The sequence below is a fragment of the Eretmochelys imbricata genome, chromosome 12 (genome assembly GCF_965152235.1).
Source record: "Eretmochelys imbricata isolate rEreImb1 chromosome 12, rEreImb1.hap1, whole genome shotgun sequence".
In the NCBI taxonomy this organism is placed as follows: Eukaryota; Metazoa; Chordata; order Testudines; family Cheloniidae; genus Eretmochelys; species Eretmochelys imbricata.
Window position 1 is genome coordinate 41145850 of NC_135583.1, and position 234337 is coordinate 41380186.

General features: G+C 43.6%; 3 protein-coding genes across 4 annotated transcripts; 2 read left to right on the forward strand and 1 right to left on the reverse strand.

Moving 5' to 3' along the window:
• The first annotated feature begins 14740 nt into the window (after nucleotides 1-14740).
• Nucleotides 14741-51400, forward strand: CYB5B (cytochrome b5 type B). Of its 2 annotated transcripts, XR_013347688.1 has the most exons (6): nucleotides 14741-14928; nucleotides 31706-31834; nucleotides 33356-33382; nucleotides 47198-48581; nucleotides 49450-49481; nucleotides 50740-50836. XR_013347688.1 is itself a non-coding variant. In XM_077831217.1 (5 exons), the coding sequence occupies exons 1-5, from the start codon at nucleotides 14773-14775 to the stop codon at nucleotides 50828-50830; spliced, it is 435 nt and encodes a 144-aa protein (XP_077687343.1). In that variant the 5' UTR covers nucleotides 14743-14772; the 3' UTR covers nucleotides 50831-51400. The 2 variants fall into 2 exon arrangements, 1 of the variants encoding a protein (XP_077687343.1); XM_077831217.1 differs by lacking the exon at nucleotides 47198-48581 and having other exon boundaries at nucleotides 14743-14928; nucleotides 50740-51400.
• A 26191-nt stretch (nucleotides 51401-77591) lies between these two features.
• Nucleotides 77592-225391, forward strand: NFAT5 (nuclear factor of activated T cells 5). Its single transcript, XM_077831518.1, has 17 exons — nucleotides 77592-77875; nucleotides 123102-123227; nucleotides 144367-144925; nucleotides 151211-151403; nucleotides 160028-160218; nucleotides 169683-169855; nucleotides 173245-173379; nucleotides 173598-173650; nucleotides 177030-177162; nucleotides 186146-186223; nucleotides 199457-199605; nucleotides 201725-204146; nucleotides 208459-208705; nucleotides 210472-210583; nucleotides 213092-213306; nucleotides 220793-220858; nucleotides 223674-225391. The coding sequence occupies exons 1-13, from the start codon at nucleotides 77803-77805 to the stop codon at nucleotides 208695-208697; spliced, it is 4524 nt and encodes a 1507-aa protein (XP_077687644.1). The 5' UTR covers nucleotides 77592-77802; the 3' UTR covers nucleotides 208698-208705; nucleotides 210472-210583; nucleotides 213092-213306; nucleotides 220793-220858; nucleotides 223674-225391.
• A 5888-nt stretch (nucleotides 225392-231279) lies between these two features.
• Nucleotides 231280-233843, reverse strand: NQO1 (NAD(P)H quinone dehydrogenase 1). Its single transcript, XM_077831440.1, is given in 3 exon segments — nucleotides 231280-231966; nucleotides 233468-233623; nucleotides 233691-233843. Coding segments are annotated over 3 exon segments (618 nt in total). The 3' UTR covers nucleotides 231280-231657.
• Nucleotides 233844-234337: the final 494 nt, after the last annotated feature.

Consider the following 234337-nt stretch of genomic DNA (forward strand, 5'->3'; position numbering starts at 1 on the left):
GAAAAACTTTTTCACTAGGAGGGTGGTGAAACACTGGAATGCGTTGCCTAGGGAGGTGGTGGAATCTCCTTCCTTAGAAGTTTTTAAGGTCAGGCTTGACAAAGCCCTGGCTTGGATGATTTAATTGGGGATGGGTCCTGCTTTTGAGCAGGAGGTTGGACTAGATGACCTCCTGAGGTCCCTTCCAACCCTGATATTCTATGATTCTATGACTCAGGTCTCAACCCATAAGACCATGGCACAACAGCTGATCAGTTTGGTATTAGTGAGCTGTATTTGCTACTCATGATCCAAGGGAGACATTATTAGCAAGGGAAAACACCTGTAAGATTGTTACTCTAACTTTTTTAAATACATTCTTAATTTTCAGGCTGGGACATCCTAAAGCATCCAGGATCTGTTAAACACAGCAGCTTTCTCACCCTCCTGAGAGACATTGCTCCTATTAGATGCAGCAGCTTCAGCCAAGGTTGATGCAACTGCATTCAGCAGACTATAGAGGTTTCAGGAGCTTGAGCTTCTTTGTTCATTTTAGCTTGAACATCAGGAAAGTGAGATCTATTAGACTACCCAAGGGCAATAGTGGAAGCCTCACCATTTGCGTCACTTAAACTGAACTGGACAAAGCTCTGGAGACTACAGGGTAATGAATAATCCTGCAATGGCTTCTGCAAGGATGGGGGTGAACAGGAGGGAAAGAACTCATGTGACCTTATAGGTCTTTTCAATTTCTATCTTCTACTATTCTGTGTTCAGTTGGTTAAAATCAGTAACATCAATAAACAATGCTTTTTTACATTATGGAGCCCAGTTCAAGTTGTTGGCACCCTTTCGTCTGTGAGAGACAGTGGGAACTGCAGCCTATGATGTAGATGGTTTGCAATGTCCCGTGACTGAATAGTCCAATCTGAGATTTCCATGATCTTTGGCTGTTATTGCAAATGTCTGTATCTTGGGAGCTGCTTGCTTCCGACTGGCTCTTTACTCTTCAAGCTTTGGGGGGCCAGCTTCTGTCATGGACTTTGATACCCTGATGGAGATGATGGCGCCACTTATTACGATTACTTGCCAAAATTTCCTGTTGGTCAGGATCAATTCCAAATTCCTTCACATCTCGCTTGCATGTGTCTTTATAGCAAATCTTGGGCCATCCTGTTGTTCTTGTCCCCTCTGATAGCGCCCCGTATAGCATATCCTTGGGTCTGCATCCATCTCCAAAACTACTCAGAGGTCCCAGCCAGTGCAGTTGTCTTTGCTTGGGCAGGGCTGTCCCACTTGGTAAATTTGCCCTTTGAAGAACCTCTGCATTGGTGACTTTATCCTGTCATTTGGTGTTGAGTGTGCAGCATAAACAACGTCGGTGGAAACTGTTCAATCTTTTCCTATGATGAGCATAAGTTGTCCATGTTTCCCCACCATACATGAGTGCTGAGGATGCAAGCCTGGTATGCTAGCATTTTGGTCTTGATAGTAAGCTTTGAGTTGTTCCAGGCTCTTTTAGTTAGTCTGGTAAAGGTGGTGGCAGCCTTTCCAATGCGAACATTTAGTTCTTCACCCAATAAGAGGTTGATGGTCACTGTAGAACCTAAATAGCTGAACTTTTGGACAACTTCTAGCTGGTTTGTCAACAGAGAAGGTCTATTTGCAATACTAGAAAAGACAGGATGCCCACCAATTCCGTTAAGCCTTATACGTTCATTCCACAACAACATGAGAGCAACTGTCCAGTTTGACGGGTCCACTTCGGACAGCTTTGGGATGAAAAGCGGAGTGAAAGCAAGGATGTGTTCTTGCCCCTACGCTCTTTGGAATCTTCTTCTCAGTACTCTTGAACTGTGCATTTAAGGACACGAAAGATGGAATATATCTTCACTCAAGTTCAGATGGGAAACTCTTCAAACTGTCCCGACTTAAGTCAAAGACCAAAGTCAAAAAGGTGCTAATCAGGGAACTTCTATTCGCTGATGATGCTGCCCTCATAGCATAGGCACCGAGTTTCTAATCTGCCACAGGGAGGGGAGGGGAGGGGACGGGAGGCTTCCCTCTGGCCCCGCCAAGGCCCCACCCCCACTCCACCCCTTCCCCAAGACCCCACCCCCACCCTGCTTCTGCCCTGATTCTTCCCACCCCCACCCCTTCCCCACCCATTTCCACCCCCTCCCCGAAACACACTGTGCCCTCGCTCCTCCTCCGTTCCCCCATAGGCCTCCTGATGCCGCGAAACAGCTGATCTGCTGCAGGCACTAGGCACTGGGAAGAAGGGGGAGCTGCTGATCGGCGGGTCCTGCTGGCGGGCAGGAGGTGCTGGGGGGAGAGGAAGGTTTTGGAAGGCGAGCTGCTGGTGGGTGCTGAGCACCCACCATTTTTTTTTCCTGTGGGTGCTCCAGCCCTGGTGCCTATGCCTCACAGCCCACAATGAAGATCTACTACAAGAACTCATGGACTGCCTTTCAGTGCCTGTCAGGCATTAACTCTCACTATCAGCATCAAGAAAACGGTTGAATTAGGGGGTTCCACAAGGAGCCCAATTCAGCTCCGGGTTAAACCGGTCTAATTTGGACCATACAGTGTTCAAAACGTGGACTAGAAAACTGGAATAACAGACTCCAAGATATCACTCCCAGGTTATGAAGGCACCTTTGTTTAATCTAATTTAACCTTTGTTTAATCTATTTAGGCACCATTAATAATCCCAGTCATTGAGAATGGGTTCATTTAATTAGCACACTCATAAAGGACATTGTAAGACATGGATTTGGGCACCTACGGAAGACATGCAGCTTGACTCCATGAAGTGGGTCCTCTTAGCAGCCTGTAGATATCCGACCTTGAATGAGGATCTTGTCAGGAGGGATGTCATTTCTGAAAAATTCAGGTGGGGGAGGACAAAATTGTGTCAGCACACATAATATGATATGTGATTATATTATTGTCACGCTGTCTGGAGTGGCTCACGAACACGGGTGCCAACCTCAGGGCAGACTGTCAGGAAACAGGGCACAAATCCCAAATCAGTTATGTGTTCTATAATTGGATTTCACCAACCAAGTAACAAGTGTGAACTATAACAGCCTTATCAGGGAGTCACAGATGGACCCCTTGGACACTCCAGTCTATCTTGCCACCCAGGCAAACCTGACTCATTGACAGATGGTCCCTTATATGAAAAATCACAAGAGTATTCAGGTTACTCCCAGTCCTAAAGGACCAGCCACTTATCCCAGGTCAATTGTACCTCAGTTCTCTCACGAAGACAATGCTTGTAGCCAATCCTGTAATAAACTAACTAAAGATGTATAACTAGGAAAAGGAAATGAGAGTTATTTACAAGGTTAAAGCAAGTAACATAGACACACAAATGAGTTAGTCTTAGATTCCAAAATATAACAAACTCCATATGTCCATTAGGGCTAACCCAGGCAAAGCAACTAGCGGCTTTTGCTTATGCTTAGTGAGTCTTACCCCTTTAGAGTGCAAGCAGCAAAAAGAGCCAAGTTTCTCTGTGTCAGGGATTTTTCTCTCTTTCTCCCCAGAGCCCAACTGATGGGATGAGTTCATATGCAGGTCTCCTCTTCCTGGAAGGAGTGAGGAGTGCAATTAACAAAGTCTTTGTTCTTTTGATGTTTCACAATAGCTCACTTAGGGTATGTCTACACTACGGAATAAGGTCAAATTTATAGAAGTCGTTTTTTTAGAAATTGGTTTTATATATTCGAGTGTGAGTGTCCTCACAGAAAATGCTCTAAGTGCATTAAGTGCATTAACTCGGCGGAGCGCTTCCACAGTACCGAGGCTAGAGTCGACTTCCGGAGCGTTGCACTGTGGGTAGCTATCCCACAGTTCCCGCAGTCTCCGCTGCCCATTGGAATTCTGGGTTGAGATCCCAATGCCTGATGGGACTAAAACATTGTTGCGGGTGGTTCTGGGTACATATCGTCAGGCCCCCGTTCCCTCCCTCCCTCCGTGAAAGCAAGGGCAGACAATCATTTCGCGCCTTTTTTCCTGAGTTACCTGTACAGACGCCATACCATGGCAAGCATGGAGCCCGCTCAGGTAACCATCACCCTATGACTCCTGGGTGCTGAGAGACGCGGTACGGCATTGCTACACAGTAGCAGCAACCCCTTGCCTTGTGGCAGCAGACGGTACAGTACGACTGGTAGCCGTCATCGTCATGTCCGAGGTGCTCCTGGCCACGTCGGCTGGGAGCGCCTGGACAGACATGGGCGCAGGGACTAAATTTGGAGTGACTTGACCAGGTCATTCTCTTTAGCCCTGCAGTCAGTCCTATTGAACCGTCTTATGGTGAGCAGGCAGGCAATACGGATTGCTAGCAGTCGTACTGTACCATCTTCTGCCAGGCAGGCAAGAGATGAGGATTGCTAGCAGTCATATTGTACCATCTTCTGCCTGGCAGGCAAGAGATGAGGATGGCTAGCAGTTGTACTGTACCATCTTCTGCCGAGCAGCCATGAGATGTGGATGGCATGCAGTCCTTCTGCACCGTCTGCTGACAGCCAAAGATGTAAAAGATAGATGGAGTGGACCAAAAAAAGAAATAGACCAGATTTGTTTTGTACTCATTTGCTTCCCCCCCTCCCCTGTCTAGGGGACTCATTCCTCTAGGTCACACTGCAGTCACTCACAGAGAAGGTGCAGCGAGGTAAATCTAGCCATGTATCAATCAGAGGCCAGGCTAACCTCCTTGTTCCAATAAGAACAATAACTTAGGTGCACCATTTCTTATTGGAACCCTCCGTGAAGTCCTGCCTGAAATACTCCTTGATGTAAAGACACCCCCTTTGTTGATTTTAGCTCCCTGAAGCCAACCCTGTAAGCCGTGTCGTCAGTCGCCCCTCCCTCCGTCAGAGCAATGGCAGACAATCGTTCCACGCCTTTTTTCTGTGCGGACGCCATACCAAGGCAAGCATGGAGGCCGCTCAGCTCACTTTGGCAATTAGGAGCACATTAAACACCACACGCATTATCCAGCAGTATATGCAGCACCGGAGCCTGGCAAAGCGATACCAGGCGAGGAGGCGACGTCAGCGCGGTCACGTGAGTGATCAGGACATGGACACAGATTTCTCTGAAAGCATGGGCCCTGCCAATGCATGCATCATGGTGCTAATGGGGCAGGTTCATGCTGTGGAATGCCGATTCTGGGCTCGGGAAACAAGCACAGACTGGTGGGACCGCATAGTGTTGCAGGTCTGGGACGATTCCCAGTGGCTGCGAAACTTTCGCATGTGTAAGGGCACTTTCATGGAACTTTGTGACTTGCTTTCCCCTGCCCTGAAGCGCATGAATACCAAGATGAGAGCAGCCCCCACAGTTGAGAAGCGAGTGGCGATAGCCCTGTGGAAGCTTGCAACGTCAGACAGCTACCGGTCAGTTGGGAATCAATTTGGAGTGGGCAAATCTACTGTGGGGGCTGCTGTGATGCAAGTAGCCCACGCAATCAAAGATCTGCTGATATCAAGGGTAGTGACCCTGGGAAATGTGCAGGTCATAGTGGATGGCTTTGCTGCAATGGGATTCCCTAACTGTGGTGGGGCCATAGATGGAACCCATATCCCTATCTTGGCACCGGAGCACCAAGCCGCCGAGTACATAAACCGCAAGGGGTACTTTTCAATAGTGCTCTGGTGGATCACAAGGGACGTTTCACCAACATCAACGTGGGATGGCCGGGAAACGTACATGACGCTCGCATCTTCAGGAACTCTGGTCTGTTTCAAAAGCTGCAGGAAGGGACTTTATTCCCAGACCAGAAAATAACTGTTGGGGATGTTGAAATGCCTATATGTATCCTTGGGGACCCAGCCTACCCCTTAATGCCATGGCTCATGAAGCCGTACACAGGCAGCCTGGACAGTAATCAGGAGCTGTTCAACTACAGGCTGAGCAAGTGCAGAATGGTGGTAGAATGTGCATTTGGACGTTTAAAGGCACGCTGGCGCAGTTTACTGACTCGCTTAGACCTCAGCGAAACCAATATTCCCACTGTTATTACTGCTTGCTGTGTGCTCCACAATATCTGTGAGAGTAAGGGGGAGACGTTTATGGCGGGGTGGGAGGCTGAGGCAAATCGCCTGGCTGCTTGTTACGCGCAGCCAGACACCAGGGCGGTTAGAAGAGCACAGGAGGGCGTGGTACGCATCAGAGAAGCTTTGAAAACCAGTTTCATGACTGGCCAGGCTACGGTGTGAACGTTCTGTTTGTTTCTCCTTGATGAAACCCCCCGCCCCTTGGTTCACTCTGTTTCCCTGTAAGCTAACCACCCGCCCCTCCTCCCGTCAATCACTGCTTGCAGAGGCAATAAAGTCATTGTTGCTTCACATTCATGCATTCTTTATTCATTCATCACACAAATAGGGGGATGACTACCAAGGTAGCCCAGGAGGGGTGGTGTAGGGGGGAAGGAAAATGCCACACAGCACTTTAAGCACAGCACTTTAAAAGTTTACAACTTTAAAATTTATTGAATGACAGCCTTCTTTTTTTTGGGCAATCCTCTGTGGTGGGGTGGCTGGTTGGCCGGAGGGCCCCCCACCGCGTTCTTGGGCGTCTGGGTGTGGAGGCTATGGAACTTGGGGAGGAGGGCGGTTGGTTACTCAGGGGCTGCAGTGGCAGTCTGTGCTCCAGCTGCCTTTGCTGCAGCACAACCATACACTGGAGCATACTGGTTTGGTCCGCCAGCAGCCTCAGCATTGAATCCTGCCTCCTCTCATCACGCTGCCGCCACATTTGAGCTTCAGCCCTCTCTTCAGCCCGCCACTTACTCTCTTCAGCCTGCCACTTACTCTCTTCAGCCCGCCACCTCTCCTCCCGGTCATTTTGTGCTTTCCTGCACTCTGACATTATTTGCCTCCACGCAGTCGTCTGTGCTCTGTCAGTGTGGGAGGATAGCATGAGCTCGGAGAACATTTCATCGCGAGTGCGTTTTTTTTTCTTTCTAAGCTTCACTAGCCTCTGGGAAGGAGAAGATCCTGTGATCATTGAAACACATGCAGCTGGTGGAGAAAAAAAAAGGGACAGCGGTATTTAAAAAGACACATTTTATAAAACAGTGGCTACACTCTTTCAGGGTAATCCTTGCTGTTAACATTACATACATAGCACATGTGCTTTCGTTACAAGGTCACATTTTGCCTCCCCCCACCGCGTGGCTACCCCCTCAACCCTCCCCCCTCCCTGTGGCTAACAGCGGGGAACATTTCTGTTTAGCCACAGGCAAACAGCCCAGCAGGAATGGGCTCCTCTGAGTGTCCCCTGAAGAAAAGCACTCTATTTCAACCAGGTGACCATGAATTATATCTCACTCTCCTGAGGATAACACAGAGAGATAAAGAACGGATGTTGTTTGAATGCCAGCAAACATACACTGCAATGCTTTGTTCTACAATGATTCCCGAGTACGTTATTGGCCTGGAGTGGTAAAGTGTCCTACCATTAAGGACACAATAAGGCTGCCCTCCCCAGAAACCTTTTGCAAAGGCTTTAGGAGTACATCTAGGAGAACCGCGAATGCCAGGGCAAAGTAATCCTTTCACATGCTTGCTTTTAAACCATGTATAGTATTTTAAAAGGTACACTCACCAGAGGTCCCTTCTCCACCTGCTGGGTCCAGGAGGCAGCCTTGGGTGGGTTCGGGGGCTACTGGCTCCAGGTCCAGGGTGAGAAACAGTTCCTGGCTGTCGGGAAATCCGGTTTCTCCGCTTGCTTGCTGTGAGCTATCTACAACCGCCTCATCATCATCATCATCTTCTTCGTCCCCAAAACCTGCTTCCGTATTGCCTCCATCTCCATTGAAGGAGTCAAACAACACGGCTGGGGTAGTGGTGGCTGAACCCCCTAAAATGGCATGCAGCTCATCATAGAAGCGGCATGTTTGGGGCTCTGACCCGGAGCGGCCGTTCGCCTCTCTGGTTTTCTGGTAGGCTTGCCTCAGCTCCTTCAGTTTCACGCGGCACTGCTTCGGGTCCCTGTTATGGCCTCTGCCCTTCATGCCCTGGGAGATTTTGACAAAGGTTTTGGCATTTTGAAAACTGGAACGGAGTTCTGATAGCACGGATTCCTCTCCCCAAACAGTGATCAGATCCCGTACCTCCCGTTCGGTCCATGCTGGAGCTCTTTTGCGATTCTGGGACTCCATCATGGTCACCTGTGCTGATGAGCTCTGCATGGTCACCTGCAGCTTGCCACGCTGGCCAAACAGGAAATGAGATTTAAACGTTCGTGGTTCTTTTCCTGTCTACCTGGCCAGTGCATCTGAGTTGAGAGTGCTGTCCAGAGCAGTCACAATGGAGCACTCTGGGATAGCTCCCGGAGGCCAATACCATTGAATTGTGTCCACAGTACCCCAAATTCGAGCTGGCAACGTCGATTTAAGCACTAATCCACTTGTCAGGGGTGGAGTAAGGAAATTGATTTTAAGAGCCCTTTAAGTCGAAATAAAGGGCTTCATTGTGTGGACGGGTGCAGGTTTACATCGATTTAACGCTGCTAAATTCGACCTAAAGTCCTAGTGTAGACCAGGGCTGAGTTTCAAAGACATTCTTGTTGGGCAGGACTTTACTTCTTCTGTAGGAAGCCACCATTTGCATTAGAGATGGTTCCTTTCCTGTTTGATGAGGTTTACCTTGCAAACATTTGCTATTGCTTTATAACATGGTGTACTGATGAGTGAGACTATGCAGCATCCTACAAGTTATTCAGAAGTACGGCTCAGGGTCTGTCACGGAGGTCACAGAATTAATGGATTCCGTCACTTTCTGAGACCTCTGTGACTTCTGCAACGGCCACTATGGCTGCCCCCAGTGCCACCCAAGCAGCCAGCTCAGGGACAGCCACTCCGGCTGCTGCTGGAGTGGCTCTGTAGCCAGCCACTTGGGCAGCCCCACAGCTAGCTGCACCGGCCACTGCTTGGGTGTCCCAGGGCAGCGGGCCCTGGGGACCACCCAAGCAGTGGTCCCTGGGGCAGCCAGAGCAGCGGCTGCTCTGACGGCCCCTGGCAGCTGGTGCTGCTGGCCCTGCCCCCCCCCAGCAGCGGTGTGCCCCTCGCAGCAGTGACCCCTTGGGGTGCACACCACAGTAGCAGCCACCCCAAGATTTAGTCTGGGGTATTTATAGAATAAGTCATGGACAGGTCATGGGCCATGAATTTTTGTTTACTGCCCATGACCTGTCCATGACTTTTACTAAAAGTACCTGAGACTAAATCGTAGCTTTATTCATAAGGCCTAAACACCAAACACATTCTTACAACTCTAATATCTATCTTAACAATATAACAGACAGGAGAGTCAGACTGGTTTCCAGCTATGCATTTGTCAGTGTTCAGTGAGGCCTGGGGCCATGCCATGAGCTAGCACTTGGTCTGCCAGCATCACAATTATATCCTGCAAAGTTGCAGGGGGCAGGAGTGGAAGAGATAATGGAGCATATAGACCTATGAAAAGTCTATACCAACTCCTCCAACACATAGCAAATGACTCCCCTGCTAGTCAGATCCCTAAACTAAGCAGTGTTAGGCCTGATTGGCACGTGGATGGGAAATATCCACAGAAATCCCCAGTGTGCTTCAAGAAGTGTTGTTGGTTACAGAATACGTGACATTCTTCCCTCTGTATGACAGCTGAACCTCATGGCTCAGCCTGGTGTTGAAGAAAGACCCCAGTACTGTTGGAGTACTTATTTCTGGAGGAAGGTCTGAGCTACTTTATGGTAACAAAAAAATCCCCTGACAGTTTTTGCCAAGGTAGAAATGTTAGTCTTGGTGTGCCAGTCAAATTCCAGCTCAGGTAAATTACTCTCTGGCTGACCTAATTTACTCTAATAGTTTCAGCTAGCCAAAGTACCCATGAACAATTAGGGTGTGCGCTGCACTGCATTTCATCCTAGAGGGCAGTGAAGTCTCACACAAAGTCTGCAAAGCACCTTAATGTCTCATTTTTAAAGGACCTATAGAAATGTAAGAAATTATTTGCTCCAGAACATCTCTTAACAGCCCAGAATCATTATCAATCCCCCACCAAGGAAAGGTTTGGTTTTCTCTATGAAAAAAAAAAACAAACAGGCCCCAAAACCCAACCTCAGCAGGGAAGAACAAATCACAGCCATGTTTGTGCTTTTTGTCCCAACTGCTTGATTTACGAGCCCCAGTGCAATGATTAGAGATGAAAGAAAACATTCCAGAGGCCAAGACCTGCACATTGCTGGTGTCTCATGCCTGCCTTTCTGCCTGAGTTACTGTAAAGGGCACGGGAAACAAAACAGGAAAATTACAAGGAACATACTGGTCACCACAGGCTTCTTTCTCTCTTATCATTTATTGAGCACCAGCTGTGTGTACAAAACAGAGGAAAATAATCCCTGCACTAATGTGTTTGTTATCTAGACAGACGAACGATAATGTTCAGGCTCCCATTGGTGTCTAAGAGCCGTAAGGAGTAATCGTGGCCAAAGGATGAGTTTATTGCTTTATTTTGCTATTTTATTTTAGGCAAATAAATATGGAAGAACTCAATGTGTCTGATTAGGGTGGGCTGTCTAAGAGTACGTCTGAAGTGTTTGAAAGGGGAAAAGGTGGATGTTTGTTGCACGGGACAGGAAAGGATGATGAGAGAGGGGACTAGAGAGGCTGCAAGTGATAACACAGTTTTCGTTCTGTATATAAATGAAGACAAGATAGAGTTGTAACTTGCTTGCTCCCCAGGACTCTGCACTACAACACAGGAGCTCACATACATGTCTCCATAAAGCAGCTCTGGACAAAATGTGCCCCTGTAGTGCAGGCACTTACCACAGTGATGGAAAGGGTTCTTCCATTGACCTCTCCACGGGGCGGTGACTAGGAATTATTCCATACACCTAGTGGCATCTACACCAGGGGCTAGGTCAGTTTAAATACATTGCACAGAGTGTGAAATTTTTCACGGCCCTGAGTGATATAGTTAAGCTGACCTAATTTTGTCGTGTAGAACAGCCCTTAGTAGTTTGTGCCAGCAGAGCATAGAATAAGAATTATGATAAAGGTCTATATAGTAATTGTCAGGCACAAGGAAATCTGATGCATTAATACAGGAGAGCAGCTTCCTTTGGACAGATACAGTGTAGAACCTGAGCACTTGTCTAGGCCTAAACATTAGATCAACCTAGCTGAATAGCTCAGGGCTGTGAAAAATATCACGTCCTGTGCAATGCAGCTTGCATGAGGAAAACATTTATCCATCCCAGCGGATATCAAAGGACAGTAAGAATGTGCCATTCTGATGAGTGGTATAAATGAGTTTAATATATAACTCCCTGTTTCTGGAGAAGTAGAGGGATAGACGATACACTGTAAGAGCACAAAATTGGTCTGAAGTCAATATGAATGAGATGTTTCTTTGGCTGAATGTTTCTTCCTACTCCTATCGCAACTGGTGCATCTCACACAATGGCTCTCTTTCCTTAAACAGGAGGACTTGTGGCACCTTAGAGACTAACCAATTTATTTGAGCATAAGCTTTCGTGAGCTACAGCTCACTTCATTGGATGCATTCAGTGGAAAATACAGTGGGGAGATTTATATACACACAGAACATGAAAAAATGGGTGTTTATCATTAACAGAGTTAGCAACGGGCTTTGTTGCAAGGATAGGTTCCTGGGTCAGTGTTTCTGTTGTGTGGTTGCTGGTGAGTATTTGCTTCAGGTTGGGGGGTTGTCTGTAGGCAAGAACTGGCCTGTCTCCTAAGATTTGTGAGAGCAATGGGTCGTCCTTCAGGATAGGTTGTAGATCCTTGATGATGCATTGGAGAGGTTTTAGTTGGGGGCTGAAGGTGACGGCTAGTGGCATTCTGTTATTTTCTTTGTTGGGCCTGTCCTGTAGTAGGAGACTTCTGGGTACTCTTCTGGCTCTGTCAATCTGTTTCTTCACTTCAGCAGGTGGGTATTGTAGTTGTAAGAATGCTTGACAGAGATCTTATCGGTGTTTGTCTCTGTCTGAGGGGTTCGAGCAAATGCGGTTGTATCGAAGAGCTTTGCTGTAGACAATAGATCGTGTGGTGTGGTCTGGGTGAAAGCTGGAGGTATGTAGGTACGAATAGCGGTCAGTAGGTTTCCGGTATAGGGTGATGTTTATGTGACTGTCGCTTATTAGCACCGTAGTGTCCAGGAAGTGAACACTGAAGCAACCTGAAGCAAATACTCACCAGCAACCACACAGCACACAACAGAAACACTAACCCAGGAACCTATCCTTGCAACAAAGCCCGTTGCCAACTGTGTCCACATATCTATTCAGGGGACATCATCATAGGGCCTAATCACATCAGCCACACTATCAGAGGCTCGTTCACCTACACATCTACCAATGTGATATATGCCATCATGTGTCAGCAATGCCCCTTTGCCATGTACATTGGTCAAACTTGACAGTCTCTACATAAAAGAATAAATGGGCACAAATCAGATGTCAAGAATTATAACATTCATAAAGACAGGTTTCAGAGTAACAGCCGTGTTAGTCTGTATTTGCAAAAAGAAAAGGAGTACTTGTGGCACCTTAGACACTAACAAATTTATTTGAGCATAAGTTCTCGTGAGCTACAGCTCACTTCATCGGATGCATTCAGTGGAAAATACAGTGAGGAGATTTATATACACATAGAACATGAAAAAATGGGTGTTTACCATGCACACTGTAAGGAGAGGTTTCAGAGTAACAGCCGTGTTAGTCTATCTTCGCAAAAAGAAAAGGAGTACTTGTGGCACCTTAGAGACTAACCAATTTATTTGAGCATGAGCTTTCGTCCATGCTCAAATAAATTGGTTCGTCTCTAAGGTGCCACAAGTACTCCTTTTCTTTTTACTGTAAGGAGAGTGATCACTTAAGATAAGCTATTACCAGCAGGAGAGTGGGGGAAGGGGGGGAGAAAACCCTTTGTAGTGATAATCAAGGTGGGCCATTTCCAACAGTTAACAAGAATATCTGAGGAACAGTGTGTGTGGGGAATAAACAAGAGGACATAGTTTTACTTTGTGTAATGACTCAACCACTCCCAGTCTCTATTCAAGCCTAAGTTAATTGTATCCAATTTGCAAATTAATTCCAATTCAGCAGTCTCTCGGAGTCTGTTTCTGAAGTCTTTTTGTTGAAGAATAGCCACTTTTAGGTCAGAAATCGAGTGACCAGAGAGATTGAAGTGTTCTCTGACTGGTTTATGAATGTTGCAAAAAGAAAAGGAGTACTTGTGGCACCTTAGAGACTAACCAATTTATTTGCGCATAAGCTCAAATGAAGTGAGCTGTAGCTCACGAAAGCTTATGCTCAAATAAATTGGTTAGTCTCTAAGGTGCCACAAGTCCTCCTATTCTTTTTGCGAATACAGACTAAGACAGCTGCTATTCTAAAACATCTCTTTCCTTACTAATTCTTTGATTGCTTCTTGGTCCTGATTAATTTCCGTAGACAGCACCAGTAAAAGGAGGCAAAGATAAACCAGTGTAACTGAATACCAACCTATACTTCAGCTCTTAGCTCACAGCTACAGCTAGCTGGGCTATGGAAAACAGCAGTACAATTAGATTTAAGTTACGGTTGGCAGGCACCAATGGGGCAATTTCCTTATCTTCAATAACAAAAATACTCCTTTCTGACCGGAAAGAAACCTGGAAAATTTGTTAGACACACTTTCTTCAGAATCCCAGCCTACGTAAGGGAGGAAGACGCCCAGCTCCCACTGCATTTAAATAGGGTTTGGGTGTTTAATTCCACTGGTCTCCTCGGAAAACCCCAGCTGTAGTAAATAGTCTGGAGTTAGTAGGGTCATTCTTTCGCTCTCTGTTTGTAACAATGGACAGTTTTCGTAACACCTCTTTTGAGTTATGCAACATTCTTCCCTCAGCAATGAGAGTGAAGTTTGTAGCCCACTGTTGACCAGTAAATACAGCGGATTATATTTAAATATATGACGTACACGTACAAGAAAAACTCCATTAGAAAGGCGGGGCAAAAACTTCAGGCCCAGAGATGTCCCTTACTTCCAAGCTAACCGCTGTGGCTTCAGCATGCTGGAGCGGAGCAGCGCTGGAAAGGCCGTTGCTCGATCACAGGGCTGGGCTACCTGCCCGGGGGAAGGGCCCGGGGAGCTCCGCATGCCGGTCTGCAGCTGGGCGCGGGGCCATTTTATTTTTGTTACTCGCCAGCTGGCAGCGGGCCCGGCTCCCCAGGCCGGCTCCGGACGGGGGACTCCGACCCAGCGCGGCTCGTGACCAGGCTCAGGCCCACGGCGGAGCAAGGCAAAGGCGGCCGGGCCGGGCCCTGGCTCCGGCGGTCAGCGGGGCCGCGCGGGTAACCCGGGTAACCCAGGCACGCGCCCCCCCCCCCGGAGCAAGCAGAGACCCCGGGCCGCGCGCACGTGGCATAAGGCCCGCCTCACGCCACGTGACCAGACCCGAACGGTCTCGGCGCTCCTCCTCAGCAGCTCGGAGGAGGCGGGACGCGGCTCTTTGTCTTCCGCCTCCTGCTTGGGCGGGTCGGTGGAATCTCGCCCTTTCATTGGCTGCGGTGGGGCGTGAGGGCACCTCTGATTGGCTGTTAGGAGTCGAACCACAACGGGCTACGAGCGGCCGGCCGCTCCCTTCTTCGCCATTGGTCGATAGCGGGGGGAACCGGCTTGGGACGCGGAAAAGCCCATTGGTCTCTAGGGCCCGGAGGGGGTGTGGCCTAGGTACGGCGGCCGCGCGGGGCCTAGCTGGTTTGCCGTTCGGTAAAGGAGCCGGGATGGGGAGCGAGCAGCTCAGCGCAGCTGGGGCCGGCGCGGCGCCCGAGGGCGGCCCCGTCTTCACCCTGGCGGAGGTGGCGAAGCGCAACTCGAGCCGCGAGGCCTGGCTGGTGATCCACGGGCGCGTGTACGACGTCGGCCGCTTCCTGGGCGAGGTGAGGCCCGCGGGGCCGGCCCGGGGACACCCTCTGCCGGCCTCGAGAGGCGGGGCGGGCGGGCTTGGGGAGGGACCGGGGGAGGCGCTGGTATTTATGTCCCGGGGCTGAGCACCGCCCTGCTGGGCACCCCTGTGGCGGGAGCGACACTCCCTTGCCCGGCGGAGATGGGGAGACGCTGACGGTGGTTGTCCCGCAGCGGGGTTTTGTTGTTCATCGTTCTGTGTTCGTAGCGCGGCGGCGGCGTCCTGAGGAAGCCGTCGGGCTCGGGACTCCGTTGTTTGTGAGGCACGCAGCCTGTGCAGACGGACGCATTCCTGCCCCATGCGGCCGCCAGTCTGATTTAAAGCAGATGCAGCAAGTGGATTGAGGTGGGAGGGGGGACAGCGGTAGCACATGACGTGGTAGTTTCAAATTGTTTCAGTTTTTCTTTTCCAAACAAATAATTGAACCAAGGAGTTCTCGCTGGCATCTCTGCTCCCCTCATGAGATGAAAAAAGTAAATGAAAGGCTTGGATTTGCATTTCTATCTTGGTTCCCGTTGGCTAAATGAATTAGTAAAAGATTTTATACTAAGTTGTGAGACAAGGTGTGTGAGGTAATATCTTTTACTGGACCAACTTTTGTTGGTGAAAGAGACAAGCTTCCAAGCTACACAGAGCTCTTCCTCAGGTCTGTGGAAAGCTTGTTCCTCTCAGCAACAGAAGTTGGTTCAGTAAAAGATATCACCTCACCCACCTTGTCTCTCTAATACCTTGGGACCAACATGGCTACAACAACACTGCAAATAATATACTAAGTAGTGTCAGTAATATAATAATAATATACAGGGTAGGTCAATATTTTGAAGACCAATCTCCAAGCAGAATCCAGGTTTTAAAGGAAACGATGCTGGTGATTCAACAGATGAGTATCTGTCACATTATTCACTTCCAAGAAGTGGGTGTATCTCTCTGCCTGGGAAGGGAGTTATCCCTGTGTATAGTCTGCAGTTCTCCTGCATTCTCTGGGGTGAGCAGTGCTATGTGGTCACTCATGTTGCTATTGACTTGGATTCTTGAAAAGTTTTAAGTTATAGGTTGCTCCTAACAGTGTTTGGAGTCAGTAACTGAGCAGAACAAAAAATGGCAATAAATTGTCAGCTGTGTTTTCGTCCCACCTCAAAATAAAACCTCAGCTGCCATGCCAGCACCACCCTCCCGAGCTTCTGGCTTCTACATAGCAATGCACCTATCACCTCGTTCTGAACCAATGCTAAAACAGAAGCACTTCACTGAAAAAAGCACCATCTTCCTTTTCAGGACTGTTTGTACTCTGTGTAAACTCGGCTTGGGTTTACCACTAGCTGAAAATGTCCATTTACATACATCTGCTATGTGGTCATAACATTATTAGGAATATGAGCAGGATTTTTGATCTCCAGGACATGATGACTAAAAAACAAATCTAGTGGAATCTACAGGCTATGTGATAGAGGACAGAATGATAACTCATCAGACTTTTTGGGTCCTTCCATCTTGCAGCATCTGAGATATTGGAGGCCACGGCTTTGTGTGTGTGTGAGAAGCTTTCCAGGATTTACAAAGTAAGACAAGATTCATTTTTATTGTACACTGGACAAGATAGTGCTACCTTCCCCCCCAGATACTACAAAGCTGAGTAAAGACTGTGGAGATTGTGCCTGCTGGGCAGCTCAGGCAGCCAGTTTAGAATAGGATTCCTTATCTTACACAATGACTTGACGATGTCCCGAAGTCAAACTCCTTCATTCAGCCTTTGCTTTTCTTTCAACAAATGTATCTTAGAAGATTCAAATTGTAGCCTCACTTCTTTCTTAGCTCCAGTTGCTGTGAGTGTCTCCTCGCTGATTCATGGTTGATGTTTGAAGGGCTTAGGCCCCTGAGCCAACCTTGCAGCAGTCAGCACTGATGACTTGAAACAATGCCATTCCTCATCAGATGACTGAGAAAGTGGAACTTTGGTCTCTTAACACTTAGCTTCCTGTTCCAAACTGCTCAAGGCTGTTTGTCTGTTAGTTGGGTTCTAATAAGAGCTTTTGGTTGATGGGACTATTTTCAGCCTATTATCTGGCTGATGTCAAAGTCAGAGGTATATTTTTCTAAGCAGAAGCAGATTGTCAGTGCCCAGTTCAGCATCTCTGCCAATTCGTACATCAATGACTGTTGACTGCAGAGGTGCTGGAACAGTTTTCCTAGTGTGGGTGCTGAGAGGCATTGAACCAAACTGCAAACCCTGTATATAGTGGAAACTACTTCAAGCCTGGGGGTGCTGCAGCACGCCCAGCACCTATGGTTGACCACCTTCGACTGTTAATGAGTCCTAGTGAAACCATGTGGAGTGTACTGGGGTCTGCTTGTGAATCCTCAGGTGATGAAAAAGCAAGTCAGCAATCACCATGTCATTGCCATGTTCCAAGCCCTTTAGCCTCCATGGTGACATTGGAACATCAAGCTCACTATGAAGCTGTGGATCTACAGGACTATGGTTATACCAATTCAGTTGTATGGAAGTGGAAATGAGAGCTCTGAGGAAGGTTGAAGAGCACCAGATTGATGTCTTTGATTCTTGTTGTCTTTGTCAGCAGATCCATATTAAACGCCCGACTAAGATCTGCAATGAAGATATTTGTAGCCGAACCCACCAACCACCTCCATCAGCACAGATTTTGGTTTGGCATCTTCCTTGGTATGGACATATTATTAGGCCGGAAGACCAGTGAATTTTGAGCACACTTATGAAGGAATGTTGCTACATGGTCAATGATAGCCTACATGCCAAAAGCTATGGTGATGCAGTGAGGTTGGCAGTGATGATCATAGACTGAACATCCAGCAAGACTGTCTTAAAGACCTAGCTAGAGATTGATCTGGGTAGTGTTTGCTCTGCAAGGAGGCTGCATTCCTTTGGAATTTGTGATGATAATGATAACAGTCATGGTCATCTTGTTGGAAGACTCTTGTAAAAGGCAGGCAGCCTCCGTGCCCCTTGGGGTCTTTCACACTGCATTGGCTTAGGCTGTCCCTTCTTTGCTTGAGTCAGTTTTGCATTATTTGCAGCTTTCATAGTGAAATGGAACTGAAATCTTTTCTTGTCTTTGGTGAGGTCTACAGTACAGACTTCTGACGAAGTAGCTATGTCAGTCAGGAGTGTGAAGAGGTCTGATCCCTGACCAATAGAGCTGTGCTAGTAGAAGCTGCTAGGGTAGAGAAAGTTATACTAGCAAAACTGGGCTTTTACTGGTATAGTTTGTTGCTCACAGGGAGTGATCTTGTTATACTGGTACAAAGCACAACTTTGACAGTTTAGCTGCATCCATGCTAGGAGTGCTTCACCAGTATGGCATAGCAGTAATCCTGTGTCGGTAAAGCACTTCTAATGTGGACACAGCCTTTCTCTGCAGGACTATAAAGGGGTCTTGGCTCCCAGATCCTCTGCCTATCTAGATGTGCCATTGATATTCTAGTATTGCATTCAGCTCTGCATCTGCATGCTGCAGTGTCTGAAATGTAACCTGCCGAGCCACTGTCTGTTGGGTATTTATAGGTACTGATCACAAGAGTACCCTAAGTTGTACTGGCAAAAGCACTTTTTCTCCTGTTTGTACTGGGGGATTTGCTGATATAGCTATACCTGTATAGCCATACCAGCAAATCTGTTCTAATGTAGACTAGGCTTGCATCTACACTACAGCTTTTAGTGCGATAACTATGTAGGCAAAAAAATCATACACCTTACCAACATAGTTATACCAGTTACATTTTTAAGTGTAAATCAAACCTTATTTTACAGACGAAAGCAAGATTAATCCTCATTAGCCCTATGTAGTCAATACAGTTCCTGGAGAGTGTCAGACCCAGGCACTTTAATGGATTTTAAACAAGCCCAGGTTTCAGAGTAGCAGCCGTGTTAGTCTGTATCCGCAAAAACAACAGGAGTACTTGTGGCACCTTAGCGACTCACAAATTTATTTGATAGCCCACGAAAGCTTATGCTCAAATAAATTTGTTAGTCTCTAAGGTGCCACAAGTCCTCCTGTTCTTTTTAAACAAGCCCAGTGTCTGATAAACTGTTCTGCATGAGATCTCTGAGGGTATGTCTACACTAGCAGAGTTACAGCGCTGCTCAGAGAATGCTGAAGGGAAACCACTGTTGTGTGTTCACACCGTCAGCTGCCTGTACAATAGAATGTTCACACTTGTGACACTTGCAGTGGTATTTGGAGCGGTGCACTCTTAGCAGCTATCCCACAGAGCATCTCTTCCTCTTCTGTTGCTAAGAGTTGTGGGAAGGCGGAGGGAGTTGCGGGGCATCCTGGGTCCTTTCCCAATGCCCCATGATGCATTGCTTCACATCCCAACAATCTCTGTGCTTTCGTCCGGATTTGGCGCCATCTTTCAATGATTTGTGTACTGCGCGCTCTGCCTCTTCAGTCTGCAGGAATGAATCCCACACTGTTCTGGCACGCCGTGTTCTCCTTTTGATCCCTCTTCTCGCTGTCCCGCCACTCCTTCAATTCTTGTTTTTCAGAGTGCATCATGACATCATGCAGAAAGTCCTCTTTAGTTCTTCATGGCCACTTTCTAATTCTGCGCAGCCATTCAGCCGGTGATAACAAAGACGAAGGCTGGGCTCCCAAGGTCATATCTGTGAAGCCAAAATGCAACATTTTACAGAAGCCGTATTGTTTGCAACACGCAGACCACTGATTTAAAACACAGCCACTATTCACATACCTGTCACTAATTGGCTGACACCAGGCAAGTACACATGAGCCACAAGACCCTGAAAATGATGAGGAACCGCAGGGGAAATCGGTGTTCCAGGACCATACTTTACACTGGGCACATGGCTCTTGAGGAGAGCCAGCACTGTAGGTGGGGGCCTTATAACCATTTACTGTCCCCACATTTTCCACAGGATGTGATCATTATGGAAGCTATCTCGCTGCTGAGGGTGAGCAGGGAATCAAGGGAGGGTCTTCTCCAAGACTGCAGCTTCTGGCCTGTCCCTTATGTGGCTTGCCTGTGTGCAGCAATGATCCTCTTCCCTGCCCCCCCCGTGACGGCAAAGTGGCACGGGAAAGTTACCCTTAATGGGGCAAGAAACAAAGCAGCTCTGCCAAAGAACCTACGGCAACAGATTTCCCAATATCTCCATAAGAGTTTCCTGGAGATCTCTGAGGCAGATTCCTGTGAAGTGACGGAGTCAGTCGATACCCTGTTGCACCGCTCAGACTAGGCATGTGGTGGTACATGCATCATACAGACACAAGCCTGCTTTCTGCAACCCTCCTGCCCCCAACATCTCGCTTCAGTGATTCCCAAAATCAAAGCCACTTACCAGGGCCCTCCTGTTTGCGCTTCACCAGGTTCCAACAGCTGTGATTGGCTAACCTCCTCTGGGGTAGAGAAGAGCTCCTGACTGCATGCATCTCTGACCTCCAAGTCGTCCACTGCCTCTGGGTCCCCTTCCCCATCCAAGATTTCCTCCTCCTGGCTCAGTCCACTGTTGACTGGCATGTGAGCTACCGAAGTATCCACAGTGGCCTTTGCAGTGGAGGTAGGGTCACCACCGAGTATTGCGTCCAGCTCTTCGTAGAACTGGCCGCTCGTGGGCACAGCACCGTAGCGGCAGTTTGCCTCCCGCGCCTTGTGGTAGGTATTCCGCAGCTCCTTCACTTTGATCCTGCACTGCAGTGTGTCCCAGTCATGGCCCCTTTCTGTCATGCATTGTGAAATCTGTCCGTAGTTGTCATAATTCCTACGGCTGGCATGCAGCTGGGACTGGACCTCCTCCTCTCCAAATGCTGATGAGGTCCAGCGGCTCGGCATTGCTCCAAGCCGGAGATTGTCTGGTGCGTGGAGCAGCCATGGTTACCTGGAAAGATGCGCTGAGACCACTGCACGCATCACTGAGCAAACTTTCAAAATTCCCAAGGAATTTAAGGGATGGGGCTGATGGATGGTCACCTGAGGGCAGGGCAGTAGAGTTCAAACTGATGACCAGAGAGGCTAGAACAGGCATTGTGGGACACCTCCCAGAGGCCAGTCGCAGTGCTGCAATTGACCAGGGTATCTACACTGGCACCACGGCACTGTAGCCCCGGCACAGAAGGCTGTATCCTCTTGTCGGGGTGGTTTTTTTATAGCGCTGGAACTACGCAGTGGCTTGGCAGTGTGTATACCTCAAGAGTTACAACGCAGAAAGCTGCTTTGCTGGCAGAAATTTGCCAGTGTAAACAAGGCCTGAATTGCTGTAACTGCAGATGTCAGGGATTCAGCATGAAATGTTCCCCCTCAATCCTCTGTAATGGTTGGGGAATTGCTAATTGCTGCCTGGTCTAGCCCTTGGCCACATGTTATTTGTACAGAATTGCTGAGCTCATTGAAGTGCTATTGCAGGGCTATTGCATAATCTCTGAGAGGCCACTCTGGTTCCTGCAAACCAGACACAGTGGGTCAGGTGCTGGTCAGTCTGTCTAAAGTGTGTCCGTTGCAATATGGATTATTTTAAACTTTATCATGTTATGTTGCTGGTTACATAATAGAAGTTCTAAGACATTGGACTTACCACATGGCAAAAGTCCATCAGGTCATAAGAACGTGGACAGAATGAGGGAGATGTACAAAGGCAGCTCCTCAAGTTGCATGTAAAACCTATAGTGAGTTTGTATCTGTTTCTCTTCCAGAGCTGGCTGGGCTGCAGTGGGGGGTATGCCTGATGTGTTTCAGCTGAAGTAGAACCATTTCCGTAAATATCTCCCAAATATCAAAAGGGTAATTCACTTACCATTTGAAACAAAATAAGCCCCAGAATGCAGGTTACAGTGGTGTCTCTGTGCTGCAACTGTATGAGCTATGAAAACTATGTCTGTGTTTAAATATGGATTACAGGTAAACTGCAGAGGGTTAACATTCCAATTATGTGCTGAAATGGCCTGTCAGGAGCAGGGGTAAATATACCTTTTGATTAGTGCTGTGAAGTGTAAGTCGCCCTGTGCTGCATGCCCCTTTCTCCACCACGTGCACAATACCGTTTGGGGCACTTAACTCATCCCCTCCCAAAACTCCTTGTATTTCTATTTAAGGTATTCATAAACATCGTAGTGGGGGGGCTTGAAATCTTTACTGGATTTCTCCTCACAGCCCCCTTCTGAGGTAGGCAGTGGTGTTGTTTGTATTTTACAGATCAGGAACTGAAGAGTGGTGAGTTGGGGCTCTCTACATGAATTCTGGTTGATATTGTGAAGTTGTATCATGAAGAACTGCTTTATTATGAGTACCTATGGATGTCTACACCACAACTTATGTTAGCATAATTTGTTGCTGTGGGGTGTGCATAAACCACCCCACTGAGTGACCAATTACACTGATATAAGCACCAGTGTGGAAAGTGCTATGTCAGCAGGAGAGCTTCTCCGGCCAACGTAATTACCGCTGTTTGCGAGGGCTCGCTTAGAGCAGCTATGTTAAAGAGCTTACAGTGCACTGCTATAAGTTATCTAGTGTAGCCAGAACCTGTGTGTATATGGGTCCACCATGGATGACAGTGCCTGTAACATGTATGACCCAGACAGAAAGAGTAAGGCCTTGTCCACACTACAGAGTTAGGCTGACTTAAGTTACGGTTCGTGACATACAGCCACCACTGTAATTAAACCACTGTTGCATCTCCACACTATGCTTCTTGTGTCGGTGGAGTGCGTCATGGGTAGCTATCCCACTGTGCAACTCACCACCATCTACCGCAGGATTTATTGGGAAGGTTTTGCAGTGCCTCATGGATAGGGCCCTACCAAATTCATCGCCCATTTTGGTCAATTTCATGCTCATAGCATTTTAAACATCGTAAATTTCACGATTTCAGCTATTTACATCTGAAATTTCACAGCATTGTAATTGTTTGGGTCCTGACCCAAAAAGGAGTTAAGGGGAGGGGGGTGGCATTGCGGTTCTGCTACCCTTACTTCTGCCCTGCTGCTGGTTGCGGTGCTGCCTTCAGAGCTGGGCAGCTGGAGCGCGGTGGCTGTTGGCCGGGCGCCCAGCTCTGAAGGCAGAGCCACCGCCAGCAGCAGGCTGGCCTGGGATGGTATTGCCACCCCTACTTCTGTGCTGCTGCCTGCAGAGCTGGGCGCCCAGCCACCAGCTCCAACTCTCCGGCCACCCAGCTCTTAAGGCAGCGCAGAAGTAAGGGTAGCAAAACCGCGGACCCCCTAAAATAACCTTGCGACCCCTCTGCAACTTCCATTTGGGTCAGAACCCCCAATTTGAGAAACGCTGGTCTCCCCAATGAAATCTGTATAGTATAGGGTAAAAGCACACAAAAGACCAGATTCTATAGTAGGATACCAGATTTCATGGTCTGTGACGCATTTTTCATGACCACTAATTTGGTAGGGCCCTACTCATGGGGGCAGGTTCAGGATCCCATGATGCACTTTTCCCTATCCCATAATTCAATGTGCATCCTAGTACGTTTCATGCTGCTTTTCAACAGTCCCTGTAACCTGCGCGCCCGCCATCTCTGTCAGGGAGTATGGATGCTGGACTGCTCTTCACTATTTTGATGAGCGTTATGAACACAAGGTACCTAATCCCGCAGTTTTTCATGAGCTGTGACTCTGACGATGCCTTGGTGTCTGCCTTATGGTGAAAGAAACAATTCAAGATTGCTGTTTGTGTTCACGGAGCAGCTGCACATGGTGGACTGTTGTTTCTGGGCTCGGGAAACAAGCACTGAGTGGTGGGATCACATTGTCATGCAGGTTTGGGATGACAAGCAGTGGCTGCAGAACTTTTGGATGTGCAAAGCCACCTTCCTGGAACTGTGTGCAGAGCTTGCTCCAGCTCTCCTGTGCAGAGACACTAAAATGAGAGCTACGCTCACAGTGGAGAAACGATTGGCAATTACTGTGCTGAAGCTGGCAACGTCAGACTGCTACCGATCAATCGCAAATCAGTTTGGAGTCGGGAAATCCACCGTGGGGGTTGTTGTGATGCAAATGTGCAGTACTATTAATTGCCTCCTGCTAAGAAAGGACTGTGACTCTGGGCAGTGTGCGTGAACAGGGGATTGTTTTGCAGCAGTGGGGTTCCCTAACTGTGGTGGGGCAATAGGTGGCATGCATATCCTTATCTTGGCCCCACACCACAGGGTGCCTCAACAGAAAGGGCTACTTTTCCATGGTATTGCAAGCATTGGTGCATCTCCAGGGTCATTTCACCGACATCAACGTGGGCTGGGCAGGGAAGGTGCATGACAGAAAGCTGCAAGCAGGGGTTTTCTTTCCACGCCAGTGGATTACTATTGGAGGTGTGGAAATACCAATAGTGATCTTGGGAGACCCAGCCTACCCCTTGCTCCCGTGGCTCATGAAGCTGTACGCTGGCCACCTTGACAGCAGCAAGGAGCATTTCAACAATAGAATCAGCAGGTGCAGAATGACTGGTCAGATGACTGGTCAGTGTGCCTTTGGCTGTTTGAAGCGTCGCTCGTGCTGTCTCCTCAGGAGGTTCGACCTCCATGAGGACAATATCCCTGTGGTCATAGCTGCCAGCTGTGCGCATCATAATATCTGTGAAGCAAAGTGAGGGAGAAGTTTTCCCAGGGGTGGAACGTGAAGGTGGTTTGGCTGCCTGCTTACTTTGAGCAGCCAGATACCAGGGCTATAACGGGCTCAGCGCAGAACTATTTGCAAACATACCTGTGTAATGCTGAGGTAAATGTCATACATACAGAGAAAAGTATCTTCAAAGGGGAAGGAACAGGGAATTTACAAGCACACACAATAGCAAGGCTCTCTCAGCTGGGTGTATGTGGGGTTGTCAATTTGTTTAATCCCCTGTTGGGTGGAGTGACTTGGGTACTGTTGCAGCCCTGGAAGATGCATGCACTGTGCGGGGGGAGGCGTGTAGGTAGGTCCTGGAATGCCATTTTCTGTGGGCTGCAGGGGGAGGTGAGCACAAATGTGTTCAGCCTGAAGTTGAATCTGAGACCGCAGCATGTCTGTTTGCCACCCTCCAAGCTCTCTGCTCACAATCAATGACAAAATGCAGAGGGACAGTCGGGACGGGAAATATGGGCAGCAGATGACGATGCTGCTTAGGGAGTAATCTGAAGCTCCAGAGGCTTGCAGCACCTCCTGGAACATGTCTTCCTTATTCCTCTTCGTTCTCCGCATCTGTATGATCTGCTCCGTCAGTGTGCCTGATGAGACCCTCAAGGCCACATCTGTAGCTGGTAAAGAGACAATGGACGGAGGTACCATTGTCAGTGCACTTACACCCCTTAATCCAAACAAGTTACAAGCACAACTTTCTCACTTTCCCTGGGGAGTCACAGAGCAGGGTTGCAGCCCCAGCCATGGTGAGTATGGCCCAAAAAGGGGGGGTGGGGGAAATGGGGTAGCAATGGGGTATCAGTACAAGCAGATAGGGCTATTGTACTGAATGCTGGCACTGATTTCCACAGGCAGTGTTGATTGTAGCTGATATCTCACTTCTGTGGGTAACCGAGGCTGCAAGGGAGCAGCTCCTGCATGTGTCTGGCTGCAGACCAGGTCTGTATGCTGCTAGCCTGTGCGCTGCAATAGTTACTCCTGGGGGGAATACTGCACGTGCATAATTAATGAGCTGTGCATATTTATTTTTTTGAGTAGAAAAAAGCTTCTGCTGAAAAGTTGCTGCAGTTCCATCTTTTGCCCACCAGAATGTGCTGTGGTGATACAACACAGCACCCTCTCCCAGCCAGCTAGGGAAGAGAGAGAGCCTACAGAGCCTTCTTCACAGTGCTGTTGAGCCAGGTCAGGAGATGGGGCTATGGGGCGACAGACAGCGTGGGGTGCTGGGGGATCAGATAGGGGCTCATAAGGACTAATGGGCAAGGACAGACTGGGGCAGGGGCTGAATGGCAGCGGAAGTGCAGGGCCACAAAGGGATGGAGGAGTGGCTGAGTGGGGGCATAGACACACATTGGGGTTTGAGTGGGGATGGAGGGACACATGTGCCTGACTGAACAGGAGAGGGTAGGGGTCAGCCAGGGTCTGCATGGGGAAAGCTCCCTAACAATCTCTCCCCACCCCCCAAAAAACCTGTTCCATACTTTTCCCACCCATACTCAATAACCCTCCAAGTTCACACCCACGCTCCTTCTCAGCAATTTACTTCCCTCTCTCTCAGCTCCTCCATTACCCGACTCTCCCCAACCTTGCACTGCTTCTGGGGGATGCGGGAAATATGGTTCTGTATTGTAGTTTAAATGAATTATCACACAGAGTTCTGTATTAATATGCCTAGTAAGGAATCTATTTGTCAAAAAACATTTTCTGAATCTATTTTGTTGTCTGTGTTGTTACAGGCATACTTGCTGACATGTATTTTGAAATAAATGACCAAAAATAATTGAAACTGGTGTGATTATATTATGTTATTTTGACAAATAAAATATGCAGAATTTGAAAATATTGTGTGCAGAATTTAATTTTTTTGTTGCAGAATTCCCCCAGGACTGTAGTTAGAGCCCTGAAAATCCACTGGTATCCGCTTTGTATATCCACGGACCATTTTTGCGGATCGCAGCGTGGATGCAGATATAAATTTTGTATCTGCACAGGGCTCTGCAGCACACAATCACCCGAACGGAGCGGCTGTTACCCAGCTTGCAGGCTCCAGCTTGGCTCTCTGAATCATGCAGCAGTGTGCTGGACATTCTGGGAGTTATAGTTGCCAGTTTGCGCAGCAGGAGGAGGTAAACTACAACTCCCAGAAGGAAGTGAGCCAAGCACCATTTTGAAGGAGGGATTGCTCTTTAAAGGAGCCAGGCAGCAATGGTTGTGTGCATTAGAGATGCCGCAACTGTGTAGGCATGTTCGAGCCCCCCATGGAGAGGGTGGCACTGCATAGAAGGGCCCAGAATTTTAGTCTCCCTGCCTGAAGTGGGGAAGGAGGTATGGCAGGGGCGGAGTGGGGGGCAGGGCAGGAGGTCTCTGGGGAGAAATGGGGTGGTTGGGGGCTTGACACAGCCCTGCGTCACTGCGGCATAGTGACCTGTGGAGCCAGTTCGAGCCCTGCAAATCCACAGACAATTTTGGTGGATTGTGGATTGGATGCGGATACACCTTTTTGTATCCACGCAGGGCTCTAGCAGTAGTGCCTGCTGAAGTAATTCACTGAATAGCATGGCAGTGTCCTACCATGGGGGGAAGAAACAAGGCAGCCCTCCCAAGAAACCTTTAGCAGAGGATTTCAGATTACCTCCAGGAAAGTTTCCTAGAGATCTCTATGGAGGATTTATGGGACATCCTGGTGCACATAAACTGTTCTGCAGGGCCCCCTCTGCCTAGCTGAACAGGGGAATGAGAAGCAGATAGCAACTGTACCTGTATTAGTTATTTCACTACTTCTTCTATCCTGATTTAAAAAAGCAGTACATGAGCAGATGTCCCTGCAGTATTGAAGCAAACTGACTTCTTAGCAGAGGTTCCTTCCCTGCATCAGGTTAGCACAGCTGGAGTGCTAGGAGAAATAAGTCTCACCAGGACCAGATGGTATTCCCCAAGAGTTCTGAAGGAACTCGAATATGAAATTGCAGAAGTATCACTTAAATTGTCCTCTGTACCACAGGACTGGAAGATAATGAATGTTATTTCATTTGCTTAAAAAAGGCGCCAGAGGTAATCCTGGCAATTACAGGCTGCTAAGTGTAACTTCAGTACCAGGCAAACTGGTTGAAACTGTGGTAAAGAACAGAATGATCAGACAGATGAACGTGATATGGTGGGGAAGAGTCAATATGGCTTTTGTAAAGGAAAATCATGCCCTACCAATCTCTTGCAATTCTTTTGAGAAGGGTCAACAAACATGTGGACAAAGTGATCCAGTGGATATAGTATACTTGGACTTTCAGAAAGCCTTTGACAAGGTCCCTCGCCCAAGGGTCTTAAGCAAAGTAAACAGTCATGGGGTAGAGGGAAGGTCCTCTCATGGGTAACTGGTTAAAAGATAGGAACCAAAGGGTAAGAATAAACGGTCAGTTTTCATAGTGGAGAACGGCGAATAGGGGGATCACCCAAGAATCTGTACTGGGACAAATGCCAATCAACCTGCTCATACATGATCTGGAAAAAGGTGAAACAGCGAGGTGGCAAAGTTTGCAGATGATACAAAATTACTCAAGACAGTTAAGTCCAAAGCAGACTGTGAAGAGTTACAAAGGGATCTCACAAAACTGGGTTATGGGGCAAGAAAATGGCAGATCAAATTCAGTGTTGATAAATGCAAAGTAATGCACATTGGAAAACATCATCCCCAGTATACATACAAAACGATGGGGTCTAAATGAGCTGTTACCCCTCAGGAAAGAACTCTTGGCGTCACCGTAGCTAGATCTCTGACAACATCTGCTCCCTGTGCTGCGCCAGTTTAAAAAAAAAAAAAAAAAGGAACCATTAGGAAAGGGAAAAATACGAGAGAAACGATAACGCCACGACATAAATCCATGGTGTGCCCACACATTGGAAACTATATGCAGTTCTGGTCACCGCATCTAAAAAAAAAAAAAAAAAAAAAATGTACAGAGAAGGGAACCAAAAATGATGAGGGGGATGGAACAGCTTCTATATGAGGAAAGATTAAAAAGACTGGGACTGTTCAGTTTGGGAAAGAGCTGAGGGGGGATAAGACAGAGGTCTGTAAAATTATGAACAGTGTGGAGAAAGTGAATAAGGAAGTGTTGTTTATCCCTTCACATAACACGAGAATAAGGGGTTGGGACAAGTCGTCTTCTCTCTGGGAAGTGTGGACTTTACACTGGGAAGAGCAGTATTAATCAGAATCCTGAGTCTAGCATAGGGGTTCACAACATGGGGTCATGGCAAGTGTTTCAACCACCTTTTCCAAAATGCCAACTAAGAGCAGGGGTCCTGGCGTAGGCAAAGTTGAGAACCGTTGTGCTGCCTGGATTGGTCTGAGTGCCTGTGTATGCGAACTTCTTTCTTCATGGGCTCTCATCACTAGGCAGCGGAATGTTCTAGCCTTTCAGACTCTTAAGGACACAGGAGGACTAAATGTTGAGGCAAAAATTGAAAGGGCCCTAGGCTGCTACCCTTACGTTGAATAGCAACTTACAGTGCACAGTGTTTAAGTTATTAGTTCCTGGCTAATGGACTTCTGCTTAATAGGTGTTGGGTAAATTTTTCAAGCCCTGAAAACTACCCTTGAAGATCTACAGCTTTAGATGAATCACTTTGGCTAGTTTTCGGGCACAACTCCCTTAAATGCAGAGTGGAAAGATGAGGTGCACTTCATGCTTTGGCTGTCATGGCAGAATGCATCTAATTTCTTAGTGATGCATGTTCTCTGCCTTGGGCAAGGCTGTTCGGTTTCAGTAAGCATCTTTCCATCTTCTTTCCCGCATTCTTGCTCTCTGTAACAAAACCAGAGGCAGGAAAAATCCAGTTCCTAAGGGATTTAATCATGCTTTTCCTATCTGTCATTTCTTCCTGTACTGTCCACCTGCATCCACTATCTCTGCACGCTCTTGTGTCTCACTTTGGAGGTAGTAGGCTGGCGGTGTGAAACCTGCCAATGGGAAAGGCCTGTGGTATTCATCATGAAAGTGACGCTTAACCTCTGCCCTCACCCTCGGAAGGCTTAGCTTGGGTGGAGAACACTCCCCATGGTTCTTCCCAGCTCCTTACAGAAGCATGTTCATGTGCAACACCCGCTCTGAACTCTGACTCAGGGTAGGTGTCATAACCATAGGGGTAGCCTAAATTCCTCCTTACCTGTAAGAGGTTAAGAAGCTCAAGTAACCTGGTTGGCATCTGACCAAAGGAACTAATGGGGACAAAAGCTACTTTCAAATCTGGAGGGGGGGAGAGGCTTTGTTTTGGGTTCTTTCTTTCTGTGTTCCTTTGCTCTTGGGACTAAGAGGGACCGGACATCAGTCCATGTTCTCCAAATCTTTCTGAACAAGTCTCTCATATTTCAAACTTGTAAGTAACAGCCAGGCAAGGTGTATTAGTTTCTTTTTCTCAACTTGTGAGTTTTCCCTTTGCTAGAGGGAGGTTTATCCCTGTTTTGTTGTAACTTTGAAACTAGGGTTAGAGGGGGTTCCTCTGTGCTCTTTGAATTTTCTGCTACTCTGTAAGGTTAACTACCAGCCTAACTTTACAGAGGTGATTCTTTTACCTTTTTCTCTTTAAATAAAATCCTTCTTTTTAAGAACCTGACTGATTTTTCCATTGTTCCAAGACCCAGGGGTTTGGGTCTTTGATCATTTTGTAACCAATTGGTTAGGATATTCTTCTCAAGCCCCCGCAGGAAAGGGGGTATATAGGCTTGGGGGAATATTTTGGGGGAATTAGGACTCCAAGTGGTCCTTTCCCTGATTGTTTGTTAAATTACTTAGTGGTGGCAGCGATCCCAAGGCAAGAAAGAAATCTGTGCCTTGGGGAAGTTTTAACCTAAGCTGGTAAGAATAAGCTTAGGGGGTCTTTCATGCGGGTCCCCACATCTGTACCCCAGAGTTCAGAGTGTGGAAGGAACCCTGACAGTAGGTCTGTGCACAGCTATCATTCTGTTGTTGATTACAGCTTTTCAAGGGTGAACAGGTATCTTCTATAGCCTGTGGTGTTTTATACACAAGTTAGATACAGGTTCTATGGAGGAATGCAGCCTTGAGGGGGAAGGAGACTAATTTCAGTGATTTAGACACTTCAGAGATGAATTTTTAAAGCAGTCAAAGTGCAAACAGTAAAACTTCTCTTTAGGACCTTCACTACCCCTGGCTGGATCTCAGAGGGGGCCAAACGCAATGCTGGTGAATCAGAGGCTGCTTCAAGGAGGGTCACTAGAGTTGTCAGCTTATACCATTGGCAAGCTTGGCCCTCTCTCGATTGTTACTGTAAGTGGAAAGATTAACTAAAGCAGACAGAGATCCTCTTATTGCAGCACCTTGGGGAAATGGAATAGCAATGTTGCCTCCACTGACATCCAGGAGAGGAGCATCCTAGAATGAGCATCTATGAGCCCTTCCCTAGCAGCCTTTATTCCAGCAGGTGAAGAAGAAATAAGAATGGTTCATACATAGAAGGAAAGGGGAAAGCACACAGCAGGAAAGAGCTCTCTGCAAGCGAGAGTGCCTGGCCTACCCAGCATGCTCTGTTCAAGAGCCACGAGGAGGCACGCTCTCGGTTGTGCCTAAATAGTCACTGTCACTGATGGAGTATACTCAGCGCCTTATGGTCTGCAGTTCAGGGCTCCTGTGTTGCTTGCACTTACGGCTTCTCTAGAGGTGAACTCCTGCTCATATCCTATGTTGTGCTTCTGCACGAGAATATGTATAGGTGCATCAGGAGTCAGACCAGCCTGTCTTGGCTATGAACCTTAGGGACTGCAGAGCAGATGTGACCGAGAGGGCTGAGTCAGTGGTTCCTTGTGGATTTTGAGGAATTGCTTCTTGTTGGTGGAGGGATTTTTGCTGTCTGTAAAGCAGGTAAGGCTGGATTCCAGGTGCTTGCCAAACCCTGCAGTGCTCTCTCATTACTCATGACTGCCTGAAGGGGAGGCTGCAGACTTGGACCTTCAGTGGGGTTCTCTTGAGCTGTTCTGCAGGGGCTGTGATGAACTGAAAAAGTTGGAGTACGTTTGCATTGTTGGGCCCAGGACATTACCAGAGCATTTGGGAAGGGGACTGGAATTCTTCTCATTGCTTTTTATCCCTCAGCCCTGGGCTCACTGAATTCCTTCTTTTCCAGCATCCAGGTGGAGAGGAGGTTTTGCTGGAACAGGCTGGTAGGGATGCCACAGAGAGCTTTGAAGATGTTGGACACTCCACGGATGCCAGGGAAATGCTCAAACAGTACTTCATAGGAGAGGTTCACCCGGTAAGGAACAGCTGGGTGTGACAAACCCAGAGGGAACAGTGTGCATGCCCCCTCTGGGTAATCCAGCAGACAACTACATCAAGATCTGTCCTCCTAAATGTGGAGTTGCTGTGTACCTCCACCCAAAAAAACCAAACAACCCCCCAAACACATGCTGAAATGGAGGCTGTAGATTAAAATCTAAACAAATCTCCCCTATCAAGAGGCGGCTTCTGATTGCAATTTAGTCAATGTCCCTGTCACAGGGCGCACTTCTCACTGCTGGGCTGACACCTCCCCCTGGTCACTGTGGGGTTAGCTCGAGATTGACATTCCTGGTCATGGTTGCACACCATCACTCTGACTCTGGTCAGCAGCTCCTCTTGCTCCAGGACCCACAGCAGCTCCTTTGTGATTTAGTCCTCCAGCTAGGTCACTCAGCATTCCCCCTTCCAAGGTTCAGTCCATCAACAGTGCTAGGCAATCTGCTGTTCACTACCTCAGTTCTGGGCCATGCCCTCAGAGGCTGGTAGGGGAACTCAGGACTTGCCATCTTCTCCGAGTTCCAGTCCAGGGACTCTTGGCTCAACAGTTCTGGGCTCCTTTCTCTCCCCTCACTGCTCCTTCCCTGGACTGCTTCCTACCTGTCTGGCTCCCCTTCTCTCTCTGGGTGTTCCAGCTCCAAGAATCCCCTCCCCAGGAATGACTGCTGCCTACCTTCCTGCAGCCTTTCCTAGCCACCCAGTTTGGAGCCCACTACCTGGCTTTACAGGCCCCACCTGTTTCTTTACATATGAGCCTCTAATTAACTGCCTGTAGCCTAAAGCTCCCCTGTTTGCAGCTGAATTAGCTGATTAACCCCCTGCACCTTACCCAGTTCAGCTCCTGCAGGGCCAATGTGGGAGCTCACCCAATTGCAGTCCCTTAAAGAAATTCCTTTGGGAAGCTGACTCTGCGGGGGGGTCTAAACTCCTCCTTGCCTTGTGGCTCAGGGATTGATGATGTGAGACAGCTGATGCTGTGGACCCTTGTGTTCTACATGCTTTGTGAGTAAACTTGCTGTAAAGCCAGTGCCTTTCAGATGTCAAGGTCTTGGTCACAGGCAGGGCTACCAGAATGGGGGATGGACCCATCACTTTTAAAAGTAGGAGGGCTATGTCCTCCCACTTTTTACTGGCCATAAGGGTGAGCAATGAGGGGGGAAGGGAGTGAAGAGGCAGGAGTGGGAGGCGGGGTCTCGGGGGGGGAAGAGTCAGTGTGGGGGTGGAGCCTCTGGGGAAGGGTGGCGCAGGGGCGGGGACCCTGTTCAGGCGGCAGTGGCCTCAGTTTGGGCACTGATGGTCCCACTGCTCTGAAGGATCTGCTGCTGGTCACAGCTAGGAGCTGGAGTTGAAATGTTCCAGGCAGCTGCGCAGGTGGTGCTGGTTGGGTGCCTGCTGATTCTTCTGCCATGGTTGAAAACTTCCTTCCAAAAAGCAAAGTTACAATGTTTGTAATCTTTTCTCTTCTCTTTTCTCCCCCAACCCCTCCAAAAACCTGCAGTGTGATCGTAACATTGAAGGCTCTAAGGTAAGAAGCAATTGTTTATTCCCCCTCTATAATTTAAGGAGTACTAGTGGCACCTTAGAGACTAACCAATTTATTTGAGCATAAGCTTTCGTGAGCTACAGCCCACTTCATCGGATACTAGTGGCACCAAGCTTATGCTCAAATAAATTGGTTAGTCTCTAAGGTGCCACAAGTCCTCCTTTTCTTTTTGCAAATACAGACTAACACGGCTGTTACTCTGAAACCTCTATAATTTAGTGTCTAGGAGTCTGCTGGGTTCAATTAGCAGATATTTCATTTGTTTCTACGCAGTATGTTAGGCATTAGCCTAGATGGAAGAGGTTACACAAACCATAGGGATTGGACACTCTGGTGAAGAGACCCAAGAAAGTGTCTGTGCAGGGGAGGGGTTGAATAGAGAAACTACTAGTGGATTGCTGCTTTGGGGAAGAGGGGACTCACGGCCGTGCCAGGAACAGCAGGACTGTCACATGGGATATGAAGTGGAAGAGAAAGATGGTATCATGCTTTGCAAATGAGATATGGCTCATTCTTTAGAGAGTAGCGATTTGTCGTATTTTTACCCTAGTTGGGGAAGGGCATCGTTTTCTTCCAGAGTCTTTCATGGCATTTAAACCGAGAGTTGGGGTGTTAGCATTGGTGTCCTGCCAAATTTCAATTTGAGTAATTACATCTTTTTACCTAAATTCCCCCAAAATTTTACTTACAGTATCTTCCTTCCATTCCTAATCTCTTCTGTAGTGTTGCTGTGAGCTGCTACACAGCTACCATCTTACACTCAAGGTTAGCTGCATTTATTTGGTAGGAAAAGTTATTTTTGTATACATATTTGTAAAGCACTTCAGCATGAGCCATTAGACAGAAAGCCCATTGTTTAAAACAGATGATTGAGTTGCTAGAGTGGTCTTTCCCTCTTTTTTTGCCACAGTAATACCAACTTCTCTGAGTTCTCATTGCAAATCCAGTGTCTAGATTACGCAGATTGAGTTTGAGGAGCTGGGAAATATGCAGGGTGAAGACCACACAAGAATTATTGAGCAGACACCCATGGTAGATGTAACTTTTAGTATGATGGCCTAAATTGCACACCATGTGAAGTACAGCCAACAGTTCTGGGTCAGACACAGGAGTGTGTTTAGCACCCGTCTGTCCCCAGAAGGTCTAATGGAATATGAGCAGGAAAGGAGCCATCTGTTGTCTTGTAATTCTGACTGTGTAAATGAGGCCTATGGAGTCTATCCATGCTCAGTTCTGGTACACCACACATTTACTGAAAGAGGAATAAAATGGTTCTTTGAACTAGTTCTAAGCATTATCTGTGCCTTTCATTTCTTTTTAAATCTTCTTCCCCAGTTCCTGTTGATAAAGATTTGAAACAACCATGATGTCCTAGTTCACAGTTTATTGAACTTGTTCTGAGAACATCAACTTTTGATTGTAAACACCATGTCCAGGGAAGTGTCCTACTAATCTGAAAGTGTTCCCCAGCAGCCAAAAAATTTAAGCCAATATCACCATGCATTTGTGGCCTTTGTTGAAAACGGCCTTGCTTAGGCAGGATCTGCTATTCCCATGTGCAGTATCAATGTCTTGAGAGGTCGTAAAATCCATACCAGGGTTTAGTTTGTGACGTGTTGGAGGGCAAAAGATCCTTGAAAATATGAGTAACCTCTTCAAATGCAGAAACAAACTGCACCAGCACACAGCCAACTACAGAACCACCGAAACGGTGTGTCCATTCTAGCGAACGAAAATGTGTAAGGATATTCTAGCAAGGTCACTCCTATTTGTATGCCAGTGAGTGGAGGAACGTGTCTTATTTATGTTAATGTTACTTGTTTGCAAATTTATGCATGCAGTGGTGGCCAGAAAAGGAGATATTTTACCTTGCTTCCTGTCCTATAAACACCACACTGTCATATTTCCTTCTAAGTATAGGAAAAAACCACAGTTCTGCAGTAAAATCAACACTGCAATAAAGTAATCTTTGATCTTGTGGGTGTTTTTAAGGCACCTGTCCCCTGGGTATCTAACTTTTAAGATCACCTCCTGTATCTTAACTTTAGTTAACATTTGTGGAGCTAAAGAGGTCTTAGTGTGACATGGTTCTCCGCTTGGATGCGACAGGAATCGCTAAAACCTCCCTACAGAAGGAGGAAAAAACCCTCCATCCAAATTTCCCCGCTGCCAGGTACAACTGATGGGTTGCTTTTGAACAGTTGCACTCTTGTTAACTACTTATTTAGTGTTTATTTCCTCACTTTCACTATGTGCTCAGCAAAAGGCTACTCCTGTGCGTCTAAAGAAATAACAAAATCTTCCAGTTGCAACTCCAGCAGTGGAGTGGAAGATGCTTTAAGGTACCAGTGGTTGCTCATATCCAGGCCCTTCCTAGTCTAAAGGCTGAAGAAACCTCTGAAAGGCAACCTGCTCACCTAACTCAAGATTAGCCACTAGACTTTCAGAGCAGGCTTGCAGGGCTTGACCAGCTTTTTCAAATACTAGTATCAAAATGCACTGTTCTCATTTAGCACTTTTGTAGTGATTGTTACCCTGAGAGTCTGGATATAGTGACATATACCACACCATCTCATACTGATATGAGAAAGGAGTCATGGTGATGGTAGCTCAGGCCTCTTTTGGGTACTACTAAAAGAACTGGAAACTGAAAGCTTTGGTGCCAGAATATGAAAGTGTATCATACTGTCTGGTGTTCAAGTATCAAAAGCAAAAAACTTGGACTTGACAGGGCCAACTTGTTAAATGCTTGGGGGGGGCGGGGGGAGACGTGTGTGTAGGACTTGTTTCCTGTCTTTAGTTACTGACTAGTGTCTTTTTGACGAGACTCTGCTACTGTAGTTGGCCTTAAAGCCTGTGGGTATCCCTCTTGCTGTCTTACGCTTCACATTGTGTTCTCTTGGTCTACCTTCCATAGAGGGAAAAAAATATTTGAAGGATGGATGTGTGACAGGATCCCCCCAGAGTGCCACCCAGAACTGGGGTACTGCTGAGCTCCATGAGCCACCAGCCTGGGTTCCCTCTCACACTGTACTACTGTGACAAGCTACAAAGCCCTCCAGCCTGCACTTTCACCAGCATACGTACAAGTAGGGGCACACCCAGCTGCAGTTACAAGCAGGCTCTCTGACCAGCCTCTGCATGGGCAGTCTACTCCCTGCTCCTCAGGCATGCACCCTCTCTGGAGTATAAACCCAAAATTATACCATCTTGTGCTGGACAGGGAACTGTACGGCATAAGCTCATAAAATTTGCCCCTTCCTTCAATGTGGAGAGGAATATGCAACAGCCTTTTGCCCAGAGATATGATTCTCACACTGCTTCAGATGAAGCAAAAACCCAAAAGATAGATTAAGTGCTTATAAGTGATAGCAAACAGATCAAAGCAGATTACCTAGCAAATAAACAAAAAACGCAAACTAAGCTTACTATACTAAATAGATAGGGTGAGAATCTGCTATTCATATCCAAAGAGATGATACAAGCAGGCTGCAGATTCTTAAGGGGCAAGCTGCACTTGCTTTACAGCTTGGAATCCCCAAGTGTTTCGTTTCACAGGCTAAAAATCCCTTTAGCCTGGGTCCAGCACTTTCCCCAGTTCAGTGTTTGTTCCTCAGGAGATTTTCAGGAGTCTTCTTGTTTGGTGAGCAAAGAACACCACCAGAGAATATCACTCCCTGCCTTATATAGCTTTTTGCATATGGCATGAACCCTTTGTTCCCAGACCAGTCTGCAGACGTGGTCTCCTCACACGTCGCTGTAGAGTTGTAGCAGCCATCGCCCACAGGCTGTTTGGAGCCTTCACAGGAAGGCTTACCAGATGGGAGATTTGTTTTCTTTCCCTAATGGCCCATTGCCCTAAATAGGCCCTTCCCCATTCATTGTCTACACTGAAAGCATATTGGCTAGTGGGCGTTCCCCAGGTCTATCTACATTTGAAATACAGATACATAGTCAATATTCATAACTTCAGATACAAAAATGATACTTGCATACACATAGGATAATCATATTCAGCAAATTATAACCCTTTCAATGACACCACATAACTTACCTTGCATGAAATACATTTATAATTGCCATAATCATATAATATCACTGAAGTGCAGTGTGACAGGATCAGGTTTATGCTGGGTGCAGTGGGTTAACAGTTGTCCCTCCCCCTCTGGCTCAGTGGGAGGCCACGCTCCAGTGCCAGGGTAGGGTCAAGCAATAATACTGCCTAGGCCCCTCAGGCCAGGCAGAGCAAACAAACAGTCTTAAGGGAAACAAACAGATGAGGCTTTCTTCCGGCAGCTCGCAGAAGCTACTAGATCGCATGCCCTGGTTCTCATGGGTGACTTTAATTTTCCTGATATCTGCTGGGAGAGCAATACAGCAGTGCATAGACAATCCAGGAAGTTTTTGGAAAGCGTAGGGGACAATTTCCTGGTGCAAGTGCTAGAGGAGCCAACTACGGGGGGAGCTTTTCTTGACCTGCTGCTCACAAACTGGGAAGAATTAGTAGGGGAAGCAAAAGTGGATGGGAATCTGGGAGGCAGTGACCATGAGATGGTTGAGTTCAGGATTCTGACACAGGGAAGAAAGGTAAGCAGCAGGATACGGACCCTGGACTTCAGGAAAGCAGACTTCGACTCCCACAGGGAACGGATGGGTAGGATCCCCTGGGGGACTAACATGAAGGGGAAAGGAGTCCAGGAGAGCTGGCTGTATTTCAAGGAATCCCTGTTGAGGTTACAGGGACAAACCATCCCGATGTGTCGAAAGAATAGTAAATATGGCAGGCGACCAGCTTGGCTTAACGGTGAAATCCTAGCGGATCTTAAACATAAAAAAGAAGCTTACAAGAAGTGGAAGGTTGGACATATGACCAGGGAAGAGTATAAAAATATTGCTCGGGCATGTAGGAATGAAATCAGGAGGGCCAAATCGCACCTGGAGCTGCAGCAAGCGAGAGATGTCAAGAGTAACAAGAAGGGTTTCTTCAGGTATGTTGGCAACAAGAAGAAAGCCAAGGAAAGTGTGGGCCCCTTAATGAATGAGGGAGGCAACCTAGTGACAGAGGATGTGGAAAAAGCTAATGTACTCAATGCTTTTTTTGCCTCTGTCTTCACTAACATGGTCAGCTCCCAGACTGCTGCGCTGAGCATTACAACATGGGGAATAGATGGCCAGCCCTCTGTGGAGATAGAGGTGGTTAGGGACTATTTAGAAAAGCTGGACGTGCACAAGTCCATGGGGCCGGACGAGTTGCATCCGAGAGTGCTAAAGGAATTGGCGGCTGTGATTGCAGAGCCATTGGCCATTATCTTTGAAAACTCTTGGCGAACGGGGGAAGTCCCAGATGACTGGAAAAAGGCTAATGTAGTGCCAATCTTTAAAAAAGGGAAGAAGGAGGATCCTGGGAACTACAGGCCAGTCAGCCTCACCTCAGTCCCCGGAAAAATCATGGAGTAGGTCCTCAAAGAATCAATCCTGAAGCACTTACATGAGAGGAAAGTGATCAGGAACAGTCAGCATGGATTCACCAAGGGAAGATCATGCCTGACTAATCTAATCGCCTTCTATGATGAGATAACTGGCTCTGTGGATGAAGGAAAGCAGTGGATGTATTGTTTCTTGACTTTAGCAAAGCTTTTGACACGGTCTCCCACAGTATTCTTGTCAGCAAGTTAAAGAAGTATGGGCTGGATGAATGCACTATAAGGTGGGTAGAAAGTTGGCTAGATTGTCGGGCTCAACGGGTAGTGATCAATGGCTCCATGTCTAGTTGGCAGCCGGTGTCAAGTGGAGTGCCCCAGGGGTCGGTCCTGGGGCTGGTTTTGTTCAATATCTTCATAAATGATCTGGAGGATGGTGTGGATTGCACTCTCAGCAAATTTGCAGATGATACTAAACTGGGAGGAGTGGTAGATACGCTGGAGGGCAGGGATAGGATATAGAGGGACCTAGACAAATTGGAGGATTGGGCCAAAAGAAATCTGATGAGGTTCAATAAGGATAAGTGCAGGGTCCTGCACTCAGGACGGAAGAACCCAATGCACGGCTACAGACTAGGGACCGAATGGCTAGGCAGCAGTTCTGCGGAAAAGGACCTAGGGGTGACAGTGGACAAGAAGCTGGATATGAGTCAGCAGTGTGCCCTTGTTGCCAAGAAGGCCAATGGCATTTTGGGATGTATAAGTAGGGGCATAGCCAGCAGATCGAGGGACGTGATCGTCCCCCTCTATGCGACATTGGTGAGGCCTCATCTGGAGTACTGTGTCTAGTTTTGGGCCCCACACTACAAGAAGGATGTGGATAAATTGGAGAGAGTCCAGAGAAGGGCAACAAAAATGATTAGGGGTCTGGAACACATGACTTATGAGGAGAGGCTGAGGGAACTGGGATTGTTTAGTCTGCAGAAGAGAAGAATGAGGGGGGATTTGATAGCTGCTTTCAACTACCTGAGAGGTGGTTCCAGAGAGGATGGTTCTAGACTATTCTCAGTGGTAGAAGAGGACAGGTCAAGGAGTAATGGTCTCAAGTTGCAGTGGGGGAAGTTTAGGTTGGATATTAGGAAAAACTTTTTCACTAGGAGGGTGGTGAAGCACTGGAATGCATTACCTAGGGAGGTGGTAGAATCTCCTTCCTTAGAGGTTTTTAAGGTCAGGCTTGACAAAGCCCTGGCTGGGGTGATTTAATTGGGGATTGGTCCTGCTTTGGTCCTGCAGGGGGTTGGACTAGATGACCTCTTGAGGTCCCTTCCAACCTTGATATTCTATGATTCTAAGGGAGCTCAGGTCCTTAGGCAGGGCAGAGCACACAAACAAATGGTCTGTTGCCTGAAGTCCTGGCTCAGACAGATGGCAGACAAATGCAGGCTTCTTGCTCAAAGATGGGGAGGCTGCCACCCCAGGGTGGGGTTGGCAGCAGCAGCTAGGGGGATCCAGGCCCACCGTGCTCCACCAGCCCAAGACCCTAGCAGTGCCAGAGGGTTCCACCACTGGGTCAGCAGGGCTCCTACTGCAACATGCTGACTCGGGTTCTAACACCAAAACCGACCAGCGTCTGGTTTCCCTGGGCTACTTCCTACCATGGTCTTGATGAGGGGTTTTGTGTCCTGGGGTCTTCTGTCGCCTTGGGATATATGGCAAGCAGCAGTCCTGGCAGCTCTTTTCCTGGGTCAGTCTCCTCTAGGGGCAGGGCACAGCGCAGCTTAGGTTCAGCGCCAGGGTTGTGCACCAGGTTGGAGACATTTGCTTCCTTCCCTGGCTCAGGCTCAACGAGGCTAAAGGTCCTGTGATTAGCTTCCAGTGGGAGGAGTGGGCCTGGGATCAAAGTGGCTCCTCCCTTTCTGGCTCAGTGGGAGGCCACTCCACCTCACTACACTGGGCCTTTCTGATCTGCCCGGTGAGTCCCCCAGTCAGGTCCTCTAGCTTATACAGTCTTTGTTTGTTGTTAAACTAGCGCTTTCACCTAACCTGTGGTGATGTCCTTCAGTGCATGCTTAGATGCTGCTTGAAGGGGTTGAGGCTACGGTTTGGTCACAGAGGTCACGGAAGTCAGCAGACCTCTGTGACTTCAGCCCGCAGTGGCTGGGAGCTGCAGGCTACCCACCCTCCCGTGGTGGCTAAGAGCTTCGGGGTACCCTTGCCGCCTGGAGTGGTGGGGGTCCCCCACAGATTCCCCAACTGCCGCAGGTGTGGGGGGAATCCCCTGGAACTCCTCAGGCCCTGCGGGTGCTGGGGACCCCTCGCAGCGCCCCAGCAGCTCCCCCCGGTGGGGAATCCTCCAGACTTCCCCAGGCGGTGGGGGATCCCTCGCAGCTCACCAGCCACCACAGCGGGGTCCCTCCCAGCTCCCAGTCATGGGGCAGGGACCGCAGCTCCCAGCCACAGCAGGGCACTGGACCCTCCTCCCTCCAGCTTTTTGTCATGGACATTTTTAATAAAAGTCAGGAACAGGTCACGGCTTCCATGAATTTTTGTTAATTGCCCGTAACCTGTCCGTGACTTTTACTGAAAATGTCCATGACAGAGTCGTAGCCTTAATTGTGGTTGATTGCACTGTAACATGATCTCTTCAGCTGATGGTTAGCATGTGATTTGGTGAAGACTCTCTTCTGTTTTAAAGTACAAGTTTTGTTCATAGGTGTGGAAGAGCCATGTTTTAGCTTCTTTTATCTACTGGAAGGAAGCTGGTAATCTTTCTTATGTCTAAGAGCATGTTGACATGTGCAGCTTTCCCAATCAGTACAGTTCCTTCCGCTTGGTAGTAGACAATACTATGTTTGAGGCAGGCATGTTTACACAGCTCTTTAGTTTAGAACTGGTGTCAGACAAGATTGCAGGGAAGAATGGTAATAGAAGGAAGATGATGCAGCTTTGTTTTGCCAGATTCTATCTTGAGCTAGATGTTCTGTGGACAGTAAACTGCTCCCCACCACAGTCCAACAAAAGGCTACATACGCTTTGTGTAAGGTCAAAAATTACCCCAATCCGGGTTTGGCTGTATTGCTGAAAGTAACACAAACTCAACCTAAGAAACTCCTCAGGCCTTCTCCACAGGCTTGGCTACCCTAGAGTTCCTGTCTGTCTCTTGCAGACCCTACTTTGCTCTTTCTAGAGCTGTTCCGCCTCCCTTCACATTTGGGTTGGAGTTAAATGAGTCATCCCTGTCCCAGTGAATTCAGTAGGAATTAACCTGATACTTCCCATATGGGTCTAACAGGGTGAGAGTAGAAGAGAATCTTGCCTTCCCATTACATGGACCCTTCTGCTGTAGGACTACATCATGTTTTGGTACCAAGATTTTTTTTCACAGGAAGGCCTTACAATTATAGGATGATTCATCAAGAGCAGTGGTTCTCAAACTTTTGTACTGGTGACCCCTTTCATACAGCAAGCCTGTGAGTGCAACCCCCCCCCCTTATATAACACATATAAATATAAAATATTAAAAACACATATTTTTATATTTAACACCATTATAAATGCTGGAGGCAAAACAGGGTTTGGGGAGGAGGCTGACAGCTCGTGACACTCTCCCCCCCCCCATAATAACCCCATGACCTCCTGAGGGGTCACGACCCCTAGTTTGAGAACCCCTGATCAAGAAGATCACTAATATGTCTAATGCTTTCCCTTATCTGCTGATGTCCATCTTGTTCACCTCTTCAGTGATGAGCTGTAACCTAAAAATATGGCTATTGCATCATTGTGCTCTTTGGAACCTGCTTTGGTGTTTTTGGGTAAGGGTTCTGAGATGCTGCTGCAAGTTTCTGTTTCTGGAGCATTTTGGCACTGAGTGATTTCTTCTTAGATATGAAAGGTGGTGTGTGCCCCAGCAGTTTCTAGTATGCATTGGTTTGGTACCCAACAAGTCCATAGCAGCTTTTTTCACACTACAAGTAGATGGCTGCTCTGTGTTCTTTAAGTGGGATTTCTTAAGTCCTTGCTGCTTTTTGATCGTATGGTCTCCTTACTCTTTTCAGCACTTGATTCTGGAACACACCTTTTGTCTGCTTGTTTCTGAAATGTACATTTCATAAGAACATAACATAAGAACGTCCATACTGGGTCAGACCAAAGGTCCATCTAGTCCAGTATCCTGTCTGCCGACAGTGGCCAATGCCAGGTGCCCCAGAGGGAATGAACTGAACAGATCATCATCAAGTGATCCATTCCTTGTTGCCCTTCCCAGGGACACCATCGCTTCCCCTCCTTGCTAATAGCCATAGATGGACCTATCCTCCATGAACTTAACTACTTCTGTTTTGAACCCTGTTATAGTCTTGGCCTTCACAACATCCTCTTACAAGGAGTTCCACAGATTGTCTGTGCGTTGTGTGAAAAAATACTTCCTTTTGTTTGTTTTAAACCTGCTGCCTATTAATTTCATTGGGTGACCCCTAGTTCTTGTGTTATGAGAAGGAGTAAATTACACTTCCTTATTTACTTTCTCCACACCAGTCATGATTTTATAGACCTCTATCATATCCCCACTTAATTTTTTTTTCCAAGCTGAAAAATCCCAGTCTTATTAATCTCTCCTCATATGGCAGATGTTCCATACCCCTAATAATTTTTGTTGCCCCTTTCTGAACTTCTTCCAATTCCAATATATCTTTTTTTGAGATGGGGCAACCACATCTGCACCCAGTATTCAAGATGTGGGCGTACCATGGATTTATACAGAGGCAATACGATATTTTCTGTCTTATTATCTATCCCTTTCTTAATGATACCCAACATTCTGTTCGCTTTTTTGACTGCCGCTGCACATTGAGTGAATGTTTTCAGAGAACTATCCACAGTGACTCTAAGATCTCTTTCTTGAGTGGTAACAGCTAGTTTAGACCCCATCATTCTATATGTGTAGTTGGGATTATGTTTTCCAATGGGCATTACTTTGCATTTATCAACATTGAATTTCATCTGCCATTTTGTTGCCCAGTCACCCAGTTTTGTAAGATCCTTTTGTAGCTCTTCGCAGTCTGCCTGGGACTTAACTATTTTGAGTAGTTTTGTATCATCTGCAAATTTTGCCACCTCACTGTTTACCCCTTTTTACAGATCATTTATGAATATATTGAAAAGGACTGGGCCCACTACAGACCCCTGGAGGACACCACTATTTACCTCTCTCCATTCTGAAAACTGACCATTTATTCCTACCCTATTGTTTCCTATCTTTTAACCAGTTACCAATCCATGAGAGGACCTTCCCTCTTATCCCATGACTGCTTATTTTGCTTAAGAATCTTTTAATCAGATTAATATTTGAATCAGATATTAATCTCACTCTTTGACTGGAATTGTGCTTATTTTGCCTGTTGAAAATATTATTGTTTTGTTCGACACCACCTGTCCCCAACCCATTCTCCTACTCCAAAAAAAATTTGCTCAATCTGCAGCTTTTAATGTATAGATATCGGGGAAACTCAGACTTTGTGTTGGAAGTCTTCTCCTACAGCATTTGACTCTACTTCCTTTTTTTAATTGCAATTCCATTTCAAAACAGAACATGAAAAGACAGTATGCTGGCCTTACTATGCAGGTCTCTTGTATAATTGTTCAAGAACACGGACTGGGTTGTGAACTGTCCTTTCCTCAACTAACCTCAATGAGCAACCCCATCCAAGAGACTGATGGGGAAAAGTGTACTCTCTGAATGTTGGTGGTTCCTGTGTAGATACTCCAAATTTCACGGGGGTGGATTAAGAATTGAATGGCAGCCTTCGCTGCTCTAGCCCAGGAGAGCTAGGCATGGTTCCCTCTGGAGATTGCCAAAACAGCTGACCAGTTTACTAGTTGCTCTAGTAAAATGAAGCCCCAAACCCCATCTTTCCAGGCCTATGTGTACTGTGTACATTGCTGCCTGTGGCTCAGGACTGGAGGGAAAAAACTGAGTCATTCAGTGTTTCTTCCACAGAGCTGGTGGTTTTGTGTTTACACAAATTGGGATCCTGAATAAACCTTGCAAGCAAATTATTACTTTGTTTTTGTTCTAAAGATCAGCAGCACCACCTCAGTGTGGGATTTGAACCTCACTCCCCTGACATCAGCAGAGTGTTATTTCCACACCTTGAACCGCAGACCTCTGTTTGCATCATTCAGTGTGTCCTGATCACTGAACTGTTAGTGTTGTCAGATTCAACCCAGGAGACAGACCCAACCACCTGGGTTTGGCCTGAAATCATTAATTCTGTGTTAGCATCAGCAAGTGATCTCTAGGGCTTCTGCTGAAAACTTGGGGACTCCTGGATCAGAACCTGGGTGGGGAGGCATATTGGAAAACTACTCTTGAAAGGATGGGGGTGGCGAATCTTTAGTAGATGGAATCTAATTAAGGAGTTAAATGAGTGTCTTGCAGTTGGCTTCTCCTTGTACTTGACTAGGAGAGTTGGCCTGGTAACAGCTCTGCTTTAGACAGCCCTTTCATTAGACATCAAGAGGCAACCTCTTCTTTTTCTGCAGTCTGTTGGGAGGGTCTGTTTGTTCTGGTCAGCCATGGAGAGTATCGTTCAAACCAGCTCAAACCCCAGGTTCGTTATACAGAACAGCAGGCCTTTCAAATTATTCTTTTTTCATTTCAATCCTATTTCATAAACCGATGCAGAGCCACATGCTTCAATAAAGGGTGTATAGCAATGGGTGCCAGCCTGAGCAGCTGTGCTGAGTATGAGGAGAACTTAGGGCATTTCACAGCTTACTGCTATATTTAGGTTTCAGAGTAACAGCCGTGTTAGTCTGTCTTTGCAAAAAGAAAAGGAGGACTTGTGGCACCTTAGAGACTAACCAATTTATTTGAGTATGAGCTTTCGTGAGCTACAGCTCACTTCATCGGATGCATACCGTGGAAACTGCAGCAGACATTATATACACACAGAGATCATGAAACAACACCTCCTCCCACCCCACTGTCCTGCTGGTAATAGCTTATCTAAAGTGATCATCAAGTTGAGCCATTTCCAGCACAAATCCAGGTTTTCTCACCCTCCGCCCCCCCCCCCCGCCCCAAACTCACTCTCCTGCTGGTAATAGCCCATCCAAAGTGACCACTCTCTTCACAATGTGTATGATAATCAAGGTGGGTCATTTCCAGCACAAATCCAGGTTCTCTCACTCCCTCACCCCCCTCCAAAAAACCACACACACAAACTCACTCTCCTGCTGGTAATAGCTTATCAAAAGTGACCACTCTCCCTACAATGTGCATGTCAATCAAGGTGGGCCATTTCCAGCACAAATCCAGGTTTTCTCACCCCCCCACCCCCATACAAACTCACTCTCCTGCTGGTAATAGCTTATCTAAAGTGATCATTAAGTTGGGCCATTTCCAGCACAAATCCAGGTTTTCTCACCCTCCGCGCCTCCCCCCCCGTCCCCCCCCTGCTGGTAATAGCCCATCCAAAGCGAACACTCTCTTCACAATGTGCATGATAATCAAGGTGGGCCAATGGCCCAACTTGATGATCACTTTAGATAAGCTTCAGAGTAACAGCCGTGTTAGTCTGTCTTTGCAAAAAGAAAAGGAGTACTTGTGGCACCTTAGAGACTAACCAATTGGTTACTCCTTTTCTTTTTTTAGATAAGCTATTACCAGCAGGACAGTGGGGTGGGAGGGGGTATTGTTTCATGGTCTCTGTGTGTATATAATGTCTACTGCAGTTTCCACGGTATGCATCCGATGAAGTGAGCTGTAGCTCACGAAAGCTCATGCTCAAATAAATTAGTTAGTCTCTAAGGTGCCAGAAGTACTCCTTTTCTTTTTGCTATATTTAGATATGTCAAAATGGTGGATGGTGAGCCTCCAAGGGGATCTAAAGAAACTGGAAGATTGGGCAGCACTATGGAAAGTGCATTTTAACTTGGATAAATCCAACATAATGCTCACTGGAGGGGAAGAAAGATCTATCCTCTTCTGATAGGTTCTGAACTTGCAAGATGCTCTAAGTAGAAAGATCACTGCTGCTGTCCTTAGTTCAGTGGAGAAGATCAGTCCAGTGTGCTGCAGCAATCTAGGGGAACAAGTAGGTGCTCAGGTGTATTTAAAAATAATAAAAGATGTTGCCCCTTTGATATCATTTTCCTTTTGAAGATCTCAAAGTTCTTCTCAAGCACAAATGATGGTATCCCTGCATCTAAAACAGCATCTTAATTTCAAAGACAGCATAAATTGCAAAGGGCAGCACATTGGTTAGAGGTGTATTGGGACTTACGGAGGATGAGACACTGTAGAAGACCTTGGAAAGGGGAAGTGTTGTAGGGGTATTCAGTTCTTAGGAGGTCCTTCCTTTCTTCTGCCCCATAGCATGAAAACAAGGGGATCACTTTCATACTTCATCCATTTCACAGTAAGTCAAAGGAAAGAAAGTATTTTTACACATTGTATAGTCACTTTGTGAAACTTACTTTCACTGAAGGTCAGTACTCTTGCTTGTATATACAATTATATATTTTAAAAACCCCAAACCATCCCCGGGCTGGCTTTGTGTCTCCTTGTTATCTGACACCTTTTCACAAACACTAAAACTAACTCACTTAAAAAAAAAAAAAGGTGGGAGGAGTGGATGATGATGTGGACACACCATATGGAACTCTTCAAGCTCAACAAAGAAGGGGAATAATCTTTTAGACATCATGGCATCAGTTGATTGCCTGGGGGGAAAATCTTTCCCAATCTCTATGTTAAATACAAAATTATGCTTTTGTCCAGATGTTTTGTAGATGTTTATACTTTCCTCTGAAACATCAGGTACTTGTCCTGGATGCAAGGTATCTGGCTAGCTGAGCCAATGATTTAATGTTTTGGCAAATCCCATGTTTCTTTTGTGATGTGGGCTAGTTACAGGCTTTGTCTGTCTTAGGGGATGGGGTAGTGTGTCTCTTAAAGGCTGTAGTATCTATCCACATAGTATCCCTTTGTAATAAAGTATAGTTGTGACTAGAGGCTCCGATCAAGATTGGACCCTGTTGTGCATAGAGATAGATGTGGTCTCTGACCCAAAATGCTTATAATAAAAGAAGAGAAGGGGGAGGCTGAGACCAATGTGTATAAAAATTGAGGATTTTTAATACATAAATATCAACTTGCCCTACCTGCCCCTTTGTAGGCATAAATTGTTGACTGACTTCTTGTAGGTGTTATGGAAGAAATAGATCTTTAAAAGTGATTTGAAGGAGGACAGGGTTGTTAGCCTTACAAATCACTTCCGGGAGGGAGTCTATAAATAAGGAATGACGTGGCAGAAAGCGCAAAGCTATTTATGGAAGGAACAGACAAGTGAGTGGTCAGTAACTTAATCACCAGGAGATTGGAAGAAAGTCGGGGATAAATATGGAAGGACAGAGTAGTAAAGGGCTTTGGTGGTAAAGGGAAGAAACTTGAATTTGACGTGGTGGACGAGGGTTAGGCAGCAGAGGGAATTACAGGAGGAGGATGTGATGTGGTTAGACATGTGAGCAAGGAAGATGACTTTAGAAGCTGTGTTTTGACCAGATTGGAGGGCAGCAATGGTGGCTATGAGGTTCAAGCAGCCGAGACCGGAGATGAAGGCCTGACTGAGAGTTTCAGCTGCCTGGACAGAAGAGGATCAATTCTGGAAATTTGATGGAGGAAGTGTTAGGATTTGGAGACATCCTGGATATGTGGAGTTGAAGAAAATTCCTAGATCCTATGCCTGAGTGACAAGAAGGTTGGTGGTGTCAGTCACTGGGGGAAGTAGATACAGGTTTGGAGTCCATTTTTGGGCACATTAGGTTGTTGGTGAGACATCTGTGTCAGACGTGGAATTTGGTGGAAGGACAAGAAGTCTGGAGTGGAAAGGTAGATTTACAAGTAATCATCCATAGCACATGAAGTAGTGTGAACAGATCACCCAGAGAAAGAGAGAAGAGGAGAGGGCCGAGGATGGAGCCCTGTAGGACTCCAATGGAGACTGGGAGATGGGGAAGAGATGAACCTGCCAGAAAAGGTGCTGAAGGAATGATCAGACAGAACCAGGCAAAAGCCAAGGGAGGCAAGAGTTTGAGGAGGATGAGACTGACCATGTGAAGCAGCAGGGGTCAAGAGGATGAGAATGGAATACAGGCTCAGCGATTTAGCCAGGAAGAGATCATTCAGACTTGGTGAGAGCAATTTTGGTCAAATGCTGGGCACAGAAGCCACACTGGAGCGGGAATCTGTGATGCAGTTGCAGGAGAGCAACTTGAGGTAATGGTTGTAGATAGCACATTCAATGAGTTCAGAGGTGAAGGGAGGAAGTTGGATGGTTGCTGCAGACAGGTGGGGTAAAGAGTTCATTTTGCTTTTAAGGATGGGTAAATCCAGCATATGCTTGTATTTAGAGAATAGGTCTGAGTGTGAGGTGGAGTCAGGGAGGCAAGTGAAGAGATGTGGCAGAGAGCAAGTGAGAACCCTGTGTTGGTTATGGAAGGGAAAGAGAGGTATGGGAAAGGGAGGAAGATGTGAGGGTTTTTCTGTCCCCTCTCTATGGCAGCTACATGTTCAGGGTTGTAGTTCTGTCAGTACAACTTGTATAATGTATCTCTCTTTCTCCTCAGGATCCAAACACGACACCCTCAAGCCAGTCAAGGTATAGTACCATTTATATAGGAATAAAGAGGTCTGAGGGCTGAGGCACTCTGTAGCATTACATATTAATTCTGTGCCTTGTCAATGTACAGAGCAGAAATCCCAGAACCTTAATGCAAAGCTCTTGAGTGCAGCCAGTCCAAGATAAGTAGCCAAATTGCAGCCCAATGAGTTTTATGTGAGTCCACAGTTTCCCTCTTTAATATGCAGGAGCCATCCATGGAGACAAGTCCCAGCATGCAAAGCTCCATCCTGTTCAGAACAGCTAGGCCTCCTAGCGACCTGGGACTTTCAGCCTCTGGTTCACACTTTCATTTTAAATATTACTATGGCTGCAAACTGCTCCACTGTCATGCTAATTTAGGTGAATGTCACAGATTCCTGGCACACTGTTAATGCGTTATATGGATTGGCAAATTTGTGGGAGCTGCTGTTTTACTGTAGAGTGGCCAGTCTAGTTTTGCTGTAGTCCCAGATAGGGTTGCCAGGTGTCCGGTTTTTGACTGGAACGCCCAGTCAAAAAGGGACCCTGGCAGCTCTGGTCAGCGCTGCTGACTAGGCTGCTAAAAGTCTGGTCGGCGTCACAACAGGGCTTAGGCAGGCTCCCTGCGACTCCCGGAAGTGACCAGCATATCCGGTTCCTAGGCACAAGGGCAGCCTCGGGGGCTCCGCACACTGCCCCCGCCCCAAGCACCAGTCCAGAGCTCCCACTGGAGCCAGACATGCTGGCCTAGGAGCTGGACATTCCAGCTGCTTCCAGGAGCCATGGGGAACCCTCACCCCCTCTCGCACCCGCACCCTGAACCCCTAGTTTGTGGCCCCACCCCAGAGCCCACACCTCCAGCTGAAGCCCTCACCTCTTTCTGCACCCCAATACCCTGCCCCAGCCCCATGAAAGTGAGTGAGGGTGGGGGAGAGCAAGCAATGGACGGGGGGGGGGGCCTTCGGGCAGGGCAAGGGTGTTAGGTTTTGTGCAGTTACAAAGTTGGCAGCCCTAGTCCAAGAAGTATATAGAATCAGAACAGGTTTCTGGATTTCTATGACTGATGTAGAAGGCCCTCTTCTGTAAGGAGGCCAGTCAGCTTGGCTGGAGGTGAGCTCCTCTCAGTGTCTAAATATGTGGTTTCTCAGAGAATTTCCCAGATCAAACCAGTCCAGATTTGAGCATGTTGGACATTAGGAATAAATTATTAATTTGCTGCTCTTTTCTGTTTTTTTGTGTTGTGTGTTGATTTTTTTTTTCCCCCTCTCTTCTGTAGTTTCTGGTCAACATGGCTAATCCCCATCTTCGGCGCACTGGTCATAGGCTTAATGTACCGATATTACATGTTGGATGGGAAATCCTCTTGATCTGGCCTCGCTGGAACCTTGAGAAGCATGAGAGCACACGCATGCAAGCAAGAGCTCTGGGGTTTTGGTTTTCTTAAACCTTGCATATTTTGTTCTTAGCTTTGAGTCTGTCTAGCAACGGTGGTGTCTGCAGAGCCAAGCTAGTGTTAGAGAGTCTGTCCTGACTCTGGGATCCGCTGCCCTGTCTCACATTATCCTCAGTGTCTTTGTATGTGTTTTGAGGTAGGGGGTGAGGTGCAGTGTCCTAATATTCCATTATATATCTAGTCTGTTTCCCTGTAATAATTAATCATGGGTAACTTTTAACACCTTTTTGTTAATCCCAGCAATGTGGAACAGCTGCTAGCGTGTGAGCCTGTGAAATGCCTCTGTCTTTCATGTGAGCATTGTCAAAGAAACTGCAAGCTGTCTACGATCCCCTCCAGCAAGCGTTCTGTGACTGAGCAGAACAGCTTTCCCGGTGCACCCAGGCAACAGTAACAGGAGCAGCAGGAAATTGCTAGCTCTTGTTGTCTCTTCATATATGTGGCTGTGTTTAAATGGTTAAGCAAATATATATTTTAAAAATGATCCATTTCACTTTCTAATATTTATGTCTGTCCTGTAAAATGAGAGCTCACAGTTGTTGTACTTGGGACCCTACCTCCATAGTGACTGATAGCTGGCTTCTTGGAACAGGTCTCTTCTCTCTCTACCCGAGCTCTGTAGACGGGGTAAAACACATTCCTATTTAAAACATGAGGGTGGACTGGACACCTCCCTCGTACAGCCTGGGTTCCTGGGGAGGGCTAGCAGGAAGAGTAGCAGTTAGAACTCCCTGCTTGGGATTGGTGTATGATGTTCTGGTTTTCTGTTGGGACTGGAGTGTGGGTGTTCCCTGTTTTCCTGAGACTATTCCAGAAGCTACCCTTCTGCTGCCAGCCCCAAACAGGGAAGAGAGGCAGCACAAACCATGCTTTATGCATCATAAAGCATGATCTTTCTTATCTCTTCCAGTAGTGTAGTCCTGTGACTCTACAATCTGTGCTAACTGCAGTGCGGAATACAACACAACACCAGATAGAAAAGAGGAATTCTGGTTCTTACCATCCCTCTGTGATTCTATTGTTTCTAACTTGCTCTGAGACTTTCCCAATTGGGTTTCAGAGTAACAGCCGTGTTAGTCTGTATTCGCAAAAAGAAAAGGAGTACTTGTGGCACCTTAGAGACTAACCAATTTATTTGAGCATAAGCTTTCGTGAGCTACAGGTCACATCCGATGAAGTGAGCTGTAGCTCACGAAAGCTTATGCTCAAATAAATTGGTTAGTCTCTGAGGTGCCACAAGTACTTCTTTTCTTTTTCCCAATTGGGGGCATCTTAGCAATGAGGAGAGCACCGTAGCAGAGCTTGTCATTGGATAGTAGATAAGGAATGCCCTCCTTTCTTTATTGCTTCTCTTTTTACTACATCCCTCTGTCCTGTATATGAGAACACTCTCTGGAAGGGGGTGTGTTGTTTTAGCTGCTTGTTATTCCCGACTCCAGGCAGCCAGTGTGCTCCCCGAAGTTACTGTTTAGTTGTCTTTGAACTCTGGGAATTGCAAGCTAGGTTTTTTCAATATAAAAGGCCGTGAAGTCTCCCTTGATGGGAAAGAATGACTGTTGAAATGGCCTTAACTCCCCTCCAACATGCGGCATCCTGTCGCTCCCACCACATCACCCACGTGGCTTAGCACTAATTAGCAGGCTTTTGGGGCTGCTGCCTCGGAGTCCTCTTCCATATCGGGATTCCTTAGAACAGAATTATCAAAAGGCCCCTCTCTTTGGTGCAGGACTCCCTTCCCCTGCTCTGGATTATGTTCTGTCTTCTACTGTGAACTGCGGGAGGTAGAAAGCTGCCATCCGTAGTGTGGGGAACCCTGGGGTTACTGTGTGGTGCTGAGAATTCCTAACACTGCTTTTAGTCATTCCATCCATTACAAGCTGTCCTTGGTCTGCTGCTACAAGGGAAGGGACTGAACCCAAGGTTAACTTTAACAGTTTATCAGCCTGATTACTGTGTGTGTGTGTTTTGGGTCCAATTGTAAGAGGGGCATAAATTTGAGCCAAGCAAAATCCATTGGGAAAGATCCTGCAAATATCTGTGCTTTTTAAAAGGATATATGGGATGACCTGGCTAATTATAGACCTGTAAGCCTGACATCAATCCTAGGCAAAAAAATGGAACGTCTGATACAGGACTTCATTAATAAAGAATTTAATCCATTGTGAGTTAAGCATATGTACAATCTATTTCATCCTTATGAGAGAACTAAATATCCATCATATAGAAATCCCTGCCCTCCCCCTCCCCCTCCCCCAGCACTACATTTATTGTCTTAGGCAGTGAGAGCCATGTTTTAATATCTGTGGAAACTGTCACATTTCAGCCAGTAGTGTCCACTGTGGGCTCTTGCTTGTCTATTTCCACTGATGATAGACTGTAGTGCAGTCCACAGTTTGAAATCAGTCAGCAAATATCTGGGGTGCAGACGGTTGGGGAAGCATAGTGCTCTGTAAGAGAGCTGTGAATCTGGCCTCGAGTTCTTCCAGACAAAGGGGATACTTTTGTGAGTGACTTGTTTACTTCTTAACAGCAGTAGGGGCTTGTTTTCAAGTCTGTATTGCTATTTTACTGAGTTTAGTTTTCACAAGGAGGAAGACCTAGTTGGCACCTAATAATATCTGCCTCTGGGTTTCCTCTAGTAGGATCATATTGTATATGTATTTGAAAGGAGAGCTAAAACAGTTGTTTGGTCTAATTGAGTGCAGTGAATGTGTTTGACAGACACTTGCACTGATTCCTGGAGCAGTAATTTGCCTCTAATACTGTAAAATGGCAGCACATAGTTGCATCTGATTCCTGGGGTAAGGATGGCATGTTCAATTACCTCCTGCTGCTGGAGAGCTGGCCACGAACACAATTGGAAGTTTGTTGACTGTGCTGTAGGACCAAAAATTCATCAGATGAGCAGCCATGATAGGCAGGTTGGATTGTCTAGGACTGAAATAGGATGGTGCTACTTGTCCAGATGGAAGCACACCTGCAGAACTGAGCTAGGCGCATACCTAGCTGGTGCCAGCATTGACGTGACTGACCATGCAATCAGTCCATAAGTTTCCCAAGCTTGTACACTTCCTTTAATTATTTTTTTTAAAAAGTAATGGGTTCATCCAGTTTTTTTCATTCCTTTTTCCTTAAAAGTCATGTGGATTATAGCTTTAACCCTGAGTTTTACCAACTAAAACCAGCTTTAAAACTTGAATGAACAAAGAAACATTAACAATAGCTTGTTTACCTCTTTCATTTCAGGATTTTTTAAAAACAAAAATATTTGTCTTTATACCCAGTTTCTCTCAGAGCAAGTTTACCAGACCTGCTACATGATAAAGGTTTGGTCTCCGCTTTCATCCATGGAATAAAGATATTTCAGTGAAAATAAAGCTGGGTGTGTAGGGTCTGTTCCTTTCAGGTGTTTTGGAAAAGGATTCTACTAAACTACTGTATACATGACCAGAGGCAGCTTTAAAATTATTAATGTAACTAAATTTAAACTGGCCTCCAGAGTGCCAGAATATTTGGACTGCTATTGGTTTTTGACTCTTCAGGAACCTAAATTCCTTGACATATGAATGCAAGTGTAACACTGGCTTTGTGGATGCTAGGAAGACCAGGGAGCCAGATTTGAGTCTGTTTTCATTTCTGTTGAAATTACCTGATAAAGGAAACAAATTGCAAGGGAACAAGGTACAGGTCTGTCTGTAAAGCCAAGGTTCAGATCTGGTTGTCTTGGAAACTGATCTAAGTAAATTGCTGATTGTGATGGGAAGAATTTAGGAAGCTGCCTGGTTCTGAAACTATAACGATTTGTACAATGCAAATTTGTATCTGGATACTGTCTGTCCAGTGAAACACTGGATTATATAGTTTTTAAAAATAAGCATCTGTACAGCTAATGAGTGCATAGTTCTGTATTGAACTGATTTCCTTCAATTGTTATACTAAAACTGGAAAATTTTGTGGCGGATTGAGTCTCTGCTTATTTTTCTGTGTCCTGACAGAAGGCAGATCATTCTCACATTTTTCAAACTCAAGGTCTCACATTGTCTGCATCTGTTCAGACGAAGGACTAGACTACAGCAGCAGCATTTGTGATTTCCCATCCACACAGATTGCACCAGTTCACCTGAAAGCCTAAGCCAAAGATTTTGTTTCTTGTAAAACACTCAGGAAAGCTGTAGCCTCTGGACAAAACATGGTGCAGGCAGAGTTCAGTGTTTTCTTGCATAATATAATTAATGCCACAATGACCTACATTAAAAAAGTTATTAAACATTGTAATAAAATAATGTATCCATGCACTAAAAGACTTCGTGAGGTGCACAGGTACCACAATAGTGGGTTAACTCAGTCTCCTAGAGAGAGAATTCTTGCTGAAAATGGTGCCCGGTTTCTTTGGAACCATGATCTCTTCCTCTGTTGCAACTACTAATTTGTAATTAGGATCTAAATGGTTGTCTGAGATAGTTATGCTGTTAACCACGATCTCACCTTCCCACTTCTCAGAGTTGCTCCTTTCTGGGATGTATGTTGATTCCACATAGTAATAGCAGCTCTTAGGGTTTCCTTTATACATTCTCATTCTAAGCTACACTGGAAGAATCTGAACCATTTTTTGATTGTAATAGCAGAACTGTAAAGAGGTTGGATACCTATTCATTTATTTTGTCTAATTCTACTAAACTTCAGTTGGTTTGTTCAGGAAGTGAAATGTTCAAGGATCAAATCAGTTATTCAGACAAACCTGAGAGATGTCCTATAGGGGACGTTCTTAACTCCTACTAATATAAACTAAGTACAGCCTCTTGTCTTCTATAATTGGACCTTTGTGTACTCCAGTAGCAAATGGAGCTCCCAGCAGGGCTCCTGCTGTGCTAGTGGTATACAAACAAAGCTGGGACAGGGATTGTCCCAAAGACCTCATCATCAGAGGCTTTGTCCGCATTGCAAAAGTATGGTGATTTTTTTTACAGTGAGATAACACATGCTAAATATCTCGCTGTTAAATCCTAGCGGAGAGAAGTCACCATCGTTTTTACTGTGAGGTAGCTAGGTGAGGCCTACCATAGGCACGGGTATAGTGTTGACTTTTCCTAGCTACCTCACAGTAAAACTGTAGTACCTGTCTCTACTAGGATTTTACAGTGGCATAGTTAGCATGTGTTAATTATCCCCTAATTAAACACGTGTTTTTTGGCAGTGAAGAAAAGCTTCAGATAGATGGGGGAGAGGGAGCCATGAAATGTATGCAATTATACACTTGTACTATTTTTGGTAATTACATATATGAATAACACCTGCTTTCTCCAACTGCTAATTAGTCTAGCTCTTACAATTGGGCTGATTTCTTGTAGTTTGTTGTGATTGTTGCAGTAAATGTGCATTAGGGTTGCTCCCAAAGGCCCCATTGTGTTAGGTACAAACACACAAAAGAGAATCCCTATTGTGAAGGGTTTAGGTTTAAGGAGGAGAAGGAAGTAGCCGCGCAGCAGGGAGAGGGTACCCAAGAATAAGTGCAGCTGGGAAGAAAGTGAAAAGACTGAGGAAAGAGCTGACAAGCATGGGGCTGTACTGATGCTAGCTGAGTAAAGGGGGCAGGGGAAACCCAGTAAGACAAAAGTGAGCAACCCCTAGAAGTGGGCCTTTCTAGTCTGCCCCTAAATGCTGGACAAAACCTATTTAGTGAAATAAGTGTTCCTAGGCAAGCTTTAAATTCACGATACAGAGGCAGCATTGTTGATTAACTCAATCTAATATAAAATATAAAGACGAGGCAGATTTTCTGTAACAGACAAACATGAACTGAACTTTCTCTGCCCAAATACAAGGAATAGGGGAAGCAAGCAGATCAAACTAGAAGTGTGACTGAGATGGGGATTGTGACCTAGTGAACGTAACCGAATCATTCCACCATGTTTTTCATGCCTATGCTGCAGAAGGCTACAGTCTCACAACTCGAATAAACAAGCTATATAGGAAAATGATTAGTTTGTGCAGTGATTTGAAAAAATGGAAAGTGCTACTAAATTAAAATGCAAAGAGGATACAGTAGGGGAACTATTCAGTGATTCAACAAAATTACCAAGCTACTATTTAAAGAGTGAGTATGTTTGTGAGACTCTTAACTTAAGAAGAGAAGATATGGAAAATAGGTGGAAGACATTAAAGGGGACATCTGCATGAGAGAAAATGGGGTCGGGGTGGGGAATCACCTGGCCTTAACTTGGGCTGAAGTCAGAAGTTCCTGTACTTGCAGGATGATTTAAGACAGCTGTTGGGGATAACATGCAGCCAAACACGTATTGTGAAAGAGGTTCCTGAATTATGAAGACAGCTGTGTGATCCAGAAAGCAGAGAATCCAGTCAGAGCAGAAGACATCCTAGGTCTGCTTTTTACTGGAAGAAAAAGTTATTAAGAGTAAGAGGGATGCTTATAAGTTATTTCCTTGGTAGACAGTATGTTGCTCTGCATTTCATTAGTGTTTTTTGGATCACGGTCCTAGTGAACAGTGTAGTGAAGACTAAAGTAAATGGGAGTCTTTGAATGGACTGAAATAGGTTATAAATCAGGACCCCAAAGCCTGAAAATAAGTGTTGACATTTGCTGTAAGAGCCTCTTACCCCTACAGCAACTGAAGTACACTGAAGTTATGACTTGCCCAAGAGCAGCAAGTCAGTCCAGCACTGATAAAAACAGAACCCAGAAGAATCTGATCTAACCACTCCAACTACGTTCTGCAGACCAGGCAGTAAGCTACACCAGTAGCTCTCAACCTTTCCAGACGATTGTACCCCTTTCAGCAGTCTGATTTATATTGTGTAGCCCCAACTTTCACCTCACTTAAAAATTACTTGCTTACAAAATCAGACATAAAAATACAAAAGTGTTACAGCACACTAGTATTGAAAAATTGCTGACTTTCTCATTCTTACCATATAATTATAAAATAGATCAACTGGAATATTAATACTTACATTTCAGTGTATAGTATATAGAGCAGTATAAACAAGTCATTGTCATTTAGTTTGTACTGACTTTGCTAATGCTTTTTATGTAGTCTGTTGTATAACTTGGCAAATATCTAGATGAGTTAATGTACCCCCTGGAAGATCTCTGCGTACCCCAAGGAATTTGCTTACTCTTGGTTGTGATCCACTGAGCTACACTGTATTGGTCAACTAGAAGAATGCTGGGATACATTTCAAATAGAAGGAGGGGACTCTGTCTTAAAGACAGTTTTTCACCATAAGAGGTACACAATACACAACAGCCAAGGCTATCTGTAGTCCTAAGTGCATTATGGCTGCTCCATCTATCTAAATCACCCCTGCATTGTCCTTTTAAGAATGATCTAATCTAAATCCCAATTGTATTCTCTGCTGCTCAGTAAATACATTAATTTTATATTCATTCTCCTCTGCTGTTTTTATGTTAAATGCTAAATAGTGCCCTGCAGCAAGTGCCAACTGGAAGAGCAAATAATTTTAAAACTAAGTTTTAAGTTGCTATGCAATCTCTCTTTCCAGTTCAACATACTGCAGCATCAAGCTATTCTGGCCAGAATCCCTAATGCCATTATTTTGACTCAATTCTGACTACATTGCATTTTTCACATATGCAGCCTGTGCCTGTCCTGCTTTCCATATCTCTTGGAGGCAGCATCGTCCCTTCTATTGATTCAAAATATATCTAGCATTAATATCTGCTTGCAGCAATTTCCAAACTGCATTCCAGGCAGCTCTTGGTGCTGGTCTGGGGATATCCTGTTGGTCACATGGTATCGACTCTCCTGGTTTCCAACTGAAATAGAATAGGTGCAAGGGGAAGAGAAAGCAAAAGCAAAATGTGGTTAATTTTATCCAAAGAGGACAAAACCCTCATGGCATTAAAGTCAGCTTAAAATACTGCTGAAGCTTCCACAAGGATGTTACTCATTTGTGAATGGGAGCTGTTTTCCATGAGACACTTTATTGAGATGTGGTTCACACTATGGTGATAGTGCCTTATTAAATAACCTCCACCTAGAGCACCGCAGATGGTTTTTGTTAGATCTCTGGCTAAGCAGTATTAAACTGGTCAGTGCTTGTCTGGAAGATCATCAGGAAAACTCCTGTTGGTGCAGTAAGTAGCCTTAGCGATTCCAATAGCGGGAGGAAAGTTCTTCCTTCAGTTATGATACAGGAAAATTCTTCTAGATGAGACTTGAAACTGAGATCCAGCCCCTGCCCTCCCGCCCCCGCGACCTTCAGAGATCCCACAGCAATTTCTTGCAAGAGTGGGATTGTTGGTCTTAAAGCCAAATCCACTCCCTCCAGCTACATAGGTGCTTCTCCCAACAAATTCAATGGGAGCTACATCCATGTAATTTGGGTTGGAGAACGGGAACTGAGGCCCTCGATGTCCAGGCCAAATTTCAACTTTGTTAATGAAATTCCCTCTCTGCTGTGGCTGGACGTGATATTCTTCATTTCCCACAACTAAATGGCTGATATATTCCAGACTGGAAGTGGCTGCATTTCAAGTGGTGAGGGAAGTTGTGGCGATGCATACACTGTATTCTAAGCCTGTAATTTTGTAAAGCATTTGGAGGGATACAAAAGATCCTATATAAATCAATAAATTCAATCCAACCTTCTTTACATGGTGTGCTAATGATGTCTTTACCTTTCACAGGGGAATATTTCACTCTAATTCTCCCAGCAGGGGGTACTGTAGGGAATGGTGCAAGAGTGCTGGGAGTATACGACCACCAGCTGTGAAGTAAGCTTATAATTCCCAGTCTGCCTATATTAGCAGGCACTGGTGCAGTGAGTGGAATAGGAAGCACTGGCACACAGCTAGTCCAGTAGCTGGGGAGAAGATCAGTGCTTATCAGCTCCCACTAACAGCTGCAATAAGCAGAGCAGCAATAAATACCTCTACCCTGGCAGAACAGACAGCCTCTCTCCCAGTGCAGCTCTGCTGCTGAAGATAGTGGGCTTTTTTCTCTAGCTGACAGATGGTGATACTGAGGCTTTTCTGGCACCAACAGTGTTTTGTAAGGAGTTAATTTTTAGAGAGGATAAGAGGCAGAAGGGCCAACATGTTTAACTTGGAACAGCTACAGCTCTGACTTGCCAGTCAGGTTCATACAGCTGAACACAGGAAATCTCTTGAATCAGCCACTGATGCTAGCAGTTATCCCTAGTGTGAAGAGAGGAGCTTCACAAGGATTGTTCAGCTGTGACCGTTTGGACTACATACTGGGCTGACTCATGGAAAAGAAGATTGTGGCAAACAGTTAAAGATTCTACCCAGGAACAATCTCAGTAGCATTTAGGCTGTGACAGCCCCAAAGGAATTTCCCTGCTGAGCTTGTTCTGCGGTGAATTGACAGCTCTGGCTGAATTGTGAACTCTGGCATGCTGGAGCCAAACTGCCACCAAGCAGAGTGGAAGCCTGGAGAGTCTCACAGCTCCCTATGGCAGAACCTGGCTGACTCATTGGAAGTGATGCGTTCACTCTTGGGGGACGAGAGGGTCCTTTGTGCAGCTTCACGGCCTGTTTATCCATGGAATTTTCTCTCCAGAGGAACCCACACACCTGCCATTCCTGTTGGAGGTAAGTGACCAGGACCGCTAACGTCTACATACCTGATCAGAGAGCTAGTAGGACCCAAACACTAGAATAAAAGAATTCAATAGGTGAAAAATCGTTCAAAAGCTTATTTCAGGACGTTATTATTTAACGACTAGGTGGCTGTATAGGTGTAATGGCTTTATCCCATCCCTGAGAGCTATGTGTGCCTGTGCATGAAGGGCTGGCGAGGCACCAGAGGCTGCGCTACGCTTTTGTGTAGCTATTTTAGAGATCCATAAGAAGGAGTATGCTAAACATTTGTATTGCTTCTAAAGCTGCAAAAAGGAAGCTAAAAACCCCTCAAGATGTTCTAAGATGAACATTGAGTCTCTTTTCAAGTTGGCAAATATTGTTAAGAGCTGGATCCAATTTATAAAGAGTGTGAGAACATGATTGAGAAGAAAACAGTTTTTTTTTATTTTGGAACGATTAAAAAAAAAATCACTTGACCTTTTCATTACAAGACAGTTATACAGACAAGGGAAGCATCTTGCAAATAATTAAATTCACTAACTCTGGATTTTCTTTGATTAATGAGGGGGCCCTGAAATACTCTTCTAAGATTTGTCACAACCGCTCTTTTCTAGGAGATTTTTTAAAAATAATTATTTCCTCCTTTATAAAAGGAACCCAGCAATTAACAATAGTCAACAATTTTCCCTGAAAGTCTGAATTTACAGAAGAACATGTTTGATCAGAAACTTTTAAATTAATTTAATAAAATGTGCTAAGATTATTTTCTCCAAGTACTTCATAGCCTCAGAAGGTAACATTTCTTGTTTCCTCATTTTATGTACAGTGAAATATGTCTTGAGTGACTTCAGGTATTTGGCAAAAAGTTGCTTACTTCATGGAGGCGGCTTAATAAAAGGGGGGGCAGAGGTGTACTCAGTATATTTGTGGATATTTTGGCATAGTCTTTTAAGACAGGGGGATGCCTAATAAGGGTAGTCTCCTGTGCAGGTTCTACGGTACTATGTCAAAAGTTAATATCCCCTCATTTCTAATAAAGACAGATTTGGGATTTTAATCTGATTATCTTGCTTACAAATCTAAACCTCTAATACCCCATAATGCAAATGTGTATATTAGCTTCACTTAGGGTAATGCATCTTGAGAAAATTAAGCCATATATTATTTAAATGCAAAGTTTAAAAAAATGTTGGAGCTGTACATTCAAAGAGGAAAAAAAATACCATGGCCAAATTTTTCAAACTTAGGTTCCTAAAATTAGGCACTTGAGTCCATCTTTAGCTTCCTCAGCAGAAGTGGCCACACCCATAGCTCCCTCTGAAACTTATGGAAGCTGCATGAAAATAAAATGGCTTGATTTAGGTGCTAACTTTAAGTACCTGCCTTTCAAAATTCAGGTTTTTATCTGTAAGGGTCATTTGTATATTCGCACAACAAGAGGTTTTGATGAGACTGGAATAAACTAAAGAGATTAAAGGAAACATTAATTGTGACAGATAGTTGTATATAAGGTATAGCTTTAAGAACCCCCAATATTCAATTTTACAACAGCAAAACATACGACTACAGTTAAAAAGCAAACATTCAGACAGGAACAAATTAACAGCTCAGCCAGCTAGTGAATTAGCTATAACAATGCTCCTTCTCAACTTTCTCCAAAAACTCTCTAAAATAAAGGGGGTGTACCTATGCCCTCCTTGGTGTATGTATTTTAATTTTAAATGATGGTGAAATTTGGGCCCTTACCTATTGAGGTGGGGTTCCCCTGCAGCTGCATGAAAAAAGAGGTGGTTGCGGGTCTGTCAAATATACTTCAGTATACTTACAGATTTCAAAAACAACACTGCCCTCCTGTGAAGGAGAGACCAGCTGAACATAGTTGAGCAATATCCATCCTGGTGGCAGTAGGGAACACCTATTAAGGCCATAAGGCTAATATGAGGAATAATGCTAAGGGGCTCTGGAGGAAACATTGGCCAGTCCTCAGTTTAGACAAAGGGAGGATCTTTTTGGACCAGATCTCTACACAGTCCCACTTGTGGTGGGATGGACACACATTACCACTGAGCTTTGGTTAGTTTCTGGAAAGCATAGTCCACTGGAGCTACATGCTGCCCTTTAACCAGACAGCTGAGGTTATAAAAGGCTTGTGTTAGGGCCCTTTATATTCTGTGTGACGTTCCCACATATGTCCCTCCATCTTATTTTAAAAAATGTAATAACGTTATTAGAGCCTTTCTGTGGGCCCTGCTCAATCACCATGACTATCATTAAGCCTTGGTCTACACTGGGGGCGGTGGGGGGGGTCGATCTAAGTTACGCAACTTCAGCTATGTGAATAACGTAGCTGAAGTCGAAGTACTTAGATTGACTTACCGTGGTGTCTTCACGGCTGCCGCTCCCCCGTCGACTCTGCCTGCGCCTCTTGCGGCGCTGGAGTACAGGAGTCGACGGGAGAGCACTCGGGGGTCGATTTATCACGTCTAGACTAGACACGATAAATCGATCCCCGCGGGATCGATCGCTGCCCGCCAAGCCGGTGGGTAGTGAAGACATACCCTTAGAAAACTACAGCTCCCTGTAGCCAAAGGAGGTCGGAGTAGGCTCCCAGACCTACAAAATTACTGTTTTGCTTTAATCGTGTCCCAGATGTCAAAGTGGTTCCAGCATGCTAAATAAAAGGCTTGATTTAGGTGCTAACTTTAAGCACCTGCCTTTCAAAATTCAGGTTTCTATCTGTAAGGATCATTTGTACATTCGCAAAACAAGAGGTTTTGATGAGACTGGAATAAACTAAAGAGATTAAAGGAAACATTCATTGTGAGAGATAGTTGTATATAAGGTATAGCTCAGGCTCCTATGCACTACCACAATATATATAATGATCAGCTTGAGAGCCACACTTAATTAGATAGATCAGGTCCATGGCTTCAGTGCCTAGTCTTCATTAGGCACGAGACCACACTGGCTTAGAAGAGAGAGCCTTCCAGTGCCAGAACTTTATCAGTGCAGAAGCAGATATTGTCTTCTAAGGATCCCATTGGTCCGGGTCTTTCCTGAGTACTGAAGAAACCTGGTCCTAAGCAGACACCTACTTCTGTGCTGATGTAACCTCGACAGACCCCGGTCACCTCTGGAGCTTAGTGCATGAGCCTCTACCGCATGAGCTAAAAGCCAGCTGACTGGTAGCTAAGGCTGCAGAGCAGACTCACTTTATCTCTCTCTTTAAGCGGTCTCAGTGTCACTATATGGGACAGAACACCACACCCAGGAGGTGTGTGGGTTACGCTGACACCAGAGACTCCATTGGTACTGGAGAGCTTTGTTGTGTTGGATTAAGCCAGTGCAGCTATCTCCCCACCCCTGCACCTCCCTCAGTACCAGGATCTTCCATAGTCAAGAAGATGCTGGTGCCATGCCATGAGGCTATCAGTGCAAAGACTTTTTGGGTACGTCTACATTGCAATTAAAAACCTACAGATGGCCCATGCCAGCTGACTTGGGCTCACAGGCCTTGGGCTGCGGGAATGTTTAACTACAGTGTAGATGTCTGGGCTCAGGCTGGAGCCCAGATTTGAGGACCCTGTGAGGTGGGAAGGTAACAAAGCTTGAGCTGCAGCCCAAGCTAGAATGTCTACACCACAATAAAACAGCCCTGCAGCTCAACCCTTGCAAGCCTGTGTCACCCCCACCTGTGCGCCCACAAGTGTCTAATTGCAGTGTAGACAAACCATTTGAGACAGCCGTCAAAGTCTTGGCCCTACTGGGTCAGACCAAAGGTTCATTTAGCCCAGTATCCTGTCTTCTGACAGTGGCCAATGCCAGGTGCCCCAGAGGGAATGAACAGAACAGGTCATCATCAAGTGATCTATCCCCTGTCACCCACTCCCAGTTTCTGGCAAACAGAGGTGAGGGACACCATACCTGCCCATCCTGGCTAATAGCCACTGATGGACCTATCCTACATGAACTTATCTAGTTCTTTTTGAACCCTATTACAGTCTTGGCCTTCACAACATCCTCTTACAAGGAGTTCCACAGATTGACTGTGCAATGTGTGGAAAAAATACTTTCTTTTGTTTGTTTTAAACCTGCTGCCTATTAATTTCATTTGGTGACCCCTGGTTCTTGTGTCACCAGGCGTAAATGATGCTTCCTTATTTATTTTCTCCACACCAGTCATGATTTTATAGACCTCTATTATATCCCCACTTAGTCATCTCTTTTCCAAGCTGAAAAATCCCAGTCTTATTAATCTCTCCTCATATGGCAGATGTTCCATACCCCTAATAATTTTTGTTGCCCTTTTCTGAACCTCTTTCAATTCCAATATATCTTTTTTTTGAGATGGGGCGACCACATCTGCACCCAGTATTCAAGATGTGGGCATACCATGGATTTATACAGAGGCAATACAATATTTTCTGTCTTATTATCTATCCCTTTCTTAATGATTCCCAACATTCTGTTCATTTTTTTGACTGCTGCTGCACACTGAGTGGATGTTTTCAGTGAACTCTCCACAGTGACTCCAAGATCTCTGTCTTGAGTGGTAACAGCTAATTTAGACCCCATCATTCTATATGTGTAGTTGGGATTATGTTTTCCAATGTACATTACTTTGCATTTATCAACATTGAATTTCATCTGCCATTTTGTTTCCCAGTCACCCAGTCTTGAGAGATCCTTCTGTAGCTCTTCGCAGTCTGCCTGGGTCTTAACTCTTTTGGGTAATTTTGTATCATCTGCAAATTTTGCCACCTCACTGTTTACCCCTTTTTTCAGGTCATTTATGAATATGTTGAATAGGACTGGCCCCAGTACAGACCCCTGGGGGACACCACTATTTACCTCTCTCCATTCTGAAAACTGACCATTTATTCCTACCCTTTGTTTCCTATCTTTTAACCAGTTAACGATCTAGGAGAGGACCTTCCCTCATATCCCATATGCATTTAGAAGATGCCACAGTGTCTCCCCTGGCTGCCCTCAAAACCTGAAAGAAGTGCTCAGGGTTCCTCTGTTATGGAGTTCTTAGCTCCTTCTATAGACAGCGGGTATCAGAGGCTGGGGGAGGCTGAGCCTCCCAAAACAGCCAGGTGTGGCCCCACCCACACTCCACCCCCAGTCCTCCTCCATCTGCTTCCCGCTCTGCGGGCGGCCATCTTTTCCCTGTGCCATCATGGTCCTAGCTGGGGCTGAGGCTTCACTGCCCGGCCACTGGGTGCTCCAGCCCTCCCAGCCCCAGAGCACACAGTGGCCGGGCAGTGCAGCCCCAGCCCCCCCTAGCCCCAGAGCACCCAGTGGCCAGGCAGCGCGGCCCCAGCCTCCCCAGCCCCAGAGCACCCAGTGGCCAGGCAGCGCGGCCCCAGCCCCAGTGCACCCAGTGGCCAGGCAGCACAGCCCCAGCCCCCCCCAGCCCCGGAGCACCCAGTGGCCAGGCAGCACGGCCCCAGCCTCTGTAGCCCCAGGCTGCGCTGCCTGGCCACTGGGTGCTCTGGGGCTGGGGAGGCTGGGGCTGCGCTGCCTGGCCTCTCGGCGCTTTCGGGCCGGGGGGCTGGGGCCGCACTGCCTGGCCTCCCGGTGCTCTGGGACTGTGGATCTGGGGCCGCATTGCCGGACCTCCCGGTGCTCTGGGGCTGGCCAGTGGCGAGGCTGAGATCACACTTCCTGGCTCCTGGCGCTCTGGGGTGAGGGAGAGGGCTGGGACCGTGCTGCCCGGCCTCCAGTCTCTCTGGGGCTGGGGATGCTAGCTTGGGGCAGTTGCCAGTGGCCTTGGTGGGGGAAGGGGTTCTGGGTTGGGCTCGAATGGGTGCGGAAGGGGCGGGGCTGCCTCGGACGGAAAGGACGGGACTGGGGGGCTAGTCTCCCCAAGCCAGTGGGTCACCCACCACCCATTGCTCCTTCCCAGAAGAAAAACATCCCAATTAGTCCACAGACTGTGTGGATGAGCTGTCTGCCCTCATACCATGGTGTCAAGAGCTTCTCCTGCTCTGTCTGCTGTTGATCTCTAGGATCCCAACTTCCTCTCCTTCGTATGTGGCCAGTATTCCATTACTGGAACATATAGTCATGCCCTTGCCTGCACCCTCTTCTGATCCAGAGCATTAGATGGCAAAGAGCTTTAGCTGAGATCTCAGTTCCATGGGTTGTCCTGGTCAGCTTTGGAACTTCCTGGGGAAAACTGAGAGGCTTCTTGGGACAGCTTGTATAGCACAGCGGGACATCCCAGGGCTCTTGTTCTCTTTCAGTTGCTGTAGTCTCTTTAGGTATCCCACTTCAGTCTTTCTTCCTATGTAGCTTCACTAGCATGGCAGGGTTTTTCCTCTTACCCTTGGGAGTCTGGAGATTTAACAGATCAGCCATAAGACTCCTCCTCACCTTTCTCTCTCTCGTAAGACAGCTTTGTTATTGTATCTGCTTCCCAGACCAGTAGAAATGTTTGCAGCAGCATCCCCTCTGCTAGCCAGTATTCCTGACTACCTGTCTATTCAAGAAGTGGCACTGTCCATTTATAGACCTCTTCCTGTCAAACAGCAGTGCAAAGTTTCTCTTGTTCTGCTTCAGAGCAGGGATGGACAGACTATCACCCATGTATTTTTGTTGAGAGCAGAGCATAGAGGAACCTTATATATTCTCATTGTTTCCTTTAATCCCATCTGTGGTGAAAAAGATAGAACGCAGACATATTAGTTGTTCCAGTATGGGCCAGATAGTACGGACACATGCTTTTTCTTTGAGTGGCTTTGCATATTCCCACTTGTGGGGCACTTTGCCACCTTGTGGTGCCCAACAGTAGAACCTTCTCCAAGCAGTGCCTGTTGGAGCGCACGTGAGCCCCATCTGACTCTCCCCTTGATGTTTTTGAATGTTCCAAGGGCAAGACGAAGGGGGTGCTTCTCTCTCTACCGTCTTAGTTCCTTTCACCTGCTATGCCAGACAGAAATGAACTATGCTGGTCCTTCAGATCTGGAGTTTCTCCAGTTATAGTGCCTTGTTATAGCTGTTGTTCTTAGTATAGTTTTTGTATAAGGTAATTTATGTACAGTAGAATATAGATAGTTTAATATAACTTTCATAAGGCAATTCCATGTGTTATGGTGGAACTGCAGATGAAGCTGTTGTTGAGCTTTAAGAGAAATGTTTCATTACCAGCTGTCATCCTGGTGTCAGATAAATGCATGAGGTGCCTTAAGTGCCTGGTAGAAGGACACTTTTTGTATGGGTGTTCTATTTGCCGGACTTTCACTCCCAGATTAAGGAGAGGCAGAACAGACATTGCTGCTGCTCAAGGAATCTCTGGCTGCTAAATCAACCGGTTCTGGAAGATCACTGGATCTGAAAACTAATAGGCCTGATTTGGCTTTGATGGCTTAGAATCATAGAATATCAGGGTTGGAAGGGACCTCAGAAGGTCATCTAGTCCAAGTCCCTGCTCAAAGCAGGACCAATCCCCAATTTTTGCCTCCGATCCCTAAATGGCCCCCTCAAGGATTGAACTCACAACCTTGGGTTTAGCAGGCCAATGCTCAAATCACTGAGCTATCCCTCCCCCCATTTTTAGCAAGGTTGAGTTCCAAGTCATTGGGTTCTTTATCAGTTCCAGTCTCCAATCCTTTAGCTAAAACTGTCAAGGCTTTGAAGATACCATTGATAGAAAAGGGTCGATGGCCTGCTAAGGTACCTAAATCCATACTGATTCTGACTGTATTGGTTCTGAAGAAGCAGTTGAAAGAGAAGACAGTGACTGTAAGCAATGCCAGATCCTGTACATCAGACTTACTGAATCTGTCCGAGTCTGACTTAGCCTCTATGATTCTGACTTTGAAATCTGGACTTTCCTCAGATTCGAAGAGAATGTTAACAGTCGTGGCTGATGACCACTGTCCTGCACCTAAGGCCAGGTCTACATTCGGAAATTAGATAAGCATAACTGCGTCGCTCAGGGGTGTGAAAAATCCCCAATCCTGAGGGACAGTAAAACTGACCTAACCTCTGACTTCCCAATGACATAGCTACTGCCTCTTGGGGAGGTGAAGCTGCCTCTTAGCTCAGCTGCAGAGTTTTAAGTGTAGACCTGCTCTAAATGTTCCTCAGATCTGTCTGACAAAAATCTGGCAATGAGGAAGAGAGTCTTCCTCAGTTCCACAATTTGCTTCATTGTCACCTGAAAAGAGGAGAAGAGCAGAGGAGATCGTTAGTTTTTTTCCTGATCCTTTTATGTTGCCTCCTCCTAAGACCCCTACGGACAGATCCTTCTCATCCTTTATTTCTTTTCACCCTAAGGTTCCACTGCTGTCTCCAGTGAGATCCATAGTGGATCTGAGATGGAGGAAGAATCAAGAGACCTGATTTGTCCTGAGTTGTGCCTCCTTATACTTTTCCTCCTCCTATGGTATATTTCCAGATCCCCGCTACTGGAGAGACTGGCAGCTCTGGTCTTCAAGTCCCTATTGGATTCCACCACCACAGTTACTGAATCACCCTCCTTATGGATGGAGAGGTGAAGTTTAATCCGTTAAGGATCTGGTTACTCAACAGTTCTCAGATCTGTTTCTTCCGTATCTGTTGGTAGCTCAGATGGTAGAAACTGATATGCTTTCTGAAGAAGAGGGTAAGGAGATAGTTCCTATTTTTGAACAGGAATAAATGGATATAGATTTTGATCTAGATGTAACATCCTATGAGTTTGTGGGTGTAGCTTCTGTGTCCTCCCACTCTGAAGATGCTTTGCAGTTCCATGACCTTGTGGATTGCACAGTAGCCACATTAAACTTAAAATTTAAGACTCTGGATCAGTACCAGAGCAGGCACAGACTTAACATTTTAAAAAGTCTAAGGCAAAAGGTACTTACAGTAGATCTTCCTTGATTTGCTGGCCAAGACCCAAGCTCATAGTTCCATGTTTCTCCTGGAACAGTTGCTGGTATCCTCCTTCCTTCACTACCAGGAACTGGAAGAGCTTCCCCCTAGACATGAGTGAATGAAAACTAAGAAGGATTATTCTAATAAAAATGAAGTACTAATATGTAAAATTTAGTATAAAAAAAAGGAAATTTGGAGCAATCTAGGGTCTGCTGAATCCTTTAATTCTAACATCCGCTTAATACAGAAGGTATATTTTATATCTGAGATTTAAAATTTGTATCTGTATGTGTGAGCTCATTCTGTGTAAAGCACTACCTTAGAAAATACACTGATTTGAATGAAGCAACAAGGTTGTTCTGTAGCTCCCAATAAGCCTGGCATCCCAAAAGGCCAGAATAGTTTTGTTCATTGTTTCTTCTATGCAGGGTCCAGAGGCCTAGTTGTTGATCTTATGATTTTCAAAATTCCCCTCAGAAATGTCTCACTTACCCCAAACATGCAAGTGTATCAGGAGAGGAATATTCAACACATGGGTTAACATATCACTAGATAGTAGAAAGATCCAATTATAAAATAGATATGTATTTATAAAGAGAAGACCCAAATTAAATAAATTGTGCTGTAGAAGTTAACAGGTGTTTCTTTTAACTAAGTACAACCCTACAGTTTTAAATATTGCAGTTTCAAAAGTATCTTCTGATATCATTAAGGAATACAATTGCATAAATACTACTTTCACAGCTCCTTTTACCTGAGAATCTCAGCAGTTTAGAAACATTAAACTTCTTGACACCCTTATGAACTATGTAAGTAATTCAATTCAATTCATTTTACAGAGGGGCTAAATTAAGCACAGCGATGTGAAACAGTTTTCCCAAGGTCACGTGGTCCAGTGTGGTCCAACATTGGCTGTGCTACTGTCACTATACTATTTCTAGTGTGCTTGCTTGATGACAGCTAGTGCAAGTATGTGTACATGAGCTGGGAATCACACCCCTAGTTCACAGTATAGACATAGCCTTAGTAACTGGTTAGCCAAGCTATGCTTATTTCATTCTTTTAATCTTCTCACAAATTAGTGTCTCCAGCCCCTCAGAATTCTTTTCAGACTGTTTAATCTTTCTAGCACTAAAGGTGATCAGAACTAAATGCAGTATTTCAGAGCCCCTGAGAGCCAAGGTATTCTCATCTCCCTGTTCCAGGATATAACTGTACATGCAGACAAAAAACAACATTTTTGCTACAACAGCCCATTGCAAGTTCATATTTAATCTGCTAACCACTGTCACCATTGGTCTGGTCTCATCTTAGGGCTTCTGAAACATCTCCTTCCCTGGTGGATCTGTGTTGTGAATGAGTTCTCTCTGATGGCATTGGGCTCTACTTTTGTAGACTGAATCCCAGCACTATTTCTTGCCCATTTTCTAATCTTTCTCGGTCCCTTGATATTACTTCTTCCTTGTTGTTTGCAGTTGTTATTCCCAACTGACTATTATTTATTACCCCTTCAAGTTCATTAATCCGTCAAAGAAAGTTAAAGGCAACCAGGTCTTAAAGATACTTTGAAGCACCTCTCTGGACACTTCCCCCAGTGCGATACATTGCCATTTACTGATATTTGTTTATGGACTATTTTCAGATGTATTTCAGTTTGTGGGACAGTACTTTCACCCAAGACATGTTGAATTACATTTTCAAGTACAATTTTGGGAGGTACTCTGTTAAATTATTTTCTAAAATCTAGATAGAGAACATAGACTATTTCTTCTATGTCCATTCATTTTGTTACTTTGATTACAGAAAGCACTCAGGTTTGATTTGCATGGTTTTGATTGTATATTTTTCCTGATTTCTGTATCACCAAGGTGTTTACAGATTATTACATACATTTCTAAGGTGCCTAACACTATAATATTAGTTTGGCAGATTTTTATTTTTGTTCAGTTTTTTTTCCTGAGTCCTAGAAATCAGCTTTAATGGATAAGTATAAGGACTGCTTCTATATTGCCCTCTTTAAGATTGTTACTGCATTTGTCTATTTTCTTCCTCCTCCAAGATTTGATAAAACTAATTGTCAGTGGCTCAATAAATTCATTAGTTAATCTTCTTAGATCCCCGAGATTCTGGGCCTGTTTATTTGTACAGTCCGATGAATAGTCAGTTTTCCCATGTCTTTCCTTACATGCTTTTATTGACAGCTAATGTAGGCACCCTTTACTATAGAGGCCTCTGAATTTAATTGGGAGTGTTCCAGTTGGGAAGATCCTGAGTGTTGCAATCCAGCCTTGGAGACTACAATTCCCATGATGCCTTGAGAGAGAGAGAGAGAGAGAGAGAGAGAGAGAAACTAACTTCCTCTTCTACTGGGAATGCAGCCAGGTAGAGCATGCAGTGGGCTCCATTTTGAGAGAGGAGCTGAGATTGGTTGATGGAACTCAGCTGAGAGCCTGCAGGGGCTTTGACCAAGCAGGGAGCCTCAGAGGCTGTTGGTGGCTTCACTGGAGCCAGGGCAGAGACTGTTGCTGTGCCCAGAACTGACTGAGGAGGGCCTCCAGTGAAGGCAATGTGAGTAGCCACCACCCTTGTTTGGGAAAGTACTTGCCAGGAAGGGGGACAGTGAAGTGAAGTGAGCTGTAGCTCACGAAAGCTCATGCTCAAATAAATTGGTTAGTCTCTAAGGTGCCACAAGTACTCCTTTTCTTTTTGCGAATACAGACTAACACGGCTGTTACTCTGAAACCAGTGAAGAGACTGTAAGGGGTTGTCTGGGTCTGAGAAGAGATGGAATGGTCTTATGTAACCAAACCCAGGGTTCCTGACATCTGGTTAAAACAATTCTCATATTCAGAGGGGTTGTACAGTTTGGAATGATTCCAAATTAGAATTGCCCTGCCTCTTGTTGCCTTGGCTGGACTGATTCACTGGACCAAGAGTGTTGTCCCCAGCTTCAAGATCCTCAAGCGCACCTACGCAAGCATTTAGACCTCTGAAATCCAGAGGAGAGTTCACTCAGAGGTGGGGTAAATGGTGGCAGTGTAAACGCAAGTTAGAATAAGTTTCATTTACTACAGTACACTGTATTTGTTAATTGATTTATTGAACTGCCCCCTGCTGATTTAAATTAGTGGTGACATTTAATCTCAGTCTATCATGTTTTCTTAAATTGTTAAGTAAAGATGTGTTAACTCCAGTCTAAGTGTATATAGTTTAGAACTGGTGTTTTTGAGTAAGATCCATTGCACGGATTAGTTTAGATTTATTCCTTGAGGCTCCCAAGACACACCATTGAGTGTGTACAGGGTCCAGCTAAGTGGAGGCACCACCAATTTTAATTTCCTTTACAAGTAAAGGGACTACAGCAGAGGGGTGGATAGAGGTTTCCCACCTATCCAACATCATCACTGGGATACTCCGGATCTCCTTTACTGTCAACAGCATTAGGCACCCAGGTGAGTGTTGCCTGCTCCCAAGTAACACAGAGAGGAAAGGGGGGTTACACTATATTCATGAAGTCTGTTGTTTGTTTTTCTATACTAGTCATTGTTTAAAGATAGAATTTTGAGAAGTAGTTCAGTAGCTCAACCATTTTAGACGTGCTCATTAAAATGTCTTTTAAAATATTTTTAGTTTTCATTTATTCTCTTCAGCCCTGTTCACACTTGCAGCAGTGTACAGGGTATATGTAGTTACATGTAGCAGTGATAGGCAGTCTGTGTCCACATGGTGGTGTGTGGCTACAGAGGGCAGTGGAAGGCTCTGGCAGCAGGGAAGGCTCCAGGAACTCCCACTGCTCTCCCCCAGGCAGAGCCTTTCAATGTGGCAGGAAAAAGCTCCAGAAGCCAGGAAGCAGCAGAAAACTACATTGCAAAAATAGCAGCATAGAAATGGGAGGCACTGCTTTGGCATGTGGCGAGCCGTGTGGGGTATACATTCTAGAGTTCTGACATTTCTGTACTTGACTCACCTAAGCAATGCCTCACTGTTTTCACTGCTATTTACACCTGTGCTAGCTGGGCATGTAGTGTCTGTATTCAATATGCTGCCCTTACTGTAGACCATGGGTTGGCAACCTGCGGCATGCATGCCAAAGGCGGCATGCGAGCCGATTTTTACTCACATGCTGCTGCCAGCCGCGGTCCCGGCCACCGGCCCTACTCAGCCTGCTGCCTGCTTGGGTGAACAGAACCCCAGGCTGGCAGTGGGCTGAACGGGGCTGGCGGCTGGGACCCCGACTGGCAGGAGCCAGCAGACGGAACCCCAGACCGGCGGTGGGCTGAGCCGCTCAGCCCGTCGCCAGTCTGGGGTTCTGTCCGCTGGCCTTGCTGAGCCTGCTGATGGTCTGGAGTTCCGGCCGCTGGCCCCTTGCCAGCCAGGGTCTCAGTTGCTGGCCTGGGTGAATGGAACCCCCGGTCAGCAGCGGGCTGAGTGGGGCCAGCAGCCGGGACCCTGGCTGGCAGGAACCAGCGGAACCCCAGACTGTCAGTGGGTGAGCTGGTCTGGGGTTTTGTCCGCCACCCCCACTCAGCCCACTACCGGTCTGGGGTTCTGGCTGCCGGCCTCTTGCCAGCTGGGGTCCTGGCCATCGGCCCTGCTCAGCCTGCTGCTGGCCTGGGATACCAGCCGCCAGGCCCACTTACCTCGCTGCTGGTCTGTGGTTCCAGCCGCCCAGCCCCCTGCTAGCCGGGGTCCTGGCCACTGGCTACGCTCAGTCCGCTGCCAGTCTGGGGTTCCGTTGGGGGGCCCCTGAAAATGTAAAATTTATTACTAACATGCAAAACCTTAAATTAATGAAGACTTGGCACACCACTTCTCAAACGTTGCCGACCCCTGGTGTAGACATATCTTCTTAATATGAAGAAGTTCAGTGGTATTTTTTTGTTTTCTTCTTTTACCTTGAAATTTTGTATGGTATAATCTTTTTTTGTTCCCTTTTCCATTCCCAGTGCAGGTTCTCATTTCTTTGGACCAGAATCTTGTGCATCCACACTTGTCTCATATTTCTTCTTCATCAGAGGAATTGTAATCTCAATTAAGAAGTTTGAGATTCCTCAGCCTTCTTTCACATTGGTGAATTTTAATACTTTACATCACCTATTATTCACTAAGTTTCTTAATTCCCCAATATTTACTTTCTTGAAATCCATATCTTCTGTGAACTCAGTCTTCAGTGTGTTTATTTCAAGTATACTTTGGTCACTAGTTTCAACACTTCAGTTATTTACTTTCTCAGTAGTTTTTCTCCCTCTTAGTAGAAAATTTACCCACGAGGAGTTTGCATCTGCCAGGATACCATGCTCTTGGCATAATGAAGTTTTTCACTAGAGAAAACTTGGGAATCTTAGTTTTAATTATACTTGTCATTCCAGACTTCTGGGCAGTTGGTTATGCTATCCTGTGGTCTCTCTCGCGCCTTGATCCAAGAATTTTTCACTCACTCTTTGCTTATCTTAGTGCTCTTCCACAGATGCCAATTGCTGTGTCGTTCCCCCACCCCAATTCTCATATCTTTTCTAAAAGTATTTATCCTCTTAGCTGCTCGTTAAGCTCAAATTTGTGAAACCCCAGGCAGGTCATTTAAACTCTGTGCTGAAGTTTCCTTATTCTGATATTATTTAGAGAGTAAATTTGTCTTTGTAAAGCACTTTGAGATCCTCAAACGTGAAGTGGGGTTTTCTTTGCCAAGTGTGCACAGTGCTCCCGCCCTCTTCTCTTTTTCCCTTTCCTGAATTGATTGATAGGGATAATATCAACATTATGGTTGTGAGAAACGTCCCATCAGCTTTGTGATGCCATCTAGGTTACGTCCTCTGTGAAGGAGTTGAATACTCTGGCTCCCCTTTATACAGCAGGCAGACAAGCCTCAGAAAATGCTTATTTTAGAAAAGGCTAAATAGCAAGAACTATTGTCTGTCTCCGACCCCCTCTTTTTTCAGTGTTTCGTTTTTCTTTGATAGGTCACCCATTCGCTTGCATTTTTTCACCTTTCAAGGAAAGGGCTCTCTTACCCACACCTTATGTACATATAATTTGTTTGGGATATAAGATACCAACTAGTTGTATGGAGCAGGACCAAGCATGATATCTTTGTAAAGAATGAAAACTCGAAATTGTTAGTTTTAAAAACAAATAGTAATTTTGGGGCCTTTGTAGCATCTACCCTCACAGAGCAGCTGTTTAGTAGGAGTCCTCAGGCTGACTGTCATTAGGACCAGATTCAGCAGTTCAAGAAATTGAGGCCTGGAACATCCTATTTAATTAGAGAAAAAAAACTAGCAGCCCATGGGCTGATACACAACGCTCTGGTAGACTGTGGTACAAGGGATGCCATTCACAGAGAGTTGACGGACAGAATAATAGGTACTATTCTGACTTGATGAGCACAAAAAGATTAAGTTGAATATTAGTAACTTCTTCATTCTAACCTAAACCTTATCAACCCTTCCCTATTTTAAGGGAAACGAGTCCATGACAAGTTTTAACGTATCACAGGAAATCAGGTTTGAAATAGAGACATAAACTTCAAACTCCAGCAAATGTGACATTTTTTTACAGCTCTGGAATAGCTTTCCTCCAACTTCTTCAATCAGCTTTGAATGATTTTCTTCAAACTGTTGCTGGGGGAGAAAATTTAGCTCTTCTGGTCTGTACCTGAGGGTGAAAAGCTATAGCACAGGAAGAGGAACACAGATCCCTGCAGCCTAACCTATGTGGGTCCTCCAGCTCTTTCTCACCTTTGCCTGGTAGCAGCTAGCATTCCCCTCTTGTTCTGCTTTTACCTCTTTCATTCCCCAATCAGGGATGGTTTAGTCAATGTGGCCAAATGTGCAACAAAAAGGGGCCTTACTTCACCAGAGACCATTTGACTAGCATTCACTACACCTGCCCCAGAGCTGCACAGGGTCAGAGAGGAGCTGCTTCATGCTTGTCAAGCTACAGTGATTACAAAGTTCCAGGAGATTCACCTAGGGTGACCAGGTGTCCGTTTTTTGACCAGAACACCAGGTGGCAAAGGGACCGTGGCAGCTCTAGTCAGCGCCGCTGACCGGGCCGTTAAAAGTCCGGTTAATGGTGCAGCCCAGCTAAGGCAGGCTAGTCTCTACCTGTTCTGACACTGTGCTGCGCCCTGGAAGTGGCCAGCAGGTCTGACTCCTAGGCGGGGAGGCACCATGGGGCTCTGCGTGCTACCCCTGCCCCGAGCACCAGCTCTGTACTCTGGCCAATGGGAGCTGGCAGGGCGGTGTCTGTGGGGGAGAGCAGTGCGCAGAACCACCTGCAGACCTCTGCCTAGGAGCCGGACGTGCTGCTGGCTGCTTCTGGGGCACGGCGCGGCGCAGCACAGCCCACGGGGCCAGGCCAGGCAGGAAGCCTGTCTTAGCACCCCTGTTGTGTGGCTGACCAGGAGCTGCCAGAGACAAGCCCATACCCCAACCTCCTGCCCCATCCCAGAGCCCCCTCCCACACCCTGAACTCCTCATCTCTGGCCCCACCTCAGAGCCCTCCCCTCCGCCCCCCGTGCCCAGTGAGAGTGAGGGAGGGGGAATGTAGTGAGCGGGGGCGGCAGGACCTGGGGGGCGGGGGTGTTCAGTTTTGTGCGATGAGAAAGTTGGCAACTCTAGAGTCACCGCATCCTCCCCTGTCTGCGTGAGGCACAAGGTAAGATCCCCCCTACCTAGGGGCTAACTGGATTCTCCATCTGTCCCCTCCACACGCTGGACGGCCCCGAGCGTGGCGCGGACCCCTGCCCATTCAGGAGCCCCCTTGGTCTGGCCGGTCCCCCCCCGTGGCGTGGGTCGGGCCTGCCCCTTCAGGTGTTCTAGAAGCTTCGCTCTTTCCTCAGCTGAGGCTCTTCTCTCATCCCCCCTCCGTCAGTCACACGGACAGTACTCCCTCCCGCCGCGCCCAGAAACTGCGCATGCGTAGAACCTCACTCGCGGGCCCCCCGGTATTTGAGCACGCGACCCCTCACCAAGGGGCCCGTGGGCAGGCAGGCACATGCGCAGAATGACCCAACGAGCGAATCAAAATGGGCAAAGCCTGACTGGGTCAGTCTACGCATGCGCACCATATCTGACCTGTGGCTGTTCCCATCCCTATACCCCCTCCCTCGTCCCCCCTCCGGAGCGCGTGCGCAAGTCGCCCGCTCAGTAGTTCTCGATGTGCGCCACCCTCCGGAGTCCTTTCGGTTGGCGCATGCGCAGAGCCGTAACGGAGGGGGCGGTCTGGATCGTTCCGTTGGCAGCGGCCGGATTCCTGTCAGCGGCGGCGGAGCCCGATCCTGACAGCGCGTGAAGCCCCTGGCCTAGCCCGGCCCGCAGTGAGCGCGGCGCGCCCCCTCGGCTCCCGGTGTCTCCCCTCCCCACGCCGGGGCGGCGGAGGCAGCAGCGCCCCTCCTCCCGGCGGCCCCCCAGCCCCTGCCGGGCCGCGAAGCTGCGATGCCCTCGGACTTCATCTCTCTGCTCAGCGCCGACCTCGACCTCGAGTCCCCCAAGTCTCTCTACTCCAAGGGTGAGTGCGGGGCCCGGGGCGGGGCTGCGGGCGCGCTCGGCCCCGCGGGACCCGCCGCCGCTTGCCGCGGCGAGGCTGCCGAGAAGTGGCTCCGGTGCTCGCCCCGCGGCGCCCTCGCTTGGCGGCCGGGCCCCTGCCAGGGAGACCTGCCCGGCGCGGAGCGGGGAGGATGCTAGCAGCCCGCCGCGGGGAGCGGGCCCCGGCAGGCATCCCAGGGAAGCCCCAGCCCCCCGCTCGGCGCGGAGATGGCAGCGGGGCTCCTCGGGCTGCATTCCTGGCGCGGACACGGGCTCCTCAAGAATGTGTCCCAACAGGTTGGTGCGCACGGGACGCGGCAGGCGGCCCGCCGCGATGTCCGCTCTGCGATCAGACCCCTGGGCAGAGGGGCTGGGCTGCGCCGTGTGCCGCTTCCCTTGGCCGGGCCGGCGCTCGGCTGCTACCGCTGGCTTCCCACTGCCATTTCGGAGTGTGTCTGGAAGGCACGCAGACGGAGTGTGTAAACAGCGCCGAAGCTGACATGTTGGCTACATGCTGGCCTGGGTAGAGCGTCTCGGTTGTGACTACAAAAACAACGGAGACCGGGGGAATGGAAACACAGCTGCGCTGGATTCTCATAAAGCTGTTGACTAAATCAATGAAAAAAATGTTCTTGAATAAACTGAGTCGTTTCAGGGAAAGAGGTGGAATTCTGTCACAAAGTAGAAACTGGCTAAGAGTCAAAAAACAAAAAGAGTTGAGATATGTGGTTAATTTTCAACATGGCAAGAGAGTTTATGGTGCCCAGCGGTTTGAGCTGGGACTAGTATTTACTCTTTTAACTGGGGATTTGGAAAAGGGAGTGAACAGGGAGGCGGCAAAGTTTTCAGATGCTACAGTCTTTAAGGATAGCCAAGATGATAAAAGAATGTATGGAACGTCAGAGCTGCGCTAGGTGAATGAGCAGCCTGATGTCACGTGAAAGTCCGTGTTGGCAAACATATGGTAATAAGGAAACGTGCAGTGGAAGGAATAATTTGAGCTACATGTACACATTAATTGATTGCTAAACTCACTTTTAAATTAAAAATTTGGGTGTTGCTGTGGGCAGCTTAATAAAATATCTGATCATTGTGCAGCAGAGATATGCAGAATAAAACTTTTGTATGTATAATAAAGGGATAGAAAATAGTGAGCATATCTTGCTGCTATATATTATGTCCAAGTAAAAAAAAAACCTATTAAACTGGAGTTAAGGTACCTTAACCAGTACCCAGTTTTTTAAAGGCCAGAAACATCAGAATGATCTTGTTATCCCCAAAAGAAAAGTTATAAACCCAGGAAATGCAGGCCTAAGACCAAACTTAAAAGAAATTCAAACATGTTAAGGTATGGAAATACACAGTTAAGGTACTCAAACAGCTTTAACTCGTCATGGTGCCATGCAGTAACCGTACAATTGTGACTAGTACGTAATAGTGTTTGTAGTACCAGATTAGATTAAAATGATTTTTAGACTTTTTTTTAATTCTCTCCCCCCTCTCTGGGAGAGACTGTCAGTCACCCAGAGAGGGACTTCCCTTCTGCTGTGCAAAGGGTTCTGGGTAAAGAAGCATTCTATAAAACTCCTAGGTCCAGAGGCAGAGTAAGTTGCAGGGCAGGTGAGGAAGGGTCACATGGGGGAAACTGGGCCAGTTACAAGACTTATAGAGTACTTTGAATGAGTAAATGGACTGATGTAATGGAAAAGTATCCATTGTTGTCGTTGTTTTTTAGCTTGGTTTTTTATTATGTAGAATAAATTATTAGCACTCATTTTGATAAACTTCTCTGAACTGGGTCCTGCTGATTTGTTTGGGGAACCTTGCTGCCATGCTCTGCTGCAAAGTTTCTGTTACTTCATTAAGATAATTTAGGACAAAATGGTCTGATATAGGCTGCCAAATTTCTTAAAGGACTCACTTAAATTTAACTTTAACCTATAAATGGGCCTTTTTTTTTTTAAAAATACAAATTCTCAGAATATCTGTTTTGTTCTTCAAGTGCCATAATTTTCGAGTGGATATATTGTATTCTTTATCTGTAAGAAAGTGGTTGAATTTGCTTGAAGTGCAAAACTGTTTTCAACTGAAATACAATATATAGACTGGTGGGCTTCCATAATGTAATTGATATGCCTTCATTGTTAGTTCTGGTAATCATTTCTGAAAAGAGAGCAGAACTTGAAAGGGTCTTGAGATGGATGAAATGATGACTAGAAGTATGCGTAAAGTGTTTAATGTAGAGGAGATGAATAAGATTGGGTGTGATGTAGGTTTATAAAACAGAGTAGATGGAAAAATTGATTTAAATACAAATCAAACTTTAAATTTATATAGGTTTATTTAAACAAATATTTGAAATTGACAACCTATATTAATGTGTACATTTATTATATTCTAATATCTTTTTGTATTTGATTTAAAGCAGTACAGATTTGTTGCAAAGTTTTAAAGAAAGTCAGACCACTGAAGTGATGGAAATCACTAAGTATCTTGAACACAGATGTAGAGAATGTTATCTTAATTTCAGTTTATTCAACTTGTTCAGGTTAATAACTAGTTAATTCAAAATTAAGAAACTAATTGCTAGTTGAAAAATTAGGAAAGCTCCTTCCTCTTACAGTCGCTGAATAAATGCTTTGTATGAGAGGATGAGATTCACTATGTTTCAAGTCTTGAAGGCCGTGGTGACCAGAAACAATCAGTCCAATTTGCTAACTACAAATAATATCTCCTTCTGTTTAATAAATCAGTTGTTTTGTATCTAAAAATATGTTTCAACAGACTTTTTTCTTATGGATCTAGCACACTTAAGGTAGTTTTTAATTGAATTTGAATTTCTGTCCATATCCAACTTGACAAAAATCTCAAATAAAAAATTAATCGTTTAGTAAAAAGTTAAGCTATGCTGCTTAAATATGAATAGCTATTGTGTGTTCTCCTTGTTAGAAAAAAGAAGCACTAAATTTAGTGCAAAGACTATATTTAATTTCAAATCAGTGTGTTTTTAATGGTTACCATCCAGTGAGAATTAACCTGTCTTTCAGAAAAATAACTGTTGTGCAAATGCAAATTGTGATAAAATTGATTATTTAAGTAATAGATTTTCTGCTTCCTGATCTAAATCATGATTAAAATTGGTGATTTAAATCACTTTGATCTAACTCAATCCACCCTGTTATAAAACAATAATATAAAGAAATATGAGGATTTCATTTTTATGCTTTATCATACGATAAGAACAAAGGGACATTCGCTTAAATTGAAAGGCAACACATTTAAAACTATAAAAGAAAATACTTCTACACAGTGAATAATTAATCTGAGGATGTAATGGCCTCAAGGATAACATGGGGCAATTAGGTGGGTACAGAAAAGTACTAATGTTTATGTGGATAATCAGAACATCCACCATTATATTATATTCCTTGTATTTTTCTTCTGTCTAACCTCTTGTGATTCAGTGCATAAACTAAAAACCGAGAGAGTTAGGAAAAAACTCTGGACACAGTGGGAATGGCCAAAAGTTGAGGCATCTACATTTGTGGGTGTAGGCTAGGGAGTATTGAAAGGGTGGGATTTTATATAATTGCTATACTGTTGTTGAGAAGTGTAGTCATCATGCAGATCAGAGCCCCTCTACCAATTGGATTGTATAAGTTTGTGTTAATTTATGAGTCTATTTAAAACTATACAATATTGCTGCACTCTGAGACAATTACAGTGTAGTATAATACCAATCTCATAGAATATTGACTAGTAATATTTGTACAATGTTTGGAAGTAAAAGGACCATATGAGTCATAAATATTTGACCACGTTAGTTTCCATGTAATTAAGTTTACTTCCAAACCATAGGAAAAATAATCAGAATTCAAGCAGTAGGATATAAGTACACTTGTTTAAACATTCAAAATGGGCAACAATATAGAAATATCTATATGGTGGTAGTGCTGTTGGAACAATGAGTTTGTCTGCCTGAGTTACATTTTACATGACTTTATCAAAGTCAAATGGTTGGTTTGACGCTTCTGATGTAAAAACACTAAGTGCATAATTGAAATGATGGAGAAAACTGTTTCATAGACTGTCTTAATAATTTCAAAAGCTTGATATGGATTATTGGAAGCCCAAATGAACTACGAAAATGACTTCTCTTTGTTCAAGATGCTGTAGCACATGTCAATCTTTGTACTGATTAATAGTTCCTACTATATCTGTCTCAGTTTGAGTTATCTCATTTACATACATTTTTATAAATAGATTTTATTCAGCTTTTGGAAGAGAATATCCTTTCTGTAAAGATAGTATCATCACTGAATTCTTAGGTTGGGAGTTCCAGTCATGCACTGGAAGCTTGAAAAGATAAAAGAAACAAATGCCAGAGGTGTTCTTAAAAGCATGTCTTTGGTGCCCATTTCCATATTATCTTGAGTATGTGGTTGTTAGAACCAAGCAAAAAAAAAACCCTTCAAGGTCTAATGTCTGGAAACCATTGCAAAAAATGATGCCAGATATCCTCAAAAACAAAAAAACCCAAACCACAATCCATGGCAAAAGAAACAAAAATATGCATGTTGTTTGTATATAGATCATTAAAACCATGCGCTGATAATATATCTAAAGAAAATAATGATGGGTCTAACTCCAGACTTTGCAGAACACCATCCTCAAGATAAAACAACAAGAATTTTGTCATACAAAGGTAAATTAGCAATCTAAGAGACAAATCACTGGCTCACATACTCTTGAAAACCAAGAGGTTAGTTGTCTTGTGGTTGGTAGATTCAAGTGCTGTTTTCAGTACTAAGAAAATTACGTAAATGATAAACTATTCATTGTAGCCACTTGAAAGGCCACTAAGTACCATGAAGAAATGGAGTACTTGTGGCACCTTAGAGACTAACCAATTTATTTCAGCGTAAGCTTTCGTGAGCTACAGCTCACTTCATCGTAGTGAAACAGTTTGTCGAGTGATAGGCCCTAAATCCAAACTGATTAGTATCCACTAATTTAGTTGAAATGAAAGGATTAACAATTTGCGGAAATATTAAACCACTTTCCAAAATTATGTGCCATATATTGCTTACCTATGCTTGTACAATGCCATGAAGTCAGGTTTTCCACTGGTGCAAGGAACAGTAGGACTTTGTATTTTGTCTCTCTCTTTTATTAATTTCCTTATGTAGTTGAGTTACTCTAAAAGTTACAAATCCAGTATAACTGTAAAAATGCATTTTGTAGGATGTATTTGTGCTGCCTTTAAGAAGTACAGTAGAAGCTCTTTGTACTGGGAGTATTGTATAGGCGCACATGACATGTTTTCTTTCCTTATTTAAAGCTTCGGTGACTTCATAATCATTTTGATGTTTGTTAGAGAATTGTTGGTACAGAAAGACCTATATCTATCTATCAAATAAAAATTTCTAATAAGCATTTTAGCACTTTATGTAGAGCCTTTTCATACTCCAGGTATTTCAGTGCTTTAACTTCTTAGCGTATGCGCAACGTGCCTCAGGTGGCGCATGACTAGGAGTCCTCACCAACTTTGGTCCGCTGGTTGGATCATTAGCTTCCCCGGCCCGGGCTGGGTACTGATGGAGAGCATGACATGAATGCTGATCCATGCTAAAATGAGTTAAATCCCAGTAATACAGTGACTACATAGTCAAAGAGAACTAGAGCGCCCATTTTATGTTTACTTACAACTTTGGATATTAAAATTTGTGTTGAGAAAAGTTGGGGAGGATATTGCAATTATCAATTTGTTTGATCCTCATCACTATAGTATCTGAGCATCTCCTAATTATATAGGAATAGAAATAATAAAAATAATACTCTGATTTATATTTTTAGTTTTTCTTAGGAACATAGAGGGAAGGAGTTGTCATACTGTGTCAGACCCATGGTCCATTTAGTTCAGTATCCTGTCTCTAACAGTAGTGCTTCTGATGAATGTGCAAGAAAACCTGCACTAGGCAAAGATTGGTAATCTGGCCTTTATGAAGGTCTCCTCCTAACAGATAATAGTTAGAGATTGTCTAAATTCCTGAAATATCCCTTTCAAAAATTGTTGGCACTATAACTCTTTGATATTTTTGCTATCCATATGAATGTCTAATTCCACTTTGGATCTCGCTAGGTTCTTTGTCTCAGTGACATTCTGTGAGAAGGAGTTCCACAATCTAATCACACAGTGTGTAAAAGGTATTTCTCTTAAATAGTTTTGAATTTGCCACCTCTCAATTTCTTATTGACTGTTTCTGTGCTCTTGTGTTGAGACAGAGAACAGAAGCTCCAGATCTTCCTTCTTTATACGTGTATTATTTTGTGTACTTCGTGTTCCCTCTTATTCATCTCCTTTCTAAGGCTCTTGTTTGCTTTCTAGTTTGTATGTCTCAATGTGAAGAAACTGAGGGAAAGCTAAGTTTGAATAAATGAGTTTTGTATTTAGTTCTGAAAGTTGTTAGTTCCATAGTCATTCCTGTCTTTTGCTGGGTTGAATACTGTTGCACAGGTTCAGTTCCCGGGAAATATCTGTCTCCTCCTCTCATGAACCTCCTCGTATTGATCGGTAATTCTGTTTTTCAAATGAAGTGTCGCTGTTGAGGGAGGTCATAGTCAAAGAGAGAAATGTGATCTTCCAGGTAGCAAGGACCAATCCCATGAAAGGATTTGAATATCAGAACAGAAACCTTGTATAATTAAAGCTGAACTCTGTTCAGGTTGACTCTATGTAAGAGAAGCCAGCACAAAGAACAGCACACCAGAGTGATATGTTCACAGTAACCTGTCTTGTTGCAGTGCTTTTTGACAATTGAACCTTTTCCAGGGTGTGTAGCTTGACTCATGGATATGAGCAGCAATAAATAATCAAGCCTGGAGTCATGAGTGTGTGATGCCAGGTGTATGTTTGATAGGTTGGGGTTCAATTTTCTGCTCAGTTGCCATGGTGGCAACTCACTTCTGTTTACAATTTGTGCTGTGTATCCAGTAGCGCTGAGGAATCCCAAAGGATCCAAAGGTTGAGGGTTGATTTATCAGTCTGAGAGTAGATACCCTCAATTATTGTGGGTATTATAGAGGAGGGAAGTTCTTTGAAGTGCTGCTTTCTTCCTACCAGCTTGATCTTTCTGTCTTGGGTTCATCTTTACCCTCTGCTCTTCACTCAGGTGTTGGTTTTGGTGTAGGCATTGTTTAGGATTGTGTTTGTTTTTATGTACAGAAAATGTAGAACAGGATGATGTCCGTGTACTGCTGGCATTTCATCCTAAATTTTCTCACTGTCTCACCAGCTTCCCAACAGTTTCATATAGATGTTGAATAATATGGGGTAGAGAATTGACTCTTGTGGGACTATGCAGTTGAAGGTTTCACAGATAAGACGATCATTTTATGGAACTTTTCCTCTGTGCTTAATCTGAGAGGAAGAACCTGAGTCATTTCAGATCCTTTCTGTTCAGTGCTACAACTCCTTGGAAGAAGGACAGGAATAGTTGGTGATCAATAAAACTAAATGTAGTTAACAAAGTCCACTGGGGTATGTATGAATGTATTTTCCTTGTCTCTAGGCAGGAGGAGATGGTACTGAGACAGCATATTATTCTGGTGGACTATGTCCTAATGTGAAACCTAAATGATAGAAATTCAGCAGTCTGGTAAATAACAGATGGGTCTGGTTACTGTCTTTTGCTAGTTTCTTGATTACCTTAGAAAATGGGAGGTTAGATGTTGGGCTGTAGTGATTGAAATGTCTAGTGCAATCCAGTTGGGACAGGTCAGTCTTGCGTGGCGGCCCTGATTGCTGTCAATTCTTTCATGACTACTGCTTGTGTCATAGGGCTAAATTCTTGAAAGGAAGGGTATTGTGTCTATGGTTTTGCCCTTGGCTTGGTTTTGTTGGCCTCTGGTGTCATTCCAAAACCAGGTGATTTACTCTGTGAAATACGAGAACTCCTCACATCTGGAGATGCTATATTCCCGGGTTGAGTAGAAGCAGTTAGGGATTTTAAAGTGACTTTATGGTTTGGGAAGGTTCTTCAGGATATGATTTCCTGCCTTTGTGGCAGAGGAATAAAGATAGGCCCTACACCTCCCTTACTCTCAAAGAGTATCTTATGGTCTTTAACTTCATCTGGACCAGCAGCAGAAATCTTTTGTTCTGTCTCACGTGAATGATAGCATCTTCTTCCCAGGATGACATTGCAGAATTAGTATTCTGTATGAATATAACAGCTGGTTTGAGACTTTAAAACAGACTTCAGACCTAGAAGTGAAAATACTTTCAAGAAAGCTGTCTGTAAGTGAAAAGCAGTATTTTCAAAATAACTTCATTCTCTAAAGTTGGCATTATATGTTTTGTCAATATGCAAACTTATTTCAGGTATTAATATGCATGGTGGTTTAAGCTTTTACTTCATAGATATAAACAAAGTTTACATTTAATGGTGGTAGAAGGATTGTAACTTGCTGATAATGTGGCAGTAAGCCAAGAACTGCAAAACCTGTTACTGGAGCGTGTCTATATTGGCTGTAACTATAGAAACTCTAAACCTGATCGAGTTGCAGATACTCTCTTTGGCTTTACGTTTGTTCATTAGACTTTCTGATTAAATTAATGAGGACCTAGTATTAGACAGCTATTGTCAATAATAAATTCATTAGTTGGCCTCGAACAGGTGATCTATGTTGACTTACTAAATAAAAGTTTCAACAGCTTTTTGGGTGTCCTCACAACAGTGACTGTGGTTGACCAGAAAGTTATACCAGCAGTTTTTTGTTTTAAATTACAGAGATGCTGCCAATTTAGTCAAGGCTTGAAATCTAGATTTTAATTTCAGCAGAGAGGACTTACAAAACTCCAATAGAAATGGAACTTTTTTTAAAAAAAAAAGTTTGACTGTGAATACTTCCCTGCAGTGAGGCTTAAAAGTGAAATTGACCAGTTCAGTTTCATTGTCCATTTTAAGTGAAAAGCAAATAATTTTTTTTTTTTTTAAATTACCAATTATTCTGATTTAACTCTCCTGTAATAATTCAGTAAAACACAACTAAGGTTACCTTTAACACAACTAGAGTTTATACAAAAAGTTCATTTTCTAAAAAAAAGTTCATGTGTATTCTTTTTCAGTAGGAAATATTCATAGCTAGATAACTAGGTTTGAATTAATAAGGTAGGAATGCTTCCGGAAGCCGCACAGCGCCCGCGGCGCCACCGGGGTGGCAGTCCTGTGGGCTGGATCCAAAGCCCTGATGGGCCAGATCCAGCCCGTGGGCCATAATTTGCCCACCCCTTGTCTGGACCCTTGTATCATCAGGAGCTTCTCCACCTACCCTGCTGAAGGATAGACATCTACCATGGTTGCCTCATTAGGGATTGGTAGAGAAGCCCAGGTCCACTCTCTCCACCAGGCTCTGATCTAGGACCCAGTAGTAGGCAGCTAGCCCCTGCACATTGGGATGCTATCCAGCTGAGTCCCAGAGTTGCTTCCTCTCAGTGCCTCTCTTCCCCTAGGATAAAGAACTGAAACACAAAAATAAAGTTTGAGTGTCAAAAGTCACCAGTCCCTCCTTTGCAGGCTCATTCACTATCACCAAGCTTCAGACAGCAGGGGCTCCTGTGGTGCTCCTTCCTAGGAGTTCAGAAGGCTGATCAGTTACCTCCTCTGCCTACAATTTAGCTACTCTGTTTCCCTTTTTAAGCTCTCCCTCTAGATTTTGCATGCTTGGTCAGGCAGGGCTCCTTAACCCCTTCTTCTCTAGCATGGGGTTTCTATACCCCATCACAGGTCCTCGGCAAATCGTGCTTCCTAAGCAGGCCTCCTTTGCTTTCTCCTCAGAGGCTATAAACAGCATAATTGTAGTATTACACAGCTCTTCGCTTTCTTCAGCACTGTGTCAGGATTGGGTGCAGCTTCCCTGCTGAATCCATGTGGGGGAATTGCACCGTGATCTCCCACCTCTGTGCAGCCAGTGGCCTGTGTTCTCCACTGCCCTACTGGAGCTTTCACATTTATTTGACAAATACAATTTGCAGAATTTTTCAGTATTGCGGGCAGAATTTTTAATTTTTTGGCACAGAATGCCCTCAGGAGTAATCACACTGATCTTGAATTGAACATTCAGGTCTGGCTTAAGGCTGTGTGGTAACGTCTGATTCTAATGGACAAACAGTAAAAAGCTAAAATAGTTGTCATTTCCCAAAACCCCTTACATCAACAACTTGTCATAACAATGTATGTTTCAGGTGTAATGTGTAGAAACTGCCCAATGGTGGTACAGTATAAATATGTATGGATTATTAGTGTTCTGTTTTATAAATCTGCCATCACAAAATATACTTAATATTAATGTTTTACATAATATATTACGTAGTATTTATTACCTATCTTTTGCATTTGGATGCAGTCAGTCCATCCATCAGTTATCCATGCAGTGAACATTGAGGTCACACCATTGTTATTTTCTAAATAATTCAAAAACCTTTCAGATCACTTGCAAAGTTTGAAGATAGTACAATAAAAATTCTCTTGGTTTTCAAAACAGGAGTGGAGTTAAAAGGCTATATTTTGCTTTTTAAGTGAACATGAGCGAGATGGGCGGTAATTCAGTTTGGTTTTAATATCCGGAACATGCAGACAAGTTGAAACATGCCAAGGAAACATTTAGAGAGTAGGGTGAAGTCTCTCATATTGGGGGTGAGCTTTGCATCTCAAGAATGTGTGTGGAAATAGAGCTCTCTCTGCTCAGAGTCTTTCTTAAAATACATTTATCTTTTTAGTTGCACGCTACATTATTCTCCCTGCCAAAATTGCAGGCCACGTTCCTGTGCCAGCAATTAAAAACTGAATGCCAAAGGAAGAGGGGGGAAAAAACACCCATTTCTTTAGTCTGCAGTCCCTTCAGAAATGACCTGTTGTGTTGGTACCACCTTGTTTAGAGGTCTGCACAGCAAATACAGACAAACCGATCAGTGGTAGTTCTGGTAGTACTACACTGCAGGTAAGTGATAAACTGAAAATTTGAATAGTGTCTGTTTATATTATGGCAGTTTTTATGATACTTTGCCTTGGACTCCTGGTCCATTAAGTCCAGTATCCTGTCTTACAATGGCCAGCACCAATTACTTTTCGTAAAATCCAATTTAACCGTTCTCTTAAAGCTAATATATAAACTAAATTGCTGCATTCTTTGGGACAGGGAGTTTGTCTTCCTGTGGTGTTAGGGAAAGTACCTGGCACCTTTTTGGACACTACTGCAATCTAAATAACAGTAATCTGAATTGACACACTATATCTTGTTTCTCCTCTACTTTTGGAAATTGACTCATTGCAGATACTTGTTAGCAGTGGGTACCTCTGAAATTGTGTAAAAAACAATTTCAAGAATTTCATTGCCGTCAGCTGTTTTAGAAACTGTGATTGAGATCTGGTTCTGCCAGATGGCAGTGCTTGGGTGCACAGGTGATAGGTGTCTTAGCTAGTATACACAGAGGTAATGTGAATTGGAAAAGGTAATGGAAAACAAGGCTTCTATTTGAATGAAAATAGAGCTGGCAAACACTACTTTAGTACAACTGCTCAGCATATGTGCAGTTGTATTTGCTCTTTGAGTCAGCCAAATGGGAAGAATTTATTCACTTTAACAATATCTTTGATCAGCTCCAATGGCAGGTCTTTTTGCTGAAGCTAATCCCTTAACTAATTTTTCCATGTGATATAACTTGCCCTTTGAAAATTTAGCAGCTCTTGAAAAATTTGAGCCAGTTGACCTTTTCATAACACTTGTTTTAATGGAGAAAGCCAGACCCATTAGTTGTATAGTAGACCCATGTCATCTAAAGATTAGCTTGTTCAACAAGCACTGCTGTCTAACAACTTGGGTACTTTTACTTACAGCATTTTAGATGTTACATACACTAATTAATAAGATGTTACTGTTTTGTGGATACAGTGTTGCATGGTGTGAGTTTTCTGCTAGTTTTCAACTTGAGGCCAGGGTTCTTCATTGCTCTTGGATGAAGAGGTATAGCATCAGTATCGATGTAGACCACTGACATATTAACCCCTATTGGGCAAGTCTTCTCAGCACTGTCCCACAGTGATCTTGTCACTGCAAGGTAGTCTCTCTGGTCCACTTTATGCACACCACTGCCCAAGGGTCAAGTGGTTGGCAGAAACCATCCTGTGAACTTGCTCCTAGCTGGTGAGAAGGTAGTTTTTGGGCCTGGTATTGATTCAGGGAAAGAGAGAGATCTAAGGTTAGCTGAGCAAAGTGATATGCAGTACCCTGCTGTTTGACCAGGTGGCCACATGAACTGGCAGAACCGTAAGCAATGCCATGAAAAAAATCAAGAGACTTAAGGTGCAGTACAATTAGGCCAGGGACACCAATAGTTAGCCCAGCTCCAGATGGAAAACCTCTTCATTTTCTGAGGAGCTGGCCCAAAATCTGGTAACTTTGCCTTCCATGTATCTGGAATTGCTGTTGCAGTACAGAAGTGCCTTGTGATCTCATGGTGATGGATGGATGATGAAGAAAAACAACCCTGGGAGTTTGGGTGGACCAGGCAGTACTCATTAAGATGTAAGTTGGATAAGCCTCTACCTAGGGTCCCACAGCCTAGAGTTGCAATTACATCAGTCTCATTTCAAAAATGTTTGGTTTTTTTCATGGTTAGAAAGCAAAACTTAAATGTGAATTTGAGTGTAAGTTATATGGAATCATCTGCCTGAGTTTGCAGGTAGCCTCAGACAATAATTCTGAGACACATGACCTCCCCCATTCATCTCTGGAGTATTAACTTTAAGATCTGCTAATCTGAGGGCCTCCCCACTAACACCACCCCAACAAAGGACTCTGTGTGTCTGAGAGGAAGAGTTCAGTGAGTCTGGTTTTCTCACCCACCCAGATACCCTTGCATCTGGGTTGTAAGTGGTTGCTGTTACTCCTGTTTCTCAGGCTGTTGGTTGAGGGAAGAGGACTGCTGCCGCTCTCCTGATAGGGAGGCGAGAAGGGGCCCTTTGTTGTTCCCCTGGCTTCTTTGAGGTTAGCAAGGGATTCCATGTCACTGCCACTCCAAATAGTAGATGGAGCCACGGGGGGGCCCCATGTTGTAGTATGCCTTGGGCTCCAAATTCCCTTAACTTGTCCCTGGGACTAGGGAGTCATGGAACTCTGCTAGAAAAGCTGGAAGTGTTGCCAGGATCTCAGAATCTGTTAACAGGGATCCAGAGATGACAACTGTCATGGTTTGGTAGGAGGAGGCAGGGTCTTAAGATGAGACTAACAAATTTATTTGAGCATAAGCTTTCGTGAGCTACAGCTCACTTCATCGGATGCATTCAGTGGAAAAGACTGAATGCATCCGATGAAGTGAGCTGTAGCTCACGAAAGCTTATGCTCAAATAAATTTGTTAGTCTCTAAAGGTGCCACAAGTACTCCTTTTCTTTTTGCGAATACAGAGTAACACGGCTGCTACTCTGAACTCTGTAGCATGTTTACAGTTTTTATTATAAAATATACTAGTGGGGACTGATGTTACATGCTCAGTGGCTAGGAGAAAAGTTTTCTGATTTTTACTAATGTCACCTTCAGTATCGTATAAAAGAGCAGATATAGCTTCTTCATGAAGGTAGCAATGTCAGTACCTCTGCCCCGTCCCTTGGACGTAAGTGGCTGCCGAAGATAGTATCACCATTTAGTTCCTTCCATGATACTGGTAAATTCTTCCTGCTTTTAGCTGCTCTCTTCCATTATGGGGAAAATGTCTATTTCAGTTTGCACAGTGGCTTCCTGATGCATTCCATGTGGCTAGACTTAAAATGGCAGAGAAGCAGGGAAAATTTTCTAACAGTAAATCCAAACATTGCAAATAAGAGAAGATTTTGGCAATATGTTTAATGCATTCATACAATATTGTACCTGTCACACCAGATATTAGTGTGGGACGTCATCATAGCATCTAGTGCTTATCTCTCTGAAATCAGTTTTTCTGTTGTGCACTAAAGCAAATTCCTTCTGTCTTTTTATAATGCCTTAGTGTTAAGCAGATGTAGCACTCAAATTGGTGTGTAGTTAACACATCCCCGGGTAATGGGGCATAACATTTAGCTTATGGAGTTATCTGTTAATCATTGCACTTATTTACCCCAATATCATGGAGTTATGTCCAAATGTCTCTTTCAATAATTGAAGTATTGTGAATCTCAAGCATTCATAATCATGAATCAGCCCTCCCCCCACAAATCAAAAGCTATTAAATAAATTGTATTTATTTGCCTTCTAGTTTTTTGAGCCTTTAGGGTTAATATTTTCAAGCTTTTTCTGCTCCCATGAAGACTATGGGTATGTCTACACAGCAATTTGAGTCCGGGTCTGAGCCTGAGCTCAAGCCAAATTCCCATTGCATTCATACTGCAAATGTGCTAACCTAGGTCTCAGCCCCAAGGTCCCAGGACCCTGCGGGCCTGGAAGGTCCAAAACCCATGTTAAGCTGGGACCTAGGGTCTGAGCCCTATTGCTTTCCTGTGTGCACACGGCCCTGGCTTGACTCAGGTCCCAGAAGTCCTCCAGATGTATTACAGAATTCCTGGTGGCAAAAGAGCAGTGGTTCAGGCAACCAGCACAGTGTCTGGAAGCGCCATTACTACTTGACTGAGTGCGCTCTCCCTTCCTGCTCTGCCTTGCTTGTCCAGAGCAGGAAGCAAAGCTGACAGGTGAAAGGCATCTCCTGGCCACTGGGATGTTGTGGGTCATCCCTCCCCTGGCTGTGCTGATCTGGGCACCCTGGTGCTCCTCCTCCTGCAGGACAGCACTTGATCCCTGCTCTGCTCTGCTCCCTAGCCCTTGCTTCGTCCCTCCTGCCCTCTCTGGGGCTGCAAGTGCAGGAGCACTGAGGCTGCATGCATTGTCAGGGCAGTGAGTGGGAGCTAGCCCCAAAACTTCCCCACAGCTTCCTGGGGATGTTGTTCTGGCTTGCTGTGGGAAAGTCTTGGGGCTAGCTCTGATCAAGCTAGTGTGCTAAAAAGAGCATAGAGATGTTGGCACAAGTTGCAGGGGAGGCTAGCTGCCGCGAGTATTTACCTGTCCAAGACACTAGGCACGTACTCATAGTGACTAGCTGCTTGCACCACAGTAGCTATACTCTATTTTTAGCATGCTATATCAGTCAAAGCTAGTGAGGGTATGTCTGCTTGAGCTGGAAATTACACCTTCCAGTTAGAAGTGTAGACATACCCCTGCAAACCTTCAGACCAATAGCATCATCTCTGGACTTACTGATGCTAATTTGGTACCCAGCTGGTAACTGCTAGGCATAGGTCGCTCCCATAGGGCAATGACCATTTTTCATGCTAAATGGGGCACTCATACTTCGTAGTTTTCTGCTGCAATGTCAGGGCTAGCTCACCACAGACATACAAATAGCTATTGTCTCTCATTCTGAAGTTCTGCAGCAACCAGGTCTGTAGAACAACACTATCCCACCAGTCTGCACTTGTGATCCAGGCCCAAATGAAACAGTCTGCCTGTTAATTATCCTGTGCAGTTACTGCATGAAACTGGTTTCTATGTGGGGGATGTGCACCTTTTTTGCAGTGTAAACTGTGCAATTGCTTGGTTCTTGGCATGTATACCTTCCACTGTCTCATTTCAGTGCCCTATGATTAGGGCCCTACCAAATTCACGGTCGTGAAAAATGTGTCATGGACTATGAAATCTGGTCTCCTCCTATGAAATCTGGTCTTTTGTGTGGTTTTACCCTATACTGGGGAGACCAGCGTTTCTCAAATTGGGGGGTCCTGACCCCAAAGGGAGTTGCAGGGAGGTCACAAGGTTATTTTAGGGTAGTTGCAGTATTGCTTCTCTTATTTCTGCTCTGCCTTCAGATCTGGGGGCTGGAGAGCGGTGGCTGTTAGCTGGGCACCCGGCTCTGAAGGCAGTTCCCTGCCAGCCGTGCAGAAGTAAGGGTGGCAGTAACATACCAGGCCATCCTTACTTCTGGGCTGCTGCTGGCGGCTGCTCTGCCTTTAGAGCTGGGCCCCTGCCCAGCAGCCGCTGCTCTCCAGCTGCCCAGCTCTGAGGGCAGCGCTGCCGCCAGCAGCAGTGCAGAAATAAGGGTAGCAGTACCATAACCCCCCCTACAATAACCATGTGACCCCTCCCCCCACAACTCTCTTATGGGTCAGGATCCCGACAATTACAACACCATGAAATTTCAGATTTAAATAGCTGAAATAATGAAATATACGATTTTTAAAATCCTATGACTGTGACATTGATCAAAATGGACCATGAATTTGGTAGGGCCCTACCTGTGATGTCTGTCCAAAAGCTCCAGCAGAAACCTTTCTTGCTGAACAAGAAGAGCCTGACCAGCCGAGCCACCATTTTGAAAAAAACAACTTGAACATGTCAGGAATTATGGGAGATTCCCAGTGGAGGGAAATGTACAAGGAGACATCTCTTTTCACAATTTCCCTATGCTCTTTGGGGTATCCCAAAGGCCTTCTGAAATTGCCCAGCAGCAGCCATCTCAGAAAGTGGTGCCAAGAGGTGAAGGTTAGATATGCACAGGACACTGCAACCACAGTTGTAGAATGCAGCCAATGTGTATGAAGTGCAAAACTTGCAATGGTCCTGAACCCAAAATTAAATAGCTTTTGTGAACACAGTGTACCATTCATTCTTACAAGACTGTTAACCTACTGGTCCAACTAACATTTCAGTTCTCTAATCCAGAAGGGGGATTTTTAACCAGATTTCCCCTGGGATGCATTTGAGATGTTAAGAGTAACAAGAAGGGTTTCTTCAGGTATGTTAGCAACAAGAAGAAAGTCAAGGAAAGTGTGAGCCCCTTACTGAATGAGGGAGGCAACCTAGTGACAGAGGATGTGGAAAAAGCTAATGTACTCAATGCTTTCTTTGCCTCTGTCTTCACGAACAAGGTCAGCTCCCAGACTACTGCACTGGGCAGCACAGCATGGGGAGAAGGTGACCAGCCCTCTGTGGAGAAAGAAGTGGTTAGGGACTATTTGGAAAAGCTGGATGAGCACAAGTCCATGGGGCCAGATGCGTTGCATCCGAGAGTGCTAAAGGAGTTGGCGGATGTGATTGCAGAGCCATTGGCCTTTGAAAACTCATGGCGATCAGGGGAGGTCCCGAACGACTGGAAAAAGGCTTATGTAGTGTCCATTCTTAAAAAAGGGAAGGAGGAGGATCCGGGAACTACAGGCCAGTCAGCCTCACCTCAGTCCCTGGAAAAATCATGGAGCAGGTCCTCAAGGAATCAATTCTGAAGCATTTAGAGGAGTGGAAAGTGATCAGGAACATTTAGCCTGGATTCACTAAGGGCAAATCATGCCTGACTAATCTAATTGCCTTCTATGACAAGATAACTGGCTCTGTGGATGAGGGGAAAGCAGTGGACATGATTGTTGCAGAATAGGCCATTTTCAACTCTTCTCTAAAGAGCCATGTTGGATTTTTTTTTGTCATGAGTTCCATTTCAGCTCTTTTAGAGTGGGCAGACACAACTGAACTAAAAATTTTTTTTAAAATGAATATATAACACAACTGAATAAAATGTTGCTTTTGGGAAGACACTTTGGATATATAAATAGCATATTTTTATCTCAGGATCTCAAAATGCTTTATGTGAAGGAAGGCAAGGGGTTAGGAAGTGGGCCTCCACAAGCAAGCTTCTGTCTGTTCTTCACTGATTACCATGTATCAGGGGGTAGCCGTGTTAGTCTGTATCCACAAAAAAAACAAGGAGTTTGATGACACCTTAAAGACTAACAGATTTATTTGGGCATAAGCTTTCGTGGGTAAAAAAACACTTATTCAGATGCATGGAGTGAAAATTAGAGATGCAGGTATTATATACTGACACATGAAGAGAAAGGAGTTACCTCACAAGTGGAGAACCAGTGTTGACAGGGCCAGTTCCATCGGGGTGGATGTAGTCCACTCCCAATAATTCCAGCAGCTAGACACCACACCACAGAAACACTAACCGAGGAACCAGTCCCTGAAGCAAACCTTGTTGCCTACTCTTTCCCCATATCTACTCTAGCGACACCATCAGAAGACCCAACCACATCAGCCACACCATCAGGGGCTCATTCACCTGCACATCTACTAATGTTATATGTGCCAGCAGTGCCCCCTGCCATGTACATTGGCCAAACCAGACCGTCTCTACGTAAAAGAATAAATGGACACAAATTGGACGTCAGGAATGCTAACACACAAAAGCCAGTTGGAGAACACTTCAGTCTTCCTGGACATTCTATAACAGATTTAAAGGTAGCCATACTTGAACAGAAAAACTTCAGAAACAGACTTAAAAGAGAAACTGCAGAACTAAAATTCATTTGAAAATGAACACCGTTAATTTGGGCTCGAATAGGGACTGGGAGTGGCTGACTCACTACAAAAGCAGCTTTGCCTCTCCTGGAATTGACACCTCCTCCTCAATTATTGGGAGTGGACTACATCCCCCCTGATCGAATTGTCCCTGTCAACACTGGCTCTCCACTTGTGAGGTAAATCCCTTCTCTTCATGTGTCAGTATATAATGCCTGCATTTGTAATTTTCACTCCATGCATCTGAAGATGTGGGTTTTTTTTTCACCTATGAAAGCTTATGCCCAAATAAATCTTTTAGTCTTTAAGGTGCCACTGGACTCCTTACTGATTACCATATAAATAATAAAACTGAAACAAGGGGTCGGGGTGAAGCTGTATCTTTGCCTTCTCTGCCTTTCCGTGGGTACCCTTTCCAAGTGAGGTGCCTACACCTGTGCTTCTTTGAGCGGAATCATGAGATTCACCCCATTTTTAGATCAGACTGACTAGGCAACTGCACCCCCTCCTTTACCAATCATGTCCCTAGACGGTCCAGATGGGTTTTGGCCCCTGCTTAGATTTCCATCTGGGAGCCTGTGACCAGTGTGAAAATGTAGTGGCAGAATTTGTTAAAAATACAGTATATATATTTTTATCCATAGGAATATCACAAGCAGGGAGAAAAGGGTGAAAAATAAACAGGTATACAAGCATAAGTCTTACCTAACCTTAGCCTTGCTTGCCAGTTTAAGTAGGTATCACTCGAGCCAGGCACTCCTCCTACCCTAATAATGGAGCTGGTCAAGATAGACTCTATTCCCACAGCTTCTGGCTCTGACATTCTGACTCTGTTCCCACAGCTTCTGGCTCTGACACTCTTCCCCCCCCCCCCCATCAGTGAAAGTGTGAACATATGTGTCCCTCAGGAAAAAGGCTGTCTTCTATCCATTTCAAAGTTACTTCATTCTAGAGTTCCCACCCAAAAATCTCCTGGTTGTCTAATTGGGCTCCCAAATGTGGTCAGACTGGTGTCTGAACAGAGTCAGCTCCAATATTGTCTACATAAAACAATAGTTGCATGTGTTCACATCTGGTAGCTGTTCAGTAACCAATATGAAATGAGTCTCTGGTTCCTGTTGGGGAGATAACAATCACAACTCCTTTGACTATGTCAATGGAGAATACAAATTTTCATGTAATTCCAAGACATGATCCCTCAGAACTAGTGTAGAGATGTGTTATCAGAGGTTCAGTCTGCTGTACTGTACCTCTTCTGAAAATGATGCCTTAATTTTCTAGAGCACTCTGGGCACCTTTTACTAGCAATACATTCACTTTTTACTAAAAATGGCTAAGAACTGGGGAAGTGTGAGAACACATCACTTGACTGCAAAGGAAACATAACCGCTATTTCTTTTTAAAGCAAAATTAACCTTAGTTTCTTGGAGAGTTTTTAATATGTCTCTTTATATAGCTTATGCATGTGTATTAAGGAAGTAATGTGTTCACAGAGGTATTGAAAGTGGCATTTTAGGCCAGAAATTCCCTGTAAAATTCAGTTTCCCTTCTGTTTTCAAGTTGCATAGGATTTGTTTTTGCTTGCAAATTATGGAGGTGTTGGTAACAACTTCAGGGTTATTGCTGAGTTCTGCATTGAACCTAAAGCAGGGAGTCAACCTCTTCATTTAATGTGAGAAATGGTGCATCTTCCCAGTCTTAGAGAACTTACTCTGAGAGTAGAATGAATGTTCTGAGAAATTGCAAGTAAATCCATTAGAGTTCAAATTAATGGAAAACTGGGTCCTTTAAGAAATTTAGCATCAATGTCAGCTATTTTTGGCCCAAATGATCTTAATAATGGCATAACAGAGACTCTTAAAACTTTCTGTATGGTTACAGTTAATTGAAATCTTGTGCATAGGTTCTATTTGCTGAAATTAGATTGTAATTAAGGTAAATATTAATGATTGTCTCTAATGGCTATGATTGTATAGACTAAAGACAGGCTCACGTCAACAGTACAGGTAATTCTTACATGTGGTCATTGTGACTCAGCTTTATGCAACAGCTTTATAGGTTGTAATGACTCTGGCATGAGGGAGACTGGACATGTCTCAAGAGTTCTCATTGTTAGATTACCTGACCCAACTGTCATTTTGTTGGTATTTTTTTTCCGGAAGTCCCATAGCTGTATGCTTGCTAGCTTTGGTATTAGTGTTTGAAAGACTCCCTATGTCACTGCTGCTTGGTTCTATTGTGCACCAAGGCAGCTCTGCTGGGGAACTGAGGCAGGAGCATAGGTGGAGAGCTTCAAGTGCAAAGACATTTGTACTCAAGAACTGGGCTCTGCCTGCCCCCATTCAAAAAGCAACAGTCTCACTAACACAGCTCTGTAAATCAGTGTTTCTCAATCAGTATGTAGCCACCCCCAAAGGGGTCATGAAAAACAATCAGGGTGTGTTGTGAGGTGTGAAAAACCATTACAGTCTAAAGCAAAGGAACTCTTACTTCCTATGCTCCCTTATTTGTCAAGGTCAAGTATTCTGTCAACCTCTCTCTCTCGTTACCAATGATAACATTTTCCTCTTTTATAGTAAATATAAAGGGGTTGCAAAATGTTTTTGTTTCAAATAAGGGGTTGCTGACCTGAAAAGGTTGAGAAACACTACTCTAAGTCAACTGTAAATAAAGGATCACTTCCACGAGGAGGCTTCTGCTGCTTTGTGCTGCTCAGGTTATGCAATGCAGCTGTAAACCCAGTTTAGCTGGCTGGCATGCTCTGGCGGCTCTGTACCATTCTGGTGTGTGGTGAATCTGCACTCAAAAGTTTTAAAGTTTTCAAAAAGGTTAATGCTACACATCTTCAAATCTTTAGAAATATCATATAATAGCATTCTCTTTGGGTTTCTTGTTTAGTTTTTATGAATGACATTTTTCCTAAATAAAAAAAAAAGAAAATTCAAAGACAAAGCTATCCTTTTGTTGAGTTGAAAGAATACAGTAATTTGAGTAACTTAACATTAGCAAGGTGTTGTAACTATCCTAACCCAAGTCTGACAAACCCAGGAAATTCAGAGTTAAGGTTACAGTTAAAAGAAGTCCAAATAAATTATAGTATGAAATTTTTGGTTTCAGAGTAGCAGCCGTGTTAGTCTGTATCCGCAAAAAGAACAGGAATACTTGTGGCACCTTAGAGACTAACACATTTATTTGAGCATAAGCTTTCGTGGGCTACAGCCCACTTCATCCGGTACCCAAATGTATTTAACTCTGCTCTGTCGTGACACTATGAAGGGGGAAAAAAAAAAAAAACTAGTGTAATATCAGTTTATTCTGGAACCACAAACAATGAAATGCTTTAATCATCATCATATTGTGGTTGCATGGCATCACTGCAGAAAGAGTTAGGGTTGCAGGATTACCTTAATTGAATTTCTGTATCTTAATATACTTGAACTTCTTTTAAGTATATCCTTAACCTAATTTCCTGGGTGGAGGGAAGTACAATACCCCACTAAATTTTTTTTTTCTTTTAATTACAGATAAATACTACCAACCTTAACCATCTTGACATTGTTTTTTCTTTTGGATTATTTAAATAGTTTCTGTTTAATTCTGTACACCACAGACAGGAATTCTTAGTTGTTTTTCCTTATGCTTGGTGACGCATCTTTTAAAAATATAAACCACTGGAAGATTAACCTTTTTGCTGGAGATGCCGTACTTGGTACGTATATTTGCAATCCTGTCATTCCCTAAGTTAATTTACTCTAGAGTCTGTGGTACTTTCAAGGATTTTGAAGTAGTTGATAGTCTGTAATCTGAGCCTTAAAATGATGTAGGATAACCCAGTGGCTCCTACTCAGCTATTTCTTGGAGAGGGTGCTTGGGGTGGAGGGGGGAAACGGACTCTGGGCCTCCTTTCCTCTCACGCTTCCAAGGGACCTTTTTCTAGTCTCCCTTGTCCTGGTAGTCTCCCCCTCTCTTTTACCCACAGCACATGAGATGGTGCTGCCAGGAGTTGAGTTGTCGGCAGTTTCTGCTGTGCTCCACTGTACAGTAACAGGTTTCAGAGTGGTAGCCGTGTTAGTCTGTATCTGCAAAAAGAACGAATATATGTAATCTTCCTACTGTATTTTCCACTGCATGCATCCGATGAAGTGGGTTTTAGCCCATGAAAGCTTATGCTCTAATAAATTTGTTAGTCTCTAAGGTGCCACAAGTACTTGTTCTTTTTGTGGATACAGACTAACTATAACTCTCTTTACAGTGTGTATGGCAACACCCATTTTTTCATGTTGTGTGTGTGTGTGTATATATACACACACAGAACATGAAAAAATGGGTGTTGCCATACACACTGTAAAGAGAGTGATCAATTAAGGTGGGCTATTATCAGCAGGAGGAAAAAAACCTTTTGTAGTGATAATCAGGATGGCCCATTTCTAATAGTTGACAAGAAGGTGAGAGTAACGCCGGGGGGGGGGGGGGAGGGGAATAAGCGTGGGGAAATAGTTTTACCTTGTGTAATGACCCATCCACTCCCAGTCTTTATTAAAGCCTAATTTAATGGTGTCCAGTTTGCAAATTAATTCCAATTCAGCAGTCTCAGTAACAGATTCCCAGGTTATAACCTCATCTGAGCCAGAGGGGGGGCAGCTGGGCCAAATTTTTGCAGTGTTTTGAGCACACAGGCACAGTGATGCTCTGGACTGCACCAGCAGCACTTGTCCTGATGTAGTATGGGACTACTGCTTACAAGTGGTTAGGCCAAGGATCCCCACCCCTCCGTGGGGCATTTGCCCCCTGTCTCCTTAATTGGTGCCATCGAATAACCTGTTTTGAGAAGTCCCTGCATAGTAATTATTTACGTGACACTTGCCAAATCACATTGTTGTCTTCTGGAATGTGTAAAATTGGATAGAAACGTGTAGGATTTATACTGTCTGTCCACATTTATAAAAGTACTCTTTGAGCTGTGAATAGAGAAAGCTGAAACACTGCCAGGAAAGCTTTATATGATATTTGGAAGCATGCCAAAAAATAGTATTCCATTAACACATTCCTTTGTCAGTTGTTTAACTTCAACTTTAAAATAATTAATTTCTCCACTTACCTTGTTGTGCAGAAACCTGAATATTGAGATTAACAGATTTTCTAACGGCATGGGAATAGTGTAGTAACTGATTAGTTGAATTAGAAATTACGGGCCAAATTACTTGTTAGTATTAAAACAAATAAAAATATTTTTTGTGCTAGTGCTATTGCCAACTTGTTAAAGAAATTACAAAAACCCTTCAAGTTTAATCTTATTTAAAAAAAGTTAAATGCCGTTATCAGTTTTATACTGTTCAGCTATGATTAAATCCTAATGATATCACCAGTTAGTAGCACTCTACCTAATGATTAGACTTAAAATAGTAGCATCTCTTCGTGAGCGAACCTTATAATCCCAACTACACATATAAAATGATGAGATTTAAATTAGTAGTTACCCCTCATCCGATGAAGTGAGCTGTAGCTCACGAAAGCTTATGCTCAAATAAATTTGTTAGTCTCAGGTGCCACAGGTACTCCTTTTCTTTTCACTCAAGAAAGAGTTCTTGGAGTCATTGTGGATAGTTCTCTGAAAACCTCCACTCAATGTGCAGCGGAAGTCAAAAAAGCTTAACAGAACTTTGGTAATCATTAGGAAAGGGACAGATAATAAGACAGAAAATATCATATTGCCTCTATATAAATCCATGGTACGCCCACATCGTGAATACTGCAGGAAGATCTTGTCACCCCATCTCAAAAAAGATATACTGGAATTGGAAAAGTATCAAAGGGGTAGCCGTGTTAGTCTGGATCTGTAAAAGCGGCAAAGAGTCCTGTGGCACCTTGTAGACTAACAGACGTGTTGGCTCATAAGCTTTTGTGGGTGAATACCCACTTCTTCAGATGCATGAAGAATTGGAAAAGATTCGGAAAAGGGCAACAAAGATGATTAGAGGTATAGAACAGCTTTCTGTATGAGGAGCAATTAATAAGACTGGAACTTTTCAGCTTGGAAAAAAAGACAATTCGGGGGGGTATATTAGAGGTCTATAAAATCCTGACTGGTGTGGAGAAAGTAAATAACAAGAACTAGGGGTCACCCAGTGAAATTAATAGGCAGCAGGTTTAAAACAAACAAACAAAAGTATTTCTTCACACAACGCATAGTCAACCTGTGGAACTCTTTGAAAGAGGATGTCAAGGTTCCTCCCCCACTCTGAACTCTAGGGTACAGATGTGGGGACCTGCATGAAAAACCTCCTAAGCTTATCTTTACCAGCTTAGGTCAAAACTTCCCCAAGGTACAAAATAGTCCACCCGTTGTCCTTGGATTGGCCGCTACCACCACCAAACTAATACTGGTTACTGGGGAAGAGCTGTTTGGACGCGTCTTTCCCCCCAAAATACTTCCCAAAACCTTGCACCCCACTTCCTGGACAAGGTTTGGTAAAAAGCCTCACCAATTTGCCTAGGTGACTACAGACCCAGACCCTTGGATCTTAAGAACAATGAACAATCCTCCCAACACTTGCACCCCCCCTTTCCTGGGAAATGTTGGATAAAAAGCCTCACCAATTTGCATAGGTGACCACAGACCCAAACCCTTGGATCTGAGAACAATGAAAAAGCATTCAGTTTTCTTACAAGAAGACTTTTAATAAAAATAGAAGTAAATAGAAATAAAGAAATCCCCCCTGTAAAATCAGGATGGTAGATATCTTACAGGGTAATTAGATTCAAAAACATAGAGAACCCCTCTAGGCAAAACCTTAAGTTACAAAAAAGATACGCAGACAGAAATAGTTATTCTATTCAGCACAATTCTTTTCTCAGCCATTTAAAGAAATCATAATCTAACACATACCTAGCTAGATTACTTACTAAAAGTTCTAAGACTCTATTCCTGGTCTATCCCCGGCAGAAACCAGCATATAGACAAACACACAGACCCTTTGTTTCTCTCCCTCCTCCCAGCTTTTGAAAGTATCTTGTCTCCTCATTGGTCATTTTGGTCAGGTGCCAGCAAGGTTACCTGTAGCTTCTTACCCCTTTACAGGTGAGAGGAGCTTTCCCCTGGCCAGGAGGGATTTCAAAGGGGTTTACCCTTCCCTTTATATTTATGACAGAGGATGTTGTGAAGGCCAAGACTATAACAGGGTTCAAAAAAAGAACTAGATAAATTCATGGAGGATAGGTCCATCAATGGCTATTAGCCAGGATGGGCAGGGAAGTTGTCCCTTGCCTCTGTTTGCCAGAAGCTGGGAATGGGCGACAGGGGATGGATCACTTGATGATTACCTGTTCAGTTCATTCCCTCTGGGGCACCTGGCATTGGCCACTGTTGGCAGACAGGATACTGGGCTAGATGGACCTTTGGTCTGACCCAGTATGGCCGCTCTTATGTTCTTTTTGCTGTTCTTCACTCGCAAGCTGTGAAGCTGTAATACACCACTGGAGTAGCTCCATTGATGGTAGGAAATAGGGCAAATTGTACTACAAGCAAGACTCAGGCTTCTTTACAATCACTGTGTCTAACCCCAAATGCCCAAATCCTGTCTACAGTGGAGCTTGCACTGTTTCTTTCACCAGTGGTAAACTGTAGCCACAAAGTTTGCTAGTGTAGATGCAGCCATGGAAATGGCTATGAATTCATGAGTTGCATTGATTTAGGATTTGCTTCTTCTGTGTGCAGCCGGTGGGAACTGGAAGTGAGATTTTTGTGTCTGGCTATGTAAAATAGCCTCGTGTGCGTTTGAAAGTTCTGTGAACGTCTTCCGGTGTTGCAGTGTCAGTGGTGCATTTCTGCGAGTGCTGGCAATGGTAGGAGCACTGGTGTAAACTTGCTGTCAGCATTTTTCGTCACGGTGCAGTCTACACAGTCTCGGAGTGACATGGTGACGAAAGTGCTGGTGGGCAATGTATGCTAGCACTGTCACTGTTGCTAGCGCTTTGGAGATGTCCTGATCCTTCAGCAAGGATAGAGCCTCATTAAAATCTTAATCGGATAGATGTGGCTGTGATGTTGCACGCCATATGTTCTATGGAAATATGCTTATGAGTGTAAATACTATGGAACTGGAATATGCTTTATGCAAAAGGTCTCTTGTAAGGTGTCATTACAAAGATTCTCTGTGTATATAAATCTCCCCACTGTATTTTCCACTGAATGCATCCGATGAAGTGAGCCCATTGCCAACTGTGTCCACATATCTATTCAGGGGACACCATCATAGGGCCTAATCACATCAGCCACACCATCAGAGGCTTGTTCACCTGCACATCCACCAATGTGATCTATGCCATCATGTGCCAGCAATGCCCCTCTGCCATGTCCATTGGCCAAACTGGACAGTCTCTACATAAAAGAATAAATGGACACAAATCAGACGTCAAGAATTATAACATTCAAAAACCAGTTGGAGAAGACTTCAGTCTCTTTGGTCACTCGATTACAGACCTAAAAGTTGCAATTCTTCAACAAAAAAAAACTTCAAAAACAGACTCCAAGGGGAGACTGCTGAATTTGAATTAATTTGCAAACTGGATACGATTAACTTAGGTTTGAATAGAGACTGGGAGTGGTTGGGTCATTACACAACGTAAAACTATTTCCCCTTGTTTATTCCCCACCCACCCACCACTGTTCCTTAGACGTTCTTGTGAACTGCTGGAAATGGCCCATCTTGATTATCACTACAAAAGGTTGTTGTGTCGTTTCCCCCTCCCGCCCCCACTCTCCTGCTGGTAATAGCTCACCTTAACTGATCACTCTTGTTACAGTGTGTATGGTAACACCCATTGTTTCATGTTCTCTATGTATATAAATCTCCCCACTGTATTTTCCACTGAATGCATCCAGTGAAGTAAGCTGTAGCTCACAAAAGCTTATGCTCAAATAAATTTGTTAGTCTCTAAGGTGCCACAAGTACACCTTTTCTTATTACAAAGATTATAATCTACTGAGTGTGTGTTCGACCTATTTGTATGAATGTATCATTCTTGTATCTCAGGCTAGAAATATGAAGTATTACTCTGAAGTCCTATTGTAATTATGCAAAGCGTGGGCCATTAAGGGTGGCTTGGAATCTTGATGGCTCCCATTGATTAGGAAAATTGGTTGTGAATGGCTCTGTTTACTTGCAAATCTTTCTGGGGACCTGCAGGCCAGCCCTGGAAGAATGAAGGCTGGGGTCTCCCAGGACATGTGACCATGTTACATGATACTGGAATCCATCTTAAACCTGGTGCTTTTCCATTTAGAAGGAGGGGTGGGGATCCAGAGAGACAAAGGGTTCCTGCCTTGGGCCAAAGCTATAAAAGAGTGTGGAGCAGAACAAAGGGGGCTGCCAGTCATGAGAAATCCCCTGGTTACCACATGAGCTGGAACTAACAAGAACTGTACCGGGGAAAGGATTGGGCCCAGACTAGGAAGAAGTCTAGTCTGTGAAAAAAGCTTATTGGAACATCTGTAAGGGTGAGATTTGCCTGTATTTGGTTTCTTAATGTATTAGGCTTAGACTGGTGTGTTTTGTTTTATTTTGCTTGGTAACTTACTTTGTGCTGACTGTTATTACTTGAAACCACTTAAATCCTACTTTTTATATTTAATAAAACCACTTTTGTTGATTAATTAACCCAGAGTAAGTGATTAATACCTGGGGGAGCAAACAGCTGTGCATATCTCTGTCGGTGTTAGAGGGCGGACAATTTATGAGTTTACCCTGTATAAGCTTTATACAGAGTAAAACAGATTTATTTGGGGTTTGGATCCCATTGGGAGCTGGGTGTCTGGGTGCTGGAGACAGAAGTACTTGCTGAGCTGTTTTCAATTAAGTCTGCAGCTTTGGGGGCGTGGTTCAGACCCTGGGTCTGTGTTGCAGCAGGCTAGCGTGTCTGGTGTAAGAAGACAGGGTTCTGGAGTCCCAAGCCGTCAAAGAAAACGGGCTCAGAGGTAGTTTCAGCACATCAGGTGACAATCCCAAGGGGGTCGCTGTGACCGAACTTTTCACAGTAGCCAGTGTTACAATGTAGCAAGTCCCTTGAGCAACAGCTAACAGTCTTCACTTCAAAGCCTGGTCTTTGGTATAGAAGTGTCCAAAGCTATCTGGAAAATTTCCCCAGTTAATGTGTTAGCCTTTAAACATATAATCTAGTTTAAGTTATGTAATTTCTTTAGCTGAAATTTCATTATTTTTCATATAGTAGATTTAATCAAATTAACATAGATCAAACACACAACAAAAGACCCCTGAAATAAAAATTGAATAATATGATTTAACAAATGCAGTTCAATTAGTCACTAAACTGCTTGGTTTACACAAACTATAGACCTCTGTTTAGTTCTTTTGCCATTACATGGGTTTAGATTTATCATGGAGTGCCATAATGAATATTTGTCATCCTTTTAGTAGTAGCCACAGACTGTGGTTCCCACCTATGCTCATTCAGGGTTCTAGCTAAAAATAATCCTGCTTCCTGTTGTGTGTGTAACTTATAAAAGCTTCAGAGGCAAACCTGATTCTTGGGATATTTGACACCATTTTAAGTAGCATTGCATACACAAAACTATGCTAAAAGAATGTTAGAGTTACAAAGTTAAGTACTGTAAAAGTTAGGGAGTGCTTAGGGTCTGATTTTTTTTTTTTTTTTTAAATAGTACATAGCTTTCTATAACTCTTAATATGTTCAAAGCACAGCACCCATTCACTTCAGTTGCAGCTGAGAGTGCTTGGCCCTACTACAAATCAGGCCTAGGGTTTAAAGTTGGGACCTATAAAATGAGGAATACACAGTAGTGAACACCTGTGAAAAGTTTGGTTTAAGTGACTTGCCCAGCATCATGTAAGAACTCTGTTGCAGAGGCAAGGGTAGAATCCAGTTCTCTAGAGTGGCATTGAGTTGCTTTAACCATTAGGCACCATCCTTTCTCCTTCCTTCAGGCAAGTCTCCTTCACTAAACGGCTCTGATTCATTCCCAGAGCCTGGTCCATCTTATGCACTTAATGATGCAGGGCTCCTATGTAAAAAATATTATGTGGTCATGTATTTAAAGACTGTGTCATAATGCATACTCACAAAGTTGAACAAATTAACCGTAATTGTGGCATTTCCTAACTTTTGAGAACTTGATTTTTGCAGCCTTAATATTCTTGTAATGTATTTTTGTGTGTGATTTCGTAGGATTTAAAAAAAGCAAACTGAATCATATTGACACCCACCTGGATTATTAGTAGGTTTGGAAACCTTAGCTCCACAGCACAGACATTTTGCCTCTTGAGCTCATGCATAGGTGAGAACAGTAGTAGGTTGTCATGCTCTATGTGGACCAGCATTAGAAGAGGATGATACGTTTCCTGCAGGTTTCAGAGCAGTCTATTGACTGTGGAGGAAAGTAGAGGCCCATGAATCTTGGATTCCATGCCAGGCCCTGGAGTGGACTCTGGTAGCCACAGACCTCTTCTGCCCCATCTCCTCCAGCCTGTCTCAATTGTGCAGGATTAACATTAATACCCCTCCGCCGCAAAAAACAAAGGTCTGTAAACTGAGCAAATTTGGTCTAGTCAGTGACACTATAAATAACCACAATGTATCACTTTTAATCACTTCCAGAATAGAACTGAACTACAGATACTTAAACAGTTTGTTTCATCAAAGGATTCCAAAGGACTTTATCAATAATGCGTATATAGTATAACTGAAATGCCATTATAGCATAATAGCCAGGCACTTAATTGAGACACAACCTGCTACACAACAATTAAACTAGGTTTTGGTACTCCACAATCCCTTTGCAGCTTTAGTAAGACTAATCTGTTTTGTTTTTTTTCCCCCCTCCCCATCTCTTGGACTGGTAGCACAAAATCCAACTCTGTACTTGGATTTCAGGGTGAGGCTCATTCTTTAACAGAAGGGGCTTCATTCCAAAGTGACAGCTGTTTTCACTGTAAAAGATTGCCTGAAGCTCTTAAATGAGGACTGTGGTCAACAACTCTGCTTCCCAGGCACACTAGAACTGTCCACAGCAAAGGTAAAGGTTGTTTGTGCAGTAGATAGAGCTTTCTTTGGGGCCTGTTGAAGGCTATGCAAGAGAACTCCCGCAGGATCTAACCACCTTGATCATCACTGCTTTCTGTTTCAAGTGCAAGGGACACTTCTTTGACCGTGCCTTTAATAACAAATACACACACACCACACCAAGCATAAAATGACTACAAAAATAAGTTTTTAAAAGCTCTCAGTTTTCCCATTGGGTAGAAAGACTCGTGTGACAAATGGTAGTCATGTTGCTTAATGTACTTCTGAAATGTGCTCTGATACTGTGATGAGGACTATATAAGAACCTGAATATAACAGAACTTTGAAAAGGCAAATATACACTAGGCCCCTTATATTGGGATGATAGTAACGTACTCAAGATGATTCTAATTTAGTGTCTTTTGTGCAGAACTCTGAGAGCCTGCCTGCAAAGAAGGCCAATGTTTGATTGCATGCATACAGATTTTCATTAAAAAACCAAAAGGTCTCAGCTGATGTAAATTGCCATATGAGAGTTTACATCAGCTGAGGATCTGTTCCTAAATCCTTCTCATATATGTGACATACCTTGACGAATACCTTGAGAATTTTTTGTTCTTGCAGATATTTCAAGATAGGCAATGATGCATGCCACTCACCTGAGACTAGATTGTGGTTTAGATTTACACTGTGTAATCTACACATTTTGAAAACGGGTGCTTGCTGTTTTGATCCTGGTAATTTATTTCTGGTGAACCATCATGGCAACTAATTCTAATACCATGTGAATTTTTTAATTACAGTAATTGTATATAAATTGTTCAGTTGGTGTGAATGAATACGTACAGCTTTACCCTGTCTTCAATCACCTCATAATACAAAATCCTGGTTGTCCTTGATGTAGAACGTTCTGGTGTCTTGGATGATGTTAGCTCATTGCCTCTGGTCAGTGTGGCCATGTGAAATGTCATTTTTTGAATTTTCAGTATAACTGGCAAGAAGATAAGAATTGCAACAGCTGACCTCAGCTGTGAGATTAGGAGTGAGGGATAATCAGAGCAAGGGCATTTGAAGAAATTTGACAGCATCTAAAATAATAATTTTTCACACATCTGTCTCGTCCCCTTGTGTCCTTGATCTGAGTAGTTGGATATGAGATACATGGAAGCCTCTAGCAAGCTAGCATTGTGGGTTTGGGTGGGGGAGGGGAATGGGAAATTTGGAGGCTTGCTGTAAATAATGTGTCCGATAACTGCCTGAATAGATGCATGGCATAGGAAACAGGTCACTGCCAATCTACATGTCTGTGCTCTATGAATGGAGGGGTGTGCTTTTACTTTTTGCTGACCAGCAGATTTTTCTCTTTTGGTTTGATCTGGAATAATCCTGAAACATCTGTTCTCACTCTGAGGCAAGACAATCTGTTGGTGAAGAGGGATTTTTAAAAGTGCCCTTTACTCTTAATGAAAACTTTGAGTATAAAAGGAAATTCAAAATTTAAGGGATCAGCTTTTCACAGAGAGGGATGGTGAAATGTATTAACTTTTGTTGAACGACTATAAGTTGATTGTGCTTCTTTATGCAGCAGAATACCAGTGAGAACTGGAGTGCTGTTATCTGGGTTTTTCTTCTACTTAGGTGGGAGCACAGCAAGAGGCTAGGGATTTTATGGTTTGGAAATTGTAGTTCAACATTTGGGTAGCTATTTTGTTGCAAGTATATTTTTATTGAATAAATTAAAGTGGGTTTAAGAATAACTTTATAATTTAAAATATGATGATGAGCTACTTGGTTGGTTGTCACGGATCTTAATTTTTTGGGGTGATAATAGGTAATTTCCTATAAAGAGGGCTGATCTGAACTGTAGGGAACATTCCACAGTACGCTTTAGACACTTCTGGAGGTCGTTGGAGAGTGGACGTGAACCTCATTCCAATAACGAGCTTTAGGCAGCTAGCTTGCTTTCTCCTGTTGGTGCAGTTTCACAGACGTCTCCTTAAATTTGGCTAGCACCTGAGGATAGAGGACTGGACTTCTCATCAAGGCATTTTACCTAGATCTTGCTAGTATATCACAATACTTCCCTTATCTTTTATATCTACCTCTGACGTCAAGTTTAGTCCTGTAGTTAAAGGGTATCTGGTCAACTGGCCAAAGGAGATCTTGTTGACTACTTTTTTTAAAAAACGTTCAAACAGGGAATTATATTTTTATTTCAGACATTTACACTGGGCGTACAGATCAGTAATGGCCAAATAAGAACTAACATTTTCCAGTGTCTTCAATAACAGTAAACTGTTTGAGCTAAGTAATTTAATCCAAATTACAATTATACACACATTAAGCATCTGACAATTTAAGAAACCCAGGAAATGAAGAAATAAATTGAACTGGTTTCTTAATCCACTCTTTTATACTTAAGTACATTGCAAAATATTGTCAGTCACATTGGCACTGTAGGACATTATCTGAAGGCACAAAAGCCTACTCACAAGCTGAGTGCAAATATATAACCATGGTCAAAATAGTACATTCCATTGTTTGTCATCATAACTCAGGAAGAATTGCTCACATAAATATATTTCCAATGTTTTCCAAAGCAGCATTTTGCAATAATGCAAATGATGGAGGGCTATATAGAATAAGGATTTTCAAAAGTGCCGAAGAGTTAGATGCCCACTTCTCATTGAAAATCATTGGGGTCAGGTGCCTAACTTCATTATGTGCTTCTGAAAAGTTTCACTTTTTGTGTAGAACACAAAACAATTTACATTAAACTAGTTCAACTGGGAATTAATTTATTTAAAAAATAAAGAATAAAGATCTTGAACATTAACAAATGTAAGAGATTTGGGTTTTCATTCTCAACAGTATTGCATAATTTAAGGTAATCAATAACAACAGTCTTATTTTTGGGGTGATAGTGGATGCTTGCCTGATGTCAGATACATCATTTTATGCTTCTGTTAAGTAACATAAATGAAGATCCACTGCCAATAGCCAGGAGCCAGTTTTAGCTTGTTGGAGAGTCACAATGAGTCACTATTGTTTTGAGGCATCTCTGAGCCAAAGGGAGTGGTGAAGGATGTGGTCAACAGAATTGTTGTACGATGTCCCTAACGCTTTTATAATTTCAAAAGTGTTTGAATGTAGGGATTGCCATAGTGGATCAGATCAGTAATCCCACAAATCTAATATCGTGTCTCTGACAGTGACCAATACAGTCTACTTCACAGGAAGGTGCAAGTAACAGTGCACAAAACACTTTAATGGAAAACCTGCCCCCAAGGAAAGTTTCTTCCTAACCCCTAGTAATTAGAGGTTGGCTTATGCTGTGAAGTAAGAGGGTTTATATCTGTTCCTAAACTTTATTTTTAAAATCCTTACTATTATAACTGGTTATTCTTGTTATTTGCGTAAGTATCGTATTTTTGTTTGAATCCTGCTAAGCTCTGGTCTCAGTTATATCTTGTGACAGTGAGTTCCATGTAGACTGCATGTTGTGAAGAAAACATGTATCTCTCTGTTTGAAATTTGCCACCTTTAATTGAATATCCTTTTATTGTTTTATGAGAGGGCGAATAGAAGTTTCATATCTACCTTTCCATACCATTATTTTGTATACATTTATCATGTCCTCTTGTTTACTTCATAAGGCAGACAGTCCAAATCTTCTCAGTCTCTCTTCATATAAGCACTTTCCAGGGCTCTAATAATTCTCATTCTCTGAGCCCCTGCTTTTTTGCCATATACTTCTTGAGATGGGGCAACTGGAACTGAACAAAATATTCCAGGCAAGTTTATACCACTGATTTATATAATGGTCTTGTCATATTTTCAGAATGATTCTCGGTCTCATTTGTATCGTAGTTAGCATGTAGTATTGAGTTGGAAGCCTAGATATACAGAGGTTGGAGTTTAAACTTCATCTTCTTAGATTTGGTTACTGGAGGGAGTACATATATGGATCAACGGTTTGGCAAGTTAAAGGACTGTATATGTGCAAAGTATTCATAGGCGCTGACTCACTGATAGCCAGCTTCCCCCCATCCCAGCATCTCCTGCCTGCCTGCTGGCTTGCCAATCAGCACCTCCCACTCCCTCCTACCACAATTAGCTGTTTCATGACATGCGGGAGGCTCTGGGAGGGAGGGGGAGGAGTGGGAATGGGGCATGCTGCAGGGGAGAGGGCGAAAGTGGGTGGGAAGAGACGGAGCAGGGGTGAGAGCAGGGCCTGGGGTGGAGGGGGGTGTAAATAAAATTGCAATAGTTCTAAAAGCAAAACAGGTTGCCTCATCATAAGCTGAAATACATTTCACAGGCTGTCTCCCTTCAGCTTCGGACGGTGCCTCCCATAGTTCAGTGATGTTTCTCTTTGTCTTCCAAAAGATCTTTCTTCCTTGTGTCGAGGTGGGGAAGGTAACGGGGAAGCCAGTGTCTCTTATTTTGTATCCTCTTCCTCCTCTGCGAGGAATACTCTCCCAGCTGGGGTGCAGACAATCAATCTTTGGTGTATGAGATTTAAAATGTCTTTCAGGTGAATAGTAAATTTCTTGCTCACATCTGTGTATGTGATGTTTGAAGCCTCTTCAGGGATGATATGCAAGGCCTTTGTTTACAGTCCTTTTGGTATCTCTAAGAACCTAGTCTGCATTGATAGACTCAGCATGTTTCAGTAACAAACAAACATATAGCAAAATCTCATAACTTCATTACAGTGATGTTCAACAGATTATGACTTTTCAAATGATACCTCACAAGGCATACTTTGTACAACATATATCATAACTTCCGCTGAAACAGAAGGGGACCTGCAAGCCACATCCTGTATGTTGAACTAAGGCAAAATTAACATACATATGTTCGGGACCGTTCACCTAAATAGATGGTGATGAACTAAAGCATAAGTCCATATATGACTGCGGCCTTTAACATAGAGGATGCGTTAAAGCAGGTTGGCGTAGGGGCTTTCCTAAATTCAGACCCTTTTAAAACTTAACAGGTACACCACAACTTAAAACTTGGAAAGAACCGAAATAACCAGTTAGGACAGAAATAACAAATGTGATACCTAACCACAAAAGGGCCATTGTAACAAATGGACGTATATGATAATAAGTTGAGATTACTGATATACTAATCTATAGGAAAAAGACACCCCAACATTAGTAAGGTGAGGAAACGCAAATAAGGAAAAGGGGGGAAAAATCCCCTACTGAATATGCATCAAACATAGTGGGGTCAGCGTAGTGTGTTATAAAAGTGACATCCCAGCCTAGGAGCGGTAGGAGAAAGAGATGTAGTCTCTGGGAGGTGCCAAAATGACGGCCACTTGTGATGATGGGAAGGTGATGGTGATGAGGAAGATGATGGCTAACATTTCAGGTTGTTCTGTAGAAGATGGTGTGAGTATATGGATGTGCAGATGTACATTCTGTAGTATATCTATCTGCTTACTGAGTTAGGGTGTTTGTGACTGCTAAATGTATTAATAAACTATATTTGTAAATATAAGAGTTCCTATAGTGCAGGGGTCTCAAAGTCCCGGCCTGCGAGCCATCTGCGGCCCGAGAACCTCCCCGCTGCGGCCCAAGGAGGAGAGACGCATGCGGCCAAGCTGCCGGCCATGTCTGCTGCGGGCTCTGCCCCCCGTAGCTCCCATTGGCTGGGTGAGAGGGACACAGATACCATCACTAGTCGCCAGGCAGAGTCAGCCATGGAGGCAGCATCATTAGTTACTGGGCAGAGTCAGCCATGGGCAAAAAGAACAGGAGTGCTTGTGGCACCTTAGAGACTAACCAATTTATTTGAGCATAAGCTTTCGTGAGCTACAGCTCACTTCATCAGATGCATTCAGTGGAAAATACATTGGGGAGATTTATATACACAGAGAACATGAAACAGTGGGTGTTACCGTACACACTGTAAGGAGAGTGATCGCTTAAGATGAGCTAATACCAGCGGGGGGAGAAAACCTTTTGCAGTGATAATCAAGGTGGGCCATTTCCAGCAGTTCACAAGAACGTCTGAGGAACGGGGGGAATAGTTTTAATTTGTGTAATGACCCATCCACTCCCAGTCTCTATTCAAGCCTAAGTTAATTGTATCCAGTTTGCAAATTAATTCCAATTCAGCTGTCTCTCATTGGAGTCTGTTCTTGAAGTTTTTTTGTTGAAGAATTGTCAGTTTTAGGTCTCTAATTGAGTAACCAGAGAGATTGAAGTGTTCTCCGACTGGTTTTTGAATGTTATAATTCTTGACGTCTGATTTGTGCCCATTTATTCTTTTATGTAGAGACTGTCCAGTTTGACCAATGTACATGGCAGAGGGGCATTGCTGGCACATGATGGCATATATCACATTGGTGGATGTGCAGGTGAACGAGCCTCTGACAGTGTGGCTAATGTGATTAGACCCTATGATGATGTCCCCTGAATAGATATGTGGGCACAATTGGCAACGGGCTTTGTTGCAAGAATAGGTTCCTGGGTTAGTGGTTCTATTGTGTGGTGTGTGGTTGCTGGTGAGTATTTGCTTCAGATTGGGGGGCTGTCTGTAAGCAAGGACTGGCCTGTCTCCCAAGATCTGTGAGAGTGATGGGTTGTCCTTCAGGATAGGTTGTAGATCCTTGATGATGTGTTGGAGAGGTTTTAGTTGGGGGCTGAAGGTGATGGCTAGTGGCCTTCTGTTATTTTCTTTGTTGGGCCTGTCCTATAGTAGATGACTTCTGGGTACTCTTCTGGCTCGGTCAATCTGTTTCTTCATTTCCTCAGGTGGGTATTGTAGTTGTAAGAATGCTTGACAGAGATCTTGTAGGTGTTTGTCTCTGTCTGAGGGGTTGGAGCAAATGCGGTTGTATCGTAGAGCTTGGTTGTAGACCATGGATCGTGTGGTGTGATCTGGGTGAAAGCTGGAGGCATGTAGGTAGGAATAGTGGTCAGTAGGTTTCCGCTACAGGGTGGTGGTTATGTGACCACCGCTTTTTAGCACCATAGTGTCCAGGAAGTGGATCTCTTGTGTGGACTGGGCCAGGTTGAGGTTGATGGTGGGATGGAAATTGTTGAAATCATGGTGGAATTCCTCAAGGGCATCTTTTCCATGGGTCCAGATGATGAAGATGTCATCAATGTAGCACAAGTAGAGTAGGGGCATTAGGGTACGAGAGCTGAGGAAGTGTTGTTCTAAGTCAGCCATAAAAATGTTGGCATACTGTGGGGCCATGCGGGTACCCATAGCAGTGCCGCTGATTTGAAGGTATACATTGTCCCCAAATGTGAAATAGTTATGGACAAAGTTTGAGGACAAAGTCACAAAGTTCAGCCATCAGGTTTGCCATGACATTATCGGGGAAACTGTTCCTGACGGCTTGTAGTCCATCTTTGTGTGGAATGTTGGTGTAGAGGGCTTCTACATCCATAGTGGCCAGGATGGTGTTTTCAGGAAGATCACCGATGGATTGTAGTTTCCTCAGGAAGTGACCTCCTGGGTCGTCACATGCAATCCAGAAATATAATCCTGTCCCAAATTTATCAAGCTCCATCTTAAAACCAGTTAGGTTGTTTGCCACCACTATGGTTATTGGAAGCATGTTCCAGAACCTCACTCCTCTTGATGGTAGAAACCTTCTTCTAATTCCCAGCCTGTATATATTCATGGCAAGTTCAGGGCAACTGCACCTATACATCTCCTTTATGGTTCAGCAAGGGCAGCCACTCTCAAGCTTCCAGCTCCCCTGGCCGCCATCTCTCTTGAGTGGAGACCCAAGACTCTCCATTCTGACCAAACAGGTCCCTGTTTTCTCTCTCATTTTCCAGCAAAAGACGGTCTGCCTAGACAGGCCTGCTTGCTTCTCCCCTCAGAGACAGTACATAGTGTCATTGGCAACAGTTATAAGATACCACATAGCACTTCCTGTGAAAGCCTATTTATTGTTAAGGTAAAAGCACTAGAGAGAGAACTTATATCACAGCCAGTTTATACCCATTTGTTCTGGTGCCAGCATTGTCCTTGAGCTTAAATATCTCTTCTCCGTTCCTGGTGTTTACCATCCTGAATAAGAGAACAATCATATCATCTCAGCCTTTATTTTGCTGGGTTAAACAAGCCTAGCTCTTTTGATTTCTTCTTGTAAGGTAAGTTCTTCATTCCCCTGATCATCTTCATAGCCCTTCTTTGCACCTGTTCCAGATTGGATTTATCTTTCTTGAACATGGGTGACCTGACTCATATAGTGTATTCCAGATGAGATCTTAACAGTGCATTGTTCAATGGCATTAATACTTCCCTATCTTTGCTGGAATTACCTTATGTGATACATCCTAGGATCCAGTTTACCCTTTTCACAGCTGCATCGCTTTGATGGCTCACAGTAATCCTGTGATTGAGTAATATACCCAGTTCTCTCTCTTCTGTCCTTTTCTGTTTTTTTTAAAAGTAATATAGGGATTGCAGCCTCTTTCCCTAATGATAATGTGTGCCTGGAAGAGGGTAGTCTGTCCCCTGTAAAGGGTAGTTTTGGACCAGGACAGACTGGACTGGGACCCAGTAAAGAAGATGGTTGGAAGCACTGTGTTTTGTTTGGACTTCATTTGGAACTCGTTTTTACCCCAAGAGGGATGGACTTTTGACTTTGACTAGAGGGCTAGAAGTACCACAGTGGCCTACAAGCCTGGGGAAGACTGTTGGCAGTGGAGAAGCTGAGGCAGCAGATGTGTCTCAGCTCTGGATTGGGGAAAGTGGTGTTACAATGCCAAATGTAATTTGGTCAGTTACTAAGGCCTTATCCTTTCCCCTTTCTTTTTAATATATTTTTTCCATTTAGATTGTAATCTCTCTAGCGCAGAGAAACTCTATTCTTGCAAGCCTGTAAAGTGCAATGCATAGTAATGGTATTATGTAAGTGAGTTAATCTACAGGGTTCTCAAACTGTGGGTCACTACCTTGTTTTAATGGGGTCGCCAGGGCTGGTGTTAGACTTGCTGAGGCCCAGAGCCCAAGCCCAAGGGCTTCAGCCCTGGGCAGTGGGGCTCAGTCTTTGGCTTCAGCTGCAGGCGGCGGGGCTCAGGTTACAGGCCTGGGGCTAAAGCCCTTGGGCTTAGGCTTTGGCCTCCCCACCCAGGGCGGCAGGGCTTGGGTGGGCTCAGCCTATGGTCCCTGTCTCCTGGCGTTGTGTAGTAATTTTTGTTCTCAATGAAGTTTGAGAACCACAGATCTACATTATATGGTTTTAAGCTGAAGGGTCTAGTCTTTTCTATGGGTGTAATTCCCATTATTTTATATTGGAGTGTTTATATGTGCACTCATTTGAAAATAGCCTAGGTCTTGAACTTCCTTTCACGCTTCTGTTCTCTTTGCCTTTTAGTTAAATATGTATTTTGTAATTTGTATGGTGATATTTAAAATAAATAAATAAAAATGTACCTTTAACACTCTGGATTAAGAAATAGAGCTCAGGATTTAAATCTTCTGGACAGATATTTTGAATCAGAATATTTAGGTGAATAAATGTCTTGGGTTGGTGTGTCAAAATATATTCTGTCTGAAATCTTGCATGCTTTTTTTGGCGTGCTAATACAGTTAGTACTTCACAAATGAAGATGAGCCCAGATGAACTTCTTTCCAAGTCTATCTTTCCATTCCTACTCTTACACGCATCAAGGAGATGCATAACTTAGCTAGCTGATGGACTGGGAGGATTAAAGTATTAAAAGCTGAAATAGACTAAAGACCTGTTTATTGCCTACAAGAACAATGTGTCTTCTGGTGCCACATGATTGTTCAAATTTTTTAGCTAAAAAAGTTAAATATTGAGCTGTAAATTCATTCCTTCTCACCCGCAATATTACTTTAAGCGAACAGGGCCCCGTGATACTGAGTTTGGGGTACAAATCATACTTAGCGTGACACAAGTGCATGCAGCGATAAGTCCCAGGAGAGACCGTTTAGCTTCCAGGTATCAAAAACGTGCTAGCAGACTCCCTCACAGATGCTTTGCTATTGACCTTGAGTGGGAGTTACACAACTTTATGGTGAGCACTATTTTAGCTGTATGGGGAACCCCCATAAGGGACCTATTGGCCTCTTAGACAAACAGGAAGTGCAACATATACTACTCCAGAAGAGCCCTAAGATGTCACACTCAGGGTGTTACTGTATTTTTTCCTTGGCCAGACCATCTGAACTATGCCTTCCCTCTCTTACCCCTCCTACCTTGGGTCTTATGGAAGACTCATCAGGACAGGACACAAGTCATCCTCATCACCCCCACTGACCCAAACAGTTTTGGTTCCTGAGTCTCCTATGTATGTCATCTCAGTCACCAGTCAGCATTCACCATTTTTTCTGATCTTCTGATCCATGGGAAGGGCAAAATCAGACACCCCAATCCCCAACCATTCCATCTCAGATGATGGTTTTTGGATTGGCATCGATTCTAGAACATTCATGCCCTGAAGCTGTACAAAGCATCCTTATTAATAATAGAAAGGATTCCACTAGAAAATGGTACTTAACTTAGCTCTGATGGCAGATCCACCTTATGCTATATTCCATATAGAGAAGGTCTCATTGCACTTACATCCTAGTGTAGCCAATGATTTTAGTTTATTATCCATTTATTGTGTGATATGATTAATCAGTTATATTACATATGTTCATTGTATGTTAGAGTTAATTTGTAGGATTATAAAAGTATAAGATTGATCAGTATTTAGAGGAACAAAGTATTAGACATGAGTAAGACCAGCTGAAACATGAGAACCTGTTGAGGCCTGCAAGACTTTACCTTAGCAATTTTAGGTCTTGGAGACAAGAAATGATGACATAAATGACCGGAAGATAACCTAATGCCCTAAGATTATGGGAAAAGAGATACCAACTGGTACGATTGCAGAAAATTACTCAGAAGATTAATATTGGATCATAAAAACACTGTAAAGGCGCATCTGTCTCCGACATGTCTTAACCACAGGATACAGGTTGTGTGTGTCAGCGCTAATGAGGATAAAGGGAACTTACGCAGCCTATAGAAAATTGGGGGTCCCTTAAGTTTCCAATGGACACAGACCAGTAAGAGAAAAGAGGGTTGACATTTTTATGGACTTGTGCTGAATGTAGGTATAGATAGAATCACATTTTAAAAGGGATGCCTAGAACGGGAATATTTGAGCTCCCTATGGGAGACTCCACCATTCCTCTACTGATGATCAAGCCATGAGAGACCCATCAGATCCTGACACTGTTGTTAAGGATATGAGTCCCTAGCCTCTGTTTGCCAGAAGCTGGGAATGGGTGATAAGGGATGGATCACTTGATGATGACCTGTTCTGTTTGTTCCCTCCGGGGCACCTGGCACTGTCCACTGTCAGAAGACCAGATACTGCACTAGATGGACCTTTGATCTGACCCAGTATGTCCATTCTTATGTTATGTTCTGTGACAGGGCAAGGCCAGATGGCTATAGAAAAGTAGTGGGAGATAGATATATTAGCTCCAGGCTAAACAAATCCCTGGTACCAGGATAAGTGAAATGGCAGCTGCTCCAGGCAGGGAGAAGGCTACGTTGATTGGGACACCTGAAGCCAATCAGGGGCTGGCTGAAACTAGTTAAAAGCCTTCCAGTTAGTCAGGTGGGGGTGCATGTCAGGAGCTGTGGGAGGAAGTTGTGCTGTTGGAGAGATTGAGTAGTACACACCATATCGGGCACGAGGATGGAGGCCCTGAGGTAAGGGTGGAGTGGAGCTTGAGGCAGTGAGGGCTGCTGTGGGGGAAGTAGCCCAGGGAATTGTACATGTCATGTTTCTAAAAGGTCAGCAATCATAGCTGATACTATTAGGCACCCTGGGCTGGAGCCCAGGAGTAGAGGGTGGGCCTGGGCTCCCCCCCACCACCTTTGCCCCCTGATTAATCACTGAGACTGGGAAACAACAGAGACTGTGCAAGGAAGGATAACTTCTCCTCACCTCCCTCACTGGCTTATGATGAAAATGGCACAGTAGACTGTGACCCTTGTCTCTAGAGAAAGAAGGTTACGTGGAGGGTCACAGTGAGCCTCTGAGGCTAGCGAAAGCTGCCAGGAAACGCGGGACCCATGGAGGCAAGGACAGAGCTTTGTCACAGTTCTTATAACTATATTTGTAACTTGTGCATAGGTCTGTATAGAATTTTTATATGCTTGGGCAATGATAACTTTAATTGTAACTTGAATAAACTTGTAAAATAGACTAGACCTTGTACTTGTGACTGTATGTGTAGTCACTACCTTTGATCTTTGTGTTCCGAGAAACTCTAACTCTGAAGCAAGTAGCAAATGTGACTTTCACTCTGTTAAACTTGAAACTGTAGCTACCAGAGCTGAACCCCAGTGGTGTAATACCACATTACATAATTCATGTTAAATAAAATAAAAGGCTACACTAGGTTCACACCCAAAGAAATTTCAGAATTTCCACTGAACCAGTCAGTTCACTTAAAATGTATTCTTTCCAAAAGCGCACACATCTGCAGAAGAGAGGAGGCTTCATTCCTCGACATGTGCCAAGCATTAGCTGTTTACCTGCAAAGAACAATATCAATCAGAAAATCTCCCAGACTGTTTATCTCCATAGCAGAAAAAGTTTGAGGTCAAGGTATATCCTCTCATAGAATATATAAATGGATCTTGGGCTGTATTTTACTTTGCTATCAGCTGTCTAATCTTTCTGACCCTCCTGAGCATGAGGGCTCGTTCCATGAAAACACACATGACATCAATGGTATCGCTTCAAGATGTGCCTCTGTGTGACTTTTGCAAAGCAGCTATGTGAAGTTCCATCCACATGTTTGTGAGGCACTATGCTTTAAGACAGGACTCCTTCATTGACTCATCCTTTGGAATGAGAGTCCTTCAAACCGTTCTGCCATCTGCCTCTTCACACCCTCCTATGTGAGTACTGCTTGTCAGTCACCCACAGTGGAATACACATCGGGACCAGCACTTGAAGAAAAAAAGAAAGTTACTTACATTCATAACTGGAGGATTTTCTACATGTGTGGTCCCTAGCTATATTCTACTACCTGTCCTCCTTCCCCTCTCCTTTAGCCCATCTTTGGATTCATGGTAGAGAAAGAACTGGGGAGGCTGTTGGTCTGCCCCACCCTTTGTTTCTTTGGTTGGAAGTACTAGGAGACCAAGGGCAAATGCGTGGCCCAACAGACGCTGCTTTCAAGATTCTGTGGTTCCAGGGGCATGGAGCGCATCTGTGTATCCATAGCGGAATACAGATAGGGACTACATATCTCCAATTATGAAGATAAGTAACTTTCTTATTCACAGGCCAGTTACTATCCAAATAATCAGTGAGAGTTTCTTCACTCTTCCCCATTTAGTGAGCTTCTGAGGTTGAGGGACATGATAAGCAATTGCTATATATGTCTTATAGTTATTCAGGGTTAGATTTCTCAAACCTTTTTTGTCTTGAACATATATGTATGCCATTCATTATAGAATTGACTCTGGATAGAGGTTTTTAGTCAGTTGCATTGTCAGCCTGACTGTACTTTCGTAATTAAATGAAGTTCCTCTTACAGAAGAAATGCTGTGCAAGTCTTGATTACTTTAGGTTTGATTGGACAGCATGGTTGTTTGTTGTCAGACAAATTTTCAATAATGCATATAGAATTTTGCATGTATCTGGCATATAAGTATCGTGATACAGGGGAAGTCAAGGTTTTCTGGCATTTTGGAATGCACATGTAAACCCATTTGCATGTGTATATCAGAGTATTTGTATGCCTAAACTGGGTGCATGAAACAGTAATGGTATGCATTTGTGCATCACTTTTGTAGAGATGGCTCCATACCTGCCTGTTAATATCTTACTAAAGACCCATGTTTCTGGCTTTACCAAGTGTGCTAATAAATACACTGTAAAGTAGATAGATGGCATATTCTTATTGTCTGAATGCAGTGGCAGCTTTTATTATGGGGCTCATTTTAAATAATTGTGATTACAGGTGAATAGTTAACCTTTGAATCAGCAGTAAAAGTGGAAGAGCAGAGTGAATTTGGTGTTAGGTGACTTAACATCTTGAACTTTGCTGTTGTGGTTTTGTGTCAGGCATGTGGAGTGTAGCAGCCATAACTGTTTCACAACAGATACGTTCACAAAAATACTTATTTATGCTGCCACACATTATCGTAGAGTCTGAGGGCCTTCCACATAAAACAGCATCTCTAGCGGGTTCTGGCTCTTTTCTGATACCCTTTCAGTTTATAGAATCTTCGTTTGGGATAGGTTTGTTTATTTATTTATTTTGGTTGGGGCGGGGAGGGAAAGAGGTGACGTGTGTTGTGACCACGATTATGGTTATCATGACAAAGATTTATTAAATAGGAAGGTTTTACATTATTTCCTAAATGTTGTTCTATTCTCCACTGGAAGCTATTTCCACTGCTTGATACTGAGAGTAGTTTTGTTTCCAGATCTCAGGTGGTTTGTTCTGGGTTTCATTATCTGCATTGTTTCAAAGGCATCCTTATGTGTTGCAGGTTCATAGATGGTCACTCTGTGCCTTGAAAGGGAAAATGCAAATTTGCTCAGTCTTCAAAACTTGTGTATTTTAAGTTTAATTTTTTTTAAATCAACTTGATTCTATGGGTCAGTGATCTCCAAGAAATTTACCTATGCAGCAACTTATGAAGCGTCTTGAGATGCCACATCGATGGTCTATATTCCTAGACTAAAATCTTTAATATAATCCATGTTTATAAAAATGACAGTTGATCTCTGTGTTTAAACCCCTCTTCTCCTTTTTATTCTCTCAGAATCTGTCTATGACCTCCTCCCAAAGGAGTTGCAGTTACCACCCTCCAGAGAAACATCTGTAGCATCCATGAGCCAAACAAGCGGTGGTGAGGCAGGTTCGCCTCCTCCAGCTGTAGTTGCTGCTGGTAAGCATTCTGCTTTGCTCAGTTATATCCTTAAGATGTGTAGTATTCTGGCCAACATGAACAGTGCTGGCAAAGTTTGGAGTCTGAGACGATCATGAAGAAATAAATGAGAGCTCATTCTAGGAGACTAACAATCAAACTGATATACATTACAATAACATGTTACCTTAATCATACTTGCATTACATGCATAATGTACTTACAACCAAGAAATGTAATACTGTGCTTTTCCCACTGGTAGTCTTCAACACCATAGGTGTGTACTAACTCCTAGAATGCACTCTTCTCTTCAGATATGGTAGGCACCAATTTGGAACTGAGTCAATGTGTGTAAAACAATGAATTCCACATAGCATAAAAGATAGAATATCAGACGGTATTTTGGCCTTAAGTCTTTTATCAGGCTATAGGAAGAAAAAATACCATGTTTTCCTTTGTATGGCCTGAAGAAGCTCTCAGGATTAAACCACACTTAGATATATTTTCTGTTGTTGCATGTGCTGTAATCTTTTTATTGCATATTAAAACATAAATAACTACTTAATGTGATTTCATATTTATCAAAAATGTCTGAAAGTATCATTTAAATTAGGTACACCGTTTAGAATTAAGCACATTTCTTTTTATAATGTGTCATTTTGGAGAAAGTGTGGGACATGACACTTAAACTTTATTTACAAAATACTAAGATCATCTCCTTATGCAGAATATTTTAAACTTAAAGCATAAAGTCCCTTTTATTGATTTTTGTTTTTAAAAAAATTCATAGGGAAGTGTGAGTCCATTGCTAAGGATAAAGTTTTGATTTGTGAGGTTGGCACCAGTGCTCTCCAGAGTGCTAGTGCATAGCTGGAACTCTTAGGTCAGCTGTATAGACTAGTAAGCAGTTTAACTTTAGCAAAAAGGCAAACCAATCATTGTGCCCATGGCTTATACCTCTTCCCTAATGGGCTGAGATTTCTTGAATAATTGGATCCCTGTAATCTTTATAACGTTATATTAAGTTTGAGAGAGGTGTGTTGACCATCAGTTGATGTTCTAGAAAATTAATGTTTGAGGTGGGGGTGCTGGTAGCTGCATTATGCAGCTTTTGCTGTAGATTCATGTGCATTAACCTTCTATATAAAAACATGCCCCAGAAATGCACAGTGCCCTAAACAGACTTCCTGGTTGGGTGCTGAAAAGGTTTAAATCTGGAAGAGAAACTTACAGCACTGATCACCGTTCATGTTTTGCTAGACATTTTCTGACCGAGCCAGTGGATTTAATTGTGTACTGTGGAGCTTGCTAGTCATTAGATTTATAAAAAGTGGTAATTTCTTTTACAAGTGTTTGATTCCAAAAGATTTTAAATTACAAGATATTTTAGCTCAGTTCTTAATTATGAATCTGGTTTAAAGGTACAGCAACAATTGAGCACTATTGCAGAAACACAGATTTTTAAAAAAACTGTTACAGTTAAATCCACAGATAGAAATGTAACTGCTAATTATGTTTGTACCTTTACTGAGACAATTTTTGAGCATTTGAATTGAGATAAACAGAACTAAATGTCTGTTCCTGCTAGGTTTTTAGCATCTGCTGACAGTCAATCCAGATCGGTTTAAAAAGCTGGGAATGTGGTAGCTGTGTTTGGGTTACACTGCAGCATTGACAGTTCAAGATTATAACAGGGTTCCAAAAAGAACTAGATAAATTAATGGAGGACAGGTCCATCAATGGCTGTTAGCCAGGATGGGCAGGGATGGTGTCCCTAGCCTTTGTTTGCCAGAAGCTGGGAATGGGCGACAGCGGATAGATCATTTGATTGCCTGTTCTGCTCATTCCCTCTGAAGCACCTGGCATTGGCCACTGTTGGAAGACAGGATACTGGGCTGGATGGACCTGACCTGGTAGGGCCTTATGTTCTTTTCTTTAAAGAAAACTGAAATAAAATAATGTAGATCAGAGGTTTATCTGTAAACATTGGAAGAAGGTTCCATGTTCACTGAACTAAAAGGTGTTCACTTGTCACTTTGTGATGAAGATTCTTCTGCATCAGAATTGTGAGAAGCCAGTTGGGTTTTTAGATTTCACAGGGTGCAGTTAAAAAGCTGGATCAAAAGTGGCATACTTGATTGTAAAATTGTAAAGAATTTAACAGCTTAGATCATATAAACTTTGTTAACAATTAGCATAAAACATTAAAGTATGGATCTCATTACTGATGTCACCTGTCATAAAAGTGAGTGTCCGAAGGATTGAATCTTGGTATTTTAAATAGTGTTTCATTAGTACCTTGAAGCCCCAGTCAGTGATCAGCACCATTGTGCTGTGCACACATGTAACAACTGTGATGGTCCATAACCCAAAGAGTTTGAGTGGGGCTTTTGAAGGAACCTAAGGGAGTTATGTGCCCATATCTAATTGACTTTCAGTGGCAGTTAGGTGACTAATTCCCTTAGACCCCCAGTGAAAACCCCAGACTACACTTTCAGAATGTGACAGGAGTCAACAGAAGTGTAAAACAGACATAATGCAAGTGAATCTACTGTTTGCGTAATACATAGCAGTGGAAGGGTTCTTCCCCTCTTTGCCTCCACCATCTGGTGCAGTTTGGGAGAAGGCTTCTCTCCCCAAAAAAACCAACCGTGTGGAGAGCTGAACAGGACCACCTGTGTCTCTTTCCCCTGTGAACTTAGGACAGTTTTGGAGGTTGTAAGGGAAGAAACACCCCCTTTGTCTCCAAGATTGGGAGAGGCTGCTTGGGTTAGTCTGGTAAATTTTGGACCTGAATTGTGACCGCTCCATTTGGAAGCTGGCAATAGGAGAAGAAACAGCCCCCTCCACAAACAATAGGAGAGAGTGGAGAAGTGAGTGTGAGGCTCTGTCGTGGACCCAGTGGGCTGGTTACTAGTGTTGCCACAAGATCCCTGATCATTCTGCTGCTGCATCAGTGCCAGTGGCCCTGTTGCACTCCCTCCAGAAGTCTGCTTGATCTGCCACGGAGAGGTGAGATGAGGGCCAAGTCTCTTTTCCTCTCCACCATCTCCTCCACACAGCAAGGAGCCCTCTCTGAGCATGTAGGATTTGCCCAGTGCAAAGAGATAGATTCTGGGCTGGGGAGATTCAGAGACTCTGCCTTCCATCTTTCTCCTTGACCAAACGTCTGCAAGGAGGGGAGCCCAGTAGTCCTGCTTCAGTGGGAGGTCTGGGAAGTTTACACTTAGGGCTGGAGTTAGTAGACTGGAGCCCAGGCTGGGCTCGCCTAGAGGATTACACATGCCTTCTTTTTGAATGTTTTGGAGGGATTGATTCTCTTATTCCCAGGGGAGCCATAGTTTCCAGTTGTGGTGGGTTACACTTCCCCAGCCCTCTTTTCAGTTCTCTCTCAATTCCTGTGAAGGAGGAGTTTGTTTCTCCCCTATACCCAAAATTCTCCAGGTTCCCAAAGGAAGGGGGCACAGGTGCTTCAGTCAGAAGGCTGCTATTTCTCCTTCTTTGGAAGGAACAGTATTCCTCTGTGCTGCACTAGTTCCTTTTTGGGTGCACCCCTCTCTATTGTATGCCCCAATTGTCTTAGGGTTGTTGCAGTCTCTTCAGGCAGCTGCCACAGCTGGCCCTGACTCTTGCAGTATAAGGAATCTATTTGAATGAGGTTCCTTTCTGTTAATAGGAAAAAAGTGGGAAGGTCACTCCAGGCTCCCTGTGCGTATTGTAGAGAGAGAAAGAGGGCTGTGTGTATTTATATTTAATTTAAAAAACCAAGATTGGCCATTCACTCATCTTGATTGTCACTTTTAAAAAGTGGTTAGTAAAAGAGCACAGACACACATTCAAGTGGCTGACGTAGAAATGGTAAAGTTGGGAAGAAAGGTGACCTTGTCATCTTAGAGTTCCACTATCATAAGCAAAAAGAACAGGAGTACTTGTGGCACTTTAGAGACTAACAGATTTATTTGACCATAAGCTTTCGTGAGCTACAGCTCACTTCATCGGATGCATTCAGACTAACATGGCTGCTACTCTAAAATTATCATAAGCCTGTTTGTTCTTTCTAGTGTTTTGTGTAAATCTTGTGTGCTATCTTATTTATCCTAAAACTACAATGTATTTTGTATGTTATAAGTTTAAACCTACATCACTGTAGATGAACCCATTAAAATACATTGTTGTTTTTTAAGAGATGGGGTTAACTAGAAATAGCTCTAGCATTTATTAGTAAAAATAAATAAATAAAATGATGCAGGTGCACTTTACTAGAAGCAATGAGAAGATTAAATCATAGGGAGTGATGAGTTTTTTTTTCTCATTTAAAATTTAACATAATTTGTTTTCTGCTTCCGTAGCCACAGGGTAACACAGTATCTGGCTGAAAATCAGATTTCTGTAGGGTTTTCCAACAGATGCTTTGCTCTGAGGTTTTGTTCCATGTAAATGCATTGTATAAAAATCTTGCTGCAGCTAACTCTTTAGATTTTTGAAGGAGCAGGATGGGCTGTTTACAGGTATGAGGGCCTGACAGAAACAGACTTCTAGTACTACCATTTAACATATTTTTTTTTACAATTTACAGGTCAGTTTAAAAATTTTAAAACTGGGACTTAATAGTTGGATTTTCATGAACACATTTGAAATTTTAACATAAGCAATACAATGTGTATCTCATATTCATCAATTCAGATGAAGAGTTTTACCCACTCTTTGAAGGTCAATCAGGCAAGTATAGACAACTAGGAATCCAGAATTTTGTGCTGCAACATTGATATCCTCAGCTTCTTTCTCAGGTAACTAGTTCCATCACACTTCCAGAAAATAGGAGGAGGAAAATGGGATCCCTATATGCATCAGCACTAAGGACTAGCATTGTGAGCTCTTTGCGTAGACTGCTGCATGTAGGAGAATCTTCATCCAGAGGGCAGGAAAAAGAGTAACATGAGCCAGCATTAGCATAATACTAACAGGAAATATGGATCATTTACTAAGATCTTTTGATTGCAGACCCAGATGATGAAGCAGTCCCAATCTAGGCTGTAGTTGGAGTTGATTACTTACATAGATCAGTAGCTGGAGCTCCAGGAACCCACACTTTTGATGTTCCTGGCATGAGCATTTTCAAACCCTTGTTGGAGAAGGTGACTGATTCTTCAGTTGTATTTCTCAGATGTTGATGAGATTTTTCACATCTGGAGGACATGGGTTTGTACGAAACTGATTTAAAAAAGCCTTTATCTTTCTGTTCAAAATGCTAATCTAAGTCTCTTCTCTTGTGTTCCTTTCTAGTAGCAAGTCAAAAGCCCTCTGTCATCTTCTATGTGGAATGCTTCAAATACCAGAGCCCCTGTTCCTAAGCAGTTTAAACTGTATTGCTTTTTGAAAGGTAAATGTGAAGGGTGAACCTGTTCTCTGAATTAGTATGTACAATAAAATCCTCTCTACCCTTACACAGAAAATATCAAGGGAGTATAGTCCTGTTCCTTCTCCCTCCAGTAGAATCTTAACAAAGGACAGTTTGCAAATCTTTGGGGTGCAGTAAGGAATGCATCCTTTCCAGTGTCTTTTTGATCTCTTGTTCCCACTTTGCCACTGTGGAAATAGATCCTTCTTCCATATTTTTTCCTCCCCACAATTATGAACAACCTTCCTGCATCTGATTTGATTTTCTGGCTGTTTTCAATTCCCATCTCAACTTTTCGAGCTCTAATAAAACGATCAATTTGTTTTCTTATAGTAAACACTGGGACACAAATTCCACAACCCTGAAGCTTGTTCACAGAATCCTCTTAAATTGCATCTACCATATATAGCATGTAATCAGACAGGTTGAGCAATGTTTTTGTGCGAACAATATACAAAAATAAATATTGGTATCTTGAGAGAGAGTAGCATAGACCTGTTTGATCAGAGTTTCCCCAAAGATATATCTGAATGCACATTCTTCTTATGTCTCTTGCCACCCAAAAATATTTTAAAAAAGATGATCTGTGGGATTCTGTCAGCTGCCATCCACGAGATATGAGGTATTGTGGAGCAGGTGGAATCTGGTATTCTAAACAAAAGGAATAATACTTCTGAATCTTCGAAAGTTTGTCCCTGTGGAGTGGGCTAATTGTAACCTTTTAGCAAATTCAGTGCTACTGTAGATGTTTCATTTATACTACAGCTAGGAATATATGGTTTGTTCCTTTCTTTAAAATGGTATATAGGAGGCAGGTTTAAAGAGGTAATTTAACTTCTCCTGCGAGGGGAGGGGGCTCCATAATACTTGCAGTAATAATTTTTGTACATTTAACTCTGAAAATGATATTTTGCTGCTCTTTTGTTAATTAATACAAGAGCCATACCATTAATTAATTTGTCCCCTCTTGCAACCATACTCTAAGGGTTAGGTTCATTTTCTTCCTTCATAAAGCTAAAGAAGCTTTTGGGTAATACTCATCCTAAAATATCCAAATCAGTTCGTTGAAAATAAAGTTTGAAAATGGAAAGTGAGTTTTTGCAGAATTGAACCCAGGACATCATCTTTTCCTATGCTTATTTCCATATATCAATAGCAGAAATTTCTCATATTTATTCTAGATGGATTTCATTGGCAGTGTCAGTCACTGGTCCTTTCCTTTGATCTGGAAGCAGTTACCAGAATCTTCAAAGGTGTGAACCTGCTAACATAGCAGGTTTATGATGTCATGTAGTGACTTGATTATGAAAAATAAAAAGCTCGATCTGGTTTTGGTCTGGTGTCCAAAGTCTTGGAAAGCTTTCAATTCTTGCAGTTCGTAGTCAGGAATGCAGAATACCATCACTTCAGTCACAACACAACAGATGAATGATCGGGAAGTGCCTTTCCCTATCTTTCAGGGGAGGAAATTTTGAAGGGGACAAACTTCAGAGAATGCACAGCTTTGAGGAAAAACTATATATAGCAGGTTTGTTTCAGCCAAGAAATATCAACTGCTTCTCTTTTTTTTTACAAGGTTAATATACATTGTAAAGCTTTTTCAGCCAGGGTCTGCCTCTGACTATGTGATAGTACAGTGCTTAGCATACTGGGACCTCTGGGCACTGTTGTAATACAAATAATTTCTGACAAATTTCTAAACTGCACTCCCCAGTATGTCACTTCTAGGTACGTACTGTTATGAAGATAGTTTCAACAGTTCAGGAGAGGCCAGTGTCTAATTAGCTTGATGGCAGTTAAGGCAAGGATGTTCTCTCATCATTTGAATTCTATGTATAATGGTGATAGTGTATAGATATGTACTGGGAGAGTCGAAGAAAGGAAAGTTTCTCACAAACACTCTTTCCGTTTAATGGAAATTTCTGTTGGTAGTATATATTTCCTCTAAAAATACAGTGGAATAAGTAGTAGACCTTTAGGTCTGTAATTCCTATTTCTGTTCTAGTCTAAAGTTGCTTTCCGCCTTCTCTTGACTGATGTATAAGCAATAAAGCCCACCCATTAAGAAGGTTTTGGCATTAGTTCATTATGAAAATGCACTATTCTTATTATCAAATAATGCAAAAACAAAAACAGGAAAAAGAGGACAAACCTAGTTTGTAATTACTGGGGAGAAATTCCTTGTCATAGTGGTATAAAAACCTCACTTAGTCCAGCACAATATTACTACATTTTTGGAAGGAACTGGTGGATTTGAGGAACAGAAGAGAGAATGTCCTACCTGGAGATGTTTCTTGTAATTCTGATCCACTAGTCAAGACATTACAGAATTATTCCTTTTAAGATGGTTTGGTTATGTCAGGAAGTTGGGGAGATGAAAGGTGAGAGCTGGAAGAGGGAGCAGCTGAGGAGGTGTAGAATTCTGCCTGACTTGCTTGGTTGCCTCTGACACCACTCTGAGTGGGAAAACCTACTAAACTGAATTGGTGGATGAGAACCACTAACAAAAAAGTTGCAGGTAAGAAATTACTACTTTTGTACCTTTAAACATGAGTGTAAATAATTGGTGGTGTTTATATAAAATCAGATAGAATGATGTATTTAATCTAGGTATAAAGTACTGCTTATTTCAGCATGTAATTGTAAGGAATTGAAACTGTTTTGGGCTTAATGTAAATTAAAATAACCAGCCTATCTTGAATCTGTGTGACTATTTTTTAATTGGTGAATTGGATTGCTTGATTATATTTACTGGGATGCTAGTTGTTTTCTCTATTAATACTTAACTTGCATTCTAGCTCCGCCATTCAGAGACAGGCATCGTGTGGTGGGTTGTGACAGTGTCTGTCAATAGTGAAGACAAATAGTGCCAGAGACACTTAACCCATCCAATCTCACCCAGGGTATAGGTCGGTCTTGTTTTCAGACTTCTTCATAAGTCTTTTTTTCTTTCTTTTTTGTTTCTAAATAGTGGATTGATTGAAAACTAAACTTTTTTTGTAAAGTTTTTAACTTTACATTAGTAATACTAAAAGAAGAAAAGTAGAAACCCGAAGTTGGCATATGAGGTGTTAAAAGCAGGTTTGCAGCCACTTTGTAAGTTCTGGTTCATAACTTTTAAACCTTTGGCAACACCAGGGTTGATGCTTGAAATTATATATGTAGCATCCTTCTGTTTTATTCTGAAAAAGTCAAATATTGCCAAGAATACAGCATGTAAGGTATATAAATAATACTCCTGGAGGGCCACACTCCGTGCATTAGGCCTATAAATAAGGCCCTATTTGAATTGCGGGATGATTGTCACAAAAATGTGGTTGAGTTGCAGACAAGACATGGACAATTGCGAAGAGGAAATAATGGGCCTTATTTGAAGTAATAAAGCCCATTATTATTTTTCTGCGATTTTTCTGCTGTCAGGGTCCCGGGGCTGAGAGCGGGGGCTCCTGCTGTCAGAATTGCGGTAGAAGCCTAATATTGAGGAATCTGCGATTTCCACTGTATCGCAAGTTAAGTAGGAGCTTACCTATAATGTCCCAAACTTTATCCTGTGTGTTGATGGAATTTTCATTTTTGTCACCAGTGGTTTTCTAACAGCCTGTAGTGGACCACATGGCACACATGCTAGGCCCTGAAAAATAAGGAGAGTTCTTAATGACTTCTTGTATGTAGTGAATGTTCATGCATGGGGGGTTGGAATACTTAAAAAAACAAAAAGATCTCACATAGTTGCATTTAAAATCTTACAATTTCCACTGTGGGATGTGACTCACATTGCATGTCGGTAGTAAGGCATTTGTTTCTTTTTGAGGGTTTGTGAATTCTTGTAGTAGTGAGGGATTTCTTTGAAGAGAGTGAACAAGGATTTCATGGAACAAGGATTGGCTCCTCTTAAGCTATTTTCAAAGACTGCAACTCCCTCCATGGCAAGCAGTGATCATCTCACCCCCCATAATTATCTTAAAGGCTGAAAGTCTTGTTTGACTTCACAGAATTATAGAAATATATAATGTGGCCTTAGTCGGTAATTCAGGAGCTAATGTTTCTTTCCTTTTCAATAAACAAATTGTTGTAAAACAAAATCCAGCACTAATTTGTACATGGGGATGCTCTTAGCTTTGCATTCCCACTCTTCCTGATACTAGCCTGTGAATTTAGCAGCATGCATTTGTGCCACATGGACACTGCATCCCTTTTTCCCACTGTCTGCTTTCTGGCTGCTTTTTATTTTCAGAAAGAACCTAAATTATTCCAATTCATAGAAAGAAGAGGCTATGAAAATAACACTGTTTTACTGCCCTGAAAGTGAGATCGTCACTTGGGACTGATAGGCAGCTTTCAGCTTGTTGGAAGCAAACATGAGTGAACTGATGCTATGACCAACTAGAAATTATGCATCAGTCCTTCTAGAAATAGTGCAGAGATATAGATGTTTGTTCTTGATTTTTATTATAAACTCCAGCACTGACCAAATATGTTAAGTTACAGTTCTTGGTTAGTTTAGGTTCTTTCATTTACAAACTATAGAACTGCATCTGACTATTAATGTGTAAATTGTGTTGCCTGAAAGAGAACAGGAAATGCCTTGTGTTAAAATGCTTGATCTGTATCAATCTGTTTGGCTTTATGCAGAAATATTTGCAGGAGCGGAGGCAACAGATTATGAAAGTTAGTTTCTTCATTTCTACTAAGTTCATATCGAGTAGAAGTGAAGCTCAGAATAGCTTGAAGGGTTTTAGTTTCTAACAATGATCCACCATACTCTAATCTGAAAGGATTTAAATACAAAATACACTTGCAGACCTGTTTTATTAGCATTTATGGTCCCGTGGCTGCATAGCCCATCAAAAAATGCACTTGGCTTATATCATATAAAATTTTAATTCTAAAATAATTTTAAGAAAATTGTAGCTAAGTCTTACTAATATTCAATCTTTATTTCAAATGTGCAAATACAGAATATAGTAACAATATCTAAGTAAACAAAATTTAATATTTGTGGGTTTTGGAAAGCACTGTTAAAGCACAGGTAACTAAGCTATCAGATAAGAATAGTAGCCTAATGTGTCTCTACAGTGAATAATGTACACTCTAAATCAAAAAGAAAATGCTTAAATTGGGAAAGGCCTGTGTTTGTACTCTGATTTTGCAGGATACAAGTGGGGTTTTTCTGACATTCTGGTTGTTGTATGCTTGTCAAGGTTCCTTCCCCACTCTGAACTCTAGGATACAGATGTGGGGACCTGCATGAAAGACCCCCTAAGCTTCTTCTTACCAGCTTAGGTTAAAAGCTGCCACCACCAAAGTGTTATACAAAGAACAGGGGAAGTGCCCACTTGGAAATGTCTCCTCCCAAAATATCCCCCCAAGCCTTACATGCCCTTTCCTGGGGAAGGGTTGATAAAAATCCTCACCAATTTGCATAGGTGAACACAGACCCAAACCCTTGGATCTTAAGAACAATGAAAAAGCAATCAGGTTCTTAAGAGAAGAATTTTTATTAAAGAAAAAGTAAAAGAATCACCTCTGTAAAATCAGGGTGGTAAATACCTTACAGGGTAATCAGATTCAAAACACAGAGAATCCCTCTAGGCAAAACCTTAAGTTACAAAAAGACACACAAACAGGAATATACATTCCATTCAGCACAACTTATTTTATCAGCCATTTAAACAAAACAGAATCTAACTCATATCTAACTAGATTGCTTGCTAACTCTTTTTACAGGATTTCTGACCTGCATTCCTGCTCTGGTCCTGGCAAAAGCATCACACAGACAGAGAGAACCTTTGTTTCTGCCCCCTCCCCCCAACTTTGAAAGTATCTTGTCTCCTCATTGGTCATTTTGGTCAGGTGCCAGCGAGGTTATCTTAGCTTCTTAACCCTTTACAGGTGAAAGGGTTTTTCCTCTGGCCAGGAGGGATTTAAACGTGTTTACCCTTCCCTTTATATTTATGACAAGTCCCCCAAATCACAGGTAGGGTGAAATGCTGGCTGTGATTTCTTCCTGGAGCTCTAGGAGAAAACAGAGTTAATAAGACACCTGCACCTCTAAATATACTACCAAGTATATAAAGACTAACAATATTTTCCATATCTCAAGGATGATTTTAACCAGTTGATTCTGGGAAACTTTCACGGGAGAGTGCATCAGCCACTTTGTTAGAAGCTCCTGAGATGTGTTGGATGTCGAAATCAAAATCTTGGAGAGCTAAACTCCACCGAATACGTTTTTTGTTATTTCCCGTGGCAGTATGAAGCCACTCCAGCGCACCATGGTCGGTTTGCAGGTGGAAACGCCGTCCCCAAATATATGGGCGTAGCTTTTCCAGAGCATAGACAATGGCGTAACATTCTCTTTCACTGACTGACCAATTGCTTTCCCTCTCAGACAGCTTCTTGCTGAGAAACACTACAGGATGGAATTCTTGATCCGGTCCTTCCTGCATTAAAACTGCTCCCACACCACGTTCGGACGCATCTGTGGTTACTAGGAATGGTTTGTCAAAGTCTGGGGCCCTTAGCACAGGGTCAGACATGAGTGTCGCTTTAAGCTGGTTAAAGGCCTTCTGACACTCTTCGGTCCACTGAATGGCATTTGGCTGGTTTTTTTTGGTTAGGTCTGTCAGTGGGGTGGCAATTTGGCTGTATTGCGGTACAAATCACCTGTAATATCTGGCCAAGCCTAAGAAGGATTGGACCTGTTTCTTTGACTTTGGGACAGACCACTTTTGGATAGCATCCACTTTGGCCTGTAGGGGATTGATAGTTCCTTGACCCACCTGGTATCCAAGGTAAGTCACTCTGTTTAGGCCTATTTGACACTTCTTAGCCTTAACAGTTAGTCCTGCCTCCCTTATGCGCTCGAAGACTTTTTGTAGATGTTCCAGGTGTTCTGCTCAGGAATCCGAAAATATGGCCACATCGTCAAGGTAGGCGACTGCATATTCTCCCAATCCTGCTAGGAGACCACCTACAAGTCTTTGGAAGTTGGCGGGTGCATTCCACAGCCCGAAAGGGAGTACACTAAATTCATGCAGCCAGACATGTGTGGTGAAGGCTGACCTTTCCTTGGCGGATTCATCTAGCGGTACTTGCCAGTACCCCTTGGTTAAGTCCAAGGTGGAGATGAACTGGGCCCATCCCAGTTTCTCTAATAGTTCATATGTGCGTGGCATTGGATAGTTGTCTGGGCGAGTCACAGTATTTAGCTTACGGTAGTCCACGCAGAAACGTATCTCCCCATCTGGTTTGGGAACTAGAACCGCTGGAGATGCCCATGCACTGCCAGAGGGGCGGATTACCCCCATCTGTAGCATATCCCGGATCTCCCGGTCTATAGCAATTTTAGGAGTTTGAGGAGACACCCGGTAAGGTTGGACTTTAATTGGGTGAGCATTACCTGTGTCAATGGAGTGGTATGCCCGTTCAGTCAGTCCTAGGGTGGCTGAGAACGTCGGCGCGTAGCTAGTGCAGAGCTTCTTGATCTGCTGTCGGTGCATATGCCCAAGGGTCATGGCGAGGTTCACCTCTTCCACGCCACCAGCACTTTTCCCTTCATAGTAGACACCTTCAGGCCACTCAGTGTCATCTCCTCTCTGGGCTATAAACTGACAAATATTTAATTCTCTGGAATAAAAGGGCTTTAGAGAATTAATATGGTACACCTTAGGCTTTCGGTTGGAGGTGTGGAATGCTATGAGATAATTAACAGCTCCCAGGTGCTCTTGGACCATGAATGGCCCTTCCCACGACGCTTCCATTGTATGGGCCTGGAGCACCTTTAAGACCATGACCTGGTCCCCTACTTTGAAGGACCACTCTCTGGCATGTTTATCATACTAGGCTTTTTGCTCTTTTTGAGCATCCTGTAGGTTTTCTTTAGCAAGGGCTGAAGAGGTTCGGAGGGTGTTTTGTAGGTTGGTTACAAAGTCCAGAATGTTAGTTTCTGGAGAAGGTGTAAACCCCTCCCATTGCTGCTTCACCAACTGTAATGGCCCCTTAACCTCGCAGCCATATACAAGTTCAAATGGTGAAAACCCTAAACTGGGATGTGGTACAGCTCTGTAGGCAAAGAGCAACTGCTGCAACACTAGGTCCCAATCATTGGAGTGCTCATTTACGAATTTACGTATCATGGCCCCCAAAGTTCCATTAAATTTCTCCACCAGGCCATTTGTTTGATGATGGTAAGGGGTGGCAACCAAGTGATTGACCCCATGAGCTTCCCAAAGGCTTTTCATAGTTCCTGCCAGGAAATTAGTTCCTGATCTGTGAGGATGTTGGAGGGCCAACCTACCCTGGCAAAAATGTCTGCTAGTGCCTGGCACACACTTTTAGCCCTGGTGTTGCTTAGAGCTATTGCTTCCGGCCATCGGGTGGCAAAATCCATGAAAGTCAGTATGTACTGCTTCCCTCTGGGTGTCTTTTTCGGAAAAGGACCCAGAATATCCAGAGCTACTCGCTGAAATGGAACTTCAGTGTTGGGGAGTGGCTGGAGAGAGGCTTTGACCTGGTCTTGGGGTTTTCCCACTCTTTGGCATACCTCACAAGACAGGACATAAGTAGAAACATCCTTGCCCATTCCCTCCCAGTGGAATGACCTCCCCAAATGGTCTTTGGTCCTGTTCACCCCAGCATGACGACTAGGATGACCGGGGGTCAAGCTCTTGAGCTTAGCCCACGATACTTAGTTGGAACTACCAACTGTCTCTGAGGATGCCAGTCTTCCTGGTATCCAACAGAAAGAGTTTCCTTGTATAAAGTCCTCTTTCTATAACAAACCTGGATCGATTAGAAGAGCTGAGAGGCGGTGGGTTGCTCCACGCCGCCGTCAAAGCTCTCTGGAGGCTTTCATCTGCTTCCTGTTCGGTCTGGAACTGTTCCCTTGATGCTGGAGACATCAGTTCCTCATTGGATTGTGGACCTAGGCTTGGTCCCCCTGGAAGCGATGTAGGGGATGGGGCTGTTTCTGTTGACTGTGAACCGCGCTCCACTGGTGCACTATGTTGGGGTTCAGGCTCCAGCTGAGCCTCTGGTGTAGGGTTATCAGCTGCTGCCGGTTCAGGTTCAGTGGGGCCCTCTGGTGTTGGGGTTGCAAGTACTGGATTCAGTGCGGGCAATGGTTCAGGTGCTGGTTGTTCCACCGGTTCCGGTTCTGGGGCTGGCTCTGTCTGGGTCTCTGGGATTGGATCCACTGCTGCTGTTGCAGACGTTGGCGTGGGGTCCGGTTCCATCACCTGTGACCAGGTCCTGGTAGAAGTTTCCGGAACAGAGCTAGGCGTGATGACTTGCTTAGCCTGGCTACGGGTGACCATTCCCACCCTCTTGGCTAGCTTCACATGATTGGCCAAGTCTTCCCCCAACAGCATGGGGATGGGATAATTGTCATATACTGCAAAAGTCCACGTTCCTGACCAGCCCTTGTACTGGACAGGCAACTTGGCTGTAGGCAAATTGAAAGAGTTGGACTTGAAGGGTTGAATTGTCACTTGGATCTCTGGGTTGATTAAATTGGGGTCCACTAAGGAAGCATGGGGAGCCGACACTTTTGCTCCGGTGTCCCTCCACACGGTGACCTTCTTCCGGCCCACACTCACAGTTTCCCTCCGCTGCCAGGATATCTGGGAGGTATCTGGGCCTGAGGATCTCTGGTGTGATTCCGGTGCAATGAACTGTAATCTGTTGGGGTTCTTGGGGCAGTTGGCCTTCATATGCCCCGGCTCGTTACATTTAAATCATCATCCAGCTGACGGGTCACTGGGGCGAGGTGGGTTGCTGGAGAACGGTGTGGCAGGACGATAAGGTGCCTGGAGTATTCCTTAGTGTGTAGTTGGGGCCTTGGGCTGCCCCCGGTAGTAGGGTGTGGTCTGAGGGTGTCCATTCTGGTATCTGCTCTAACTGCGACCAGAGTTGTTCCTCTCTCCTCCCTCCACCCATTTTGTTCTGGCTTGCCCTGCCTCTCTGGTGGTCTGGGACTGCTCGTATCGATCAGCATAAGAAGCAGGACTTTCTGCTGAGTCCATTTCCTTATCCCATAAATACTGTTTTATTTCCTCCTTGGACATATTCAGGAATTGCTCCTGAGTTATCAAATCACACATTCCTTCAAAGCTGCTAACACCCCTTCCTTGGACCCATTTATCTAACAGATCCTTCATCTGGTTTGATAAGCCACATTACTTAGTCCAGGCCCTCTCTTAAGGGTTCGGAATTTTACTCTATATATTTCAGGTGTAATTTGAAATTGCTTTAAAACTAAATCCTTGAACTTATTATAGTTAGAAGCCTCATCAATAGGCATCTTATTGAATATGTCCAGAGCTCTTCCAGTCAATTTTGCGATCAAGGTGGTCATCTTGTGAGCTTCAGGAATTTTATGGAGTGCGCACAGTCTCTCAAAGGTGAGAAAATATTCAGCAATATCACTGGATTCATCATACTGTGGACACAGTCGCTCCCATTTGTGGATTGTTGGGGAAGGATGGTTAGGGTTATCCAGTAGATTCCGCTCAGCCCTTACCTTCTCCAACTCCAGTTCATGCTTCCTCTCTTTTTTCTTCTCCTCCATTTCTTTTTCCTTTGCCTCCATAGCTCTCCTGTGGGCAGTCTCTTTGGCTGTTTCTGCCTTGGGCTCTGTCATGTTTGCCTCTCTGTTTTTAACTAACTTTACACCGGAGGGTTAGAAATAAAACAAACAAACAAAGAAAAACTTGGCTTGTCAAAAAAAAAAAAGAGGTTGTGCTGTACCTGGATACCGATGTTCTCTGATAGTGATTGTCAGCCTGCGGGAAAAATCCTTTAAAAAAAAAAACAAAACCTAACACCTTTGTCTCCAGGCAAAGAGACAGAAAAGCCCTCTAGTTGCTCTTAGCTAAAAAAAAAACCCCACCTCTTCAGGTCTGTGAAGAACTTGTGAATTTCCCTGCAGGAGGTTAACTACCCTGCCTTTAGGTAGAGAAAACTCCAGCTCACAAAAGACAAATCCCTTTTGTTATGCTTGTTGCTTTGTCCCCTTTTACAAAACCCTTTAAAATCTTTTAAAATCCTTCTTTTAATCCTTCTGTGTTTCTGGTTTAAAAACAAAATCTCAAAATGATTTCAGATTAATCCCACCGCTCTGCTACCATGTCAAGGTTCCTTCCCCACTCTGAACTCTAGGGTACAGTTGTGGGGACCTGCATGAAAGACCCCCTAAGCTTCTTCTTACCAGCTTAGGTTAGAAGCTGCCACCACCAAAGTGTTATACAAAGAACAGGGGAAGTGCCCACTTGGAAACGTCTCCCCCCAAAATATCCCCCCAAGCCTTACATGCCCTTTCCTGGGGAAGGCTTGATAAAAATCCTCACCAATTTGCATAGGTGAACACAGACCCAAACCCTTGGATCTTAAGAACAATGAAAAAGCAATCAGGTTCTTAAGAGAAGAATTTTTATTAAAGAAAAAGTAAAAGAATCACCTCTGAAAATCAGGATGGTAAATACCTTCCAGGGTAGTCAGATTCAAAACATAGAGAATCCCTCTAGGCAAAACCATAAGTTACAAAAAGACACACAAACAGGAATATACATTCCATTCAGCACAACTTATTTTATCAGCCATTTAAACAAAACAGAATCTAACTCATATCTAACTAGATTGCTTACTAACTCTTTACAGGAGTTCTGACCTGCATTCCTGCTCTGGTCCTGGCAAAAGCATCACACAGACAGAGAGAACCTTTGTTTCTCCCCCTCTCCTTCCCCGCCCCCATCTTGTCTCCTCATTGGTCATTTTGGTCAGGTGCCAGCAAGGTTATCTTAGCTTCTTAACCCTTTACAGGTGAAAGGGTTTTTCCTCTGGCCAGGAGGGATTTAAAGATGTTTACCCTTCCCTTTATATTTATGACAATGCTCAATTCCTGTATTCTTGGGAACAATTCCTTTTTCTGTTGGATAATTTCTGAAAAGGTAGGAAATGGAAAAATGCTCTCAAGTTTTAAAACAGGACCAATGAAGATTAAAGTATTGAAAACTTGGAATAAAGAATGTTTAAATGCAGCATATTCAACCAAGGGATCCCTTTTGTGTATAAGATATATGCATAGATTGTCACTGGCTCCAAATATATTTAGAGTTAAAAAACACAATGAAATTATGTAAAATATGTTGATTTGTTATTCATTATAGTAACTTCATGAATTCATACCTGGCTGATCATACTTGTTTACACTTTAAACTAGGAAGAGGATAAATTGGCTGGAGACCTATTGGCTCTACCTCTAAACACGAAATACTTGCATTATTTTTAGTAGTGGCATAACTTGAAATGTTTAGAAAGCACATTTACACTGATTTATCCTCAAAAATACATTTCAAATTTGCCTGGATTTGTATAAGGGCAGAAAATAAATGATCTGCTTCTGTGATTGATGTGATCCTCGTGCTGCTGTTTGTATATTTTTGAGGTATGATCGGAAAAACACTGAACTTCACAAAGCTATACATATATTTTAACAGTTGCATATTAACGGATGATATTTGAATACTTTTGAGAATATATAGCAAAAGAGAAGGATATTTGGATTGTATTAAACAGTATTCGTTTAGCTTGCCATTTGTTTCCCTCATTACCAATACACAGGACATCCCTGCTAATTGGAATACAGTGCAACTGGTCCCTCTAGGAGAATATATATTTCCTTCAAATTCTCTTAAAAATACAGAGGAAATTTGTTTTGGAACCTGGTAGTATTTATGATTAAAGTTTGAAATATTGTTCGCTGGTGACCTCAGACAGCATTACCAGCTATTTTGCTTTGTGCTAATAAATAATATTGTTTACATCAGGGATCAGCAACCTTTGGCACGCAGCCCGTCAAGGAAAGCCGTTGGCGGGCCCGGACGGTTTGTTTACTTGCAGCGTCCGCAGGTTCAGCCCATCGCAGCTCCCACTGGCCGCGGTTCACCATTCCAGGCCAATGGGGGCTGTGGGAAGCGGCACGGACTGAGGGATGTGCTGGCCACTGCTTCCCGCAGCCCCCAGCAGCTTTCCCTGATGGGCCGCGTGCCAAAGGTTTTTTCCACAAAAATTAAGATAAAATTCATCTGTTGGGTTTCTATTTTAGATGCAGGATATGATCACCGTTTGGTATACCTGTCCCAGTGCAGACTTGCATGTATAAAGTGCTAAATTCTGCTGCTTTGGTTTTTTACATGAATGCTTCTTTAGAAGAGCTCATTTTAATGTTTACTTCAATATTTGCTACAAAACGTTTCCACAAGTAGTCCTTAACACTAAATTCTGCAGAAGGCTGATCACCTTTATCCCAATTTTAGAACTTTGTTATGTGACTCAAGGGTCAGCTGTGTAATTGTTTATTACTCCAGTTAAAATGTTTGTCATGGGCAGGGATCCATGACATGTTCATATTCTGCATTCTGGATGTGCATGGTGTTTCGTTCAATCTGTAAATGGATTGATACCTAAGAAGGGAAAATGTTGCTCTGCTGCAGGACCAGTCTGCAGCATTATTGCTGAATGCTTCATGTATTCCACTTGCAAACCTTGCATGCAGCACACGTGCCGGGTGCGTGCTGCACACTCTTATTTCTATGTGGGTGAGTTTACAAATACTAAATGGAAACTAATGCTGTTGCCGCTAACTAAACAAGGTAAAAACATGTATGGTAGCAATCTTTCTCAGCTCAAAGTGGTTGCAAATCAGCTCCTAAATATTGTCACTGAAATTAATATCTAGATGAAGAAGTTTTTTCCAATTTTATAAATGTTTCTACAGAAGAAGCATTGTATTAATGCATGCTACAAAACAGATAAATTTGTCTTTAAATTTGAATGCAGTTCACAGTGACTGAATCCTCCCGCTTCAGCCACTACATTTACCAAGGAACAAACTGGAAAATGGAACTGGTATCATTCAGCTTGTCCAGGAGGTGGAGGAAGGGAGTCTCTTTCTACATAGCCAAAAGAGTAATTTATTGATAAACTGTACTGACAAGTAAATTTCTCTTAAAACTTAACCACAGATAGGGATTATTTTTCATTTCACTTGGAACAGAAAAACATCTAAGTTTTTTTTTTTGTTTTAAAAACAGCCTTCATTTTTAATGACTCTTCATATGGTTCTGATGCTTCAATTTTAATCACAAATACACTGGGGTTTTGTATGATTTTCTCATTTTTACTATGCCTGAAAATAAATATTCACTTCATGGTTAAACAAAAAACTGTGTTTTCCCCTTTTTTAATTCTCTGAGATTTCCTCAGCGTGGTCCAAGATGGTTAGAATACAGATTAATTAACTGAATTTCCACATTATGGAAATAATTTCATCATTTGAGTGGCTTATCAGAGACTCCTGTCTTTGGATTTAAAACCCCTCAAAAAACCTAACTTCCTCCTTACAGCAGATATTACTCTTTGCACTGCAATAATGACTATTCAGCTATGATATTCCAGTGTAGGTTTATTTCCCTTTGAAGTTTGTGGTGGTGGTATTTTTGCTTGAGTTTTGGTGTGGTCAGCACTATAAAAACAGAAGAAAATAGTTCCTTCCCTGGAGGGTTTACAATCTGATGTAAAACGTGAAGTTCTGTGAGTTGTTCTGCAATAAGCTACTATCATTGAAAACATCTACTTGAATTTTAACCTTCTTTGTTTTTGTTGATTGATATGTCAAGTTTTGAGAGATTTATTTTAAAAAAAATCTTTAGCAGAAATGACCCTGTTGCTCTTCAAAAATCTTCTGTTTTTGTTGTTGTTGTTGTTGAACCCTTAGTCCTGCTTTCCTGTATCAAGGGCAGTCTGATCTGTAGGGTTCCCAGTTTAGTTAGTCAAATAATTTTTGCTAGAGTAGGTGGGTAGATAGGTGTAGGACTCTATTAATGTCTCTGAGGACACTGAGGCATGATTGAACTAAGAGTTCTGTCCCCTCATTGGTTCTATGTGGCTTTTAACTCTGTATTTAAGGGGACCAGCTAACAAGTTCTTGGGAGATGGGGGTATGTAATCTGATGATGACTTCTTCAACCTCTGAGTTCCTAGTGGCCTTTTATCTTTCCATGCTCAGCATGCTACAAATCAGTTTTGTCCCTGTTCTGAACCTACACAATAAACAACCCATATCATAGTGACTGGTACCAGTTCCATTTTGCCTACAGTTCAGTTGATTTTATATTTTATTTCTCATTTTATAATTGATATCTGGAATCAGCAGCAATTTTCTCATTTATTTTCTCATATTTTTATTCCAGGATTTGCCTCTGAAGCAGGGAGTGTCTGCATTAAAAATGACCTGTAGTTCTCTGCTTCATAGGTTAGAAACTTATTTTAATATTTTGTGGCTAAGCACAGTCCCGACTTTTCAAAAAATTCTAATAATGAATGGTTTAATTGGCATTGAATGTGGACTACAGGCATACATTTTGCATTGGGGTTTCCATTGTTTTAGATAAAATGATTAGTCCAGTTGAAGCAATAAAAGCCTTGTTGTTTGCTTGCAGCCTTTTTTATGACCTAAAGTTAACTAAAAACGTAACTGATTATCGTTCAAAAGTTTAAGTACCATTTGGACACTTCAAAAATAATATTGTATTGCTTAGACCTTGTATTGCTTGAAGCATTTACATTTTCAAACTTACCAAATTCCAAATTTTCATTTGGGGGAAAAATCAGTTCACAAATCACATTATTTCAATGGGACTGCTATAGCCAGCACAGGTGCAAACATGTATCTTGTATTTACTTCTGAATTGTACACCGCAGATGCTTCTTCAGCTCCCTCCTCTTCCTCCATGGGCGGTGCTTGCAGCTCCTTTACCACCTCTTCCAGTCCTACCATTTACTCTACCTCAGTCACCGACAGCAAGGCTATGCAAGTGGAGAGCTGCTCCTCAGTCGTGGGGGTAAGTAACCGAGGGGTAAGTGAAAAGCAGTTAACCAGTAACACAGTCCAGCAGCAACAATCAATGCCGAAGAGACATACAGTCCTGTACATCTCACCACCACCTGAGGATTTGCTGGATAACAGTCAGATGTCCTGCCAAGATGAAGGGTGTGGATTGGAATCAGAGCAGAGCTGCATTATGTGGATGGAGGATTCCCCCTCCAACTTCAGTAACATGAGCACCAGTTCCTACAATGATAACACTGAGGTGCCACGTAAATCACGCAAACGAAATCCAAAGCAGAGGCCAGGGATCAAACGTCGAGACTGTGAAGGATCCAGCATGGATATATTTGATGCCGACAGTGCCAAAGCGCCTCACTATGTCCTTTCTCAGCTCAGCACGGACAGCAAAGGCAACTCAAAAGCAGGAAATGGGTTGGTATCTACATTTTTTAAAGTTCTATCACCATATGTAACACCAAGCTAATAAAACATACTCCTGACTTTTCTCAAGTGTTCTACTCAGGTTTTCACATAAACACAGCCTCTCCTTCCCTTTTATATCTTAGCTCATAAGTTTCTTCTAAAATTGCTAAGCTTTACAGAGAAGTAAAGCTAAGATTTATTGCAATATAACATATTCTAGGCTTAGTTAGTTATTCAGTCCAGTACTGGTGAGATTATCCAAGTTTTTTTCCCCAGTGGATTGAGATTCCCAAAGGATAGAAAGCTTTTCAATTCTATGGCTCCATCTGTAAAAAGTCTATTTAAAAAGAGCTATAAGTACTGAAGAGATCTTACAACTGTTCTACACTGTCTTCCTAAAAATACCTTGTTCAGATTTTTATGTGAGGATCTCAGTTGATACATTTTATCTGCTTCTGTCTGTCTTTCTATTTATCAAATAGAGAGAGCGATGGATATAGAAGTTAATTGCTTGTTACGATTTTTCAGCATTTAAATTAACACGTCTTCTTTCACTTTTTATTTGATAAAATGTTAAGATTATATGCTGAACCAAATTTTGTTTTTCATGTGAACTCACTTCTGTATTTGATTTTCAGAAATAAATCTCTAATCCTGTTTCTCTCTGTGCTTCTGGGTTGTGTGCATGTGTGTGTTCGTATGTGGGCAAGCCTGGGTGGTGGTCTCTCATCTCTACCACTTCACACAGTTTACTAAATACATTTCAGTAGTTGCTTTAGAGAGAGAAAACGTCCATGAGTTTACAATAGTTTGTTGGGGGGTTTTTTGTTTGTTTTTTTTTTATCTGTGGCTTCTTTAGTACTTAGTTTTATACTGCAGTCAAGTGGGTAGATTTATTTTTTACTTTTATGTATGTGCTTGCAATGTGTTCTAATGTTCATCACTGGAATGGTGAACATTAAAATATGACTGACTGGAAAGATGAGCTTTTCATATTCCTAAGGGAAACAGCCTTTAGTCTGTGTTCCCAGGGTCATTGCAGTTCCATACTTAAAATGTTGCTTTGAGAAAGTGATTCTAAGAAACTCTCCAGAGTGGCCTGCGGCTTCATGGTAGATATCTCATTTGGTAAGATGAGAACCAGGCTCAACAAAGGATGCAGAGTAAACATTGCCACCCAGTCTTTTCCTCTTGCCTTCTGCAAAAAAGTACTTGATCAATGGAACAATTTTTTGTCTGTTTACCACAAATGGTCTAGACGTATAAGTGAAACAGTCCAACATCCTGGTGATAAGTTCACCAGGAAAAATTTATAATACTGTGAAATTTTAAGTATTTAAAATTGATTTGTAGCTTCTCAGATTAATAAATAAATTGTTTGGAAAGCTAGAAAACAAGGTTGCACCAAGCTTACAGGAAAGAAGGCAATTATCAGTTACCATGGAAAGAAGTGCTCTTCCTGTAGACAAGAATTGTGTGTGCATAGACGTTTTCTCCAGACAGGGAGCACAGGTTTAGTAAGCTGCAGACATGTGACCTCTGTAGCTTTAATAATGAAGAAACTAGCAAAATGTTCATTACTACCATAACAGGAGCTAAGCAGTATGCATTAGTAAAGGAAAGGTTATGTTTATATATCCATAACCTTTTGGAACATTGGGAACAAGGTTGATTATAGTAGTATGCATTATACAATATATCTAGATTGTAAGAAGAAAATTAATAAAGTTCCAGGTAGCAGATTCTAGTTAAAAGTAGATGCTTTAGTATCAGAAGTGGGTAGTACACCAGACCCTTGCTAGAACGTGCGTCTATATTAGCGCAAATTCACACACAACGCAGTTGCGGCCATGGATCCGAAATTTAGTTAGTTTAATTGGAATTCATTTTTATGCGGTCCCCGCGTTAACGCAGTACCACTCATGGATCCCAAATCTCGCGTTCTAGCAAGTGTCCGGTGTATAAAGAAATGGGCTGCAGGGGGACATCTATGTCTAGAGTACAGAGATGCAGCACTACAAACATAGATTGTAGGAGTGACTGTAGATTTTTGCTTTTCTGCCTAGTGGAGCTCAGACAAGTTAGTTGACTCACATTTTGGCATCAGGAGAAGAGGGAGGATGATGACATTTGTTATATTTGCTAATTCATGCAATTGAAATACTAGCTGCCTCAGAAGAGACTTCTAATCTTCTGTCAGAGCTAGGGGAAAAAAGCCCACTTCCATAGAAACTGTGAAGAGAGTTCGTGAAAGCCTTTTTAAAAGGCTTTGATTTTTGATGATTTTCCAGGGCAAACAGGAGGATTCCTGTTCCTCCATTGGAATCATGCCAAGTCTCGGTCTCACTATTAGTCTCAAGTCTTCATTTGGACCAGCTATGGTTCAGATGGCACACATTTTAAGTTATCAGGACAATGAAGAAACAAAACAAAAATAGAATGTTGAGATTTTGAGTAGGCATCATGGAATGTGTTCTAATAAAAGCATTTGGCTTTGGCAGTTCGTTTGAATGTCCATGCCAGCCTTGAATGTCCATGCCAGTCAGAATGATTTGTTTGGTTCTGATACCCATTAAGCTAATTAATAAATAAGTATATGTAAAATATTGCTGTTGCTGTTTGCACAGGCATAGAAAATGGAATGCCACTGATTCTGGGAGTAAAAGGTAACTGAATTTAGAAGGACAGTGTAGAAATACCAGCTCTCCTTTATAGTTGGGAACAGGGACAAATGAGAGGGATTCCAGTGAAATATTTAAAATTCCTCTCTAATATAGGTAATTAGATTGTAAATAATAACCATAATTTCAAGAGACTCTTAAGAGGAAAACATGCCAAATAATTGGCAATCAGTACCTCTTCAAAGAAAAATAACACAGTATATGTGGAGTATTTTACCAAGCAAGATAACTCAGGATTCAAAAGTAGAATAATTAAAGAAAACACATAGGTAACCTGGGGAGGCCAAAGTATTAAATGTGTATATACTTTTAATAGGTCACATGTCTGTCTCTCCTTCCCATCAATTCCTATGATCTTAGTGTCCTTCATTAATCTGTTTAGCTGGAATTCTGAGTGTGAGAGATCAAAATGTGTGACCCATATGTTTCTGTATTGAGAATTCTCTTGTGACATAGGTAATTAGGTGAGCTGTAAAGGCAAAGAAATGTGAATCCCAATCTCAGAGCTCTGAACAATATGACTATACTTTCATAATAATTAGATTGCTTAACATTCCTTTTCTGATTCCCATGTTTAATTACATGATTTAAAATTCTGGATGTCATGAAAAGCAGAGAAAATGTAGTGACTCAAAACTTAACATCATTCTTTCAACTGCTAGTATACTGCAGTAATTTCCTAACAAACTATGGAGAACTGATAATCTAAAATCCTTGAATGTAGTTAGTATTTTTGGTTAACTAGGACAGTAGTGTAAATCATACTGCTCTCTACATTTGTTTACTTAGTGTTTCATTGAACTTGTGTAGATTGTTCCAACTGGAAGAGGGTTTCTGTAGAATAAAAAAACTGGGTGAAAATAAAACAGAAGGGGTTTTTGTGGTAACAGGCTGTTTGGCTACACTGAAGCTGAATAATAAGGATTTCTTGCCATAAAATGGTACTATTGCAATTTGTATGCTTTTATAACCTCTAAGTTCTACATCTTTTCTTTTAATTTGAAAGCAAGCCTACAAAACAGGTCTGGTGAAGCACTTTGGGATTCTGTGCTAAGATTGAATAAATAACGGGCTCAGAGGACAGTTTGACTCTTGAGAGGTTAAATTTCATAAATACACAAAATTAAGTTTCTGCAGCCCTTGATAAATCATCCACTAGATGCTTAGTCAGAAGATTTACTTTCATACTTTTTGCAAGTGTTCAAGGGTCTTGCAAGATTTGGTACAGCTGAGAGCATGATGGATGAAATCTTGTGAAAAATCAGACATGTAGCAGTATTAAGGGAAAAACTTGCACTCTTCTCTACAACAATGAAGGCCTGTCTTGTAGCAAAACTACTGTGGTTCAGCTATACAGGACTTAGGCAAGGAGTTGGGGAAGCCTGTAAAGAAGATAAGGAGTACTTGTGGCACCTTAGAGACTAACCAATTTATTTGAGCATAAGCTTTCGTGAGCTACAGCTCACTTCATCGGATGCATACTGTGGAAAGTGTAAAGATCTTTTTATATACACACAAAGCATGAAAAAATCTTCTACACTTTCCACAGTATGCATCCAATGAAGTGAGCTATAGCTCACGAAAGCTTATGCTCAGATAAATTGGTTAGTCTCTAAGGTGCCACAAGTACTCCTTTTCTTTTTGCGAATACAGACTAACACGGCTGTTACTCTGAAACCTGTAAAGAAGATGTGCATTTCCTGTAGATTATGGAGCCTTGCTCTGTGGTATTGTACAGTGAGAATTTCAGGCTGGATACTTTGCAGATCCACCATTGTGTAAATCCATGGGCCATCACCTCTTCCAGAGTGTAAATAGCCTCTCCAGGTTTAAGGCTGGCAAAGTTGCCAGGAAATAGGTCCACCATCAGTGAATGGCCTTGAGGAAGAAGAAGTTTCCTTTCCTTCCCCAGCCAAATTGCTAACGAGGGAATCTCACACTTTCCCTTTTTTCAGGCTATCCACACACTCAAGAAGGTAACACTGGCTAGTTGACATTTAGACGGTTTCTTCACAGCCATAAATGCAGAAACTAATTGTTGATACAGTTAAAACGTACATTCTGCATAAACTGATTAAGCCCTCTCCCAGCCTACCCCAGTTGCCAGGGGAATAGTTCTGTTCACTATTGGTAAAGGTGTTTATCAGACTTTGGTTCATGATATTCTACAAACCTCCACTGTATAAGGTCAGTGAGACATTCTCTCTTGATCCTTTAAAATGGACAAAAAAATTGATTGTGAAATGTTATACTTTGGAGGGCTTCTTCGTTCAGGTTTTAATTATGGAACTGATCACAAGATACAGTACGTTTGAAGACCAAACACCTGGGAAAAGACAGTCTTGTTGCATGCACTGCGTTTGTTTTAAAATCAGTGCAATTATGGCAAATCATCTTAAGCCAAATACTTTTGAAACAGCTTTTTCATATAAATTGCTCAATCTGATCTGACAGAAATTGCCAAATACTAGTTGTGAACTTGCATGGTCATGCAAATTCAGGAGGAGACAGGCATGAGGCTGTTTTTCTGTCTAAGAAGAAATTTATATAATTTAACCTTAATTCTGGTGAGGTTTTAGGTCATATTACAAATATGCATATCATTTTCCCTACGTTTTCTGATTATACAATATACTGGGAAGACCATATATGTCTTCCTCCTATTATTAATGTATTCTAGTAATGCTAATTGGTTTCCCCTCTGCTATTTATGTGAAAAACAGTTCATATTTTCATAGAATGGAGGAGACAGGGAAGCGTTGTCCTGCCTTACCCTCCAGGGTTCCTTCTCTGTCAGTGAGACAAGTCTAACTTCAACATTTGCTCTTATAAATATTTCACCTGCCATTTTATTTTTTTAATCTATGGCAAGGATGGGCAAACTTTTTGGCCCGAGGGCCACATCGGGGTGCAAAACTGTATGGAGGGCTGGGTAGGGAAGGCTGTGCCCCCCAAACAGCCTCGCCCTGCACCCTATTCGCCTCCTTCCACTTCCTGCCCCCTGACTGCCCCCCTTAGAACCTCTGACCCATCCAACCCCCCCTGCTTCTTGTCCCCTGACTGCCCCATCCTGGGACTCCCCCTCCCCAAATCACGCCTCCTGGGATCCTATCCCTATCCAACCCCCCTTGCTCCCTGTCCCCTGACTGCCCTGACCCCTATCCACACCCCCACAGTCTGACAGGCCACCCAGGACTCCCACACCCTATCCATCCCCCCCCGTTCCCTGACCACCCCAGAACCTCCGCCCCATCCAACCGCCCCCTGCTCCCTGTCCCCTGACTGCCCCCTGGGACTCCCTAGCCAACTTTTGCACTGCTGCACACACGCCACCACTGCCCTCTTACCATGCTGCTCAGAGCGACAGGAGCTTGCAGTCCCACTGCTCGTGCGGCGAGCTGAGGCTGCGTGGGAGGGGAACAGCGGGGGAGGGGCCGGGGACTAACCTCCTGGGCCAGGAGCTGAGGGGCCGGACAGGACGGTCCCGTGGGCCGGATGTGGCCCGCAGGCCGTAGTTTGCCCACCTCTGATCTATGGCCCTTCTTTACATTGATTTGTTTTTATATGGGAATTTCTTATAACATGTTCTCAATGGTCTGCTTGGACTTCTCAGAGCATCAGAAAGCCAGAAAGGAGCCGGAGGGAAGAAGAGCCCGATGCTGTGTGGTCAGTATCCTACTAAAAGTGAAGGCAAGGAGCTGAAGATTGTGGTACAGCCGGAGACCCAGCACAGAGCTCGGTACTTGACTGAGGGCAGCCGAGGCTCAGTGAAAGACAGGACACAACAAGGTTTTCCAACTGTAAAGGTAGTCTGTTTATAGTAGTACAGGGCAATGATGTGGGGAAAAGGGTTAATGTCATCCTTGGATGTATATGCAGGAGTAGAGAGTAGGAGCAGAGAAGTGAATTTACCTCTGTGTGGCTGATTGGTTAGACTGTTACTGGAATACAGCATCCAGTTCTGGAATCCACATTTTAAAAAGAGGCTTCACAAAATTAGCGAAGGCGCAGAGAAGAGCCACAAAAATGAATTGAGTGCTGGACAAAATGCCTTACAGTGCAGGCATGTCTACACTGCAACTGGAAGTGAGCCTTGCGGTGCGGGTAGACAGATTTGTGCTAGCAGAGCTCAGGATAGCACGCTTAAAACTAGCTGTGTGGAGGACACGTTGTCTAGCAACCAGAGCTTAAGCCATGGGGGTTGTGTGGGCTAGAGCTCAGTGGCTAGCCTGACTCTTTGCTGGCACCCAAAGTCCACACAGCTAGTTTTAGCAGCTAGCACAAGTCTGCCTACCTGGGCTGGAGGCTCGCTCCCAGTTGCTGTCTAGACATACCCTGAGACACTTAAGGAGCACAATCAATTTAACTTCTCAGAAAGAAGATTTAGAGCTTGCTTGATTATAGTGTACAAGTATCTTCCTGTGGACAAAATACCAGACACTAAAGGTCTCTTTAATCTAGCAGAACAAGAATTAATGGCTTGATGTTAAAAACAGACAAATTCATGTTAGAAATAAGGCTTCGATTTTTAACAGTGAAGGTGATTAGCCATTGAAATAAACTACCCAGAGAAGTAGTGCTTTCTCCATCTCTTTAAATTTTCAGTCCTTATTCATAATGAGTTCCACAGATGCATGACACTGGGTCTCTGCTATGTACAGCCAAGGAGTGAGACTGAACTGGTCTGTCAATGCCAGGAGAGCAGTGGCTCCACCTCTGAGAAACTGCCAATTTTTCATCTGCTTCCTTAGCTGCAGGCAGGCAGACCAGCTCCTCCCTGCTTCAGAACAAATGCAAAGAAGAGAAAAGAGGTGGGAAGGAAGGCTTACATCTCCAGGCTTTCAGGGTCTGCCTTCATCAGCAGAGTGGGTTCCTTTTCTCCTCATAGTTATTGGGACTCTCCATGCCTCCTGCTCACCCATATAGAATGCAGCATAGTGGAAAAGGCCAAGAAAAGAGGGAAAACCAGAAACTGTCTCCAGCATCTCCCTAGTGACTGAGTGCCTTGGTGGAGATCTGTGTCTGTTCCATGGAGACCCAAGCCTCTCTGAAGCTAAGGCAGGGTTTCCTGCAGCCATCCCTCCTTGACCCAAAGAGCACCCAGGAAGCAGTGGTAACAAAATCACATAGGCTGGCACAGGCAGCTGCCCCAGACCCAGCATGAGTGGCAGCTCCCTTCCTTTCTCTGGGGAAGCATAGTTTGAAGCAATATATCAAAAGGCCAGTGAAGCTTTTCAGGCATGAAAACTGCCAGGGTGCATCAGGACTACAACATAAACAAACATGAACTGTCCTCTACTACCCCAAGGGCCCCTACAGTCTTTAACAAGCAATTCTAACATGGATGGACAGTACTGCAAGTCTGGTCCCCCTCAACCTTGGGAAGATGAGCTTCTGTTGCTTCTGGGAATCAGTGATCTCCTATGTGGATATTCTTAGTGACCCTCTGCTTGCGTGAGTTTCCTCTTCTCTTCTGCTCAGCGATGGTGTCTCTCCTTAGGAGATTTCCAAGTTATTCAGATGTTGGGTGAGTCTGAGCAGATTCAAATCAGGCTTCCCAAAAGGTAAACCAGTCAGGACTGTTGTCACCACAGATGCAATCTGGAGGGATGGGGTGCTCAGACAGGGACAAAGATTGTTCAAGGGATCTGGTCCAAACATGACCGACAACACCTGAGCCATGTCACATGCCAACAGTACTAAAAGAACCTCACCTCCTGATGATTTGTGTAAAGAGGAATCTGGAGTCACTTCGCTTCATAACCAAAGGGAAATGATTGTAGTTCATTCAGCCAGCATAAGTTAGACCGTTCAGTATGGGAACTATGCGCAGGGGTGTTCTAATTTCTGCTAAAGGAATTTAGTCTCCAAGTGATAGATCTGTTTATTCCCCACCTGAATTACAAATTTTCAGTGTTCGTCTTTTGCCAGTAGAATCACAAATCTAAAGCAACAGATGCCTTGTCACAAAGATGGCAAGATATGACTTCCTTCCCTTTCCTCTTGTCACTAGAACTCTGTAGAAGATCAGAAGAGAGCCAGCTGCGGTAATTCTGGTACTCCTGTTTTAGCCAATGAGGCCTTGGTTCTCAATCTCCTCAACATGGCACAAAGACCTTCCATTTGCATTCCATCCAGAAGGCAATCGAAAAATATGTCTACCCAGAGGAAGAAAAAACACAAAAAAATAAAGATCCCTGGTAGTGAGTCTTGGAGCCTGAATCAGCTGGCTTGGGCTCATGCTGTGGGGCTAAAAATAGCAGTATAGACGTTCTGGCTCTGAAACCTAGTTAGGGGTAAGGGTCTCAGAGTCAGGGCTCCAGCCCGAGCCCTTAGATCTACATTGCTAGTTTTAGCTCCATAGCATGAGCCCAAATCAGTTGGTCCGGGCTCTGAGACTCGCTGCCAGGATTCTGTTTTTATTTTTTAATTTCTTTATTTTTTTGCTGTGTAATGTACCCTAATATGCATAATTGTTCTTGTAATAAGAATCCAGCTTTTTGAATAGAGCCTTTTAAGCCAAAAAGGTTAGTCAGAAGAGGTAATATCCACACTTTTAGCTGTCAGAAATAAATCTACTAACTCGGTGGATTTTAAGGACCTCGTTGAGGTTTACCCATTGGTACAGGACAAGGGTTTCTCTGCTACCATGGATTCTTGAATTTCTTCAAGATGGACTCAAGCTATGCTGACACCCAAAAGTCAAGTTGCTGCTTCGTCTAGTGTCCTTAGCACAACAGACAAGTAGTGGATTTCATCTTGTCCAGAAGATGGTATGCTTTTTTGAGAGATTGGGTGGGGGGGAGGAGAACAGGACGGGATGGACATCCCTTTTATGTTCTCCTGAAGTGCAGAGTTCTTGCATGGGATCTTAACCTGATTCTCAGTTCCACTATAGACCCTCCATTTGAACTGCTCATGAAAGTATCTTCTGATTTTCTAACCATTAAACTGGTCTTTTTGTTAGTAATCCCATGAATTTGCAGGTGTTTGAATTGGGAACTCTTCCTGGAACCTGAGTGCTGCATCTTCCATAAAGATAAAGTCAGATTCAGAACCAGAACCGATACTGCCTTCATACCAAACGTTGACTCTGTGCTCTAGAGAGCACAGGATATTATCTTTTCATCCTTTTACCCAGCTCCATTGCATCCCAAAGAGAGATTGTGGTACACTTGAACATCTCACAATATATATCCACTGCACAACTTGGTTTAGAAAGACAAATAATTTGTTCTTTATTATCTGGTTCCAAAGGGAACAAAGGCCTCAGAATCCTCCATTTCCAGGCTGAGCTGTTGTATCTCAGAAGCATGCAAATAAAAAAGCATAACTCCATCTTCCAAAATCAGAGCTCACTCCCTCAGAGATATTGCAATTTCCTGGGCAGAAGAATCATATGCCTCACACAAGGTTTTAGAATAAAGTGATTAATTAAACAGTAATAAGTCACTAGGACTGGAATGGATTCACCCAAGAGTTCTAAAGGAACTCAGATATGAAATTGCAGAACCACTAACTGTGGTACGTAATCTATTGCTTAAATCTGAATCTGTCCAAGGTGAATGGAGAATAGCTAATATGGTCCAGATTTTAAAAAAAGGCTCCAGTGATGATTACAGACTGGTAAGCCTAACTTCAGTATGAGTCAAACCAATTGAAGCTACAGAAAAGAATAGATTTATCAGACACATAGATGAACACGATGTGTTGGGGAAGAGTCAATATAGATTTTGTAAAGGGAAATCATGCCTCACCAGTCTCTTAGAATGCTTTGAGAGAGTCAACAAGCATGTGGGCAATGGTGATCCACTGTACTTGGACTTTCAGAAAACCTTTGACAAGGTTTCTCACCAAAAGTTCTTAAGCAAAGTAAGGTGTCAGTGGGCAAGAGGGAAGGTCCTCTTGTGGATCAGTAATTGGTTAACAGATAGGAAACAAAGGGTAGGAATAAGTGGTCAGTTTTCACAGTGGTGAGGTAAATAGCAGGATCCCCCAACAGTCTGTACTGGGATCAGTGCTGTTCAACATATACATAAATGATCTGGGAGAAGACGTAAACAGCAAGATGGCAACATTTGCAGATGATACAAAATTACTCTGGATAGTTAAATCCAGAGCTCTGCAAAGGGTTTTAAATGGGTCTCACAAAACTGGGTAACTAGGCAAGAAAATGGCAGGTGAAATTCATTGTTGATAAATGCAAAATTAATGCACTTTGGAAAACCTAATCCCAACTATATATACACATTGATGGGTTCTAAATTAGCTGTTACCACTCAAGAAAGTGATCTTGGAGTCATCGTGGCTAGTTCTCTGGAAACATCTGCTCCATGTGCTGCACCAGTCAAAAGAAGCTGACAAAAAATGTTAGGAAGCATTAGGAAAGGGATAGATAATAAGTAAGGTTACGATTTTGTCTTGGATATTTTTAGTAAAAGTCATGGATAGGTAATGGGCATTGAAAAAAATTCACAGAAGCTGTGACCTGTCCCTGGCTTTTACTAAAAACATCCCTGACAAAATGGGGAGAGAGGAGCGTCCAGCACCCAGCCCCATGATTTCTGCAACTTCTGTGACATACTCAAAACCTTAATAATAAGACAGAAAATATCATAATGCCACTATATAAATCCATGGTATGCCTGCACCTTGAATACTGCATGCAGTTCTAGTCACCCCATCTAAAAAAAGATATGTTAGAATTGGAAAAAGTACAGGGAAGGGCAACAAAAATGATTGAGTATAGAACAGCTTCAATATGAGAAGAGATTAAAAAGACTGGGACTAGTCATCTTAGAAAATAGATGACGAATTGGGGGATATGACAGAGGTCAATAAGCAGAGCCATCCCTTGGGTACGGCGAATCGGGGTGACTGCTTTGGGCCCCACGCTTTCAGGGGCCCTGTGGGCCAGTGCGATTGGCCGGCACGGTTGGTCCTGGAAATGACAAATTCATCACTTCCATCCCAAGCCTCTTTCCCCCACCCCACCCCCGGGACAGCCCTGTTTATAAGTGAAGAAATAAGTGAATAAGGAAGTGTTATTTATCCCTTCTCATAACATAAGAACCAGGGGTCATGCAATATAATTAATAGGCAGTAGGTTTAAAACACACATAAGGAAGTACTTAACCCAGTTCACAGTCAACCTGTGAAACTGGTTGACAGGAGATATTGTGATGGCCAAAAGTATAATTGGATACAAAAAAGAATTAGATAAGTTCATGGAGGATAACCAAGATGGTCAGAGACAGGACCTCATGCTCTGGGGTGTCCTTATATTTCTGACTGCCAGAAGCTGGGACTGGATGACAGGCTGGATCACTCGATAAATTGCTCAGTTCTCTTCATTCCCTTTGAAGCATCTGGCACTGGCCGCTGTCAGAAGACAGGATACTGGGCTAGATGGACCATTGGTCTGACCCAGTGTGCTCATTATGTTTTTACGTGCAAGGAAATCTGTAAAGTAGCCACCTGGTCATCTGTTCATACTATCTCCACATTCTACATCCTTGACATGCAGACATTCTGATTCTGCCTTCGTTAGACACGTGCTCTTTGCTGTAGCATTCCAGTATTTACCTTCTTTTTGTATATAACATATAGTTGCCACCCTCCCCCTAGTAGACACTGCTATGAAAATCCCAGTGTCATGGATCTGTGGAACTCATTGTGAATAAGAATAGGAAAATTTATCTGTGCCTTACCTCAAAATTGCCTTTCTTGGAGTAGGAGGGTCCACAGATCCAACCCGCTCTGAATGGGCTAATTGGGGAAACACATAGGATTATTAATTGCACTCAGTTTATTATTCACTGAATTCCTTGCTCTGAAGGAGTATTGTTCTACTTAATCTTACTGCTTAATTTTCCTTACTAGCACAGAGATGTATTAGGCTACAGAAGTGTCTCAACTGGGTGTTTCTTGGAAGTGGAGCCACTCCTCCCCGGACACTGATTGACACATTTGCTCTGCCTCCAAGACTGCATGTACAGACAGACAGACCCAGTGTCATGTATTTGTAGACCTCATTACTCTAAGAAGGAAAATTTTCAGATAAAGCACATGTAGATTTTCCCAATCAAGATTGGATGCCTTTCTGGATGGTATGCTTTAGTCAGACAAAAGTTACTGGGCTTACTACAGAGTAACGGTGAAATTCTGTGACCTGTTATATAAGAGATCAGAATACATGATCTAATGACCCCTTCTGGCCTTAAAACATAAGAATCTATCTATGTGGGGATATATTTCTGATAGTAGAGGGCTCTTTAATCTAGCCGATTAAGGCATCATAAAATCTAGTCGCTGAAATCTGAAGTGAAACAAATTGAGACTAGAAATAAAGAACAGATCTTTAACAGTGAGGGGAATTAGCCACTGGAACAACATACTAAGGGATGTGGTGAATTCTTTATCATTTGAAGTCTTCAAATCAAGACTCGATATCTTTCTAGAAGATATGCTACAGTTAAAATAGAAGTTGTGGACTTGATGCAGAAATTATTATAGGTTTTTTGGCCTCTGTTTTCAGGGGAGCCAGAGTGGATGGTCATAATGGTGCCTTCTAGTTTAAAATCTGTTGAGTCAAATGCATGCACAGTTTACCTTTCTCTGCTGTGAAACATCATATATACTTTCATTTCTAGTTTGCTGTTTAATGACCGTGTCATATACACTTTGAGTAGTTGGAGTAATTAGTGTAACATAATCCTGTCTTCAATTTTTTGTTAATATATTTGACATTATCATAATGCTGTTCCTTCATGTTTCAAGGTAAACTAAAATGCCAGACAAAAACAACCTCAATCTATCCACCTCCACTTCCCCCAAAACTATAATATAATATTAAGACAATTATGTACTCAATTAAAAAAATCCAAGGTGAAAGCATCTGACTAAACAAGTCTGGAAAAAGTAAGCTTTCAATTCACATCTAACAGTTCCATGGTTGCGCATGATGCTGCACAGAAAATCCTTTATTGCTCATTGAAGAAATACTGAATATATTTTAGAAAGGCATCAGGAACGGAGAGAACAGTTTCATTAGTTCTTGCCGTCTAAGTAAAAGCAGAGTCCTGTTTGTTAAGATATTTGTCAGGAAGTAGACAAATTACATTGTGTATGTACTGATGTCTCATTAAAGATATGAAAAATCCTCATGAAAATCATAAACCAGACACTATTAGACTTGTATAAGAGCTGTGTACAAGTGGCACTGTAAGTGTGTAGGCTGAAGATGAGCTTTGTTTAAACTTGAAAGCATAGTTGGTTGGAATGGGAATTTGATTTTGGATACAATTATAGCTGGAGAGGTTCTTGGAATAACTTTTTATCAAAGGGTTGCAACATGAATGGTGCAATGAATTTCATATCCAACTGAACATGTAAGTGCCATTAGTAAAACAATGATGCAAAAAACCTGTTCCTGCTAGTTAATAGGAATTGCACTTGTAATATTGCAGGATGTTTGATCTATTCCCTGTGAACCAAACCACAAATTTAAATTATTAATTAAAAGTGGGATTAGAGAAAATATTGGAGAATTAAATCACTATATACATTGAGTGATGGGTGTTTTCTCAAATATAAAATTCCTCCAAACCAATTAATCTTTTGAAAACCTTTTTCTTAATTGCTCTACAGTGTAATAGAGATTCCTCTGTGCAATTTCATAGAAGTATTTTCATTAGTTAACGTGAAATTGTTACCTTGAACTGCATGGCATTGTTGTGATCGAGGAGTTTCTGAAGTGGCTCAAACAGGATTAGGATCAGTATGCAGAGTATAAAAGAACAAACAGTGTTAACAATTAACATTTTAAGAGCTCATTAATCTAATGTAGAAATATATTTTTATAAAAAGCTTAGGAATGGTTATTTTGTTTGAAATTGGAGTGTAAATTTACATATAATGCCAACACTTAGTCTTATAAAGTCCTGTAATACTCTAACACGTTTTTCTTATGGCATAAATGTATTCTCCTGCAAACTGATTGTGGGTAGCACATTAATACTGAACGTATTGATTGACACCTATGAACAGATGTCTCTAAGAAGCCTTTATTCATAAAATATTTTGACAGTGAATCAACATTGATCATACATTTTAACTGAGAATGCTAGTTGCTGTTTACTTTATATTTTTTATGGAAGAATAAATCGGGTTTTGAAATCCCTGAGGCTACAGTCTAAGCAATGTGATATTAAGAAGAACAAAACATCAGTCTGCCATTTTGTAAATTTATATAGAAATTCTCTGCTTTCTCCCTCCTTGGAAATTGTTCATTTACTCTCAGTCAGTTTTTTGGAGGTTGTGTATCTTTTAACTGAAACATTGCAATTCAGTTGTACTGTTTTTAAAATGTCTTATTTCATAATAAATTATAAGGTCAATTTACTATCTACTTCTTTTTTCTTGGTTCTAGCTGGAAGGTCACAATGAGCCAGTAGTGCTGCAAGTGTTTGTGGGTAATGACTCTGGTCGAGTGAAGCCACATGGGTTCTACCAAGCCTGCAGGGTAACTGGGCGAAACACTACTCCCTGCAAAGAGGTGGACATAGAGGGTACTACGGTTATAGAGGTTGGCCTTGACCCTAGCAACAACATGACACTTGCGTAAGTAATTCTTTTTGGATTGCACTGTCTTTCTGGGATGAAACAGTAAGACAGGGGTTCTCAAACTGGGGGTTGTGACCCGTTAGGGGGTTGCAAGGTTATTACGGAGGGGTCACGAGCTGTCAGCCTTCACCCCCAAACCAGGCTTTGCCTCCAGCATTTGTTAAATGTTAAAAAAAACTTATTTTTGATGTATAAGGTAGGTCGCAGTCTGAGGCTTACTATGTGAAAGGGGTCACTAATACAAAAGTTTGAGAACCACTGCAGTAAGAGGTTTTTTTTTTTGCTTCAGGAATCAAGTCTGAAGGTGTCATTTGATGTTATGAGAGGGGTAGCTGTGTAAGTCTGTATCCACAAAAACAACGAGGAGTCTGGTGGCAACTTAAAGACTGACAGATTTATTTGGCCGTAAATCTGCAGAAGTGGGTTTTTTACCCATGAGAGCTTATGCCCAAATAAATCTGTTAGTCTTTAAGGTGCCACTGGACTCCTCATTATTTTTGTTAATTTGGTGTTATCTTAAATAAGAGAGGTTTGGGTTGTTTGTTTTTTTTTAACATATGTACAGTAGGGAGCAAGATAATAAAGACGAAAAATAAGACTTCCTAAATGTAGTCTGACATAATTAAAACTTTATGGAAATAAATTGCTTTTTTATTTATTCACTGAATAGCTTGCTTCCAGCATTTGTGTGAAAACAGAGTAGACGGATTAATTTTTATAAGCAAGTCACCTTCAAAATACAATTTTTTAACTTAATGTTCCCCTTCATTAACTTGCTTCCAGACATTCTTTTTGGATTTGTTCATCAAACTGTTTTGAAAGCAGTTAAAATATGAATACCTTGACACAGAGAGAATACTAGTGAGACAACATATTGTAAGGAAAATGTCTTAAAATCCACCCTAAGCTCACACAAAGTGTTTATTTTACCCAATGTTCACTTTGTGTTCTTCGAGTTATTGGTCATGTGTATTCCACAATAGGTGTGCGTGCTTGCCACGTGCACCGGTGCTGGAAGTTTTTCCCCTAGCAGTATCCGTAGGGGAGAGCTCCCCAGCGACCCCTGGAGTGGCTCCTCCGTGGTGCAGTATAAGGGGAGCTGCGTGCTCCCCCCACCCTCAGTTCCTTCTTGCTGCCAGTGAAGGTGCATCGGAAGTACTCTGCTCCTGCTTTGCTGTAGCTCGTCCCCAGAACTGCTTGTTCGTTCAGTGTTAGTACCTGTAGTTAGTAAGCTGTTCAGTTAGAGAGCCTGAGCCGGGGCATGCCCCGCTCCCCAGGTTTTAAGTCGTGCAACACTTGTAGGCGATCTATGCCTCGGAGTGGCCTGCATGCAGGCTGTTCACGCTGTTTGGGAGAAACCCATATCAGCGATTGTTGCAAGATTTGCAAGTCGTTCAAACCTCGGACCAAGAGGGAAAGAGACATTAGGCTCCGGGCCATTCTGATGGAGTTGGCGCTGACCCCGATTCCGGCGCGCCGCTCTGAGCTGGCACTGCCGTGTCAGTGCACGGCAACCTTCCGGAGTCTCCCACCAGTTGGCACCGCTCCCCGTCCATGGGACACAAGAAGGCAAAAGGACGCCGCCTTCACAGCGGCACTGAGGAAAACCTGGGGCAGAGGCTAGACCCATGTCAGGCAGTCCTCAATCCTCTCCGGCCTCTAGGCCTCTGACTCACATAGAGCGGAGTAGCTCGGTCGCTTCAGACCAGGCCTCCCCGGATGCCCTCTCTGCCGGAGGCCCTGCAGGGGGCCCGGGATGAGCATTGGCCTGCTAAACCCAGGGTTGTGAGTTCAATCCTTGAGGGGGCCATTTAGGGATCTGGGGCAAAAATTGGGGATTGGTCCTGCTTTGAGCAGGGGGTTGGACTAGATGATCTCCTGAGGTTCCTTCCAACCCTGATATTCTATGATTCTATGTCCTGTCCATGCTGGTACCAGGAGTGCCGCCAATGTCAGTCCCGCGCTCCAGGGGCAAGCCACCGCTGGGATCTCCACAGTCGCCCTGGGCTCAGTACCGGTCCCGGTCCCGGGAACGTTCCCGATGCTGTTCGTTGCCCAGCAACCGTTCAGGTCAAAGTCCACATGGATCACCCTCGACTCCCACCAGACTGTCTGGTTGGATGCCATCCGACCGAGACTCTTGGCACCGCTCCACTTCAAGGAGTGAGTACTGACGGGACCGAGGCAGATGTCGCCAGAGGCCCTCATCTCAGAGGGGTTACCGCAGCTGGTCACGGCACGGACGTCGATGCTGTTACCGCTTGGAATCCCGCTCCAAGACCCCACCAAGGCATCGCTTCCGCAGCCCCAGGCATCAATCACTGGCATCTCACCATCACGGGTCCGCCCATTGGAGCCGATTGCAGAGCAGCTGCTGCCGATGGTACCGGTCCTCCACGTTGGGATCGCGGTCCCGTGGTTGGTGTTGCTCCCGGCACTGCCGTTCCTTCCGGTCCCGGGACAGTGGCAGGTCATTCATCAGCCCGGCTTCAGCTCGTAGTCGTCCTTCCATGGTCCAGGCCAGCCAGGCCGAGCAGCAGGTGCCGCAGCAAGTGCAGTGACTCCAGGCCCCATGGCCGGCCCAGTGGTACTAGTGGGCACTGTGGCCCCCGACGCAGCCCCCGGTGGGGGCTCGTTTGGTAACCGGTGCCTCAGAGGCAACACCGGCCTCCCTCTCCAGACCTCCGAGGAAGGAGTCAGTGGGACGTACATCCTCTGCACCATGCCCGGAGACCAACCAGGTGGTGGACCCTCCGGTGCCGGCGGACACCCAAAGTACCGCACCGGCCTCCTCGCCCTCCCCAGAAGAGGCGATTACGGCCCCGTCCCCCACAGTCCCGCAGGAGGACTTTAGGGCCCACCAGGAACTCCTAAAAAGGGTGGCATCACGCCTCCACCTCCAGGCAGAGAAGATGGAGGAGCCCTTGGACTCCCTGTTTAATGCGCTGTCCTCTTCAGTACTGAGCAGCGTAGCTTTGCCTCTCCATGAAGGGGTGGCAAAAATTTCAAATGCCCTGTGGCAAATACTGGCCTCATTGGCCCGTCTCCAAGAGGGCAGAACACAAGTACTTTGTACCCGCCAAGGGACACGAGTACTTATGCACCCACCCGGTGCTCAACTCCCTGGTGGTCGAGTCGGTCAAGAACGGAACGGCAGGGCCAGCCAGCCCTACCCCAAAAAATAAAGATTCATGGAGGCTGTACTCTTTTGGAAGAAAAGTTTATTCATCCTCAAGCTTCCAGTTACGAGTGGCAAACGACCAGGCTCTCCTGGGCTGGCATGAGTTCAGTCTGTGGGGCCCCCTGCCCAAGTTTGAAGACTCCCTGCAGGAGCGTGATAGGAAGGAGTTCAGGGCGCTGGTGGAGGAGGGTACAGTGGCTGCAAGCAGCTTCAGATGCGGCGGATATGGCCGCACCTCCGCGGTTTCCATGAGAAGGACGTTGTGGCTCCTGCTGTCCAGGCTGCCCAGTGAGGCGCAGGCCACCATGCAGGATCTCCTGTTTGATGACAAAGCTCTGTTTGCGGAACAAACGGATACAAAGCTGCATGGTATAAAGAACTCCCGCACGATCGTCCAGACTCTGGGTCTCTATGTTCCGGCTAAATCTAAGTTTAAGCCGCAGCAAACTCTCGCTCAGGCCTCCCACCCGAAATACGAGGCCGCCTATAAGAAGGCGCGGGACTATAAAAGGCGCCCTCAGAGGCAGTCAAGGCCAGCCCCGCAACCTGGGTCCTCCAAGGGCAAACAGGTGGGGAAAAGGCGATTTTGATGGGACGCTTAGGGGTGCCCCCCCAGTCCTCAGGGATCAACCCTCGGACGAAGCCCTGCTCGAGCAGGAGGTGGGGCAGCTCTGGGGCCTAGGAGCAGTGGAAGTGGTGCCCGGGGAATTCAAAGGCAAGGGGTTCTATTCCCGCTATTTCCTTATTCCAAAGGCCAAAGGGGGACTCAGTCCCATCCTGGACTTGCGAGATCTAAACCAGTTCATGGTGAAGCTCAAGTTCTGCATGGTCTCCCTAGCCTCCATCATCTCCTCCCTGGATCCCGGGGACTGGGACGCTGCCCTTGATCTGCAGGACACGTACTTCCACATTCACATATTCGAGGGACACAGACACTTCCTCCTTTTCGTGGTGGGGCAGAATCACTACCAATCTACAGTCCTCCTGTTTGGTCTGTCCACTGCCTCCAGGATATTTACAAAATGTATGTCGGTGGTAGTGGCCTACCTCAGGCACCGGGGGGGGTCCAGATTTTTCCCTATCTGGACGAGTGGCTGGTCAAGGGCAGCTCTTGGTCACAGGTGAGGGATCATGTGACGCTCCTCCTGTCCACGTGCACCGCCTTGGGCCTGTTGGTAAACGACACCAAGTCCACGTTAGTCCCGGTTCAAAGGATGGAGTTTATGGGGGCGCTCCTGGATGCCTCTTCAGCCACAGCTTCCCTCCCACCAGACAGGTTCGAGATGCTGAAGGGGCTCATTGACACGGTCACAAGGTTCCCGGTGACAACAGCAGAGCATGGAAGGTGGCCTTCCTGGTCGTGATCACGTCAGCCAGGTGAGTCTCGAAGCTCAGGACCCTGACCTCCGAGCCTCCATACACGGTTTTTCATAAGGACGGGGTCCAGCTCCGCCCACACCCTACGTTCTTCATGAAGATGGTCTCCGCCTTTCCCATGGGTCAGGACATTTTTCTGCCAGTCCTCTGCCCCAAGCCCACGTGTCCAGTGAGGAGCGCCGTCTCCACATGCACGATGTGCAACGGGCTCTGGCTTTCTACCTGAGCGGAACAAGCTGGTCAGAAAGCCCTCGCAACTGTTCATCGCTTCGGCTGAGTGCATGAGGGGTTGGTCGATCTCCACTCAGCGGCTTTCCAACTGGATCGCTTCATGCATCTGTATCTGTTCTGAGCTGGCGGGTATCCCCCCGCCACCAATTGTGAAGGCGCACTCGACTCGAGTACAGGCCTCATCTGCCTTCTTGGCCCATGTCCCCATCCTCGACATTTGTAGGGCTGCCACGTGGTCTTCGGTTCACACATTCACTTCGCACTATGTGATCGTCTCCCAAACCAGGGATGACGCCAGGTTCAGCAGGGCTGTCCTCCGTCCTGAGAACTTGTGAACTGCTACCCACCTCCAACAGATATAGCTTGGAATCACCTATTGTGGAATACACATGAGAAATCATTCGAAGAAGAAAAAAGTTACCTTTTCCGTAACTGGTGTTCTTCAAGATGTGTTGCTCATGTCTATTCCACATCCCACCCTCCTTCCCCTCTGTCGGAATTGTCTGGCAAGAAGGAACTGAGGGTGGGGGAAGCTCATAGCTCCCTTTATACCGCACCATGGAAGTGCCACTCCAGGGGTCGCTGGGGCGCTCCCCCTATGGGTACTCCTAGGGGAAAAACTTCCGGCACCGGTGCACGTGGCGAGCACGCACATGTATTGTGGAATAGACATGAGCAACACATCTCAAAGAACACCAGTTACGGAAAAGGTAATTGTCTTACACGTCTTTTTTTTAAATGCTTTTTCTATCTTTAGTTTTTATATTAGAGTTTCACATTCTTTGTTTAGTGTTTGCAACATTGTGTAAGTACTTGCAGGACATGAAGATTCATCAGTGGACTTAGTCTTGCAGTTGTTCTTTCAACTTTTTTTTTTGAGAGGCAAGGAAAAAGAGGGAGATGCCTTCTCAATTAGTGTTTTTAGAGCTTATTGAAGAACTGAGTTCAGCAGGTTTTGGATTTGTCCGTAGTGAGAAGTGCAGAAAGAGTTTTTTAGCACTCCCCCAGCCCAGTTTGTTTTGTTACTGTCCAATCCATCTGGCAATCCTTTAACTTTATCTGTGAAGCTGGCAAAGAATCAGGCATTTATGACAAAGTACAACTATCATCTTGGTTATAAAATGGTCACTTTTCAGAAGCATTTAAACGGTCCTTTGTTGCCACCATTCAGAGGAATCTAGAGCTCTCTAAATGCATTATTTGGACTCTGATGCTTAAGGCTCAGCTGTCCATTCTGTTTAGTGAGTAAGCACTATGCCTGGCTTTGTAATTTAGGATTTTATCCTAAAGTATGAAGCAATGATCTGGATCTCTGACCTAATTAATACAAAATGAATAAAAAGAAAAGTAGGATTAGCATCTGTTCTTTGAGCTCAGTGATATCAGCCTGAAAGTCTTGGGCCTCTTTAGAGGTTACTGAAAGTTAAATTCAAGCTCCCTCAACTGGAAAGGTCAAATGACCATCTGTGACACTGACTTACTATGTTTTGTCACTAAGGAATTGGAGGAAAGGTAAAAGAATACCTCCATGTTCTCCCATTCCAGGGACTTTGCTCATGATATTGTTAAAACAGGAAGTATTTTCTGGTAGATCTAGAAATTATAGAACCTGTTCTCACCAGGCAAAGAGGAATCTGTTTCTTATTCTTGATATTTCTTTATTACAACAGAGATTTTAAGAATAGGAAGCGATTAGAGACAATTGTCCCAATTTGTACTTAAGACAATTTAAGGGATGATTAAGAGGATCAGTTTCCAAATTGTTGTTGTCAATGCCACCTCCCCCTGCTTCTTTAAATGTATTGGAAATGTCACTAGATTTTTTTTTTTAAAGTAGGTCAGATTCATTACCAATACTGGGTTCTTTATTTTATCCCTTCTTATGCCAACTGGTATTTTGTCATGACAGCCCCATGAGATAGCACAAAATGCCATGCACACCTATGAAGACATGGTCTGCAGCTGTATCTTTATCTGACTGGTTACTAAGAGGTGTGTGTGTGTGTGTGCGCGCGCGCGCACACACACACCCCCTACGATTATTGTCAGTCTCTGTTCCTTTATTCCAAAATTTGGCTCATCTACAGAGAAGAATACCAGCTGTTTTGCTTGGCCATCACCCTTCTGTTTTGAATGAAGATTTTTAGGTAGCAAAGATTTTTCCAGTGTTGTGTCTCATTCTGACTTTCTCTTCATATGATAGCTTGAGCTTTTCTCAAACCATTTCACGGTCTATAAGACTATACACTACAATTATTACTGTTCAGTGATGATCTCCTTGCAAAGACTCCATTCAGTAATCTGACTTTCTTTCTCTCCAGTAGAAGAGCAAGCTTTCAATGTTAAGGGAGTTGGTTTATTCCACCCAACAGACCCCACTTTTCAAAGCAATCTTAGTAATAGGTATGCTAAACTAAGTATTGTTTGGCCATAAGAGAAGCCGTCACATCCATGTACTTTGTCTGTAGAAGATATCTAGCAATTGTATCTGCATCTTAAAAAAAAGAGCCATATATTCTCTTTGAGTAGTGTCTTTTACGGGTGCTCTACTGTAGGTGTATTTGCGCCCCTGCATCTCTAACCCGATATTTTAGGTAGCATTGTTTGTTCTGCCCACATGTGCGTCCTCCCTCCCTTCCTCCATTGTGGTCTGCCTCGAAGCTATCTAGCGCTGCGTGGGCGAACCACTTTTGGCCTCAAATGGCAAGAGCAGTAGTCTCTTCTTTCTTGATAGCATTTAGTATAAATAGTGGCTATTATTGGAGTTTTTTGTTTCCTTTTAGTAGTTAGAGTTTCTGTTTTTCCATTCTAAGAAAAGAGAACCTTTTCTTTGCCCACAAAAAACGTGGAAAAAATGTAAATCACCTGACTGGTTTCCCCCACAGTCACGAGATGCCTCTCCGGCAATGGGGCAATTCTAGTAACAGACGGGCATTCTCATTGTGTCTGGTGTCTTGGAGAGGCACTTACTTTGCAGAAGTTCATGGAGATGAGATGACATCTCATAAGAACCAGGAGCTCAAGTTAAGGCTTCTCTTCATGAGGGTGCACTCCAACTACCAGCTGACCCCAGTCCTGAAACCTCTCGAAGATGGAGTTCATCCCCAGAGCCTTGATACTGCAGAGGGGTAGAATTGCAAAAAAAAAAAAAAAAAAAAAAAAGAAGTCAGCTGATTCCCCCCTGCAAAGCCATTAAAAAAAAAAGGGCTCTGAGCCCTCAAACCTAGTTGTTGGCCAGCCAGAGGGGATCCCCGGTACACTCACCCACCTCAGTCATTATCAGTGACTCCCCAGTACAAGCTCTGCCATAGTGCCTAAGGACCCCAGGGACCCAGGCTTGGAAGCAATGGCCCCACCTCCCAGAGATAAAGACAGAGATTGTACCACCTCTAAAAGATCGGCACAGACAAAACCATCTTTGGCACTGAGTCCATCAAATCAACCCTTATTGGAGCATTCCTCACATAAACAACAGTCGGAACCGACAAGTCAGCACTGGGACTCCTTGATAGTACTGAGTGTATCAATGATACCGTGGGAGTTCCATTTCTCGGGGGACCTTGTGGTTATGGAAGAACTGGAATCCCCACTACTTGGTACTGGGGTCCAGGTACCGAGCACATCTAGGTATCACTACAGGTAAATCTGGGCCATTTACCCCCAGAACCCTGGTCAGCACCACCCTTTTCCAGCAAGGAGTCAGGCAGTGACCAGGATGATTATCTTTCTCTGGCCTCACAGTGTGTCCCACCATTACACCAACGGGATCTCCCCAATCGCACCCTCGTTCCGACCCTCAAGCCTGGTACAGTCATTTGTGGGCACCACCATGACCACCCATGCCCTCCACCTCCCCAGTGCCTGTATTGGGATCCATGGGGGGGATGGAGGGCTGGGAGCCCCAGACAATTTAAATTGCCCCCTGGGGAAGCTGGGCTGCCCCAGTACGGTGCACCAGCTCTTGCCAGTATGTCTAGGATCCTTTTTACTAAGGGCATACATGCATCCACCACTTATTATTTATTTGTATTCTTCTAGCAGCTAGGGGCCATAGTCATGGACCAGGACCCCTTTGTGTTAGGCACTGCACATTTGCTCACACCAGATTCCAGTAGCCGTAAGTCAACCATGTGAGTACATGAAGTTTCTTCATGCTTTCAGCCAAGGCATTACTGTCTTGACAAAGAAGCTTAGAGTGGAGGTAGAATTTTGGTAAAGTAGCTCTTCGTTTCCCTAGTTTGCATTACTCCTTCAGAACTAGTTTTTCAGTCTCCCAAGAGTGAGGGGTGGGGATCTGCAGAGTCAAATTGAGTGGCTGGCAGAGTTAATATGGAATAAATTGAAGTTCTGTAGGTTTGCAGTCTTCATAGTTTCTCACTGCTTTTTTCCTTGCTTCATCATCTCCTGGACAAAGCAGGCAGGAATGAGTTGAGGCTAGGGTGATATAACTCCCTTAGAGATGCCGTTTCAGTGCCCTGTCATGTGTTAAGGCACATGAACTGCTTTGGACTCTTAACTGCATTTAGAAAATTCTGACTCTGTTGCATGGTAAACAAATCTGAATAGATCTATTGAGATGGTAAACCTACTGAACTCCAGGTTCTGGTCAGTTTTATAGCTGTAGGTTTGGAAGTCCTACTGGGTTATTAACTCAAATGTTATGTGTTGCTAGGGTTGATTGTGTAGGAATACTGAAGTTGAGAAATGCAGATGTTGAAGCTCGAATAGGGATTGCTGGTTCCAAGAAAAAAAGCACCCGTGCCAGATTGGTATTTCGTGTTAACCTCACTCGGAAAGATGGCTCAACTTTAACGCTCCAGACACCTTCCTCTCCGATTTTATGCAGTAAGTAGCAAAGTAAAAATTGTAATCGGAGGAAGCTGGGTTTTAATATGATTTAAATCACTGTGACTCACTGTCGCCTCAGGGAAAGTCATCTATAAACGTCTTTGTGCTTCATTTAATCCAGCTATAATAGTCTGTGTTAAAAAAACAAAACAAAAAAAATCCACCAACACAAAAATCTTGTTAAACCTAGAGTTGAAATTTCCTTGGAACATTGTGAGGTCTTTAAAATCCTTTTTCAGTTATAATTTCCTGATTTGTAATTAAGCCACGTGCTGGTTTTGAAAGTTGAAACATTTTTTACCGCATTGCCTTGAGCTGATCACAAAATGAAATAACCTTTTCTGCTACAGGCTGTTAACATCATTGTTATATTGTAAATGTAGTTGTCACCGCCCAGCTTTGAGGAGTAGAAGTGGGTAAACAGCTTTGTAGAGTTATAGCAGTTCATCAGGTTGGAAGTTAGTTCAGTTCTGATTAAGACAATGGAAAATTATTATTTTTTACCACTGAATGTTAGAATGCTCTGTTTGGCATTGAAAACACATGTGTGGGCTGAATATTTGTATTTAACTGAACAGTATGGGAGACAAAACCAAAGGCTGCTGCAGAAGGTTAGAGGCTCTTACCCCATATGGAGTCAGTCCCAGAGATGGCAGTACTAGAATGGCGGGATGTCTTTTATTCTCCATTCCTTGTGCAACCTCTCCCTCCCTCCCGGGAGCCACCACCAGAGGTGGTAGCAAGAGGATCAGGGGAGCTTCTTCCCTTCATCTCAGCATGAAAGGAGTTTTGAGACCCTGGAGAGTAAGAGCCTTCATAAGTTTTTGCCTTTTTTCTTTTTGTTTCATTCTCTCTCCACAACTTTTTATTGTGTTTGGAGGTCTGAGATCCTAAGTACTTCAGGTCTCTTAAATGGCAAATAAACTTAATGTTGTATGAAAACAAAAGTTTGTCTTAACTATACAAAATATATAGGGAAAAGGGAGAAAGATTTGATTAATTACATTAATGCCAATATATTAACTATTTAAAGACTACCATTACCTAGTTGTATGCGAATTTAGTTACATACATACAATGTAAAATGACTTTTGTAGACTTACCTGTAGTATTATAAACAAGTGCATCAAAATAATTGGTCAGATATGCCATGGAAAAAACAAACTCAGTACGAAGAACGTTTCCTTGTTTTTGGCATGAAGCCTGTAACCTAATTTCATTTTCCTGTTTTTCTCCCCTTTCCCTTTAACAGAAGCACTGCTACTCTTAGCCTTTAGCCTACCAAGTAGCACTAATGAACATACAGGATTAATAGTGGCATATAACTTATATTGAGTTACTTTTTGCTTATAAACCTGTTCTTCCGGTATGTTAACAATGTGACTTGTTTGCAGTGTACCTTTTACTGCACTTGTATGTTCTTTCATTTCTTAATATAAAGCTTAAAAATGTTGTTCTTCAGTTGTATAGGGCTGGGTAGCTGGAAGCTGCTGGTATATCTGTCATAGCGCCAGCAGTGTCCTTGGCACTATAGAAGGCACGCGCAAGTAGGCACATTCACTGCCCTGGGTGACGCTCCATTTTTTATTTAATGAGGGTACAATCTTATCTGATAAATGGTCTGAGAATATAGAAATAAATCACAGCAAGGACAAAATTTAATATGTACATTAATATATGTTGCCAGTGGCTTCTGATTCACAGAGAACTGAGGGCCTGTGTAATTGTAACTCATTGGTGAGTGTGTTTTTGAGTCCTCCTCTATGCTGATTCACAGAGGATATGAGTTGTTGCGGCCCTTGGCTACAGAGCTTTAGCAGTTCACACTTTTAGCTCTGGAAGTCATGAGGTTTTAGCTCTGGAGGTCATAAGGTTTTACTGAAATCTGCTATGGCTTCAGTGTCAGAGAACTAGTAAGCTTTGTCACAGAAAACTTGAACTTGAACATGCTATTTTGGACTTGAACATGCTATTTTGTGCTGTCTCTGAGTTGTGCCTGTAGATTTTTAGATTTGCTTGTGGATCTGCTTGCATAGATCAAAACAATATTGTTTGATTACTCCTTTGTAGTTCAGGCAATGCAAAATCTTTTTGCTCCTTCTAAACTACAAATAGATGATCAGCTTCAGCAATAGTTTTGCTTTATGTCCAAATGAATAACATGCTTATATATTAGTGGATCATTAGATAACTGTTATGACCTTAAAGGGACATTAACAACTTGAAAATAATATTTTTGCATGGAAAAAGTTGTACTCACTTTACTTAAGACTCCTATAGTTGACTAGAATAGCACGATTTTTTTTCCAATTTGTTTACTTTGTGCATTTGGAGACACATTTTGTATAATCAGATGAAATACTTCCATATATGGTCAGATAATTACTCGGTTTTTCTCTTGCTAAAGAGATGCTGATAACTAGAGAAGCAGAAAGCGCCTTACAAAAGATATTAATGTTTGTTTGTATTTAAATCAGACCATACTGGAATTTTAAACCGAAAGTGGAATTTTTTAAAAACTAGTCAATTAAAAATAAGTTGATATTGTCTCTTTTACTGTAAGACTAATGGTTTGCGCTGGTTGCACTCATGAAACCTGCACTTAATTACTGTAGCTATCTCAGTTTGTGCTATTCCTTGCAATCGTCTTCACCCAGAGGGCAACGAAAATGATTAGGGGGTTGGGGCACATGAGGAGAGGCTGAGGGAACTGGGCTTGTTTAGTCTCCGGAAGAGAAGAGTGACGGGGGATTTGATAGCAGCCTTCAAAGAGGATGGAGCTAGGCTGTTCTCAGTGGTAGCAGATGACAGAACAAGGAGCAATGGTCTCAAGTTGCAGTGGGGGAGGTCTAGTTTGGATTTTAGGAAAAACTATTTCACTAGGAGGGTGGTGAAACACTGAAATGGGTTACCCAGGGAGGTGGTGGAATCTCCATCCTTAGAGGTTTTTAAAGCCCAGCTTGACAAAGCCCTGGTTGGGATGATTTAGTTGGGGTTGGTCCTGCTTTGAGCAGGAGATTGGACTAGATGACCTCCTGAGGTCTCTTCCATCCCTAAGCTTCTATGATTCTATGATTTCCTCTCTGAGAGTTATAGACACACCTCTTCATGAGAAAAGGGATGTGCATAATTTGTTAGTGATTTTGGGGTACATATCACCCAAATGGAGAATTTACAGGTCATAACTGTTTTACCATGTGTAATGAAATATTGGAAACAAATAGTTCCTAAGTTTCATGCTAACTTCTGTTATTTGTTGTGTAAGTACAGGCAGAGGTTTTGGAATGATTTTGATCTTTGCTTGAAATTATGTAAAAGAAAATACCTTTTTGTCAAAGGTATTAGTGTTCCTTTCTATTTTAAACTGCTCGTCTTTCCAATTGTAGCTCAACCAGCTGGTGTGCCAGAGATCCTCAAGAAAAGTCTGCACAGCTGTTCAGTGAAGGGGGAAGAGGAAGTCTTTCTGATTGGCAAGAACTTTCTTAAGGGAACAAAAGTGATCTTCCAAGAGAATATTTCTGGTCAGTGTGAAAAATACAGGGGCTTGGGCGGAGGAAAGGAGGACATGTTTGGGTTTAAAATCCTACTACTTGGTTTTGTTCCACTTCTTAAGAGCTAATGAAGCATCAAATACTATAGCAACTCTATTGAAGACACCAAAACAATATTTTAGTTTTGTATAAATGTGCAATAAAAGTTATAATAATTTTTTTTTTTTTTTTTTTTTACTTTCAATCAGATGAAAACTCTTGGAAAGCAGAAGCTGAAATAGACATGGAATTATTTCATCAGGTACTTACTCATACATTGAATACAAATATCTGAAAATGTTCCTGCATCATCACTCAAGACAAAAGCTTGATTCTTAGCTTTGTTCTCATTGTCTTGGCCAGTAGAGACCAGGAAGGCTTGCTCTTCACACATACAATGCAAAGAATATAATTAAGGAAATTGTGTCTAGTATGATTTCACATACTGTATACTGGAAGCATGATAGTTTTGTGTTGATTGTTAATGTTAAGAAAAATATTCTACTCTGAAATTCCATTTTCAGTCAGCACTACAAGTAAAGAATAATACTTAGCTAACTTTGAGGGAAAAATAAAAAAAATTAAGGAAAAACAATGTGTTTATCACATGCACAATCTATAATTTTACATAACTTATTTTACTTACTACTTGACTTTTTTGTCCATGTAGTCTTCCAACTTTAATATTCCCTTAACATAGCTTTTTGCACTTAATGGAGTAATAATTTTGTAACAAAGAAAGCATCTGTCTGTCAAAATTGAGCATCTGGTTATATCTTGGCCAACTCACAAGTAGTAAGGCAGATAGTCAGTTTCAAGATTGAAAAACAGCCTAAAGAAGGTACAGAAACATGTTTAACTTAGCTGCCCCCCTTAGAAAGGGAAAATACTAAGCCCAGAGAGAGAGAGAGCGCAAGAAGGCAAAGCTCCATGATATAGAGAATCTCTTCTTTGGTGGGAGTTCCTTTCCACCCCAACTAGTGTGTGTGTTTAAAAAAAAAAAAAAAAGCTTTCATTGGGATCGTTGCTTTCCAAGGATATTTCTACGAGGTATTCCATATCCCTTTCCCAAGGATGTTATATTCCTCACTTGGTTCCCTATCCTACTAGTCTTTTTAAAATCTATTTCCATTTCTGTAAAACGGGACTACCTATGGCTCTAGGTGTGTTCAGTTTTACAGTAAAGCACACAGCGCTACACACACCCTCAAATAGAATAAATGAAGAAGCTACTATATAAAAACCTAACTAAAGGCTCACTGAGGCGAAAGCTAAGGGGTGATTTGCAGAAGGCCCCACTGTGTGATGTGTAAACTCACTTAGAATGCAAGTGGTGTTTTATTCAGACTTGGCTGTAGGGGATTTCTAAACTGGTTTTAGAAGGAAAGAATATTATTTATTATCCCTAGCAATCTAAAGAAATGTTATGGAATGATGTCTTTGAAATTTTAAACAAACTGATGTCAAAAACAGAATTTAAGGTATAGTTCTAGTCTGAAAATTGACAATGAAAATAGCATTGTGAACGTGCAAGTTATTTCTCTTATTGACTCCAGATCAGGCTACATTTGCAAGTAAAATTAAGTGGGTTTTCCCCCCCCCCCTCCGAGTTTGTGGCACTGGCAATTAATCTAGGATCTGAAAGTGGAACTGAATATCTTCCTTTATGGTGTGTTATAAGGAGACTAAAGGTTACAGCCACCAAATTATGCCCTTAGTGACACCAAAGCAATCCCATTATTGTTAGTGGGTTTGCATAAATGTAAGTTGGTTTTGTAATTGGACACTTAGATACCACAATGATGGCTATGTGGTATAAAACACTAAATAGAAGGGGAACTTAGTAAACAATGCATGAAAATGTGTAATGACTCGAAATCTGCTCTTGCTGGCTGTGCAAGGTGAACAGAAATAACTTGCACAGCTCGTAGAACAGGTTTTCTGTGTTAACACACAAATAATAAGCAGAAAATACAGGGAACCTATATGTGAGTAAAATGGTGCTACTTCACTATACTCTCTTCTCAGAGTGGAACTTCACAGTTAAGCCAGTGAAGGAGAATCCTTATGTAATAGTTGGTAAAAGGTTATAGTACATATAACATAGTTAAAAGGAAGGATCTAAAATTTTGCCCATGACTTTCACCTGTGGAGTTATTGTGTTATCAGTGGAGGAAAAGCACTGTATTTTCTCTGTGCTCTTTGTGTCTGGCTAAATTTTTCCTTGTTTAGTGACACGTTCCCCAGTAACTGACTTAATCTTTGCACACAGTTAGGTGGCTTGTAGGCTGAATTCATATTGCAAACAGTGCTGACTGGAGCTGGTCATTTTTTTCTGTTGGTAAATTGCCCACAAACACAGTTTTTACCAGTTTCTTATTTCTAATGGTTGGACAGATAGTTTGGGAACAAAAGTTGTTCTGTGGATTGTTCATGATTGCATCTGCTGATGTCTGTTTGCTATTCATAGGTCTGACCTATGTCATATGTTAAATACATAGGTCTACCCTATGTATTTAACAGCAGTACTTTTTTGTTCATGAACTATTTGCAAATAAGTTGAGATGTTTACACATTTCTTTGTTGTCTGTAATTGTTTGAATTTTTTGTGCGAATTAAAAGAGCTTTTCCAAATGGCTGCAAAAGCACATCTGGTGTGACTACTCCAGCGAATATTTATTTGTGACACTTTTGCTTTCTGTGAACATTCTTGCAAATACTCATTCAAATGTCCTTGAATAAAAAGAATTTCAAATACTAGGGAACTGAATTGGGAGGCTTTACTTACAGGGACTTTTTTGCTGCATTCACATAGCCCAATGCGTAATACGTTATCTTTAAAGGGTAGGTGATAGAAATGACTGAAACCTTCCATGCAAAAATTACCGTAAAACTCTTGTAATGCTGCAGAATAAAAGGGACTAGAGGAAAGTACAAGTGAATTCTGCAGAACAGAATTAAGCAGCCCTTTGACTCTTCTGCCCCTTGTCTTGTCTTTCAAAGTGGATGTCCTTTTATCTTTTTCATATCTTCTGTGTTTACATAACTTGCCACTACATATGAAATAGTAAATATCTTGAATTCAGGAGATGTACTGGACTCTTGTACTCAGGTTCTCTTTGCCTGAGATGCCGGAACCTGAACCTCTCTGCTCATATTGAGTACAGAGGCCCTATTCAACAAAGTACTTAAACATGTACTTAATTCTCTTTGATTTCAGTGGTATTTAAGCACATGTTTTAAAGTTAAGCACATACGTAAGTGCTTTGCTGAATCAGGGCCAGAGTTCAAGGGTATGTGTATGTCTTTCCCACTCTTCCCCCCCCCGCCCCGCCCTCCCCATTTACACTATATGTTACAAATAAGCTCTGTATAGGCAGAACATTCCAGTGCCCTTTTCAGCTCAACATGGTTGTCCATTTCTTTTAAAAGAAGCACAGCTTCACCACCTTCCCCCTGTCTACTCCGCACTTCTTACAGGTTTTGTTTTACTAGAATGTATTTGTTAGGGTTTGTGCTAGTCCATTTTTTAATTTGATTTGGCTTTCTTTGTATGGATAATAGTTACCTTTTAAATTGCAATTAAAATAATGAAGAAATCTTTCTAATATGAACTCTCTCTCTCTCTCTCGGCAATACAGAATCATCTTATTGTGACGGTGCCACCATATCATGACCAGAAAATAACCTCTTCTGTTTCTGTGGGGATATATGTGGTGACCAATGCTGGAAGATCACATGATGTGCAGTCATTTACATACACTCCAGATACATGTACGTAAAGTGAAGAAATGAGGGATGGGAATGGACAAAATTGCCTGCAAGGTCTTTTCTGATTTTAATTTCTGAATATTGAAGCAGAGAGAAAGGGGCTAACAAGGGTAGCAGCTGTGTGAAGTTGGGTAATAGGCTTTTCAACAAACATACGTGCTCAGCAATAATATACCATTACAATGACATTTCTTCTTTGATAAAGTGGTACCTATGGGTGCTTAAACAACCTTCTGAAATTTCAAGGTATTCTAGGAAGAATGTTTTGAGTCACCAGCATGACAGTTCCTCTACTGGCCAAAGCACTTTGAAAGGCTCCTGGTTCCTTCCCTCAGCTGAGGACTCTGCTGTGCCCCAGACCCTAATATAGGGAGGGACAGTAGCACTCATGATTGCAATAAAGACGGGGATGTGTACTTTCGAGTACTGGAAGAGCCACCCTTAGAGATGTCATGAAAGCAAATAGTTAGCTCAGCTGTCTACACCCTGGATCCTGAGTCCTAAAATTCATCTCTGAACAGGAGGCTAAACACAGAATGAAGTCAAATCGCAATTGTATTAGTTGTGGTGAAAAGGCTTGCAAAGGATGAGGAGACACTACACATGGTGGACAGGTAACCGTAGAGGGAAAGGGGCTTGAGGAAGAATTAGGGAGCAAATGTTTCCTCACTGCTCTAAAATAAAATATAAGGCTTTTGTTTTCTCGTAGACTGTGTAATATTTCACCAACTATCAAAATGTTTTTCTTCAGTCCCAGTAAACTTTGATATTGCAGGTTATCAACATTTCTCTAGTTACTTGTTATATCAACGTCGGAAATGTTAATATTCTGGGAGCGCCTCTTGTTAGCAAAATCCGCTCTGTCAAGAAATGAGGTCTGAAGGGTTAACTTCCATCCTTGTTACGGTATGTAGCGAGGGAATCCCAGCCAGATACAGGCGGCTGCTTTCACATAGTAGTATCAATTTCAGGTTTATATAAGTTCAAACAAGGAAGAACCCAAGCTGTAGGGCAAGTGAAGGTACAGGTGTTTGCAGTGGAAGATATAGCAAAATAAATAGCACCAAGCATTCTGTGTAGAAAGACCCAAGGGTGCAAATCATACAAATATATTCTGTTTTTTGATGCCACAATCTCTAATACAGTAACCAGCTTGCTTGTTCAATTTAGAAATGAAAATGAAACTTTTCAAGTACACTGCTAATTCTTTTTTTATTTTTAACTTGAAAACTATATTGACTATCTTAGGCTGGGAATAAGATGTAAATTTGTTTTATGTGACTGATGCCCCATAATTCACTAATATGACCGATACATTGTGAGGCTCTTACACTGCAGAGATAAGATACGCAACTTAATAGTACTCATAGGGGATGTGATTTTATTTACTTCTGTTTATGCGGGGAGGTCAAGCTGTCAGGCAAGGGGATCTCCTATGTAATGGCAAAAAGGGCAATGAAAAGTTCTGCATAGCTGCAGTTGAATACATAGAGCAGAAGCATAGTCAGCATAAAACAAAGGATGAACGGAAGAGTTGTGCAGGCTCTGTTAGCACCACTGTACGAGCCTGTGACTGTAAGGAAGTACCTCTAGAGAGGTATAGTAACAATTTCTCTTAGGCCTCGTCTACACTAGGAGGGAGGGGGAGATCAATCTAAGATACACAACTTCAGCTACGAGAATAGCGTAGCTGAAGTTGACGTATCTTAGATCGACTTAGAATCACCTACTTCGCGTCCTTGCGGCGCGGGATCACTGCTCCCCCGTTGATTCCGCTTCCGCCTCTCGCCGTGGTGGAGTTCCGGAGTCGACAGCAGAGCGATTGGGGATCAATTTATCGTGTCTACACTAGATGCGATACATCGATCCCCGAAAGATCGATCACTACCCGCCAATCCGGCTGGTAGTATAAACTTGGCCTCATTCCCAGACTTACACATATTGGATCTCTTTTTCAGTGAGGCTTCAACTGCACTTCCCACATGTTGCATGCACTCAGTGCAGTAATAACTGCATGCTGGTGATAGAATTTTAATGTGCAAATTCCATTTGTACAAATTTTGCAATGGACAGAAAATTGCTACCATAACAGGGTTCACACAGGTGTGTGCACAGAAAATTGTGCCTGCATAAGGAGTGAATATGGGGCTCATTTGTCTGTTGGTATTCCCAGGCTTGTAACATAGTCTTTAGACACAAAATTCCTCCGAAATGCTAGTTAATGATTATTTTAACTAGTAAACCTACAGCTCTTCATTTTAGTGCTATATATATTTGATCAGCTGTGTGAGTCTCATCTTCTGTTTTCTGTCTATCAGGGTGGGGGCAAGGAAAGATATAATAGGTTCAATAACAAGTCATCACTATGGATGTACTCTTACCTTGATACATAAGGACTTTTGTGTGTCATTCTCCATGCTCCAAAATGAGAATATAATAAGAACCTGATGTCTTGTTGTCCTATATCTCTCATTGCTATTTCTGCAGAGCAAAGGAATTCAAGGAGAACTCTCATGAATATGGTCTACCTGAAACATTAAGATTAGAGAAATGTTGAAAGCGGCAGCTAGATATTGGAGTTATACATTAATTGCAAATGCCTGAGAGATTATATACTGTAAACCTGTTAAAAAGACATAAAAGCTTTGCGATGGTGAAAACCTTCAGTGCAGCTATTTGTAGTCCGTAGGCTGAGATACTCTAAATAAAACTCAGGGGAGTTCGACACTTGACTCCCTTAGGCTCCTTTTGAAAATCCCAACGCATGGTCTACCTATGGTTATTTGTATACAACATGGCTGTCTGTAGAATGGACAGATAGCTTTACATCATCTGCTTGTGAGAGAAGAGAGCTAGAAGTTTATTCCCTATATTGAATGTCTAAAGTAATTTTGGTAAAATATTAATGATCACACAAAAGTTTATAATGAGCTTGTGGGGTACAGCCTAGCGTTCAGGTCTTTGGCCCAGTGACCCAAAGGAAGTCTTCTGTTCGGAGATGGTGCATTCATAGAATATCTGTATTCAGCTCCACAAAAACTGTATTTCATATGTGTGTTGTAAAATGTGTTTACCAATATCATACTGGTATTCATGGTACACCGTCTGTTTTTATTATGGGGGAGAGGGTTCCAGGAGCATTTGCATGACTCAAAGACTTTTTCCCCTTATTTTTCACTTACTTACTTTGGTATCTGTATTAGAAGATGTAATCTTGTCAGGAGATGTAAGTGAACATTTTTCTCCTGAATTTATCCTGATTGTTTTCTGGCCTCCAGTGATAGAAGTGAATTACTGAATGATTGTTAAACTGATGTATTTTATGAGGACCTATTTGACCTGGAAATATGTAACTAATGTGTGTTGTGTATTTTGTATGGGTTCTTTTTTGAGTGCCTGTACACACAGAATCATAGGACTGGCTACTGCACTCATGGAAGGACTGAGTATTGTCTAGACCCTCCCTGACAGGTGTTTTATCTAACCTCTGCTTTTAAAAATCTCAACTGATAGAGACTCCATAATCTACATAGGTAATTTATTACAGAGCTTAACCACCCTGACAGTTGGGACATTTTTCCTAATGTTCAACCTACACTGCCTTTGCTGCAATTTACGCCCATATACCCTTGTTTAGTGCACTGAAGTTCATATTCTTTTGGCCAGCAGTATTTGCTGGGGGCTGCATCTGCACCCTGTGTGTCTTCTTACCTCCAACTGAGGGCATAAAGGGCACAGTGACTTCAGCTGCCGCAGTTTCTTCTCCCGTGCCAGGAAGCCGTGTGATGTCTGAGCTTCTTCACTCACTGTGCAGTTTACCCATTGTTTGTACATGGCTGTAAAAAGATAGGTACATAACAGTTAGTTGGTAATTAGTGTTGAGACATGTCTATGCCATGAGCACTACAGTGATGTGGCAAAAGGGAGGTTTCACTAGTGTGTGCCATGGAGTCTAGGTATTCCGGTCAGTATGCATCTAAGAGGGAGTTTCATTACCCTAGACTAGTGGCTCTCAACCTTTCCAGATTACTGTGCCAACAGTGCCCCTCTGCCATGTACATTGGCCAAACCGGACAGTCTCTGTGCAAAAGAATAAATGGACACAAATCAGACGTCAAGAATTAGAACATTCAAAAACCAGTCAGAGAACACTTCAGCCTCCCTGGACACTCAATTACAGACCTAAAAGTGGCAATTTTTCAACAAAAAAATTTCAAAAACAGACTCCAACGAGAAACTGCAGAACTGGAATTAATTTGCAAACTGGACACCATCGAATTAGGCTTGAATAAAGACTGGGAGTGGATGGGTCATTACACAAACTAAAAACTATTTCCCCATGCTAATTTTCCCCCCTACTGTTACTCTCACCTTCTTGTCAACTGTTTGAAATGGGCCATCCTGATTATCACTACAAAAGTTTTTTTTTCTCCTGCTGATAATAGCCCACCTTAATTGATTTGTCTTGTTAGAGTTGGTATGGCAACCCCCATCTTTTCATGTTCTGTGTGTGTGTGTCTTCCTACTGTATTTTCCACTGCATGCGTCTGATGAAGTGGGTTTTAGCCCACAAAAGCTTATGCTCAAATAAATTCGTTAGTCTCTAAAGTGCCAAAAGTACTCCTTATTCTTCTAGGAAAGATAGTTCTCCGTGGTAGCTCTCCTTTTCTCCCCAGCCATCTGCTCCTTGTGCATACCACTATCCTTGGTTCTGTTGGGCTCCATGAGGGATACATCACTGTAGAACACCATTGTCTGCATCCATCCCAATCCAGGGCTAGATCCCCTTTACCATCATCTCTTGGGGTGGCAGGGGTTACAACCAGCCTGTTCTGCTCCTCTGCCAGCTGAACAGTCTGCTCAAGGCTCTGATGAGGAGTTACAAGTAGAGGACTACCCTATCCTGGCTCCCCTCTCATCCTCATCATCATCCGTCTGTGGTATCTTCATCATCTACCTCAACCCCAGATGACTTTCAAGACATTCCAGGACTTGCAGCGCAGAATGCCTGACACATTGGAAATTCCAGCTGAGGTGGTCCAGGAAAAATCATGCACAATCCTGACATCTTGCAATGCCCATCAACAAGGGACTTCTATAGCCAGCCAAATTGCTCTGGCAGATACCTGCTTATTTGACACCAACATCAAAAAGAACAGATTGTTGCTCAAGTGCCTTCCCAGGGCTTTGAGCAATTTTATAGACATTTCACACCAGTGTCATTGGTTATTACAGCAGTGAATGAGAGGTCGAGGCAAAATCAAGAGAAAGCAACACCAAGAGACAAGGAACCCAAGAAATTAGATATATTTGCCTGGAAAATGTATCCTATGTACAGTCCCCAGATGAGAATCACCAATTACCAGGCCCTGTTGATGAAGTATGGTTATTTGAATTGGGATTCCATACTCAAATTTGCAGACAAGCTTCCCCAAGATAAGAGTAGTTTAAGTCCTTGATAGCCAAAGGTCAACTTTTGGTGTGTATATTCCTCCAGGCAGCTCTTGGTACTGTGGATATGGCTTTTAGATCCATGACTACCTCAGTTGCTATTAGGAGATGTACTCCAGTCATCAGTGACCCATAAAGAGTTAAAACTGAGGCTCTTCCATTTGAGGGATGTGAATCTTTCAGTATGAAAATAGACAAAACTTCTCACTGTCTGAAGGACTTTCTGGCCACGCTGAGTTCTTTAGGAGTCCATACTGCTGCATCAAAGTGCAAGCTCTATGAGCCTCAACAACAGTAAAGGAAATCATTCTATACCCAATTTAGGCAACCTGAATCACTTGGAAAGCATGAAAAATTCCACATGAGGAAGTCATCTGCATGCAGTACCATGTCTGTGCTATAGCATTCATCATCATTAAAGCAGTAGATTTGACTTTTGGTCAGGAGTAACGTACAAATTCTGTTGGCTTTTCCTGTTTGTTCCCTTCATTTTAGGAATCATATATTTCATTTTCTTGTGGTCTGGAGCAATGTACCCTCTAATATTTTACATCCATGTACAGAATTAATTTTGTTATCTGAACCAATATGGAGGTGGTGCGTGGCTGGGGTGGGGCCCACGGTTTCAGAGTGTGGGAGGGGATTCAGGGCTGGGGCAGAGGTTTGGAGTATAGGGGGTGAGGGCTGGGGATGAAGGGTTTGGGTTCTGGGAGGGGGCTCAGGGCCAGAGAGTTGAGATGTAGGAGGTGAGGGCTCTGGGGTGGGGCCAGGGATTGCGGTTTGGGGTGCAGGCTGCCCCAGGGCTGTGGCAGAGAGAGAAGACTCCCCCCAGCCCTCTCTCACCACAGCAGCCCGGGGTCGGGGGAGATGCTCCTCTCTCTGGCCTTGGCAGCGCTGGGGCTGGGGGAGAGGCGCCTCTCCTTGTCTGCGCAGCCCTTGATAGCCTGCTGCGCGGCCATGCAGCTTAGAGGGAATTTAGCTCTGGAGCATCATCGCTATGGACGATTGGATCCTGGAAATCCTATAGGGAGGCTATTCCATTCAGTTACAGATCCTCCCTAACCTCACACACACACACACCTTCCCCATTCTTTTCAGGGACCCCCTCATGCGAACATGTCACATTGCGAGGTACAATCACTTCTCAATCTTAGAGAAGTTGAAGAATTTCCTCTAAAACACAGGGGGAAGGGATTTTGCTTTCATGATTTTGATTCCCCAAAAGAAATGGGCTGGTGCCCTATTCTAGATCTGAGACAACTGAACCCCTTCATTTGCAAGCTTAAGTTCAGGATGGTAGTTCTGGCTTTATTTATTCCAACCCTAGATCTACGCAACTTTGTATGCAGCTCTCAACCTTCAGGTTGCTTATTTACCTATAGCACTTCCTACATGTATGATGAATGAAGTCCCACTACCAATACAGGCTGCTACTATTCAGCCTATTGACAGCACGGAGAGTATTCATGAAATATCTAGCTTACGTCAAGAAACAAGGAGTTCAGATTCATCCCTGTTTACATGACTGGCTCATTTGCAGGAAGTCGTATCAACAGGTAACTGACTTTGCAACTCCTTGCCTTCCTGAGACTAAGTAATCAGAGAAGTCAGTACGAACTCCTACTCAAAAGATAAGTTATAGGTGTGGTTTTGGACTCCAGCAATGGCCCATTTGTTCCAACAAGGATTCCAAGCTATGGTAGATCTATCCGCCCACCTACAAATTAATCGCAAAACCAGTGTAAGAATTTTTCTGACTTTTGGGACACAAAACCTCCTACACGTACATAGGTGAGCCTGCCAGACTTCACCACCTTTGCATACAAGGGTGGTTGAAGTCTGAATATCCAACAAGCAGTTCTGGATATGTCAGTGCACGTTCCCCCAGAAATCCTCTTGTCATTAAGCTGGTGGAAAGACTCTCAAAGTTTGCAAGTGTCCTCTCCACAATTACCATCAAAGACATTGGTGATAGATGCCTTCACATTGGGATGGGAAGTCCACTTTCGACAATCTTCAGACGTGGGGCATATGGACTCCTCAGGAAGCGTGGCTTCACATAAATATCTTGTAGCTAAGCGCCATTCATCAGGCATGCACGATTTTCCTCTGAGTTCTAAAAGGCTGAATAAGTCAATTCCTAACAGACAACACTTCAGTAATGTTTTATATAAGCAAACAAAGGGGAGCAGATTCTTTGTCATGAATCTGTACATCTGTGGAACTTCTGTGTGAGTCTGACAGAAATACTTATCAGGATTACAGAATATGCTGGCAGATCTCAGCAGACTATTTGCAAGTGACCATGAATGGTCAGTGAAGGACACTAAAATCCAAGACATTCATCAAGTGGAGTCATCCAGTCGTAGACCTCTTTGCCACCAAAGAAAATGAAGTGTCAAAAGCTCTGCTCCAGAGGAGGACCAAGTCTGGCATGCCTGTCTGATGCATTTCTGATCCCCTGCTCTCCAGAACGGATGTATGCTTACCCTCCAATTCTGTTGATCCCAAGAGTTTTCGTGAAGCTCAGGCAGGATTCAGCCAGAATAGTCATGGTAGTTCAGGCATCACTGAGGCAATTCTGGTTCTCAGACCAGAAGAATATCTCCATCCAACTTCCAGTGCAGTTGCCTCCCCAGCCAGATGTGGTATCTCAGAGATGGACAGATCCTCGTATGCATCTCAACTTTCTGCTCATCAGTTCATGTGTATTTCACGTTTTTCACACCATACAGTTGCTACATTTTTTTTAAAAGTCTTATGAGGGTATGTCACAGGGTGACTTTGACACTTTAAGTGAGAGCAGGGCCAGTGCACCTGTGACTGGTCCATTCACCCCAGCTGACCTTTAAAAGAGGGCACCTGGTTTTAGAGAGAGAGAGAGACATGGTGAGGGGGAGTGTGAGGCACAATCAGGATGGGGTAGAGAAAAATTAGAGAGACATGTAGGGAAGCTGTGTGGTGTTTGATGCATATGTTTATCCAGCATAACTACACAGTGGAAGCGTCAAGATCTGAGGCTCATTTTGGTAGGGCTTTCTTGAAATAATTTTTTTAGGTAGATTCTTCGCACCCACCTCCTTTGTCATCTAGGTTATTGATTGAGTCTCCAATAGTGGAATATATATGGACAAGCACTCAAAGAAGAAACAATTATTTACCGAACAGTAACTTTGGCTCTTTGAGATGTGTTGTCCATATCTATTCCACAACCTGCCCTCTTTCCGTGCTACCAAGGAGACAGAAGAGATATGGGTTCTATATTGGTGAAGGAATGGAGAGGTGATTGGGGTAGTCTGCCCTTTATGCCCTCAGTTAGAGGCAGTAAGACACTCAGAGTGCCAGTATGGCCTGCAATGGACATCAGTGGCCAAAAGAATCTGAACTCAAGTGCATTGGGAACATGCACACCAAAAGTGGAATATATATGGGTAAAACCTCTTGAAGAACCACAGTTACTGTAAAGTAAGTTGCCATTTCTTGTGACAATGCTTTCAACATACCTGACATTCAGCAATGCCTTTTGTCTCAACAGCTGGTACTCTGAATATTAATGTGAAGAAAGAAATCTCCAGCCCAGCACAGCCTTGTTCTTTTGAAGAGGCTATAAAAGGTACTAAATTGATTCTTATCAATGTTGTTAATGAGTGAGCTATAACTTCCTCCATCATTCCTGTCCAGATTGTACACTGAAGGAGATAGGGGTCCCATAGAAATAGTTTGTGATTATATCGTTAGACTGTATGCATATAACTTTTTTTCTTTTCTGACTTTGAAGACTTCACCCTGCAACTACAGTGTTTTTATATATATATAAATAAACACGGATTAATGTAGAGCAAAAACCATTCAGAAGTTTTAAAAAAATCCATCTGGACTCTTCCTTTAGATGGCCCTATGTTCCACTCTTCCTTTAATATGCTTCCAAGGGATGAGGATGAGAGAAAATGACGTTTCTGTCACTTACACAATTAACATGGGAATTATTACAGGGAATTTAGAAAATATAAGAGAATTAATTTATGCAAGATAAAATTTAGAAGACTAAGGCCTAGTCTACACTACAGGGTTTGGTTGAATTTAGCTGTGTTAGGTGTATTTTAAAATGAACGCGTCCATACAACCAACCCCATTCCGTCGATTTAAAGGGCTCTTAAAATCAACTTCTGTACTTCTCCCCAGGAAGGGGAGAAGCACGAAAATCGACCTTGCTGGGTCGAATTTGGGGTAGTGCGGACGCAAATCGACAGTTGTGACCGCTCTGGACAGCACTTTGAATTCCGATGCACTAGCGAGGTACACAGGAAAAGCCCCGGGAACTTTTGAATTTCATTTCCTGTTTGGTCAGCGTGGCAAACTCAGCAGCACAGGTGACCATACACTCCCCCCAGAATTGCAAATAAGCTGCAGCATGGACCAAAAGGGAGACACTGGATCTGATTGCTGTATGGGGAGAAGCATCTGTGCAGGCAGAACTCCAATCAAAAAGAAGAAATGCAAATATATTTGCCAAAATCTTACAGGGCATATTGGAGAGAGGCTACAACAGGGAGACACAGCAGTGCCACATGAAAGTTAAGGAGCTGAGGCAAGCGTACCAAAAGACAAAGGAGGCAAATGGTTGCTCTGGGTCAGAGCCCCATACGTGCCGCTTCTATGATCAGCTGCATGCCATTATAGGAGGGGACCCTACCACTACCCCACCACTGTCTGTGGACACCTGCAAGGGCGGAGTCTCACGCAACAGGGAGGAGGATTTTGTGGATGAGGAAGAGGAGGAGGAGAATGCACAGCAGGCAAGCGGTGAATCCATTCTCCCTGGCAGCCAGGACTTTTTCATCACCCTGAAGCTAATGCCCTCCGAAGGCAGGATCCCCAACCCTGAAGCTGGAGAAGGCACCTCTGGTGAGTGCACGTTTGTAACTACAGTACAGCGTTTAAAAGCAATAGTGTTTAACGTTTGATTTGCCCTGAAGAATTGGGATGCATTCACAGCCAGTACAGCTATTGGAAAAGTCTGTTCACATGTCTGGGAATGGAGCAGGAATCCTCCAGGGACATCTCCATGAAGCTCTCCTGGAGGTACTCTGAAAATATTCTGGAATCATTGCAGCGCAAAGCATGGCAGTGAATGGTCCTGGGTTTTGGTCACATTCAAGCAACATTTGGTCTATATCTTTCTGTGTTAGCGTCAGGAGAATATCATTCATGGTCACCTGGCTGAAATAGGGGAATTTTTGTAAGGGAACAATAGAAGGACCCCGTTCAGGCTGGGCTATTTGCGCTTGGTTAAAAGGGATCATCCCGGAGAATAGCCACGCGGTGGGGTGCGGGTAGGTGTGTGCTGCACATCTGCCCGAAAACCGCAGCCCCTTCTTTTAAATGTGAAACCCAACCCATTGCTTGCCACGGGAAAGGATGGCACTGCAGTTTGAAACCATTCCCACCTGTTATGTGTAAGAAGCCAACCCCGCGTACCCTTTGACTTACCGTGGCTGCATGGAAACTGAATTCTGTTGCCCAGCTGTTTGTGATGTCACCATATCGGCAGGCACTCAATATAAAAGGCAAAATGCGACCTTGTACCTAAAGCACATGTGCTGTCTGCTGCGAATTGCTTGATTCACTGTGAAAGAGTCTCCCTTTTGTTCTCAGAAATGAATCATCTTAAATTTTACTCTCCCTTTTTACCTCCCCCAAGGTACAACTGTTTCTAGGCTCCCCCTATCATCTCCGCCCCTGAAGTTATCGCAGATTAGAAGGTGAAAAAAACGCACTCGCGATGACATCTTTTCCGAGCTTATGCAGTCCTTCCGCACTGATAGGGCACAGCTGAATGCATGGAGGCATTCAGTGATAGAGGCTAGGAAAGCATTAAGTGAGCGCGAAGAACAGAGGCAGGAGGCAATGCTAAGGCTAATGGGGGAACAACGGACATGATGAAGCATCTGGTGCAGCTTAGGAAAGTCAACAAGAGCACAGACCCCCACTACATCCATTGTACAACCGCCTGACCTCCTCCCCAAGTTCCATATCCTCCTCACCCAGATGCCCAAGAACGTGGTAGGGGGAGGCTCCAGGTACCCAGCCACTCCACTCCAGAGGATGGCCCAAGCAACAGAAGGCTGTCATTCAAACAGTCCGATTTGTAGTGTGGCTACAATAAGCAATGTGGCCTTATCCTTCCCTCCTCCCCCACCCCACCCCATCCAGGCTACCTTGTCAGTTATCTCCCTTTTTTTTTAATTAATAAAGAATGAATGCATGGTTTTAAAACAATAGTTACTTTATTTCGAAGCAGGGAGGGTGGTTGGCTTACAGGAAATTAAAATTAACAAAGGGAGTTGGTTTGCATCAAGCAGAAATACACACAACTGTCACACTGAAGCCTGGTCAGTCATGAAACTGGTTTTCAAAGCCTCTCTGATGTGCAGCACGCCTTGCTGTGCTCTTCTAATCGCCCTGGTGTCTGGCTGCTCAAAATCGGATGCCAAGCGATTTGCCTCAACCTCCCACCCCACCATAAACGTCTCCCCCTTACGCTCACAGATATTATGGAACACACAGCAAGCAGCAATAATAATGGGAATGTTGGTTGCGCTGAAGTCTGACCTAGTCAGCAAACAGCTCCAGCGAGCTTTTAAACATCCAAAGGCACATTCTACCACGATTCTGCACTTGCTCAGCCTATAGTTGAATGAGCGAGGCAGCCTAGTGACAGAGGATGTGGAAAAAGCTAATGTACTCAATGCTTTTTTTGCCTCTGTCTTCACTAACAAGGTCAGCTCCCAGACTGCTGCGCTGGGCATTACAACATGGGGAATAGATGGCCAGCCCTCTGTGGAGAAAGAGGTGGTTAGGGACTATTTAGAAAAGCTGGACGTGCACAAATCCATGGGGCCGGACGAGTTGCATCCGAGAGTGCTAAAGGAATTGGCGGCTGTGATGGCAAAGCCATTGGCCATTATCTTTGAAAACTCGTGGCGAACGGGGGAAGTCCCGGATGACTGGAAAAAGGCTAATGTAGTGCCAATCTTTAAAAAAGGGAAGAAGGAGGATCCTGGGAACTACAGGCCAGTCAGCCTCACCTCAGTCCCCGGAAAAATCATGGAGCAGGTCCTCAAAGAATCAATCCTGAAGCACTTACATGAGAGGAAAGTGATCAGGAACAGTCAGCATGGATTCACCAAGGGAAGGTCATGCCTGACTAATCTGATCGCCTTCTATGATGAGATTACTGGTTCTGTGGATGAAGGAAAGCAGTGGATGTATTGTTTCTTGACTTTAGCAAAGCTTTTGACACGGTCTCCCACAGTATTCTTGTCAGCAAGTTAAAGAAGTATGGGCTGGATGAATGCACTATAAGGTGGGTAGAAAGTTGGCTAGATTGTCGGGCTCAACGGGTAGTGATCAATGGCTCCATGTCTAGTTGGCAGCCGGTGTCAAGTGGAGTGCCCCAGGGGTCGGTCCTGGGGCCGGTTTTGTTCAATATCTTCATAAATGATCTGGAGGATGGTGTGGATTGCACTCTCAACAAATTTGCAGATGATACTAAACTGGGAGGAGTGGTAAATATGTTGGAGGGCAGGGATAGGATACAGAAGGACCTAGACAAATTGGAGGATTGGGCCAAAAGAAATCTGATGAGGTTCAATAAGGATAAGTGCAGGGTCCTGCACTTAGGACGGAAGAACCCAATGCACAGCTACAGACTAGGGACCGAATGGCTAGGCAGCAGTTCTGCGGAAAAGGACCTAGGGGTGACAGTGGACGAGAAGCTGGATATGAGTCAGCAGTGTGCCCTTGTTGCCAAGAAGGCCAATGGCATTTTGGGATGTATAAGTAGGGACACTGCCAGCAGATCGAGGGACGTGATCATTCCCCTCTATTCGACATTGGTGAGGCCTCATCTGGAGTACTGTGTCCAGTTTTGGGCCCCACACTACAAGAAGGATGTGGATAAATTGGAGAGAGTCCAGCAAAGGGCAACAAAAATGATTAGGGGTCTGGAACACATGACTTATGAGGAGAGGCTGAGGGAACTGGGATTGTTTAGTCTGCAGAAGAGAAGAATGAGGGGGGATTTGATAGCTGCTTTCAACTACCTGAGAGGTGGTTCCAAAGAGGATGGTTCTAGACTATTCTCAGTGGTAGAAGAGGACAGGACAAGGAGTAATGGTCTCAAGTTGCAGTGGGGGAGGTTTAGGTTGGATATTAGGAAAAACTTTTTCACTAGGAGAGTGGTGAAACACTGGAATGTGTTACCTAGGGAGGTGGTAGAATCTCCTTCCTTAGAAGTTAAGGTCAGGCTTGACAAAGCCCTGGCTGGGATGATTTAGTTGTGGATTGGTCCTGCTTTGAGCAGGGGGTTGGACTAGATGACCTCCTGAGGTCCCTTCCAACCCTGGTATTCTATGATTCTATGCTCCTTACTACTGTCCAGGCTGGCTGTGTACGGTTTCGTGAGCCATGGGAACAAGGAGTAGCTTGGGTCCCCGAGGATAACTATTGGCATTTCAACATCCCCAATGGTAATTTTCTGGTCTGGGAAGTAAGTCCCTTCTCACAGCTGCTCGAACAGCCCAGAATTCCTAAAGATGCAAGCGTCATGCACCTTTCCCGGCCATCCCACGTTGATGTCGGTGAAATGTCCCTTGTGATCCACCGGTGCTTGCAGCAGCATTGAGAAGTACCCCCTGTGGTTTACGTACTGGTTGGCAAGGTGGTCTGGTGCCAAGATAGGGATATGAGTTCCATCTATCACCCCACCAAAGTTAGGGAAACCCATTGCAGCAAAGCCATCCTCTATGACCTGCACATTTCCCAGAGTCACTACCCTTGGTAACAGAATGTCAATGATTGCATTGGCTACTAGGATCACAGCAGCCCCCACAGTAGATTTGCCCACTCCCAATTGATTCTCGACTGACCGGTAGCAGTCAGGGATAGCAAGCTTCCACAGGGTTATCGCCACTCGCTTCTCAACTATCAGGGCAGCTCTCATCTTGGTATTCCTGCGCTTCAGGGCGGGGGAAAGCAACTCACGGAGTTCTAGGAAAGTGGCCTTACGCATGCGAAAGTTTCACAGCCACTGTGAATCATCTCATACCTGCAACACTATGTGGTCCCACCAGTCTGTGCTTGTTTGCTGGGCCCAGAATCGGCGTTCCACTGTATCAGCTTGCCCCACTGCCACCATGATGTCCCAATTGTCACAGCCCGTGCTTTCAGGAACGTCTTTGTCTATGTCCTCGTCAAAATTGTCCTCATGCTGGCGTCTCTTAGCCCGGTTCTGCATATACTTCAGGATAATGTGCAAGATGTTTACAATGCTCACAACAGCAGCAGTGAGCTGAGCGGGCTCCATGCTTGCCGTGCTTGCGTCTGCAGGAGAGCAGAGTTGCAGCGGAAGTGGTGGATGACGACGGATGCCACAAGAATAGATATTTATACAGAATGATGAGAGGCCCTGCGAGGTGGATTCATGGCACCAGGAGAGCAGAGTTGCAGCAGAAGCGGTGGATGACGACAACATGGAGAAATTTGCTATTGAGACTGAGCTCATTTACAAGAGCAGGAGAGCAGAGTTGCAGCGGAAGCAGTGGATGATGACAGTTAGCAGTCGTACTGCACCGTCAGCTGACAGCAGCACCCAGGACACAACAGCAGCGGTGACGGTGAGCTGAGCTGAGCGGGCTCCATGCTTGCTGTGGTATGGCGTCTGCACGGAAAAAAGGCTTGAAACGATTGTCTGCCGTTGCTTTCACGGAGGGAGGGGTGACTGATGACGTACCCAAAACCACCCGCAACAATGTTTTTGCCCCATCAGGCATTGGAAGCTTAACCCAGAATTCCAGTGAGCAGCGGAGACTGCGGGAACAGTGCGATAGCTACCCACAGTGCACCGCTCCGTAAGTTGATGCTAGCCACGGTAGTGAAGACGCACTCCGCGACTTAATGCGCTTAGTGTGGACATATGCAATTGACTGTATAAAATCAATTTCTAAAAATCGACTTCTATAAAATTGACCTAATTTCATAGTGTAGGCATACCCTAAGAAGAACTAAGTTTAACATCAATCCCCTCTTAATATTCTAGCTTTGAATGTTACCTTAGGGCTGAAGTTACATTGTGACCATATTGTAAGCTGAGTGGGGGCTGTTCTGTAGCGGCCTAGCAGAGCTTTTATATCTGGTTTCACTGGGGAAGTTGAGAATACTAATTATTTCTAATATTCTTCACTCATTTTCTCTAGTGTCTGTTGTGTGATTAATACTGCTTAATTGGGACGTTTGCTTCACTTGGCTCACGAGATAAACTGCAAAATTCCCCAGTTTTTAAGTGGGAGGTGTATTTAAATTGTACATTTTGAAACATAGTAAAGGGGGGGGACATTTCTTATTCATTTGTTAAAACTAGTGTGCCAAGGTTAATGGAAATTTCCGTAACCTGCTCTGATAAAGACAGTTTGAAAGGAGAGCAGATTAAACAATGTGATCACAAGTTTGATAAGAATCCATAGCTCCAGGTTAAAATGACAAAGCTGATATTTAAAGTTAATAGTTTTACATTTGGGCCTTGGCAGTTGATGTGCTTAGAAACCAAATGGACACTTTTGACCAATCAGCAAGGATAGAACAATATGTAATGGGGTTTAAACTTGCAGGGAAAACGTAGGGAAAGACGTTGAAGAACCTTTATGACAATCAGGATATGGTTGAAAATCTGAAAGTGGAAGGCAGCTTGGCTGAAAATGATCATGAAATGGTAGAGTTCAATGTTCTAAGGAGTAATAGGAAGGAAAACCGAATACAGACAGTGGACTTAAAGAAGGCAGGCTTTAGCAAACTCAGGGCATTGGTAGGTAAGATCCCGTGAGAAGCAATTCTAAGGGGAAAAAAGAGTTCAGGAGAGTTGGCAGTTTTTTAAAGAGACGCTATTAAGGGCACAAGAGCAAACTATCCCACTGAATCGGAAAGATAAGAATTATGGCAAGAGACCACCCTGGCTTAACCAGGAGATCATCAACAACACTGAAACTCAGAGTCATACAAAAAGTGGAAACTAGGTCAAATTATGAAGGATAAGTACAAAAAAGCAATGCAAGCATGCAGTAACAAAATGAGAAATGTCAAGGCAAAAATTAGATTAAACTAGTTAGGAGTGTAAAGAGTAATAAGAAAATATTTCACAAATATATAAGAAGCAAGAGGATGACCCAGGACACGGTGGGCCCATTACTCAGTGAGGAGAGAGAGACAGTAACAGAAAACACAGCAGTGGCTGAAGTGTTAAATGCTTTTTTTTGTTTCAGTTTTTGCCAAAAACGTTAGCAATGATAGGATAACTGACATAGTGAACATCAGTGTAAATGGGGTAGGGTCTCAGGAAAAGAACAAATTAAGAATTATTTAGGGAAGCCTACACTACTGCTTAAATCAATCTAATTTACTTTGCTCAGGGATGTGAAAAAAGCCACCCCCCTGAGCAATGTGAGTTACAGAGACCTAAGTGCTGTCCATACTGGCGCTATATCGCCGGGAGACGCTCTCCCGCTGACAAAGCTTCCGCCTCTCGTGGAGGCAGAGTAATTATACCAACAGGAGAGTGCTCTCCCATCCGCATAGAGCGTCTTCACTAGACCTGCTGCAGTTGCGCAAATGTAGCACTTCTAGTGTAGACCTGCCCTTAGATAAGTTAGATGTCTTCAAGCTGACAAGGCCTGATGAAATATATCCTAGAATACTTATGGAACTGGTTCAAGAGATCTCTGAGCCATTAGTGATTATTTTTGAGAACTCCTGGAAGACAGGAGAGATCCCAGCAGACTGGATAAGGGACAAATATAGTATCTATCTATAAAAAGGGGAATAAAGACAACCCAGGAAATTATAGACCAGGCAGCTTAAGTTCGGTATACAGAAAGATAATGTAGCAGATAATCAAACAATCTTTTTATAAGCACCTAGAAGAAAATAAGGTAGTAAGTAACAGTCAACATGGATTTGACAAGAACTAATCATGTCAAACCAACCTAATATCCTCCTTTGACAGGGTAACAAGCTTTGTTGTTGAGGAGGAAGTAGTAGATGTAATATCTCAACTTTAGTGAGGCTTTTGTTATTGTCTTACCTTCTCATAAACAATCTAGAAAAATACAGCCTTGATGAACATACTATAAGATGAGTGCACAACTGGTTGGAAAGTAGTTGTCAGTGGTTGACTATCGAGCTAGAAGAGCATAGTGAGTGGGGTACCGCAGGGCTCTGTCATGGGTCCGATTCTATTCGGTATCTTCATAATGATTTGGATAATGACATAGAGATAAAGTTCACTGATGATACTAAACTGGGAGGGTTGCAAGTGCTTTGAAGGACAGGAGTAGAATTCAAAATGAACTTAACAAACTGAAGAAATGGTCTGAATTAGGATGAAATTTAATAACAAATGCAGAGTATTGTACTTAGGAAGGAATAATCAGTTGCACAAATGGGAAGGAGGACTTTAGAAAAGGATCCGGGGGTTACTGTGAATCACAAACTAAATATGAGTCAACAGTGTAATGCTGTTGCAAAAAAAAATAAAATAAAATAAAAGCAAACATCATTCTAGGCTGTATTAGCAGGAGTGTTGTAAGCGAGACACAAAGTAATTCTTCTGCTCTACTCAGCACTGATAAGGCTTCAAATGGAGTACTGTGTCCTGTTCTGGGTAACACACTTCAGGACAGATTGGAGAAAGTCCACAGGAGAGCAACAAAAATGACTAAAGGTCTAGAAAACATGACCTACAAGGAAAAATTGAAAATATTGGGTTTGTTTAGTCTGGAGAAGAGAAGATTGAGTGGGGACATGATGATAGTTTTCAAGTATGTAAAAGGTTTTTATAAAGAGAAGGGTGATAAATTGTTCTCCTTAACCACTGAGGACAGGATAAGAAATGGTCTTAAATTGCAGCAAAAGAAATTTCGGTTAGACATTAGGAAATACTTCCTAACTATCAGGGTAGTTAAGCACTGAAACAGTTTACCTAGGGAGGTTGGGAAATCATTGTCATTAGAGATTTTTAAGAATAGGTTAGACAAACACCTGTTAGGAATGGTCTAGAAAATACTTAGTCACTCCTCAGTGCAGGGGACTAGACTAGATGATCTATTGAGGTGCCTTCCAGTCCTACGTTTCTATGATTCCAGGTTTTTTTGTTCTGGCTCCACAAGAGAGAGAGGAGCCAAAAAAATGTCTAATTCATCACCTATGTCTAAGTTCCCTCTAAGCTGCGCAGTTGCGCAGCAGCCTATTAAGCGCTGTGCAGGGGAGAGATGCCTCTCCCCCAGCCCTGGATCTGCTGTAGCGGGGAGAGGCGCCTCTCCCTGCCAGCCCCAGCCCAGTCCTGGACGTGCTGCGGTCAGGGGGGTAGTCCTCTCTCCCCGCTGTAGCCCTGGGGTAGCCTACACCCCAAACTCCTCCTCCCTGGCCCCACGCCAGAGCCCACACCCCCAGCTGGAGTCCTGACCCCCCACGCCCTAACCCTCTGCCCCAGCCCTGAGCTCCCTCCACACTCCGAACCCCTCGGCCCCACCTCCGCCACATGAATTTTGTTATGTTCACCAATATGGAGGTGATGTGCAAACTATTTCATAAACTGGGCCATCCCTAAATAGCACACAGCTGTCTAAGGCATGAGAAATAATCAAAAAATATCCAACCCCCCAGAAGTTCACCTCTCCAGGGGCTCTTCAAAAGCACTTGACTCACTTGCCCTGGGTGTTTCCTATGAGCAATCAAATTTCCTCTCAGTTTGGCTGTCTCAGGCCTTAGCTATTCAGGTTCTTCCAGCCCTGAGGGAGGGGTGCATTTTCTGTAGTTTGAGCAGCCCTGGATTGAAGCTACTTTTCCTTTGAGTCCTTAGTCCTCGACCGTAACCCTATCCTTACTGAATTTGATTGACAGCTTAAGCAGTTGTATGCCCAACGCAGTCCATTAACCCCTTTCTGGGGTTATTGGTTTATAGACCCTAAAACCCACTTCCAACTCAGGATCCTTCTCTGTAGTCCAGAGCTGTGGTCTGTGTCTAGGTAGCATTCAGACTGGATCACCCCAGAATGCATTGCACATCAGTCACAGGGAATGGTACAAATGACTTGAAGAAATGGTTGCCGAATTGTTTGTGTACATGGATGGGGTGCTGCCATTGTCACCCTACACCGAGAAGGCTGATGACATAGTGGAAAAACGCCTGCACCCAGTTTAAACTAACACTTCAACCATGGCGATACAAACAAAGCAAAAAGTCCTAGTGTGGATGTATTCATTGTGGCTACACGCAGAAGCTTGGTACCGTAGACGGGATGGGTAAACTTTGTTTTAGGGCAGGAAGGGGCAAAGGCCCTGAAGTTCTATAATCTGCGTACAGCAATCCTATGCAATGTGTATTCATATTCTAAAAAGTAGCAACATCATACTTTCTTCTATTGAGGTTGTTAAACATTCTTCCTCTGTTAAATCATTAACCCTCTGCTTATGCAAAACATCTTTCTTGCGCTCTCAATGCAAAGGACCTGAGAAAAAACTTTCTCATAAATCCAAGTGGCCATTAATGTCTTGAACATGTCAATTCACTGAGTCCATGATTTTTATTTATACCCTTCTCTCTCCCCTTTGTGATGTATCCTGGCTATTTAAATCCTCTTACTTGCTACTAATCTTTGCAGTTATTGTTCTCTGTAAGTGGCATCCCTGCCAAATGGAGTGGGCTGATGGAGTCAGGGACAAATCCACTGAGCTTTACACATAATGTTATATAACTAGCTGCCAGGCTTTGCCATGCTCATCACTGAAGGCTTTATTGTTTCTCACAGATATTTATGCACATTACTCATGGGATTCTTTCCATTCCAAAGTTAACCTTTCCATTTATTGAAAAAGAAAAACATCGAATCCACAGTTCTAACATTTTGAAAGAATGCTGGAGTTCTGACCCATGTCAGTGCTGTGCAGAAGACCAACTTTCAAGAGTTGAATCTTGGGGCATCCTTTAAAACTTGGAAAGGGTGTTCATGTGTGTGGACCCACAAGATTTGGGACTCTGGCTAAAGAACTGCTCTATATCTGACATTGACTCCATAATGCTAAGTTTATTCTGAAATTGTTGGTGATGGTGTCAGTCTCCAGATCCTGTGCTGACTGTGCTACATAACTACCTAAATAGTGCAGTATTGGTTGAGAGAGTACAAATGTAAAGAAATACTAGCGCTAAGCATAAAGAAATATTGTGATATTTTACTACTTTTTCTAAGTGCTCCCAATTTCTTCTGTTGGTTTCCAGCCAAATTTTGTTGAAAAGTTCAAGAAATATACCTTTGATTGTGAACCAACATACCATTGTTTGTGTTTAACCCATACATCATTGGGATTTAGAATTACCTTTGTACTAACATGGTTGTTGATCTGCCATTTCTTCAAAAATGCATTAAGAACTTTTCATTGTTCCTGAGAAGCACGAGACTAAAGTTGAAAGATAACAGTTTCTAAATCCTGCCTTTATATCATAAAGAAATCCTGATCACAAATAGTTATGTTTAAATGCTATATCTCTATCAAATTGGCCAAAACGTAGCTATTCTGAGATGAAAATAATGTTTTGAAACTCTTGTCTCACTTAAACCGTATTCCCTGCTAACTGGCCAATATGTAAATCCTGTGGTTTATGTTTCCGGAGACATTCCAAAACTGAGCAGACGGAAAGAGGGAGGAGAGCTTATTTGGCTATTTATACACTATGTTTAACTAGTGGCTGAGGATTTATTATTCAAGATACAAAATGTTCTTCTGGGAGAGAACCTCTGATCTTTTGCAGAGTAAGTGTACTACGAACATGGAGTAGGACATGAAAGCATTGTCCAGGGCACTTTGCAGAGGCTCTTCATAGTCAGTATCATGCTGTGCTGTGTGTACGTTACAAACAGGAAAATTGTTTCATAGCCTTGATTTTGGGTCTGGGATGATAAGAAATGCAAAAGATAACAGCCCTTTGATAAAAAGATTAGCACTTCATTGAATTCAGGCTTCATATATTTTACTTCTTGGTCTGAGACTTGCAGTTTCAGCAAACTTTTGAAATTAAGTAATTCCCTTTTATTCACATCCAAAACCATCAGTTCATGTTAGGCACAATTTGCAACTAGATTAGAAAGGATTTAGGTTGAAAAAATGTCATTCCTCAAGAAGCTGCCCTCTAAGTTTAGAAACATTTAGATGACAAATTGGATCTTATTTACGTACTGCATCATAAAGCTGACATATAGATTGGGTCAAGATTTTTGTTTTATAGTGCTTCATCCCAATGAAGACTTAACCAAACTGCTTTGTGAACTTGCCATTGTGAAAACATATCCTGAAACCGGATTGTTTCATATTGCGATCTCAAATGCAAGAAAAGTTAAGTTATTGCAATCTGGAAAATCATTTCTTGAGCCTAGAAGTTCGTAATTTAGACAATTTAAGTATGGGTATGCTTGGGTATGCTGGTCTAGAAATGTACTCTTGCGTGAAATGCAAAGTATAGCATTGCTGTTTGTTTAAAATCCTCTTTATCTGACACTACAGTTGTTTGATTTATTGGGTTCAATGTGTGTTCCAAGATCGTTTCAAGGTTTCTGATTTTTATAGTGATCTCTCTCCTTTTAGTATGCCATCTCTTGTGAGGAGGAAAGTTTATAGCATCCCAGCAAAACTGCACTGGAAAAGAGCCACCATCTCCCCAGTAGTCTGCAACTAAGGAATCAGTACATTGATTTTAGAGGCTATAATGCAGGATAACATTTTATCAACTCTTTATGTTTTGCAGCAGTGGCAGCCACTGGCTGTAACCTGGATAAAGTAAATATTCTCCCTAGTGCCTTGATAACTCCACTTATGCCAACCAGTGTGATTAAGAATGAAGATGTGGCTCCAATGGAAGTTACAGCTGAAAAAAGATCTCCCACTATTTTCAAGGTAAGTTAAATTGTGAGCCCACTATGCTGACTATCCAAGCTTCGGGCATGTCAGACTATTTGCTGGTAGTGTGCAGCAGAGGAGAGAAATAGGAGAGTGGTGAAAACTTCATAGCTCAAATCCAGACAAACCTGTAATCCAGACATGCACATAAAGCAGAGTGATTCCCTTAAAAGTCATCAACAGGAGCTCTTACTCCTGCACTTGTCCACAGTGAACCAGATTGTGGAGCAGCACAGGTGTACAAGTTCTATTAGTAGCTTGCTGGCCCAAAGTCTCTGTTCTCCTGTTGCACTGTGTTCAGTCATAAAATCAAACACAGCCAACCTCCAGAAAGCTACTAATAGTGACCTGCCCTGAGCAGCAGCCTGTTCTGTTGACTTGGGGGAATGAGGAGGAGCAAAAAGGAAAAAAGCAATAAATACACAGAGTGGGGGGAGAAAAAAAAACTACAGATAGGAAAACATGAGAAACCAGACAGAGTAAAGGAAAAAATTATGACCCAGTGCCAATACAGATGCATGTGGAGGAGATAGTTATTAGTTTATCACTTAAGAAAAACGTTGGGTAACCATGACCAATGGCTTATTTAGGATGTTTTGTTTGGGATGCCTTTTGGTTCTTTTCTAGGACAGTGGGAAATTTTCCTCCTAGAGTAATCTACATTCCCCAACTACATGCAGGCAGGTTCATTTGTAAGGTATGAGTATCCACTTTTGAGTCTCAAAACTGGACAACATAGCCAAATGAGAAATGCACGTAACCAAGACAAAGTAAGTAAAAGATAAGGAAAACAGCTGAGGAAGGGAAGCACTGCTACAGGAAATTTGTTGGTATAACACAAAGCTGGAGAATAGCTCAAAAACTTTAGTAGTATCACCATTGTATGGCTGCTTCTCTGTTATACAGCAGCACAGTGAATACAGAACAGTTTTATTTATTTGCACCACAGTCAGTGAAACAAGGAACAGTCAGGATAAAGCCAGGACAAACATACATGCAAACCGATGACTTCATGGAGACTCGAGAAAAAGAAAATACTGCAAGCCATTCTACATTGCAACTATTTATTAAGTGACCTCAACCAACTCAAAATGTTCATACAGTTTAGGCACTCAATTCCACTTTTAGGCAACTTTATAAAAGTGACTAGATTTTCAAAGATGCTAAGTATCCACTATTCCCACTGAAACCCAGGTGTGTTGTGCAGTGCTGCTCATCAGCTATGAAAATCAGGTCAACCAAATATGCAATTGTCTAAACTTTTTTGCACCCAAGTTTGAAACTGTTGACCTATGTGTCTATGAAATGAATGCTATCACTTCCTGCTAAGAATTTAGACTACCTCCCACAAAGAAAAAAACTAAGACATTCTTCCCCCCCAGTCAGAACAAAAATCAACTTAAAAGTTAAGGGTTGCAAATCCATTTCTCTTACTGAATTAGCCTATCAACTTTTACTGTCAATGGCTCAAAAATAAAAACTGAGCAAGTTATTTTATCCTACATCTGGCTTACAGCTTCACAAATAGGAGTTTCCCACACTGATGCACATAAACCTTGCTTGCTATACTGGATCACACTCCTGGTCCATGAAGTCCAGTGTTTTGTCTACAATAGTCCACTATCTGATGCTTCAGAGAAAAGTGAATAAACCCCCACTTAATATATCTAGCTAATTCTGCAGAGTATATGGGTGAAAATCCCTTCCTGGTCCCATTCAGCATCAGTTTATGCAGTGAAACAGAAGGTTTGATCATCCTTAGCATCATAATAACAAATATTATTGGTTAAAATTTTGCATGCCCTTTTAAAATCAGCTACAGTATTTTACTGATCTCTTGTGGCAGTGCAAATCATCTTATTAACTATAACCACATCTTAAGGTTTCAGAGTAACAGCCGTGTTAGTCTGTATTCGCAAAAAGAACAGGAGGACTAGTGGCACCTTAGAGACTAACCAATTTATTTGAGCATAAATAAAATAAATTGGTTAGTCTCTAAGGTGCCACAAGTACTCCTTTTCTTTTTGCACATCTTAAGGCATCACTGAAGGTTTCTAAGCATGACCCGAGTAATCCTACACGCTTCTTAATGTGTACTGCTTTTTTTTCCCACCAGGCTACAAAGGTGGTTGGACCAACTCAACAAACATTAGAAAATATGTCCAGCATATCAGGAAATGCAACCTTTTCAACTGCTTCTTCTCATTTACCTTCTGAGAGTGAAAAACAACATCAGATACAGCCTAAAGTGTATAATCCAGAGACTCTGACTACTATCCAAACACAGGACATTTCACAGCCTGGTAGCTTTCCAGCTGTCTCTGCTCCCAGCCAGCTGCAGAATAGTGATGCACTATTGCAGCAAGCTACACAGTTCCAGACTAGAGAGTCCCAATCCAGAGAGGTGTTGCCGTCAGACAGCACAGTAGTTACTCTGTCACAGTTAACTGAGGCTTCGCAGCAACAGCAGTCAACACTATCAGAACCAGCACAGACACTACAGCAACAGATTTCATCAAGTATTTTCTCACCTGCAAACAGTGTGAGTCAGCTACAGAACACTATACAGCAACTGCAAGCTGGAAATTTTCCAACCAGTACTGCCAGTGGAAGCAGTGGAAATGTTGATTTGGTCCAGCAAGTCTTAGAAGCTGAACAGCAGTTATCTTCGGTTTTGTTTTCTGGGTCAGATAGTAGTGAGGATGTTCAAGAGCAACTCAGTGCAGACATTTTTCAGCAAGTTAGTCAAATCCAAAACAGTGTGAATCCTGGGATATTTTCCTCATCAGAGACAGCAGTCCATTCCAGGCAAGAGAATCTTTTGACTGGAAGAGCTGAAAATGTCCATCCACAGCCTGAGAGCTCATTGTCCAATCAGCAGCAGCAGCAGGCAATGGAGACTTCTGCAGCAATGGTGATTGGAATGCAGCAAAGTATGTGCCAGGCTGCAACACAGATGCAATCTGATCTTTTCTCCTCAGCAGCTTCAGGAAATGGAAACCTCCAGCAGTCCCCTGTTTACCAACAAGCTTCCCACTTGCTAAGTGGGCTATCAACAAGTGAAGACATGCAGATGCAATGTGAGTTATTCTCCTCATCTTCTGGTGTTTCTGGAAATGAAACAGCTACTACTGCTCAGCAGCAAGTGTCGACCAATGGCTCTACCATGTTTCAGACCTCGAGTTCTGCAGATGGAGAAGAAGCTTCAGGACAGAATAAACAGATGCAAAACAATGTGTTTCAGACCATGGTTCAGATGCAACACAGTGGGGAAAGTCAGCCTCAAGTTAACCTGTTTTCATCTACAGAAAACATGATGGCCGTTCAGGCAGGTGGAACTCAACAGCAGGGAGGTGGACTGTTCCAGCAAGGTGGGGAAATTATGTCTATTCAGTCAGGAAGTTTCATGCAGCAGTCCCCACATTCACAGGCTCAACTTTTTCACTCTCAGAATCCCATTGGTGATGATCAAAATATATCCCAGGAAACACAAGGGTCTATTTTTCGTAGTCCAAATTCCATTGTCCACAGTCAGACCACTTCCTCTTCCTCGGACCAATTGCAGCCTCCAATATTCCACTCCCAGAACGCCATGGGTGTATTGCAGAGCTCTTCTGTACCTCAAGACCAGCAATCAGCCAACATGTTCCTTTCCCAGAATTCAATGAACAACCCTGTAACTCAAGAAGAACAGATGTCATTCTTCACAACACAGAATTCCATTACTCCACTTCAGACAGCCACAAACACAGAGCAGCAAACTTCTTTCCAGCAGCAGGCACAGATACCCCACATTCAAAACCCTATGATTCCCCAAGATCAGCCCCAAGCTCAGCCCACTCAGCAGGGTTTGTTTCAGGCACAAGTATCACTAGGCTCCCTCCAATCTAGTACAATGCCCCAGAACCAACAAGGGGCTATCTTCCAGTCTCAACACTCAATGGTTGCTATTCAGAGTAGCCCTCCATCCCAAGAACAGCAGCAGCAGAACATGATGTTCAGTACTCAAAATACAAGTACAATTGCTTCTCAGAAGCAGACTATGCTTTTCAACCCAAATCAAAATCCAATCACTAATCAGGAGCAGCAGAACCAATCTCTTTTTCATGCACAATCCAATATGACGCAAATGAATCAAGATCAACAGCCCATGCAGTTCCAGAGTCAAACAACAGTGACTCCACTTCAGAATCCTGGGACCAGCCAGACAGAGACACAGCAGCCCACCATGTTTCATAACTCACCCCAGATTCAGTTGGTTCAAGGATCACCAGGTTCTCAAGAGCAGCAAGTCACCCTCTTCATCTCTTCAGCTTCCATGTCTGCCTTGCAGAATAGCATGAGCCAGCAAGAGCTGCAGCAGTCTCCCATCTACTCTTCTCAGAACAATATGACAGGTATTCAAGGAGCTGCTTCTCCTGCACAGCAACAATCTTCTTTGTTTCACAATACAGCAGGAAGTGCTATCAACCAACTGCAGAATTCTCCTGCTTCATCTCAACAGACTTCAGGAATATTCCTATTTGGGATTCAAAATAGTAAGTATTAAAAATCCTTGATTCTAATATTATGGTTTAGAAAAACAGCTACTTTGGAGGCTGCCAAATTACTTGTGTTTGTACAGCTCTGTAGAGGTGTAAAGTGCTAAGTGGTAATGGTTACAGTCCTTTTGTTGAAAGTGTTAGTCATTAAAGACAGGAAAGACATAAATTACACCCATGCCTTTTGTGAAACTTCTGTCACCTTCAATGGAACATGCAAAAAATGTACGTGTGTATAAGCCAATACAGTTGCATTTCTGTTGGATATACACCATTTAACCCAAAATACTAAAGATTATCTATGAAACCATGGTGGTTGGAAAGGAAATTTTGTGCTCAATGTGAAAAATGAAATTGGTGCTCAGAGTTAGACTTTATAGAAGAGGATCTGTTCTAAATAATTAATTCATGCTTAGTACTTATATAGAGGTAATAAAAGGATGTGTTTAAAAAAGTCATTGAAGTTATTTTTAAAAATAAAGTGCTCGTTAGTACCCCGTATTTTCTGCTTGTGAAGGTACTCATATACTCTAATCAAGTTATCTCTCAATCTTCTTTTTAATAAGATAAACAAACCCTCAAATTATTTTTGTGGTGATTTTCTGTGCTCTCTCCAGTTTGTCAATGTCCTTTTAAAAATGTAGACACCAGAATTGTCCCCAGTACTCAGATATCAGTTTTGCCAATGCCACGTATAGAGGTAACACTGACCCCTCTACTCCTACTTATTACTCCCCTGTTTATACATCCAGCAAATTAATTAGCCCCTTTTGGTCACAGCATCACACTAGGAGTTCATGTTGAATAGCACTGAGTTAGGTACCTATCCCTATGGAACCTCCTAGAAACAGCCCTATTCAGAGATGATTCCCCATTGATGACTACTTTCTGAGATCTGTGAGTTAGGTTTGAAGGTTCCTTTAAGAATTCTGAACTTTCACCTTGAAGTTTGCAGTATTTTCTTCTTCTCTCTCACCCCATTACAAAAATAATTAGTCTTCAGATTTTACCTCAATGGGATATTCAACATTTTTCACTCCTCGTGTGTGCCAGTCCCTTTACTTCCGTTTTTTGAACACTCACTATTAAAAGTAAAGAAAGTAGAAGAATAAAAAGGATGTTTCCAAACACATGGAAAACTAGTTATTCTGACTAATGCCAAAATTTGTTCTGAGAGAGAAGTATCACTGTATTAGGTATTTCCAAAAATAAGCTTGCCTCATTCAGTGCATAGGAGGGATAGTGATAAGAATCTTAAAGTTAAGTGTAAAAGGAGACAGATGTTTGATTTTCCTATATAGAGTTTGCTTTTTAAATAGTGGTTCTTACCTATGATACCCCTGCTGATATGTGTTACGCTGTTTATCCTTTTGAGGCCTTGATTGTTACAGTCCTACTAATTTCAGAGTGGTAGCCATGTTAGTCTGTATGAGTCAAAACAACAAGGAGTCCTTGTGGCACCTTAGAGACTAAAAAATTTATTTGGGCATAAGCTTTCGTGGGCTATAGTCCACTTCATCAGATGCATGGAGTGAAAAATACAGTAAGCAGGTATAAGTATACAGTACATGAAAAGATGGGCATTGCCTTACCAAGTGGGGGGTCAGTGCTAACGAGGCCAATTCAATCAGGGTGGATGTGGCCCATTCCCAACCGTTGACAAGAAGGTGTGAGTATCAACAGAGGGGAAATTATTTTTTGTCGTGACCCAGCCACTCTGTCTTTATTCAGGCCTAATTTGATGGTGTCAAGTTCGCAAATTAATTCCAGTTCTGCAGTTTCTCGCTGAAGTCTGTTTTTGAAGGTTTTTTTTGTTGAAGAATGGCCACTTTTAAGTCTGTTGTTGAGTGTCCAGGGAGATTGAAGTGCTCTCCTACTGGTTTTTGAATGTTCCAATTCTTGATGTCTGATTTGTGTCCATTTATTCTTTTGCATAGAGACTGTCCGGTTTGGCCAGTGTACATGGCAGAGGGGCATTGCTGGCACATATCACATTGGTAGATGTGCAGGTGAATGAGCCCCTGATGGTGTGGCTGATGTGGTTAGGTCCTAGGATGGTGTCCCTTGAATAGATGTGCGGACAGAGTTGGCAATGGGGTTTGTAGCAGGGATTGGTTCCTGGGTTAGTGTTTCTGTAGTGTTCAGAAACAGTGGATAAATGGCACAACTGATCTATTTAAACAACACACATCTGGTTCTGCATGTAGCCTAGTCATAGTAAGTTATACTGGTGTTAGCTAGTATTTGCTAGCATAAATTTCCTACCATGCAGTCTTCAGTGTTTCTGCAGGCTTCCTCTCTGTTTTGTAGTGTTACCTTAAATCAATCTCTCTGTCTCTCTCGTGTGTGTGTGTGTGTGTGTGTGTGTATGTATATATGTGTGTGTGTGTATATATATATATATATATATATATATATATATATATATATATATATATATATATAATCTCGTTAGCAAATACCAACTAACTAATATATATTAAGTATTTAATTGCTCTGCAGTATGCTTTTCTCTAAAGCAGTTTGTGAAATTAAAATGAATACCTCTCAGGAAAAAGTACTGTGTTTCGCTGAGAACCTTGGTAGTGCTGATCCTGCTGTGAGTTTCCCCCACTGATTTCATTAGTAGGAACAAAAAAAAAAGGAGTACTTGTGGCACTAGACTAAAGACTAAACTAGACTAGGCATTAGACTAGAGACTAAACAAATTTATTTGAGCATAAGCTTTCGTGAGCTACAGCTCACTTCATTGGATGCATTCAGTGGAAAATACAGTCGGGAGATTTTATATACACAGAGAACATGAAACAATGAGTGTTTCATGTTGTCTGTGTACAATGGGTGTTTCATGTTCTCTGTGTATATAAAATCTCCCGACCGTATTTTCCACTGTATGCATCTGATGAAGTGAGCTTTCACTTTATTTGAAAGCTCAAATAAATTTGTTTCGTCTCTAAGGTGCCACAAGTCCTCCTTTTCTTTTTGCAGATACAGACTAACACAGCTGCTACTCTGAAACCTGTCATAAGCAGGAACAGGATTGGCCACTCTGCTATTTCTGTTATTTTTTCGATTCTATTCTCTTTTTCCATAATAAAATAACCAATTAAAATCCTTCAGCAATAGCTGATCGTCTTATCTAAACTGGGAAAATGAGTTACACTTGTCCATGATAGGAATTTCTTTCTAAACAAATGATAGCTAGCATTTTATAGTCGTAGTGTAAGCTGGGCAAGTTGTAGTTTTAACATGTTAGCTGGTCACGGTGAACAAAATTCTGCAGCCACTACTTCTCCCTGATGAGCTGCATGACTTGGGCCTGCAGTGCTTGATGCATCCAGTGACTCTGGTGGTGCTGCTGGGCCATACTTCTCCCACTGGGCTCAGTCCCGTAGCATTATTGTGCGCCAAATAAGCTGTCACGGCCGGGTTGTGGGTAGACAAACCTGGTGGTCAGAGCCGGAGTCCACACTCATGAGACGGGAATCAAGAGTCAGCTTAGTCAGGATACTGGGAGATCAGAAGCAGGAGACAAACTTGAGATCAGGACCCCAAGTTGGGAATCGGGGTCAGGCTGGGTCAGAATACCAGGAGTCACAGCCAGGAGACAAGCTGGAGATCAGAATCACATATCAGGTGCCAGGAGTCATGCTGGGTCAGGATGCCAGAAAATCAGGTTGGGGGAGCAGGAAGCACAAGGCACACAGTCCAGAACAGGGAGGAGCCTCATTGTTCAGACCACTTCCTGTTCCTGCTGTTGGCTTAAGTAGGGCCAGTGGGATAATCAGCTGCTCTGAGTTTCCACTAATAGAGTAATTCAAGCAATACAGAACTGCATATGTCAGTAAAATCAAAGTTGTGTACATCTCCTCAATCAGGTTATTGACATGTTTTTGAATCTTTTGATCTTATGTGTAATTGATTTGTCCTTGTACACTGGCAAACTTGCATACCTAATTTATGCATGTGCAAAAGCATGTGTACTTTTGTGCATCCTCTTCTGCCGATTTGGACCTGAATAAAGATGTTTACACTAGTATGTTAACAAACTCCTTTTATGAGTGGATTTCCAAGTTTCAATATCCATGTGTGAAGACTTAGATTCTATTCCTTACTCTACTGCTAGCCTGATGGGTGACCTTGGGCAAGGCACTGCACTGTGTTGTGCCTCAGTTTCCCCACCCATCAAAGGGCATAACAATACTGACCTTTGTAAAGCACTTTGAGATCTACTAGTGAAAAGTGCTAGATAAGAGCTAAGGATTATCATCATCATTTATTGTATTTATGTTCATTTCTTTCTTAACAGACTGTGGCCAGCTCTTAACCTCTGGACCATCTGCATTGCCAGATCAGCTGATGGCTATAAGTCAGCCAGGTCAGGCACAGAGTGAGGGGCAACCAGCAGTGACAACGCTTCTGTCTCAGCAGATATCTGAGAGTTCTCCACTACCTTCGTCTATGACAACCAATCAGTGTATAGAGAAAATAGATGACTTGCTTGTGTCATTACAAAACCAGGGGAACAACATGACTGGCTCATTTTAATTGGCCAAGTAAGTAGTGACTTTGGGTCTGTGGGTGGTCTTGCAATGATATTTAGTAACTTTTTATATATACCAAAGAACCTCTTGTTTTAACAGATGATGACTTCGCAATGAAGTCACAGTGCATGCAGAAATCAGTTAATATATCTCTATGCCCCTGAAGCAAGTATATAATTCAGGGGTGGGCAAACTTTTTGGGCAGAGGGCCACATCTGGGTGGGGAAATTGTATGTGGGGCCAGGGCAGGGGGTTGGGGTGCAGGAGGGAGTGCGGGGTGTGGGAGGGGTTGTGGTGTGCAGGAATGGGCTCAGGGCAAGGGATTGGGGCGGAGGAGGGGTGCGGACTGTGGGAAGGAGCTCAGGGCAGGGGTTTGGGGTGCAGGAAGGGTGCGGGGTGTGACGGGGCTCAGTGCAGGGTGTTGGGGTGCAGGATGGTTGTGTGGTTGGCAGGGGGCTCAGGGCAGGGGGTTGGGGTGCAGGGTGTGACCAGGCTCAGGGCAGGGAGTTGGGAGCGGGGTGTAGGAGGAGTTCTGGCTCCAGCCCAGCGCCGCTTACCTAAAGTGGCTCCGGGGTGACAGCAGCATGCACTGGGGCCATGGCAGGCTCCCTGCCTGCCGTGGCCCCATGCGGTGTCGCTCCTGGAAGCAGCCGGCACCACGTCCCTGCGTGGCCCCTGGGGGAAGGGGGGCACAGGGCTCCACGCGCTGCCTTTGCCGCGCCTCCAGGTACCTCCCCTGAAGCTCCCATTGGCCATGGTTCTCCATTCCCAGCCAATGGGAGCTGCGGGGGGCAGTGCCGGGAGGCAAGGGCAATGCATGGAGCCCTCTGCTGCCGCGTGTCGTTCCCCCCCCCCCCCCGGGTTGCAGGGACTCGGTGCCGGCCGCTTCTGAGAGCAGTGTGGGGCCTGTGGCACCATGGGCGGCAATCCCGTGGGCCGGATCCAAAGTCCTGAGGGGCCAGAGGTGGCCCGCGGGCCCCAGTTTGCCAACCCCTGGTATAATTTTTAATAGTCCAGTGTAGTGAGTATTGCTGTTCATCAAGAGATCAGAAGCTGTAGAAAATAATTGATCAAGTTTGGGTTTTGTTCTTGAATGGTCATTCGTTGGTCTGTCACCTGGCATTGTAGTCTAATCATTGTAATGGCAAAGGTAAGGTGAATGGGTCACTTTCAGCCTGACCTGGCATCTCTGAGAACTGTCACCAAATCTGGCTTTAGGTAAAACTTTGGGTTTATTGTGGATGCATTAGACGCCACTTCAGTCCATAGTCTTCAAAGCCCTTCCCATCGTGCTGAAGTAGTTTGCATGAGGGCCAGGCATTGCAGGAAATGGTGTTTATTGAACAGGCACCACTTGCTGAATCATTGTTAGAACTGAGCCAATACAACAGCACGGAGCTAGGAAGTGTCTATTTCTGGAAGGTGCCTTTTCCCCCCACATCAGAGGTAAAGCTCTGCTCATGCATGAGCATTAAATATATATGGGCTCTTCAATTCAGGTATAGCCACACCGTCTGACTATATCCACCTTTTGTAATGATGTTCTGCCTCCCAGAAAAACCTGAAGTTTCAATTGGGTGCTGTGCTCTTCACTTTCTGTTTCGTAATGATGTTGTAAACTGCAAGATAGTTGTCATATTCTGTCCCAAAGATGGCTGCATTTTGGCACTGGGTGTAGACTTGTTTCTGTAATTTGTAAAGAGCTTTCAAATGAAGGAGCTACATGAAAGATGAGACTTCACTAGTTATGCCTAACTCTGTTTTGTTTTTAATTTCAGAAATTCTGTGAAGGAAAAGATTTCCAAGATCCTCTCAGACCTTGTGGCTCTGGATTAGGGTGTATGGAGCTGAACTGTTCTGTTAAAGAATGGCCTGTACCCAAGCAAATATGTAAACTTCACTCTCTTTTCTAAAGAGCACATTTGCTGCCTACTGCAGTGTCTAGCAATTGAGGCTATAATGATAGCATTTGAGACACCTGAAGCCAATAATGGCTGAAAAGCTGTGCTTTGTGTTACAGGGGGTGGAACTGGACTGTTAACCACCTTCCTAGGCCCCATTAGTTAATGGGCTGCTGTTTTAATTCAAAGCATGACTGCTCAGCTATTATTGTTAGAAAATAACACGTTATCATGTTTACTTTTTCTTTCTTCCCTTCCTCCTTCACAACACCTCTGTTGAGTAGGAAAGCTTGTGAAGCAGGAACATCATGTGCCCTAACTCGCGTTGTGATTCATGGCATAGCTGTCAGTCAGTGAAGGAATTGCAGTTTTTCCAGTCGAGCTGAAGGACCATTGCAGGGGTGTGTTATTCGCAGCAGGTGGTGGTGGTGGTGATATATATAATATACAATCAGAAAATCTGCTACAACTCTAGGAGCAGCCAGAGAGATGTGGGTGCTTCCCATCTGAGGGTGTGATTAACAGGTTTTTTTCTGTACTGATGATTTTAGATATAAACTGCATAGAGTAAGAATTAGGTGGCTCTATCAAAATGAAGGGGAAAGTCACAGTAAATTGTGTTCTAAAATCCCTTGAACTGAAGAGCGCAATCTGCCTAGCTGAGGAAACAACTGCTTCATGCCTCTCACTATTTTGTCATAGATTAGAACTTGAACATTGTGCTTTCTCATGCCAGGCTGCCCTCTTTCATTCTTTCCATGCTCTTCATCCCTCCCCCTAATTTTATATTTGTTTCCTAAGCAAATACAAATATCCTGCTGGTTTTAGAAACTGAAGTAACTCTTAGGTGTCCAAGGCACCTCTCACTGTGGTAGCAAAGTGCCAAGCCAGTGGCTGCATCTTTATAGGTCACCAGGGTTTGAGGGCGTGAGAAAATGCTGGTTTTGTCTCCATCCCCCAAACTTCCTGAATCCTAGAGAAACCCTACTTTTCCCTGTTGTTGCTGATATAAAGTCTTAAACTTTATCCCATATGGGGGCAAACAGCATGATTTTTAATCATTCTTTAAAACATCACTTCAAGCTGAGCTGCTGCATCTTTGTAGCGTTCTTGGTTCATTGCAGGTTTGAAGCATCCATTTTACTAGCAGTCCCCATGAGTTGTAGCCTCTCTGGGGTCATACATTAATTAAAAACAATTTACTCATGTTTTACAGTATCTAAGAATAACCCACTCTAGGCCATGCAGTTGTAGTGTGAGGCATGTGGATTCTTTCAAATGATCTGACTAGCTCAAGAGAGATGTGGTGCCTCACAATAACCTCAGGCAGACGTTTTCTTCAGTCTTTTCCCTCTCCTTCCTGTAGAAAGATGTTAATGCAGGTTAGAGCCAAACAGCTGTCATGCGTGGCTACTATGCCTTGGTGTAGCATAATTGGTATCCTGTCACTTTTCATTTTGGTTATTTTAAGTAATGGAGAGTAGCCTGTAAATGGTTTTCAAGTTACCCTAGTCTGTTTACTGCGTGTTTTTTCTAACTTGTGCACCTAGTTGAGCCATGTAGAGATGTTCTTTGGTTTTAACGGTTTTTCCCGTGTGTCAAAATCTGTCACAATGTTCATTTTCTCTTTTTGTGTGTGTGTGTGTGTGTGTGTCTGTCTGTCTGTCTGTCTGTCTGTCTCTCTCTCTCTCTCTCTCTCTCATTGAGAGGCATTGAATTACGTTTTCAGTAGTAAGGCTTCTTGCCGATATGAAGGGAACTTTTCAGAAAGAGACCTGCTCTGGGTCATTTAATTTTGAATACAGTTTTCAATCGTTCAAGTTTTGGATGGTTTATATCTAATGTGTGTTTCATTTTTTTGGAAAGCTATATTTTGTATTTAGGAAATGGTATACTATTTTGCTATTTGTACTGAGTGAGTACAATGGCATAAATATAAAAATTTATATATATACATATATATAAAATATTCTTTTTGCCACACATTTTTGTGGTAAATTTGTGAGTTTGTCTGATGTTCTACCACAACGTGGCGTCTGATAATGGTGGGGGTGAGGGTGGGGTTTGTTATGTCTTTACTCAGTATTTAAGTACTTTTTGCAACATAAATGGTTTGTTCATCTTGGGCCATTCCATCTGGCAATGTATTGTTCCCGTTGGCTCTGGACAACTTCAGTGTGTGTTTGTGTCTGTCACACAGCAGTGGGATGTAGTAAGGAAACCCATTTAGACAACTGTCTGATGGGCTTTCATTCAGAATGAGCCATTCAGCTTTTACTCTGTCACTGTCTATTTAATATTTTATTAGCTCCTTTGTGTTGGATCTTTTAATTTATAATTACACTAAAATGTTTGAAATTATAATCATGTTAAAGAAAATTTTCTCGACTTCATAATGTCCAGAGCTGCTTTTTAGCTCTGAACCATACGCTTTTCTTCCGGTAATTTTTCTCCTGCTATGGAAAAAAGTAAAATAAAATCCTTTGTTATGGTTCAGGACATGAAAGAGCAGCCTGTCAGCACTGAATGAGCGCTGTCTGAGGATGAATAGAAGGGTTCTGCACAGCATCGGATTGAATACACCATCCTTTTGTAATCCGTTTGTAAGAAACTGGTGGCTTCTGCAAGAGCAGCTTGTTCACACTAAGTCCCAGAACGAGGATGTTTGGTGATACCTTGATGGCTGCGTAGGCCAACAGTGGGCAGAATGAGGTGATGAGGATGATAAACTGACTTGTGTGCTGTTTGTTTTGTTTTTTGTTCTTTTGAAGGAGAGCATCCTCATGATGAAACGTTGTTGGTCGGTGCCAAGAAACCAGGGACCAGTTCTCCATTTAATAAAATTGGTGTCCAAAATAGAACCTTTTACCAGGACTGCTACAATTCCCACTGTGGGGGGAATGTTTAAATGTGTGCATATTTTTAGATTGTTGATTACAAGGGCTGTGCTACCATATTCAAATAACGACATTATCTATATTTTCTTTTGTGTCAAATTTACTGTCTGTTTTAGGTCAATGTTAAATGTATAACATTTTGAACATGTGATTTGGTTACAAAAAGTATTTGTCTTCTGAATGAAGGGTTTGCTCAGTGGTTGACAAGTGCTCTTGCTGCTGCTTTCAAACAGCTGTTACAGAGGATAAAGAGAGAGGTTCAATGAGCCAGCAAAGGCCTAGGAAACCGCTTACAGAAGTTGTTTCATGGCAGAAGGACCTAAAAATAATGTGAACCACATCTTTGTTCCTTCAGAGCCCTGCTCAGGCACTGTTTTGATTTCAATAGTTGACATTTACTTTTGGAGCTTATCCTTTGTTTTTTCTTTTACCCCCAACTTATTTATTCCATAATATGTCTGCATCAGTATGGGTATTAGAGGAAAAGCACACAAAGTGGATTGCCTGTAGAGTTATTGAGAGGCAGGGGAATCAAATCCAGTTTGGTTTGAAAAGTTAGATATTATTTAAGGTAAATGAAAATATGTGCATCTTGAGTAGTCAAAAAATGACATTAACTATTACCCCTTGCTTATGATGAACATTACTTAAGAAGCCAGACTGCCAAAGATCAAATGTTAGGAGCATTATTGCAAAAGGAAATTTGCTTTCATATCTGTCAGGCCAATGTTCACCAATGGAAGTAGATGGTTTTATAGCTATACGTGCTGGATGGAAGCTGGAAAGCTGTAGAACTATATTTGTAGGGTGGATTTTCTGTGTAGTGTTTCTTTTTCATAGAACCATATTGTTATATGGGACCTCAAAGGTCATGTTGTCTAACCCTCTGCCAAGATGCAGGATTTGTTGTGACTAAACCGTCCAAGACAGATGCTATCCAGCCTTTTTTTGAAAACCTCCAGTGATGGAGATTCCATGCTTCCCTAGGCAGTTTGTTCCATTGTCCTACTGTCCTTACAGTTAAGAAGATTCTTGAGCTTTTCTCCTGCATGAACTCTCTATTAAACCACCTTTAATACAAAACACACACACACATTCTCTCCCTCAAACTAGGTTATATTCTCCAGGCTTAAGTCACTTCTCCATTAACTTCCCTGACTCTCCTAAACCCCATTTTTCTGATGTTGTCTCTACAGCATGTCTGATGTGTACTGCACACCTGTTTCCTAATAACTGACTAATATCCAGGGAGATGCTCCCTGCTAGCTACCACATCAGTATGTCTTCTACCTGTGTCATGTTGTCTCCATGTAAACAACACCCTTGTATAAAAAGAAACTGTTAAACTATTATTCCTTTAGTGATGAATAAAGTAGGTGGATAACACTTAAGCTGTAGAAAAAGTTAAGACAAGCATTAGCCAAACATTTCCTATGGCAGGAGATGATCATCATCACTTTCCACTTCACAGGCCAGTCTACTTGTTGGCACTAATTGTCTTCTACTCTTTCAATGGTTATCCAAGCCAAATGCTCTACTATTATTTCCTTTGTCAACAAAATCAATTCAAGTCATTTCAGCCTTGCTGGGCCAAAATAGACAGTTAACCACCAGGCCTTTTGTTTGGCTAATTTTACATTATTGTCAGTGTGCTCAGAGCCTGTGAATGGACACCTTTTTTTATTTATACTCAATTTAAATAAAAAATAAACAGGTTAGTGTCTGTCAATCTTGACAGCATCCCTTCTCATACTTACCCAGAACTGGCATGTCCAGTTGCACAGATGTACATTTTTCTAATCTACATAAGCCTTGAGTTTTCCAGTGCTCCTGCTATGACTTTGATTAGGGGACACTGACCAAAAAGAAGTCTCATTCTGTTGCTCTGGTAAGATTTTTCATTCTCCAAGATTGTCCTTCCAAAGCCTTCAGAAAGGACAAACCACACAGGAGCTCAAATCCGTTCTCTGACGTAGCCAAAACAACCATATGAGCAGCAGGAAAGATGCTTTGTTATAAAATTTATTCATTGGAATAAAGAAATTAAACACCCAAAAAGGTCAAACTTTTATAAATTATAGAAACAAGATGGGGGTGAGATCATCTTTTATTGGACCAATTTCTGTTGGTGAGAGAGACAAGCTTTTGAGCTACACAGAGCTGTTCTTCAGGTCTGGGAAAGGTACTTAGAGTGTCACTGCTAAAAACAGGACAAACAGATAGTTTAGCATAAGTAAGCTGACTTAGAACAAGGCTTCCTTAGCTCTTGTCCCCTAATACCCCTACCCTACCTGAGCTACATTGATGACATCTTCATCATCTGGACCCATGGAAAAGAAGCCCTTGAGGAATTCCACCATGATTTCAACAATTTCCATCCCACCATCAACCTCAGCCGAGACCAATCCACACAAGCGGTCCATTTCCTGGACACTACTGTGCTAATAAGCGACGGTCACATAAACACCACCCTATACTGGAAACCTACTGATCGCTATACTTACCTACATGCCTCCAGCTTCCATCCAGGACACACCACACGATCCATTGTCTACAGCCAAGCTCTAAGATACAACCGCATTTGCTCCAACCCCTCAGACAGAGACAAACACCTACAAGATCTCTGTTGAGCATTCGTAAAACTACAATACGCATCTGCTGAAGTGAAAAAACATATTGACAGTGCCAGAAGAGTACCCAGAAGTCAACTACTACAGGACAGGCCCAACAAAGAATATAATAGAACGCCACTTGCTGTCACCTTCAGCCCCCAACTAAAACCTCTCCAACGCATCATCAAAGATTTACAACCTATCCTGAAAAATGATCCTTCACTCTCTCAGATATTGGGAGACAGACCAGTCCTTGCTTACAGATAGTCCCCCAACCTGAAGCAAATACTCTCCAGCAACCACACAACAAAAACACTAACCCAGGAACCTATCCTTGCAACAAAGCCCGATGCCAACTCTGTCCACATATTTATTCAAGTGACTCCATCATAGGACCTAATCCCATTAGCCACGCCATCAGGGGCTCGTTCACCCACACATCTACCAATGTGATATATGCCATCATATGCCAGCAATGCCCCTCTGCCATGCACATTGGCCAAACCGGACAGTCTCTAGGCAAAAGAATAAATGGACACAAATCTGACGTCAGGAATCATAACATTCAAAAACCGGTAGGAGAACACATCATCCTCTCTGGCCACTCAGTAAAAGATTTAAGGGTGGCAATTTTGCAACAGAAAAGCTTCAAAAACAGACTCCAACCAGAAACTGCAGAGCTTGAATAAATATGCAAACTAGGTACTATTAATTTGGGTTTGAATAGAGACTGGGAGTGTCTGGGTCGTTACACATATTGAATCTATTTCCCCTTGTTAAGTATCCTCACACCTTCTTGTCAATTGTCTAAATGGGCCATCTTGATTATCACTACAGAAGTTTTTTTCTCCTGCTGATAATAGCTCATCTTAATTAGCCTCTTACAGTTTGTATGTCAACTTCCACCTTTTCTGTGTGTGTGTGTGTGTATAGCTTCTTACTATATAGAAGAAAAGGAGTACTTGTGGCACCTTAGAGACTAGTGCCACAAGTACTCCTTTTCTTTTTGCGGATACAGACTAACACTGCTGCTACTCTGAAACCTTCTTACTATATGTTCCATTCTGTGCATCCGATGAAGTGGGCTGTAGCCCACAAAAGCTTATGCTCTAATAAATTTGTTAGTCTCTAAGGTGCCACAAGTCCTCCTGTTCTTTTTAGTATAAGTAGTTATATATTCTAACGGGCCATTCAAGGTGAAGGGGCCCATTAACACCCCTTTAGTCATAGGACAAAAAGGGGAGTTAGTGGGTTACAGATTGTTGTAATAAGCCATAAATCCAGTGTCTCTGTTAAGACCATGATTTTTAGTGTCCAGCAAAGTTATGTATTTAAGCTCCCAGGCTCATCTGTTTAAAATGTGCAGATTTCCTTTGATGAGGACTGGTAGGCCTGGGAGCTTAAATTCATAATTTTGCTGAGTGTTAATGGGCCACTTCACCTTGAATGGTCCCTTACACTACTTATGCTAAACTAGCTACTCAACCTTGTATTTAGCTGTGAAACTCTGAGTTCTCTTCCCAGATCTGGGGAAGAGCTCTGTGTAGGTCAAAAGCTTGTCTCACCAACAGAAATTGGTCCAGTAAATATATTACCTCACCCACTTTGTCTCTCTCATATCCTGGGACTAATATGGCTACAATAACAATGCACAGAAGAAGAGAAATTTAATTACAGAATTTTATTTTCAATTGTATCTCACACATTGCTCTATTACTTAACAATTATCAGGCTGTCTATTCAAACTATGTACCCATTTGCAGAGCTCTGTCTATACAAGTATTTATCTGAACAGTGGAAGCATCAAGCATGGTGAGGAATTGCTTAGTGTTCTCTGAACTTGGAACTGTAGGTTGAAAGTGAGAAAAGGGAAATTTAATCTGACCACTGGGAGAAGAAAGAATTATCCCAGTGAGAGATCTGTTTCTGTGGAATAGTCTTGCAAAGAGAGTGGTGGAAGACCCATTATTTGAGATGTTTAAAAGCTAGCTGGATTGACAGTCAAGAGCATATTGTAAGGCTCTTGAGTGTAGAATTTTGATGAGTCTTTTGGGACAGATCTTGATAATTCTACATGCAGAAATATTCACCCTTGCAGTTCTGGTAATGGTGTGTGCAAACAGTCAGTTATGTGTGCAAATGTATACATTTGTGTACAAATAGTTGCCTACTAAGAGCCAGACTTCATGAACTCTTTACTTGATATGTGATATACACTACTTAGAGACAATAAAAGATACGGCACAGCAGAGAAAATCTGGGGAAAATGTACATATAAAATTCTCCAGTTTAGTCTGTGCTTTTGAGAGAGAATGTAGAAAAGTCTTTTTTCCCTTATATAATTTCTTGTATATGTGTAAATATATTGTGCATAAAAATCCTTGACTTGTACATATGTATATAGTTGGAATCAGATGATATGCCAAAGAGACAAGGTGGGTGAGGTCATATCTTTTATTGGACAAACTTCCGTTGTTGGACAATAAAAGAAGAAGCTGGTCCAATAAAAGAGATTACCTCATCACACCACCTTGTGTGTCTCATATCCTGGGACCAACATGCTGACAACAACACTGCAAACCATCACTATACCATTGAGTTTATTATATAAATGCATAAAGACTGTTATAGTAACATTTTTATAACTTTCAAAGAACATAGTTGTCCTTAGTGTGCACTTGTTTCTCTAACTCTCTTCAATAGATCAGTAATAGCTATATAAATGTGTAAATACTGTATGAGTGGGGAGGGATTAGTAGTGTAATAATAAGTATTATCCCAGAAATATGTACTTTTCAGCAATTCACTAAAATCCATGGGATTAAGGTGAAATGACTGTTTGAAACATCCCTGTGCTTTTCTATTTTTCTATAGAGTTTTATTAACCTTTAGTGAATTTGATGTTTTGTGAAATGCGCGAACTGGCAGGCCAGGAAATCGCAGTCCCCTGGATGGGTTCAGCAAGGGCAACAGCAGTATGTTTCCCACACACTTCTCTTTGCCAATTTGCCTCACTCCTTTTCAGGAGGGGCCACTTCTCAGGACTCAGTTTCCCAGGCTTCTCAGCAGAGGCTACCAGATAGTGCCAAGGACACCCTGGTGGGGTTTGTGGTAGGGACTAGCTAGGAGCTGGACTAATAAAAGTAATCCACTTTCAACAGGGGTCACCAAACGTCTGTCAAATGGCAAAGATTTTTACCCCATTACTGAGCTGGACTGGGCTTAAACCAAGGACCTAGATCTACCTGTGTAGCTCCTTCTGGTTCTACTTTTTCTGATTTTTTTTGCACCTAAGGAAAGGTGATCAAAAACCAAGGGTTGCTGAATTTTGTTATAAGGTTTTAACCAATAAGGTTTATTTATTGAAGCAGTCTGACGAGTAAGTTCTCCCCAGTGGTATCTTGCTGTATGGGGAGCACTGGACTTGCCAGTACTTACTTGTTGAAGACTTAGGAAGAGATTAAACTCTTAACGGGAATGTCGGTTCTTGACAGAAATGAAGAGCAATGTATTTTGCTCCCACAGCTTTTCCTGGTGCATTCTAATTTGACAGTCAGTTAATCCCCAGACATTATGATTCTGGCATGTTTGATTCAAACCACCTCTGCTCGCTCCCTTGCAGTGTCCAAGACCGATGCCCTGACTTCCCTCTTTTCCCTTAATGCTGAGCACTTACCTGGTCCTGACCTTCCTCCTGCTGTACCTTAGAAACACTCCCTTCCGCAGTTGTGCTCCTCCTGGCTGGGAAATTGTCCCACAAAATGCACATCCCATTCAAACCAGCATAAGCATATCAGTGCTCTTCCTTCCAGCTGCTGAATTCTCATTTATCCTCCCTTGACAAGTGCTTGGTTCAGATGCCTAACAGCTGTGAAACCCAGCCACCAGACTTGTTCTGGTCTCCAAGCCAGGAGAGGGACAGATCCTCAGCTGGTGCAAATTGGCATAGCATCATTGAAGTCCTTGGAGCCAGAGGAATTTACAGTAGCTTAGGGTCTGGTCCAGAGTGTCCACTTCCTGCGTGTGCTCCATCTAGGCAGGAGGTAGTATTCTGAGCAGGTTAGTCCCATGTGGTGTTAGTCCCATTTCAGGGAAAAAATGCAGCATTTCTGGATGTTATGGGATTGGGATCATGCCCCTGTGTCCTGTTAAAAGGACCATTACCAACCTGAAGCTTTTCTGTGCTGATTACTATTTGATATAAAGAGTTTTTGAGGTTTGTCCCCATACAGCTCACTGTTTTTAATGGGTAAGCTCCAAAAGCTTCAAATTAGAGCCTTCTACCTCTGTTGTTGTTCTCTGCGTAAACTCAACATGCTTGTGTCCTTTCTTTCTGGAGTGGTTTATCTGCCTTTCTGCCATGTTTTTGTTGGAGTGCACAGATCACCACTGAGCTATCTTTTCTGTTGTCCTGCAATGTGAAAGTAGCACCAGATATTCCTTTGTGCATTTCTGTGTATATGGCTTTTGTAGTTGGGATCTTCAGAGCACTGATACCAGGTGTTTTCAGTTTATTCTATGAGGGGAGATTTCATTTGCATCTATGTTTTTAGCTATCCTGTGATAACTTGTTGAATATTAAAATAAAAATAAATATTTTGCTTCTATTGGGACATTTGTATACTCGCAACTATATTTCTGTAAACAGCTGCAGTCAAGAATAAAACATTGAAAGTTTTCATTTTGCAGCGTGAACTCCTGTCATGTTCTTTCAAAGGCAGCTTCTCTCGTGCCCCAGTGAAAAAAGCAGCTACTGTAAGTACTTAATAAATTTGGCTGGCTGGTGATGGTAACCTTATGGCTTGGTGCTGACACAGGGGAGACTGAGTCCAGGCTGGTATCCTGCTCAGGCACCCTTGTAGGAATTGTTACACAAGCAAATACTCTTTGCAGCTTTCCCAGGGGTTTTAGTGATTCCTTTTGACCTCATAACTGGTTCTCCCAACTCCAGAGTGGTCTTACAGAGGCAGAAATCTCCTTGCTGCTCGGGCCATGGCATTTGCATTTATAGGGTCATGAAAATTGCTATATTAATCTGGTCCAGTATCCTCTTTGACAGTGTTCAATACCAGATGTTTAAGAGGAAGGTGCAAGAAACCTCCATAGTGGACAACTATGGTTAATCTGTCTATAGGGTAATTCTTAAGTAATTCTAAGATGGTTAGCTAGATGTCAATTCTGGACAAGGTGATACAGGATTCAACTGATTAGGAGTTAAAGGCTAGGAGTATAATTTCTGACATCAACATGATTTTATTGGAAATAGGGCTCGTCAAACAAATCTGATCTAACTCTTTGAGGTAACCAGTTTGGTTGATAACGGCACCTGCACAGAGGTAAAGTGGTTATGCTTTTGTAAGGTGTTTGACTTAATACCACACAACAGTCTGATGAAAACATTAGCACGATGAACTGGATGAAGAGCTGGCTAGCGACAGGTATCAGCAAGCAGCTGTCCGCAGGGCATTGCCATTGAACCGGGGAGTTTCCAGTGGGGTCCAGGAGGGATCGGCTCTGGGATGAGGCTCTCCAACGTTTCCAACAATGACCCAGAAGAAACAGACACTCACGGCTGATGATGTTTGCAGGTGACCCAGATTGTCAGAGTGGTAAATAGTGTTGAAGACAGGGCAGTCATACCTAGCTATCTGGATTATTTCGCAATCTGGGTCCATTCAAACTGTGTTTTTAATACAGCCACTTGCACATTTATAAATCTAGGACTGTGGTTTTTAACCTTTTTTCATTTGTGGACCCCTAAAAAATTTCAAACGGCAGTGCAGACCCCTTTGGGAATCTTAGACATCGTCTACAGACCCCAGGGGTCCACAGGCTATAGGTTGAAAACCACTCTTCTATGGTAAGTACAGCCTTTCACAGACTCCTTAGACATAGTCTGTGGACCCCCATGTGTCCACGGACCAAAGGTTGAAAACCACTGATCTAGGAACAAGGAATGCAGGACGTACCAACAGAATGGAGGCCTGTAGCCTAGAAAGCAGTGACTGAAAGGATTTAGGATTCACGAGGTATGTCTACACTACAGTTAAACACCCGCAGCTGACCTGCGCCAGCTGACTGGAGCTCATGGGGCTGTTTAATTGCAGTGTCAATGTCTGAGCTCAGGCTGGAGTCCAGGCTCTAAGTCCCAGCACTTGGGCTGCAGCCTGAGCCCAGAAGTCTACAGTACAGTTAAACAGCCCCACAGCCTGAGCCCTGTAAGCCTGAGACAGGTGTGCATATCTAATTCCAGTGTAGGCATACCCATAGTGGACAAGCAACTGACCAGGAAGCTCCCAGTCTGGTGCTGTGGCAAAAAGAGTTAATGTGATCCTTAGATGTATAAACAGGAATAGTGATTAGGAAGGTGATTTAACCTGTGAAAATGGCATTAGTGAGACCAATATTCTAATGCTGTGTACAGTTCTGGCGTCCACATTTTAAAAAGGCTGTTGGAAAATTGGAGAGGGCGTAGAAAAGAGCCACACGAAAAATGACTGAAGGGCTGAAGAAAATGCCTTGCAGTCAGAGGCTTAGAGCTCGGTATGTTTAGCTTGTCAAAAAGAAGATTGAGAGGTGACTTGATTAGTGTCTAAGAACCTTATTAGAGAAAATACCAGGTACTTAAGGGCCGCTTAATATAATAGTGAGAAGCAGACCAAGAACCAATGTCTGGATGCTGAAGCCAGACAAATTCAAATTACAGATAAGGCACAATTTTTTAATGGTGAGGGTGATTAGCCACTGCAACAAACTCCCAAGAGAAATGGTGGATTCACCCTCTTCATGTCGTCCATTGAGACCAGACACCTTTCTGGAGGTAAGGCTTTAGCCAAACACAAGTTACTGAGCTCAATATGGGGTAACTGGGTGAAAAGTAATGGCCTGTGTTATACAGGAGGGCACATGAAACAATCTGATGGTTCCTTCCGGCCTTCAGCGTCGTGAGCTATGCTGCCTACTGCAATGTTGCCACACCCTTCCAAAATGAGTCTGGACCCCCAGTATTATTTTGAAAAAGGGGAGGTTGCCTTTTGATTTCAGAGCCCTCAGGGTTCACTCAAGTCACATTTTCAAGTTTTCCTCTGCATCCATGAGGAACAGAAATTTACCTTTTTAAATAACAAAAACTGAGATTCTCAATTATAGGATTCTACAAGCTGGATTAAAAAGCACAAAATATTGCTAGATTCATAATAAAATTGCAGGAGTTGACAATCCTGCTAGTGATTGATTTAGCCTTCTACCCAAAAACATGAGGTTTAGAACTTCTATAAAATTGTCCTCCGTAATGTGATTGTATGTTTCCACGTTAGCCATAGAAACTTCTGATCTTTTGTAGAATCCTTTTAAGCCCTTGACGTCAATGATACATTACGGCAAGGAGTTCCACAGGTTGATTATTCATGGTAGGGTTGGGAGGGAAAGTGTTTTCTTTTATCAGTGGTATTAACTTGCTGCCTTTCACTTTGACTGAGTGTCCCTTGTTCTTGTATTTTGAACGGGTGAACATGAGACCCTGACTGACTGTCTAACCATTCATGCTTTTGTTATGTAATCCTTCTGCCAGGGGTATTCCTTCCACAAGTGTCTGCATACATTTGTCAACACTGTGCAGAATGATAGCAGATGAAATTCAATCACCTCGTTTTGCTAGGTCTCTCCAGAGTTCCTCAGTCTCCTCTAGTCTTGATTAACCTAAATAACTGTATCATCTGTAAAGCGTCTGGCTAGGGGGTACACGAGTTCTTCACCAAGCCCAAGAACTGTCTTCACAGCACCAGCTTGGAGAGGGGAGCCTACAACTCAAGATGTCTACATTGGTCAGCAGCTGTCAGCTTGGCCCCATGTGGATTTGAATTGTCTTTACTTTGCAATCTCAAAGGATGTATTTAATCCATAGTGCACACAATAAGATTTCAATTGCTACCTTGAAATACCATGAGACAGGAAGCTCTCGTGTTGACAAGCTGGAATGTTAGACTAAAAGAACTGGGTTTTCTTTTAAAATCATTGGAAATCTGAGATTTTCCAGTGTCTTGTAAGATGGGTTGTGGTTTTGATTTGGGGTATTTCAAACCATTTAGTGATTAGATTAACCAAACTAGAAGCACTTTCCCTTAGATAAGGTTGAAGCTCTGAGACTGAGTGTTTTTCAAAAGGTGAAGTTTGTTGATGCAGAATAAGGAACTGTCCCCTTCCTCTGGTGGGAGGAACACACAACACTATTAAAGGGAGATGCTGAAACGTTAAAAAATGCTTTGTTTAGATCCTTCTTCCTATATATAATTCATAGTTAAAATGTTCTCACTAATCACGTCATCATCCTTGAAATGAGTAAAATGAACAATTTTATGCTAAAGCTTTTCTTACCACTGCAGACATTAAAGCAGTTCAAGAAAAGTACTTCTGAAGTTATGGCTGCTGGCCAGTGGCATAACACAGCCCCAGAGGGTCCTCATGCAAGAACATGTTAGGGGCCCCCTTCCCAATTCTGAAATCTGCCCACCTCCAATTCCCACACTGCCCCAATCTAGCCCGCGTCCTCTAGTGGCTGCCTAGGTCCTCCCAGCCCTGCCACCAAGCCCCTTACTCCCACATATTCAATATTTTGCATAGTGTGACTGATGTCTGTAACTCCCCCCAACCCTCCCCAAAAAAACCCAAACTCCAGATTCATGAGACGACTTTGGAAGAAACTGGCATGGCCTTAACTGGGTGAAAGGGCTTAAAATAATATGTTACCGAATATTCAATATGAAAGAAATCCTATAAAAACAGATTATTTTAAAAAACCAATCACAACATCCATCCAGCAGCGACATTAAAAATAAACTTAATTATCAGCTTTATCACCTCTGTCATAAATGTAAAGGGAAGGGTAAACACGTTTAAATCCCTCCTGGCCAGAGGAAAAATCGTTTCATCTGTAAAGGGTTAAGAAGCTAAGATAACCTCGCTGGCACCTGACCAAAATGACCAATGAGGAGACAAGATACTTTCAAAGCTGGGGGCAGGGTGGGGGGAGGAGAAACAAAGGTTCTCTCTGTCTGTGTGTTGCTTTTGCCGGGACCAGAGCAGGAATGCAGGTCAGAACTCCTGTAAAGAGTCAGTAAGCAATCTAGTTAGATATGCGTTAGATTCTTTTTTGTTTAAATGGCTGATAAAATAAGTTGTGCTGAATGGAATGTATATTCCGGTTTTTGTGTCTTTTTGTAACTTAAGGTTTTGCCGAGAGGGATTCTCTGTTTTGAATCTGATTACCCTGTAAGGTATTTACCATCCTGATTTTACAGAGGTGATTCTTTTACTTTTTCTTTAATTAAAATTCTTCTTTTAAGAACCTGATTGCTTTTTCATTGTTCTTAAGATCCAGGGGTTTGGATCTGTGTTCAGCTTTGCAAATTGGTGAGGATTTTAATCAAGCCAGGAGAGGGGGTGTTGGGCTTGGGGGGATTTTGGGGAGAAAGACGTTTCCAAGCGGGCTCTTTCCCTGTTATTTTTGTTAGACACTTGGTGGTGGCAGCAATAAGGTCCAGGGACAAAAGGTAAAATAGTTTGTACCTTGGGGAAGTTTTAACCTAAGGTGGTAAAAATAAGCTTAGGGGGTTTTCATGCAGGTCCCCACATCTGTACCCCAGAGTTCAGAGTGGGGAAGGAACCTTGACAACCTCCAATTTCTTCTCCAAACAAGGCATTTACAGTCATCTTTCCCTTTTGGAATCGGGCTGTAAATCAAACAGCTTATCTCTAGAATCTTTATCTTGATAAAGAAGTTCCTATCGAGGTGAAACACGCTTGAAACATAACATTTTAAATTGTATGCAAGGTCTGTATTCCCACTTACACTGTTTGTCTCAGAGGTGATGAGTCAAAGTTAAACTCGTTAAAATATGTATATACATTTATTTTTCAGTTCATCCCATTTTGACCCAGCTTTTCTCAAAGAGCTCGATTGTTGTTCTAATATAAATGGTAAATCGTTCAATTTCTCAATTCTTGATTCTGACCCGCCACAGTTCTGTAGCTGACATTTGTTTCACAACCCTAGTGATGAAGTAGATTTATTAGCTGTAGCCACAAGAATTCTAAACTAGTATGTCAGTTTCATTTCAGTAAATCAGGTCGCTTTCCTAACCCCACAGTAATAGGAATTTGGGGGATATACCCTGGAAATGACTCTGGTATCAATTCTCTATCTGACTAGGTGCTTTTCATTGTGGAATAATCCCAGATGATAGGAAAATGATGCCCTAAACGATGGGATCCTCTCCAGCATTCTGCTGCAAATTTCTTTCATTCTGCAGGGACTGGTGGCTGAAAATAGCTACTAATACTTTTGCACTGGCACTGTCCCCATAAAGGGGAACTTGCAAAGCTCCCAGTGACTCATACCATGGCCTTCCAGTGCCACTTTAAAAACACATCTAGCCGCACTGATCTCAGAACCCATCACTATCTAGCCCTTCTCCTCCTGTCCCTTCCCTTTCTTCAGTGCCTTGCCGCTTCCAGGACTTGATACACAAAGTGCTTGCCCTCTCAGCTGAATATGTAAATATTGTAGGGGGTAGAATAATGTTATGGGGATTCTTTTCTCCTCTTTTTTACATTGCCAGGTAGCTTTAAAGAATGGAGTCCCTGTGTTTGGCCTTCAGCCATGATCTCCAGGTGAGACTTATGAGAAGTGCTGTGCACTTTGTAGCTTATTCCTTGGTTTTCAGGCCCTGCAAGGGCTGCTGCTGAGCGCTTTGGAAACTGACAATCCACAGTCTCTGTGTTCTCTCTCTCTCTCTCTCTCTCTGTCTCTCTCTCTCTTATACCACCATGGGTTCTTGGATGGGCACCAACAAGCCCTATGCTTGGTTCGTTCCTGTCCTCACAGGAGAGGCTCAGGTCATTTGTTAGTTTTGGAGCTGCTGACTTCTTTCACTGGACACTTCCCATCGCTACAGAGTCATCCCAGTACTTCAAGCTCTTGTTCCTCCATGAAAGTCCCTGGTGTTGCTTTCAGGCAGACTCCTCCTCCTGGTGCTGGAGTGGCACTGAGGAGCTCTGGCAATGAGTCTACGCTGCAAGGCTGCCTGTAGCAGGGCCTTTGAGCGGAGTGTCAAGTGATCCAAATGGAACTCTCAAAAGCTGCGCTGTGCTCACTGCTTGGTACTTGGTCTGTGACTTGCTCTGACTCTGAATACCTGTAAAATGGGCTATGACTTACCTGTGTCCTGAGGGTCCTGTGACCTGCCATTTTGTAATATTTGTAAAGTGCTGCAGAAGGACACAATCGTTCAACTCTCCTGCTGCAGTCATGGAGCAAGGGAGCAGTGGGAAGTTTGCATTAACCCCCTGGGGCCACTGCAGCGTCTGAATAAGTGCTCGTGCAGGGAGGGAGACTAGCGGCCCTGGGTGCTGCGGCCCCTCCTTTCTCTGCTGTAAGTCTCAGTACTGCAGCAGCAGCCACAGCTTAGGATCTGGAAGAAGCTGTGCAGGGGGAAAGGATTCGATTCTCCTTTCTCCAGAGAAAAGTCGGACCTTTGTTCTTGTTGCATTATCGCCCCCAGAAGCATGTGGCATCTCAGGTCTCTATTCCCTTGGGGTCTGGTGCTTGGGTTTATTTTGGATGAGCCTGGTGATTTACCACATCTGCAGTCCAGTTTCATGGGCCTTTTGATTTGTTAAAGAAAAATGCCCCCCTGGCCTTCAATGATTTGGAAACTAAGGAAAATCCCTGAGCGAGCTGTGGCGTCTGTCACCTTGGAAAGAGCCAAAGTGCCTCAAGGGTCCAGCATTTCCATGGCTGTGTCCACCAGCCACCCCCACGCTGCCAGCCATTGTGCATGGGTGACAAGACAGCCTCATTCCACCAGTGGGTTCCACATTTAAAAAAACCTGTCCTTCGTGGGATAAATAGCAGCAGGTGGCACTGTCAGAGGCACAGGACTAACTCAGGAGCCAGAGTGCTGCATCTCTGGGTGCTTTTGTTTATGCTGGGTAAAATTTTCAAACAAACTAAGACCAGAGAAAATAGAGCAGTGGAGTGAGTCTGCCCCCCTGCAGGCACATTGCAGCGGGGATTGCTCAGACATTAAACTAACACCATATTTGATTTTGTCCAGGAAACAGCAAGAGTGAGAGTCAGAGGATGCATCTGCAGTACGTCATGTGCAATTCACAACTAAGTTGGGGTTTAACCGATTGTTCTGAGTGCCCTGGGCGGGGAGACCAAGGGACACAGCCCTTTTCCTGTTGGCTGGGCAGGACTGTCTTCCCCACGCATGTGCTGAGTGCTCAGGATACTGTCTGGAGCAGGCAGGGAGTTAGTCAGAAGCTTTAGCCCTCTACAGTGAAGAGGGCCGGGAGGGTTTTGTACTAACAAAACCTTGAAACAACCAACCCCTGTATCATAAGTGCTCCAGCCTGCAACCCTCTGACTGTTCATTCCTCACTGGGACCAGTTAGTGCTGAATCAAATGTTTGCAGTTCACCACAATTAAGCAGATTTATACAGAATTTATATGAACGTAGTGAGGACTCAGGCAGAGCCCTGAAGGGGGCAGTGCTAGGTTCAGATCATCTTTGCTGTCAGGTGCCTCTCCCCTCCCCCCCCTTTTTGATCAAAGGCTGGGTATTCCCTGAGATGTGCCTCTCCTCCCATCGTGTACAGTTGCAGGTTGGGTGGGGTAAAGGGGCTTCTTTCAAGTTCAGTCAACTGCCATCTCTAACTCTATCAAACTCGGTCTCTGAGTGGGGAAGAAAAGGTTCCTTTGGGTCCACTGGGATTAGAATATTGAATGCAAAAGAAAATATCCCACCAAGGCCACGTGTGGCTACTGGGAAAAGCCAGCCAGGCCCCACTCTGAGCTGACATGCAGAAAGAGAGAACTTGCTTTGTGCCTGCCGCACTGCGAGTTTGGTCAGACTTTCTCCTCTAGCTGGTCGGCTGAGTCCTGGGGTCTGTTCTCCCTCACTGCCCTCCTAGCTACTCCACACACACACACCAGCCACTTGTCTCCTATTGCTCATTTGCAGAGTGAACTGATTCTCGGGTGCAGAGTCAAAGCTCTGCCAATGCAGGGGGAGGAGCATTTCATGCAGCTACTCCTGTTAGAGCCTAAAAACCCACCAGCGGTTTCCTGGGACGTTACTCTGAGGACCCCAAGAGCCCTCACCTGTAGGTTTCTCCCAAGTTGAATGGCTGCCACCAGTGAATCACTATAGCGATGGCTGCGTTACTGCTCCCTTCTCTTCTATCCATGCTGCAGCTCCGACCAACCAACAACTGGCATGTGCCATCTAGTGGCTCAACCCTAAATCTCTCCTAGCTGCCCAGCTGTGCTGGGCTCCTTCAGAGCCAGAGGTGGCAGCAGCAGTGGCTGCTCCCTTCTTTCAACAGTTCCCAAAAGGATGGGCCCAGCACATAGGTGCCTGTTGGAATGCAGACCAGGCCATTCTGCCTGTTGTTCTGCACATGGAGAGCGCCTTGCTGACAGCACACCCACCTGGCTGCAGGACCTGCACACCTTGTGTGTCATCTCCCTGGGCCTCACTTCCAAATCCAGTGAGGGAAGCCTCTGGGGATAGGGCAGATAGACCCTCATGTATTTTAGAAGTGAAGGAAAATCTGGATTGCAGTCGAGGACCTTAGGACTACCTGCCAAGTGATTGCAGGCTAGTCTCTTAGAAGCCAGGCTCTCGGGGTGTGGCTATGGCACGCTCGCTCCTGGATGGGAGAGTCTGAGGGTCCAGTAGTCAGGGCGGCCTGTCCTTGTAGAGCAGAGCTGTACAGTGTGCTCTCTAAGGCACATCAGAACATTCCAGTCTGTGTAGGAGTGTTGCGAGGATAATTTCAAACCTTGCGCTGGCCCCGAGGGAAGCTGTGTCCCTTTGGCTAAGAATCAGACCACCAAGGCCATGGAAGTATGCTCCTCTAATGTAAAAGGAATGACCCTTCTCCCACTAGCAAATTCTAAATGTGGGCAAGGGATACACTCCACTTCTTTTACCAGTCCAAAGAGCAGGCTTGAAGTGGCTCAATGGCTTCTTCAATATACCATGATTAAAGGGGGAATCTCCTCATCACTCATCCATGAAACTTAATTGTGCCAAGAGATTTGCAAGCATAATATCTGCATATTACCATAGCCCAGGGCTACTGATGATCAGGTTTGCACTGATACATATGCACTTACAGGACTGCACCCTCCTCCTGGCCTGGCCACTGCCCAAAGGGGTCTGCGAAATAGCTTTTGGCACTGACCTCAGACCCTACCAAATTTGAGGCCTTACCCAGGAAGAGACAGGGCCAGCAGTGCCAGTCCTCTTCCTGAGGTTCAGCCTAGTGGTTAAACAAAGACCAAACGTTTTCCTCCCAGCAGCCAGATCACCTTCCAAGCTGTGTGACAACTTGAAAACGTAATGAAAACAAGGTGAGCTAGAGAGGGGGCAAAACTTGTGTTATTCAAGTGACCTGATGGAGATTCTTGCCCCTATTGTCCTCCTGGTATTGACTGAGGTAGCACCTTGAGCCAGCTTGCACGCTTTGTCAGTGATGCTGTTCCTGCAGCAGGGCTACACTCGGCAGCCAATGTAGAAAGAACAGTAGAGATGGCTGTGGCTTTTCTCTGCTCTTTGGAATGGTGGACCCAAGACAAATCAGGGAGGTCTCTAAACCCAATGGAAACCTTCCTTGCAAGTAGCAGGATCATAAATTTAGACAGCAGAGCAGGGACTTCCTTCCAAAACAAACAAGGGGCGTTTCTAAAAGGGTGGGGGAGAGCGAGCCACCGAGGGAAGGGGAAATGTAGTGAATGAGGGCCAGGGCCTTGGGGAAAGGGCCTCAGGGAAGGGGCATGGCTAGGGTGTTTGGTTTTGTGCGATTAGAAAGTGGGCAACCCTAGACATTTGAGGGGAAGGCTCTGAGTTACTACAGAGAATTCTTTCCCAGGTGTCTAGCTGGTGGGTCTCACGCCCATGCTCAGGTCTAACGAATCACCGTATCTGCGTTGGGAAGGAATTTCCCCCCAGGTCAGATTGGTAGAGACCTCGGGGGCGGGTGCAATAACTCAGTGCAGGGGTTGTCCAGGCCTGAAGGTCACCCCTGAACACAAGGGCACAGATATATAGAATAAGCAGTTCCAATAGGAAACCTCTTTATTTAGAATCATTGTGTTATACATGAACAGAGAGCTTACATTGTACGATACCAAGACCACCAGGGAAGTGAACAGCAAGCACCATGTAATAATAGGGAGGCAAGATTCCCAACTCATCCCACTCTCAGATGCTATTGGAACCCAGTAGGTTAATTACCGCTACCTGACTGGAGGAGGTATGGCACTGACGCCTCCCTGAGTCAAGGGGAGATAGGAGTAGCCTGCAAGAGGCACCAACGCCCCCATGAGGAAGAGGTGGGAAGAGAAGAAATGCTCTCCTCACCCTACGAAAGAGCAGAAAGGCATCTGAAAGTAGGGTAAAGCCAAGAGACCTGCCACCATGGCAGAGCCACACAGTGATAGAGACCAGAGAGGAGCCCACTGGGCCTTGTGTCGCAGAGGAAGCTATTTCTTCTGGGCTTTGACCTGGCTGTCAGGTGGGATGGCTTTCCCCAGGTGCTTTCCCACACTCAGCCCATATTTCTGAGCTTTCTGGCGGTCCTGCACCTCCTGTTTCAGCACAAAGCCCCCTACGTAGCTCAGATCAAAGTTGATGTCTGGAACAAAACTGATAGGTTTCTCTTCCCAGATAGCTTCCAGTCGCTTCTTCCAGTCCTCCAGGATCTGCAAACAGGCATCCTCAGGAGCGTGACTAATGCTGTAGGCGATTTGGGGCTCCTAGACTTGCAAGCCACAGAAATGGAGCAGGCTACTCTAGAGTGAGAAAACACAGGAAAGCTCTAAGACTGCCAAGGCTTTTATTTGGGCAGGACAGGCCGCCTTCAGTTCAAGGCTATTACAACTACTGGAGAAGGCCGAGAACCAAGAGTAACAGCACATACTGGTACCCTCAGGGTTTCTGGTTTGCTATGAAAATCTAATTCCTCAAGTTATGTCTTGTTCTATGGGTTTAGCTGTACAGCAGGAGGGGTGACTTGCATCCCCTTGTGCGGCAGGAATTTTGGCCTGGAGTTTTATAGATTCCAAGACCAGAAGGGACAATTGTGATCATCCAGTCTGACCTCTGCTGTAGCATAGGCTGCAGAACTTCCCAGAACATAGCTTCTAGAAAGAGATCCAATCTTCATTTAAAAGTTGCCCATGATAGAGAATCCACCAAAACCCTTGGTTCGTCCCATGGTTAATTACTCTGTTTCCCCTCTGATTTTGTCAAGCTTCCAGCCACAGGATCTTGTTCTACCTTTGTCTGCTAGATTGAGCAGCCCATTATTAAATATTTGTTCCCTTGGAGGAACTTAGAGCACACTCATCAAGTCACCCCTTATCCGTCTCTTTGTTACACTACACAGATTCAGCTCCTTGAGCCTATCACTACATGGTTAGAAAACCTGCCTTATAACCAATCTCATGGCTCTTCTCTCAAATTTACAACATCCTTCTGGACTTGTGGGCACCAGCACTGGACACAGGATTCCAGCAGTGGTCGCACCAGCGCCCAATGCAGAGGTAAAGTGACCTGTCTGCTCCTACGTGAGATTCCCCTGTCCATGTATCCCAGTCAGTGTTTCACTGAAAGCTCATGTGCAGCTGAGTAGCCCCCAAACTCTTCCCAGGCTCCAGTCCTCCAGCCTGTAAGCAAGGCTGACGTTCTTTGGGCCTAACTGTACACCTTTATGTTACCCATACTAAAACTCACAGTGTTTGCTTGGGCCCAGTTGAATGGGACTCTTTAGTTTGACTGTTTCTCTTCAGTTCCCATCTGTGCTTCAAACAGGCAAGCAATACCTGCCAGCAACCCTGAGCCTTCCTCACCCCCTGTGCACGCAGGTTGGACCTGACCCCAGTTTCCCAAACTAGCACTGTGCCAGGAGCTGAGCAGGGGTGTCCTGGCACAGCAACCGAGGGACAGAGCCCTGCGTTACAGTGGAGTCAACCTAGATGTAGAGAAATGGCTTTGGGCCTCAAACCGCCAAGCCTACCCCATATCTAGTCTCTTTTCCAGCTGGCTGAGCCTATCCATCTCCACTGAAGCCTTGCCCTGGGGAGTTCCACAAGCCAGTGTTCAGTTCTATTACCCACACCACAGGCGGATACACATATACGTGCTAGCTTCACCCTCTGGGGCAGGAGGGACAGATCCTTCCCTTTACAGGGACACTATCACCTCTCCCACTTTCCAGAATAGAGTCCGGTAATGATTATGCTTCTTTCAACCCAGGACTTTCCCCTTTCCTCTGGCAGGGAGAGATGGTACCTGGAATATCAGAAGGTCTGCAGCTTCAAGCTTCTTCTGCTCTGCTACAATGTTGCTGCTCAGCCAACCTTCTGCCCATGCCAAGGCTGTCTCAGGACCATACTTGAAGTTGTTGGGGTCTTTTGACTTACCTGAGATAGGAGACAGAGATCAGTACTAAGAACAAAGATGGGAAATGCTGAACTTTAAGGGGAGTAGTGATGTTCAGTACCAGTGATGGCACAGGGTTAAACTTCATCTTGTATAGGTCAGAAATGGTGACACTCCAGCCTCTCTTCTGTAGCACGCCCACAGCAGCATCTTTCATGGCATGATTGAAGGAGTAGTTCTCCTCGTGTGCCAACACAATCAGGGCCTTTCTTCCTGCAAAGCACATCAGCAAGCTAGAGCCCTTTCCTCCTTTGTGGGAGAAAGGGACACGCAAGAGACCAATCATAAAACTGAGCAGCTTTTCTATGATTTGCCTTTGGGGTGACCAAGAACTGACCCTTTAGAACAAGGGGACTGACTATTCTGTGCACTTTCATAAACCCACAGGTGTCACTCAAAGCATTGCAAAGTGTTGTGTGATTAGTATGTGGGACTCCCCTACTGTTCCTAAGAACTGTGCACAGATCCTAGCTGATGCAACAGTCCGTTCAGCAATTGGCAGGGGTGGGGGCTGCGTACAAGCCTCCCTCCATGCACCCTCCCAGACACATGCTCGTAGTACATGCCGTACTCCAGACTCAGCAACAAATCTGAATCGAGGCAGGAGGGATTTGGGGGCAAAGGGGAGGACAAAGTATATCCCATAAAACCCTGTCTAGCAAAACTTCATACATCAGCCCAACTTGCCACCACCTCTCCTGGTCAGCCAGGGATCAAGTT

Coding starts and splice junctions, on each gene's coding strand:
- CYB5B (XM_077831217.1), top strand. CDS start 14,773: ATGGGGAGCGAGCAGCTCAGCGCAGCTGGGGCCGGCGCGGCGCCCGAG. Junction 31,835..33,355: donor TCATAGGAGAGGTTCACCCG/GTAAGGAACAGC, acceptor AAAAACCTGCAG/TGTGATCGTAACATTGAAGG. Junction 49,482..50,739: donor ACACCCTCAAGCCAGTCAAG/GTATAGTACCAT, acceptor TCTCTTCTGTAG/TTTCTGGTCAACATGGCTAA.
- NFAT5 (XM_077831518.1), top strand. CDS start 77,803: ATGCCCTCGGACTTCATCTCTCTGCTCAGCGCCGACCTCGACCTCGAG. Junction 160,219..169,682: donor AGCAACAACATGACACTTGC/GTAAGTAATTCT, acceptor ATGTGTTGCTAG/GGTTGATTGTGTAGGAATAC. Junction 173,380..173,597: donor CTTCCAAGAGAATATTTCTG/GTCAGTGTGAAA, acceptor ACTTTCAATCAG/ATGAAAACTCTTGGAAAGCA.